General features: G+C 38.3%; 7 protein-coding genes and 1 long non-coding RNA gene across 22 annotated transcripts; 6 read left to right on the top strand and 2 right to left on the bottom strand.

The window, feature by feature from the left end:
* Positions 1-9,178: 9,178 nt before the first annotated feature.
* On the bottom strand, positions 9,179-86,699 carry LOC140846174 (uncharacterized). Its single transcript, XR_012125086.1, has 8 exons — positions 86,562-86,699; positions 75,817-75,888; positions 74,090-74,114; positions 61,900-62,058; positions 12,748-12,913; positions 12,373-12,451; positions 10,986-11,085; positions 9,179-10,243 (listed from the first exon to the last, which is right to left on the bottom strand). It is a non-coding gene; the product is annotated as an uncharacterized lncRNA (long non-coding RNA).
* Positions 14,827-23,636, top strand: LOC108403077 (neuropeptide Y receptor type 6). Its single transcript, XM_017670006.3, has 2 exons — positions 14,827-15,685; positions 20,498-23,636. The coding sequence occupies exon 2, from the start codon at positions 20,682-20,684 to the stop codon at positions 21,795-21,797; it is 1,116 nt and encodes a 371-aa protein (XP_017525495.1). The 5' UTR covers positions 14,827-15,685; positions 20,498-20,681; the 3' UTR covers positions 21,798-23,636.
* Positions 42,622-66,598, top strand: LOC118971946 (palladin-like). 2 transcript variants are annotated; one of them, XM_073221706.1, is made up of 9 exons: positions 42,622-44,507; positions 59,126-59,194; positions 59,591-59,708; positions 60,378-60,440; positions 61,976-62,117; positions 63,416-63,439; positions 64,257-64,376; positions 64,472-64,715; positions 65,768-66,598. In XM_073221706.1, the coding sequence occupies exons 2-9, from the start codon at positions 59,187-59,189 to the stop codon at positions 65,799-65,801; spliced, it is 753 nt and encodes a 250-aa protein (XP_073077807.1). In that variant the 5' UTR covers positions 42,622-44,507; positions 59,126-59,186; the 3' UTR covers positions 65,802-66,598. The 2 variants fall into 2 exon arrangements, with proteins under 2 accessions (XP_073077807.1, XP_073077808.1); XM_073221707.1 differs by having other exon boundaries at positions 64,475-64,715.
* MYOT (myotilin) lies at positions 69,004-85,331 on the top strand. 2 transcript variants are annotated; one of them, XM_017670005.3, is made up of 10 exons: positions 69,004-69,152; positions 71,665-72,231; positions 76,105-76,279; positions 77,133-77,237; positions 79,600-79,646; positions 80,233-80,365; positions 82,223-82,430; positions 83,736-83,901; positions 84,341-84,474; positions 84,705-85,331. In XM_017670005.3, the coding sequence occupies exons 2-10, from the start codon at positions 71,876-71,878 to the stop codon at positions 84,875-84,877; spliced, it is 1,497 nt and encodes a 498-aa protein (XP_017525494.2). In that variant the 5' UTR covers positions 69,004-69,152; positions 71,665-71,875; the 3' UTR covers positions 84,878-85,331. The 2 variants fall into 2 exon arrangements, with proteins under 2 accessions (XP_017525494.2, XP_017525493.2); XM_017670004.3 differs by having other exon boundaries at positions 69,008-69,152; positions 79,597-79,646.
* A 185-nt stretch (positions 86,700-86,884) lies between the features above and the next one.
* On the top strand, positions 86,885-125,636 carry PKD2L2 (polycystin 2 like 2, transient receptor potential cation channel). 5 transcript variants are annotated; one of them, XM_017670003.3, is made up of 15 exons: positions 86,885-86,951; positions 87,643-87,732; positions 89,278-89,411; positions 90,890-91,146; positions 93,507-93,728; positions 98,260-98,488; positions 99,873-100,043; positions 100,317-100,498; positions 106,491-106,611; positions 107,602-107,703; positions 117,250-117,314; positions 117,869-117,923; positions 123,822-123,934; positions 124,365-124,472; positions 124,560-125,636. In XM_017670003.3, the coding sequence occupies exons 1-14, from the start codon at positions 86,924-86,926 to the stop codon at positions 124,459-124,461; spliced, it is 1,866 nt and encodes a 621-aa protein (XP_017525492.2). In that variant the 5' UTR covers positions 86,885-86,923; the 3' UTR covers positions 124,462-124,472; positions 124,560-125,636. The 5 variants fall into 5 exon arrangements, with proteins under 5 accessions (XP_017525492.2, XP_073077803.1, XP_073077805.1 ...); XM_073221701.1 differs by lacking the exon at positions 86,885-86,951 and adding an exon at positions 87,220-87,345; XM_073221702.1 differs by lacking the exon at positions 99,873-100,043.
* A 136-nt stretch (positions 125,637-125,772) lies between these two features.
* FAM13B (family with sequence similarity 13 member B) lies at positions 125,773-224,149 on the bottom strand. Of its 9 annotated transcripts, none has more exons than XM_073221680.1 (25): positions 224,038-224,149; positions 187,686-187,852; positions 186,195-186,385; positions 185,470-185,682; positions 181,027-181,204; positions 180,590-180,731; positions 177,479-177,574; positions 175,113-175,273; positions 165,709-165,750; positions 164,887-165,042; positions 163,023-163,152; positions 151,742-151,806; positions 149,544-149,592; positions 149,022-149,169; positions 146,215-146,280; positions 144,571-144,781; positions 137,707-137,836; positions 137,050-137,131; positions 135,492-135,721; positions 133,431-133,514; positions 133,110-133,205; positions 130,254-130,337; positions 130,001-130,164; positions 129,370-129,471; positions 125,773-128,134 (listed from the first exon to the last, which is right to left on the bottom strand). In XM_073221680.1, the coding sequence occupies exons 3-25, from the start codon at positions 186,349-186,351 to the stop codon at positions 128,011-128,013; spliced, it is 2,910 nt and encodes a 969-aa protein (XP_073077781.1). In that variant the 5' UTR covers positions 186,352-186,385; positions 187,686-187,852; positions 224,038-224,149; the 3' UTR covers positions 125,773-128,010. The 9 variants fall into 9 exon arrangements, with proteins under 9 accessions (XP_073077781.1, XP_073077782.1, XP_073077780.1 ...); XM_073221681.1 differs by lacking the exon at positions 224,038-224,149 and adding an exon at positions 212,076-212,096; XM_073221679.1 differs by lacking the exon at positions 224,038-224,149 and adding an exon at positions 206,727-207,033.
* LOC108403078 (uncharacterized) lies at positions 167,057-173,797 on the top strand. The gene has a single exon (XM_073221708.1). The coding sequence runs from the start codon at positions 171,422-171,424 to the stop codon at positions 172,067-172,069; it is 648 nt and encodes a 215-aa protein (XP_073077809.1). The 5' UTR covers positions 167,057-171,421; the 3' UTR covers positions 172,070-173,797.
* An 18,481-nt stretch (positions 224,150-242,630) lies between the features above and the next one.
* Positions 242,631-247,082, top strand: WNT8A (Wnt family member 8A). The gene is made up of 4 exons (XM_017681317.3): positions 242,631-242,769; positions 243,850-243,975; positions 244,672-244,814; positions 245,915-247,082. Exons 1-4 carry the CDS (start codon positions 242,661-242,663, stop codon positions 246,491-246,493), a joined length of 957 nt encoding a protein of 318 aa, XP_017536806.3. The 5' UTR covers positions 242,631-242,660; the 3' UTR covers positions 246,494-247,082.
* The last annotated feature ends 10,826 nt before the right edge of the window (positions 247,083-257,908 follow it).

Below are 257,908 nucleotides of genomic sequence, written 5' to 3' on the forward strand. Positions count from 1 at the left end.
ACCACACATTCATACAGGTCATAAAGGCAACACTGATTTAATTGAGTCCTGGATGAAATGTTTGACTTTGGTTACTCAGTTACTTGACACTCCATGTAAGGTCGAAACCCCAGATGGGAAAGCAAAGCAAGGCGGGTAAGAGGAGAATGGGTACACAGTCTGGAGCACATCGCAGACAAATTTCTGTGCCCCAAAACTAATGCTGTGATTAGGTGGTTTCAAATTTTGCAATCACAAACACACACAACCATATATTGCTTCTCTTCAATAAGTTACTTATTTCAAAATAGCTTAAATTCCTTATTTTCCTTGCAAATACAATGTTCCATTCACATGCCACCAGGTGGCAGAGAAGAGCAGAGAATAAATTCCTAAATACTCAAAAGAAAAAAAGAAAAACCAAAACCTTTTCTTATACTGAGAAGTCTAGCCCACGGGATAGGGTGCAGACCCAAACTTCTGAAAATAGAAAAGCACCTTATTTTTAAAAGCTTCCAGAGAAACCAATTTCACAATTTTCTCCAACTGAAATTTGGGAAACCTGTTAAGCATATATGTCAAAACAATAAAGCCAAACAAGCTCAGAATAGTTAGGCAAAATCGTAAGTTCAGAAAGAACTAAGAATCACTTTAACTTAAGAAGCTACCGAAAACAAAAACAAATCCATAACCTTGGCCCTGCCTCCTTGAGGAAACTTAATGGCTGTCTCCCAGTCATCCCCTCAAGCACCCCAAATTAAATGTGTCCCTGCTGAACTCACCATCTTCCTTCCACACTTTATTTTCCTCTTGTTCCCTGTTTCAATAAACACGGTCATCCACTGGTTGCCAAATGCAGGATTCCCTCAGTCATCCTTGCGGCTCCAATAACCCTCAACTTTCAAAGAATGAGTATTTTTATCTTCTCTTTTTCTTCACTACTAGTTTGGAAATAATGCACTGTTTTATTCTTTTAGTAGTTATCCCAGAAATTACCACACGCATGTTTATTTTATCAAAACTAAAGTTAATGAGTATCTTTATTCTATCCTTAGGTGGTACGTGGATTATTTAAAATGCATTATCCCCCTTCTGGACATCACAGTGGTTGTTGTATATTTTAATTTTTTAAACCCTACTGGGACATTATTATTACTGTTTTCTACAACCACTGTTCATTTAGATTTACCCATACGTTTGCCACCTTCTTTGCTGTTCTTCCCTTCTTGCATCTCAGATCTTCCCTCTTGGGTCACTTGCCTTCTGACTGAAGTACATCTTTCAGAATTTCCTACAGTGAGCATGAGCTGGAGATGAACCCTCTCCAGCTTGTGTTTGAAAAAAATGTCTTTTGCCCTCATTTTGAAAGATATTTTTGTTTAGTGTAAGTTCTAGATTGGCAAATATTTTATGTCAGCCCTTTAAAGATACCATTCCACTGATTTCCAGTGCCGCTGTTAGGAAGTCAACTATTAATCCAACTCTTGCTCCTCTGAAAGTAATCCGCTCTTTTCCTCTGGTGCTTTTGAGATTTTTTTTCTTTGCCTATTGTTTGTTGTAGTTTCTGTGACATGTCTTGGGTGGATTTCTTTTTATTTATCCAACTTGACATTGTTGATCTTCTTTAATTCATTCTAAAATATTTTCTGTCATTACAACTTCAAATATTACCTCTGCCCTATTCTTTCTCTCCTTTCCTTACGTGATCCCGACTAGACGAATGGGAAGTCGTCTCACTCTATCCACCACACATCTTAATTTCTCTTCCAGATTTTACATCTTTTTGTCTCTCTTCAAAACATTCTGAATAATATCTTCTTCTCTTTCTCAAGTTTACTAATTATCTCTTTTGCTTTGTTCACTTTCTTTCAAACCCTTCAACTAAGTCTTTATTAGGTGATTTACTCAAAATTACAGTTTACTTGGTTCTTTTTCAAGTATTTTCTGCTCTTTTCTATAATTTCTTATCCCTTGCAGATATTTTTAGGCTTATGTTTTATGTCTTTAAACACTGCAGGCACAGTTGTATTAGTCACGGAAGGGCAGGTTATGTGGAAGTGATAAGTGACTCCAAATTCCCAATGACTTACAACCACAAACATTTGTTTTTTGCTTTCGCTCTATGTTCACTGTGGGTCAGCTGCAGTACTGACCCACACCTTCTTTTCTGTGAGACCCAGACTGATAGATAAGCCATTATCTGAAACATTAATGCTTGTCATGGGAGAAGGGAGGAGAGTATGGCCAAGCACAAGCTGACTCTTAAAACTTCTGCCAGGAAGTGATATATGTCACTTCTCACATTTCAAGTACAAGTTCTCTTGTAAGGAAGGGTACCAAACTTCATGAATAATAAAAAGTCTATCAGAGCCTATCCTTCTTATTATTAAATAGTCACTTCCCACCCCGTCATGTACAAATACACTTATCTCCTCCCCAAGGGGAGAAAATCCTAAAGCCTCATACAGTCACTGCTTTGAGCTCAAAGTCCAAGTTCTCCGAATGATACGTATTCATCTCTATGTCAGGCCTACGTGAGGTTCATTTTAACCTGGATACCTATGAACTACTAAGTCCCACCCGAACCCCAGTATATATACAATAGTGGAATAGGATCAGGATAATTACAATAAATACTCCCATTTGGAAAGGAGAAAGGTGGAAGACACAGTTCTAAAACCCCACTGGGTAGACAAATAGAAGGGGTTCCTACTCTGGGGAGGAGGAATATTTTTTGAACAGATCTTGGTTTCACTCCTTAGGAATAACTCCCTCATCCACTGTTCACCATGGCCTTGGGAAGGATTTTCAATTATTCTTGGTCACTGTGAAGAGGGCACAGGAAATACGCCCTCATTGGGGTCTTAGCAGCTTTCTCTGCCTGTTTCCTTCCCATAGAACATGGGGGCCTACAGGTGCAGACTGTTTTAACCCAAGCTAGTGGTACTTTTGATGTACAACTCTTTTTCAAAAACATACTTGATTTTTTATTTATTTTATTTTAACCAGCTCCCTGTACTAATAGCCGTACCCAGAATCCTTTTCAGCACGATTCTCCCTCGGTAGAGTTCATTCAGATACTTGAGTCTATCAACCTTCTGTTGGAATGAACACAACCTTAGTGTCTTTTTCTTTATCGTTTTGTCAAACTAAAAAGGATTTAATATATATCACTTAAATCTATTCATAGGTTTTTAACAATGAGGATCACTAATTTGATTTTTGCTTTAGAGTCTATGATATAGTCTAAGTCGAACTTTATCACTTAAAGGCCTTAGTTTCAATTTTATCAGATGGAGATGAGAATCACTTAGATCTTCAAACCTCAAGTTCTAAATTCCTGTGCTCTCTCTTAATTTCCTTTCAAATTAATGAATTAAATGCTCTTTCTGCTTTCAAATCAGCCATTCTTTTTTTTATTAAGGTATTATTGATATACACGTTTATGAATGTTTTACATGAAAAACAATATGGTCACTACATTCACCCATATTACCAAGTCCCCACACACACCCATTGCAGTCACTGTCCATCAGTGTAGTAAGATGCCACAGAGTCACTGTTGTCTTCTCTGTGTTACACTGTCTTCCTGGTAACCACCCACAACAAGTGTCCTAAACATAATACTCCTCAATCCCCTTCTCCCTCGCTCTGCACCCGCCCTCCCCCACTCCTCCCCTTTGGTAACGCCAGTCCCTTCTTGGAGTCTGTGAGTCTGCTGCTGTTTTGTTTCTTCAGTGTTGCTTCGTTGTTATACTCCACAAATGAGGGAAATCATTCCCTACTTGTCTTTCTCTCCCTGGCTTATTTCACTGAGCATAATGCCCTCTAGCTCCATCCATGTTGCTGCAAATAGTAAGATTTGTTTCTTTCTTACGGCTGAATAGTATTCCATTGTGTATCTGTACCACATCTTCTTTATCCATTCATCTACTGATGGACACTTAGGTTGCTTCCATATCTTGGTTATTTGTAAATAGTGCTGCAATAAACATAGGGGTACATATGTCTTTTTGAATCTGAGAAGTTGTTTTCTTTGGGTAAATTCCTAGGAGTGGAATTCCTGGGTCAAATGTTACTTCTATTTTTAGTTTTTTGAGGAACCTCCATATTGCTTTCCACAATGATTGAACTAGTATACAATCCCACCAGCAGTGTAGGAGGGTTCCCCTTTCTCTGCATCCTTGCCAGCATTTGTTGTTCCTAGTCTTTTCGATATGGGCCATCCTAACTGGTGTGAGGTGATATCTCATTGTGATTTTAATTTGCATTTCCCTGATGATTAGCCATGTGGAGCACCTTTTCATGTGTCTGTTGGCCATTTGAATTTCTCCTATGGAGAACTGTCTGTTTATAGCCCCTACCCATTTTTTAATTGGGTTATTTGCTTTTTGGGTGTTGAGGCGTGTGAGTTCTTCATATATTTTGGATGTTAACCCCTTGTCGGATAAATCATTTACAAATATATTCTTCCATACTGTAGGATGCCTTTTTGTTCTGCTGATGGTGTCCTTTGCTGTACAGAAGCTTTTTAGTTTAATGTAGTCCCATGTGTTTATTTTTGCTGTTGTTACCTTTGCCTGAGGAGATGCGTTCAGGAAGAAGTTGCTCATCTTTATATTCAGGAAATTTTTGCCTATGTTTTCTTCTAAGAGTTTTACAGTTTCATGACTTACATTCAGTTCTTTGATCCATTTTGTGATCCAGTTTACTTTTGTGTATGGAGTTAGACAATCCAGTTTCATTCTATTGCATGGAGCTGTCCAGTTTTGCCAATACCAGTTGTTGAAGAGGCTGTCATTTCCCCATTGTATGTCCATGGCTACTTTATTGTTAATTGATCATATATCCTTGTGTTTATATTGGGGCTCTCTATTCTGTACCATTGGTCTATGGGTCTGTTCTTGTGCCAGTACTAAATAGTCTTGATTACTGTGGCTTTGTAGGAGAGCTTCAAGTTGGGGAGTGTAATTCCCTCAGCTTTATTCTTCCTCTCAGGATTACTTTGGCTATTTGGGGATTTCATGATTCCATATGAATTGTAGAACTATTTGCTCTAGTTTGTTTAAGAATGCTCTTGGTATTTTGATAGGGATTGCACTGAATCTGTAGACTGCTTTAGGCAGCATAGCCATTTTGACAGTATTAATTCTTCCTATCCATGAGCATGGGACATATTTCCATTTATTGGTATCTTCTTTAATTTCTCTCATGAGTACCTTGTAGTTTTCAGGGAATAGGTCTTTCACTTGCTTCGTTAGCTTTATTCCTAGGTATTTTATTCTTTTTGATGCAATTGTGAATGGAATTGTTTTCCTGATTTCTCTTTCTGTTAGTTCATCATTAGTGTATAGGAATGCAACAGATTTCTATGTATTAATTTTGCATCCTGCAACTTTGCTGAACACTGATATTAGATCTAGTAGTTTTGGAGTGGATTCTTTAGGGTTTTTTATGTACAATATCACATCATCTGCAAATAGTGACACTTTAACTTCTTCCTCACCAACCTGGATTCCTTTTATTTCTTTCTGCTGTCTGATTGCCATGGTTAGGACCTCCAGAACTATTTTGAATAAAATTGGGGAGAGTGGGCATCCTTGTCTTGTTCCCAATCTTAAAGGAAAAGCTTTCAGCTTCTCGCTGTTCAGTATGTTGGCTGTGGGTCTGTCATATATGGCCTTTATTATGTTGAGGTACTTGCACTCTATACCCATTTTGTTGAGAGTTTTTATCATGAATGGATGTTGAATTTTGTTGAATGCTTTTTCAGCATCTATGGAGATGATCATGTGGTTTTTGTCCTTCTTGTTGATGTGGTGGATGATGTTGGTGGATTTTCGAATACTGTACCATCCTTGCATCCCTGGGATGAATCCTACTTGATCATGATGGATGATCTTTTAGATATATTTTTGAAGCCAGTTTGCTAATATTTTGTTGAGTATTTTTGCATCTATGTTCATCAGGGATATTGGTCTGTTATTCTCTTTTTTTGTGGTGTCTTTGCCTGGTTTTGGTATTAGAGTGATGCTGGCTTCATAGAATGAGTTTGGAAGTATTTCCTCCTCTTCTACTTTTTGGAAAACTTTAAGGAGGATTGGTATTAGGTCTTCGCTAAATGTTTGATAAAATTCAACAGGGAAGCCATCTGGACCAGGAGTTTTTTTCTTAAGTAGTTTTTTGATAACCATTTCCATTTCATTGCTAGTAATTGGTCTGTTCAGATTTTGTTTATTCCTGGGTCAGCCTTGGAAGACTGTATTTTTCTAGAAAGTTGTCCATTTCTTCTAGGTTATCCAGTTAGTTAGCATATAATTTTTCATAGCATTCTCTCATAACTTTTTGTATTTCTGTGGTGTCTGTAGTGAGTTTTCCTTTCTCATTTCTGATTCTGTTTATGTGTGTAAACTCTCTTTTTTTCTTGAAAAGTCTGGCTAGGGGGTTGTCTGTTTTGTTTATTTCCTCAAAGAACCAGCTCCTGCTTTCATTGATTCTTTCTCTTGTTTTATTCTTCTTGATTTTATTTATTTCTGCTCTAATCTTTATTATGTCCCTCCTTCTACTGACTTTGGTCCTCATTTGTTTTTCTTTTTTGAGTTTCATTAATTGTGGGTTTAGACTATTCATATGAGATTTTTCTTCTTTCCTGAGGTAGGCCCATATTGCAATATATTTCCCTCTTGGCATGGCCTTCGCTGCATCCCACAGATTTTGCTGTGTTGAGTTATTGTTGTCATTAGTCTCCATATATTGCTTGATCTCTGTTTTTATTTGGTCATTGATCCATTGATTATTTAGGAGCATATTATTAAGCCTCCATGTGTTTGTAGGGTTTTTCCTTTTCTTTGCATAATTTATTTCTAGTTTCATACCTTTGTGGTCTGAGAAGCTGGTTGGTACAATTTCAATGCTTCTAAATTTACTGAGGCTCTTTTTATGGCCTAGTATATGATCTATTCTGGAAAATGTGCACTTGAGAAGAATGTGTCCTGATGCTTTTGGATGTAGAGTTCTGTAGATGTCTGTTAGGTCCAACTATTCTAATGTATTGTTAACGGCCTTTGTCTCCTTACTTATTTTCTACCTGGTTGATCTGTCCTTTGGAGTGAGTAGTATATTGAAGTCTCCTAAAATGAATGCATTGCATTCTATTTCCCCCTTTAATTCTGTTGGTGTTTGTTTCACATACTTAGGTGCTCCTATATTGGGTGCATAGATATTTATAATGGTTATATCCTCCTGTTGGTCTGACCCCTTTATCATTATGTAATGTCCTTCTTTGTCTCTTGTTACTTTCTTTGTTTTGAAGTCTATTTTGTCTGATACAAGTATGGCAACTCCTACTTTTTTCTCCTTATTAGTTGCATGAAATATCCTTTTCCATCTCTTCACTTTCAGTCTGTATATGTCTTTGGGTTTGAAGTGAGTATCTTGTAGGCAGCATATACATGGGTCTTGTTTTTTTATCCATTCAGTGATTCTATGTCTTTTGATTAGTACATTCATAACATTTACATTTAGGGTGATTATCGATAGGTATGTAGTTTTTGCTGTTGCAGGCTTTAGATTTGTGGTTACCAAAGGTTCAAGGGTAACTTCCTTACTATCTAAATGTCTAATTTAACTCACTTAGTATGCTATTACAAACACAATCTGAAGGCTCTTTTTTTTCCCTCCTTTTTCTTCCTCCTACATTCTTTATATATTAGATACCATATTCTGTACTCTTTGTCTTTTCCTTGACTGACTTTGAGGGTAATTGATTTAGTTTTGCATCTGCTTAGTAATTAATTATTCTACTGTCTTTACTGTGGTTTTATTTCCCATGCTGACAGCTATTTAGCCTTAGAAATACTTCCATATATCACAGTCCCTCCAAAATACACTGTAGAGATGTTTTGTGGGAGATAAATTCTCTCAGCTTTTGCTTATCTGGAAACTATTTAATCCCTCTTTCAAATTTAAATGATAACCTTGTCAGGTAGAGTATTCTTGGTTCGAGGCCCTTCTGCTTCCTTGCATTAAATATATCATGCCACTCCCTTCTGGCCTGTAAGATTTCTGTTGAGAAGTCTGATGATAGCCTGATGGGTTTTCCTTTGTATGTGATCTTTTTTCTCTCTCTCTGGCTGCTTTTAATATTCTGTCCTTATCCTTGATCTTTGCCATTTTAATTATTATATGCCTTGGTGTTGTCTTCCTTGGGTCCCTCATGTTGGGAGATCTTTGCACCTCCATGGCCTGAGAGACTATCTCCTTTCTCAGATTGGGGAAATTTTCAGCAATTACCTCCTCCAAGACTTTCTATCCCTTTTACTCTCTCTTCTTCATCTGGTACCTCTACAGTGCGAATATTGTTCCCTTTTGATTGGTCACACAGTTCTCTCAATATTCTTTCATTTCTAGAGATCCTTTTTTCTTTATTTGCCTAAGCTTCTTCATATTACTGTTCTCTAATTTATATTTCATTTACTGTCTCCTCTGCCTTATCTAATCTGCTTTTAAATCCTGTATTTAAGATACTGTACACTCTTGAATGTTTGTATCTCATTCCTGAATTTCTCCCTGAGTTCTTGAATATTTTTTTGTAGCTCCATGAGCATGTTTATGATTTTTATTTTGAAATATCTTTCAAAGATTGATGAGTTCAGTTTCACTTGGTCCTCTTTCTGGTGTTTGTGGGATTTTGGTTTGAACCAGATTCCTTTGACGTTTCATATTTGTATGTGGTATCCTCTAGTGCCCAGAAGCTCTACTCCCTGGAGCTGCTCAGCCCCTGGAACAATGTCAGGGTTCACAGGGGAGCGTCACTGGCACCCTGGTCCATGAGGTCTGTTCATTTCCCTGGGTGCATGCAGTCTCGTGCAGCCTTCTTTCCTGCTGCTCTTTCAGGATTAGTTGTATTAAGTATATTTTCATATTACATGTGGTTTGGGGAGGAGTCCTTTGTCTCACCTCTCATGCCGCCATCTTTAATCAAGTTAATAAGACATTTTAGCAAGATGACTGAATACAAAATGAATTTTCAAAATCATATTGTATTTTTATATATCAGAAATAATTAAAATGAAAACATTTTTAAAATATCAACTATGATAGCATAACATATATGCAGTATCTAAGAACAAATCTTAAGAATATTCCAATCTCTATATGGAAACTATAAACTTTATTGAGTGAATTTACAGACCTGAATACATAGAGAGATATGCCATATCTATGCAATTTGGAAGATCTCAACACTGGAAATATTTCAACTCTTCCAAAATAAATTACAAAATCAGTGCAATCCCAATAAAAATCACTAGCAGTTTATTTGTAGGATTTGAGAAGCTGATGCTAAAATTGATAAGGAAACAGAAATGATCAAGGATAGGCATGCTACTCTTGAAGAAGCAAGAATAAGCAAGAATTATTCTGTGACAAGACTAATAAAAAACAATGTTTAATATAGTGTGATATTGACACAACAGTGGTCAAAAGACAAATAGAACAAAATAGACTGAAATAGACCTATACAACACTGCTGATAAATGACAAAGATGGCACTGCAAAGCAGTGGGGGAAAGACTGTCCTTTCAATAAATGGTTCTGGGACATTCAAACATCTGTGAGAACAAATGAAATCGTGCTTCTATTTTACACTGTAAAATATCTATTTCAAGTAGATTATAAAGTTAAATGTGAAACTCAAAACTGAAAATCTTTTAAAAGACTGTACTGGAGAATACCTTTAAGACCTCAGGATATGGAAGAATTTCTTAAATAAGAGGCAAAAGGCATTAAAGATAAAAAAATTTAACTACATTAATCTTTGTTGACCATAGAGGTGAGAGAGAAGATAATGAACTAGATCAGAAAATGACAGCAAAGTGAAAGAGGAATATATTTAAATGGAATGAATTCCACAATGTTGGAAAAGAAGTGGTCTGAAATGGCAATGGTATACTAGAGAGAGAGTGTGTGAGCCAATTCTTGTTATGTATGGTAGTCGTGTTCTATAAAGTTGCCATGAGCACTGAATTAGTGAATGCTGAAACACTGCTTCCAGGGAAAATAGTCACATTTTTATCAACCAAGCAATACATAACCTTGTTTTGAGCATTCTTGTTTAAAGATAATTTATTTAATATATCAATATACTGTAACAGCAGTATAACTCATACCTGAATGAAGCTTATCGAACATATTTTCTCTGTAAGGTGCACACAGCCTTCTTGCACTCAACACTAGACAGCACTGCAGCACTACACCTGAGGGACTATTTTAAACAGTGAAATCACCAACAAAAAAAACAAAAATGTAAAAAAAATAACACTAAATAGAAAACAGAATACAAAAAGGACACTTGTGTACAGCAGAAGAACTAAAACAAGAAGTCAGAATAGCTGCCTTTTTCAACCCCAACTGGGAACATACTCATCATGTGATTGAAATTTTGTACCACTCTGCACATGCCATGAATGACCATGAAAGCACTCTGGGGTTACAAATATATTGCAGTGAGTAGGTGAATTCATAAGTGTGGAATCCTTCACTGAGGATTGGCTGAATATATATATTCTCTGAAAAGCACCATATGAAGCTCTGAATGAAATGGGTAAGAGGGTGCAGAAGAGAGGGGCTTGCATTTCGAGGAATACCCAAGCTTGAGATAAATGAAAGGAGTATTTGGAACCAACTGACCCCAACATTCCAAATCAAACCCTAATTAATAAACACTAAAGCTCTTTTGGAGAATTTTATGCTTTGACATATTTGTTTGTCATAGCATTAGGTCTGGAGTTGGAAATATATTCAACATGTTCAAACATCATTGTGTCCCAAACTGTTACTTCTTTAGGATAATTCTTAGAAATGAAAGTGGGCTAACATTTAGCCACAAATTTTGTTATTTATAATGTGATGTTTTTATAATGAGAATGGGGGGAGACCATTAATAGGAAACTTGTTAAGTTATGCTCTACCCATAAAATTGATTATCATTGGTAAAGGAGTAGTGCCTTGGAAATACCTCCCGATGTATGTCACCAATTTCCAACTCTAGCTCTGCGCTTGCTCTCCAAGCCTGATCTCCAGGGACAGGTAGGGGAAGGTAGGATCCTGTAAGAAGACAGATAGAAAAGCAGGCACTGTCAAAGAATGAAGGATCACTTTAGCTGCCTTTTAACAATCAAGCTCACAGATGTCTACCTGTAGAATGAAGAAGATATCCTTGTCTCCTACTAAAACTTCTTCCTAAAACTGGAGTTGGGAAGGACTTAATGGATTATGAAGAAGGAGTGATACGGAGAAGAGATAAAGTTGGAGAGGTAAACAGGAACTACATCATAAAAGACTTTGTAAGCAATAGTAAGGAATTCATATTTTCTTAGACACGGTTGAAAGGCGTTAGGTAAAGAAGTGTCATGAACTAATCTATATTTTTTTCCAAAAATCAATACAGTGTGGAAAAATGATTGAAAGGAGGTAAAAGAAAATACAGGGAGACAAATAACTATACGACTGTTTTAGTCCTAGTGGAAAAATGATGATGGCTTGGAGTGGGGGGAGTTAGAATAGCAATGGAAAGAAAAAGATGGATTTAAGACCCATTTTGGAGAAGACAATTCTCTAAAATGCTAAAATTGACTATCACAGTGGTGATATTAAGATTATTTCCCCCTTCATGTTATTCTCCAAGTTTTTATTAAAATAAAAAACATTTGCTTTAAACAGGAGGAACAAAATAGCAGTAGACTCATAGACACCAAGAAGGGACTAGTGGTTACCAAAGGGGAGAGGTTGGGGGAGGGAGGGAGAAGGGGATCAAGGGGCACAATGGTTCATAATCACACTACAGGCTGGTCACGGGGGCAGCAGTACAGCACAGAGAATACAGTTAATGATTCTGTAATGTCTTACTACATTGATAAGGGGGTGAGGAGTTAATAATATAGGTTAACTGTTGAACCACTGTGTTGTACATTTGAAACCAATATAAGATTGTATATCAATGATACTTTAATTTTTAAAAATTTGCTTTAAAAATAATTAAAACCTAAAATAAACAAGTAAGATACTTCTAACCAGACTCATGTCTAATATTTGTAGGATCCAGAGCAAGAATATAAATGAAACCCCATACCCATATTCCTAAAAATTTTAGTTATGAAACATTCTACTAAATAAATGTTTAATCCACATACCTTGACAAAATAAAAATACATGTGTAAAGCTATAATTTTAAAAAAACAAAGTTGACCAGACATCAAAGACAATTCAATTTAAGTATTATTGCACATTTCTGGATATAATGTTGATAAGCTGACAAAGTATAGATGAATAACAAAACAAAGACATACATAATTCATAAATAACAATATATTAGATAAAGTTTCTTTTTCTTACCTTAATTTCATCAAAAGCATTAGTTACATTGTTATAAACAAGCTTTTTTCATAATTTGTGTCATATTGCCAGTAAGGATCTAAAGGATTAAAAATAAAATATAATTTACTCAACATGTATAAAATTTGAAGATACTGTCACCAAAATATATATATAAAACATGAAAACTCAATTAAAATGATTCACATATTTTTTCAAATATTACCTTTCTAAACTGACCAAAATTATCTACAGAATTAAAAGGCAATATATAAATCATAATTAACAAATACCAAATTTTAGGTAAAATTATTGTAATAAAGTTGAAACTTATGTAAATATTTTAAAAACTAATTAAATCATATTATGTGGTTTTATAAAAGCAGAACTACTCACAATTCTAGGGTTCAAGGCTCATCCATTGCCAATGTCAACACATATGTCTGGACCTTTGTATGTAAACTTTAAGAGCAATATGAATTGTTTAATATTGCAAAATATTCCTCAGCTGCTATGGACCACTGTTACAATTATCACCCTGATTTGTGAATAGGGCCACAAACTGGAACATAAAGACAAATAAGACAATGGATGGTTAGCAGTACTGGAAAATAATAATTCATTATGCAAGAATCTATTGCATTTATGCTAGGTTAATCAGTTTGTCTTTTCTTGCACGTAAGAACTTTTGCCATACAAATCTTCCTCGTACTCCAAAGCCGTCCATAACCAACACCAACACCCACAGCCTTGATGACGTTCAGACACATCACCTTTTGTTTCAAGAGCATCGGCAAGTAAGGAAGAGAAGTATACCTGGGGCTGGAACGGTGTCAGTCACTAAAGTAAATGTCTGGATTTCAGACTGTGCTCTCCCAGTGCTGAATGCTGGATCCCACATGACACTTTTTGAACGTTTGTGCTATGTGGGTCCCCTAAGTACAAGATCACAGCAGGGCCCGTCTTGCCCAGGTCTTAAGGTGATACTCTAAACTTTAGTGAGTAAATAGGCCATCTAGGATCTACTGAAATCTAAGGAAAAAACAGTGATTCAAGCAGTTCAGTCGTAACAGAATTTCTTTTTAAAATGCATATCATGAGAGAGCTATTAACAGAGTATTCTTAACAGAGGGAAACATAGCTGTAACGCAGTGAGAAAAAAACTGGAAGCCTTTTTTTACCAAGCTTCTGGTATAATCAGTGCATTATAACACAGATGACTGGGACTTTGAGTTTAGATACTACTTACATATTTTTAAATGCTTCTCAATCTTGATTTTCCCTAATATGGTAAAAGTATGAGCTCAGAGAACATTAAAAATTAAAGACAGTAAAATGTTATATAACTAAAAATTAAGCATTTATTATAAGAAAGCAAATATCAAAGTTGTAAGGATTCTAGAGAGAGAGGAGAAATCAGTTTAAGTTTTGTCTTCAGATACTTTTATCAACTACATTGTCTGCCATCCAAGGCAGTCTATAAACTAACTTTTTGCAATTAAAACAGTGAATTTTAACTGAGGCAAACAAAACCTTGATGCTCACTAAATTTTATCATCAGTAAGGACAACACAGGTTTATACCAAATATCCCCTTAAAATTAAAAAAAACTACTCTGGTTTCACCATTTCTCAATCTCTCACACTCGTTCTAGACTTTCTTTAGGAAGAGATAAAGCAATAGAAAAAATTAAATCTGCTCTTAGCCTGGATTATTTACTTCTACTAAGGGAAATTCTTAAAAACAATAATAGCTACCACTTATTGAATATCTACTATGTGCTATTAGTAACCTTCAAAATAATCCTGATAGATAGATGGCAATATTCACCTTACAGAAAAGGAATGAAAAAGCTCAGAGCTCAAGGTGACCCAGTTAGGTAATATGAGAGAATTCAGGTTAAGAGCAAGCACTGTCCTACCAAGTTGCTCCTCAAAATCTTCACCAATATCACAAATGACTAAAATGATTTCTTAGTATCCACCAACCCTTGTGGCCACCACTAGTTTTTCCCAGTATTGTACATACAGCAAAGATACTTGTTTTTCAATAAGCCCTGAACTCTTTCAAAGTTTGCTATTCTCTATACTTCAAGTAAAAACAGTTAAATAAGCAATGGAATACCACTAAAAAGTGGCCAGAGAAAGAAGACATATGGGCCCTGAACTACTATGACCACGTCTGCTGGACGAGATTGGCTACCGCTCCCACGGCTGCACACCCCCATCCCCACTGCCACCTCCTCTATCCAGCCAGTGACTTGGCAGGGTTCTATAAAACAAACACACAATTTCAATGGTGTTGACTACCTCGGAATTTTGAGTTTTTATTGTTTAGTTTGGTATATAGGGCAGGGAAACAGAAGTGATTCACATGGCTTAGTTCTACAATTCCAGGCTCCATCGCTGAATCCTTCGGTTAGGAAATGTTTCAGAATGCCGCTTGTCTGTCCACTGGGTCATGCCGGAAATATCTTCAACCACACTTGATACTCCATAACCTTGTTGTTCAAAGCCTTCAAACACTCTCATTATAAGAAAATATTTCTTATATTTAATATAAATCTCTTTTTTTTCAGTTTTTGCAACGATAAGGAATAACCTTCTTGCAAACTTTTCTAATATTGAAGAGGACTGTTCAGTCCCCCACTTTTATTTAAGCAGCTTAATTGTCAGTTTAAAAGTGGCTGATGAAAATCTTAAATAATAATCCATACTCTCTGAGGAACATGGGTTAATTTTAATTTTAAAAGCATTTTTTTAATCTCATAAATTATAGCAAAATCAGAAATAAAACCTGTCTCTTAACTGTTAGTGAATTCTCTAAGAACAACAATTCATGCTTACTAATAATTTTCCATGATTATTTAAATAAAGTGTCTGATTCTAGCAAAGCTAATTTTTCAGGAAGTGCAAAGTTATTATATATGCCAGAAAATGCCACAGATCTTCAAGAAGCACCCTTATCATCTCTATAAGGTGACTGAAAATGACATTTGAATACATCTTTTAAACAGCTCCATCTAATTTCACTGCTGCTGAGATTTCTGACTCCTCCCTTCTGGCTCTTCAGTGGCCTTCAGATTCTACCAGATTCCAGAGCTCAATCCTCTGTGCGATGATTTCAACTCTGGCAGCAGCTTCTGAAATGAGGCTATGGATTATTTGGTGGGTAAATAAGCCAAGAAGGGAGAAGAGAATGTTGTGACTTGGAGGAGAAGCTAGTATGTCATCTTTTGACAGAGAAATAAACTTAGAAAAATAATCACAGAAATGAAGAAAGAAAACACGTAGAAGATGAAAAGAACAGAAACAGAGCTTGCAATTTCCAACAGGTAAGAAACTGGGAAACAAACCTCTATTATGCTAAAGAAAAATCTTGCAAATGTGTTTTTCAAATATTTATTTCATGTTAAAATAATCCAGCTTTAAAATATGTGAGATCATTAAAAGTTAGAACCATTGTGCTTTCAGGCCTAATTTACCAGATGTCTTCTTGCTTATGTGACCTAAAAAACAACCCCACAAGCTCTAGAATGCACCATTTTAAGAAAGTTATCAAAAGAAATCACCACATGCTAGTATTAGCACAATGGAGCTTTAATTACTTTTTGTTTATGTTTGTAAATAAACATAAATACCTGGTAAACTTATTTCATTGGCAGAGTTGAGCTTTCCTTTCTGAATACATTTCATGTGCTGTTATTTTAAAGAATTAAAAACCTCAATATTCTCTATAATGACAAGCTCAGTCATAAGCTTCACAGAAAATGAAAGCCAATTCAGACAAACTGTGCTAGCTTGATTTTAAAGATAAATATTAGGCTTTGGGAAATAAAATGTGTATATTTTCCACTAATAACTGAACTCAGGCAATTGTCAAATTCAAGGAAACACAGATAAGCATTCACCAGCAAAGAAAATCAAAGTACATATAATAAAAGAATGGATGAGCAAAGTTATCCCCAAATCTTAAAAGAAAACACACACTTCTGCAGTAGATACATGTGAAATTAGATTTTTTGGAATAGGTGAATAGTTGAATAGGATAGGGAGTTTGCATGATGTAGAATAACCAAGCCAATTACACTTTTTAATAAGGCTGTGAAAGAATAGGCATTCATCTCTTGATTCTTCTGTATTTACTTAATACGGTTCTCTGATCTCAGGTAAAATACTAAGAGTGTCTTTATAGAGATTCTTGTTATATTTACTTTCATGGAACACAAATGATTGAATTTTTTAATGAAATAACCAAATAAACTAGAAATACTGCTTTGTGCATGCTTTAGAAAGTAGAAGTCTTATTCATGGCTCTGCTACTAACTCTATTAACTACACAACACGAGCAAGTCATAGGGTCTTACAGTTGTCATGTCTGTAAAATCAGAAGTAAAGTATTATACCTATCTAGAGTGCAGGACTGCTGCAGATATCAAGTAAGACAGCCCACCTTCACAGCACTTTAATTCTTGAATGAATTAATAAATGGGGTGGTACTTAAAATCATTAAGCCCCAAAGAAGTCTGAGGTGTTATCCGTATCAACACAGCCATAAAATCTGTATTCCTGGAGGCTTAAGGAAAAGGAGAGAGAGCTCCATGAGGGAATGCTTGCAGTGTGGTCCTGGCCTATTCTGGGACCCACATACAGATTTGGGGGTGGGTATTATGTAAAACTTCACTTTGCCCAAGGCCACCAACTCCTTGAAGTTACATAGGAAATTGTTTAATATAAAAGACATAGAAAATGTTCCACTTATCTGCTTTTAAGATTAATAACAGCAAATACAAAAAAAATTTCAAAAAATATAAAACAGGAGGTAACAGAAAATAGTGGAAAGAGCATAAAACTGAGTGGGAAGAGCACATGTAGTTAACTGCAAAGCCACAACACCTGTGCAAATGAGCATAGCATGTCAGAAATGTAACAGTCTCTGCCAAGTCAAAATACCACAGCACCAAATGAAATACAACAAATAATCTAAAATATGCTTTAGTTTTTCTGTGTTATAGACAATTAAGGGAAAGGGGGAAACAGAGAAGAGAATGAGACAGGCAGAAAGAGAAGACGACAATGAGACAAGCAGAGAGTCCAAGGGGCAGATACACACAAACTCTACTCCTCAGTCTCCTCAAAAAGAGCTGTATGTTTAGACAGAGGGAGAGACACTAACAAAAGACATATTGACACAGAAATAAATATGCATATAGAGACTTTGGCACAATAATGTCCTTATTGTGTTCATCTTGACTTTTAAACACAAAACTACCAAAAATTATGTAATGTACTGTTGAACTTTTGCATTAAAAGGTATAAATGGAGCCAATTCAAGGCATGTGCCTTATGAGCTAGATACAATCAAGTTAAAAACTGAAGATTACCTACCTCCACCATATGCTACTCACATCTGGGGGTAGAATGTCAGTTTAGTAATTTGAAATCTCACATATCTGGGTCATTTCTAACCAAACAAGCCAAAGATGGAACTTCCCTAAAATAGAAATGTATTCCAAGAATTTTTTTATGAATCAAAGCTTAGCATTATTTTGCTTCCAGATAGGCAGGGTTTAAATATTTTAACTTAATAGTTACCAATTATGTAAAGTGTAAATCCTACACTGTCATGTCAAGTCCATATTGGAGATTTTCCTGTTCATCTTCTCTGTGCTGTGCAGCAGGCACTGGAGGATGCGACTCCAGCATTCCCTTCTGACTCCCTCCCAGATGAGGTCCATCTAACCTTCTGGCCTTTCTGATCTGCAAGCCTCTATGGGCATTTACAGACTGAGGAGCTCATTTGCACTTTGCTGCTGATCAGCAAAGAAGAGAGCAAAGAGGTTTCTACTAAATTTCAGACGTGCTGTTGCAAGGTGATGAGTGATCCCCACTGACTCAGCCCAGACAAGTCAGATCGACAAGAATGGGCAAGGGTTCCTGATGTTTATTACCGTCTCTATTACCAATCTGCTAGGAACCCCACAAAACTGTATGAATTCCACATCTGTAAGGAGAAAACTTATTCAGACCTTTCTTTGCAGGAGACCTATCTTTTCTTTCTTATAGACAATAAAAGTTGGGGAGTAAAAAAGTACAAGACTTTGCTGTTTTGTTTCACTTAAGCTAAGCTCTTGACTTCCGGTACTTTGGTTTCTGTCTATGAAATGGATATATAAGAAGCCCACCTCTTTCCAGCAAACCTGATGTTGGAGAAATAAATAGCACAGCAGATGTGGAAGCATTCACAGCTCTCCAGGGGATGGGGGTTAGGCCAATTCAGTCCAATCGACTGAAACACTCAACACGGGTAATAGTAACAGCGATATAGCGCACATGAGTTTGCCCAGTGTTTAACAGTTTATAGGTTGTTCGAACGATATTATTTCATTGACCCTTATACCAAGGCATGAAATAGGGAGGCTATTTTTTAAATTTCATTTGACAATTGAAGACTCTGAGGCCTAGAAAAGGGAAGTGACTTGCACGAGATCAAACAACTAGTTAGCAGGACATGTCAAGAAACATGCCAGAATGAGCATACCAATCGGTACATGCAATTACGGCCACTTCTTCTCATTCCTGCTCTCTGCCAAGTGAAGCCTGCTTGGTAGGAGGTCTTTGTAAACAATCAAAGCTTCCTACTTTTCATGTATAGTTCTGGTCCACTGACTGTCACAAAGAGCTTGAATCTTTCTTAACCTTCCCCTTCAGCCAGTACCTGTGAACTCTCGGTCTCTTTAACCCCTTAATCATCCAAGCCCTACCCCTTCATTGCGAACACCACTGTTTATAAATTGTGCTACTTCTACTTCTCACCACGTCACATCTGAGCCACAGATCTCTTCCTTGGGCCTTTCTTTATAAAATACTGTCTTTATCAACGGCGTCTATTCATCTGTGGGATTTTTATGGTGCTCTTCATTGTAGTGTTTATTGTTGAAATCCTAACAGATACAACAAGTATTCTTAAGGTGATTTATTTCCAATAAGAATCTGCTAAGCCTCTGAACTCAGAATATGAGAGCGGTCCAGGGTAATTTCAAACATCAAATAAAGGTTTGTTCTCTTTCATTCCTACTGCTCAGCTTCCTTGATCAATGTTGTTTTCTTCAAATTCCTAAAGAAGAAGTCAAGATGAGGGTTTTTTCCCTTTGTCTTCTTTCAATGTGTACTCTTTGCGACAGAAATCTTAGCACTTAGAATGGTGGGAAGTTCATTGTGCCTGTTGTGTATCCTGGTATGAATAATTCCACGGAAATTACAGCTCCCCTAAACCATGCTGGGCCATAGGATCACAGCAACCCCTTCCTCTGCACAGGAAGGGAGAATTGAAGGAACGCTTTCTAAATGAAGTAAATTCTGAGTAATAGCCCACAGGGCACTGACTACCTTGCCTTGATTTCCAGAATCTGAGCAATGTACCCAGAAACTGCCTGTGCACAGTATAGCTTCAGCCCTAGAGAGCGGGAAAATACAGAGATGAGAAGACGTAGGCTACGCCACAGCAGGCCTGATCAGTGTCCTTGCCTCCAGACTCAAGGCTATAGCCTAGCTCTGGGCAATGGAGGTAACAAATTCTATTCAGCACACTTATATTGACCACCTTCCATGTGCTCTATGCTGGGGCCAAGGGACAAACTCAGTTGTATGATCTTGTAGTCCTCCCAACAACTCAAATGGACATTGCTTATTCCCATTTTACAGGTAAGAAAACTGAGCAGAAAAGACAATTGACTTATGCCAAAGTCATACAGGCACCAAATAGTGAGACACCTGTCAGAACTCCAAATAGTACTCTGGCCTCCACAGTGCACACAGACACACACAAAAGACAGAAGGCAAGAGGAGTGAAAACATATATATGGGCTACCTTACACGATTAACAGAACGCTGTCATGTGCCTTTCCTCGTTAGCTCTAAAGGCTGTTCTGATGGGACAAATAAACACCCCGAGATGAGAGAAGGCACGGATAGAGAGACCTCCTGGATATCAATGTCAAGGACACTGTTCCACCACCGTTCCAGGTGGACAGGAAGAGGGAGAGCGAGAGCCGGCTCAGTGAGACCAAGAAGATCAACAAAACTGTTGAATTGTCCAGGTTATTAAGAACTTGCATTAATATTCTGGGTTCTGTTTAATTTTTTAGGGTCTCAAGAGCATATGCCAGTTGTTTATGATTTCCATCAAGCACAGAAAAAGATCGAGGAAGATCAAACCTTCCTAATTACTCACTGGAAGCCTCACAGCAAGTACTTCCCAAGAACTGATGGCCAAAATACCCACCCAAATACAAGTAAGCTTAGAAAAGCTCTTCTTACAACCCTGACATAATGGAACTTTCCCTAAACCATCCAGCATCTAATACAAACAATGCAAGGAGCAATGACTCCGCATTTTTCTACTTTGAGTCCTGTCAACCACCTTCTCTAGTCTTGCTCCTGTTACTCATAGTCTACACTGTGGTCTTCATCGTGGGCCTTTTTGGAAACCTCTCTCTCATCATTATCATCTTTAAGAAGCAGAGAGAAGCACAGAACGTCACCAACATACTGATTGCCAATCTCTCCCTCTCTGACATCTTGGTATGTGTCATGTGCATCCCTTTTACTGTCATCTACACTCTGATGGACCACTGGATATTTGGGGATACCATGTGTAAACTCACTTCTTATGTGCAGAGTGTCTCCATCTCTGTATCCATATTCTCACTTGTGTTAATCGCAGTTGAAAGATATCAGCTGATTGTGAACCCCCGTGGCTGGAAGCCCAGTGTGTCTCATGCCTACTGGGGTATCACACTGATTTGGCTATTTTCCCTTCTGCTGTCTATTCCTTTCCTCCTGTCCTACCACCTCACGGATGAGCCCTTCCACAACCTTTCTGTCCCCACTGACATCTACACCCACCGTGTGGCCTGTGTTGAGAACTGGCCCTCCAAAATGAACCAGCTCCTCTTTACCACCTCCCTGTTTATGCTCCAGTATTGTGTCCCTCTGAGCTTCATCCTCATCTGCTACCTGAAGATTATTATCTGCCTCCACAGGAGAAATGGGAAGGTGGACAGGAAGAGGGACAGCGAGAGCCGGCTCAGTGAGAACAAGAGGATCAGCACGATGTTGATCTCCATTGTGGTGACCTTTGGGGCCTGCTGGTTGCCCTTGAACATATTCAATATCATCTTTGACTGGTATCATGAGGTGCTAATGAGCTGCCACCATGACCTGGTATTTGTAGTTTGCCACTTGGTTGCTATGGTTTCTACTTGCATAAACCCTCTCTTTTATGGCTTTCTCAACAAAAATTTCCAGAAGGACCTGGTGGTGCTTATTCACCACTGCCAGGGCTTTGCACCTCGGAAAAGATATGAAAATATTGCCATCTCCACTATACACACAGATGAATCCAAGGGATCATTAAGATTGGCTCACACACCAACAAGAAGATAAAAACTGTTAAAATTTAATGCTAAAGCCCTTACTGAATGGGAGATGGGTTGGTAATGGTTGGGGATAGGGCAAGATGCATAAAGAAGAAACCAGAACCAAAAAAAAGCAACTTTATACTACCCAGTTTTGCTGTAGGCCTAACACACACACACACACACACACACACACACACTACCCCTCCTTTTATATTAGGAGAATGACTCTAAGAACTCAGACATCCTAGCTGCCATCATTTGTGGCAAAGAATGACACTGAGCAAGCAAGAGAGGTAAGCATCACTGATGACTGGGGAACAAAGTTCCCAGATCTTGCTATTCAATGGAATATCCACAGAAGTTATTACTAGTAAATATGCCTGGTAAAAACAATGTTATTAGTGTTCTAGCAATTTCACTTTTATATATGGAAATTGTAACTTTCCACCATATAACTCTTCAATTAGTTAACAAAGTAAGAAAGCCTCCTTCAGGATTTCTTAATTAGCTAACAAAGTTAAGTTTGGAATAGAAATTGAAGGAATGGTTTTAACTTAGCATTTAAACTCAGTATTGTAAGTATAATTAATTCCCATGCCTGGATCATATTCTCCAGTTTATGATGCCAGCACATTTTCTTCACTAGCAATACTAGTGGTACCACCAGAACTAGCCACAAACTCTTCAGCACTCCAGTTATGCTAGAAATCACATTAACTAACTTATTAATGGCCAATCTAGATAGAGCCTTAATTAAAAAATGGCTTTTTATCCCTAATTCTTTATGTATATTAAATAGGGATCATTATGACTCCACCATTGTGTCTAAGAGACTTCATCAGTAGCACTTTTATAATTAGCTCCAGATTTTTTTAAACCTCTCCTAAATCTTATGATGTAAACATTAACAAAAATCCCTCTCTTCCCACAGTCACTTACATAGGAGAATCGGCTAAATTGTTTTCAAAAAGGATACTAAGCTACTTACTGTTCAAATAGCCATTAGCCCAGTGACTTGTACTAAATTACAACCAGCTCTATCTCTTCTTTGGATAAATCTCACTCATACTATTGAATTTGAACTGCACCTTATTTGTATATTAAAAATGTAACTGTATGACTAAAGAAGATATGGTACATTTTCACAATGGAATATTATTCAGCCATAAGAAGAAAATAAATCCTACCATTTGCAACAACACGGATGGAGCTAGAGGGTATTATGCTCAGTGTAATATGCCAGGTGGAGAAAGACAAGTATCAAATGATTTCACTCATCTGTGGAGTATAAGAACAAAGAAAAAACTGAAGGAACAAAATAGCAGCAGAATCACAGAACCCAAGAATGGACTAACAGTTACCAAAGGGAAAGGGACTGGGGAGGATGGGTGGGAAGGGAGGGACAAGGGGGGAAAAGGGGCATTACGATTAGCACACATAATGTAGGGGCGGGACACGGGGACGGCTGTACAACACAGAGAAGACAAGTAGTGATTCTATAGCATCTTACTACACTGATGGACAGTGACTGTAATGGGGTTTGTTGGGGGGACTTGATGATGGGGCGAGTCTAGTAACCATACTGTTGCTCATGTAATTGTACATTAATGATACTAAATAAATAAATAAATAAATGTAACTATCTTCATTTTAAATACAAGATAATGTTTCTCTGAATCCCTGTGATCTTTCTATTGTAGTTTTTTCCCTTGAATGTTAGGTTCATGTTTTCCCCTCCTGAAAAATCTCTCCTCTCTCCCCTCCCCTCCTTCCTCTCTCTATCTTTTCCTTCTCTTCAGAATTTCTATTCGCTCTGTTATATCATTCTGGGAAAAGCACTGCAGGACACCTGAATGAAATAAAAGGTAACAATCTCACAGCATTAGGTGCAAATAAAAACTCTTATCTAAAAACCAATTTCAAATGGTATCACCTTAGAATCCTGAGGTGCAGGCCTGTGGCCCCTTAGCCCAGGGGGTGGTCAAGGTCCCCTAGATACCTTTTCAATCTCCAGTGACAGATAGTGGTTAGTCCTATAATTAAGATCCAATGTAATATTTTACTTACTTGATAAATATATATATTGATTCTCACTTCCATTACTTAAAATGACTGACTAAGCAGCAGAAGGCAGGAAAGGGCTTTCAGCGAACTCTGATACCACCCCTTCCCCTCACCGACACACATACACCCGAGCTCCTCTAACCCAGACCCTCACTCTGAGCATTCAAAAGAGATCCAATCTGTGATTAAGTATTATGGTGTTCATTCTGGCCCCAGGTGATTTCCTTCTCTTATAAAACTGTTTTTGTCTTTTCTCCTACACTTTCTTCAGCTTTAATGAAGCAAAAGTCACTATTGATATAAACTATCAACAGTAGTCTTTCTGGTGCTTATCTTTACCTCAGAATAGGAGTGAATTAAATGGACTTTTTAATGCATGCCTTTACCCTTAAGAGACTGATATTCTGAGAGGCAATTACATTCTGAGGAGAGCACAGGTATGTACGTAACTACTTACAGCAGGAAGTTACGATGGAAACATAAACAAAGTGCTGTGGGGGCCCAGGAAACGTAAAACTCATTTTTGAGGAAACAAGGAAGGATTTCAGGAAACTCAACCTTATTTCCTATTTCTGAAGTTTTGTGCATGGTTCACACTAAGTTAGTCTACAGTTGAGCCACCTGGTGACTAGACTGTGAACTTTGAGACCCTGACCTACATCTTTATTCCTTCTACACCAATCTTCCACTGCACCCACAGTTTTAAGATAAGGCAAGGCAAAGAAAAGCATTTACTACACACAGATTTTAAAAGGTATTTCTTAAAATACAAGCTAGGCAGTAATTATTTACTTACTGAATGCCCGAATGTTTTCAAGCCTATGTTTTATTAAGTGTTAATTAACAACCTCCTCTGATCCCTTCGCCACAGTGCTCATAACACCTTGTCTATACCTACCACACAGAACCATCAAGGCCTGTTTACATGTGTGCCTGCTCCACAAGACAGGAGCTCCTTGAAAAAAGGGAATGGGTCTTATTCACCTAGCGGCTCCAAGTGCCAAGGTTAGCATCTGGCACAAAGTGGGGATGCAGTCAATATTTGCAAACTACAGATGAAGAATTTATATGGGGATAACAAATCTTTGTTTGGAAGTGGTGTGTGGATCTGAATAGTAAATGAGGACTGTACTCTCTGGACTCAGTGCCTGAAGAAGCAGAATGCCAAACTTGCATCTGAAAAGTAAGAGCCAGTGCTCAGGAATTCTGCGCAGGCAGCAGGACAGATACAAACCCAGCCTGGCTCCCGGGGGCACTCACAGGCAAAGTGTGCTTTCACGGTTCAGGTGTTATTTGCCACTAAGAATTGGCTAACTGGGAAGGTCCTGAGACTGAAAGAAAATGCTTTTTTAACTTCCAATTAACTAATGTGAGAGGTTTTGGAAGCAAACAGCTTTTAGAAATGAAAGGCCGCTCTTCTGGGGCAAGCAGCCTCTGGGAAAGTGGGCCCCATTATGACTCCTTTAGAAGAAAAATCAGACTTTCTATAAAAGCCCAAAAGGCAGGGCAGAACTTTGCTTTTTTCAGTAAGCCAAATTCTTCTCCATTAAGGTAACATAAACCTAAAAGCAAAGATTATCAAGTTTCTATCTTTCTACATTGCTACATAGTAAACGCACTAGATAGGGTGAGGATTTAATAATATGGGTAACTGTGAAACCACTGTGTTGTATATTTGAAATCAACATAAGATTGTATATCAATGATACTTCGATTAAAAAAAGTTATTGAGTTATTGATTTGGAGACAGTCTTCTCAACCTGGGCTCCCAAGAGATGCCCTCTGCTTTTCCAAGCAGCAGGAGCCCCTGACTCCCAGACACTGTCACCAGACAACCATTTCCTGATGATCCAAGCTTTATACCTATTTCCTATGAAGTTTCTCAATTTAAAAACAAAGACAAATATTTTCATGTGTGTGGTGTTCATGTGCATACTAGAAAAATATCTGCAAGGAAATATTACAAAGTGTTAACCATGTTCATCCCAGATGATATGACTTTGAGGTAACCTATCTCAACTTCTTTCTTCCAAGGTCTACCTTGCCGTCTAATCTCCCTTCCTCCCTCTCTTTTAGCCTATTTGCTCCTTTTGCCTATTTTTTCTAAATATTCTACTAGGAACATGTATTATTTATAAATTTTTTTCAAATGGGTGAGAAAAAGATAAAAACTTTAAAACAGCCAAGAATCTAAAGTGTCTGTTGTCTTGCCAATGGCTTCCCTGCTCTTTAGGAATGTGCTGTTTGAGGGGGGAACTGAAGAAATCCAGACAGTTGCAACATGGTTAGGTGGTTAAAAGAGGTAGAGTGGGATCATGTCTTTTTATCAGTCTAATTCCAGAGCTCCTCCAAGAAACCCAGGACTATAGATTCACTGACAAGGACTATACAAATTGGTAAATTTGCAAAGCTGTAGCTGAAGCCTGGCATCCCTGCCACTGACAAACAGCTCTGTGTGCTGTACCAGTAGGCTCTGCCATCTTGTTCAGATAAAAATCTTCCAGGGGAATAGGTACCCAACTGATACCCATTCATCTTACTACGCAGACGCAAGCTTTTAGCCACTCCAAACTGATGAGGAACTTAAGCAGCAGCATCATGAGCTACTAGAGAGGTATAAACTAAATCACACCTGCCATAACCATGGAATACATCGTGAAAATTTTAAGACAAAACTCCTCCTTACCCCCTACGTCTTCTGAAAAACACCCGTTCTCTTTTATTTCAGGGAACTGAGAAAAGTTCAAAACCAGGACTTCAGAGTTGCTCCTGGAAGAGCTTCAGCCAGGAGCTGCCAGAAACAGATGTTAAATCTACTTTCGGAGCCTACTAAGTGTGCTGGGCATTCAGTGTGGTAGATGAGCCTGGGCATGTCTTCTAAGTCAATAATTCAGTGGGAACTAGATGTACAGTATTGTGTAGAGGGACCTCACTTCCTCCACAGAGCAACAGAGGGGAGACAGTTCACAGATCTCAGATGTTTACTCACCCTTCTGAGAGGCCACAGGAGCATCCACATGGTCATACACTCAGACCTACAATGAAATTGTCTCTGGTGTTAGTGGGACACGGACTGTCAAATCATGTCCCTGGACACCAGGAGCCCTGGGACTCATACCCCATCTCTTCCAAAGACTTTTCTGTAGCCCTACACATGTCACTTGACTCCTCTATGCCTCAGTTCTGTCACCTTTGAAAAGGGACGCTGCTGTCTTCCTTTTAGAAGAGATGTAGAGATGACGCTGGAACAGCCTCCGCTATTTACCCGCATGCTCCAATAGTTGCCTGATGAACTGATTCTGGGTCGGGTGAGATGGACAGGACAGTCAGAACACATTATCAGAGAGTGGGAAAAGCACAGATTTTGAGCCATCCAGCCCTAGTTTTGAATTTTGGCTCGACCAGTTATGAGCTATGTGAATGGAGGCAAACCGCTTCAACATCGCTGGCCGCAGGGCCACCCACATAAGAGAGAGCGCAGACTTCTGGCAAAACTACGGTGGAGCAGGAAGGCAAGATGGAAACCTTACTTAGAAAAAAAATCTCTGAAAGCAACATTATAAAAATGTTATTAACAAAATTGGAAAATTGGGAGATTCTTTAACCAAGAAACTTTTAAAACAGTCTTGAATCAAAGAGAAAATATAATATATAATTGCAGAATTTCTAGGAAAAAAATAACAAAAACATTATACAACACCACCTATAAATCAAAAGACTACCTTAAGGAAAAATTAATAGCCTTATCAATAAAAATCAAAGACAAAAAAGAAATTAATTTTAGCATGTGACTCAAAATTAGAAAAGAACAATAAACAAGTAGAAAACAGAAATAAGAAACAAAGATTAAATGAAAATTAATGAATTAAAAACCAAAAATTGTATAAATAAAAAAACTCATTCTATTTATTTGTTTGTTTGTTTGCTTGTTTGTTTTTAAGCCTCAGTCTTTTTAAACATCTACAAAAAGAAACCACTAGCCAAGGAGGGGGGTAAAAGACAGCACAGTAGGAAGGCAAGGCAGAAACCTCCCCACACACACACCAAAGAGGAATTACAGCAAACACAACTAACCTTGAAAATCACCAGAAGACTGCTGAACAGAACATCTACACCTGGTGAAGAAGAAAGAACCACACAGAGAAGGGTGAAGTGGCAGAGCCCCAACAGAGCAGGATCCAAGCCCTTACCCCATCCCAGCCCACAGGTGGGAGAAAGAGAAAAGAAGCAGAGAAGGGACAGGTGCTCAGGAAGGCTGCACACCTGGCCCTGGAGATCTGCTCTGGGAACATAAGTCCACATTGCACTAGGTCCTGGTGATTAGTGGAGATGGACACCAGGGACAGCTGGAGCACTCTGGGAGGCTGAGACTCCAGCCCCTTGTGGAGGACAAGCACGCTGGGCCCATCCCACTGTGATCCAACACAGAGGCAACAGTTTGAAGGAGCTGCCAGCAGCAGGAAGGGTGCCAGCGTGGTGGGGGTCTGACAGAGCTCCATCTGCAGGTGACAGCATAGGTGGACATGGCTGGTCAGGCATGTGCAGGAGCACCCAAGTACTCCATCCCCCTCACTGGCGGCTCATTCCACCATCCCGCTTGGCCTAGCAGTGCTCAGATTTTGCTATCTGGCAGGTAGAGGGAGATACCGCTGCTTGGCAGGCAGATGGAGGCTTTTCCAGCTTTCTCAGCCAGTCCACTCTCACCCAAGTGGGGAGAGCCTGTGGGAGCAAGTTCCAAATGCTCCTTCCTCCTCACTGGTGGTCCAGCCCCAAGCCCCACTGCCCTGCGCACCCACCCCACCCAGCCCATTGGCCCAGCAGCACTGCCATCACTGCAGGGCAGGCAGAGGGCAGCCCCTCCCACAATGATCCCACAGAATCACCACTGCACAGACCACAGGGGGTCTCTGCTGACAGAGACCAACTATTGCCAGTAGGCAGGCAGAAAGGTGGCCCCACCCAGAACCCCCCAACAACTGCAGCTCCACTGCAAATGAGAACCAGGCACAGGTGAGCAAAGAGTCTTGAGTTTCTGGGCACCAGATGATGCCTTCTTCATAAAGCCATTATTCTCTAGACGAGGATGCATAGCAGATCCATCTAATAAAAAAAAGAAACACAGAAACTCTGATAAAATGAGGAAGCAGAGGAATATGTCCCATTCCAAACAAAAGAACAGGATAGGACACTAGAAAGAGGGCTAAATGAAACAGAGATCACCAATCTTCTTGATAAAGATTTCAAAATAATAGTCATAAATATGCTCACTGATCTGTGGAAAAGTATTGATGATCTCAGGGAGGATTTCAACAAAGAAATAGAAGATTTGAAAAAGAGCCACTCAGAGCTGAAGAATACAGGAATGAAATGAAAAATACAGTGAAGGTAATACATAATAGACTGCTGCAAGTAGAGGAGACAAATCAATGAGATGGAAATTAGAGAAAAGGAAAATAATAAAGCTGAGGAACAGAGAAAAAAAAAAGAATCTCTAGAATTTAGAGGATGCTAAGAGAGCTGTGAGACTACTCCAAATGAAACATTTGCATAATAGGGGTACCAGAAGGAGAAGAGAGAGACAAAGGAGTAGAAAATCTCTTAGAAGAAATAAGTCCTTATAAGCTACTGGTGGGATCTAAAATGGTGCAATCAGTTCAAAAAATAGTTTGGTATTTTCTTTAGTTAAACACACACCTACCAGTTGATCCAGACATTATACCCCCTAGGTGTTCACCTGACAGAAATAAAAACAAAATGCCCCAAAATTAAAAAATTATATTAACAATATTAATAAATAATCAAAATGTAAAAAAAAAAGAAAAGAAAAGAAATAAAAGCATATGCCCATACAAAGACTTGTACATGAATATTCATGGAAGCTTTATCTGTTAAAGCCCAAAACCAGAAACTATTCAATGTCCATCAACAAATGAATGAATAAACAATTTATGTTATGGAACACTACTCAGGAATAAAAAGGAATGAATTATTGTTACAGGCTTACAACATGGATGAATCTCAAAATAATTACCCTGAGTGAAAAAAGCCAGACTCTCCTCTACCCCCAGCTAAGAAAGAACACATACTGCAGGCCATTTATATAAAATTCTAGAGGATGCAAATTAACCTATAGTGACAGAGAGCAAATCAGTGGTTGGCTGAAGACAGCAGAAGGATAAAAGGGAGGTATTACATAGAGACATGACAAAACTGGTGGGGGTTAATTATCTTGATTGTGGCAATGGCTTCATGGGGGGGGAAACGTCACAACTAATCAAACTGCACACTTTAAATATGTGCAGTTTAGTCTGTATAAATATACTCAATGAAGATGTAAAAGAAATTTTTTAAGAATAAAAGTTCCCCCGAATTGGGAATATTTTTTTTGGTATCATTAATATACAATTACATGAGCAACATTGTGGTTACTAGATTCCCCTCATTATCAAGTCCCCACCACATACCCCATTACCATCACTGTCCATCAGCGTAGTAAGATGCTATAGAGTCACTACTTGTCTTCTCTGTGCTATCCTGCCTTCCCTGTGCCCAGCCCCTACCTTATGTCTGCTAATCATAATGCCCCTTTTTCCCCCTATCCCTCCCTTTCCACCCATCCTCCCCAGTCCCTTTCCCTTTGGTAACTGTTAGTCCATTCTTAGGTTCGGTGATTCTGCTGCTGTTTTGTTCCTTCAGTTTTTTCTTTGTTCTTATACTCCACAGATGAGTGAAATCATTTGATACTTGTCTTTCTCTGCCTGGCTTATTTCACCGAGCATAATACCCTCTAGCTCCATCCATGTTGTTGCAAATGGTAGGATTTCTTTTCCTCTTATGGCTGAATAATATTCCATTGTGTATATGTACCACATCTTCTTTATACATTCATCTACTGAGGGACACTTAGGCTGTTTCCATTTCTTGGCTATTGTAAATAGTGCTGCAATAAACATAGGGGTGCATATGTCTGTTTGAAACTGGGCTCCTGCATTCTTAGGGTAAATTCCTAGGAGTGGAATTCCTGGGTCAAATGGTATTTCTACTTTGAGTTTTTTGAGGAACCTCCATATTGCTTTCCACAATGGTTGAACTAATTTACATTCCCACCAGCAGTGCAGGAGGGTTCCCCTTTCTCTACATCCGTGCCCGCATTTCTTGTTGTCTGTCTTTTGGATGATGGCCATCATTACTGTTGAGAAATATTTTTGGAGCAAATTACATTATAACAATATTTATTCTCTGCCAATTGACTTTAGTGCTTAATGACTGAGGATTCTCAAATTCGCTCAAAGACTTCAAATGAAATGGAGCTGGATGAGCTGACATTTTTCCCTTCATAGTCAGTCTTCAAAACAATTCTATGAACCACCAGGGTCAGAGCCACCGGAACCTCAATCACTACAACTGACCATGGATTTAACTGTCATGTTTTCCAAATCAATTTTCTTCCTGCTCAGTCACCTTAAAAAGCCTTCTCAGGGGAAGACCTCTGCAGATAGGCCACAGGATGGACATGGGGAAATCTGTGCAGATAGCAGCATGATCCCCCCAAGATAGACCATAACACCCACAGAAATAATGAGCAAACTGTACAGATCTCTTAGCTCATCCTTCTTCCTCCTTATCCTTCCCTCATGTCACACACCTGGAAGCAATCCTAGAGTCACTTCTGCCAGCTAAATGCACCTGTTCACTTCTCCCCTCCCTCCCACGTATACTTGTACAACTCATTCACCCCACTCTCTAAGGATGAATACAGGCTTCTTCTAAGTCCCAAGGAAGTGAAGAATGAGTAGAGAAATTGGCAGGATGAATGTATTTGTCAGAGAGGCTAGTCTGTGCTGTGGTAACAAACACCACCAACTCTCTCAGGCCAAGGCCTGGAATTGTAGGAGAGTCCTGCGATACTTCATCACTCAGGGACTCAAAATGTGAAGGATCCACCATCTGGCAGTTATACCGTGTGGAATACAGTCACTAAGGCACGGATAGGGAGAGCTGAAGGGTCTCCCACCAGCAATTAAACGCTCTGGCTGAAAAGTGACATGACATCACTTCCACCCATAGCTCATTGGCCAGAAGTAATCGTATGTCCCTCCCTAAGTGCAGGGATGGGAAAATAGAGCCCTCCAGAATGCCCAGAGGAAAAGGAGAACCACATATGCGTGAACACCAGAAGTCTCTACCACAACAGAACGGGCTTATTGGTATCTTGATTCAGACGGTTCCGCCTATAGCCTTTACAAAGGATCTTGAAGGGCTTTTCAATTATCTTCTGATTGTCATTCTTTTTCTAAATGAAAATGATTATCATTCTATCATTATTTGACTATCATTCTATTATTTTCCATTTTCTAAAATTCTGGAGAGGACAGGTTTGCTAGTTGGCCTTTAAGCCTTGACTCTCCTCATAAGTGTCTGTTTGCTCCAAGTGACCCCCACTTTGGTACTCACAGGAGTGCTAACTAATTTATGAAAAGCATTGCCTTACAGCTCCTTCCCAGAACAATGAAAAGTCTTCTTTCCATTATAAGTTATTTTTTTTTGTCCTGACTCTTGCCTTCTTGGCACAACACCCATCTCAAACACACATTCCTAAAAATGGCCAAGAAAAAGATACCTGAAAGTAAAATTCACTACCCTTGAGTCTGGCCCAGAAAACAGGACAAGATGACCAGCTGTTGTGTGTGTTTTAATGATCTTGCATTTTTAAAAAGCAAAGCTCACCCCTTAATCTTCCCCAGTTGGCCCTTCCACTCAAGTCAGTCATTTAGTTCATGACCACAACATGTGGTCACTGCAGCCTCCAGGCCTTTGCCTGTGGTGGACTTCCTCTGGTCTGGAAAGCAATCAGTTTTGATCCATAATTTCCTTCAAGGTCTAGTGCAAGACCCACCTCCCCTAAAGAGCCTTTCCTCAGCAGCCCTGGCTCACGTCGTGCCTCCAGTACTTAGACCCCTTCAGCATATGCACAGCAAGTTATATATTCTTGCTGCCCATCCTTCTGTAATTCTACCCATAATACTCTGCTTCCAGATAGCCAGTCCTAACAAAACTGCGAGCACCTCGCTCGCAGATTCAGGCCTTTGTATCTCTTGACTCTCCCTGACTGTCCAGCATGAGGCCAGATCTACTTGCTGAGTAAAAAAAAAGATTACTAGAAACTTTCCACCAGCAAGAGAAGACTCAACTTTTAGGAATTGCCCAAATTGCTCAAATCCTAATATAAAACAGAATTAAGAAACCCTTTGTCCTATTAATCTTGCCAGAGTGAAGAAATTAAAGATTAGTATCCAAGAAGGGAAAAGAAAATATTATTTATCTTCTCATGAGTTCCCATAGAGCATCTGTTTTCTTACACAATTCCAAACAGCATCACTGTTTACAATTACTAAGAGGTATGTAATAATCCATCAAGTAGACATATAATATTTTACTAATCATTTTTGTGGTTAGATGTCTAGATTGCTGTAATGTTTTCCATATTATAAACTACACTGTGATGAAATGACACTGTGATAAAACTTTGACTGTATTTTGGATTATTTCCTTAGGATAGATTCCTAAAAGTAGATCCTAAAAATAGCAGTCAGGTCAAAGGTTATATACAGTTTTATTATGCCTGATATAAATCCATGACAAATTCTTAACTACCTTTTGGCTCCAGGATATTCTACTCCTACTGCTAAGAAATGGAATACCTTTATGGTAAACATTCTTTTTTATTGAAGTATCATTGTATACAATCTGGTAAACATGTTTTAAGGCAGGCAGAAGGGTAAGAAACAGTCAAAAACACAGACTTTGGAATCAGACGGCCTGACTTCAAGTCTCAGTTCCATCACTTGCCAGTTATACGGACATAAACAAGTTACTGAATCCTCCTGAGATAATATACATAAAACACAGAGTCTGGCACATAGTTAGGGCTCAATAAATGTTAATCATTATTACTGCATTTAGAAACCAAAAAGAAGATGAATCTATAATTCAAAAAGCCAAGAATTATTCTCAAATAATAGAATGAATAAGAATAAACATAAAACAAATGACAAAGGACTCCTGTACTAGATCATAACTAAGCAGCTTCATTTACTGTGAATACAACCTACACCACTGTGGTTATTAATGACATATAAATAAAAAATTAAATACCGTTTTATTGAGTGCTTATTCTCTTTTAAAATGTTACATATACTATCTCATTTAATCCTCACAACAACCCCATATAGTGGTAATAATAATAATGACAAGAGCTAATACTTTCCAAGTGCCTCTTACGTGTGTGTCATGCATAGTTCTAGGTAATCACATATTAATCATTTAAAAACCTATAAAGTAGGACTTTTTGTTTTACTATTATCCTCATTTTTCAGATATATAACCAAGGTTCACAGAGGTTAAATAACTTGTCCAAAGCTATAAGCTAATAAGGTAGATATTATTATGCCCATTTTATAGATAAGAAAACTGAGACTTATGAAAAGTGTCTATAAAGCTAAGTAACTGGGGCAAGCTTTGAACCAAAACACATTACTCTCAAATCCACATTTTTTAATTCTATCACTCTGCCACCTCTGTGTAGTATCTCTGTGTACAGAAAATGCCCTGTACAAGATAGCAAATGTTTGAGGTTAGCTTCCTTCATTCTTGCCTTCTTTTGGCATAAGCTACAGTACCCTGAGATGGTCTCACTTTAACACGTGCCTCAGGAAATCTGTAATTGGGAAGGCAAGCCTAATCCAAAAGCCTGGATACTGAAATGCAACCATTAAATGATTCTTTATCTTCTCCTGAGGGAACCTTTCTACCATATATATGTGAGAGTTTCTTTTGGAAACTTGGGGATTCCTAATCAGATACTTCTGGCAACAGCTTCTTCAAAAGGTTTTTTGAATGGATACCACAGAGAGGTCTTCTATTTCCCTCTGTCTCAGAAAGTCCTCAAAATTCTCACCACTGAGAAAAACAAAAGCTGCTTCAAGCCTCCCAAAACACCCTAAAAATATTCACATTTGCAAAGGCACTGAACCCACAGGAAGAAACCTGGATTGATGTTTTAACTCTTGAATGAACTGTTGAGACAAATTATTTCCCTTCCCTGTGCCTCAGTTTCCTCTTCTGTAAGAAGGGGAGTTGGATTAGATGGTTTTCCAGGTCCACTAAAGCTCTGATTCAAGGATAAAAATGAATCTGAGTTTGGGGTCTATAGCAGTGAAATCTCAGGAGGGTAATAAATAGTTTTATGAAAGCCCAAAGCCCAGAACAGGTTTGCAATCATTAACGAAAACCTGCCAGAGCTGGTTTAACTTCACCAGTGGGGAAAGTGCTCTGGAATTCTGATTTAAGAATGTGAGTCCTTTGAGAAATTATTTTATATGGCGATGAAGGATTTGGCAAAGTAAGAAATGTAGAGAGAGGGAGAGGAATAAATCCTCCTCACCTTTGCTGAACAGAGCAAAACAACATCCCAATCCATGTCCTATTTTTTCCCTATACCAAAGAAAAGAGCAAAGCTAGGATCCTGCTGCCACCTTGTGGCACACTAGGTCCCCCAGTCTAAATCCCCCTCAAGAAACCACATCCATCCATCTCCTCCTCCCTTACAATTACATAGCACTTGATAATTCACGGAACACTTACAACCCCATTATCTCATCTCATTCTCCCAGCAACTACATGGAGTGGCTGGCAGGAAGAAGGGAAAGCTCTATTTTACCATGGAAGAAACCAAAGTTCAGACTAAGTGATTTGCCTACGGGCACAGTTCGCAAATGGCAGTCAGAACCTGAACCCCTATCTCCTGACTCTGAATCATTAGATTCATTCACGCTACTAGGTAGGGGTGGGGATGGAACAGTTTCAAGGTGAGGTCCAGGCCCAGGAATCTGAGAGGAGGAGGCACGGGAAGAGGAAGCGCAAGGTCTCCGGCAGACGCAGCTGGCCACAATCAGGTCGCGCGTCTGCAGGAAAAGGCGTCCAGATCCGCCTGGATTCCTCCCTTCCTGCCGAGTTCGCACACTCACTAGGCCTCTCCAGCTGCTCTCCCTCCCGCGGCTCCCATTCCAGCCCACCCACCAGGGCTCAGGACTTATTTATAGCTAAATACTGAACACCAAATGGATCCCCAGGCAAGGGAACCACAACATCCAGAAATCAAGAACTACTGGGAGTGCTGCTCTGTTCCTGGGTTCAAGCTCATAATTTGTGATTCAGCCCAAATTTTTCTTAAAAGTTTTGGTGGGAAGCCCAACTGGATCGTTCCATAACGACAGCATGCTTACTGAAACGTGAGGGGCAATGCTGGAGTCATACTATTGGCATATAGGAATGACCTGGAAGTAATCTGAGAGTTTCTAATTTATCCAAGGCAACCATAACTTCTTTGATATAGAATTGCAAAGCCCAGTACCTAAACTTTCCACCACCATAGATCGCCCTTTAGTTTTGTTCATTCATTGAGTAGAGCCCATTTACTAAATGAGTAGGGCACTGTGATAATCCCTTTAAGACTTTATTGTCTAGTGGCGAACAGAGGGAAGTAGGAAAGCATATAATTATAAGTGCATGTGAGATATAAATATTAAGTGCTTGGGGGTTAAGAGGGAAAAATAAGATTCCTCTGGCTGGGGGGTAAGGACCTGGGGCAAAAAATGGATAAAGAATGATTTGATGGCTATTGAACACATAGAGCCCTTCACAGTGTGGCCTTTACAAACCTTCTTTACCTTTTTTCCTTCTACTATTTTACTCTCACCCTATCATATTCTGAATTTAAGTTTTCTTTGGTAATTTAGGGATTAAGAGGTTAGGTTTTGGAATCAGACAGACCTTGGTCCTAATCCCAGCTCTGACACATTATACAACCTTGGGCAAGTTACAGAACTTCCCCGACCCTCACTTTCCTGATTTGTAAAGCAGAGATTATAGTAATACTCATTTTTAAAGATTTTTTGTGAAAATCAAGTGTATAACATGCACAAAACATCTACCTATGTGCCCAGTACATTAAGATTTAGCAAACAGCGACGGATAGTTACCTCTGTGCCTTTGACCATGTTGTTCCCTTCGCCGGAGACTCCCTTCTCTAACTGTTTTAGCCCTACTTCTCCTTTAGAACCGTCATCAAAGTCTCATTCTGATCCTGTTTCTTTGCATGTGCAGTAATTTTTTTACTGGATACCAGATGTCATGTCATTTCCCTTTCTTTAGAGATCACAGTCCTCTGATGCCTGTTGTCCAATGTCTGAAAACTACTGTTTTATACATCTTGTTAAGTTTTTTTAGCTGTTTAAGATGAGAAAGTAAATTCTCTTCCTGATACTCTATTATGGCTAGAAAAGGAAGGCCTTGCAACCTCAAATAAATCAGCATAGCTAGGCATTAAGAACCAATGATGGCTAACATTGCAAAAAAGATAACTAGATATTATGTGCCACCTGATAACACGCCATCTATGAAGTAGTCTTGCAAAAAAGTATATATCAAACCTGAATCTGATCAAGACTTTGGATCCAACTACCAATTTTAAGAAATACAGAAGACAGAGGAACATCTTAAACTACACTGCGGGGATACAATGAACAAAATCAAAATTGCAGGAAACTATCAGACAAACAACTAGTCTTTTCAACAGTTTAAATTCCAAGAAAATGTAAAAGGTAGAGGGAAAGCTGTAGACTAAAAGAGAGTTAAAGGATATATCAATCTCTACGGTAATGTGTGTAAAAAAATTATGACATTGATGATTCAATTGGACATTGAATAGGGACTAGATAGTTGATAGTATTAGCGAATTATTACTAATTTTAGCTGTGATAATGGTATCAAGATTATGTTCTTTTAAAAATTCACCTTTTAGAAAAATATTCTAGTATATACGTAGATGAAATAATATAATGTTTAGTATTTGCCTCAATTTAATATGCTGGGGAGCACGTGGGTAGGATTATGGATGCACTAGGATTGGTCACAAATAGGTAATTACGGAAGCTGAAATGATATACATGTTTGAATTTTTTTATTATAAAATAATTTTTTTAATTTCTTTAAACTCATAAAATTGAGATACAGGTTCTAAATCAGGCTCTGACATCATTCTGCTCTGAACTTATGGACCAATCACTTCTCTCTAGGCTTCTGCATTCTCTATAAAATAGGAAATATAAAACCCATCCTAATACACTTTCTATTATATTCACTTATGAGCCATGTGACATGGGAAAACTACTTATCTGTTTAAGCTTCCGTTTCCTTATCCATAAAAGGTGATAAAAATAGCAGCTAATTTTTAGGACTACTGTGTGGGTTAATTAGGTACTGTATGTCAAAGCCCTTAGCATAGTGCCTGCCATAAAGCAAGCACTCAATAAATACTCTCTCTAATAAATATCTCTTGCTGTATCTAAGAAATACCAATAGATGAATTCTGTACATTTTTTAAATGAAAGGACTTTATGGTTTATTATTCCCTATCTTTTCCTTCTCCATATCTCCTTTCTTTAGGACAAAGGCAGGAAAATCTGAAACTTCCCCTCTAAAATTCTATGGAACAATATGCCCAATAGCACAAGCCAGGAGAGAATGAGCTTGGCTCCCCTTCCCAGTGAGAGTCACTGCTGCGGGTCTGCAAAAAACAGAGGCGCCACTTTCATCATTTCAGAATATAGTATGCAGCTGTCCTTCTGGTATGCCGCACATCCTGAGGTTGCTCCCAAGGGCTAAAAATAGAGCGCAGGTGATCCACCCAGTGCAGCCAAGATCGTTCTTTTTCAAGGTGGCCCCATTTCAGAAAAAAATGGGGCACTTTGTATGTATCCCTTTTTGAACCAAGAATTGGTCTTCCCCACCAAATGGTGAGCTCCTTGAGGGCAAGGACTGTGTCTAGTTTATCCTTACAGCTTGTGCTCCTAGCAAAGCACCCAGGACAGAGCAGGTACTCAATGAATATTTGTTGAATGAAGGAACTGTTTGATGTTTTGTCGTATATGGAGTGGGGCAGGAATGGGAAAGGAAGATTTCCCACAGGCATACAAAGAACCAGTTGAAGGAATCTCTAATAGCTTTTGTCAGGGAGCACAAACTGTTCACAACTTTTAATTCATTTCTTCTCCTTATTCTCTACTACTCAACTTTTTATAACTTTCCTCCACTCCCATTAACTACTTCTGGTTCCCCAAATACACCTTCAATATATTCTTCCTTCTGAGCCCATGTTCACACTATTCCCTCCGCCTGTTAATCTACTTCTCTCTTTCTCTTAATGCACAAATCCTTCAGCACTTGGCGCCAGTATCTCCTCTTCCATGAAGCTTGTCTCAACCACTATACCTGAAAGGGGTATCTTCTTGATTTCCTGTAACACTTTAGATAGAGCTTGGGGCACTCACAATATTCTATCATATGCTGTGGTTAGTTGTACAAGTTCATAACCTTTACATGGTTGAGGGCAAGGGTCTTCTTTGAATTTCTTAGGCATCCAGCATAGTGCTTTGGACACACCAGGCACCTGATGAATGTTTAGTACATTTACTGCCTAAACTTTTCAGAATAAGAAATATTCTTATTCTGAAACTATTCAGAATAAGAAATGAAGAATTCATCATCATCAATAAGAGAGGAAGAAAAAGACATATGCCATGATTTCACTTATTTGTGGAATCTAAAAACAAAACAAAACAAAATGAACAAAACAGCAGTAGACTCATAGACACTGAGAAGAGACTGGTGGTTACCATGGGGGAGGGATTGGAGTGGGTGGGTGGGAAAGGGGACGGGGATAAAGGGGCACAAAAATTCTCAGTCATAACATACATTGGTCATTGGGATGGAAGTGCAGCATGGAGGATAGTCAGTGGTTCTATAACATCTTCCCATCTTGATGGATAGTAACTGCACTAGTGGGGGTAAGGATTTAATAATGTGGGAAGCTACTGAACCACTGTGTTGCATACTTGAAACGAATATAAGACTGTATTATCAGTGATACTTCAATTTAAAAAATACATAAAATCATTCAATCCAATTTAAAGTATAAAATAAATGAGCCCTAAAAAGGGTGTTTTATCCACAAAATCTTTTCCCTTAAAAAGTGAACACACTATTCTGGAATTTTTGCTACCCTATTATTATCTGCTTTCTTAGACAATATCCTCCACTCCCAGAAACCTATAGAAAAACTGTCAGTGAGCATTTTTTTTAACCAAATGAATTTAAAAGAAAAATTCACATTAGAAAGTAATAATTTCCCATTATCTTCAAATACTGGGATAAGACAGGCTGGGGTATCAAAACACCAAGATCGAAAATCACTAGACAACTATAGAACCTTGGCCAACCCCTTGGTTTTTCCAACTATTGTCTCCAAACTACCTCTCAGCACAGTTGTAGAAGACAAGGGATCAGAAAGCATTGAGAAACTGTAAAATATTAAATAACTTTAGGTTATTATACTCAAATATAATGGCCAGGACAGAAGTAAATCTCATTTCTTGAAATTAAGAGTGAACTGTTACTTGGATAGTTGCTTTATTTTCTCTTCTAGATGATACATACACTCTACCATGGCCATCATGTAGTTACAACTTTGTTGTCCCTTCCTCTTTTCTTCATTCTTTCTAGATTAAAGATTAAGATATAACTTAACATCCCCCACAACCCCTATCCCCAGAAAGCAAGGTCACTGTGGCCTTTATCAATGCCATTTCTTATCAAATTTTATTGCTGAAGCACACTTAGATCATCTAGTCCAACACTTCCATTTGCACATGAGGAGTCCAAAGTCTATAAAGTATATTATTTGCTCAATGTCACCCAGCTAGTTAGTGTCAGACCCTATAATAGAATCTCATTTTCCTAACTCCCACTTCTCAATATTACACACATCAAATGAATGGGCAACCAGATAGCCATTAATAAATATTTTCCTGAACTGAAAAGGACTTAATTGCTTCTTCCCTTTTTGAAAAAATTACATGGCCACCCTGTAGAATGTGGAAAAAAGGTGAAAGTGCTGTTCTGAATACTATGGCTTAAAAGGCCACTTGGTATAGACTCAGGAGCAGAATGCCTGAGTTCTGATTTGGGATCTACCGCTGCCCATCTGTCTGACCTTGGAAAAATTATTTTACATTTCTTAGCCTCAGCTTCCTCATTTAATCACAGAAACTACCTCAAATGGGTTGTTTTTTCATTCAATAACATTTGTTGGACATCTGCTCTGTAGCAGGCACTGTGTTAGATGCTGGGGATACAACAATGGACAAGAAAAACAAGATCCTACCCTTCAGGGCTAACACTCTACTAGGATTCATATATCATCTACAGAACATGCCTAGTAGAGAGTCTGGCACCTAATACGTGTCTAATAAATGTTGTTGTCATTATTATTAAAAAGGTACTGTGTAGCCACACTTAAAAAGCAAATTAGTAAATAAATCTTAAATCTTCAAGCAAGATTTTAGGACATAAAACAGCTCACACAGCAGTGTTTCACAAGGACAGATATTATCACCATGGAAACGTTTTTCTGAGTTCCTTAGAGAGCTTGCTTGGAAGGTTCAGACATGATCTGTGAAAAAACACCTTATAAAGAGTATTAGGTTGGGGGTGGTAAAAATCTTCTCCAGTCTATGTCCAGAAGAGACAACTTTCTCTATAGAATCATTTAATAAAGTTTAGTGTGTAAAATCTTAAATTAAGAAACATAACTTAGGGGATAATTACTTGTATTACAGTGGAAGTCACCAAAAACTTCTTTTCAATAACCAGCTTCCCTGGCACATTCAAAATATGATGCACTGTTCAAAATTCCACATGATTAATGAACACATGAAAAGATACCGAACATCCTCAGTCATTAGGGAAATGCAAATCAAAACCACAATGAGGTACCAATTCACACCCATTAAGTTGGCTATAATTTTTTAAATTGAAAATAACAAGGATTGGTAAGGATGTGGAGAAATTGGAACCCCATACCTTGTTGGTGGGAATGTAAAATAGTTCAGTTCTCTATGGAAAACAATTTGGTGGTTCCTCAAAAGTAAAACACAGAATTATCATAGGATGATGCAATTCTACTCCTAGATATGTACCTAAAAGAACTGAAAACAGGTACTTAAACAAGTAGATATACATGCATGTTTATAGCAACACTATTCACAATAGCCAAAAGGTTAAAAACAGCCCAAATGTTCATTAACAGATGAAGAGATAAACAAATTATAGTGATATAGACATACAATGGACTATTATTAAGCTCTGAAAAGAAATGGATTGCTGATATATGCTACAACATGGATAAATCTCCAAAATATTATGCTAAGTGAAAGAAGCCAGATACAAAAGGTCACATTTTATATGAAATATCCAGACTAGATAAATCCATAGATAGAATACAAGTTGGTGGTTTGTCGAGGGCTATGAAGATGGAGGAATAGGGAGAAACTGCTTAACAGATAGGGGTTTTACTTTGAAGTCATAGAAATGTTTTGGAACTAGGAAGAGGTATGGTTGTATAACATTGTGAATGTACTTAATGCCACTGAATTGTTCACTTTAAAACTTTATAGCAAATATTCTTTTAAAAAGTTACTTTCATGTTATATGAAATTCAACTCAATGTTATCTATTTAAAAAGATGTTACTCCTGTGGCCTGTAACATAAAAAAAATGTAAGAAAAAAAATACAAGCGATTGCTTAGCCATCTCAGAAACCCATGAAAACAGAGTCTATCTCTATTCACAGTAAACTAAGGAACAGAGAGCTCTTATTAAAATCCTGGTTTCTTCCTGTTTTAACAGAATAATTTTTAAAGGTAAAATTTTGACTATCATACAAATATAAAATGAACACACATCTAAGATTTTATTCAACTCATTAATTAAAGACAGAATGAGTAAGATATTAAGAACTGGTTCAAGTGGCAACCAGAAATACTGCAATGTATTTGTTAATAGATGCAAATCTAGCTTCTTGTGTTTGAGGAGGGGAAGTGATCAACTGTACCTCCACGAGAAAAAACTTGTTTGCTTTTTTGTAGATAAGAATAATTAGCATTACCCTCAGTTTTCTACAAATCTACAGGATTTAAAATAGTTCTGAGACGATGAAAGGTCTCAGAACTACTACAGAATCAGACAACCTCTAAAGGATACCCAGTAATATTTTTTTTCAAATTTCCCAATTTTTTTCTAACATTCCTCTGGCACTCAAGGTAATTCGTTACTTTGGCAAATGGCTTCTCTTCCTTGGACTTCAGATCCTGTCTGTTTAAAAAAAAAATGTTAAGGAGGAGTTGGCTTAGATAACACGATCTTTGACAGCCTGGTAATACCCAGCTTCCAAGGGCCAGATGCTGAGTCACAGATTCCTGCAGGTAACAGAGCCCTTTAAGCCATCAGGACTCATGATCACAGCACATAAATTACTTCTCTTCTCATTGGATATGCCATCCCTTGATATCTCTAATGGATCATTCCAGGACAATTTGCCTTTTTGCACTACTGGAAATAGGATTATACTGAATTCTCCCGGCTTCTGTCATGACCAAAAAGCATCATTTCATGTTTAAACAATCCAGAGAGAACAATAGTTTGGAGCTAGGAAACAAAACAAAATAAAATAGATGGCCAACGTTAGATATTTTTCTAAAACCAGCTGAATTGAATGACTGTTAAAATTTTTATACCATGTATGTAGGGTTGTGATCAAATGTACCTAGTTTGCTGTACGGCAGTATCCCGTCTGACTTACTTGGGGATTTCCACTTAGGGAAAACTAGGATTACTAAGGATTGCATTTCAATACACTTCGTTTACTGTAGACGCACTCTGACATTTATGCTTCTTCCTTTTGTTGGCTCTTCCAGTGCACTCTCCAGCTGCCCAGTACTGGGTACACAGTAGGTCAGTCAAATCTTGCTGTTTAATCATATGTTATTCTATGTTTGTCACATGAATTCTCAGGTTATTCGGGATATAACAGGAAATTTCTCTACTCATGGAGCCAAAATTCTTTTTACTTCATTTTAAATGTATTGATCAGTCCGGCACAATCAAAACCACATCCAGCAACAGTGTGTAAAACAGAAATCTTAAGCTTCCAAGAAAAAATGCGCTGTTCCATACCCCTCTTCATAAAGATCTACAACTCCACACAGATCCCCCAACAAAGCCAATGCTGAGATTAATAGATTTCTAATGCTGACCCAAACAACTGTGAGCTGTCTCCTGTCTTCTGGGTTGAGAGGAAAGGCAGCTTGAATTTCCTTCAAATGCCAAGACCAAAATTCTTTACATTCCAGCTAAAAATGCTTTGCTCACTATGAGACTTTGGTTTCTGCCCTGCCTTTTATCTCCTCATTTCCATTCAGATTTTATGTATAATTACTAGTGGTTGACTGAGGGTCACATATTTTTTGTCCTTCTCTTGGGAGGATGCTCACTCGCCAAGTACTTAATTGAAAGCGGGGGCTGCACCAAATAGTGGAATAGGGAGACCCTTCCCCATCCTCCCAGTTGATACCCTAGCCTCTTTGCATGCAGCTGTCATTCCAGTTTATGCTCCTCCTTGCAGATGGCAGGACTGTGTCTCAAACAAACCCAGCCTCGAGGGGTTCTTTCCGAGGGGACAACAGGAGCAGAAAAGCAGACCGACGACGCGGAGGCTGTGAGTACCTTTGAAACCAAGGCTGCTGGTTGGCTGGGCTTTCTCATACCATAGCGATCCTACGGATGAGGAAGATCAAATGTCCCTAATTCCTTGGGCATAGGACAGAGAAGAGAATCCTGATGCTTTTAATTTATAGGAAGTCAGGCCAGTAACTTCGCACCTCTACTCTCAGGATCAAATACATTCACTCACTCACTCATCAATAAACACTAATGTCTATTATCAAACACTAAGCGAAATGCAAGAGGGGACTCAAAGATATACTGGAACTCAGTAATTCCTGGCTCCAAACATCTGGGGCTGCTCACATCCCTGCCCTTCCCAGAGCTCCTCTCTTTGGCCATATGTACCTTCTGAGCACCAAGCTGGGTGTGTGGGAGACTAGAGAAAGAGCAGTCCTTCCATTCTCTTCGGTGTTATCTGAGCCCTTGACTCTGCACTGGGAAGCCAGGCAGAATTGGAAGAAAAATACGCAAAAGTGCTGCTGGTGACCTTAAGACTGGAAATGACAACTAGCAGGGAAAGATGAGGAGAAGTTGTACTGACAGAGCCAGAAGGAAAGGGAAAAGGTTGTATGAAAAAAATAGAAGACTAATGAAAGAACAGTTCAGCTGATCACCAGGGATGGCTATGGGGTTTTGGCTCACCTTTCAGAGGTCAGCTCAGAAGGTCTAGAGCCAATACCTATTTGGAAGTATCCCTGGAGGAGGCAGGATTAAAATGCCTACTATGTCCATTATGCTAAATGCAGGGAAATGGGTAGAAACAGAATAAGCATTACTGAATACATCTGATTTCTCCTTTCCTCCCACAGATTCTGTCAAAAACCTCAGGAAACCCAAGGAATTTGTTTTTGTGTACTGGGTCTGTGGTTGACTCTTTTCTCTCACTTCCCTGCCGTATTTTCCAGGTTTTATATAATGAGAATGTATTTTTTATAGAAACATTTAAATAGGTTATTTTATAAAAATAGAACAAACCTCCAGACTTGGACAGAGGATCTTGGGTCAGACTGGACATTGCTGAGTGGACCAAGAAATCCCAGAGCTCCCAAGGCTCTTAACACTAATCACTCCCAAAGTCTGAATCTGTTGGCTGTTCTGAGTCCAGCAGTTAACAAGGGGCTAATAACATTTGCCTTCCTTACAAACTTTTTCATAAAGTCACAAGATAAATGTGTGAAAGCGCTTTGTAGTATCAAGTACTTTAATCAGTGTAAGACAGTATTATTTCAGTTAAAGGCAATTTTCTATATAAGTAAAAGAGGATAGGCATAGATATAAAGAAAGTAGGGATTTACATGGATTTCTTCTCCATTTTAGTTCAAATGAAATCCAAAGATTCATTCTGATGGGCAAAGGTTCTCTGCTCAGCATGTCTGAAGCAACATCAGGAACAGAAATTCAGCAGTAAGAATCTTTAATCCACGTCGGGTGACTTGGATCACCGGGGCATCTTCAGGTCCTGGAACTGAGTTCCTGAGAGGTGTTCCCACTTTTCCAAGGGGTAGAATCTGACCCCTAGGGGGCAACACTGAAACCCAACTGACGTGGAAGAGACCTAGCAAAGAAGTACTTGGAACCAGAAGAGATTAAGTGATTTCCCCTGAGGAAAACCCGGAGTTTGGCTTCAAGTAGCACCTTGATGTACTTAGCTATCTCCCAGAGGAGTTCAGGGGACTAATTAAATGACCCTGACAAGAAGCAACAATAGGTATATCGGGACAGGGCCACTCGCATCAGCTGACACTAGTCCAGGGCTAAATGTGTTTCTCGTTCCGGCTCCTATTTGCAAGGTGTACTAGGAGAATAGATGATGTCAACACCAGCCAAGAAGACAAGTTATCTCAATAGTCAATGCTGGCAGCAGAATTTGTGCCCTGATTTATTTTTAGTGCTTTTCTCCCTCAGTAATCCAGTCAGCTGAAGAAAAGCCAGCAGCCTGACTTTTCTGAGCTCACCATCCTTATTTATCCCTTAGCAACCAGCAAGATATTGAGTCACCTGGAGGAGAATCTACAAAGAGTCTGGGGTCCCATCATTTGCAAACTTTCAGGACCACACAGGGTGATTATCCCAAACCAAACAGAAGTATGGGCTTCATTAGTTCATTGGTAGCAACCTTTTACTCAAGGGAGAAAGACAAAGAGGGGTTGCAAACAAAAACTATTATAGAAAGCCTATCATTTTTACCAGCAGCATGAAGGATGGGTGAAAAGCAAGAATTCTGCTTTACCTTTCATGAAAGGTCAGACCTTAAATTAGGGCATACATTCTGCTTATCTTAAGCTTTAAACAGGACTTTTGCTAAGAATTCACAATGAATAGTGGTAAGCGCCTTTTCACCAAGATCCAGAAAGTGAAATATCAAAAGATTAATCAGTTATTTCCACATTTTTGCATTTGAATTAACTCCAAATATTTAATTTTATTTCAACCTCATACAGTTTGTGAGGACAGATTTATCCAACACCAGCTGTCCTCATATTTGAAAGCTGCACCACACAGATAAAATTAGAATCAACTGAGGATCATATTCCTCAGCAAGAATTCTGCTCTATGTTCCACTGATGCTCTGAGCCACAACTGACAAACCAAATACCAGCATTATTATTGTTGTTTTGGATATTTACCCTAAGCAGCCACAGTGTGGTAGAAACTACAGATTACCAAAATAAGACATAAAGTCCTAAAATCAGAATTATACCCATGGGTACAAATTTATTTCCAAGGTTATTTCTCACCCAAAAGGGAGGCAAGTATGTACTGTTTGGACAAAGCAGGGTGTGAGTGAAGTCAATTATCACAACCACAACTCTGCCCTTTTTTTTGGAGCTTTCTACTTCAGGAATTTTCCAAACTTGTAGGAGCCTCAAATTAGACTGAAGTCTGGGTTAGACACAACTGTTCATTAAATCAAACAAGAAAGAACAAATGTCATCATCTCGGTATTAGACAATTTGGTGTGACTATATAATGGGGAACAAATAATAATGAAGAAGAATCTCAAGATTCTAAAAGATTATTTCTTAAGTATTCACCTTGAATAGAATTCACCTAATTGTAAAAGTATAGATGTAAAGATACATTGTCAGTGTTCTATGTCCAGTTTGGAAGGTCATATTTCTCAACAGGCACTTTATAAGAGGAGAAAACAAAAGGGACCAATAAACATACAAAAGATGTACAACCTCATTAATGATTAAAGAAATTCAAGTCTACTAAATAATGATACCATTTGAGAAGGCTTATGAGGAAGTTATTCTCAAATAACGACTGAAAATGTACCATTTTAGAAAAGGTCAACTTGGCCAAAACTATTAAAATTTGAAGTGCATTTGCTTTTTCCCTTGTAATTCCACTGCTACTGATATATTTACAAAAGTACACAAAGGTACATTTATAAAGATGCTCACATATTGCTTTTAACAACCCACATATTCCTCAACATTAAACCAATTAAGTAAACTATTAGAAAACCATACAAAAATTCTATGTAGGAATTTAGAAGAATAAATTAGATTTTTAAGTGCTGCTGTGCAATGATGACCTAGATGAAGTGGAAAAGCAAAATATAGTTTATATGTATTATGGTCGCATTTATAAAAAAAATTATATACATAGATGTATCTGTGTATAATTATGTATTTAAAAGGATATTAAGAAACAGTTAATAGTGGAAATTGGAGACTAGAAAGGGTCAACTTTTACTTTTCACTTTACACTTTCTATACTCTGAATTTTTAGAATTTTTGTCCTAAGCATCTACTACTTCTATTTTTAAAAATCCTTTGACACTCATAGGTTTCAATATTCTGGAAAATTAGTTTGCATGAAATATTCCAACTTCCTAAAAGTACCTTATGAATCAAAAGAATTAAGTTTTACTCAGACTACTTTAAGCACTGGCTATATTTTACTGTATTCTAACTCTCTCAAAATTGGTAATTCCTGAGTTTCAGCAGAATTGGCCAGAATTCCATTCATATACTAGGACAGATAACAAAAAGGGAACTCTTCTCATAAATCACTTTTATTCTGAAAATGGACTTGACATTACAGGATACATTTCTTCATACCTTCATGTCATTTCAATGATTAGAAAAGATTAAATGTCATACAATCTGATGTCAGGAGAATATTAAGGATGACAACACTCTGAGGACATTAAATTCCTCCAAGACATTAATAAAAAGATGCTAACGTCAAGTTCAAGAATCCAAGGACATAACCCTGAGTAAATGGCAGGCAAGCATGCTTTGATGTGGGAAAGCCCTCTGTAAATTATTAAATGGAACAGAAATTTAGATAGTACAACATTAGTATATTTGGTTGGGGCTTACTGCCTTACCTGATTTCACCGAGCCTCTGGCTGAACATAACTACTCAAATTATCTGCATTTTGATGTAATGCACAGAAAAGCCCTCCAAAGATGTAGGCTGTGGTGGTATTTTAATTTCCTTCTCTTAATTTTGATAAGATGGATAGAATAGATAGGATGGATTCTCCACATATTATTTTTGAGTATGTAAATGTGTGTATGTAGTTTTTTAAAACATACCTCAAGTGTGTAACACATATAATTCATATTTTTAATTATGAATTAACATGCATACATGGTGCTCTTCTACTTTATTTTATTTACTACTTCATATCCTTACTTCTTTTTAGTAATATATGCATCCAGTGAACCCATTACAACCCAAGAACTGGAGCCACAGCAATAATTTACATTATCCATGTGCTCCCCAATTCTTCCCTGTTTTCCTGCAACTGCAACCACTATCCTATATTCTGTGTTTATCATGTCCTTGCTTTTTAAATAGGCTTATCAAAGGTATATTGTTGTATCTTAAGTCAAAATAGGAGAATTAAGCAGGATGAATTCCTTCATTCACCATTAACATTACAATGAATTTGATGAAGGGCAGGACCTTGCATTAGACACTCTGGGAGACAGATAACTGAGCTACCAAAGCACTGTATCTGGCACTCGATATGTTTTTGCTGAATTGGATCTAGCAAAATAATTTACCAAGTGCACAGTTTATGACTGCATCCTTAAATAAACAAGGGATTGTCAGGGATCTCTTGGAATTTGAGCAGATTAAAGAGAGTTATGGTCCAAGCAACTCCCTACCCCCAACCCAGGGTCAGTCTGTAAAGCAGATAGTGTCTGTCTTGCCAGTCCTGTTCTCTCCCCTTTCTGCAACTTCTTCTCATTTGGTATTAAGGGCCAGGAGTTGTCTCTGCCACTTGATACCTATTGTGAAAATTCTACCCTATCTGCCCTATACATGATGACAGATAAATCTCCCTTAAGTACAGGTCCTATCATGTCACTGTATAACTACTGCAGAAACCTGCAATGATGCCTTAACACATAATACCATCTAAACCCTTACCCTGGTACTCAAGGCTCTTTAAGATCTGAGCCTAACCAACCTTCCCAACCTTCTCTCTCCTGTCAAACTGACTCACTTGCTCTTCCCTACACATGCCTCGTGTTTTAACCAAGGTCAAGACTTTGCTCATGCTATTTATCAAAGTGTCTGTGGACTAGCAGCATCAATTTTATCTGGGAGCTTATGAGAAATGCAGGATCTTAGGCTCCAACCCAGACCTACTGAATCACAATCTCCATTTTAACAAGATTTTCAGGTAACGCATATGCATGTTAAATTTGAGAGCCAGTGTAAAACAATCAAATGCTTTTCCATGGTGCTTAAGTGGCTGTAATTATAATTATTTATTTCTCTACAGAACACATGAGCACCCAGAAAGCAGAGGGCTACCCAAATTATATGCCTAAGATATCTTGCCTAGCCCTCAGAAACAAATACACGGAGTGGATCCTCAGTAAAGATTTATAAATTAACTAATTTGGTTTCAGTTCTGCAGCTAAAAAGGTAATTAAAATCACCAACCTTCACTTTATTGCCTGACAAACAATGCCCAATGTAGATATCACATCCACACAAACATAGAATAACATGCACACACAGGGTCTTTTATGGATAGCATTGTAACAAAAAAGAAAATTGCAAAAAAGTAATGTTAAAGCCTGACATGAGTATCAAAGCTCTTTTTGGATCAACTAAATTAGGATCAACTCAAACTGAGGAGCAAGATGTACTTGATGGACTCCAAGGTAATTTGGGGCTCTAGTAGTCAATGATTCCATGATCCTAGGGGATGTCACTTTGTACTGTCCCAGAGGTGGCCATAGGGACCAGGGACAGCTCTGAAATGAAGTCTGAAGCTGCAAAGCCTGACTTCCTCTCTGAGTTCTCTCTAAACCCCAGCTTCTCTATAACCTCCCTGAAAAGCTAATGGTCTGCACTTGTGTCTGCTATCGTGACCCCACCTCAACTCCTGGCATTTCCACTGCCCTTCGCCTCCACGAGCTTGCCACTGTCACACTTCTTTCACCCACTGTCCTCACCTTCTCAGTCTCTTACACAACTCAACATTGCCAAGGTGACAGTAAGCTAAATGAAACTGTGCTAAAAGTGGCAAGTTAGGGAAAAAACATATCCTGCTAACCAGGCCTAATCACCCTCTCTCCCTCCCCTCGTACAATTCAATAACTTTCCTGAGAGGACTCAACTGGAGCATCATTATGCCATTCTGCAATGAGGGGGCTAGACCTACAGAGAACTTGCCCTTTGGGTCTCTTAGGTATTTTTATTAACACACTTTCAATTCTGCCTCTACCAAGGCCCTGATGTGGCTCTTTGGAGCTTTAAACCAAAGCTACTTACTTCGCATCTCAAAAATGGACTCCATATACACTTCTCCCACATCTTGCAAACAGCTTTCTACACACTCTCCATTTTTATTTATCTCAACACCACATATATTTCCTTATACACCTAGACAATAAAGAGAGACCACTGTCAGAGTTAAGTCTCGGACCAGTGTCCTGTATATGAGATCATGGTGGACATTTCTATTCAAATCCTTATAAGGTCCTTCCTAAACCCAAAGGCTAATTATAGGTAGAACTTCAGGCTTTTCCTTAGAACCTAGGTCCACTTTCGACCTACTTCCAAAGAAGAACACAAGTCAAGGAAGTGTATTTCTTATAGTAAAAGTTAAGAGCTCTTTGCTCTAGAGATGGACTGTGTGGATTTTATTCCTGATTCCACCCCTTACTACTTTGTGACTTCAGGCAATTGTCCAACATTTCTAAGCTTATGTTTCCTTAAGATATAATAATATCTTTGTATCTTGGGGTTTTTGTGAAGAATGAATGAGAAAACGCATATAATGTGGTTAGTACAATGCTTCGGTGATTAGCCTAATTTTACAGTTATTAAAAATCAAGCTCAGAGAGGGCTGTGCATAGTCTTTTTTTTTTCTTTTGCAAAGCCTGCTTAATGCTACAGATTCTCCTCTCTAGGACGATTCTAGTCACACATAGCTGTAGCATACACTGCTGTCCAAGTGGTGGGTAACCTGATTCCCCGCTGATGACAGTATGTGGTCTTAGCTGTCCTTGTGCACAACAGTATTCCTCTTGGCAATAACTCTGCATGTGTGTGTAGGGCAAACAGAAATGCAACAACCTCTTCTAAAAATCGGGTATGACCTTATAACATAAAAACTTAGGTACGTAAGCCAGTGGCATCAAAAAGGACAGACATCCTCTTTCTATTTTAGGTTGAATATCAAAGGAAATAAAGGTTTTAGAATTAAGTATCATTCTCGTCTGAATTTAGGTAGGATGTGAAAGACATCAGGAATCTAATCTCCCCCACCTCCAAGATGACTCGCCAACTGGCTTCTTTGCTTCAGTGTCACCGCTGGAGAGGGTGTCATTTGAGTTAAAGTAATAGCACTTCCTGTTTAAAGACAAATGGAGGAATGGAATATATTCATGGAGAAATCTGGGTCTTTGAACCAGCCTATCAGAGGATTACTAAGAAGTCAGTCTTGGTATGGGCTTGAGGAAGTGATAGCTCTGGAGGGCTAAATCTAAAGGAATAAAACACTTGTAACATGCAAGAGAAAGAGAAGGTTCTGGGGGGGGAGCAGACAAAAGAGGTGGGAAGAATTTGTGAAATACAAACTTTGTTTATTTGGCAGTTCCACCAGAAGTTGGATTGAAAGTCACTGACTGCTTCTAAGACAGTAAGGCTCCTAACTCTAGGCAATTTTACTCCTGACACGTCTCACTAGCACAGTCACTGCTGGTGACAGGGAATGAGCAGGAAGTATTGTAGATGATTCTCTTGGAGTCTAGGCCTCTGCCGCCACGCTCCTTCGCCCCAGGGCTGATTCAATTTCAGTATTTTATCTTCAAATAAGATCAAAAATACTAAACCCAATCTTTAGCTAAATTCAAACGTTATTTAACAAAACAAAGTAAAAAGTAGCTTGCCACATAATTCAAATCAAGTATCTGTGTATCTTAGCATTTGAGCCAAAAGGCCTGAATTTTTTATAAATAGAAGAATTCTACAAATTGGGCCTGTTAAAACTGTTCCTGTACTGCCACAATTCAGGATCCAACAAAACAAACACAAATACCACAACAAAACAAAGCGGGGAAATTTCTCTTTAAAAAAAGGGGGTGATTCTTGGAATACTTGCTCTTAGAGCCCTAAGCCTCCAACTACCATGAGGTCATCGTGCTGTGAAAAGCCCAAGCCGCACAGAGATGCCCTAGAGGATGAGACACTGAGAGAGAGAGACACCGACAGTACGAGGGTGCCAGGCACGTGAGTAAAGAAACCATCTTAGAAAAACGCACTCTCTTGGCCCAGCTGCCCCAGTAGACAGCACATGGACCAGAGATGAACTGCCCAGCTAATGCTTCTCAAATTTCTGACCTAAAAACATCAGGAAATTTTATTTCCTGTGTACTGAAACTTCCTTAAAACTTTTCAAAACCATCATCAAAATAGTCAGTTGATGTCAAGTATCATCTTCTCTTCAAGTAGCCTGAATATGTTCAGGAAAAACACTGTGTGCCCCAAAAGAGCCTCTCAGTGAGCAAGAGCTTCAGGATATGTCCCGGTTGTTTCCAAGCCCACCAGGACCTCAGCCTCAGAGAGAGGGAGTAGTGTCATTCCGCATCACGACCAGGTACCCTATCCTTTGCTGGAGAAGCAGCCTGAGAAAGCCTATGAACAATGTGGACCTTGACATGAGAAAAAGACATGCAGGAAGGGCTGAACCAAATAGATATGCAAACAGAAATCTGTATGCTAATTAGAGTGTAGTATTTATCTTTTAGAATAGCTCCACAGAGCAAGTGTTTTATATCAAAACACCACTGAGCGAATGGAGAACTATGAGAACCAGGACGGTGAGTATTTCACTCTAACATGAAGTGACGTAACTGATCATCTCCTGGGCACAGACCTCTCCTCAGCACTGTGTAAAATGAAGAAATTTGACAAAACGCCAGGCAAAAGGCAAAATATTAGGTATGATCAAGCAAAATATCTGTCAACTAGTAAACAACAGCTCACCCTTGATGTTAGTTTAACGTTTTGAAAATTAAAAGGGGTGATTTCTTTTTTCCAAAAAGTGAGAATGAAAGAACAAAAGACAGAGAGACAGGGCCAAACCTGAAGGCAGTATATATAGTAAAGAATCAAGAGATCTGGAAAAATAAAAACCTACTGTTGCTAAAAAATGGCCCAGATACACTGAGGAAGAAATGGTCAGTGCATTTTTAGAATTACCTGTGTACTAAAAAATATATATATACTTAAAAACTTTTCAAGGACATTATCAAAAATAATCAGTTGCTGTCAAATATCTTCTCTTCAAACAGCTTGAATATGTTCACAAGTCAAATTCATTCATTTTTGCAGAGCCTGATACCACCAGTGGGTCACAGGCAGCAGAAGCCCTGGACTTGTTCAAAAAGTGATGGGAACCATCATACATACACACAACTAACAGCTCACAACTCCTTTTCTGGCTTACCTCACATATCTCTCCCCTTAACTATTTTTCCCCCTCCCCTTGCTCTGTTAAGAATAATATAAAATAAATAACAAATGTCTTCCACAATATCTGTTGCTTTGTGGACACTTCAAGTTAATTTTCCTTCTGTGAATAAAGATTACCTAGTATGGCATTTGTCAATTAGGAGATAAATAAATATTTAAAATAAACACTAAATCATAAAAAAGGCAAACAAAGAAAATAAATTGGAAAAGCACAATAGATTTGTCCATCAAATCACATAACAAGTAGCATTTTACAGTGGACCAAGTTTAGCTTACTGTTTGAATTTTAACTACTTAGTTTATTGTGTGAAGTTTCACTAAGTATTCTCACTAAGGTGACATTTTAAAACATCTGAGACATGGTATATTGCTAGTTTGCCTTAGCTCATTTCTCCTTCCCCAACTTCCACCTAATGTAGCTACTATGAGATTCTTTTATTGTCCACTTTTAAATAGATCTAATGTCCTATTTTTCAGACCACTGAATCTACATTATATCCATGAAACTGGTATAAGTGCAGACATCCTAGCTATTCAGGCAATGTTACAAGGGCATCATCATTGTTCATTTGTGTGATCTCTATGTATCTTGTCATCTTTCCAGGGTAAGACTGCCAAGGTGTTGGACTCTTCATTTGGTGGAGTCTAATTCTGTTCTCTTTACAAAGAGCTAGTATTACACTCAGCAAAGGTTACCATTTACGTGAGACATGAAGCCTGTTGGCATAACTCATCACCAGAGAAAAATCCCTAGCTATTTTTTCCCTCAAGGACATCCCCAGTGCTACCTAAAATCAAGAAGGAACACTTCAGGACAGATCACATGTAGCCCACACACATTCTGAATCCACATTTTCATTTTGATTCTCTTGAGTGCAGTATTATTTCACAGCAATTAAGCAAAAGGGTTTGCTTAACCTTTTAAGCAAAGAAAAAGAAAAGAGGAGTTGTGAGCTGTTAGTTGTGTGTATGTATGATGGTTCCCCTTTATAAGGGCTGGATTTGCTCTTTTTCTATCCCTTATAGGAAAATACATGAGAATCAAATGTAAAGACTAGCTTTAAGCAAGAGAACTCAATATTTAAGGGTGAGCTTTCTTTTAGAAATTATTCCTTTTCTGGAAAGGGGCAGGGAGGGGATCTCATGTTTGGTTTTGTTTTATCACTTACTCAAATGAGTTCTGAAAGATTTGTTTTCATCAATAAATAACACTCTAAACTCTAAGTAATTTCTAAAGCTCAGCTCATCTTTCAAACCTCTGCATTCTGGAGTGGCAGTCTAAGACTCAGCCTTAAGTATTGACTATTTTGCTTGTGACCCCAATGCTCATCTTTCTTTCACTTAACTTTGTGACAGAATTTCACCTACTCTGGTAATTATGAAAATTAAAATAACATTTTCAAAATATTTAAATTTAGAGATTTTAAAAATATTTTAAAAGAGCAAACGGACCTAGAAGAAACCTTAGGGACCTCGTCACTTCTCATTTCTCATTAGATATGAGATAACTGAGGCCCCAAAGGTGTCTGCCCAAGGTCACGTAACCAATTAATGACAGACCTAGAACCAAGATCCAAAATTCCTCCATTCTGAATTAGTGCTCTCTCCCACACAACCTGGCCTTCAATATCTTTATCCATTTCTATACAATCTTCAGACATAGATTGTTTAATGCATGCTCCAAAGAATAATGCATATTCCAAAGAAGTACTCAGGGCATTTCTGGGTTCCATTAGTTATCACGGCCTCCTTTCGTTGGCTGGAAGATCGGGGACAAGAGATGGAAAGTCCCACCTGCCCTCCTCACTCCGTGGATTAAATGATAGCATGAGCTGTCTGGTGCACTGCCCACGAAGTTGACTGTTCATGTTTAGAACAGGAAGCATCTGGAATGTTAGGGGGCCCAGTACGACCTTCCCTTTATAAGGACTGGATTTGCTCTTTTTTGTTCCCATTAGCCTGGGGACACGGGACAATTTCAAGGTGGGCCCAAACCTAAAGCTCACTTTCCACCAACACTACTCTGCTATGTTCTAGCTTTTTTGAGACATGCTTAGAGGAAATTCCAGCCTCTTGAAACAACTGCCCTTATTTTATTTACAAGTATGTTTCTTATAAAAAGTTCTAAAAGTTTCATTACACATTTTCTTACTTAATCCTCCTCTTCCCATGAGGGTAAGCATTTCATTTTTATCTTCCTGCCAGAGCCAGAGTTTCTCTGCTATTTATGAGATTTCTTTCCAGAGTCTAGAAGTCAGAATTTCTAGAAGCCACAATCTCAACTGAAGTCTCAGCCAATTCTGCTAACAAAGCAAATTCATTGACTCAACAAATATTTATTCTGCATCTCCTATATGACTGACACTATTCTAGGCACTAGAGACATAAGAATGAACAAAACAGACTAAGTCCTGCCTTCATGGCGCTTACTACAAGTAAAAGGATTGTTCCATTATCTATGGAATTCAAAACCAAAAATACAATACCAGATAAAAGAAAAAAATCACTACATTCTCAGCTACTCAAACTAATATCCACTTTTAAATTTATCTAGTTTTATAGAGTCCATTTGCTATAGTCCAGTATGGATTACAGAAGAAGCCAGAATATTTGACTGACTCTTCTGCCAACAGATTGCATGACCTTGAGCAAATACTGTAACTTCTTTGACCCTTAGTTTTGGTTTTTGAAGATGTCAGACAAGATTTCCCATGACTTCTCTTGGTCTGCAATTCTATTACTGGTTAACTTCACCTACAATGGCTAGTGTGGTACGAGGACTTACTGCCAAGGTCAGAAGGGGAAGACTCTGTATCAATTGCTTTTATTGATGGGCTAGAGCTAAGAGAAACAGCACAAAGCAACACAGACCTCCTAGGACTATTGACAGCATCACCCAATGCAATAATCTGTGATATCAATCAGCTCCGCACCTGCTCTGTGCTTGACACCAGGCTAGACACTTTGGGGATGGGAGACATACAAAAAGATGCCTGATCTTAAGGAGCTTCTAAATGAGAGTACAGAGAGAGAGTAAATAATTAAAAACAAAAGTGTATTATAGAGGTTGCAAGTTCACAAGAGAAGAAAATCAAAGAGAGCTAGATTAGAAACCTGTGTGGACAGGTGGGACTTCACCCCCATTACATTATCACCACTATCACTAACATAACATAATAATAGCAGCCAACTGAGTGCATGATATGTGGCATACATATGAGTTACGTACTTTTGTGGGCTATCTCATTTAACCCTCAAAACAACCCTAGAAATAAACCTACTCGGCCTATTTTTACAGATCAGGAAACTGAGGCTTAAACAGAAGCCTAATAATATACCCAATAAAGGGTGAATCTGGCAATCTGATCTCAGAGTGTTCCACACCACTAAACGGTTATGGGATGCCTTCCCACATGATGAGATAAAGGGATAAGCACAGTACCTGGTACACCGCTTAGTATCCTATAATGTTACTTACTTACTTTCCCTATCCATCCCCCACCACTATTCATTCCATAACTCCCATCCCCAACTCATACACATACACACCTCAGCTTTGCCAATTTCTACATTCTTCAGAGTTCAGATGACAGTCCTCCCTGGGCAGGAAGCTTTCCTAGACCAGTCAAGCTTCGGTCTCCTTTGAAGTCAAGATACTAACTTCTAACAGCCTATATATGGGATGGTTATGTGCTGCCTTGTGATGTCACTGGCACTCTTTATAATGTCTTACGACATTCATGTTTCCAATGTCTTATGGCATTATTAAGATGGTCCTTATATTTTTATTAGGCATCTTCTGCATTACTGAGCTTCTCATATAGTTTCATCGTGTCACCTAACTCTAACTCCTTCATGTTGTTCCTGGGGTCTTGGCATAGAAAACATTAGGAAGAATTCACCAAATCAAAAGTTTGAGTGTTTATGGAATTTTCATTCATTAAAAACATGATCCAAGTCAAATAAATACAGCCAACATTTCGAGGTTTGAGCCTACCCTGTTTTGAAAGTGTATAGGTACAGACCCTGTGACAATTTCGGACATAAAAGAAATCTGTGCATCTCTGCAATCCCTCTAGCACATGTGCATTCACAAACTGAATCTATCCTCTTCTGAACTACCAAAGAATGATTCTATCTGCTTTTTGAAAATGAAAACAACCAATTAAACCTTTAAAAAAGGCAGTTCCAGTTCACAGATTTATTTTAATCTTCCAAACTTACTATAAAATACTATATATAATAAATATAATGCATATGTATAGTTTAAATAATAAAATATGCAGTCTGTAATCACGACCTACCTCAAGAAATGAAATATAAATAGTATTAGTAAATCTTCTACACCACCAAAATTTAATTCTAAAGCAAAATAAGCCTAAAGTGGGTATAAAACTCCAAGATCAACATTAATATATTTGGGAAATGACTCAGTACTTCTGGCTGCAAGTGTTGTAGCTCTATACAGGTAAACGTCTAGATTACTTAAACTGAGAATATTGATTAGCTAAGAATCCAGATGTTCTGGACTGACCTGCTGTCTGCAACTCACTGGCTGGCCCTAGTATGAATAAAATGTACTTGAACTAAACTTCATGAATTTCAGTGAACTTTAAATAGAAGTTCTTTTTGCTTTTTTTACAGGTAACCAGGAAATATCTTTAAAATTTTGCCTCTGGGATTGTGCTTGGAAAATGCTACAGAAATGTCAGAGTAAGTATAGAATGTGCGTATGAGTGGCATTTTTTGCAGATAAAATGGGGGAAATTCTTCTTTTTAAAAAATAAAAATAAATAAAACCATTAAAATGTCCCAAACTTCGAAGCAATTATTTGTTTTATGTTATTTCTTCTGCACAATTTAAGTGTTTAGTAACAGTCCCCTGACTATTGGACTAAGACAAAGGAAATTTAAAGTGAAACTATTAGGAGCCATAATCCACTAATACTTGATCAAAAAGAAATAAAACTAAAATTATTATGCCAATCAAAAGAAAAATAAGGATTATAGGTAAAACTGTGATACACTCAAATGTGTAGAGTGAGGCACTTCTACCAAAGCTGCCTCTAATGTTCCTTATACTGTTGTTTGGTCTTGTTTCCCCTACAGGATAAAGAAGAAAACCACTAAAGTTTCTCTGACTATCAGTTCCCCAGTTAATGAAACGACCAACATCAGATCAAGTTATTCTACCTTAGTTCAACCATTGTGTATTGACCCCCAGAGGGTAAGTTCAGTTTTAAAAGCCTTCCAAGGGGTCCCAGTAATAGAGACACAAGCCCAGAGAAGAAGGAATCAATCAACCCAACCTTCTTGAAGAGTATCCTTGAGGAAGCCTCCAGTTGAATGGCCTCAGAAAGTACAAAAAAACCCGTGCATCTCAGAAATAACTCCATGAAAGTTCTGCGGGTTGGCCATTTGTCTATGTACCAGACCATAAGGGACAGTTGGTTTTAGGAGCTCAGTCTCATAACAGAGTATTCCAATTATTCAAGGAATGAAAAAAAAAGAGGAGATGCCTTCTCAAAATCTGAAAGATACTAGAGCAATTGTATGAGAAGGGAAAAAAATTCAGTCATAAAGTTTAGAAATTATTTAAACTTTGCATGCGCCATCTCTAGATAACTGCCAATACTCATTTCTCAAATGTAATTGCCCAGTGTTGTATTTCACCATCTCAGCTAATGGAATGTTGCAGGGCAGAGAAAAAATGGTGGCATTGGAGCAGATACCCAGACTGACATTTAAATTAGAAGCATCATCCTTTTCAAAAAGGAGACTTAGGGTGTGGTTAGTAGCAGTTAAAATGGATCCAGTTGGTTCACAGCCACCATGCACCGAGGTTTCAGGGCCTTGACAATATGCATGATACCGTCTCTTCTATTTCTTAACCCAGATGCAGAGTCCCTGCAGCAGCCTGTCAGGAGCCACTTGTGGTGTAGCTCCTGAGTTTACCAAGGTAACCTATCTATACTGCATGATGGAATTTGGGTTTTATAAAGTGTAGGCATTATTGAAGGGATAAGAAGGAAAGGGGAAATGAGAAAGGACCTCAGATTATTATTATTTGATATATGAGAAAACTGAGTCCCAGAAAAGGTGAAATTATTGTTCGATGTTACAGAACAACTCAGGGTTTATCCTACCCTCCTTAGATTTTTGTTGTGTGTTAAGTCCTCCAGCTCTGGAGGGCAGTCCTTAGACTGTGCCCTCCCAGCAGACTGCGCTCCTCTGCCTGCCCCCAAGGCTCCTCAGTCACTGAGCAAAGCAATGTCTACTTCCTGCTTGGGTCACAGCCAGAGGTCAGGATTGAGAAAGCTCCTCTATCACTCAGTGAACACAGCAGGATTCAGTCAACAAAATCAAGCCAAACTAAGGTTGAAATCTTCTCTGGGCTCTGTCCCCCATTTTCCAAATCGGACAGAACTAGAGTCACTGCCCAATACTGGCCCAAGATACGAGAAGCAGGTCAGGGACTTAATCTGTACGAGATGCAAGGTGGGAGATAAGAAACGACATCATTAAGAGTAGGGCGCACTACTGTCAATTCTGGAAGCTGGGTTTCAGCAGATGCCATCAGGCACACAGGTATGCTTTCCACAAGTCTCCTCTCCTGCTTCATTCCTTCCCTGTGATATGTGGTCCTGGGCATCAGGCCTCAAGGGTTACGCTTGTGGTCACCGTGTCTCAACTAGACTTCACTTGACAGAAGAACCTCAGATATTCCCTCCCTGGTCTCAGGGCCACGTTGCAATTTGAAATGTAATTCTAGAGTCTAGAGGACCCTGCTGGGAATAGGAAAGGAAGGAGATCATGATTTAAGGGGAAAATTTACCACAGCTGTCACCCATTCATGTATGCATGTGAGATTAAATTAGCTATTGTTAATAAACACTTTTTATGTATCAGTATAACTCTTCATTCTTTAAAGTAAATTTTCAGATTACTAGTTTGAAATGAGCCTCAAAACCTCAAGGGAGGCTGAGTATTCTGCTAGTCCTGTACACCAATAAGGGACCTGAGTTCCACAGAGGTTGGGAGTCTTCTGAGTTCCTACCAGCAGCTTCAATAAGCCAGTGGCAGAGTTGAGATCTTGGCCCAAGTTGTTTGAGTCATGATTCAGAATCCTTAATGAATTATAATACTGCCCATGTTACTTGATAATTATAAAGATTAAAATCTGTGACTATATATGTACTCAACAAAATGAAGACGTTTCAACTAATCTCTTTTCTATTTTGAAAAATGGCTCTTGGGGAAGTGAACAACAATTTTCTCATTAAACACAAGTCTATGAAGTTAACATAAAAATAACTTAATACCTGACTATAAAACACAAAAGAATGCCCAGCAGCTACTTGTTTTGAAGGAGGCATGGTCAGTTGTCAATGACTGTGATGAAAAGCATGCACACTTACTGTAACTGGCATCTCAGATCACTGTATATGGTAAAACAGTTTCTTCCATTCTGTGAATTCTGTGATTGATCTTCAGCATCTTCAAGACATCTCTACAACCAGAGGTCAGTTTGTCATCTTTGAATGCCGAGTCCAGGCCACAGCTGCAGTTCAAGTTCACTGGTACAGAGAGACAGAACAGATCGCAGACTCAGATGACTTCCGGATTCTGAGGAAAAGTATCCTTAGCAGCTTTTCAATTTGCTTTTTATTCCAATTAACCCTGAAATCTAATGCATGTTTTAAAGTTTAACAGCTGATTTGTTGCCAGCTCACTGTTGTTAAACAATTGTAATTTCAAATCCAAATAATTCCTCAACAAAAGCAATCAAAAAAGAAAAGGTAGCTGTTTTGTTTGATGAAACAATAGTTTTAATAGCTGTGAAAAACACTGGTTTATTTTCATAAATTAATCTTACTATCTCCTAAAGAGTTCCTGGCACACAAACAAGAAAAAATGTGAAAATAAAACATATTTTTTAAAGAGTAAAACAAATTAAAACTGATGTATAACTTCCTAAGTACTTTATTGTATAAGTTTGCTGTCAAATAATTAATTTAGGGAAGGGTAACAAGTATGATGATCCACCTCATGCTAAACAACGGATTTAGACTTTATGAATAATTTCTCATTTAATCCTCACATCAACATTTTGAAGTATGTGTTATTATCTCCATCTGTAAGTAAGAAAACTGAAATCAGAGATGCTAAATGCCTTGCCAAAGTCACGAAGCTAGTAAATGCTGTGGCCAGGGTTCAAGCCCAAAACTGTTCCTGTGCTAAGTGAAGAAAATATATTCATTTAAATAGGAATTCAAAACAACTGAACATTTGCACATCGCATTTAGGAAGAAACACCTCTATTATACAATATGGTATTTCCTTTAAAAATAACAATTATTGCATTTTCTGAAACTAAAGTAATACAGATGATAATAAATCTAGAAAATATATAATAAAAGAAGAAATTTTAAAATTACCCATTATCTCACTACCCAGAGAAAATGATTATTAACCTTTTATGTACCTTTCTACAGCAATACTACAGTATTTTTGTAATGCAATGTTCAACTTACTTTTAATTAGAAAGATTAAAAGAAAAGGATTTGCTCAGGAGAACGAGGCCAGTTCAGGATTAGTGTTTCAGCACTGGTTTCATATATACAGAAAAGAGATGTTATTTGGTCTTATCTTCATGTTAGACATGAAGAACTAAGCCCCAGAGAAGTAAAGCAATTTTCACAAAGCTACAGAGCACTTTAAGGGAGACCACGGCTAAAGCACAGTTCTTCTAGCACCTGCCAAGTATCACTCTGTTATGTACCTTTTCTGAGTTTCTAAAGAATTTATAATCTGTAACTCCAGGTAACATCCAACCTTGTATTTGCTTCAAGTTATTTCTCGTATGCACAAGGCCCCTTCTCCAAACCAAATTAATTGTCATTAAATTCTCTGTTCTCTTGTTTTATCTTTCAGAGGCTTGCTTATCATCCATTCCCGGTAAGCAAAATTTTTCAACATCTTGATAACAAACAATTAAATCAAAATTACCATCTGAAGACCTTTTCCTCTAAATCAATTTTGCCTTCATAAGCAGTTTTGAGGCTACCCTATGCCAACTGTTGAACTGACACAACAGAAGAAGCAATATAACTGGGATTTATCAGTATTTATTCGTCTATTCCTTTACTCAACAAGTATTTACTGGGGATAGAGTAGGGCCAGGTTCCATTCTTGGCACTGAGGAGGTCCCCGCCCTCATGAGCACACATGCTTCCTCCTGACTCCACTTGGCATAGTATCTGTGACTCATGAGCATACACAGAGGCAGGAAGGAGGTGTCCTGAAATCACACATCCAAACGCCGACAGCCCAGGAAGGAGGTGCATGCCCCTCACACGGTGGCCAACACTATACTAACGTTAGGTCTAACCACCACGGCAATGACAATTTTTAGGTCAGTTCAGAAAATCTTCCTATAGGATCTTATGCTAAGCACTAAAGCTACAGCAATCCATAAATCAAAGGATAAAGTATAATCCCTACTTTCAAGGAACTCACAGTCTCGTAGAGAAAAAACAGATGTGTCTGAGGAGCACGTGACAGGGACCGTGCTGGGATTGTTTTAGGCGATATTTTTAAGATTCATCTTCATGGGCCCACTCAAGGACAAAAATTCAGACAGGTTTTTTTCAAATCTCAGTAATATTGTCTTTATTCCTAATGCCTACTCGCCCTGACATCCTAACACACTATTTGTTTGTTAGTTTTGGGCATCCAAATATTCTAGTCAAGTTGAATCTCTTGCCTTTTCCAGAGGAAGTCTGCACCTTGATTATCACGGAAGCATTTCCTGAGGACTCTGGGGAATTCAAGTGCATTGCAGAAAACGAGGCTGGGACTGCAATCTCAGCAGCAAGACTCTTTGTCTCCCCAGGTAATTACTCCTCACTTCTCCCTGCTCCAATTGCACTCTAAGCCAAAAGAAAGAGTCTGTTTCTATCTGAACTGGAGACTAATTCTATTTTTCAGAAGGAAAAGAAGTGGAAAAATCAGAAAATCCTCCAAAGTTACCCATGAGGAAGTGTTCTACAAAAACGGTCGCCTCTCCCTGGAGCAGTGAGAGCTACACAAAGGACAAAAATTCAGACCATATCCCAAGACACCTTAGGCAAACAGGTCCTGAACTGGCCAGTCACACTGAACATGAGATGCAGGTTCCAGAAGAGGACTGCTGCACCTTCAGTGAACATTCCTCTGAGCCACAATCACAACGGTAAGGGCAGACAGACCTAACATTGATTCATTCAACAAATGTGCTTAGTTCTGTAGGCAGAGCTCCTACCCCCAGGGAAGTTTCCTCCTGAGATAAATCACTTTAACTCTATCATTTCCCCCGTGCCCTCTTACCATGCATTTCACCATGGCTGAAATAGTATGCAGTGTGCTTAGATCCACATTTAAAAGTTTATTACAGAGACTGATTTTTTTTTCAAAATCAATAATGCTGAAATGGCACAAACTTTGAAGAAGTGGAATCTCTTCCCAAAATAGAACTCAGGGTCTTATTTTAATATAAATATAAAAAACATCTTGTAACACAGGTTTCTTCACAGTCAGTCTTAGAATACAGACAGAATCATCCTTGCATTTAGAAGACAAATGCATACATAGAAAGTTAATTCAGTAAGTGAATTTGACAACCAGGTTATGTTTAAAACAATCTACCACCATTTCTACCCCCCAAACACAAGTCTCAAACCAAAATATTGATTTAAAATCCCAATTTAAAGATTGATACTTAAAAGAAATTTAAAAGTTTTCATTTTAACAATATCTAACATAGTCCACTAAATATTTTACCAATATAAAGTTAGCTGTAGATTAAACACCTTGAGGAAAACTTAATAAATCAGCATTCTTGACTACATACCTAGTACAACTAAATGTAGCCTCTGTTAATTACAAAATAAAATGATATTGAAATCTCTTTTAAGGAGAGGCTGCTTAAGTAGTATTTGGGTCTATGAAGTGAGAGAATATATCATGTTAGAAATGGAAGGAATCAGAGGTCATCTACGTGAAGTTCCTCCTTCTACAAAATGACTAAAATTGTAGATGATTGGCTCATATTGTTGAGGTCTAGTTCCTTAGACTCCCATGACCTTAAGATAGGTAATTCTCCAGTGTTTCTTGCAATGAAGACACTGAGGGAAAGAATTTGGACTTGGAGACTAACAGACCTGGAACAACGTATATGAAGTACACAGTAGGAATGCAATAAACAGTAAGTGTAACTTCACTGCATTGTTTTGTTTTGTTTACCAGGATCAGTATATCTCCAGTAACAGCTTGCGACTGATTTCTCAGTTGGTCTCCCGGAACTCATTTGGCTTCTGGGGTTTCTAGTTGCCTGGGCAGCAGCTAACCCTACAAATAAAGATTCCTCAAGAGGTCAAGAAAGAGTGGGTGTGTGGGACAATAGATAAGACTGCAATTCATTCAACAAACATTTATTCAGAACATTCTATGTATTTGTCAGTTTCTGTGCTAAACTTGCCATGGGAAAATGGCCAGTACTGATGATACCTATAACTTTTCTCCATGAATACCTGTGTTTAGCAGCGAGCCCTTAAGACTTAAGAAGACCTTGAATTTATAGTAGAGTACCTTTTAAAGAAGATTTCCATCTGTTCATCATAAAATCACCTGTCGGGAAAATTATTGGGTAAAAGTTCTATGAAAGTCAGTAAGTTTTTACTGAGCATCTATTATGGGCTACATTGTCTGAGGCAAGATGAATTATGTAATAAACAGTCCCTCCCTCAGAAAATATGTAACCTAGTTGAAGAGATATTGTACCACATAACAGTACATTGTATGATTTCCTGTTTCATTTGAGTCTCTTAGCCACCCTTTGATTTAGGTTAGTAAAACAGATATTTTTCAGTTAATTATTACAGCTCAGAGAGTTTAAGCAACTTGTCTAAGGTTACACAGCATGTATGTGATTGAGTGGACACTCACACTGTCTCCAAAATAGATAATAAAAGGTTAATGTGTCTAGAAATTGTAGTAAATTAACTAAATTAAATTATCATTTTTTACTGTTTGACTCCAAACCCCATAGAGTATCCATTATTATTTCTTTCTTGAGAAGAATATAAGATTGAATCAAATGCCAGAATGGGTATTTTAGATTACAAGTGCTACAGTGGGATTCCCTTTCACTACATATCTATGTAGAACTTCAACAATCATAGTGAATTATGCATAACCTGAAAATAAATAAATAAAAGATTCTTCATACTTTAGTCCTTTCTGCCATCCTCAATGGCATATATATATATATATATATATATTATATTATATTCAAAAACAAGGGCTATATATGAAGAAGGAATGAATAAGTGACAAACATCTACCCTCCCACTGATGTGGGACAAGAAGGAATTCCCTAACACACAACAGGAAATGTTTCAGGGAGATAGTTAAGAAGTTATCTTAAGATAACTTGAAGTTTTGTGAGGTATTAGAATTCTTTGCCAGAGGCCCTTACTGTTAATTTATAGAAATAAATGGAAAAAAATAGTCTTTGGAGCAGGTTGGAATATGGTACACAACCTGAGATCTTACTGATTCTTTCAGTTTTAGGATGACTTTTCTCAAATAAGCAGCTAAACCATTCAAATAGCCCTATTTTCTCAAATAAGCAGCTAAACCATTCAAATAGCCCTATTTGTGCAGAATCATAAAACACCATTCAAAAAAGCAAAGCAAACATTAAAACACATAAAATTCATAATAGATTATTAAATATAAGACCATTAACTTCTGAGAATGGTGTCATCAAAGACAACCTTAAGTTACTTACCTTTCCTAAATCATCCTTTGAGCCCCCTCGTATAGCGAGAACCTCAGCCTAGATGTACCTCAGAGCTACTATACCGTAACCAGCGTTACCACTTACAAAGGCCTTGGGAAAGAAGAGGCAAAGCTTAAAGGACAAAGACTAAGTGGATCTAGAGTTCTTCCTAAACTATGGTATGTTTAGAGTCTACCGTAGGCAAAACTGGGGGTTAACTTCTTGTCCTGGGCATCTTCCTTACTTGGCTAGTAGGGTGTACCTCGAAATTTTAGGTACTAAGACACCTCAAATCTAGTATGTCTTCTTCATTGCCCTTATCAAACCCTACTCTTGGGAAGAACCAAACATTTAGGCACATGGACCACACTGAAAGTTCTTAGAATAGCGCCTTGCTTATAGTATATATGTACATAGTGTTGGTTTTCTTATTTTTATTGTCACTTGCATTTACATTTTAAGTCTCTCTAATTCGGATTGAAAGGCTCTGTCCCTATTAATGGAATTTGAGCAGATGTGCAGAAATATTTTGGGAGATTCCTGAAAGAAGACTTTGCAGGCACAAACCTACTCAAGTCTAGTATGCTTTTCCTCAGGAATGGCTGTGTGGCCAGGCAGCAATTACCACTTTCTCTGAACACCAAAGGAAGGTACACCTACATGGTCAGCTGTGAAGCTTATATGATATGGCTCAATGTGCTCAAACACCTATTTGCTGTACCCTGATGTTCATGGCAATTAAATCAAGATTGGAGCACCGTGAGGGAGGGGAATAGGTAGATATGATTTAAACAACAGAACCATTCCAAAATTAAAAGCACTAAATGGGGGTAATTCCACCCGATTGGCCTGATCCTCATGCTACCCACCCCTCTCCACCTCTTTTATTGATTTGAAGGTTTCTTCCTCTGTAATCATTTACCTCCCTGTACAAAATGGGAACTTAAATATCAAGACGGTCTCCTTGGTGAAAGAGAAGAAACTGCGTAACTGTTAGGAGTAAGGGAGATGAAGGTAAGAGAGTTGATACAGCACAGAGCCCTAGCTGTATAGACTGCTTATTTGCTTGACAGTTTCTTAAGTGTTTCTAAACTCTTTTAAAATAAAAGGACAAGTCAAGGCAGCGCATGTCATACAGAGTCAGAAAACTTGCTAAAGAAACCAAATCATGTTTTTCGACATCCCTGCCTTCCTGGTGACACAGCATCACTCTGCTTTCCTGCCTTTGTCCAGACCACACCCCCTCTCTTGAAACAAACTTCTTGAACCCTGCTCCACCCCTTCTCCCACTTGGCAAGAGAAAAAAAAAAGCCTTCAGATGAACAGCTATCCAATACAAATCTATTTCAAGCCCATCCATCCCTGGTCTTATTTCTGGGAAGTCTTACTAGACAGAACACATTTCTTAGAATACTAGTTCCCTTTTAGTCATTCTTTATTAAACAGAAGATTCTAGGCCCCCACCATCAGAAAGAAATTGAGTTTTTATTCTACTATTTCCCATTTCCCAATTCATTGTTCTTTCCCCTACATGAGCTTGCTAAAGCTCATAGTCAAAATTCACATCTAAAATAAAGAGGCCTGCAAGAGAAATTCATGTAATCCCACTCCTTAAATATCCCTAAGACATGTGAGATATTGTTTAGATCGTGGACTCTTACTTTGACATGCCAGCATAGGTAGGTGGACGGGCTAGCACATCAGATGTCACTGTTTGGCAGCTGATAAAAGTCAGCGGTGCTATAATACTAAGCACAGAGCCACTAGATTAGCGTGTGAGGGAAGGGAGTGCCTCTTCCCTCCCTTCAATAGTGGGTTAAACCCAGCTGGCACCCTCTGGAACTACGGGTAAGTCCCTTCTTTATTCTGCTACAGTTCGGGGTTTTGTTTTTGTTTTTTGTCCAAATCAGGGGAGTGTGTACAGAGGTGATCTTCAGATAAAAAGTTTGAAAGCCACAACATCATAATGGTATTATACAAAGATTGGAAGAGAAAGTGACCTAGTCATTCCACTGAAACTGTAAGCCATTGTACAAGGGGTAGAGGCAAAGACAGTTGTGTGTCATTCTGTTTAAATCATCATTTTTCCTTGAAAAGGGACAGTTGGTCTGACTGTAACTGTGATGATATCCTACAGCTTCAAAATATCCTTAATTTTTTGTGCCAGACTGTCCTACATTAGAGGTAGGAAAAAAATGTTAAGAATTTTTAAATAGGAGACTGGATAGTATTTTTATAAAATCTTTGAAATTTATTTAATATTATTTGGAATAAAATGGATGAAAATTACTGTCATATAACAGAATCTATTAGAGAATTAAACTGTTGAACAGTAACTACAAACATGAAGAAACCCTTTCAGAGTTACCTGTGTGAACATCTGTACAAACTTTTGTTGAGACGTGAATAAAATGAAATTTTTGAGAAAACATATTTTTAATCAAGCTTTAAAAAAATGACAGTAATTGTTAACTATGTAGACCAGTACCAAAAAAGCAGAAGACAGTCAACATTCTAAAAATGTATGTAAAGAAAAATAGATAACTTCTTGGAAAATAGCTACTGGCTATTTGTTAAACAGTTTATTCCTTGCTATTTGACATGAATCTGAGTAGTCTGCCTGCCCAAAAAAATTTAGAAACCAAACTCTGGATTCAATTCTGCGATGGAATGAATAAACCCATAACTACAAAACTACTTGCCTTGAACTAGAGTCTATTTTTTTAGAAGATCTAATTAAAGCCTTCTTCTGGACAATTTAAAGGCCTAATACAGTTAATTACTAAAATGCACTCCGGCTGAATGTGCTTGTGTTCATAAACTTGAAATTAAGTAATATAACCTTACAAATGTTCTTTTTCAAGAGAATCATTTGGTCTGTTTAGTTGCATTTTTGTACTTTCCTAAAACTACTAGTTTTATTTTCATTCTACACTATATGTACAATCTTAGAATGAAGTTGTTTAGTCTAGAAGTTTTTCATTAAAAATGACACTTTCTTCAAGATAGGAAATTAAATAATTAGAAGACTTTGTTTCAATGATGAAAATTTGGTTGATTTTATCAGTTAAAAGTTTATCAATATGTCAGCACTGGTTTATATTATGTATAAACAAACTAAATGTATCTTGAATGAAGACAGAACCAGTGCTACAATTCACAGGGCTAGTCTGTGTGTGACGTCTCTACACAGTCCTGTTCACACTTGCTATTCTAATGGAAGAAATAAGAGGTAAAAATAATCCTTCAAGGTTGATCTCAGTGGCAAACGATTCATTTAAGGCAAAATGGGTAACTACTATGGGAAGTACGGAGCACCAATACAGAGCTAAGTAAGAGAAACGGCACCCGTCCCTTCTTGGTAAGGTAATAGGCCAGCTTCACGGTTGCCTTACCTTCCGTACATCCTCTTTGCCATTTCAAAGGAAGAAGTAAGAGTGGACATAAAACAATTGCAAAATTAGTCTTAAATATGTATTGAACAGGTAAAAATAATAAAAAGTAAAAGCCTAAATAATTAAGAGAACATTAAGACCAGTTAACTAGATAGTATAATCTAAATGTTACAGGAAAAATGTACCAATGGCTTTGGAATGCACAGTCAGTAAAATATATACACACAGAGAGACACACACACATACCTACTCCTTAATTATCATCTAGTTTGGTACTATAGTCAATTTGGAATCAAGGGGAGAAAAAAAGCAGTGAATTATAAGTTTAAAGAAAAAAAATCCACTCAAAACTGACAATAGTGGATTATAGATGTTCACCCCACTATGTGAAATTGTGAAAGGATGAAGGAATAAACAGACATTAATGTTCTTTATAAGAGAAGCTTATTGTTTCCCTTGATTTACCAAGATGCCATTCATCACAGATCACAAAGATATGAATTAACCAGTGTTATCAGAAGAACTGTTCATTGGTTTTGATGAGCAGTGGGAAGAATTTAGACTGAATGGAAGTGACATGTTGTATATTTAACTGCTAATAATTTTAAACCATTAAATCTCTGTGGTTAATGAAACTGCAGCTTCTTGGCAAAACCTAAAATGAGAACATAAAATTATCACCTTGAGCAACATCAGAGAATTTCTTTTCATAAATAACCACTTGGCAAACTCAAATTTTGTGCTCCTACATCTTGAAGCCCCGGGTATGATTTAAGAATCACCCAGAGGCAAACATGTATGAATCTTCAGGGAAAAAGTCATTTGTGCAAAGACAGATACAGCAAGGGGAGGTCTAGAAGCCACCCTGAGGTGATCTTGAAAGCACATGTGCTCCAAAAGATGTTACACGGTACAGCTTTTTATATATATGTATGTTGTAACTGAGTCATTTTCTCCTTTTGAAGGAACAATATTCTTCAAGAGAAGGCCACTCCATCAAAGCCAGGAGCACAATATTCCCAGGACCTCAACCAGGAGGGGCAGACCGAGGTTGCTTCTGATTCCTTGCGACCCTCTGTAATTCCAGACTTGCAGCCCCAAATTCAAAACCCCCCCACTCAAGAAGCCAATCATTATAGTAGTGAATTGCCTTCATCTTCCATTTACCAGCTAAGCATGTTTAACTACGAACGTCCCAAACACTTCATCCAATCCCAAAACCCATGTGGCTCAAGACTGCAGCCTCCTGGCCCGGAAACCTCCAGCTACTCTAGCCAGACCAAACAGTCTTCCATTACCATCCAGCCCCGCCAGTGCACAGAGCAAAGATTTTCTGCCTCTTCAACAGTGAGCTCTCACATCACCATGTCCTCCTCTGCTTTCCCTGCTTCTCCCCAGCAGCTTGCCGGCTCCAACCCAAGCCAAAGGGTTACAGTCACCTACAGCCAGTCCCCAGCCAGCTTCCTCAGCAGCATATTGCCATCACAGCCTGACTACAATAGCAGGAAAACCCCTTCCTCCGTGGACTCCACGTAAGTGAGTTTTTACGATACATGTACATGGGCAGAGACTGCACATACAGTGAGGAGTGTCATTCACTCCTCCTTGACTGAAAGGGCAATGTGACCTCAAGGTCTCACTCCCTTATTCTCCTAGAACACCCTGAACCAGGGTACTGACAATAAGAGGTCATCTGACCCATTCTCCAGTGTCTAGGCTGAGTTGAACCCAGATGAACCTAATACCCCACACAGTTACTTACCTATTTTTATATCCATTCAAAAAAAGATTTCTAACATACCCAAAAACAGAGACCTATTCCCCCAGTTCTAAATTCATGTTGTAAATTTAATTGCTCTGGTTCTGGGCTCTGTTGAAATAAAGAACACCTGTCTGCTCTTCCTCAGATAGGATTTCCTCTCACATAAGTAGAGGCTATTAAATTTCTTCTCAGTCTTAGTCTTTTCTTCCTATCCATTTTCCCCTCTGATCCTGAATATCCACTTGGCTGAAAAGAAAATCTGGGATTCAGACACCAGAATTTTCCTTACTATGATAAGAAGAAGAAAGGCTTGAATCAATAAACGACATCAGGCAAACTACACCGTTCAAACCGGCTGCATTGAGCTAAATGCAGGGAAGAGCCCCTGCAGCCTTGTGCAAGCACGTGCTGTCTCCACAGCCCTAAAGCTGTCCTGGAGAACCTGATACGAAGGAGGACGCAGGGGCTGTGCTTTTTTTAAAACATGAACTGAATACTTTGTGCTTATGCAAACTGACAGCTATCAGTTTTCCTACTGCTTGGCTGGCTAAAGCATCTAAGAATTAAATCAGAGGCATCTAAAAAAATAGTCTGATGGAAAATGTCTTGTTGCAGGCTTATCAATGGATTTGCTGAAATTCTTGCTAATTTCTCTCAGTCATCTCCAGAGGCTAATTTTTCTTGGGATTCCTTTCATTGGGGATAACTCTGGAAAACTAGGTGAACTGACTTCAGCAATTCAACTTACAAAGAACCTTCCTGATATTTTTAAAACTAGTAACCAGGAAAGCCAAAGACATTTGTTAGAATCCTATAGGTCCTAGGTTGAACTATTTGGAGTGACTGATAGTCAATTACTTTTGACCTACACGAATGGCATTCTCATAGGTCTGACCTAATTTTTTAAAAGATGCCTTCAAGAATTCAGAGCCCTCTCTTTCTCTTCCCTCCCAATTTCCCATTATACCCATCATCACACACTACAGATGTTTCTTGTTTACATTTTACTCATTTTCCATCTGGCTTTCAATTATTTCAGATTTCCTATGTGAGCATTTTTAAATCTAGAATAACCTTTCTGACTGTATTTTTCTTAGTAAAATCTTCAAACCTATTCCAAATTCCTTCCCAGAAAAGAAAGCCATCAATAAATATTACTAAGCTTCAACCACATTCCTAGCTCTGTGCACAGACTAAAAAGAGAAGAAAGGCAAAAATGGAAAGGATACAAAATAAAGCATGGATGGTCCCTGAACCAGAGATCAAAGATCCAGCTTTAGCTGTTCCATTTGCAGCAACCATAGAGAACCCTTAATCTTCCCACCGCCACTTGATACCCATTCAGCGCCCAGCTGCACAGAGTGGAAAGCTCTGGCCCTTTGAACTTCTGTGCACAACTCCCTCATTGTTATGACAGGCTTAAGTTTGGCCTGTCTTCTAAAATAATCCCTTGGATTCCGACCTACAGAAGTCCAAAAGCTTTACTTGGCTTTTTATCAGTAGGAAACCTTCAAGCAAACGTTTTAGTCAGTTGATCAAACCGTAGACTAGAAATTGAGCGGAATTCTTTAATTTTAATCATTCCTTTCAAAAAGTCTGATGCGTGATATTCAGCAAGATTAACTTACCTGCTTGGTGATTCTGTTTTTAGATCTGTAACAAAATTAAGGATTTGGGTGATTAATGATAGAGAAAAAGACCTACCTATAAAGCAGTGTGTAAGTATAATATTGGTTCATCAATATGAGCAGATATCAAGACCTAACACTTAAACCATTTAAGCTGGTAATAATGCAGGTATTCAGTGAATAAAGTGACAGAGTTTACATCAGTAATTCTCAGGTTTGGTTTTGATAACCCTTCAGGATTTCTCAGATACTTCACATTAAATGATGACAGTCTGAACACAGCATTATTTAATGCTAATTTGCTTTAACAAACACATGTGACTTTTATAAACAAGATAGGCCGGTATTAACAAAAAAACAACAGGCTATTATAACTTCACATAGAGACACAGGAGATCTATAAGACCAAAGGAATTTTACCACTTTGACCTGGGAATTCCATCTTGGAAAAAAAAAACAACTCACTATTTATTTAAACATTTTGTTCAGCTATTTACTTCACTGAACAAATCTGACTTTAGTTAAGGATTAATATAGAAAAGCCTAAAGATCTGAAATGTAAGATGGGAAAATGCTGATCACCAACTTTAAATACAGAGCATCTTGAATACAATGAAAAATACTCATTCTTTCAACTGACATTATTGCCTATACCCAGGCTCTATGTTAGTCGATATAAATGATACAATGGTGAGTAAAAAGACATCTTTTTTCTTCCTTACTTTTACAATCTAGAATTTACTAACCAAGTCTCCAAAGCCTTCAAAAATTAAGAGTCAGGCTCCACTCAGAGAAAATATGTTCCATGTAGCACAAGTTCTCTTAATGATCCTTGGGAATATCTGAATAGGAATGTCACCAATACAACAGACCAGGTTGCCCCATCTGGACAACTGTAGAACGTTTATGATGATAACAGTAAAAACTCACTGGGCAGTGGCCAGTTTTCCCAAATTAAATAGAGATAAGCTAGCACCTGCAGGGTCCTGAACAAATGAACCAGGTGAAGTCTGAACAAAGTGCTGTGTGAAGTGTGAGCTACCTAACAGACCTAATCTAGAACTCCCTAAATTCCATTCCTGCCCTTTATCAAAATCAACAAGGAAACCTGGGAATGTCAAGAACTTCTCAGAAGAGAATTTAAGATCAGAGCTTGAAATTAGGCCTTAAGCCCAAACTCTTCAGTCGCTATTCAAATTTGCGTGCTTTCTTCCCAACCCCCCCCTTTTTTCAGTTTACATTTCTTTCTTTCCTCACCTAATCATCCCTTTCTTTCGCTAAAAATCCCTTCAGCAATGTTGAAGAATCTGTCATTACTGTAGAATCTATTTGTTATGTAATACCACACTTGGATTTTCTAGAAGACGAAATTAACAGGATAGGAAATAGGAAAATCAGAGACTATGTTAAACTGTAGACTCCAAACAAAGCAATAGAATATTCACTAAATACCAGTAGCTATACTGGTAAACGTTTAGCAATCAGCTCTAAAGGAAGGACCGTGATCTGTGTATTCACCAGGATCCCTGGGGTAGGCACTTCCACCGCCAATTTCAAACTACAACATGAGATCACGGGGAGCTGGAAAGAGATGCTAGAAATCAGCTCTCCTGGGCCCATCTGAGTCAACTCCAGCTCACCACCTCTTTCGATCCACCCACAAATCAAACTTGCAAAATTCAACTTTCAGATTGGAAGAGCTTCAAGCTGCCAGTGGCTAGACTTACTTTTCACTTCTTCAGGGGAGATCTTCCAAGAAGGACGTCCTCCTCAGGTCTCATTCCTGCCGCTTAATTTTCCTTTGCCAATAGTAAAAAAAAGAAAGCTGGTAACCATTGGTAAAAAAATCCTTCTTGACAGTTATTAGGGAAATTGGTGTTTTTAATAACACTAGTATTACTGAGTAGTAGATTCAATCTATCTAAAGGTGACGGACAAAATGAGGCCAATTTTATTTTAGGCATCACATCTGACTTTAAAGATCTTTTCTTAAAAACCTTTTTTTCCTTTTAAAGCTATCAACACCCCTCAGTTGGCCAACCTGTAAATGCTAAGCCATCGCACAGTGCAAACGCTAAGCCCACACCAAGGACTCCAGACCACGAAATACAAGGATCAAAAAAAGCTCTGATTCAAGATTTGGAGAGAAAACTAAAATGCAAGGACAGCCTTCTTCATAATGGAAATCAAGTGAGCAAGATGTCTATTTGTACAAAAAGCTAATTAAACTATAAAATCTAATCTCAATAGGAAAGTTCTGCCTGTCTCACAGATCTATGTCCATATAATCAACAAGGGATCCGATTTCTAAAAAGAGGAGCTATTTGGGCCCTATTCCATATTTCTCTGCATGAAATCACCTCTTGGTTTTCAGTAGTAAAAGCATGAAACAAATGAAAAAAATCAATCTGATATAATTAATTTAATGAAAATCTAGTAAAATTTGTCTGATGACCAAATAACTAATAGGAAATACTGTAATATACTTCTTCATGTATTTGGCATATATTATTGATGGCAAAATAGCTATAATTTTTATTCTGTAACTCTTACTGTGCAGATTGTATTAGTCACTTATCTTTGAAACAGTATTATATGCCTTTAATCCAAATACACTTCGCATACTAGTTGCACTGCTTTCAACCAGAAGTCAAATATTCAGTGTTCATTTAATGAAAGTTACTTCTGAACGTGAGGACATGTAGTGCTATATTTGAAGACAGAGCATATGGAAATATGCAGAACAAGGTGGAAGGGAAAAAATTTCTCTTCATGTGGGAGAGTTTCATTTAAGGGTGATTATGCCTGCCTTTCCTAGGAGCAAAAAGGAAACAGAAGTATTACAGGTGAGGGAAGTAGCACTAGAATGAAAGGAAAAGGCTTCAAAAGAAAAAAAAAAGACTTTTTAAAAGCACAGTATCTATAATTTGAAAGACAGAACTAAACTTCTTTGATATAATTCTTGGTGATTTTCCGGTGAAGCTGTATAAACGATTCTTATCAAATCTCACTAATATCTGCTTAATGACTTATTTCTTTAAAGCGGCTAACATATGAGGAGAAGATGGCTCGCAGATTGCTAGGACCACAGAACGCGGCTGCTGTGTTTCAAGCTCAAAATGACAGTGATGCACAAGATTCGCCACAGGTAAATTAAAATGATCTTTATCTTAACTCGAGTACTTTCCTTTGACGTGATTTTTAAATGTCTGCTCTTCTAAATGTTTACAAATAGCACTGAAGCAAAAGTCAATCACTTCCAGGCTCTATTAGATATAAAAAGGAGAGGCCACATTGGGCCAAAATGTATATATATAAAACTTAAAATTTTACCCCATTTTCTAATGGTTCTAATCTCTGCATATGAAAGGTCACAAAGTCAAAACACCAGAAGACTAATGGTGCCACTTTTCCTCTGGACATTTAGGGGTCAGTTAGGCCTCGAACTCTTTCTACAAAATCTATATGGGCAGAGATTTATGAGTTGAAATCTTTAATGGCACAGAAGTTAAAACTCTAAGCCAAAGTAATTATAACCTCTTCTCATAAGCTGTTTATTGTTTCAATGTTTTAAAATATATTCACGGTACTAATGAAACACCCATTTCTTTTTGTCATGTTCCTACATTCAACAATGCTTATTAAAGACAAAACAAGCAAGCAAGCAACAACAAAAATCCTGAGTAATGGCTCTAAAATTAACAAAAGCTTCCTTTCCGAGAAGGAATTAACTTCTTGGAGGGCAGAAAGTGAACATCCCACAGGCCTGTTCCTGAACAACTTCATTTTAACAAGTACACTAAATCCTGAAGAGAAATGTACACTTGGACAGATTGAACTGTTAATTGCTCTCTGTGTCTTCCTTCTGTAGCTCTCATTCCTTCCCAAAAATCCACAAGAAACTGGGAGCCAAAGGGATGAAACTTGGCACTCACAAATTCCAAGCTTCTAAGTATAGGAAGCTGAAAATAAGATTTTCATTTCTGTTAAATACAACTAGACGTACTAAAAAGAATGGAGCAGGGACTAATTGAACAACTAACTAGAAACTGAAAACAGAACTAGAATCTCTTTTTGGCTACTGAACGGGTCATTCATTCATTCAACTCATTTATTTGGAACACCTACTGTGTGTTGGGCTTTGGACTTGGTCCAGGTGATTACAGCAAGAGTAAGATGCAAATCTACCTCTATTAGTAGAAATAACTCAAAGCAGCATTATACTGATGATCTAATAATTTCACTGTGTATGACTTCAAGGGTAAAGATGTATTGTTTTTCTCATTCATTCTTTAAACACTTTTAAATGAAGGTGACAGTACTAGGAAAAGGGAAAGAAAGCAGCAAACTGTATCATTATGAAATCAAAAAAGCGAAATCTTCCATTTTTTTGTAACTTCAGAAGTTCTACCTAAACAACACTTAATGTCATCAAATGTCATGAAATATATTACATCTCTGAATATGAATATATATACATATTCAAACCACCACTATAGGAAAAAGTCAAAAACTTAATTTGGACATTTTGACTTTAATTGGATTTTTAAAAATTGAAATACAGTTGATATATAATAATATAACTATTTTTATTTTTGACCAAAAAATGAGTTGATCTGTTTGATAACTAAATTGTGTTTTGACATTTTGTTTAGAGAACATTAAGACTAGCCAAAAATTGTTAAGAATTATAGAATTGTTTTAAAATGACAAAATATTCACTCCAAAAAAATTTTGTGTACTCAGATTTGCTATGTTGCTATACAGATGTTTTTCAGATATTTGACTAGAGTCTATAGTTTCTTTGTAGTCTCTGTACTTTGTATCTACCACTGTGATGGCAGAGTGAAACACAAAATAGGCACTGAATATTTAACCAATTAATTATATTCTAATTTTCATCAATTCATCATTTTATTCTCAAATGGAAAAATTGTCTGGTGCTCAGATATAAATCCTAAAAGATGTTTGCTTAAATTCAATATACCTTTATTAAGCAGGAAGTAATTAATGTTTTTCTAAGCCTTTTCATAGCTCTCTCTACACATACCTTCCATGGTATCCACTGGGATTTTGTGCCAGGAGCTAAGAAGGGAAGTATTTTCCAGTCTAACGTGTTTACTGCTGTTGGTACCACTTTAAAGCAGCAGGCATCATACCCTGTACCTACTGCCAGTACAAGTGACTTCATGTCTATTCCTGTTTACTAAAGCACAATCTGTATCATGTGTTCCCATTTTAAACACACCAGGGGAACACATCATACTTCATTGTAAAACAGCCATCTAAAAAATGAACCACTATCAATTCAACGTCTAGCTTATTTTCACAAATCACACCTGCTGAACAATCCTACTAATCTGGGGACTTCTTGCTAGAGTACTAGAAGGTTAGTGCACAGTATTTTAAATGCTGACAAGCTAAATATGTAGAACTATGAATATACTTATTTTTGCTTCTCTTCAAACAACCACACGTTAACATTCTCATGTTGTTTTAACTTTAAGCAGCACAACTCAGAAAATGCACGACTGCAAGTTCCCACATCCCAAATAAGGTAAAAAAAATTTTAATTTTAAAGAAATATGTATTTTGCTACCTACAATGTTTTCACCTTAAAAATGTAATATCTATAAAGCCCTCAGGCTTTCTACATACCTTTTATAAAAAACAATGTGAGTTTTCTAATCCAGAGATGATATCAAAATTTTTATCTGTTAATTATCACAACTACCTCAGAGGAAGTTTTTAAATGTGTTGGTCAAATAAACCAGGACCATGTTTCCATGTTAAACAACCTTCTTATGACAACTGAAACCTACTAATTATACAGTCTCTGCATGTGGTAAGAATTGTCCATGGGGTATTCTGCATTATAGATCAGTTTCTTCATCAACTCTTAGCATTGTAAAAAAGAACAAACGTGTAATTTGTACCAGATGTTTCTAAATTGCTACCATCTCTAATAGTCATCAAATATTCCACAGCTAAATAAAGCCCAGAGGCCTCTCTCCATCTATATTACACTATTAGATCAAACAGAATAGATTCTGAGGTTTCAAATTTGATAGCTAAACTATATTCATGTGAATAGAAGAGCAATGACAATTTCCTGCATAGCGATTACTAAAATGTTTCTGTAGAAGCAGATCATCTTCAAGGGGAGATGTGAATGATCAGGATGCTATCCAAGAGAAATTTTACCCACCTCGCTTCATTCAAGTACCAGAGCACATGTCAATTGAAGAAGGAAGATTCTGCAGAATGGATTTCAAAGTAAGAGAAGGGGTTCACAAATACTGCAGGAAAACTAACAATGGGGTACTAAGTTTTGAAAAATGACCTCTTCCTATTCATCATAGCTTGTCACACAGCTTGAGAAGTGTATATGATGAGTAAGACACAAAAATTCTAGAGCCAAGCTTAGCTGGGTTTGAATCCTGGCTCTGCCACTTGCAAGCTGTGTAACCTTAGAGAAGTCACTTAACTTCTCTGTGCTTTTGTCTCATCTATACAATGGAATAACAAATGTACCTACCTCATAACGTGGTTAGCAGTAACTGAGGCATAAGGCACTCACAATAGTGCCCAGCACATAATAAGTACTCTATATAAGTGAAGCTATCATAACAATAGGATTTCTGAAGTAGAATGGAGAGGAATGCAGAGTGCACTCTTTAAAAATTCAAGCCAGACATATGCACCCCTGTGTTTATAGCTGCACTATTTACAATAGCCAAGAAATGGAAGCAACCTAAGTGTCCATCAGTAGATGAATGGATAAAGAAGAGGTGGTACATATACACAATGGAATATTATGCAGCCATAAGAAGAAAACAAATCCTACAATTTGCAACAACATGGATGGAGCTAGAGGGTATTATGCTCAGTGAAATAAGCCAGGTAGAAAAAGACAAGTATCAAATGATTTCACTCATCTGTGGAGATTAAGAACAAAGAAAAACACGGAAGGAACAAAACAGCAGCAGACTCACAGAACCCAAGAATGGACTAACAGTTACCAAAAGGAAAGAGACTGGGGAGGATGGGTGGGGAGGGAGGGATAAGGGGGAAAAAAAGGGGGCATTAAGATTAGCAGACATAATGTGGGGTGTGCGGCATGGGGAGGGCTGTACAACACAGAGAAGACAAGTAGTGATTCTATAGCATCTTACTATGCTGATGGACAGTGACTGTAATGGGGCATGTGGGGGGGGACTTGGTGATGGGTGGAGTCTAGTAAAATAATGTTCCTCATGCAATTTAGATTAATCATATCAAAATTTAATAAATACATAAAATAAAAGATACTATAAAAAAAGAAAAAGAAATTCAAGCCAACCTGTCCACCTACAATAGCTCTTCAGAAAGGCCTATACTTTTATTATCCTTATTTGGAGAACTTGTCCTTGAAAAATGTTTTTCTGGATTCCTTATGAATGAAAATCAGTATATGGGCTTAATTGTTAAGGCTTATATAAAGACACTTAACAAACTGCCATTTACACACCAGCACTACACTCCAAACATGTTTTGGAAAGGTAGTCACTAGATCAGCAAGTCTCACATATATGTGCCCCTGGGATTTCATTTGCTGTCACCATTAGCCAAAAAAGCTTTATGGCTTCATATTCCTTGTGGAGGCCAATACAACATAAATTCATGTTCTAACTATAGTTACTGAGAAATCTTAAAGGGCCTGAGATTGCATATAAAAGACATAACAATTACTGACATTTGTATATTATTTTACAGTTTGCAAAATGTTTCTTCACTCATTATCTCAATTGATCCTCACGGTAATTTTGTGTGGTAAGCAGAGCAGTCATTGTTACCTGAATATTATTTTACTAAAGATAAAACTGAGCCTCAGATAAACTAAAAAAAATTTTTCCCAATTTGTGGGATGGGATTTGAGATAGTCTGAAAATACTATACTCATGTTGAGAATTTTAATTTCCACAGTTTTGTTAAAAAATTGTTAAAAGCAAGTAACTTTTTAAGCCCTTGCTTTTCATTTTCAATCACAAACCCACTCGGATGCAGGAATTGTTGAAATTTATAAGCGGACAAATAGGTTCCAATGACGCTATAATTTAACATTCTGTCATCTCCTTGTGTTTCCACATCTAGGTGAGTGGACTGCCAGCTCCTGATGTGTCATGGTTTCTAAATGGAAGACCAGTTCAATCTGATGATTTTCACAAAATGATAGTATCTGAAAAGGGTTTTCATTCACTCATCTTTGAAGTGGTCAGAACTTCAGATGCAGGGGCTTATGTATGTGTTGCCAAGAACAGAGCAGGAGAAGCCACCTTTACTGTGCAGCTGGACGTCCTGGGTAAGCCTTCAAAGCAATCTTCAAGAAAGCCTTAAAATCCAGCAGTTAAAAAAAAGCGTTAAAAAAGAAAAACCCAGAACACTTCATATTTAAAGTTAATACCTACAAACCAAGTGGAACACCTATTATTATCTAGAAGCCATAGCAGGGGGTGGGGGGGAACCAGCATTTTTTTAAGGAAACTCAGTGAAACTGGAATGACACATCTACCACCAAAGCTTTTCTGGAAAGGAAATGAAAAAAATGGTATAACTTTAGACCAAATAAGGTAGTAGAAGCATCTCTAGATGTTTTTAAAGGGTCTTGAAGTGAAAAGTTTTAGTCTAATCATTTATCTACAGTCTAAAATAATCTTATTTTTACAGAATTGTTATAAATACATGTAGTTTAAAACTCCAGAGTAAATGTCAAGGTTACTTAGACTATGTTCTTTACTAGGAAACTAGTTTCTAATTATAACAAAAGCATGCCTACTTTTTAGAAAATGGGTATGGCAAAACTCATGTCTCAAATTTGTCTTTGGTAAGGCAATTCTTACAAAATTCATGTTCTGTTTTAAAATACTACAACTTAAGTGCCTTACACAAAAAATAAAATTCAAATGATTAAGCTTGAGGCAAAATCTCTGTGCTAAAAGCTCTATTCTATAACGTAAGAGCTTAAAGAAACCTTGGCAGACCATCTGTCCAACCTCATTTCTCCTTCAGAAAAACTAGTTTGTATAATATAATATGATAGTGTCATTTCCTCCTTTCCCTCATGTATTTGAGGAAAAGAAGAAACATAAAAACAATAAATCCTGACATTTATATATTATTTTAGCTCACAAAATGCCTCTTCACTCATTATCTCAACTGATCCTCACAATTATTTTGTGTGGTATGCACAGCAGTCACTATGACCTGGATGTTATTTTACAATAGATAAAACTGAGCCTCAGAGAAACTAAAAATAGGTTTCCCAATTTGGCATGGCTGGTGGGGCAAACAGAGAATTTGAACCCACACTATCTAGTCTTTCCACCATTCATGCTCCTCTCTTATAGATGTGATGATAAATTAGATTATGATTAAATTCTTTATATGAAACATGATTATAAATTCAATGCATCATTATACTACTGTTTTAGAACTCTACATGGTATAATAATACAATAGTATTACATATTTTTTAACTAAAACATAATCTTGTTGTCAGTACTTTTTAAAACTTTCATATCAACCTACAAATTTCATAATACTTTCGTTTGACTCAGTATCTTTTTAAAAATATTTCAAATACTTGTATTTTTGTATTAATATGTAGCAAAAGAACATAGAAGGGCACCAATGTTTATCTACAAACCACAAAGCAAAAAAGTGTTTGAGGGAGAGTCAGTGAAGCTAGAATGCCAAATCTCAGCTGTACCTCCACCAAAGCTTTTCTGGAAAAAAAATAATGAAATGGTACAATTCAACACGGATCGAATAAGGTAAGATAAGCATTTTTAGACTTAACTATTATTTATTTGGGTGAATCAAGTTATACTTTGAAATGCATTATAAATGGCATGCATTTGTGATCTCACTTTGTCTGGTTTTTAAAACACATACAGAAATATAATAAACCTCATTAAACCAGATTCCACTCATTGGAAATTTAAGTCATAATGTAGGCTAAGACCCTTTTACTAACAATAAAGAATGATGCTTTTTGTCTGCACATTAAAAAAGATGGCTCAAGGAAATAAATGGCATAAACAAGATTAAGGGGATATGTTTAATTCAAGAAAACCAATAGCTATTTGTAATGACTAAGTACAGCCTCAGAATTTCCAAATGCTTTTTCTTCTTACTACTAGATCAGAGGCATCATAAACTTCCACTGGAAAATTAATTCCTATACTTTCTTTTTTTATTGTTTCTTTTCAGCTTATATCATGATAATTCTGGACGAGTTACTTTACTGATAAAAGATGTAAACAAGAAAGATGCTGGGTGGTATACTGTGTCCGCAGTTAATGAAGCTGGAGTGACCACATGTAACACAAGATTAGATGTTACAGGTATGTCACACTATCAACACAAGTATTATAAAGGACTTCACCAGGTAGATTCAATAAGAAACACAAATCCCAGCATAAAATAAAAATGCATAGTATAAAACTTGAGGGATTTTTCCCCATATGTAATCAGTTTTCATTTTGTTTCTTCTCCTGTCTGGTAACGAATACCTAGTACAACCCATCTACTTAGAACAGGTTTTCTGAACTAACTTTCATTTGACCTTTTTCAGCCCGTCCAAACCAAATTCTTCCAGCTCCTAAGCAGTTACGTGTTCGACCAACTTTCAGCAAGTATTTAGCACTTAATGGCAAAGGTCTGGATGTGAAACAAGCTTTTAACCCTGAAGGAGAGTTTCAGCGTCTGGCAGCTCAATCTGGACTCTATGAAAGTGAAGAGCTTTAATAACTTTCCCAACATTGGAAAACACAACTACATCATTAGTGATATATTCAATTAAAATTTAAAAATAAATCCATAGCTGTATTAACAGATTATGGCTTTAATTAGGTAATATAACTAATACATACTTATAATATCCTTTGACTCTTGCACATTCTATCTACTTCTCTGGTTTGTGAAGCCTACAGAAAATGTGGGAATATGTGTTTGTAATTGTAGAAGACTATCTTAAAATGTGGGATTTTAACATTTAAGCCATACACATTTAACAATTACAGGCTGTGAATTAATATCAACTTTTTAAACACATCTAATGCTTGTAATACGGTTTACTGGTACAGCTTTCTAAATACTGTTTTATCCATTTTCTCTTATAGGAATACTAACATGGCATAGATGATGAGTGTTCCACAATTTAATGTCAAAAGAGAATAAAATTTAAAATGTGTAAAACAAACTGTCTCCTCTTAAAAAGTCTAGATCTTTAAAATAAAACTTCTGGCTTTTACATATTCAGTAACACTCAGCAAAGCCTATGAATAACAATTCCAAAAGAGCAACAGTATTATAGTCTAGAACACAAGTAAGTGTCTTCTTGGTGAAGCTCACGCAACAGCTCAGTCAATTCCTCTTGAAACTGAGCTAGACTTTCCATAGGTTGCACTTCAAGGCAACCATAGTAACTTAAATCATGACAATCTCTCAAATTGTGATTTTGTTTTAGCCAAATAGGTCTCTATTTCTACAAGATCTTTTGGTCTGTAAAGCTCAGTGGAGTAAGAATGGCCTGTAGAGTCATCTGCTTATTTCTTACATTTGATGTACATTCCAGTATCTACATTTGGGGGGATATTTTTCTCCCATATTTCAAGTTTATAAAACGTATTACATTAGAAAGCATAATTTTGGGAGCATCTGAGAGTCCAAGTACAGGAAAAGGCAAATCCTTTAATTAAACTATTCTTAAGCTAGGATAGTAGCCCTTTTTTCCCCTCAGGCCTCTACTCCCCTGGCTGTCGGCCTTTTGCTAGGCGTCTTCTATTCCTTTTATCGCTGTTATTTGATCCTTACTGCTGTGTGGCCTAGTTTTGCTTTTTATCTGCACATAAAACAGCATTTACCAACATCACTCTACATCTCTTTCAGGGAAATAACAAAAGTGGCTTTATTTTTTACTTTCAAAATAGGCTTGATGGTTTTCTTTGCTGGCTGCTCTGGCCTTTCAACTGAATTGTTTTATTTTCCTTTTTACCAACATGAGAATCCCTCCTGTCTCATATCCTGGTGGGCTTCTGGATGCCTTAATTTACAACCAGATTTGTTCGGCCTTTTCTGTAGCTGGTTTACAAACCTCCTCCTCACCTTTGCAAAGCTGCTGGGCCAGATGTGGGTCTGGGCTCCCGAGCAGGCTGTCATGACTTACCCTTTTACGTAAGCACTGCAAAGTTTTATCTTTTTTTTTTTTAATCTACTTTTACGTTCTCTTTAGCCATACTGGGTGGAAAGAGGGGTGGAGGCTGTTTCTGGCAACAGCTAATGATAACCGGTTTCCGCGAGCAGCAGCGGCAGCGTGCGGTCCGGTTAACTCGGGCTCCGGCGCCCCGCGGACCTCGCCCAGCCAGCCGCGCACCGTGCTGGCATCCACCCTCTCAGAACCTCAGACCTAAAACGAGGACAAAACACCTACCTTTCAGGAAGGGGGTATGAAGACTAAACAAGCCAATAAATGTTAAAGGTATTCAAGAAAGAGTAGCCCGTTGCAATTAATGACTACGACTTTTATGATTAACCCGAGGCCCAAACACACATTCGTGCGTGCGGTCGCCCCTCCGCAGGAGACAGACGCCGCGACCTCCAGCCCCGCCTCCGCCGAAGCCCCGCTAGGGGTCCGCGGTGCGCACGCGCGCCTGCAACTTGTAGCGCGGCTGGCGAGCCTCGAGATGCTGGAGGACTCGCGCAGGCGCATGAGCTAGACGGCCCGCGCCGCTAAGTTATTGCGCAGGCGCGGTAGACCTGGGGAGTCGAGGGGCGTCGTGGTCCGTATCCGCCATGCGTGAGTCGTTCTGGTGGCGCCGAGGTAGTGAGGGGTGATTTTTGGGAGTGGGTGAGGCAGGGCCGATCTGGTAGTTCTAAATACCCTGGAAGAAACTTTGCAACCCCTTATCAATTCATGTGAGACATATGACCTCTCTGACCTCTAGTACGTTTAACCCTCGCAAGCCTACCCTGCAGAAGCGGTCTGGCCGGTGGTCCCGTTTCACAGACTGGAAAACTGAAGCCCCGAAGGAAGGGCCACACTCGCGGCTTGCCCAAGGCTGGAGCTGGCGCTGTCAACTTGCTGTACAATGGGAGTCATTAGGCCGGTCTCCGAGGTCCTTCGTTGATTTAGGGAGCCGTGACCTTGACAGACCCCCACGCAGAGGCCTCCCCCTCCAACAGACGTCAGTCATCCCAGGGAGCAGTACTGACGGGTGCGGAAAGGATGAGGGGTTTTTGTTTTGTGCTTTTTTCATTTTAAGACGAGATTGGTGAGGAGACAGACCTCCGTGTCATAAAATTAATTAGTATGCAGCCATAAAATGACTGCCCCATGCCCCCGTGGGAAAATGTTAGTAGTTATTCCTTTAAGAATAAAAAAAAAAACCCAGAAGCCATTGGAGCTTTCTTTCACCCAGTGTAATAGCTAAAAGTGGTTATGTTTTCCCATTGTTATTTATATACATTATAAATTAATAATATAAGGAAAATTTTTGTTTTATATTTCACAGGGACTCCAAAACATAAGCTGCATTACAGAAAGGAAGTAGAAATTCAGGAGTTGTTACTCTACTTCATTTTTTTAATAAACCTATGTATATGTAAGTACACAGATGTAGCTGAAGATGCTGTTTGAACTAAGTTATGTAGAGATGAAAAACAATACAAATGGATTTATAAAACCATAGGTTTTCAGACTACTAAAACCTCTCAAATAATAGTGACATATTTTAAACATTATCTTAAATTCATTTAGATTGACACTGTTTCCTATTCTTACAGGGCAAAACTTTAGGTCACAGATGTAATGAAAAGCTTCAATAGTCAACATTGATTCAATTAATGATTCCCTTCAGTTGGCAGTTCTGTCTTGAATATAATTATTCCCTTGAGTTGGCGCTTCTAACTTGATTTCCTTTAGAATCATATAGATACATTAGCTCAGTTTTATAGGTCAAACTACAAATGAGGCCAAAGAAGTTGGTCTTAGTGTCTGCTTTGTTCTTTCTCTGACCTGTTGTGCAGTTAATAGTAAAATATGCTAGTGCTGAGTGAGTCACAGAAGGTATGGATCATGAAAGTCTTTAAGGAAGACTGGTAGAACATCTCAACCTGTGTTCCGTCTACCTGTGGGTCAAGAGCATTGACTTAATCAGTATTAAAGAGCATTTTGTCTTTAGAGTATCCAACATAGGATAGATGTAAGCTGACTGGCCTAAATTATCTCATGTTGGTATGGCCCACTGACTGGCAGTTACATATCAGTTAACTAATACATTGGTGTGATAAGGGTAAATGTGAGTCAGACCTTGATTAAAAAGACAACTATACCCAATCATAAATTAAGGTATCTTAGACTGGTTTTTAAATGCTTATTACAGAACATTTGAGGAATGGAAAAATAAAAACAATCATTCATAATTCCATTATTTAGGGATTTAAAAACACCTTTTTATAATTAGGAAGAGTTGAAAACAAATCTTTGTCAATGGAGGATTTAACTTTTTGGTATATATACAGTGAAATAATTTTCAACATTAAAAAATGGCATAGGCTTGTGTTCCATGGAATGATGTTGAAGATACGCATTTCTAAAAACTAAGGAGATTCTAGCAAGTAAAAAAGACAGTCTACACCCAACTCTAAAACCTACTCACCCATACCTAGAAACATAGAAATAATACTAGCAATATTTTTTTATATTCTTACCATGTGCCAAAACATACTTTTAAGTGTCCCACATGCACTATCTCACCTAAAACAAAGCAATGAAGAGATACTAGCCTTATGGTGGGACTCAAACTGTTATCTGTTTGAATTCAAAGTCCACAGCCTTAACTATTTATTCTCAATATGGAGAAAAGGCCAATTTTCAGAATAGTATGTATATATGTGATCTCATTTTTATAAAAATAAGTTATTTTCTTTATGAATGTATATGCATATAGAAAAAATTGAAGAATATATGCCTAGCAGTGAGATTACAGGAAACATCTTCCTGTTCTATATATTTATATTTTAGTTTTTATTACTTTTCATAATTAGACAAAAAAATTAAATTGAATTTTCAAAACAAAATTGGGAACAAATTTTAAGTACATTTTAAATCCTGATAAGCTATTTAAAAAAAAAATTCTTCCCTTTAGTGACTTTTGGAATGGTAAATCCACATATGTATTACTTAAACAAAGTTATGTCATCTCTATTTTTGGACACTTCTGTGCCTGGTGATGAAAGAACCAACTTTAAGTCTATTCGCAGCATAACTGATTTTTGGAAGGTAAGCTACCATGGACTGCGGATGAAGTAGCTTTAGATACTGCATAAACAAACCTTGCCACTAATATTAGGCAGTCAATACATATTTGTTGAAGGAATGAGTAAAAATGAATATAACTTCTTTAAACTATTAGAATCAACCAACCAGTGTTTATTGAGAACAAGTGTTCTCAGTGTAATGAGAGTTCTAACAACTTTAAAAGATAACTTTTTTTTTAAACATCATTGCATTTGAAAAATACGGGACTTCTAATGTGGGGGTTAGGGTCTAAACTCAGTCTATAATTGTGTATAGTAAAAATTCCTTAAATTGCCCATAACGTGAAATATGTGATTTTGGTATCCAACCCCGTACTGTGTTACAGTAATGTACAATATATGACAAAGAGTACATATACAAAATATAATTTTATAGTGCCTTTAATTATATAAGAGAATCATTCCTTCAACATTGAAACAGACTTGTGTTTTCTTTTACCCTTAACTTGGCAAGATGTTCACATTATAAGGAGAGCAATTAAGGGAACCGCAGTTTCTGGTATTCCAAGACACAAACATTGGGGCAGACAAGGAAGAGGTAGGGAAGGTGTCGCAGAGATGATAAGTCAGTTGACATTTAAAGGAGCAGTAATGGAAGAATACGAAGAATAAACAATATGTGCTACAATTAATTCTACATATGGAGCTATGTTTGGCATTACAGGCATAAAGAAGACGAGATGGAAAAGGCCAAACTATGAATTGGCCAGAAGTCAAATCATGAAAGCCATGCTAGGAATTTGAAACTTACAAAAGAGACAAGATCAGTTCCCCAGAGTGAAAGGATACAGATGAGATGAGGGCAGATGATTAGAGGTCATTGGTTTAGGCCAGGTGAAATACGAAAGAATGATAGGAAATTTTCCCTGCGACAAGAAGAAGGAGCTCACACTGCTTTTTTATTGTGTTGTCTTGAGGTTTTCATAGCCAATGTCAAAGACGACAAGGCAGGAAAGAAAAAAAATGAACCCTGGGCTCAGGACCTCTTAGGAAAAGCAGATAGGTCGGAGCCAGGAGCAGCAGTCACCACTACCAGAACTGTCGGGAAGAGGGTCATAACTTTGAAGTAAAGTCATGATGTGTGGCTACATCATGTATTGGGGGACAATTTTCAGTATTCTCCTCATGTAAGGAAGAAGAGGTGTTATGGAATTAATGAGTTAATACCATTAAAGTGCTTAGAGCAGTACCTAAGTACTGGTACATAGTACTAGTCATACTAGTAGATAGTATGTTCTCAGTAAATGTTACCCATCTTCATTAACATCACCACCACCATTATCATTGCCACTGATGTTAATGGTGCTTGTTCAATAATTTTCATACTCATCCTGAAAATCACTGATTTTGATACTTTTAAGGATAAATAATGAGAGTAGATTCTATTAAACACTTGACATGAAAATATTTTCCCCATAACATTTATCTTTCTATATGAAGTTTATGGAAGGACCCCTTTTGGAAGGTCTGTACTGGGACTCGTGGTACAATAACAAGAAGTTATATAATTTAAATAACAGCAGTCGTATCTACTATGAGAACATACTTTTAGGAGTCCCCAGAGTCCGTCAACTAAAAGTCCGCAACAACACCTGCAAGGTCTATTCATCCTTCAAGTCCTTGATGAGTGAATGTTATGACAGATACACTCCTGCAAGTGAAGACCTGTCTGAGTTTGGCCTTAAGCAGGATACTGAGTAAGTAGGATGAAATTACACATAACTTTTTCTAGCAGTTTACCATTGTATCTTTAACTAATTGTGAAAATATGTGTATTTTCTAAATAATACCAGCAGGGGTCTGGCAGGTAAGGACACTATTTAAATAATAGTATCACAGGAAGGCTCAGGGACGCAGTTTAGAAAAGGAAGCGTTGAACCTCTTCTTTTTTTGTTTACCAAAGAAGGTAAAGTGTTTTCTTTCTGACTATGGTATATGAAATGCTAAGTCATATCATACACAGGGCAAAGTGCCCATTTTTGCTTTTACAATATGCAGTTACTCAGCTTTTCTGATTCTGGCCAGGGTTACACACATCCCAAATGCTTCTTGGGATCCTCAGGAAGTGTGTGAGGCTGCGCTCTGCTGCTTTCCTTCTTTCTCACGCTGGCTTACTTCAGTGACACCTACTGTTGCCAATACTAAAAAAGGGCAGTTAAGCTCTACAGGCACTGCGCCTGATGATGTTGCCAAAGACATTAGAGTCACTGTTCTGCAAAGTGGCTGAGGCTGATGCTGTTGTCAACTCATATCTACACTTGATACTGAAAACCTGAAAGTTCAAAGCCACTGATGCTCCCACCCCTTAACACGGAGCTGCTGGTATCACTGCTTTTAGGTTCCTATGTAAATCACAGGGAGCAGAGAATAAGTCTTTTTTAAAATTTAGTATTTATCAAAGTGATACAAATAGTTACAAAGGCCCATCCTTTCCTAGTCATAATTCACACTTCAAAAGCAGCTTCTTTTAGTTCTTTTAGTTGTTTCTTCTGGTATATTCCTATTTGTAAATAGGAATTAGTATTTTATCCTATTTCTAAATAGAAATAAGTTTACTTCCTGTTTCTAAATAACGTGCTTATACTGCTGTTACTTGATTTTTACAATTTTATATATCTAATGTCTCTATCATGGAAGATGTCTGATGTGTATTCCTCTTATGCCACACCCTCTACACACACTTTGTTCCTCTTAGCCTGTAGTTATACCATAATTTTTGTTAATCATTAATCAATGTTTATAAATATGAGCAATCACATTCCTTTCTTTAATGATCTCTTCCATACCCTCAGGATTAATCATTGCTTTATGAGTTTTTATGACTTGTTTTTTTCTTTGTATGAGCTTTTGGGTGTTCTTGAGGGTGACAAAGTGCTTGTATAATTCTCATAAATCTAATAGATTCATAAGTATGGTGACACATACTCTTAAATATTATAGCACTATATACTATTTCCCTTTCAGTGAAAATTGTAAGGCAAATCAATTATTTAATTATACCTTTTAAACTGGAATCTCAAGACTAATTTGTTAGATATTCTAATATTTCAAATTATCATAACAATTAAAAATAATTTAAATGCCAAAATTAGACTATGGATTTGGGATTGTAATACCTGTCATTCCCTAACAACCAAAATAAGAATCAGTTTGTGCTTGTCTATCTCAACTGCAACATTAATTCATTAAAAGCAAAAAATTGAAAGTAGGAGAGGGTTGGTATAAAAAGTATTGTTTCGGCTTAACAATCATGTGGAAAACACTCAATAAGAATATGGAATTTTCAATAAATATGAATATTTTTTCTGAGTGGTGTCACTTCTCCCTCCCCCACTGCTAATAATACTGACATAGTATTATTAATAAAAAATGACTTTAAGCATTGTGTTTTGGGATAGTTGTTCAAATCTCTTTTGGGGAAACTAAATAGGAACTAAAATGAGAAAATGGATTTTTAAAAAATATCCCATAATTAAAAGTAGAAAGACAATAAACAAAATTTAGTTATACACATCGTACTTTGATGTATGATATTTCATTAAAATAAGATATCTATATAACAGAGTTCTTTTTGGCGGTGGGGGGCATTTATAAGTGGTACATGACCTTTAGAAGACAGACTATGAAGCACCTTTTTTTCCCATACTGGGATGTTCTGAATCAAAACCCTTGATAATCTCGTCCAAAGAATGAATAATTGTTCAAAGAATAAAGATTTTTTAAGATTATAGAGACAACATTTTAAATTTAAAAAGCAGTCATTATTTTCTAGATTTTAAGGTCCCTGAGGCGATAGATGGGTTTTTTTTCCATTTTCTCATAGACTCTAGTCCAGTGTATCACCTACAGTAAGCAGTAAAAGATAAAACATTAAATCTTAATCCTTTTAATCCTTAGCTCATTGTCTTGCTTCAAAATTACTATAATACTTTTTAACTTAGTACTCTTTTTTTGAACCAAACTATACTACTGCTTTTGAACCAAAAAAGTTAGCTTAATTAAATGCTTAGAATACCTCTCAGCCAGGCTTTTTCATCTCTCTTTTTCTATCTAACAGATGGAAATACTCTACGCCTAGTGCCAACTACCCTTGGCACTGGGGATTTTTTGGTGTTTACCGAAATGGGGGATATATTTTCACTTTATCAAGATCAAAATCTGAAACCAAAAGCAAATTTATTAACCTTCGACTGCACAGCTGGATCACAAGAGGGACTAGAGTTGTTTTTATTGATTTTTCATTATACAATGCTAATGTAAATCTCTTTTGCATCATCAGGTGAGTGGCTCAAAACTTCTTTATTAATATATTGAATTTAAAAAGCATCAGAGCCTTTATTAGGGTTTCCAGTTTGTGCATATTTGCAATGAGATTAAAATCATAGGCTTCAAAATATAATGTAGTTCTGCCAATAATGGAAAAGAGGGTAAAGCAACATCAGATTCACTAATTTTTTCAGAACATTAAAGAACATAGAAAATTACATACAATGTTAGTTTTGTATTACTTAAGGATACATAGTCTTATTTCTTACCATTCTCAGTAGCCCTAATCTAACAGTCTTGCTGATTGCTTCCTCTAAATCAGATCATTCAAGTCTGTTGATTTCCTTTCAGAATGAGCTTCTTTATTATTAGTTTTTGTCTCAAGAATGAACAATTTAAATTTCAATTTAAATTTCAAACAATAGGTAACAGTAGCCAGGATCTTAGAAATGATTAGAGCCTGTGGTGACAGGCAAACTTGGTGCCCTGCCACCCAGGGCAGGGTACACTGCCCCTGTGATGCTGGGCTCAACCACGTGACTTGCTTTGGTCAGTAGCATGTTAGCAGATACGATACATGCAGAAGCTTGAAATGAGTTTATATATTAAAATTTGCTCTCTTACACCTCTTCTGTTGCTCATTCGTTGAGCCCAGGAGGATGAGAGACATCTGTCATGAGGAGAAAGAGAGAGAACCAACCCAAAGATAAAAATTTCTTTCCATTTGTCTGATTACCTTAGGTCACCTGCCTATCCTGGACCATTGCTAATTGGGTTATATGCGTGGGTTCTATAATTAAACACTGACAAAGGAAATAGGATTACCATGATTGGATCTCTCTGGGGACTGCCTGGCATCCTCTGCATGATGTGGAATGGGTGGACGCCTGATACAATCAGGGTTCTGTAAGAAAGGACGGGGATAACGACCACTAGACAGGCAAACAAAGGCTAGTGAGCCACTTTTCCCTCATGAGTATTATATTTTTACTCTGAATGGAATATGGACTTGGTATTTTCTCTGATTGGGGCTTTTACCTTGTACACCAGTGACAGTGAAACACAACCATGGCCTTTAAAATTTGTAAAAATGAATAAAACAAATGAATTATCTTAAGCAGCCAATAGATATTATACCTTTTCTTCTAGTTTCTTTCTTTCACCCTTCCCAGTACTCCTGATCAGGATAAAGTGAAGAATACAAATCATTTCTATATCCTAAACAAGGGTAGAAATATTGGGGTGACTTAATTAAAGTCATATGAAGAACTCCTTGTAATACTAGATTAAGTCCAGATATACTGTCTCTAGCTTTTATGCTTATTCTGTTACCTTTTAAAATGCTATTCTTTACTCCAAAACTACTAGAACTAATATCTGAATTCAGCAAAGTTGCAGGATACAAAATTAATACAAAGAAATTGGTTGCATTTCTATATACTAACGATGAACCAGCAGAAAGAGAAATCAGGAGAACAATTCCATTCACAATTTCATCAAAAAGAATAAAATACCTACAAATAAACCTAACCAAGGAGGTGATAGGCCTATACCCTGAAAACTACAAGACACTCTTGAGAGAAATTAAAGGGGACACTAACAAATGGAAACTCATCCCATGCTCGTGGGTAGGAAGAATAAATATTGCCAAAATGGCCATCCTGCCTAAAGCAATCTATAGATTCAATGCAATCCCTATCAAAATACCAATAGCATTCTTCAATGAACTGGAACAAATAGTTCTAAAATTCATATGGAACCACAAAAGACCCCAAATAGCCAAAACAATCCTTAGAAGGAGGTATAAAGTTGGGGAGACTATGCTCCCCAACTTCAAGCTCTACTACAAAGCCACAGAAATCAAGACAATTTGGTACTGGCACAAGAACAGAGCCATAAATCAATGGAATAGAATAGAGAGCCTAGATGTAAACCTACACATATATGGTCCATTAATACATGATAAAGGAGCCATGGACATACAGTGAGGACATGACAACTCTTCACCAATTGGTGTTGGCAAAACTGGACAGCTACATGTAAGAGAATGAAACTGGATCATTGTCTAACTCCATACACAAAAGTAAACTTGAAGTGGATCAAAGACCTGAATGTAAGTCATGAAACCATAAAACTCTTACAAGAAAACATAGGCAAAAATCTCTTGAATATAAACATGAGCAACTTTTTCATGAACTTACCTCCTCGGGCAAGGGAAACTAAAGCAAAACTGAACAAGTAGGACTACATCAAACTAAAAACCTGTACAGCAAAATACACCATCAGTAGAACAAAAAGGCATCCTACAGTATGAGAGAATATATTCATAAATGACATATCCAATAACAGGTTGACATCCAAAACATATAAGGAGTTCACACACCTCAACACCCAAAAAGCAAATAACCCAATTAAAAAATGGTCAGAGGATCTGAACAGACACTTCTCCAAAGAAGAAATGCAGATGTCCAGCAGGCACATAGATGCTCTACATTGCTAATCATCAAGGAAATGCAAACTAAAACAATGATGAGATACTACCTCACACCAGTTAGGATGGCCAATATCCAAAAGACAAGCAACAACAAATACTGGCGAGGATGTGGAGAAAGGGGAACCCTCCTGCGCTGCTGGTGGGAATGTAAATTAGTTCAACCATTGTGGAAAGCAATATGGAGGCTCCTCAAAAAACTAAAAATAGAAATACCATTTGACCCAAGAATTCCACTCCTAGGAATTTACCCTAAGAAAACAGGAGCACAGATTCAAAAAGACATATGCACCCCTATGTTTATCACAGCACTTTTTACAATAGCCAAGATATGGAAGCAACCTAATTGTCCAACAGTAGAGATGAATGGATAAAGAAGATGTGGTACATATACACAATGGAATATTAATTCGACCGTAAGAAAAAAACAAATCCTACAATTTGCAACAACATGGATGGAGGTAGAGGGTATTATGCTCGGTGAAATAAGCCAGGTGGAGAAAGACAAGTACTAAATGATCTCACTCATCTGTGGAGTATAACAACAAAGCAAAAACTGAAAGAACGAAATAGCAGCAGACTCACAGAACCCAAGAATGAGCGGTTACCAAAGGGAAAGGGGTTGTGGAGGGTGGGTGGGAAGGGAGGGATAAGGGGATTAAAGGGTATTATGATTAGCACACAATATAGCAGGGGCACAGGGAAGGAAGTATACAGCACAGAGAAGACAAGCAGTGACTCTATAGCATCTTGCTACGCTGATGGACAGTGACTGTAATAGGGTATGTGGTGGGGTCTTGATAATAGGAGGAATGAAGTAACCACAGTGTTGCTCATGTGAAACCTGAGCATACGATTGTATATCAATGATACCTTAATAAAAAAAATAAAAAGACATATGCTTTAAACAACAAAGTGTTACTGAAATTAGACAAATAGACATTCTGTGAAAAAAAATGTAAAAATAATAAAAAATAAAATGCTATTCTTTAGAAACGTCAGATTTTGAAAATTTAACCAGTAGCATATATAACCAGTAGTTGTATGGAAGCGTAGTATTTGTTTATGTTAATGTCTTATCCACTTATTTTCCTTTTAGTATACATATCTGGCAAATTAAACTAAATGCTGTTATTTCCCTTTTTTATTAGTCTACACTTCAGATCAAAATGTTGAGTGTCTTTCACTTTGCTCACTTATCAAACATTGTACACACCTACTATGTGCAAGCCGAAACAAACAGTTCTTTTTTGTTTAACTGGTTGTTTTGTTTTTATTTTTATTTTTTTGGCAGCACCTTATTGCAGTACTAGCAACATCTGCTAATATCTTTAGGTAGGAATAATTACATTGTGGCATTATGATAGAGATGCTTGTTGCTTAAATCATTGCCAATTCTTAATTATCTGTAGTTGTGGAGAACACAAGAAATACAGTGGACAACCTCAAAATCTTTTTATACTCGTGTTGGAATTAATTTTTATGCTTCTACTTGCATATATTCTGTATTCAGCAGCCAGTGACTAAAGTAGGAAAACATTTGCTCTAGTAAATTATATGATCTTGGTGCTTAGAAGCAAGAAGCGTCTTAGAAGCTAAAGAGGAAGAATATACTTCCCTCCTTTGACATATTCAAGAGTTATGTATTTTGAGGGGAGTCCTGACTAGTGACAATAACTAATAGGTTAGCATTTTCTTGTACATCATCTCATTTTCCTGTGGAGATAACCTGGTACGCCCAGTTATGAACAAGCAATGTAAGCATAGAACAGAATGAATGTCTGACTAAACCATGTCTTACTTTCTTATTTACATTGGTCTTTGACCACCATGAATATTTACAGTATAAAAAAACTGGAGCCATTAAAAAACAGGTAAATCCACTAGAAAATTTTTAAATTGAACCTATGACCCCAAGAAAACATTTTGTACAAAATAACCATTTAATTACCATTAAAGTACACATCATCACAGATTAGAAATTTTTCATTGAGTTACATACTGAAATATAAATGCTTAAAATGTAGTTTCTTTCCCAAACTTACTTTTTCAGATTGGTGGCAGAATTCCCTGCAACTGGAGGAATACTTACTTCATGGCAGTTTTACTCTGTAAAGCTCCTCAGATATGTTAGCTTCTATGATTACTTTATTGCTTCCTGTGAAATCACATTTTGTATTTTTCTAATTGTCTTCACAACACAAGAAGCCAAAAAAATGAAAGAATTTAAGTCTGCCTATTTCAAAAGTATTTGGAACTGGCTGGAATTACTACTTTTGGTGGTAAGTATATATTCATATATATATGAACTGTATATATATGTATACACACATGTATATATATGAATTACATCTGAATCCACTAATGAGGGAGGTATAAAAAGCAAAATTTTCTATTGATCTGGGACTTATTTTAGAAGCTGCAAGTATTGATCATAAACTCATAATGAAAAAAAATTATGGTATATACTAATGGTGTGCCTCCAAAAGGAAGTCTGTTTTTTTTTCCTGATTTGGTCCTTGGGAGGACCAGCATAAATTTAGAGGAACAGGTAATTCCATAGGTATTATTATTTAATGTGACCAGGTTTCCCTATCCTCACAGAAAAAAGTATTCCTTATAGGGCTTCATGGTGAAAATCAAGGAGCTTTTTGAGCAAGCTGCTTTACAACGTTAGGTCCTTTGGAAGGCAAGGTCTTTTCTTCGCTGTTGCTTCCATCTGCTTCCCTCCTCACTGTATTTCGAAAGAACAGGCACAGGACAAGCCCAGGCAGGATGCTGAAGGGGGAGGAGGACTGGCCAGAAGGAAGCCTGTGAGCACAGAGGACACTAGAGCTGGGGAAACTCACTGAAAGGAATTCCAAAGACCGCCAGCCAGCTCTGGGCTGCAGAACGTAATGTAAACAGAGAGATGCAGGCAGAGCAGACAAATTGTTAAGAACTTGGTTTTAGGAACAACGAATAACATTTCTGGTTTATATAATCTGATTTTTCACCCTAATTGGCCCTTTGTGATAGCCAATCCAGTATATAAGCCTGGTTTCCCAAAACCAGGTTGAAAGTTTCGCACAGAAAGTGCCACCAACCTCTCTCGCATCCCCAGTATTATTTAGTAAAGCATTAAATGTTTAACTATCTGCGTATTTCAGGAAAGGCAAGTCAAAGGAAAATTTTTATGACAGTTCTGAAGCTCTGATACCTAGAGAACCTGGTTCTGAGATCCTCTTCTAGAAGAGTTGTTAAAGGGCTCTGGAAGGGGTGCATTTTTTTGTTTTTGTTTTTGTTTTTTGTAACTGAAGATTTTTCCTTATACTGTTACATGGTGTAAAATATTAAACTTTAGGATATTACATAGTTACATCTAGCAGAAACCCTGACAGCCTAGTCAGAATTATATAGTCATTTTATACATTTGTGTTTTATGACTCAAAAAGGCAGATAGATTAGGATGGCCAGGTGATCAATATTTTTCTATTTTTATCATAATTATGCTACCTTAAACTTGTGTAAGTTGAGGCTTATTTCCATTTATGTAAAAGCATAAGTCTCACCTCTCTCTCCCTTTCTGTTAAACTTCTGATGAACGTTGTCCTGTGTTTCTTCATAGGCTGCAGACCTACAGATAGAAATAGTCTCTAATTTAACCCTTCTTCTTTTCCCCCTCAGTTGTGTGTCATGGCCATTTTCTTCAACTCATACTGTAATATACAAATTTTCCTCTTACTGGGACAGATGTTAAAAAGTACTGAGAAGTATTCAGACTTTCATTTTCTTGCATACTGGCATATTTATTACAACAATATAATTGCTATTACCATCTTCTTTGCATGGATAAAGGTATTTATATTAAATATGACAGATTAGATGTTACATTTTATTGTATTGATAGCAAAATGGGAACTTAAAACTATAAAATTATGGGAAAAGGAGGATTTTCTTACCTAGAAAGTAATGTTAAGAGTAGTGGGCCTTATAATGATTGCCGGCAAATCCTCTAACAGCCCTGTCATTAAGCACCTCCTTTAATTTGAAGATTTCTTCTGAAATTAATTTACTCTGAGTAATTATAATCTTTGCTACTCTATGTCAATTAACTTTGTTCTTTTTCAGATACTCAAATTCATAAACTTTAATAGGACAATGTCTCAGCTGTCATCGACCTTGTCCCGATGTATCAAAGACATAGTAGGATTTACCATCATGTTTTTTATAATATTCTTTGCTTATGCCCAGCTAGGATTTCTTGTTTTTGGATCACAAGTTGACGACTTTTCCACTTTTCAAAATTCTATGTAAGCTTTCTAAATGTAATAATATTCTTTAATATACTGCCAAAAAAATCATGGAAAGGCTTATGATAAGTAGTAACATAACCTTTAATACATTTAAGCTTGGTTTACTATTTCACTGATGGCTAAATACCTGTCACACTCAAAGTAGTTTAGCATTGAAAGATCCAAATGGATGCTTATACACATTTTTTAAGTGCTACTAGGTCAAGTTAGAAAAAAAATTTTTCCACTTTTCACTGAAAGTGAAAATTTTACCTAATAGAAATTGGCCTCTGTCTCTGTAGTGTTTATTCTCTGATCAAAAGAAATCAAGTGTTTCCTTTACAGGGTTCCATATCTAGAATTCTCTTGATATTAACATGATTGTTCTTTGCTGATCTGGCCAAACTATTTTTAAATTATGTATTTTTAAATATGCATAAAGCAGTCAGCAGGCAACAAACTTACAGAATTGATTAGGTAGAAACCCTAAAAAGTATGCAGGCTTTTCTTTAAAGTGAGTAATTTAAATAAGTTTAGTCTTCTTTTGGGGCAGGTAAAGCAAGTTCTGTTTGTATAAAAAAATTATGATAGTCTAAAATATCAATTTTCAAAATATGTTCTGTGGAATCTACACCAAGACTGGAGGGAAATGGCTTTATATTTAAGTTAGGTCTGGAAATTTTGCATCACTCTTTTAATTTGCAGAAATTAAAATACAACTCTGAGAAAAACTGCAAAACCTTTCTTTAGTTAAGAATTCCCCAAACTTATTTGTCCATAACACGTTTGTTGAATTTTGGAGAAACTCTGGTCTAAAGAAATGTTGTAGTTTGCCCTCTTTTCACTATCCACATGTAAATAATTGAAACACCAATAGTATGAAATTTTGTAGCATTTTCTAAAATAACCCTTTACTCAATCAGTAGTGGAAAGAAGAGCAGACTAGGAATGAAGAGGTTTTAATTCTGCTTTACAATTCTGCCACCAGCTGCTTAACTTTTCTCAACCTTAATTTCATTATCTGTAAATTAAGGGATTGGACTAACTCACTCCCAAAGTCCCTTCCAATTTCAAATGACCTATAATTCAACAAGTTTAATTAGCTTACCTTGAATAAATGTTTGCAGTTCCAACAACTTCTTGGTCCTTCCCTAGGATCTTAACTCAAATGTTACCATTAATAAAACTTAATAGTATTGAACACTGACTATAAATGCAGTAAATTACAGAACTTGAAATTTGTCTTTTCCTGGATAGCGGGGAGCAAAGGAAGTGTAAGGCATAGAATAAACAGGCAGAGCATTGGGAATGGATCAATAGGGGGACTTCTGCTTTTGGTAATGAACTGCTGGGTTTCTCAAATCAACCTCTTCTTCAGAACAACTTAAAAAACTGGATGAAATACAGAAAACACTGAACTAACAAAAAAGTAATAACAGAGCCAAAATCAAAAGACACAAACCCAGAAAAGTAAGCCCAGCATCCAAAGCTACTTTTGCCCTTCAGGCTTTTTTTTTTTTAAGCTGATAAGGAATTTTTTTTTTAATTGTGGTAAAATACATATCAAATTTACCATCTTAACCATTTCTAAGTGGACAGTTTCGTCACATTAAGCACACTCACATTGTGCAGCCATCACCACCACTCACCTCCAGAACTCTTGTCATCTTGCAAAACTAAAACTCTGCACCCATTAAACAAGAACTCTCCTGCTCTTCCAAGCCCCTGGAAACCACCATTCTACTTTTTTTCTCTGATTTTAATTATTCTAGGTACCTAGTAGAATTATACAGCATGTGTCTTTTTGTAACTGATTTATTTCAATTACAAAATGTCTTTGTTTCATCCATGTTAAACAATATATCATAATTTCTTTTCTAAGATATCCCATTATATGTATGAACCACATTTTGTTTATCCACCACTCATCTGTCAGTGAACACTTGGGTTACTTCCAGGATTAAGCTATTATGAATAATGCTTTGATGAACATAGGTGTATAAATCTCTCTTCAAGACCCTGCTTTCAGTTCTTTCTGGTATATACCCAGAGGTGGAATTGCTGCATCACATGGTAATCCTACTTGGAATTCCTTGAGGAACCACCATACATACCATTTCTCACAGTACCTGTACCATTTTACATTCTTGCTAATAGTGCACAGGCATGTCAAATTTCTCTACCTCCTTGTCAACACATGTTAATTTCTGGGCTTTTTTTAAATAGTAGCCATCCTAATGGGTGTGGTGATATCTCACTGTGGTTTTGATTTGCATTTCCCTGGTGATTATTGGTATTGAGTGTCTTCTCATGTTCTTAGGATAATGCTAGTCTGCCTGGTGGTGTCTCTCAGGTCCCTCAGGCCCTGTTAGCTCTCCTTCCTTCTTTCTTCCTTCTGTTCCTCAGACAGTAATTTCAATTGTTCTATCTTCAGGTTGAGTAATTTTTTTTCCTTCCACCTGCTCAAATCTACCTTTGAATCCCTCTAGTGAATTTTCATTTCAGTTCGTGGGCCTTTTGGCTCTAGAATTGCATTTTAGGTTTTCTTTTTCTTGATATGTCCCTTTCTTTCATACATAATTTCTTGACTTTCTCTATGTCTTCTTTTAGTTCTTTGAACACCCGTGTTTTAAAGTCTTTATTTTAGTAGGTCTGCCATCTGGGCTTTCTCAGGGAGAGTTTCTCTTGGTTTATTTTTTTCCTTTGAATGGACTATATGTGCCTGTTTCTTTGTATAGCTTACCTTTTTTGCTGAAAACTGGACACTTCAATATAATAAAGTGATAAGCCTGGAAATCAGACTCTTCCCCTTCCCCAGGGCTTGCTGTTTGTTTATTGTTACATGCTGTTTTCGTCCTGAGGATCAGCCTGAGGTACACATTTAAGGTCTTCTCAGGTCTTCTCAGAGCCTGAACCTTTCCTGCGCCATGCATGGTGACTTTCTAATTTCTTCTCTATATGCTATTGCTTTTGAATGTCCTAGTCTTCAATGTCTGGGCCCCAAATGGGGAAAAGGAGAAAAATGAAGGGGAATGGAAGGGCACCAGCCCTTTAATCCCAAGAACACTATTTCAGCCAGAGGGGAAGGGGCCTATAACAAAGATGTGAGCATGTTCACCTCTGCCTATACATCTGATCAGAAGCAGCAATCAGCAATCAGAACGCACACACCCAATATTCGGAGAACGGCTTCCTTATTGCCCACCCTGGTTCACATAAACTGCATGCAAGCTGCTCCAGGAATACATGCACAGCTGCCTGCCATGGGGAGGGGTGGAACTGGGAAATGAAATGGGTAGCTGGTGCTAACACTAAAAGCTGAAATTGACCAAAATCTTCCAAGCCTTCCCCAAGAAGGTGCAAGCCTTCAATAGACTCCAGAGTTCCAAAATACTTAGATCAGATAGATTCTGCTAGTGTGTGGTCTAGGTGAAGAGATATTCTTAGTGCTTCTTAGCCCCCCATCTTCCCCAAATCCTCCACCCTGAATGTGTTTTTGCTTATCCAGAAAAAATAGTTGAGAAACTGTGTTCTGGTCACCTCTCAGGGAAGAGACAGAAAGAAAAGCTCAGGGTCTGCATATTAGAGAGTCGGGGGGTGAGGGTGGAGGTGGAGGTGCTTGTCTTACAACCTCTCCAAACATCCAGCAGAGAACATGAAGTGCTATAGCCTCAAGTAAAAGCTGACTCTGTCATAGTGACTTAAAGCCTGGGTTTAATCACCTAGGTATTGAGGGAATTTCATGTCTTAAGACTTGGATTAAGTTGGTCCCAGGCTAGAATGCCTGCATGCAACTGTAGACACAAACAAAAAACCTCTACTGAGAAGGGTATCTTCACCCTAAGCCTCAGATTACTTCTACAAGTAATTTTTCAAATATAATTTACTGCTTATAGTCAAAGATAACCTGGTATATAAGGAGAAAAAAAATTATAAGCAGAAAAAAAAGATAAGCAAGAGCCAGCAGATACAACAAGAGAAACAGAACCAAAGACTTAAGATATTGGAATAATCATGCAATACTTATTATATTTAGGAAAATAAAAGTCATAAAATATCTTTAAAAAACAGTTTAAAAGTGACATTTGAAAAAATATCAAATAGAATCCAGAACTGAAAATTACACTGAGATTAACAACCTAGTTGACAGGTTTGACAGCAAATAAAACAGATGAAGAGAGGATGAGTAAAGTGAAAAACAGGTCAGAAAAAAATCACTGAAAATGTGGCATAGACAAGATGTTGGGAGACGGTATAAAACATAAAAGATGGAATGAATGAGAAGGCCTAATATATGTTTAACCTAAGTTAAAGAAGAAGGCAGAGTGGAATAGAGGAAATATTCAGAGATGCTTGGGAATAGCTAAATAACCAACTGCCTCCAAGTGAGAGATTAGAAAGTCATATTAACAACAAATAGTACATTTATTATAAAACAATTTGTTAGCTATTTTAATTCAATAAGAGAGAACTCAAAAAGTTATCAGGGGTACCAAGAAGTTAAAAAGCTATTTTCCTTCAGTATAAATCCACATACTGAGGAGTCTTGGTTTTCCTTTTAGCTTGCCAAAACAACAACAAAAAACAACTCCAATTAAGAGGAGAAAAGAACAATAGCATTGTATTTAGAGTCTCTAGTTCCAATGCGATTATAACCCTTAGTAAAATGCTTAGGTTTTTGTTATTCACATTATTACTACACAGCAGAGATAATCTGGGCACCTTCCTGATTTAAAAAAAAAGAAAAAAAGAGGGCTGAATGGAAGCTTTAGATAACAAGCTAATTTCTGGAGAAGAGAAATGGTTCCTTTAACTTATCTTTTCTTACATAAACACAACTCTAGGATAAAAGATCAAATTACAAACACTAAAGCAGAACCTCTTATTCTCTTATACCGGAGAGTAAGATACATTTGATTTGTTCACTGGTCTCCTTCCAATGCAGCATTTCTCTATCTCGTGTACAAGAACACTACAAACCAGTATTATAAGTTCGATAAATACCTCACATATGATTTAATCATGTCTCAGGTCCTGGGATAAAATTCCGCATCACTCTGAGTCCTAGGACTCCACGAAGCCTATGTCTTTGAATGTGTTTCCTTCCTTCATTGTAGATAGCCCTGTGCTCCCTTTATGTGATTGGCAAAAGCTGCAAGGAATAAGCACTCTTCCTTTTAATTGACTGACCAATCATGCAAAGTATTTATATACTATTAAAAATTTCTTCCCCTAAAATAAAAAATTCATTTACATAATTTATAACATATCTCTAGTGTGTCTGGCAATGCATTTCAAGTTAATAATGAGAAAATAAGACTTCAGTTAAGAAATCTTAATTCTCTGCTACTACTATGCCCATTCAAAAACTTTATTTTCTCTCTTTAGCATTAATAAAATGAAGATTTGTTATATTTTAAATGCTATTTCACATCAAAACCAAGATTTTATAGTTACTGAATAGAATAAAATAAAAAACTCAAGGTCATATTTGAGGGTCATTACCAGTACTTGTTTGAGACTTAGCAAGTGACAAATTGTTGGCATCCTCGTTTTAGCAGAAAAGGTACAAAAATTAAACATATCATTGATACTAGAAATTTTAGGGCTCTCAGGTCAGTGTACAAGTTGAAAATCATTTATTGGGCAAGGTTAAAGTGTTCTAAGTTTTAGAAGAGCATAGGAACTAAGGAGGCCACTGCCAAGACCAGTTGGTAAGCAGGTATCTCAAGGTTCAAATCTTACAGGTGAACATCAGAGTTCACTCAGTTAAGTGAACTGAAGACCATCATTTCCTGAACTACTATTCAACTATCGAGGTACACCTTGTCTTGCCTTTAGGGAAAATTGCTACATCTATACATTTATTGACCCCTGAACTAAAAAACTAATAAAGCCAGAGATATACTGCCACATGCAGCTACTTTCCTAGACACATTGGTAAACCCCATCAGTTGTCATATGTATGAAGGGATATAAGATTTTCTAATTTTTTTCCTGCCCATCAAAGATTTGCACAATTTCGAATTGTTCTTGGAGATGTTAATTTTGCTGGTATTCAACAAGCCAATCGTATCTTGGGACCCATTTACTTCATCACTTTCATCTTCTTTGTGTTCTTTGTCCTGCTGGTAAGAATGACATTTCCTTTTTTGCTTACATGTATTAGAATAAAAAATGAAATTACCAATTATAAGACATTACAGCATCACTGCTTAACTGTCAAACATTTTACATTTATTAAGAGCGGTGGGATTCCTAGTAATCCAGGTTCTCTAGTCCAGGGTCTAAATGTTTTCAGGTTGTAAAATGGAGAATGCGATCCCAAGTTAACCAAGTGGGTGTTTATTGTGTGCCTGGAGTGGCTAAATCTTTTACAAGTAGAACTTGAATGTCACAGGTCTCTCCAGCCTGGGACATTCCATACCAGTAGATGTGAATTAGACCATTAATATTCTGCGTGTATTGCAATGGCTTTTGGCTCTTACAGCTGAAGACTCACACTTTTGTGATTCTAGGAGACCACAGGATAGGTCTCTCACCTGTGCTAAGGACCTCTTTATCAAGGAAATTTGCCTTCATAGTCCAGGCACTGTTAGTGTCCCCCATGAAAAAGTATTTTGTCATGCATAGCACTTATCCCCTGATGGTGGCCAGGAGTCCTCAGGGTGACAGACCTGGGCCACAGTGAAATGTAGAGAGGTAGGCTGGCGGTAAAAATACCCTCTCCACAATTCTTTGTGACACCTGCACATTAGTAGTCAGAACAGCCTTGGTAAGAATGTATATTAAAACGGCTTTGCAGAATTAAAAACTTTATGAACATATAATTACATTATTCTAAGAATTCCTCAGACATATAATACTGATACATTAATGTATATAGAGTAGGAATCAGCTCATATACTCATTTTGTTCTGTTTTTCTCATTTACCATAAACATTTACCCATATCCACATACTACACATATCCCATTCTACTGTAGTCTGCATAGCCATTTCTTTACTACTGAACAGGAGTAACTTTTAAAATTTAAACCTAGTCATACAAATCCCAGCACCTGTCATAGTCACTAATATTTCAATTCTTATTAAAATAATTATTTGAACATTTCTCCCCAGAACATGTTCTTGGCAATAATTAACAATACCTATTCTGAAGTGAAAGCTGATTATTCAATAGGCAGAAGGCCAGATTTTGAACTTGGTAAAGTGATTACAAAGGTATGTCAAATTATTTTCCTAATTAAATTCTAACTCAAATCTTGTTCACTTTATTCTCTTGTAGTTTGAATAACACTTAAACCCCCAATGGTAGTGGGCTTTTGAGTTTTGAGGTTTTTTGCTCTGTTTTAGTTTATGCTTTGACCCATTGTTAACTCATATCTGTATTATTTCGGTACCAAGGAAGTGAGATACGCTCGCTGGCATTAAAAATGTGGCCAAAATTATTTCATATTCTAATATGTCAAATAGCATTTGAGCTATTTACTAAATACAAAGCAATGTTGACTATTATTATAAAATTCTCTTCTGTCCCAAAATTTTCAATTTGGATTCTGGTAAGTTTGGTTTTTTTTTTTAATGTCATCTTTAACATATTCTAGTTTTTTTTGTTAAGATATCATTGATATACACTCTTATGAAGGCTTCACATGAAAAACAATGTGGTTACTACATTCACCCATATTATCGAGTCACCCCCTCACTGTCCATCAGTGTAATAAGATGCTACAGAGTCACTACTCGTCTTCTCTGAGCTACACTGTCTTCCCCGTGACTCACACACACACACACACACCATGTGTACCAATCATCACACCCGTCAATCCCCTTCTCCCTGCCTCCCACCCAGCCTCCCCATCCCCTTTCCCTTTGGTAACTGCTAGTCCCTTCTTGGAGTCTGTGAGTCTGCTGCTGTTTTGCTCCTTCAGTTTTGCTTCATTGTTATACTCCACAAATAAGGGAAATCATTTGGTACTTATCTTTATCTGCCTGGCTTATTTCACTGAGCATAATACCCTCTAGCTCCATCCATCTTGTTGCAAATGGTAGGATTTGTTTTCTTCTTATGCCTGAATTATTCCATTGGATATATGTACTACATTTTCTTTATCCATTCATCTACGAATGGACACTTAGGTTGCTTCCATATCTTGGCTACTGTACATAGTGCTACAATAAATGTAGGAGTGCATATGTCTTATTGAATCTGAGAACTTGTTTTATTTGGGTAAATTCCTATAAGTAGAATTCCTGGGTCAAATGGTATTTCTAGTTTTAGTTTTTTGAGGGAATTTACATGCCCACCAGCAGTGAAGGAGGGTTCCCCTTTCTGCACATCCTTGCCAGCATTTGTTGTTCCTAGTCTTTTCAATGTGGGCAGTCCTAACTGGTGTGAGGTGATATCTCATTGTGGTTTTAATTTGCATTTACCTGATCATTAGCAATGTGGAGCATCTTTTCATGTGCCTGTTGGCCATCTGAATTTCTTCTTTGGAGAACTGTCTGTTCATATCCTTTGCCCATTTTTTAATTAGGTTATTTGCTTTTTGGGTGTTAAGGCATGTGAGTTCTTTATATATTTTTTATGTTAACCCCTTGTCAGATACCTTGTTTACAAATATACTCTCCCAGGAGAAAATGATGGCAGCATGAGAAGTATGGCAGAAATCTCCTCCAAAAACCACATATATTTTGAAAATACAGCAAATACATCTATTCCTAAAAGAGTAACCAGAAGTAAGAGTACTCTAGCCAGGCTACATCTGGGAGAAGTCAACATCTCACAGAAAAAGGTTAACAGAAAAAGCCACGACTTGGCGGGACCTGAGCACTCCCCCGACCCCAGCTCACCAGTGGGAGGAAGAGCATCAGAGCGGGGAGGGAGTGGAAGCACAGGGCTGCTGAACACCCAGCCCTAGAAATCTACCCTGGGAGCACACACCACACTGCAGGGTGCTCTGGAGATCAGAGGGGCTGAAAACCAAAGTCAGAGACTAAGACTGCGAATAGGTTCCCACAACCACCTGGCTGCCCTGGGACAAAAGAAAAGCAGGTGCTTTAAAAGACTTCTCAACAGCAGAAGGCTGCTTAAGGGGCAAAGGTTTAGGAAAAGGAGCAGGTGGACAAAATCGTCCTGGCACACACAGCCCAGCAGGTTGGGAACTTTCAAGAGTTTCAGGCACCCTATTCCCCTGGTTGGCAATGAAGCCCTGAGGCCCCTCACTGCGATAAGCAGCCTGCCACTCATTCCTCCCCGCTGGCACTTGCAAGCAAACCATCTGTACCCACCATGGCTGCAGACCAGCTGGAGGGAAGCCCCGCATATAGCAACTACACAGCTTAATGCAGAGGCTTCTTTCTGTGCACAGCTAACCAGCCCAGACAGTGGAGACAGACATAGCAACCAGGAAGCGTGGAAGGGCTTTGCCATCCCTGCAAACACCGTGCCATGTGCCAGCAACCCCCACCATCACCCTCGGCCATCCCAAGGGCCACCCTGTCCATGGCAGCTTAGGGGATTAACCCAAAGGCTACTCCTGCACACGGTTAACCAGCACAGACAGCAGAGACAGACACGGCAACTGGGAAGCACAAAAGGGCTTTGTCCTCCCTGCAAATACCCACGCCACTCACCTGCGACCCCTGCCATTGCCTAGGCCATCCCAAGGGCTGCCCCACCCACAGAAGCTTAGGGGATTAACTCAGAGGCCACTCCCTGTGCATGGCTGACTGGCACAGACAGCAGACACGGGCACTGCGACCGGCAAGCAGGAAGGGACTCTGTCCTCCAAGGTTACACCTGCGCCACTCGCCTGCAACCACTCTTATTGCTCCAGGACTATGAAAAGGCAAAAGAACCTTGTTCAATCCAAAATCCCTCAAACACCAGAAAGAGGGCTCAGTGAGACTGAAATCACCAATCTTCCTGAAAAAGAATTAAAAATGAAAGTCATAAGCATACTAATCATGCTACAGAAAAATATTCAAGAGCTAAGGGGCAAGCTCAGGAGATAAGTGAAACAAACAATGGAGAGATTTAAAAGCACATTCAATGAGGTACAGGAGACAGTTCATGGAATAGAAAGTAGAGAACAGGAATGCAGAGAAGCTGAGGCAGAGAGAGAAAAAAGGATCTCTAGGAATGAGAGAATTTTTTTAATTTTTTAAAATTTTGGTATCATTAATCTACAATTACATGAAGGACATTATGTTTACTAGGCTTCCCCCTTCACCAAGTCCCCCCCACATACCCCTTCACAGTCACTGTCCATCAACATAGCAAGATGCTGTAGAATCACTATTGTCTTCTCAGTGTTGCACAGCCCTCCCCATGCCCCCCCACACTATACATGCCAATCATAATGTCCCCTTTCTTTTTCCCCCGCCCTTATCCCTCCCTTCCCACCCATCATCCCCAGGCCCTTTCCCTTTGGTAACTATTAGTCCATTCTTGGGTTCTGTGAGTCTGCTGCTGTTTTGTTCCTTCAGTTTTCCTTTTTTCTTATACTCCACATATGAGTGAAATCATTTGGTACTTGTCTTTCTCCACCTGGCTTATTTCACTGAGCATAATACCCTCTAGCTCCATCCATGTTGTTGCAAATGGTAAATGGTAGGATCTGTTTTTTTCTTATAGCTGAGTAATATTCCATTGTATATATGTACCACATCTTTATCCATTCATCTACTGATGGACATTTAGGTTGCTTCCATATCTTGGCTATTGTAAATAGTGCAGTGATAAACATAGGGGTGCATCTGTCTTTTTCAAACTGGGATGCTGCATTCTTAGGATAAATTCCTAGAAGTAGAATTCCTGGGTCAAATGGTATTTCTATTTTGAGCATTTTGAGGAACCTCCGTACTGCTTTCCACAATGGTTGAACTAATTTACATTCCCACCAGCAGTGTACAAGGGTAGGAATGAAAGAATATTAAGAGAACTGGGGGACCAATCCAAACGGGACAATATTTGCATTATAGGGGTACCAGAAGAAGAAGAAAGAGAAAAAGGGATAGAAAGTGTCTTTGAAGAAATAATTGCTGAAAACTTCCCCAAGCTGGGGAAGTAAATAGTCTCCCAAGCCATGGAAGTCCACAGATCTCCCAACACAAGGGACCCAAAGAGGACAACACCAAGACATGTAATAATTAAAACAGCAAACATCAAGGATAAGGACAGAGTACTAAAAGCAGCCAGGGAGAGAAAAAAGATCACCTACAAAGGAAAACCCATCAGGCTATCATCAGACTTCTCAAAAGAAACCTTACAGGCCAGAAGGGAATGGCATGATATATTCAATGCAATAAAACAGAAAGGCCTTGAACCACGAATATTCTATGCAACAAAATTACCATTTAAATTTGAAGGAGGGATTAAACCTCCCACAACCCATCTCTACTGTGTAGTTTAAGGGGACTGCACTAGACATAAGTGTCACCAGAGAAAATAAAACCACAGGAAAGGAAGTAGACCAACTAAATACTAACCAAATGCAAAATGAAATCAGCTACCCACAAAGTCAGTCAAGGGATGCACAAATAATACAGAATATGACACCTAACATACAAATAGAGGAGGAGGAAGAAGAGAGAAAAAAGAATCTTAAGACTGTGTTTATAATAGCATAATAAAGGAGTTAAGGTAGACTGCTAGATAGTAAAGAAGCTGCCCTTGAACCTTTGGTAACCATGAATCCAAAGCCTGCAATGGCAATAAGTACATATCTATTGATAATCACCCTAAGTGTAAATGGACTGAATGTACCAATAAAAAGACATAGAGTTACTGAATGGATAAAAAAGCAAGACCCCATCTATATGCTGCTTACAAGAAACTCACCTTAAACCCAAAGCAAGCATAGACTAAGAGTCAAAGGATGGAAAAAGATATTACATGCAAACAATAGGGAGAAAAAAGCAGGTGTTGCAGTAGTTGTATCAGACAAAACAGACTTCAAAACAAAGAAAATCACAAGAGACAAGGACATTACATAATGATAAAGGGGTCAGCCCAACAAGAGGATATAACCATTATGAATATCTATGCACCCAACACAGGATCACCAACATATGTGAAACAAATACTACCAGAATTAAAAGGGGAAATAGAATGCAATGCATTCATTTTAGGAGACTTCAACACACCACTCACTCCAAAGGACAGATCAACCAGACAGAAAATAAGTAAGGAGGCAGAGGCACTGAACAACACAGATGCACCTAAGAGACATCTATACAACACTCCACCCAAAAGCAGCAGGATACACATTCTTCTCTAGAGCATACGGAACATTTTCCAGAATAGACCACACACTAGGCCAAAAAAAGAGCCTTGGCAAATTCAAAGAGATTGAAATTCCACCAACCAACTTCTCAGATCACAAAGGTATGAAACAAGAAATAAATTGTATTAAGAAAACAAAAAGCCTCACAAACACATGGAGGCTTAACAAAATGTTCCTAAATAATCAATGGATCAATAACCAAATTAAAACAGAGATCAAGCAATATATGGAGACAAATGAAAACAACAGCTCAACACCCCAACTTCTGTGGTGTACTTTATTATGTCTCTCCTTCTACTGACTTTTGGCCTCATTTGTTCTTCTTTTTCCAGTTCAATAATTGTGAATTTTTTCTGTTCACATTTGGGATTGTTCTGCTTTCTTTAAATAGGGCTGGATTGCTATATACTTTGTTCTTAAAACTGCCTTCGCAGTTTTAAGCTACTGAAAAAGTGACAAAATTCAACATCCATTCATGATAAAGACTGTCAACAAAATGGGTATAGTGGGCAAGTACCTCAACATAATAAAGGCTATATATGGCAAACCCATAGCCATATGGGTTTGTCTATGTGTTTGTATGTCTATAGTGATTTTTCCTTTCTCATTTCTGATTGTTTATGTGTGTAGACTTTTTTTCTTGATAGGTTCGGCCAGGGATTTATCTATTTTATTTTCTTGAAGAACCAGCTCTTGTTTTCCTTGATTCTGTTGTTTTATTCTTCTTGATTTTATTTATTTCTGCTCTAATCTTTATTAGGTCCCTCCTTCTACTGATTTTGGGCCTCATTTGTTTTTCTAGTTTTGTTAATTGTGAGTTTAGACTGTTCATATAGGATTGTTCTTTCCTGTGGTAGGCCTGTATTGCATTATACATCCCTCTTAGCATGGCCTTTGCTGCATCCCACCAATTTAACAGTGTTGAATTATTGTTTTCATTTGGCTCCATATATTGCTTGATCTGTTTTTATTTGGTCATTGATCCTTTGGTTATTAGGAACATGTTATTAAGTCTGCATGTGTTTGTGGGCTTTTTCATTTTCTTTGTGTAATCTATTTCTATTTTCATACTTTTTGGTCTGAGAAGCTGGTTGATAGAATTTCAATCTTTTTTAATTTACTGAGGCTCTTTTTGTGGCCTAGTATGTGGTCTATTCTGGAGAATGTTCCATGTGCACTTGAGAAGAATGTGTATCCTGTTGCTTTTGGATGTAGAGTTCTGTAGATGTCTATTAGGTCCATCTGTTCCAGTGTGTTGTTCAGCGCTTCTGTGTCCTTACTTATTTTCTATCTGGTAGATCTGTCCTTTGGAGTGAGTGGTGTGTTGAAGTCTCCTAGAATGAATGCATTGCATTCTATTTCCCCCTTTAATTCTGTTAGTATTTGTTTCACATATGTAGGTGGTCCTGTGTTGGGTGCATAGATATTTATAATAGTTATATCCTCTTGTTGGACTGACCCCTTTATCATTATGTAATATCCTTGTCTCTTGTGACTTTGTTTTGAAGTCTATTTTGTCTGATACAAGTACTGCAACTCCTGCTTTTTCTCTATTCGTTGCATGAAATACTTTTTCCATCCATTTACTTTCAGTCTGTGTTTGTCTTTGGGTGATCTGATTTTGCATCTGCTTAGTAATTAATTGTTCTACTTTCTGTACTGTGCTTTTATTTCTGTACTGTTCTACTTTCTGTACTGTAATGATATATGTAATGATGTACATTAAATATATCATGCCACTCCCTTCTGGCCTCTAAGGTTTCTATTGAGAAGTCTGATGATAGCCTGATGTGTTTTCCCTGTAGGTGATCTTTTTTCTCTCTCTAGCTCCTTTTAAAAGTCTGTCCTTATCTTTGATATTTGCCATTTTAATCATTATATATCTTGGTGTTATCTTCCTTGGATCCCTTGTGTTGAGAGATCTTTGCACCTCCATAGCCTGGGCCAGATTGGAGAAGTTTTCAGCAATTACCTCCTCAAAGACACTTTCTATCCCTTTTGATCTCTTCTTCTTCTGGTACCCCTATAATGCAAATACTGTTGTTTGGATTGGTCACATGGTTCTTTCAATATTCTTTCACTCCTATAGATCCTTTTATCTGTGCTTCAGCTTCTTTGTATTCCTGTTCTCTAATTTCTATTTCGTTTACCATCTCCTCTACTTCATCTAATGTTCTTTTAAATCCCTCCATTGTATTTTTCATTTCAGACACTGTTTTCTTTCATGATTGAATCTCATTCCTGAATTCTACCCTTAATTCTTGTATATCTTTGTGTACCTCCATGAGCATGTTTATGGTTTTTATTTCAAAATCTTTCAGGAGATTGCTGAGTTTAATTTCAGTTGGCCCTCTTTATGTTGTTTGTGGGATTTCAGGTTGAACCAGGTTTCTTTGACATTTATTTGTATGTGGTGCCATCTAGTGCCCAGAAGCTCTACTCTCTGGAGCTGCTCAGCCCCTGGAGCAATGGTGGGGGTCGCAGGTGAGCAGCATTGGAGCATCGGGAAGAAAGAGCTCTTTCCTACTTCCCAGCTGCAGTACCTGCCTCTGCTGCCATGGCCAGTGGGCCAAGCCTGCAGGTTGAACACGGGGCCTCCCTCTGGCTGACCTAGTGCAAGGGGAAGGGTAGCTGGTTTGCGAGCCAGTGCTGGCTGGAAGGAAGGTGCAGCAGGCTGCATACCACAGTGGGGGGCCTAGAGCTGTTTAGCCATCCAGGGGGACAGAGTGCCTGAAGCTCCTGGAAGTTCCCAACCTGCTGGTCAGAGCGCACCCACTTTTGTCCACCTGCCCTTTCTCCTGGGCAGCAATCTCTGTGCAATCCTTGCCCCTTTAACAGCCCTCGCTGTTTGGAAGTCTCAGACTGCCCGCCTTTCTTTTTGTCCCAGAGCTGCTGGATGTGGATCCATTTTCCACAAGCAGCTGGAATCTGTCTCTCCAAGTATTCCACCAATTTTCCAAACCCACTAATCTCTAGAGCACCATGTAATGGTGTAGCTTCGCACTCCAAGAGCAGATCTCCAGGGCTGGGTGTTCAGCAGTCCTACGCCTCCACCCTTTCCCCACTCCATTTATCTTCCTCCCACCGGTGAACTGGGGTGGGAGAAGGGCTTGGATTCCTCCAGATCATGGCTTTGGTTAAGTTATCCAGTTCTGTGAGGTCTGTTCTTTTCTGCAGGTGTATGCAGTCTGGCACAGCCTTCTTTCCTGTTGCTCTTTCAGGATTAGTTGTATTAACTATATTTTCATACTATATGTGGTTGGGGGAGGAGGTTTCTGTCTCACCTCTCAAGCTGCCATCTTTAATCCCTCTCCTATGCTGGTAAATTTTTATAAACTAAATTCTGAACTCCATGTGCCTTATCTTCCTCACCTTCCTATTTCTGTCAATGGCAACACTCTTTTCTCAGTCATCCATGGCTCAAAAACTTTGAGCTTTTTGTTCTTTTGTCACTTATATGGTCTGTAGCCAAGGCTTGTGGAAAGTTTATCTCTCTAGGTTTTGCTATTTGTGGAATTCAAGGACACTTTGAATTCTAACTGCTACCACTAGATTAAGGTCCTTAGTCCTTGTTATCCAGTCTTCTGTATAGGAATGTCTTCTGAATTGTTCTATCCTCTTCCCTATGCTAGTCATATTCTGCCCCTATCATTTCTCTGCTCAAAAATTCCTGTTTCCCTGAGCCTCTCAAATTAAGTCCAATTTACCCACATATTCAAAGCCCTTCCCAGCCTCTTTATTCACTATCATGTAACTATAAAATTCTACCTTCTGTGCCTCCAGCTACATACAGTACCATCTCAGCTAATGTTCTGAGCACAGGGTTGTTTACCATGTTTGCTTTCACTCTCAACTCTGTGCCTCTGCTAATGTCATTCCCTATCCCCAGGAATATTCCCTCTGCCCTCTCACTGGCATTCTGTTGTCCCTGACAGAGTGGACTCTTCCCTATCCTCTTGACACCTACCTCACTAGAGCTGTAGCATTCATGCATGTACTGACTTGTCCATCTCAGCATAACCACAGCTCCAATCATAGTACTTTGCACAGAAAAGGTCCTGATAGCTGTGGGGTTAGAGGAGCTTAAAACTCTAGGAACCAATCTGCAAAAGAGAACTAATGTATCCTCAAATGAGCCTGTGTTTTCTTTTCATCTTTTAGCTTATGATTTTAGCTATGTGCATTAAAGTGTTACCATCCTTAATGTAACAAATGATAATAATACTTCTTAAATATTATTTCTTTTTAAGTTCAAGTGGATGCCTACAAGAGAATCCCATTTCCTTTTTCACCAGCAGGCAAAAACCTTAGGTGGTGACAAGGTGAAAGAAGCATAAGCATAGCATTTGCCTCCACATTTCTTTAGGGTAGCAGTCCCTGGAGACTACCATCCCCTATTTCTTTTACCTTGAACAAAAATTAGCAATACTGGACATATTCTTGATGAACTTTTTAACTATTTTATTTGTATCTATAGAGTTTTAATAATGCTCTAGAGAAACTCAAACTAAAGAAACCTCAAGAGGATGAAGACAAGAAAAGGTCAGATTGTTTTTCCTAAATACTTACCTTACTATTGATCGCAAAACCACCAACATCCAATGAGCTGAGTCTAAATATGTTGTCAATACATCCAGTAGTACCTCCTAACTTGATTGTTATGAAATTCTAAGCTAATTTAAAACTTACACAAGGCATGCCATGCTACCCAGAAAAAGCTTTAAGACAAAGCTGGGCAGGAGAGTAAAGTCCCTCTAAAAAGGTAAGAAACAACTTTAGTTTACATTAAATGCATTTACTTACCTATCAAACTAAAAACTTTTTTATACAAAATCTTTAAGGACACACATTTGTTAAATCATTTTGATATCAGATTGCTTCCAAACTCAGACTTTTGGCAATGTAGGATATAATGTAGACTTTTTTATAGTTAGAGATGTACCACTCTGAACAAATTTTAAGGACATTTTCGTAATAAGCATTATCAAAAAGAACAGAAATGCAGTTTAGATCCTTACTGTACATCCGATTATATTTTATGCTGGCATTTCCCTTTTTACTGTCATATGTCTCTGATTTTTATTTTATATTTTCAGTATGAAAAGCAGAGATTTGGTTGAAGAAGCCCAAAGAGAAGGCTTTGATGAAACTGTAAGATTTTAATTTTCTAATTAAAAATCAATAGCTTTATCAGATATATGCTTACAAAAATTTCTGATTAAGAAAAAGTGTTTGTATTTTTCAGAGCAGTAGTTGCCACCTTCCAAATATTTCTCCCAGAATCTAGGTCATTTCTTGTTTAGGACAAATCATTTAGATTCCAGATGCTGCCCCCCCCCTCTTTCTTTTTGGAGCTCTCAGCCAGATACCCTGATCCTACAGTTGTACACTCCCTGTACACAGGGCTTAGCAAGTATACTCTACTGAGATGATTATATAACTTTTCTCTTATAACCATTAATATGATGAATCACTTAAATGATTTTTGTTTCAAAAGTATAACATATATATGCAACAAATGACTAACCATGTATATCTTTAGGAAAAAATTATAATGCAATCCACCACATACCACCACCCAACTGGAAAAATTAGAACACTGCTTCACTGCTACACTTCTGGTTGCCCCTGACTCTGCAATATGCTGAGAATGAGGTCAGCAGCAGAGGGAAATTGGAGTAAGCAAGAAAGTACATCTTTTGAGGTTTCTTATTATCAGATAAGGGAATTATAAAAATGGAAAGGTTGAAGGGTAAAATTAACCTTATGGTGTTGGATCAGAATTGTACATGTATATATGTATATATGTATATGCATTTTCAAGCTCTGTCTACTGAAAAGACTAGAAACAATAACACAACTAGTTCCCAGATCTTGGTTTCCAAATACCATACTCCTCTAAAAGAAATCGGGGCCTCCTTGGAGATAGGGCTTATTCCAGGGCTGGAAAGTACAAGATGAGTCTGGAATATCTTGTTGAACTTCAAAGTATAGTACTATCTTTAACGTAAAAGTGCTCAAAGAATGATCTGTTAAAAGCACATAAGAATCAGCTTGAAGGGGCTCCCACTGGCCAAATATGGAAATATTTAAGAACTATAAGGAATAGTGATTTATATAATCCATTGCCTAAAATAGGATTCCACCATTCCATATTCATCTAAACATATACATGAGTGTAAGTCCAAGGAAGAGTGGGACATTTCCACACCTCTTCACAAAATACATGTTAACAACAAAAAGAAAAGGAGTACTATCAGGGTGGAAAAGTCTGGCAGATATTTACCTTAATCAGTACTGGAACAAGTTAAAATCATACACCACCTGACAGAATGACAAGAAAACACAACATCCCTCTGTAACATTCTTGCCAAAGATGTTGGCATGATGGAACATCACACAAAACTAAACTGAAGGACAGCCTACAAAATAACAGCCCTATATTCTTCAAAAGTGTCAAGGTCATGAAAGTCAAGGTAAAACTGAGGAACAATGCTAGACTGAATGAGATTAAAAGACAAGTAAATATAATTGCACAATTCTGGTCTAGATCCTTTTACCATGAAATAACGAAGTATTCAGGGACAATGGCAACATCATTTCGGCAACTTCAAATACTTTAGGAGATAAAATGTATTTGTATTGGTTTTGTAATTTTTCTATAACTTTGAGATTCTTTAAAAAAAAAAACCCAAAAGAATAATTCAATGAATGATTTCTGAAATAAAAGATGATACAAAAATCAATATACCATGTACCTCAGAAAATTACCTAGAATGAACATAAGATTTATCCTCGTAAAATTTGGATTTACTTACACGGAAAGGAAAATCAAATTAGCATGACAACATTCAATACCATAAACCAACAAAAGAACATCTGCAATATATGTAAGGAAAGTAAAGTAAGCCAATGATTTTTATATCCAGCCAAGCTGTGCTTCAATATAAAGGTTCAAACAGTTGTAAACACATAAGAACTCAGGGAGTATTGTTGTATCTCTGATGATTCTACAAGAGGATCAACTTCAGCCAAGAGATGTTTGGAGAAGTTTTGGTAAAAGGAAGGAAGACAGAAAGTAGAAAGTAGAAAAAGCTAAGTGATTGGTTCAAACGTAATAGCTAAAAGTTAAATAACTATCACTTAGAGTTAATAACCAAGAAAAAAAACTTTAGCACATTTAAGAGTACAATATTACACAATAAGAAACTGTTTTATTGATTTGAAAACACACTTTAACATGTCTCTAATCAGGATGTGCCTTATGGTTGATGCTGTCAGACTTTAAGTGGTACCATTTTATTGCTAAGTGGTACATAAAGTAATGGTGTTATCTTACAATAGACTTCATCTCTCAGATACAACAAAATAGGGTAATATTATTAAATATAGGTGGGCAGTAGAGGACAAAGAGACAAGGAGGAAGAAATTATAAGGTAATCTTCTCAATTAACTAACTTCTTTTGAACTTAAATAACATCATAACATAAATAAGGAGAGAATATTGAAAGCAGCCAGAGAGAGAAAAAAGATTACTTATATGGGAAATCCCATTAGGCTATCAGTAGACTTCTCAGCAGAAACTTTACAGGCCAGAAGGGAGTGGTATGAAATAGTTAATGTACTGAAACAGAAGGACCTTCAACCATGAATACTCTACCCAGCAAGATTATCATTCAAATTTGAAGGAGAGATTAAACATTTCCCAGATGAACAAAGGGCCAGGAAACTTATAACCACTAAACCAGCATTACAAGATATGTTAAAGGGACTTCTATAGATGAAATGTTCCTAAGCCTAAATAGTTTTCATCAGTGAAAATAAAAGTAGTAGACCAATTACGTACCAAGCAAGTATGAAATTAAAACAAAAGTAGTAAAAACCAACTATTCACAAAATCAAAGTCAGTAGAAGGGACATAATAAAGATTCCAGCAGAAATAAATAAAATAGAGAATAAAACAATAGAAAAAAAATAAATGAAACCAAGAGCTGTTTCTTTGAGAAAATAAGTAACACAGACAAACCCCTAGCCAGCCAGACTTATCAAGAAAAAAAGAGAGTACACAAATAAAATCAGAAATGAAAAATGAATAGTCAAAAATGCATACCACAGAAATACAAAGAATTATTAGAGAATTCTATGAAACATAGAAACATGTACCAATAAATTGGACAACCTACAAGAAATGACAAATTCTTAGAAAAGTACAACCTTCTAAGACTGACCCAGGAAGAAACAGAGAGTCTGAACAGACTGTATGGGTAAGAAAAACACTCCCAACAAACAAAATTCCAGTTCCACATGGCTTCACAGCTAAAATCTATCAAACATTTAAAGAGGAGCTAATGCCCATCCTTCTTAAAGTATTCCAAAAAGTAGAAGAGGAGGGAATACTTCCAAACTCATTCAATGAGGCCAGCATCACTCTAGTATCAAAACCAAAGACACTGCAAGAACAGAAAATTATAGACCAGTATCCCTGATGAACATAGATGCAAAATTCCTCAACAAAATATTAGCAAACCAAATTTAAAAATACATCAAAAAGATCATCCATCATGGCCAAGTGGGATTTATTCCAGGGATGCAACAAGGATGGTACACTTGTCAGTCAATCAACATCAGACACCACATTAACAAAAAGAAGGATAAAAACCAGAAGATCATCTCAACAGATGCTGACAGAGAATCTGACAAAAGTCCACATTCATTCATGATAAAAACTTTCAACAAAATGGGCATAAGAAGGTACATACCTCAAGATAATAAAGGTCATATACGACAGACCCACAGCTAACAGCATACTCAATGGTGAAAAGCTAAAAGCTTTTCCTCTAAGATCAACAATACAAGGATGTCTGTCTACTCTCACTACTTTCATTCAACATAGTACTGGAGGTCCTAGCCACAGCAATGACACAACCCAAAGAGACAAAAGGCGTCCAAGCTGGTAAGGAAGAAGTTAAACTGTACAATTTGCAGATGACATGATATTATCCACCAAAAAACTATTAGAATAATTGGATTCAGCAAAGTTGCAGGATACAAAATACACAAAAAACTGTTGTGTTCCCATATACATCCTTCTATGCTGACAAATAGTAAATGCACTAGTGGGGGTGAGGATTGATATAATATGGGTTTACTGTTGAACCACTGTGTTGTATATGTGAAACCAATATAAGATTGTATATCAGCAATACTTCAAGAAAAAAGAAAAAAACAAAATGGGAGAAGCAAAGTCCCAATGGTTATTGTATTCATACCTGGGTAATGTTAAGACCTTTTCTAATTGAATCACAGTTTGTCAAGAATTTAATGTTTAACTTACAATGTTTATTTTTGGACATAGCTGTATAGAGGCAACCCCTGTCCCAGAATTCCCTGGGTTCCAAATACAACCCTCTCTGCACCTCTTTGTAGCAGCAACCAATGTCCCCTTGGTGACTGGGATCAGTCACCTCAGCTGAGTACCCACTTCTCTGCTCGCTGGTTCAGTGGTCTGAGGAATCCCAAATGACCAGCTGGTAGTCTCTAATTCTTAAGTCAATTGTTGTGTCCCCTGGTGTAAGCACGCTACCTGTGAGGGTCTGTTTCTTTGGCCCTCCCCTGCTACCACATACTCATTAGGTAGGGTCCAATCAGACAAACAGAAACACACTAGGTAGTTCAAAAAGAGGGCATTTGCTACAGAGAATTTGTTTCTGAGTTACTAAAGGATTTTAAGAGCCAGTGAACACTAACCCAGGGACAACTGGGAGAGATAGCTAAAACCTACTGGGAAGAGGTGGAGTGACTAGAATCTAGGAGCTTGAAGAAAATGCACCCAAAGAATCGCTTTTCTGCCTATGAGTAAAGGTACTTCTTTCCTATGAATGTCAAGGAAGGCTTCACAACAAAAGTAATTAAAATGGGTCTTCTGAAGATGAGTCAAGCTTACCAGGCATAGTCTCTTCAGTCCATATTACTAATGCATCTCAGTTACAACAGGCATGGTCATTTAGAAATGGCAGAGGGACTACGCATTTTTTACCACATGAAAAGTATCAGAAACTATGACAAACCATCGGTGCTATAATGTGGCCAAAATAAAACTAGAAAGATTGAAAGCCATCCTTTCCTACTTCAGATACGCCTGAAAAGACACTATCTGATACAGTTTCTCTGACCAGAACAGCACAGATTCATTAGGGAAGCCTAGAGTATGAACACAGGCATCACCATCCTGAGGAAGGTACTCTGAAACTCCGAACACTTACACAGGGGTCCACTTTGCTACCTTGAGTTACTGCTGGAGCAGGGCAGTATCATACTGACTTACAGAAAAGTCTTTGAATCGTACCTGGGAGCAGTGTCTCCTCTTTCCCCTTTTCTAGGGCTGTCCTTATTTTGCAGAACAAGGCATTTTTCTGAAGTTGGGGAAAAGGTATGTGGAACTACCTTTGGAAAGTGGGTGGTAGTGATGACAAAGCATGGGAAGCACTCTGAGATCACAGAAGGATGCAGCAGCAAGAACTCTCTCGTATGAGGAGCTTATTTGGGGGTATATGGACAGAATGGAGTGGACAGAGTGATGAGTAATTAAGAGTGGATTGGGGATTATTCAGTAGGACTGCAGGAGCTGGCTGAGTAGCAGATGGGAAGGCAAAGAACACCCACAGGTGTACTTTGAAATACATTTGCTTCACTAAAGAACAGAGGTATAGAAAAGAACATCTCAGCTTTGACCAAGGGAAGAACAGAGAAAATCAGGAATAAACTAAACTGGAGATACAGCGGAGAAGAGGGAGTAAAATGAGAATAATTTGGTAATTTAAAAAATTTTAATCCCCTAATTCTGAGACAGTTCTAGAATCAGGTCCTCTGAACTGACTCTGATGATACACAAACCTAAAAACTAGCCGGGCAAAAACCAGTGGGGCTCAAACCACAGCCCTGGAGAGTAGAGAATTCAAGATTCTCAACTCTGTGATGTTTGTGTGCCTAAGACTTGGAATACAGAAAAATTTAATGGTGGCGGCCTGTGTTTTTCCTCTAACTTGACAGGAAATTCAAAGATCAGAGCAGATGAAAAAATGGAAAGAGAGGCTTGAGAAAAAGTATTATTCTATAGAAATTCAAGATGACTACCAGCCTGTCACTCAACAAGAATTCCAAGAGTAAGCATTTGTTTCAGCCAGGGTACTGTGGGATATCATGACATGGGGATTGAGTTACACACATTGTCTTTCGGAATCTACAACCTTACTCTCTTGAGATGCCACTTTTTTCAACTTCTACCCAACTTTAAAATTAAAAAGAAAGCACAAGATTCCATGTGCTTAAGTGTAATGTGAGAATGACTGCTTTTATCCTTACCTCTCTATATTAGGAACTGCCATTTATACTTGCTATGCATAGCAGATACTGTTCTCCACACAGCTTTAGAATATTAAATCCACAACAGCCATAAGAGATATTTTTTAGTAGTTTAAAGCACAATCTTCCCTCTCAAAGGTTTTTATGATAGGCACTAATAACCTGCTGTCTCTTTATGCATGAAAGTATGTTACTGATTCATTCTCTACTTCCTTCCAAATTACCCTCTAGACTCTTTTTATATGCCGTGGAGCTGGAGAAAGAATTACACTACGTCAGTTTAAAACTAAACCGAGTGATGAAAAAGATTTCAGCTCTACAATACTGAGACAAGTAGAAGTAAGAATCTGTGATGCAATCATTGGGCATTTTTAACAAATACTTATTCCTATATTGAATTACTTACTAAACTTGTCTCCATTTCAGGTGCACTTTAAAAGCCCTGAACCACCTGTCATTGAGGTCAACGATAATCATCAAATGATATCCAGGAATTAAGTGCCCCTGCATGGGACCCACTGTACAGTCCTTGCATATTACAACACGCCTCCAGAGTATACACACACTGCTGCAGACACAGGACTTCATAAGATTTATTATTACACTCTAGGAATGTAAAGGGAAAGTATAAAATAATGCTGCTTACAGTTCATACAGCAGGTCTCCAACAGTTCAATACTTAAGATAGTTTTCTCAATATTACACGAAGTGTAAGAACTCCGGTGCTCTCATCACGTACCAGGTTCTAACTCCCTCTGGCCATACATCAATAAATGTTTTCGACTCTGGAAAACCATTATAGAAGACCCCAAGTTAAAAAAAAAATCTTACCTCCATTCTTCCCAATTTGAAGTCTCCTGGAAAAAGCCAAAGTATAAAAGAACAAACTTCCCAAACACCTAGAGAACTTCCACTAACACTTTCAAATGGGAAATTCTTCTAGACAGTTTCTAAGTAACACATTCAAAGGTTTCCAAAAGTCCTCAACTACTTTAAAAGCAAAATATGCTTTAAAAAATAAAGAGCAAGGTAGGAGGTAACAGGGTTATAAGTCGTTACGTTTGAAAGTGCGAATGAGGGAGCCACGAAAGCCTAGTCTGGACGGTCAGAAAGCGCTGCTTGGCCGGCACTGCGGGAGCTGGAAGGAAGCTCTTCTGGTTTCCGTAGGTCCGATAAGCCATCCCAGAAGGGCCCTATGTTCGCTTAGCCCAAGCGGCGTCATTCGGCCATGGTTCTCAGCTTCCACACGCGTGCTCAACAGTCCCTGGGCTTTCAAACTCGAATAAAGGTATCTTACACATACCCACCTTCCTCAGACCAAGCTTTTCTCTTAGAGTCTGTAAGTCAAGTTTTCTTAATAGGAATCCTGTAACAAGAAATGCTGACTATTCTCTTGGAACGGATTTCCATAAGAGAATCAACCACATGGCCTCTGTCTTACCACTCCCGGAAGCTACAGCCAGCCACGTGGTTTAGTAACGTTGTTCCCTGACATGGTCCCTGGTTGGGGTAATTTAAACAAAGACTAAGAACACTAAGGCAAAGGAAGAACACTTAAGGTCTTAATTTTTTTCTTTTTTAACATCTAGTAAAACCAAAAACAAAAAAAACCTAAGAAACAAATAAAAAACATCTACAATGACTCAGAACATTCAAGTTCTTTTATTACAAAAGGCTATACAATGAAGTGCCAGACACAGCAATGCAATTATACTGGTGATTATATATATCTATATATTACTTGTATATAGATATACAGTTTTTACTTGTACCAAAGTAAAACTATAACGAACTGCCTAATTCTACCACCTACTGCTCAGCTATGATGCACAATACTGTCACAGAGCGTTAAATGCTGCCATGCCATTTTTATCTATTCTACTCACAGCCAAACATTAACAGTGACTAACCAACATCATGAAGCAGCTGTTAATTCTAAAATGAAACCAGTCAGGCCACTGACTTATAAAAATATGGTACTCATATAGATTTAGCATTATAAAGAAGGAATATATTATTTAAAACATTTAAATAGTGCATATGGACATTTTTGCATGTGGTATATAAAATAAAACATTCATATAAAATAATATACAGTGCACATTAAAGTAGATGTTTGGAAATACTCTTGTCTGGAGACTGAAAGAATTTAGCTAAATGTACACTGCATGATGGAGTCAAATCAAAGTGATACATTGTTTGGCATTTTCAATTTCACTCTTCTAGGTATACATTATGAATAACCTCGCTGGATCAAAAGGAAATCACACGAAAGGGCTGGATTTAGTGCTTTATTGCCCAACTACAAGTTCACTACCAACGAATATTCCCTCCCCACAAAACAAGGCATTGCACACACAAGTGAAATGTAAAGTATACTAGAAATGCTACTTATTACCAAGCTACTTCATGTGGTTACTACAAAACAGTGCCAGAAATCTGAGGTCCATGCTTCCCTCACCTTATTAAATGATGTTGCAAAAGTCCGTTTTGTATGAACAAACTGTTAATATTAGCTAGTCAGAAAAACCATGCATGAATTACTGCATGCAAAACATGGGCACAAAGTGAGACACTTCAATCCAAGGAAGCACCAGGAAAAAAATTAACACTTAGGTTAAGCCTGACCAGAATATGCTGTTAATATGACTGTTATACTATTAGCACAAATAAAGTCACCATTCTGTGAAAATGATTAGCAGAACAATACCAGGAAAGAACCTGGAGAAAAGCCATGCAAAGCCGAAGAAAAAAGGTATGCTTAGAATATGAGACAAAGGGCATACCACTACACTTTCTGTAACCAGCTGCTTTAAACAGCGTGACTGCGCAAAAAGGTGGTCCCTTTGGAGGATGGGCTTTTTTTTTTTTTTTTACAGATTCTGCTGATGGAAAGAGAAAACAATAATGTAACCCACTGAAGGTCACATAAAGATGCAGTGGTATAGCCCTTATTAAGAACAGATTTACTTCAGGCATAATGATTCTTTTGCCAATTTAGGCCCAATTGATTGAACACACGAATCTGAGCACCATCAGAGTTCCTACATACTGACATGGCTATTTTCTCACATTACCTGGAGGTGAGTAGGGGGGAAAAATGCAGGATCTGATCCAGACAAATCACATCACCACCAGCTGATAAACAGTAACTGAGGAAACAAACTGTAACTTAAGTCCCATAGGCAGCATGTGATATGATTGGTTCTGTGTGGGATGTGTTTTCAATATACTAATAAGCAAGGTCACTTTTGGGTCTACCCTCTCATCTTCATCCAGGAGCCGTGTGACCACTGAATGCAAAGTTTTGCTAACATACTACCTGTGAAAAAGTGTCACTTTGGGCATTAAACAGAAGTGTGTTCCACAGTAGGCCTTGAAATTTGAGTTGATTTGGTTTCCTAGGAAAACATAGAACATAGCTGCATACGTGCACACTTACAGGCTTTTCTTTCAAATTTTCAGTCATTCTTTAAGAAAAAGGCAACTGAAGAATTCAATGTGAAGGTTTTCCTCTCAATTTTCTTCAGTAATGAAAAAATAATAATAAAGTTGGCAATACAAAATGCTTGTATTTCCAAAGTTCTTGAAGTCGAAAGGAAAAAATACTAGTCTTTTGCTACCAGAATTTATCTGTAGTATAAAACAATGAAGAAAACTGAATGTTTGCTAAGGGTGGAGAGGACAGTCTGTGGTTAATATGGAACAGCGCGCTCCCTAGAGAGGGTCCACTCACCCTCCCAGCACTTCTCTAATGGCACCACAACCAAGTACAAAATGAGACCAAGTGCCTGACAAAATGAACGCAAGTACCAGCCAAGTGTACACGATGATAGCTTCAGGGAATACAACTCATTTTATGATGTTTTCAAGGAATTTATATGGATTTTGAAGAATCTTGTTTGCTGATAAGAACTTCAAGAAGCCTAAGCTTGGCTTTAATTTTCTTGTACTCCCTGTACTCCTCAAGCACTGGAACACGATCCTCTTTCTGGGCATTCCTAGGGGAGAAGATAAACTCTGTAATATTCTAGAGATCGTCTGGAAAATAAAGTCCCAGAATTGTCTTAATGTGAGACAGAATGTTACCAAATATAAGAACAAATTAAAAATTTCTCTGTAAGACAAAAGATTATTGTACTAACTCCCCCTATTTCACCCCCAAGGAACATCCCTAAAATGCCTCTATTTATGATGGATTTCTCTATTGACAGATTAAATGATGCTATACTTATAACAATAACTGTAGAACAGAGGTAACCAAGTATCTTAAAACCCATGCATTGCTAGGCTCCATCAGTATATGGATGTATATTAAGTGCTACAGAGAGAGAGCTACACTGAGTCATGTCATGTACACTTACTTAACTATGGGTTTAGTGAATTGAGATATAAAATATTTTATCCACAGCAAAAAAGGAGTTTCCTCACTTTATATTAATGACCCAATGCAATTCTGTTTAATCACTAGGTAAAGCATCAAATCACCCTAAGATTAATTATAAGCAGTCTTCTTCCAGTAAGACAAAGAACTATAAAAGGTATTTGGAAAAATGCATGCCTTCACTGAAGATTTTTTTTAAACCATTTTTGCCAACCTATATAGAAAACCTTCAAATTAAATATACACACATTTTACAATTTGTAATATAGCTATTGGGTAGGTAATACCACCCAGTTACAGGGAAAAACTTTTCTAAGGTTTCATTTCTGGCCAACACCTGAATTGGAATGTATTATTCTTCCTTTTAAAAGAGCCTCACTGGGTCAACTTTGAGATGAAGGCACTTGCTACACTGTACTACAGGAGCTACATGACTGCCACAGTTACACAGCTCTAGACGGGCCGCCCGGAGGGACCGAGCACCCAGCCCAAGCTGCAGCCATCTCAGTCCAAGAACCCAGCAGCTGAGGACACCACCCATCACAGAAAGGATACCACTCTCCTTTCACAAACACTTCTCAAAGGGTGAGGACGTAGAATTAAAGAACATAAACTAACCAGTCAGTGAAGCCTCCCTGGGACAAAATATTTTATCAGATGTTTACTTCTGCTTCTTTTCTTACCATTAATAGCAGGACTTCAAAGTATAAAGGAATGTTTTCTAAATTTTTATGCTGACATCCTTACATGCACAATTTATTATTTCTATGCCTAAAAATGCCTTTGTTCTAACATATGGGCACTTGTAAGTATAAGGAGAAAGAGGACTCAATTTTGTGATGCTCAACAAACCTTCCATTTTGTTGATAAAATGCTTCTTCAAATTCCCGTAATGTTTTACGCAATTTCTTTTTTTCAGCTCTGGCTTTCCAAAGTTGTTCCAGTAATTCAGGCCTAAAATTTAAGTAGGGGAGAAAACATTATTGAAACACTGTTGATTCATAAAGTTCTTAAAATGGGTTCAAACACTGGCTGCAAACTGAAGTCAGCTGTGGAGCTTTTAGAATTCACCAGTGCCTAAGCTCCACCCCAGCCCAACTAAACCAGAATAGCTGCAGGTAGAGTCTGCATCAAGTACTTGTAAAAAAAATCTTCCAAAGTGATCCTAAAGTGAAGAGAGGACTGAGAACCACAGTCACATACTTTATCCGGTAAAGAAGCTGATAGAGAACTAACAGATTACTCTCAGTTGGTTCCTGCACTTGGTGCAGCAAATGTTAGGATTTTAGTGTTTTTAATTTTAAAACCACTAATTTTAAATTCTGAATGACAATATGTATTTGTAAATCACACTTTATAAAAAAGGTGTATCTCTTGAGCACTGTATTAATTTGCTGCAAGTGCTCAATTATTTAACGCTGAATTTCCTGGCACATGAATTTTATTATACAGATAGGCTAAAATCACAAACCAGCATACATACATAGAAGCTGCTCGAGTACTTGACAATCGGAGATCCAGAGCCAGTTTTTCTTGATTTTCTTCAATATCAGATTCTGAGTTTTCCAGTGAAGACTGTGCCTGTACAGCAGTTTTCAAGATATCAGTCAACTCAGAGGATAGGTTAACACCATCTTCTTCTTCTTCCTAACAAAATAATCCAGAGAATCAAATAAACTTTTGACTCAACTTTTCCTTTAGGAAGATATCAGAGAATGATTTCTCTTAAGGATTACCTTGATTTCTTCAAAAAAATGTGCAGTTTCTCCTTCTATGATTGGCTGTAACATCTGACCCCTTCGTTTTGTGGATGGAGAGCCCTATAACAATCAACACAAAAATGGTTTACACATTTTAAGTACTTGAGTGTTCAATAAAGCTTCACTCCACTATAGATATTAAACTTCATTGTCAAAATCCTAAACACATCCTTTAAATTTTTCTAGGAATTCCTTAGTAAATTTATTTTTGCTTATATTTTCTTATTATGTATGTACAAAGTGACAAATTATAATTTATGTCTAGATAATTCTAAAAAAGCTTATTCAATAAGTGTTTTTAAAATTCTAAATAAGAAGCATTACATGTAATTTAATTTGGAATATCTTTTTAACAATAGCTGTCAATTTTTTTGGTCTGAGGACACCTTTATACTCTATTTAAAAAAATAACAGCTTCATTGAGATATAACTAACATATCATAAAACTCACTCTTTAAAAGTGTACAATTTAGTGGTTTTTAGTACATTCACAAAGTTGTGCAACGACTGCCACTATCTAATTCCAAAACATTTCATCACTCACAGAAGAAACCCTGTATTCATTCATTAGCTGTTACTTATTTGCCCTCTACACCACAGCCCTTGGGAAAAACAAATGAATCTACCTTCTGTCTCTATGGGCTGGCCTGATCTATGTGTTTCATGTAAATAGAATCATATACCATGCGGTCTTTTGTGTTTGGCTTCTTTCACTTAGCCTAAGTGTTTTCAAGGTTCATCCATGTTATATAGTACGCATCAGTACTCCATTCCTTTTTACGAATGAATATATGGAGTATGAATAAATATTATATGGATGTATCACATTTTATCTGCCAGTTGCTGGATATTTGGGTTGTTTCTACACTTTGCCTCTTACGAGAGGCTGCTATGAACATTTGTGTATAAGTTTTTGTGTGAACATATTTTGAATTCTCTCGGCCATATACTTCCTCTTGGAGGAGAACTGCTAGGCCATACAGTAATTTTATGTTTAAACTTTTGAGGAACTGCCTATTTTTCTAAGTGGCTGCCCCACTTTATATTCTCATCAGGGTTCTAATTTCCCCATATCCTTGCCAACACTATTGTCTTTTTGATTACAACAATATTGATGGGTCTAAGTTATATCTAAATGTGATTCTTATTTGTACTTCCTACTAATGATGTTGAACATCTTTTCATGGGATTAATAGCCAATTTATACATCTTCTCTGGCCGTTTGAAATATTTATTCAAATCCTTTGCCCATTTTTAAATTGGGTTTTACATCTTATTATTATTGAATTGTAGAGTTCTTTATATATTCTGGATCCCTTATCAGATCCATGACTTGCCAACATTTTTCTCCCATTCTGTGGGTTCTCTTTTCACTTTGTGTCCTTTGATGGACAAAAGTTTTTAATTTTAATAAAGCCCAATTAATTTTTTCTTTTGTCACTGTTTTTGGTGTCCTATCCAAGAAAATACTGCCTAATACAAGGTCACAAAGACTTGTTCCTCTATTTCTCATAGTTTTAGCTCCCCTATTTAGGACTATGATGCATTGTGAGTTAAATTTTGTGTAAGATAAGGGTCTAAATGTATCTTTTCTTGCATGTGCATATCAGTTATCCTAGCACCATTTGTTTGGAAAAAACTACTCTTCTATCAAATTGTCTTGCCTTAACTTTTAGACTTCAAATTTCTTTATGATAGTTGTATTTAGGAGGAGTCCATGAGAAGAACTAGAAATATTTCCTCAGACTCAGTTTTTTAAAAACAAACTTGTGGAATTCTAAGATGGTTTTCATAAAAATTCAAAAACTATACTATCATGGAATTATGCAAATGTCAGTAACACACAAAAATACCCTGTAATCAAAGGACAAAGCTGAATTAAATTAACTGTCCTAAATGCCAAGAACATAAACTATACAGGATTTTCTTGTTCAAAGAAAACTGATTGTATCTAAATAAAGTAGGATTGAGATGACCAACTAAAAAAACAGCCAACTGAAAAATAATCATTTTATACAGGCTAAATAAAAAGGGCTCAGATGCCAATGTAAACTTTCTAATAATGAGTAGTCAGGTAGTCAGTGCCTGAAGGAAATCCTCAAGCAAGTGACTATCAACATAAAAATCATATTCATGCCTAAGCACACGAAGCTCCAGTGAATTAACTCCTACTAGACGATGCAGAATGGGCTACATACTGTTTCCTATTTGAGTCTGAGAGAAATCGAGAGCCATACTATCTAATGGTTGGTTTGGGGATGGCACTTAATTTGCACCTCAGTATTAGAGTTTCCATTTTTCTCTAAAGAATGTACACTAGTATGAATAAGCATTGTTTAAATACACTTTTTCATTAAGATAAGGTGAACTTGAAAAAAATGAATATTACTATTACATCAACATCATGATGACAGCCATCAGAAAACTGGTTTATTTTCAAAGTTGTGAATTTAAATGGAAAGAAACAGGACAGTGGTCTGAAGCGCAGGTTTTTTAATTATACAAAATAGGTCCCCCTGGGCACATCACTCCTGGGCCTCAGTTTCATCATCTGTGAAATGAGGCTATCGTCTGCTACCTGTTGTGACTTAACTTGTCAGTCTTTAATGACATAATCAATCATACATAAAAAATGCTTATAAAAGTGCCTGGGAGATAGGAATAGGCACTTATTATTAATTTTCTATTCTTTTAAAAGAAGTAACCTCACCTTACATATATAATTCTTGCTACCTTGGCTGTGTATTTCTCCATTAAGTCACCATAATAATTTTTTTTAAAGAGTGGATCTTGGTAAAATGAACTAGATGAGTATTTTCATGTTTTACTTACAAGGACAGGAGTGATGCTAGCTCTTGTCAGCATCTGTTTTACAAGCCTGTATCTATCATACAGAGGTTTAACAATGTACCTTTCCTCCCTGGTCACCTGAAGCAAGAAAAAGCGAAATTACCTAGTCATCAGAAAGCTAAAATGTCCAAAACATTCAGCAATATGACTTTCCCCCCGATTTTTAAAAAATTATTTTAAGTAGGCAATCCCCCAAATGTAGGGAACAATGCTCTATAAAACAACTCCAAAGATGTGGGCCCCAGAAGTGATTCATCTTTCTTAGGATATAAAATCAAATATTTTTAGCAAAAGAGACATTACCGGTCTTCCATGTTGACTTTCATAGTAAAGAAGACTTTTCTGGAGAGAGGTTTTCTCTTCTACCAAATGATCTTTTGTCATTTTCTAGAGTAAACAAAAACAAAACAAAAACCCCCATTGGCACCATCATTATTCTCTTCACTCCCAAAATGTAAATAATTAGGTTGGAAGAGCAGCCCATTACCACTGTAGCCAAGGCTAATAAGAATACATCCTTTGCTTATGGATTTGCAGGCAACATTTTCAGTCTCCTGTAGAATTTGGTCTTCTAATATGTAGGTACCAACCCCCTTTGGTGGCCCGATTTATATATATATATATATATATATATTTTTTTTTTAAATCTAAGAATACTTTCTTAGTCATCTTACTATGCTGATGGACACTGATTGCAATGGGGTGGGGGTGGGGGGGCACTTGATAATACGGATGAATGTTGAAACCACACCATTGCTCATGTGAAACCTTCATAAGACTGTATATCAATTAAAAAAAAAAATACTGGCTTAGTGACCTTGAATAAATTACATAAAACGCCTTTTTGTTCAATATTCTAATACGTAAAATGGAGATATGTCACAGGACCCAAAGAGGACTGAGTATGTTGCAGAGGCGTTTGTAACATGCAGACCTAGCACACAATAAGCACACGTAAATGCCTATTATCTTATTTAATTTTGCAGTCTTTTATTGTCATTATAACTATAATTTTGTGTGTGTAAAAACACCCACAAAACACATACACACACACACAGGTCTTATAATCCAATATTTCTTCTAAACTAGTAAGAGAACCTTGCAGAGGTATACTGGGAAAAGCATAACAATGTTGATTTGTGACCTTAGACTTCTGCTCTATGACTTCAGTCTCCCTTTATCTTGCACTTTATGCTGCTTTAATCTTCTCAGATCTCTTAGTACTCTAAATGGCATAGTAGGCAGGGCATCCCAAATTAAAAGGAGGTTAAAATCACCTTTTAACCTCCCAATGAACCAGTGTTTCACAGAACGCCCTTTAACACTAGACCAAATAAACTCTCTACTTAGTCCCAGGACTAGATACTAGTACTCTTTCTCATCAGTATGAAATTTCAGGTTTAAAAAAAAAACACTAGATAGTATCTTCCTATAACAAGTATCACTCTTTACATTATGTCAGTTCAGTAGAGGATAGGTGTGTGTAGACTCTGTGAAACACGTGATTTCAACCTCAAGATTGAACCTTAAGCCCAAGCTAATTAATTTGAACAGAGCTAATTCTATCAAAATAGTTTACAGAACATGGGGTGGAAGGGAAAAGAGGTTGGTTTCTAACACGAAATCAAAAAACAAGAAAAGCTGGAGAAGGGAGACATTAGATTTTCTAATCCAGCTCTGTTCAAAGGAGAGAAGGACTCCAACATTTAAATCATGAGAAAGGTGTACTCTGGTGTCAAGACAGGACTGTCAGGTCTCATCATTGCCTGGATAAGAGTTCACCTGAGACCATCTGTCTACTCTCCAAGTAAACTCACCTAGTAAATTATTTGTGTGGCCAAGGGCTTTGACAAGGACTTCCGTAGGTATGTGCTTTACTGAGTAATGGTCCTTCAAAAAAATTCATTCATCTAACCCTTATAATTACCATACTGTTTTACTGTTTTACTATTTTAATGAACATGATCATATCTACATAAGTCACAGGTCTGCTGTAAGGACTCAGTGGCAGAATGCACATAATATAACCAGTCAAGGACTTGCAAAAACTAAGAGCTCAATACATATAACTATTAAGGATCCAAATTACGTAGGTTATGCTCTTTTAAACACTCATCTTGACAGTTGCCTCCAATATAAATGAACAGATCAGCATTCCAGTTTTTTAGTCTCATCATTGTGACTCAGTCCCAGAATCATCAGGCACTTCTGGTATGCTGATGAACACATGTTTCTGTATCTGCAAACCTGGGGAGCAGACTCAGATCAGCCAGATTACCTAGGTTGCTCTATGCCACTGTGGTAACTATTTTGTTTCAGGGACTCTAAAGGCTAGTCTGGGCAAACACCATAGCTCAAGATTACTTTGATATCCTCTGGAAGACACCTCTCAACACGTTTTTCTTTCAGTCTTTTCAGAATAAGTTCAAGTGTTGCTTCCTTAGATGGCTTCTTCTCCTTCTGAATGACTCTGGATTCATCCTCATTCTCTTCATCTTCACGGTCTAGAGAAGATCCAAAGCTTTTTGGAAGAGTGTTACTACGTGGACGTGTCTGAGGTACAAATTCTCCATCAGAGCTTTTGTGTTTTGCATCTACAGTTCAGAACCAAGAGTACAGATCAGTCATGTTGATTTCAGCTAATGCAAGTAAGTCAAAAGAGTCAGCAAGATATGCAGCAAGAAAGCATCCATTAATAACTCACCGGCTCAGGTATTTCAAGGTCACATGAAATATTTAAATTATATATAGGTTCAGTGTATGAAAAATAGTAAATTTTATATATAGTAAGAGGACTATACTGTTCATTCTTTCAATCAATATTCATAGAAAACCTACTATAAAATAAGATGCCCTCGTCAACACTGGAGATACAGTACAGCTGACCCTTGTGAACAAAGTTGGGGGCAGGAGGGGAGTGTGCCAATCCCCAAATGTCACGCAGTCAAAAACCTGCTGTAACTTTTTTGACTCTCCAAAAACTTAATTACTAAGAGCCTATTGTTGACCAGAAGCCTTATAGATAACATAAACAATCAATTAACACATTATTTTGTATGTTACAGGTATCACATACTGTATTCTTACAATAAAGTAAGCTAAAGAGAACTTCTTTCAAATTATCACACATCTACAAAAAAATTCCAAATTAATTTATTGAAAAAAATCCATGTATGAGTGGACCTGTGCAGTCAAAACTCATATTGTTCAAGGGTCACCTGTAGTTATAAACAGATATGCTCTGTTTTCATGAAGTACATTTTTAGGGAAGTTAAAACAAAAACCAAGTAGCCACATTCATAAAGTAATTTAAAAGAGTGCTAAGTGTTAAAAAAGGGTAAAATAGAACGGTGTCACAGTGCTAAAAGGAACGTGCTTTGGGGAAGAGCAACTACACTGGATGGGACTGACAAAGGCAGCCTTTGTGAGACGGCGTAAATACACCTTAGCAACGGCTGTACCGGGCTGACACCCGTAACACATGACCTAGTTTTTAATTCAAGAAGATTTACACTTTAGTCTTTGTAGTATTAGTAGTTCATTATGATTAGATAGTCTTAGTCTTAGATGAAATACCCACCAAAAAAATCTTAATGAAATACCTACCAAAAACCAAATTGCTTTATATTTGAAATATATTTCAGATAAATTTTATAATATGATAATCATCATTGAATATATAATCTGGGGCACCTTTCAAAAGAATATTACTAATAAAAACACAGGAAAGACATCTGGAAGAATACAATATAGTACCACAACTATGACCACAACAAAAAGAATATTTAAAAAAATGGAAACTTTTGTTCTTGCCAAACAACATACAAGATTCAAATTATCAAATATTATAACCATGATTCTCAGACATTAGAAAGAGTATTTTTAAAATGCAAATATATTACAAAAAGAGCACATTTCATACCTTTAATTTGCTTCCGCAGTTTAGTAAGCTCTGTCATCCATTTTAAAACCTTTGGGTTGGCTGCAATATCACTGTAGGAAGGCTGAAAAATTAAGGAGCACAATCACTGACCCTTCCGTGGGTAAGCAATATTTATGTTAATTTATGCCCAAATAACATTTTGAGTTCTCACAGCAGAGATTTCACTGAATCCTCATTTCATTTTACCTTATTTTAAGTAGCCAGGGCAGAATATTAAGCAAAGCTCTCTGAGAGCAGACTCAAGCAACTGGCAGAAGCCAGTATGAATATGGGTCTTCTGACTCGTATAGGACTCTTTCCACTTCACATGTTCTAATTATTAAATATCTCTACCTCCCTATCTCCCCACCACCCTTGGTATTGCAGTTTTGGGGGGAGCAGAAATAGCATTAATATAATATGTCAATGGAAATTAATTGCTGTTTTACCAATGGAAATAAAAAGCTACAATGTTCAATTGCAAGAATACTGGCATGGAAATCAAGAGGAAAAGGATCTATATAATTTCAGATCTACATGATCACTATTTTTCTGGGCATCTCAGATTTCTTATCTCTCCCATAAAGAGATGGATCAATGCTGTCCAAAGAACCTCTTCCCAGATCTACCTGATTCTGGGCAATACTACAGACTCACCTTGCTATTTCTTTCCCTTTCAAATTGTTCCTCAAATTGTCTGATTTTTTTTTGAAGTTTCTTGACCAACTGATATGGTGTTCTGTCTTCTCTTTTTTCATCTTTTGAAATAAAAGATGATCTTCGAATCCTGAATTGAAATGAGAGGCAAACACTATGTTAAATTTCCAAGTTATCACAGATGGTAGGTAAATAGATTCACGTGATATAATGAGTTATAAAAAACACAAATTTGGTCACTTATATGACCAAATATATATTTCCCAGGTGTATCTGTTCTTTATCCAAAGTTCCTGAAAACACTTCAAAGCCTTAAAGGTGAAGTGGGTGCCTTGCCATGTTAATGGAAGACTTTTGGACCCCACCCAAAGGCAGGGGCTGGAGGCTGACTCAGCCAATGGCCAATGATGTAGTCAATCGGGATACGCAATGAAGCCCTTGCAAAGACCCAGGAGAAGAGCGTCTTGCCCTCTTGGATCCTGCTTCTCAGTTGGAGAGACTTCTACACTTGGGGAACCAGAACACCTCAAAGTGCCACTGAGCCAGGCCCCCAGCTCCAGGAGGACAGAAGCTCCTTTATTTGGGACCTGGCCCTGTGTATCTATTCATCTGTCAGTTAACTTGTATCTTTTACAGTATCCTTTATTAAGCTGGCAAACATGTTTTCCTGAGTTCTGGGAGCTGATCTAGCAAATTCATCAAACCTAAGGGGGAAGTCATTGGAACCTCCAATCTGTAGCCAGTAGGTCAGAAGCACAAGTAAGAGCCTGGGGCTTGTGACTGGTGTCTGGAGTGCGGGGTGATGGACAGTCTTGTAGGACAGAGCCCTTAACCTAGGAAATCTGGTGCTATCTCTGGGGAGATAACGTCAGAATTGAGCTCTCAAACACCCTGCTGGTGTTTGAGAATTGCTTGGTGCTGTGCATGGTAAGACCCCCTCCCCCAACACATGCACATTGGAATTGGGTCTGGGAACCTAAAAGGAGTTAATACTATTATTATTGCTGTGTATAATACTATTATTATTGTATATTAAAAAACACCTCAACTTATCATGGGGATCATGTCATCCTGTATAAAAATACTGAATCATTGGGCAGAAGGAAAATATGGCAGGGTTCGGAAGGCAAAGCAGAAAACTCCTCCCACATACACACCAAGGACACAACTACAGCAAATACAACTAACCCTGAAAACGACCTGCGAATATAAAACAGAACACCTATATTGGTGAAGAAGAGACGATCACACAGAGAAGGGTAAAGTAGCAGTGCCATGATCAGTCAGGACCCAAGCCCTTCCGCCATCCCAGCCCACAGGTGGTAGGAAGAGAAACGGAGTAGGGAGGGGACATGCAACCAGGAACTCTGCATATCTAGCCCTGGATATCTGCTCTGGGAACATAAGTACACATTGCACTGGGTTCTGGTGATTAACAGAGCTGGACACTAGGGACAGTCGGAGCACTCTGGGAGGCTGACTCCTGCCACTTGTGGAGGAGAGGCGTGCTCCACCAGTCCCGCTGAGACCCAAAACAGAAGCAGCAGTCTGAAAGATTTGCCAGCAGCAGGAGGGGGCCACAGGGTTGAGGGTTGGATGGAGCTCTCTCCGCAGTAGAAAGGGTAGGTGGACAATACTACCCCAAACCCTCATTAGCCCAACAGGTTGGAAGCTCGCAGGAACCCCGAACGCTCCATCCTTCCTGTTGGCAGTTCAGGCTGGAGGCGCTTCCCTGCACACAGCTCTTGCACCAGCCCATTGGGCCCATTGGCATCAGACTTTGCTGCCTGGCAAGCAGAAGGAGGCTTTCCCAGCATTCTAACCCTGCCTCCTACAGGAGCCAGCTCCAAGCACTCCTTCCTCCTCCAAGACAGCTTAGTCCAATGCCATGTGCCCCCTGCCACCACACAACCCTCTGCTGCCACACAACTAAGCAACTTGCGCCTGCCCCAAAGCTGTACGACCACCCACCTACCCCTTTAGCCCAGAAGTGCTGCCATTCTTATAGGATAAGGAAGGGGCAGCCCTGTTCACAATGATCCCAGAAGAAGCACTGCTGCTCTGCTCAAGGACCGACTGAAGCAAACTGCCAACCTCGCCAATCTTAGACCACAGACAACAGACAGACAGAAAGGCAGCCCTGCCCATTTCCCACCAATAGCAACTGGGTCTCCACTGCAAAGGACAACTAGGAACTGGAGAATAAAGAGTCTTGAACTTCTGGACACCACAGGACACCTTCAAATAAAGCCATTACTCGAGACCAGGAAGCATACCAGATCCATTAAATATAGAATCCCTGACAAAATGAGATGAGAAGGCAGAAAAATATGTTCCAAACATAACTACAGGATAAGGCACTAAAAGAGGACTAAATGAAACAAAGATCACCAATCTTCTTCATAAAGATTTCAAAGTAATGGTCATAAATATGCTCACTGATCTGGGGAAAAGTATTGAAGATCTCAGGGAAGACTTCAACAAAGAAACAGAAGAGATGAAAAAGAGCTACTCAGAGCTGAAGAATACAGTAATCGAAATGAAATATACAATGGGGTAATAAAGAATAGATTACTGCAAGTAGAGGAGACAATCAATGAGATGGAAATTACAGAAGAGGAACAATTAACCCTGCAAAATATAAAGCTGAGGGAAGGAGAGGAAAATAAAAACTCTAGGAAAGAAATAATAAGAGAGCTGTTGACAACTCCAAACAAAACAATATTCACATAATATGGGTACCAAAAAGAGGAGACAAAGGAACAGAAAGTCTCTGTGAGGAAGTAATGTTGAAAAGTTACCCAATCTGGGGAAGGAAATAGACACCCAGGTCATGGAAGATCAGAGAGCCCCTAACAGAAGAAACCCCAGAATGACAACACCAATACATATGATAATTAAAATGACAAAGATTAAGGAAACAAGAGGATATTGAAAGCAGCCAGAGGGAGAAAAAAGATAACTTATAAGGGAACCCCATCAAGCTATCAGCAGACTTCTCAGCAGAAACATTACAGTCCAGGAGGGAGTGGCATGAAATATTTAATGTACTGGAACAGAAGAACCTTCCACCAAGAATCCTCTACCCAGCAAGATTAGCATTCAAATTTGAAGGAGAGATTAAGCATTTCCCAGCTAAATGAAGGGTGAAGATTATAACCACTAAAATGGCATTAGAGGACATGTTAAAAGGACTTCTATAGATGTAAATGTCCTTTAGCCTAAATAGTTTTCACCAGTGAAAATAAACCCACAGTAAAAGTAGTAGACAATTACTTACCAAGCAAGTATGAAATTAAAACCAAAACAAAGCAGTAAAAACAACTATTCACAAAATCAGTCAAGAGATACACAAAAAATGCAGATTATAACATCTAATACATAAAATGTAGAGGAGGAAGAAAGAAGTACTTTTAGATTGTGTTTGATCAGAGCCATCATCAACTTTAATATAGACTGTTATATAGTTAGGAGGCTATCCTTGAACCTCATGGTAACCATAAACCAAAAGCCTGTAATAGATACACAAAAAATTTATGAAGAGAAATTCAAGCATTACACTAAAGAAAACCATCAAATAACAAGAGTATAAGAAAGGAAGAAAAGAGAGGAACTACAAAAGCAACCAGAAAACAATTAATAAAATGGCAATAAGTACATACCTATCAATAATTATATTAAATGTAAATGGACTAAATGCACCAATCAAGAGACACAGTGGAAGAATGGATAAAGAAACAAGACCCATCTATATACTGCCTACAACAGACTCATTTTAGACCCAAAGAAATACACATGTAAGTGAAGAGATGGAAAAAGATATTTCATGCACGTAATAGAAAAAAACAGGAGTAGCAGTACAAATAGATTTCAAAACAAAGAAAGTAACAAGAGACAAAAGACATTACATAATGATAAAGGAGTCAGGCCACAGGAGGATATAACCGTTATTCTATGTACCCTCCATAGGAGCACCCAAATATGTAAAATAAATACTACCAGAACTAAAGAAGGAAATAGACTACAACTCATTCATATTAAGGGGCTTTAACATGTCACTTACATCAATGGACAGATCAACCAAACAAAAAATAAATAAGGAAACACAGGCACTGAACAACACATTAGATAAGATGGACTTATTAGATATCTACAGAACATTCCACCCAAAAGCAGGAAGATACACATTTTTCTCAAGTATACATGGAATGCTATCCAGAACAGATCACATAGGAGGCCCCCAAAAGAGCCTCAATAAATTAAAAAAGATTATATTCTATCAAGCAACTTCTCAGACCACAGTGGTATGAAACTAGCAATAAATTACATAAAGAAAACAAAAAAGCCCACAAACACATGGAGGCTGAACAACATACTTCTAAATAATCAATTGATCAATGAACAAATTAAAACAGAAATCAAGCAATACATGGAGACAAATAAAAACAAAAACCCAACAGGTCAAAACTTGTGGAATGCCACAAAAGCAGTTCTAAGAGGGTAGTATGTAGCAACACAGGCCTACCTCAAGAAACAAGAACAAACCCAATTAAACAGTCTAAACTGACTAATTAAAGAAACTAGAAAAAGAAGAACAAACGAAACCCAGTCAGTAGAAGGGACATAATAAAGATTCCAGCAGATGTAAATAGAGAAGAATAAAACAATAGAAAAAAAAATCAATGAAACCAAGAGCTGTTTCTTTGAGGAAATAAGTAACAGACAAACCCTAGCCAAACTTATCAAGAAAAAAAGAGAGTAAACAAATAAAATCAGAAACGAGAAATGAATAGTCAAAAATGCATACCACAGAAATACAAAGAATTATTAGAGAATTCTATGAAAAATTATGTGCCAATAAATTGGACAACCTACAAGAAATGACAAATTCTTAGAAAAGTACAACCTTCCAAGACTGACCCAGGAAGAAACAGAGTCTGAACAGACCAATGACCAGCAATAAAATTGAATGTGTAAGAAAAACACTCCCAACAGACAAAATTCCAGGTCCACATGGCTTCACAGCTGAAATCTACCAAACACTTAAAGAGGAGCTAATGCCCATCCTTCTTAAAGTATTCCAAAAAGTAGAAGAGGAGGGAATACTTCCAAACTCATTCAATGAGGCCAGCATCACTCTAGTATCAAAACCAGACAAAGATACTGCAAGAACAGAAAATTACAGACCAGTATCCCTGATGAACACAGATGTAAAATTCCTCAACAAAATATTAGCAAACCAAATTTAAAAATACATCAAAAAGATCATCCATCATGGCCAAGTGGGATTTATTCCAGGGATGCAAAGATAGTACATCTGTCAATCAATCAATGTCATACACCACATTCACAAAAAGGATAAAGACCAGATCATCTCAACAGATGCTGACAAAGTATCTGACAAAAGTCCACATTCATTCATGATAAAAACTCTCAACAAAATGGACATAGAGGGTACATACATCACATAATAAAAGCCATCAACAAATCCACAGCTAACATACTCAATGGCAAAAAACTGAAAGCTTTTCCTCTAAGATCAGGAACAAGACAAGGATGTCCACTCTCCCCACTTTCATTCAATATACTACTGGAGATCCCAGGCATGGCAATCAGACAACACAAAGAGACTAAAGCCATCCAAGTCGGTAAGTAAGAAGTTGAACTGTACTATTTGCAGATGACATGATATTATACGTAGAAAACCCTAAAGACTCCAACCAAAAAACTATTAGAACTAATAGCAGGATTCAGCAAAGCTGCAGGATACAAAATAAATACAAAAATCTGTTGCATTCCTACAATACTAACAACAAACTAGCAGAAAGAGAAATAAGTAAAACAAGTCCATTTACAATTGCATCAAAAAGAATAAAATACATAGGAAAATAAACCTAACCAAGGAGGTGAAAGACCTCTGAAAATTGTAAGATACTCATAAGAGAAATTAAAGGGGGATAAAAGGGCACAAAAATTTTCGATCATAATATAAGTTGGTCACAGGGATGGTAGTACAGCATGCAGATTACAACCGATGATTCTATAACATCTTCTTATTTTGACAGATAGTAATTGCACTAGTGGGGGTAAGGGTTTAATAATATGGGTCACTGTTCAACCACTGTGTTATATACTTAACACCAATGTAAGATTGTATATCAATGATACTTCAATACAAAATATTAAAATTAAAAGTGAAAAAAATTGAATCATGATGTACACCTGAAACTAATAGTATATTAAAAGTTAATTATACTTCAATAAAAAAGAAGTCACCCAATCAAAAAAAGAATTGAAATTATCCAGCATCATGTATCTTACTGGCCTGATATAACAACATGACACTACTTCTGATAAATATATTTTTAAAGTAAAATGAAGTCCTGTTAGTGAAAAGAAACTTACACTATAGCATTATAGACCACAAAATTGGCTAACACAGTGGTGAAAACAACAATTTGAAAACATTCAAAAGTTGTTTGGCAAAGGCAGAAACAAAGATAACACAGCAGCTCAAGGCTCTTTTGGTGTTCAAACTGCAAAAGAAAGGTTGGACAGCCAGAATCTATTTAAAGTTTTGACAACTAAAAACATTAAGGATTGGTGAACTCCACTTGATGCTTCCCTCCTAGAGTTCTGTATTTCAATCAACCACGAATGAATGAATACACCATGAGGAAATATCTGTTTGAGAGCAAACCCCACACACTGCATCTCAATGAACTCAAAACTTAGGGACCCAAAAAGTAGAAATTCATAAAATAAGGAAGAAAGCTTTGAACTTCAGGTATAAGGATTAAACCTCTCAAAGGACCTGGAGCAAAGCTGGAATCACCTCATGTAAGTACATAAAAAATCACATACCTAGCAAAAGAAAGTGCTTTAGATGAAGAATCCAACGTTTCTGGATCGTGAAGGAAACGCTGGCTTTGCCCAAAATCTAAACTACAATGTGATAATACTGGTGGACAGTCTTCTTCCAGAGGGTCATGATTCATTCTTCCAGCCTGTGGAGAAAGCTGAGCTTCCCCAGACTCAGAGTCCTCCTGCCAAGACTTAAACGCAGGAAATGGCTCTGTAACACAAACACAAAACATAGTACTATGGGTCTCTTGGTTCCACATGGAACCAAGTCACACAATTATCAGCTATATGTTCTTTAAATCATATCATTATGTAGTGGCTCATACAGTATTTACTAAATTTAAAAAAACAAGGGATATAGGATCTTCATAAAAGCTACTGTAGTTTAAATTTGTCTAAGCTTCACTTTTTAGCCCAGGGTTCTATTTTCACATAAGGAGTTAGACCTTAAATTTCTGAACAGTCACAAAGTAAGAAGGACACTGTCAAGCTCTTTAAAATTGTATTAAATGTTATTTTTAAGTAGGGGAAAGTTTTCATTTAAACAGTAAACATTCATCAGTCCTTACCGGGAATTTAAGTTAGCCAGATGCTACCAGGTGAATAAATTGTCTGTCAAGTGGCTGTGTTAAGAAGTGGAAGCCACTCCCTATGGTATACAGAACACTCACCAAATGGAGCTCCCTGGCTCCCAAAGAATTCTAACATTTCCAAACAAGTAGCTAACTCACCTGACAGCACCTGGCCTCTAACATTAAACTACTGTGTTTATTTTCTATTTACAGGATTCCTATGTATAATAACATTCTAATAATTAAACACCCAACAGTATTACCAAGGCAAAACGTAATAGCACTAGTCCTTCTTAAGCACATTTATTTTATTGGAGTTATCCTGTATGTTCTCAAATGAAACCATGTTTGATGTTATATGCTGTCTTTGCACATATAAGGTTTGATTACATACAGACCACATATAGATAAACACAAAATCCACAAATATACTCCAAATACAAAATTAACTTCAAGTATTACTTAACAGGGGGAAGCAGCAGGGGGGTATGATACTTTTCTGTTTGCACATTAACTTAATTCAAAACCACAATTTAAAACTTTGATGCTATGGCTACTAATGCAAAAATGAGTTTTTTAAGTATTTTTGGATGCAAAGATGGCTTGACAGTGTCAAAAATCAAGAATGATGTTTTCTTTTTCTTCACACAATAACTAAGGGTTAATACTTTAGTAATTAGTTGAACTTTATGCATTAGCAATTTAAAGCATTACCTTTCTTCCCCAGGTAATAAAAACATAACTTATTTATTTTTTAAGGCCCAAATTAATCTGATAACTAAAAATTGGATACAAAGCGTGCAATCCCACAATAAACCCAGCAATAAAGTGATTTTTCAAAGCAACCCTTGTACCTGCTTCCCAGCAAATAAGTAACTGGTAATAAACATTTTCCGAAAAATCTCCTGTTTTAAGAAAAGAGTAAAGTAACGAATGATTTTTTCTGGGTATCATTTTTAACCCAGAAAAGTCTCCCTAATACATGGGGACAGCAGGAGAAGGGCTAATAAAAAGGCAAACAAAGTGAATCATAAAAAGGCAAAAAAACTAAACTATGGTGAACCATACTTACCCTCCCCATCTCTCTGCAGATGCATTGTTTTGAAATCAATGAGGGGAAAAGTGATAGGGCATGACGCTAATAAAATGGAAAAAATGGCAAAAAATACTAAAGTGAACACACAGCACAGTCAGAACAAACCATACACATAACTAACACAAAGCCAAAGATACCAAAAACATTTCCCTAAAAGCAGTTAGGCATTCTGCTCAAAGGCTTTATTCAAAGGATTACTTACTACTAACCAAACTTTAAAAACAAACATAAACATAGCTTTCCGTTTCAACAAGCAAGGCAAAAAATCAAAGTAGTGCTGTTTTATTAAAACCCAAACATAAAAATGAAGGAAAGTAAACCAGGTACAGTTTGAAGCTTTTCAGTATAATTGGTTTGACAGGAAAGATCTTCCTTTGTTTGCTCTTTGAAAAAATCCTATCATATTTCTTTCAAGAGTCAGCAGGAGAGAATCTGAAGGAAAGATGTTGTCCACTTCCATTAAAAGCCAAGACCTTTGGAACGGCTGCTACAAATGCATGCTGGTGGCAGACATGCACTACCTGCCTGCTAACTGCATCCTGTTGTCTCTCCTTTGAGCAATATAAAAACAAAGCCCAGATACTTCAGAGAGAGAGGCAGGCCTCTATTTGAAGTCTCCCACTTCTCTGCGTTGTATCAAACAAGGTACGTCTCTGACTCAAAAGTATCAAAGGTATAAAGTAATTTAGTCTCTGAAGGAAAACTTTTACTTAGAATATCCTAACTCCTAGACGTAGAGAATCAGCCATTGTATTGTGGCAAAGTTGGAAGGAACAACATGGCCTGCTAGCAGCCACTCTTCCAAGCATATACAGGGTTCACAGCTGAGAAGCTCTCTGGGATGTCCACTTCACCGGCTCTCTGAAAGTCACTGACCCCTATTCCTGGAGGAGTCAGCGGGAGGCCCACGTGAACTTGTCACGGCAACCGAGCCAGGTGGGTTAACAGGGAGCTCACACGCTGAAAAGCAGGGATCAGCAGTCTATAGTTACCTCCACTCCCTACCACAAGATGTCAGGGGTGGATTCCTCCAGGGAAACGAAAGTGTGCCTGACATGAGCTTCTCTTTGGGGAAGCCTCCAGGAAGCTGAGCTGAACAGAGAATGTCCTGTCTCCTCAGACAATGAAAAACAATTATTCTTTATGCTTAAAAATTAAGATCAAGACCCCAGGCCAAAGATTACTAAGGCTATTTATCTGCATCCTCCAAGAGGAAGAAGCATAAATCCTTTCTCAGAATCCCAACCTCATCTTTAGAGATTCTTTTCCTACTACTGCTCCAGTCATGCTCTGTTGACCACCACTCCTCTTCTGTGGCTCTGCCAGGATACAAGACTAAAAGGGACATTTACTCTTTACTGCCACTGGCATGCTAACATATTTCCTAATTTGGAGGAGCCTTCATTAATTCCAAATGTCCTGAATAACCCAGAACAAAGCAAATGAAAAACAATTTACTGATTTAGTCTAACACACACAATATACCACTGGGCATGTCAAACATCTAAACCCAAAAAAAAAAAAAGAAAGGTGGAGTGGAAAGAAAGCAGTAAAGACTGGCACAAACAATGGCTTGGTTGGGGCTTTGAAAAAATCAGCTGTATCTTAAAAATAAAATAAAAATACTCCAACTGTGATCAGGTAAGCAGACCTGAGATGGCAAAAGGAGCCCATGGTCGTGGCATTGCCATTTCTCATTTCTGGCCACCATGAGTCATCAGCTAACGTGCCAAAGGTGAAACAACCAAGGGATCTTCATCCAAGTGAATAAGTATATAACACTGTCTAAGATTCCTGAATTGTCTCACTGTCTCTTTACCTAGAAAGGTGTATGATACAGAAGAATTCCTGGATCCAAATTGGTTGCTTGCTTCCACTCCCTCACCCCCAATATTTTATTTGGAAGTTGACACAAATACACAGCAAAGTTGAAAGAATTTTACAATGAACATTTATACCAATCACCTAGATTTGACCATTAACATTTTACTATACCTGCTTTATAACATTTCTCTATCCCACTAACCATCTTATTTTTTTCATGGACTTCAAAGTAAACTGCAGGTATTGGAACACTCCCACATAACCACTTCAGTATGCAAATCATTCACTGGAATACACTATCTATTTAGTTTTTGCTTCTTTTGATTAAGAGAAAAACATATAATGAAATTCAAGTCTTAAATATACATTTGCTGAGTTCTGACAAATACATATACCCACATAGCTTACTTTTTAAAATTAAATTTAAATTTCTCTCCTTTGAAAAACTATTAGGACCCCACTCAAACCTTCACAACCTAACAGAGATATGAGGGATATGGGTACACTATTTACCCAGAAATGCCCTACAAGAGCCCTAAAAAAAAAAAAGAAAAAATGTATTCCTAATAATCATAAATAAAAGGCAGTCATAGATAAGCTCTCTGCGTAGTGGTGAGAACCCCCAAGCCCTAACACACTGGACTTTCAAAGAATGTGAAATAGCACCTGATTTAACAATTAACTAAATCTTACCCTGAGCATTTTCTTTTTTTTTAATCAGTTCTAACATTTATCTTCAAAGCAAATGGATCAGGTAAGAACTTCTAGTTTGTACAAGATAGTTGCCCCATAATCTCATTAGTGCATTTGAATAAAAACACTCACTTGCTCCTCTTATATGAGAGAACAGAAAATCAAAATGAGTAAGATTGTCCAGAAAAGTAGTCTCTTCAATGCTTTGGATAATTTCAGTTATAAATAATATTACCAGGAAAATAATGTGTGGGGGTAAAAATTACCTTCCCATTTATCACCATCTGAAACATTCTTCAGATCTAAATGTGGAATTTGGACATATGCTGCCTCCCCTTGAACACCAACACTTTGACCTCCTGGCACTTCTGATTCAGTGTTGGCATTCAAATCGCATATCTTGCTACTAGAATCCTGTATTTTAAAATAAAGAATACATTTTACAACCATGAAGCTTTTCATGCCCAGCTTAAAGCAACCAGTACATACCCTTGTGCTGTCTTTATTAGTTTGTTGTATCTATACAGCCAGCCGTTCCCACTCCCACCATCCAAACTATTTTCAAATGTAAATTAGCAGTGTTATAATACGAATTACTGAGAAAAAACAAAGTTAGGAACCCAAAGTGGGAAATTAAAGTTGCTGCTTAACTATAAAATATTTGGTAAGAGAAGAATCTATATTTAAATCTCCTTTAAGCCTACCCAAGAGGTAAATAGCCAGATATAATAATTGGTAGATTAAATCTAGTCAATTTTTTAGAACCATAAGAGAAAAATAATTCTTACCTGAATTATGTGTGACAATTTATCACTGTCAAATGACAAATGTTCTTTCCTAAAAATACAAGTGAAGTTATTGTTAGTCTTTGAAGAATAAACAGATTACTATCACTGCAGGTTTCTTAGATTCCTCTCTTCCCCAAAGAGTTAGCATATACAGTGTGAGAGAAGAAAATGACAATAGGACATACACCATTCTTTGGAGCCCTATATCTGAAAATCACACACTACTGAAAAGATCCACAGAATCACTTCAGGTTTAGAAAAATAAAGTAACATTCACCACTCTCCCATACAACCACCCCAAAAAAGAAAAAACATTTTAGAAGGAAAAATAAAATCCACAATAAATAGAAACCAAAAGGACTGAATATATAATGGAAAAGATTTGTAAAATAAATATTGGTTTTAACCAAATAGCTTTCTATTCTTCCCCACTGTGGGGCATTATTTTTTTTATTTTAAAGAAGACTTCTTAAAGATATAACTATATTTTAAATCTCACTGTGTTCTATTACAATCAAAACAAGGTTACTACTTCCGAATCTCCTTCCTCAAAATATAACAGTAACATGTAAAAAGGAAACATTTTTTAATTTCAACTCATCGCTTATTCCCCCATAAAAGCTAACCTCTATTTAGAACAAATGTTACAGCAAGCTGTCACAAATGATCTCAACCTATATGACCCGTCAACAGAGCATTACTAGTATTACAGTGGGTTATGCTTACTGTGAGAAAGTTCTCCCACCAAGTCATGTGGCAATACAACAACAAAGGTGCTGCTTCCACCCTGCCGCAACAGAGGTCTTAAGACAGGTCTTAAGCTAACATGGTAAGTCAGCCCCTCATATACATAACTACTTTATTCTTGGCTAAGCATGAAAAATCGCCCTGATGCGCTCAAAGGCTTTCCTTTGCTTAGAGTGGGAGCAAATGGTAGGATAAGTTAAATTCTATCCCTAACAGACTAGAAGGCCTCATCATCTAAATGTGAGAAACATGAGTGTTAAACATGCAAAATCTAATCCACCTAACCAAGAAACTCTTTGGATCTAAAAATAAGTTTGCTAACCTATATACAAGTTGAAGAGGAAAGCTGATATTGAGTCAAAATGATTGAGTCCTCACTAAATGGATCCTTATTGTTCTACCAAATCCAGATGTCATCATTCTGGGATGCCTGTTAATGTTGTTAATCTTATATCTTCAGCCCATAGCTCCAATACTCCCTGGGCTGGAAGAGGACCATTCCTGCCTCCTGAAAGGAAGCACAAGGAACTGCTGTAAGCAGGACATCTGTGGACCTTCAGAGTATGGGGACACTCCAGAGACATGGCTCCAAAGAATTTACTTACCCTCAAAAGGCATGTTTCCTACTCATAATCAAATGAGACAATGGCATTAACACAAGTTCACCCTTGCCAAAAGGCTATCACCAAATTTGTAATGCTGTTTGGGATTTCTCAGAATTTACACTCTAGTCTAGAACTTCATTACCGATGTGTTTTCAGAATATCAATCATTTTTCCTAAAAAAGCGGTAATAATCTTGGCAATGTCTTAAAGAATCATAAAAAGGTAAGACCCTAAACCTGCCCAGTGACTTAAAACATTCTAGAAAACTTCTGTTTAAAGAGACTCATCTATCAGGTATCTCCAGAGACCACATATGGCTTCAACACTCATTGCCTTAGGAGGTATCCCCCTCCCATTACTGCCGGCCAAAACGGTAAACAAGCACCAACTACATGAGCCTGTCCTGGGACACACCAAGGAGAAGTTTGAAAAAAAGAAAAAATATCCTGTACATATGTGTTGAAGTAAATACGTTACAATCTTTCAATTAGTTAACCAGAGTTGAAAAACTATGAATCAACTCACTGAAAGGTGTATTCAGAATATCATTAAATTCCCAACTGTTCTACAAATCAAAAGAAAGTTTTAAGCGAGTGTTCCAAGAAGGCTGTGCCCTTCCCTCTGAATGTTGTCCAAGGTGTAACTAATCTCTGTCTGAACCTGCACTCTCAACCCCGAATATTTATGGACAGTTAATATATTTGACGTTTACCATTAAAACAAGAAGCTTGGCTTTTTAGATAATCTAAATGTATGTTATAATGGATTCATCTAAAAATTTCACCCCAAAAATCTATGAATAGCTCCAGTTCTCAAAATGATTAATTAACAAGAGAAAATGCTTACCTCTCGAGACAGCCATCTTCACAATCACCACGGTCACTGCATGGCTCTAACAGTATACCTACAGACTGACAAAAAGAACACCACTGCTTGATAAAGTTCCCAAACTCCTATGTGAGAGGAAGTTTCCAATCTAAATCAAGATATTAGCTTACAAGTTAGTCAAATGCTCCTTTTTAATTACTACTTATAATAGTCTGCAGTGTTGGCACTTCTTTAAACCGAAACGAATTTACCTTCCTCAAAACCTGAGTTGCATGTGGGTAAAATGAAGATGCTGCATTTCTTGCTACCCTCTTGGGTGGTAGGTGCTGCCACTACTCAGATTCCTTCTCCTTCCTTAGAATTCTCTCCTCCAAAAATGACAGTCTTGCGCTCCCACTTGTCAACTGTTGTTTCTCTTACTGACCTCCAAGCAGGCAACAGAGGCCCGGAGTTCATCAGATCCCTTTATTATTACAAATATTTGAAACAACTGTGAACCTCAAAAACACATGATAAAGAACATTCAACCCATTTTCTAATGTGCTTAGTGACAGCATCCCATCCCTACCCAGTCTGATACAAATGTGTACTGAATTACTATAAACTATGTAAACTTTTTAGTGTTTCTGATTATCACCTTTGAAAATCAAGAAAAAGATCAATTCTTCATACAAAACTACCACTTGTTCAGTTCTGTTTAATAAGAAAGATTGTCCATAATTTTTTGAAAGAAGCTATTAAAATATTTTTCCCTTTTCCAACTACATATCTCTGTGAGGCTGAACTGTCTTCATATACTTCAAACAAAAGGAACTATAGCAACAGACTGAATGTGGAAGCATATATGAGAATCCAGCTGATTTCTTCATATTAAGTCAGACAGGCAATAACAATATTTGTAAATATGTAGAACAATGCCACTCCTCAAAATAAATTTTTTAAAGTCTATTAAAGTTTTAGTGAATCTATTAAAAATTTATGAAGAAAAAAACCTTACTTGTTACCTTGATTGAGTCTATTACTGCTATGTTTAAGTGAATAAACTTTATCAGTTTGAATTTCTAATATGGCAAAAAACTGTTACACTTATGCAGTCAAAAAGCATTTTGGGTTCCTCAATAATTTTTAAGAATATCAAGAGGTCCTGAGACCCAAAATGTCTGAACTAGAAATTAGACTTCAACAACTTCTATGCTCTGGAATACAGCTTTAGATTCTTAAATATTAAGGTTTCTAAACATATAAAATAACCATTACCCAGACCCAATATTTAAAAATAAATCTTAGTGTTTTACTCAAAGAATTCAAGTCTCAGCTCTAACATCCTCATCACAAGTATCAAAATAACCATTTACTTGCCTATCTTTCAGTTATTTTGAGAGAATCTAAGAAGTAGCTTACAAGAAAACCTAGAAAGCTCTATTATAAAAACATGCTATTATATCAACTCTTACTTAATACGCAATTCTTTTTACTATGAAATAACTGAAACAAAGTATAAAGACTGATATAGTCAATAGCCACGTACCCTCTAGCCAGGTGCAGGCAACCTAATTCTAAAATAAACAGTGAAAAGTAGTAAACAAAAAGGCAACTATAGAGGCAATATAAAAGACAGACATGGTGACAGAAGACAAAGACGACAGTCCAGCAGTGAAGAATGTAGATGAAATTTAGAGTCAGGAATGGAACTTGTGCTCTTTATTATGTCCCAGGACAAAGAAAATTAAGAACTATTAAAGTTATAATATGGCCACACTTCAATTATATGGTACCGTCTTTAGAAACTAAAATGTATTTCATCACTTACAGCAATTTTACTTCCTCAGAATTAATTCTAGATAAAACATTTACTCCTTTGTGTAAGGGTAGAGAATACCAGCTAGCAAAATAGTCTATTCATTCTGCCCTCCCTTCTCCACAAACATCAGGGTCCTCAAAAGTAGGTTTAAGGCACTCTGATCTCAATCCAGGTAAGACAAAGAGGTGTGGTGGTGGTGGTGGTGGTGGTGGTGGAGGAAATGGCAGCAGTCATGGGAGCAGCAGACACAGCACAGTCACACTGCCAATGTCTTAGGGACTGTCAGGGCTTACTGCTAGGCGCTAATTAAAGCTTGATGGGCATTTCCAATAATTCCTCTGGTCTCCATCCCTTCCTCAGCCATCCATAATCGGTGCTTCCACACTGCTTAGTTCTGCATCTTCCCAATCCACCCATCTAGTTGTGCTCAAGCATGCTAGTTATAACAGACTAAATATCTCCCACGCCATTCTGCACATCTCATTTGCTTAGCAGATCCTTACTAAATAGAATATAAATATACTTCAATCTAGCCACACTGGCTAATCAACAATCATTGGGGAACTAGGGTCTAACTAGCAGCATCTAGTACTCTTTAGTTTACCTGAAATGTTAAAAAGGTGTCTTTCGGTTGTCTTTCTATTTCAAGTCTATTTCAGAGAAATTATCTTCAGAATGTTTTTTTGTAACTAAACTCTTAACCTCTTTACAATACTCCTGCCTGGGGGTTAGCCAACTCTTAACCAAATCCGGCCCACTGCCAGTTTTTTTAATGGTCAATAAGCTAAGAATGATGGTGACTCTACCTACTCAATTTGATACTCATTCCCCAACCCTTAATAACTGTCTTCTGCGTCAAAATCCACTACCTTGCCAAAGCTCCCCTTGCTTTACCAATAATAATTTCTATCCCTAAATTCAGTGAATTTTCTTTAATTGGAATTAATTTTTTGTTTAAATTATTTGATTAAAAATCAACAGAAACAGAAACCTAAATGTGAAAGAGTATGAAGAAAAGTAAAGTCACTCATAATCCTATCAGCCAGAGATAGCCAGTGTAAATATTTGATTTCATTTTTTCTGAGACTTCTATGTGTTACTACCACACAAATTGGGAATGCATTAGTGCTAGCAATCTACACTTGGGAGTTTTTCATTATAACGCTACATTATGACTACTATTCAGGCCTTTAAAACGTCATTTTGGTGGCTCAACAATTCCCCATTACATGGATATAACTTGACCATCTCCCAAGTTAATGAAAATTTTTAATGCTTTCCATTTTTTCTACTGCAAATAAACCCCCAGTAAGAATTCTAGTAAGACAATCTATGCATGTGTCTCTGAACTGTGTGTATTTTCTTATGACACCGTCCTAGATTTTGACATTTCTAAGCAAAGCTTTTAAAGTCTTTTCTTCTTATTGTCAACATGTTTTCCAAGAATTCTGTAGCAGTTTAAATTCCCAGTGTCTGTGTACAAGACTGCCTATTTCAGTTTACCCTCATGAGCAGGAAACACATTGTTCCTGGATTCTGCTGTTGTTCAACAGGGAGGCAAAGGTTGGGGGTGAGGAGGAGCAGCAAAGGGGGGACTTTAACCTCAACAGCAAGCAGGTACATGAAAATTACACTTACTCTTGCTACTGTTTTATTTCTACACATCTGCCTCCCATCATTTAACTATTTTGACATAATTTCAGACTTAGGGAAAAAAAACACTTTTTGACATTACTAGTTTTTATGGCCATGGCTGCTTTCTCCTCCAAAGTCATAGAATATAAACATTTTCCAAAGTTCCCCTCAATCCACTTTTCCTCTTATTCAAACCTAAATGTAAAAGAGTATATGAAGAAAAAAGTAAAATCACCATAACTTTTTTGGCAATTCCATTCACTCACAGCCAAAACAAGCTCCCACCACCAGACACAGCTCAGAACCCAAATTTCTGCTATTACATGCACCAATAGCCTACTGATGCAAAACTGCATTTTCTACTCTCCTAGCACCTATCTTTCATATGCAACCTTTTGACTAATAAATCATTTTCACCTGTGGAATTTTAACCTCCCTCCCTTTCTTTGTGCCACTAGTTCAGTTTATTAGCTCTCAACAAATCTAGAGCAAAAGCCTACTAACTGCTGTCCTTGCATCTCATCTTCCCTTCAGTTTATTTCATACAGTTCTATTGCAACAGCCTTCTTCCTAAAACACGGATCTGATTATATATTCCCTTTGTTCCAAATTTTTCTATAATTTCCTCTACTGAGAAAATTCACAATACCTAAAATAGTTTTCCAGCCTTTATGCATGACTGAAATCTACTAAAGTTTCCAGAATTACCTTCCACAACATATCCTCCCACAATGCTCTAAACACTGTGACTAGTGCTGCATCGCTAACATCCAATGTTTCCCTGTGACTTTTACTTAGACTGCTCCCTTAGTCTCTTCCACAAATCCCTAAGAAAATCAACCCACTAAAAATGCCAAGTCCAAAATCCTCCTCCCTCCAAGGAGTCCTCCATAATTTCCTGGCCAGAAATTTTTTCCTTTCTTCTGTAAAACTATAGTGCTTCATTTCTACCTCTAACAGCATTAGTGATATGTTGTATTACAAACTGTGTTCATTTGCGATCTAGATTATCAAATCAATGAAAACTTAAATCTGGTGTTTTTCTATTTATACATCCAAGTAACCACGTATTACACATTGCATTAAGTAAACACATGCTGAATGGAAGTGACTTACTCAAATAATAAAGAGAGTATCAGCCTACATCTTAGCCAACTTACTTCTTAAGACCAACAAATCATCCATAAAGGTTCCTACAATCAATTTTAAAAAGGATTCTGGACCACAATGGAATATGGAATTAAACAAGATATCAGTTAACAGAAAGCTAACTGGAAAATCCAAAAATACATGGAGATTAAACAACACATTCAAGTAACACATGGATCAAAGAATAAACTGCATTTAAAAATATTTTGAACCAAATAAAAACACAATTTATCAAAATTTGTGGAATACAATGAAACAGTACTTAGGGGGAGATTTATAGCACTGAATGCATATATTAGAAAAGAAGAAAGATATAAAATCTATAATCTTAATTTCCATTTCAGGAAACTAGAAAAATAAGAAAAATAAACTAAGAAAATAAGAAAAATAAGGAGATGAAGGAAACAATAATTAGAACAGTAATCAATGAAATTGAAAACAGGAAATCAAAAGAGAAAAATCAACAAAACCCAAAGCTGCTTCTTTGAAAAGATCAATAAAATTGGTAAGCCCCAGCCAAACTAGCTACGAAAAAGCATGAAAATAAACAAATTACTAATAACAGAACTGGAAGAGAAGTCATCACTACAGATCCAATGGACATTAAAAAGATAATTAAAAAAACACTACAAACTCTATGCCCACAAATTTGACAACACCAATTCCTTAAGAAATAAAATCTGCAAAAACTCACCTAAAAAGGAACTCAGATGATCTGAACAGGTCAATATTACTAAATAACTGGAATCAATAATTACTTTCAAAAACAGAAAGTACAAGGCCCAGATGGGTTCACCAGTGAATTCTACAAGACATTTAAGAAAGAAATTACACCAATTCTCTACAATCTCTTTCAGCAGATAGAAGCCAAGGGAATGCTTCCTAACTCATTCTATAAGGCTAGCATTACCCTAATAACAACACCAGACAGACATTACAATAAAAGAAAACTCCAAACCAGTATCTCTCATGAACACAGATGCAAAAATCCTCAACAAAACATTAGCTAATCAAATCCAGGAAAGTACAGAAAGAATTACATACACAACCAAGTAGGATTTATCCCAGATACACAAGGTTGGTTCAGTATTTGAAAATCAATTAACAATCATCAACAGACTAAAAAAGAATAATCACATGGTCTTATTAATAAATGTAGAAAAAGCATTTGACAAAAATATAACACCCATTCATAATAAAAACTCTTAGCAAAGTAGGACTAAAGGGGAATTTTTTCACCTTGATAGACTGTCTACCCAAATCTACACTAACATCATACTCAGTGGTGAGAACTTGAAGCTTTGCCACTAAGATCAGATACAAGACTAGGATGTCACCTCTCACCACTCCTTTTCAACACTGTACTAGAAAGCCCTAGCTAATGCAATAAAGCAAGAGAAGGAAATAAAACGTATACAGATTGGGACAGAAGACATAAAACTGTCCTTGTTCACATATGACACAAATGTCTACGTAGAAAATGTGAAAGAAATGACAAAAACATCCTGAACTATTAAGTGATTATAGCAAGGTTGCAGGATACAAGGTTAGTAAACAGAAGTTATAGAAACGTTGCAGGATACAAAATTAGTAAAAAAAAAAGTTGGCTGCTTTCCTAGATACCAACAATGAGTAAGTGGATTTTTGAAATTAAAAGCACAATACCACTTACACTGGCCTCCCAAAAAATGAAATATTTGGATATAAATCTAAAACTATGTACAAGATCTATGTGAGAAAGACTACATATTTCTGATTTATGAACTCAAAGAAAAACTAAATAAATGGGATAGATACTCTTGTTTATAGGTAAGAAGACTCAATATTGACAAAATGTCAGTGCTTCCCAATTTGATGTACAGATTCAATGCAATCCCAATCAAAATCCCAGCAAATTGTTTATGGATGTCAACAAACTAATTCTAAAATTTATATGGAAGGAAAAGACCCAGAATAGCCAACACAATACTGAAAGAAAAGAACAAAGTTAGAGAACATCAAGACTCACTATAAAGTAACAGTAATCAAGATAGTGTGATCCTGATGAAAGAACAGACAAATAGACGAATGGAATAGAATAGAAAACCTAAAAACAGATCTCCATAAATACAGTCATCTGATCTTTGACAAATAAGCAAAGGCAATACAATGAAGCAATGACAGCTTCTTCAATAAATGGTGCCAAACAACTGGACATCCACATGTAAAAAAATGAATCTAGGCCTTAACCTAATGCTTTGCACAAAAAATTTAATTCAAACTAGATCACAGACCTAAATGTAAAATATGAAACTATAAAACTCCTGAAATCTAACACAGGAGAAAACCTAAATGACCTTGGGTATGTGATGCCTTTTTAGATATACCACCAAAGACATGATCCATGAAAGAAATAACTGATAAGCTTATTAAAAACTTCTGTGAAATTCATTATCAAGAGATTGGAGTGAAAGTCACAGACTGGGAAAACAAATATGCCAAAGACACATCTGGTAAAGGGCTGTTGTACAAAATACACAAAACTCTTAAAACTCAACAGTAAGAAGACAAACAGCTCAATTAAAAAATGGGCCAGAGACTTAACAGATACTTCACCAAAGATGATAGACCTCTTTGCATATGAAGATGGCAAGTAAGCATATGAAAAGGTGCTCCAAATCATACGTTATCAGGAAGACGCAACTTAAAACAAAAGGTACCACTACACAGATTCCCACCAAAATCCAGGACACTGAAGACACCAAGTGCTGATGAGATTGTGAAGCAACAGGAATACACATAACACTGCTTGAAGGAATGCAAAATGGTAGAGCCACTTTTTTGAAGACCGTGTTTTACTGTAAAACTCATACCAGATGATCCACCCATCATGCCACTTGGTATTTCCCACAGCACTTAAAAACTTATGTTTACACTAAAACAGATCTTTGTACCAGCATTATTCACAACTGCCAAATCTTGGAAGCAACCAAGATGTCCTTCAGTAGGTGAAGAGATAGAACTGTGGTACATCCAAACAATGGAATGTTATTCACCACTAAAAAGAAATGCACTATCAACCATGAAAAGATGTGGAGGAACCTTAAGTGCATATTACTAAGCTAAGAAAGCCGGTCTGAAAAAACTACATACCATATCATTTCAACTATATGACCTTCTGGAAAGACAAAACTATGGAGGCAATAAAAAAATCAGTTTTTCCTAGTGTCAGGGGATAGAGATATTTTTAGACTGGTTAAAAAAACTCAGTATGATATTGTAACAATGAATATATGTCTTTATACATTTGCCAAAGCCATGAAATGTACAACAAGAATGAACCCTAAGGTAAATCTGACTTTGAATGATCATGATGTAGGTTCATCCTTTGTAAAAAAAAACAATGTACCATTTTGGTAAATGAGTTGGTAGTAGGGAAGGCTATGCATGTGTGGAGACAGGGAGCATATAGGAAATCTCTGTACCTCCCTCTCAATTTTGCTGTAGACCTAAAACTGCTCTCGAAGATAAAGTCTCAAAAATTGAAAAAAAAGAATTCCTACTTTTCTAACAAAGTAGTGGATGCACCAGTTTCATTCAACAAATTTACAGAGTTGCCTACTATGTGCAAATGCTATTCATTTGTTTGGTAATACATTCCACAAATACTTAGTGAGTACCCTAAGTGTTCTAGGTAGTGGGGATGCAATAATGAACAAAGCAGATGAAACTCTCAGCCCTCATGAAGTTTGTAGTCTAATGGTAGGAGACAGGCAAAAATCACTAATTTAAAAGATACATGAGATGCAGAGAAGACATGTAGTGACTCTGATGAGGAAATACTCAGAAAGTTCTCAAATCCCTCCCCCTCTTGGCAAATGTGGTGGGAAGCCAAGAAAGCCAAGGAAACAGAGTTTCTATTGAGGCCTTAGAAATATAGAGGCATCACAAGGTGCTTGGAATTGAAACAATTTAACAATGTATTCTACCGTCCTCCCTCCCCTCACTCCCCCACCAGGACTCAGTGGTATGGAACAGCTTGTTAATCATAACCATGGAAGCCCATTAGTTTATAATGTGGTATCCAGGTAACCTCTACAGAAATAGATTAAAATACAACCAACATTCTGAATACACTTATAGTGACCTAACAGTTCCCACTGCAACAGTTTCTGGGTGCTGACTCCCACCTTAGCTTTGTAGTAAATACATGAAAGGCATGGCCCTGCTGCACTCAGGGCTCAAACCTTTGGAGATCACTCTCCTCTGAGCCCACCGCATAAAATAAACCTCCACCCTCCAAGAACTCCAAGCGCCACTTGGTTCTTCCATCAGTGATCCATAGTAGTTTTCTCTAACAACTCTACAGCATCTTACTACGCTGATGGAATGAATGCAGTGGGGTGTAGGGGTAACTTGAGATAATAATATGGGTGAATGTTGTAAAAACCTTCATAAGATTGTATATCAATGATACCTTAATGAATTAAAAATTAATTTTAAAAAAGATGTGGGACGGTGCTAACACTAGCAAAAAGAGGGGGTACAAAGGAAGAAGGACAGAAAATTCAGGGACTGGATAGGGGAGGGGTGTGTCAGTGGGAAGGCATGCTAATACATATAAACTGATCAGGAGATTTGGCCCTATTGAGAAGGTAAAATTGAGGAAAGATCTGTAGGATTAGATGAGGAAGTAAACCATGGCAATCCAGACAAAACCTGAAGATTGGGCTGTTGTAATCACAACTGTCTATTAGTCAGTGTTTCTGTTACACATTTTGCTATATATTTTTATACCTAAATGGCACTGGAAGGTTCTGAAAAGAGAACTGAGATGACTTAATCTTCATTTTAAAAGGATCATTCTTGCATGCTTCATAAGAACAGACCCCAAGAGAGGCAAAGATGAGATTAGCTAGGAGAATACTAATCTAGGTGAAATGATGTTGGCCTGGACCTACGTGGTGGCAAAAGAAACAGCAAAAAGTGATCAGACTCAATAAACTGAAGGTATAGCCAGCAAGACTTTGTAAAGGACTAGATCCGCAGTGAGAAAGAAATCAAGGATGACCCGAAGTTTCTGGCCTGCGCATATGGAAGGAGAAGCCTTTATTGAGATTTTAAAGACAAAAGGAACAGTAGATAATATGTTGACAAGATTAAAAGTTCAGTTTGGTGCATGTTAAGTTTAGGACGCTTGTAAGATATTCAAGTGGAAATGCTGAGGAGAATGGCTACTATATACAGGAATCTAAAGTTAAGAGAAGGCCTGGAGTGGAGATATAAATCTGGGAACCATTAGCATAGAGCTGGCACTTAAAACCCTTAGACTAAATGAGATTACCAAGGGAGTGAATGAAAATAAGTGATCTGAGAATTGGGCCCTGGACCATTACGAATTTCAAAGGTTCAGAACATGAAAAGCAATCAGCAAAGGGATATAGTAACTAGTCAAGTAGGAAAAAACCCAGAGGACTGATAGAGCCTGAAAGCCAAGTGGAGAAACCATATCAAGGTAGTAGGAGTAATTAGTTGAATCAAACTCTGCTCTTAGCTCAAGCAAAATGTCCAACAGTCATCACTGGTGACTTGCAAGAGTAGTTACAGGGAAATGGTAGGGGCACAAAGTTGCCTGAAGTTCAAAAGAGAATGGGAGGAGAGGAAGTAAACAAACACAAACCATCTGTTTAATTTTATTATAAAAGGAAGCAGAGAAATAAGGGTGTGCTAGAGTGGGATGAAGGGTTGAGAGAGTGTTATTTCCTAAACATGGGAGAATTTACAGTATAAACATTTTACACTGAGGGAATGATCCAGCAGCCAGGCAGACATTAATAATCCAGCAAAGGGCATGGAGACAACTACAGAAGCATTAACCATGAGCAGATGAAAAGGGATTAACCTGATACACCAGTGGAAGTAACAGCATCAATACATGAGAAATATACAAGTCCAGTTGAAAGTAAAGTCTGTGACATATTTCCCAGTTTATAAAATAATCTTATACTTCTATTTCTTTTGATATTTATAATAATCATCTAACACAGGTACAACTCCCACTTATCTATAAAAAAGCAAATAGCAACTCAGAAAAGTCAGGTGACCTGCCCTAAGTCATGCTGCTTGGGAGACCAAGACAGAGCACAAATCTCAGTCGGCTGATTCTAAAACCCTTATGACACCTACTTCAGTTTATGGTTCAGAATGAATGAAAACATGCTAAAGAAAACTTACTTATCCCTTAGGTATCTTATTTAAAAAGTGTTATCAAAACTAAACTTTGAAACATGTCTCAGAAAGATGCTTTGTACATTTATTGAAATAATTTTTTTAATATTATTACTAACAATTATGACAGTGAAATAATTTATTTTTTACAAAGATGTTCTAATTATGAAAAGATCCCATGTTCTTCAGAAAAAATCTGGGAAATACAAAAGAGCTTTTTAAAAGAACAAAAATTTAACCACCAACCACTTCAGCGGACATCTATTTGTTTCTTCCCAAGAAAATATTTTAAAGTAAGGTGTTTTATACCTACTTCTCCACCCAATGACGCTTCCTGACCTCTCCTGAGAGAATGTATGTTCTTGGGGCTTATAATCAAGACAAATATGTGTGTCAGCAAAGATAATGAACTATGGCTTCCAATATCAAAGGAACACATGAAGCAATCAGAATTATACATCTAGCACAACAAACACAGAGATTTTTTATAGTGTTTACATTTCTTACCTGGTTATTTTCTTCATCCTCAAATACAAAATCTTGCTGCATAACTTCATTGTCTAAATTAGTGCTAGCCACAGGTTCTGAACAGTCTCTGTTACTTTCACTGGCATTAATAATATCAGCAATATCAACCCTAGTAATGAAGATTAAAAAATCAGATCAGGCCAAATGCTGAATATGTAATGCCTTTAAAATAAATATTACTAATGATCTGAAACTTTTGTTTAAGAAAATATGTCCTTTTCATAAAAATCTACTTTCTTTCTCTTGCCAAGTTAGATTATTAAACACTTTTTTTTTTGTCTCTCCATTAAGATGCTTTGAGGAGTCTACCTTGCTTGTTAACCCCTTTGAAATTTTTCAAAAGCAAATGAATGGCTTTAAAAAATTTATGTACCAGAAATAGTGATTTTCCTTATAAAACCATGCTCTCAATCATAATAATGATCTGTTTGTTCTGATTAAAATACAAGCGTATATAGCACTAGACACTGATACGTCCAACGCTTTATCAAAATACAACACGAATAGCTTCCTACTGCAGATTTTCCACCTTACATAATTTATAATATGCAAAACACTTTAGATTTTTGTTTATACCATGACAATCCATGATAGAACATGAGTTATTTCCCCAGTAGTAAAAATAAGTATACTGTCTGGGCATGGGCATAGGTTTTCAGGATCTCCAGCTAAGCTAAGGACAAACTCCAAAGAATCAGCTCATATTCTATCCCTTGAAACATTTTCCCATTATTTTCTTCTTTGAGACACTGTTTTTTCCTTGTTAAACTTAAATACTCCTTTATCGATTCAGCTGTATCAGTTCTAATAATGCCTGCAAAGCACAGACACCAAGGCCACCACACAGAGCTGTACAAGCTGGTGACACCATCCACACAGACTACACGGCACACCTAAAGCAGCTGTATAATACAGTATTCCTAAAGCAAACATATTCCAACCAGTGGTTTTCCTAGGCATTATTTTTTTTAGTTTCATTTCATATTTAATAGTGATTTTAGTATACTAGACATATTTGGCCCATTTAAAAATCTAATTCTTTAAAAAAAAAGATCACTTTACCCAATCATTTATTTTTTTACCCTCCTTTAAATCCTCCAAATTTGGGTTGTTTCTCATCTGTCCCCAAAATAAAAACTGATAATGAAAACACTGCTCTGTGGTCTCAGAGGAAGGTACCTATGTTATCTTGAAGATCAGGGCTGAGCTTAATGGTAAAGAAGATGAGGCTTTTGCCCACAAGATAACAAGTCACATGGAGAATGGAGTAATATAACACATCACACAGTACAAAGAGGTACTTTTAACTTACACAAATTCAACTATTAACAGATAAACTAAAGAAAGCGCATAAGGAGAACAGAGGCTGGTGGCAAGGGATAACAATTTAAATAGTAAAGGATGATTCTGCTCACCATTCCACCCATGACCACATGCATGCACTAAGAGTGATATCGATCAGCTGTCCTTATACTTCTCAGATCACTGCATGTCTTTCACGATGTCTGTCTGTTGCACAGAGTATGGTTCTAATGTTTTTAAAGCTATTTTTCATATGATATAGTCCCTAAACACAGTTCATCTGGTGTTCAGGGAGGAAAACCTGGCTGTGTTGGACTTATTGTCTACTACCTTAGTGGAAGATTTGTGAGATTTCAGTGTTAATTAAGTTTAAGTATACACAAATTACAAACAAATATATACAAGATCACTTTTTGCACTGACTTTCAGAAATCTCCAACTAAGATGAGATTCCATTATTCAACTAAAAATACAGTTTTTAAAACAAAACAATTTTGTAACTCTTAATAAACAACAGTAAAATGTTTTAAGAGTTTCTTACTGGTTATTAGATCCTTCCCCATCACAATTAATACTTCCTGCTTCATTATTACACACCAGACTTTGCTGCTGTAAATTCTTAAGATCATGATCTATGCTGCTCTGCAGATCAAACAGGTGCTGTTCCACAGCCGCTCTAATTGTTCTTTCTAAAATGCTACAAAACAACATATTTTAGTGAGAAGCAGTCACTCTAACCAGGTATTTGGCCACATGAATACAAATGTTAAAACACAACCAGTAAACCAATTATTATGGTATTTAAATGGATAAGCTAGAGTATAAAAAGAAATACATTAAAGGAATCCTGGCTTAAAATTTTAAAATGAAATTTGTCCAAATAGATATTGTACAAATCAACCATAATTTTACTATTACTACTGAGATGGAAAGGGTTAGTTGTCCAATAACCGACTGAGATTCCTCACTACTATACAGAAAGCCATTTAAATAGACTTTTCAAAAATATGTTTATAAGGCAAAATAATTTACCAATACTCAGGTAAATAAACTATAAGGGTACTACTGTCCATATTTTTTATGTGAGGTCTTCTCAGAGAAAATTTAATTTTAAAAAACTCTACTGACCCTTTCCAATCATTTCAGAAGATAAGTAAGATCTGAAGAAAGTTCGTCTTTGTTTTTTAACTTACTGCGATGTGTTGCTTCGTCATATGTTCCTTTGGCAGTACATAAAATACTAGTTTCATTGAACTACACAAAATGCTCTAAAGCGGGCACAATAAATACACAATTTCAATTGCTACAGTTTAGTAATATTTTTTAAAATATTTTAATTGTCTCTATTAAGTATACTACTTACTCTGCAGAGGCCGGTAAGATGCTGATAGGAGATATATGGGCACTGTAATCAAAGAAAGAAATCAGCTGTAAAATTTTTCAATACCAATTGACAACAAACTGTGCCAAAAACTGCCACATTTGCACTACCTTGACACAACTAGGAGAGCATGCACTAAGGTTTCTGTTCATCTGTAGCAGAGCATGATTCTAATTTTCTTAAGAAATTATTTTTTACATAAAAAGACCTTTAAATACACAGTGTGTGTATGTGTGTGTGGCAAACTACTTCATCTGATGCTCATCTATTCTAAGGCTGAAGGAAAAAAAAAAATGACTAGTGGCCCAAGAAAAACGCCCTATGTAGGACAGTAGGAAGGTAGGAAGGTCTCAATGCTGGCCCTGTACTCCTTGCCAGATGTAATAGCACATGTTATTACTCAAAGGATGTTCTCAAACTACAAAAAGAAAAGACAAAATGGGACACTAAAATTCAGACCACCTCATTCACTGTGCCGCAAACAGGCTTTCCTTAGCAAATTTTGCACCACAGTTATCTACTGATACCTTTAAGAATATAAATAGCCTCATTTTACCAGTTAACAAATGTGCAACTTAAAACTCACAATGAGATGTGGATACCACTAAAACGTTTAAAATTACAAAGTGTTGGTGAAGATGCGAAGTAACTAGGACTTTAATATAATGCTGGAAGGAATGTTAAATGTTCCAACCACTTTGGAAACTAGTTTGGCAGTTTCTTTTAAAACTTAACCAAATGAGGAGAGAAATAAAATCTAAAAAAATAAAAATAAAAACTTAGCCAAATGACCCAACAACTGTACTCCTAGATACTTACTCAAGAGAAATGAAAGCATAAGTCCACAGGAAGAGTGCACAAGTATGGTAGCTTTACTCATAATAGCCAAAAACAGGATCAACCCAAACAAATGAATGGATGAACAAAGTATGGAATAACCTTACAATGGAATGTACTGAGCACTTTTTGTTGTTGTTGTTTTTGTTTTTTTGTTTTGGTATCATTAATCTACAATTACATAAAGAACATTAAGTTTACTAGGCTCCCCCCTTCACCAAGTCCCCCACACACACCCCATTACAGTCACTGTCCATCAGCGTAGTAAGATGCTATAGAATCACTACTTGTCTTCACTGTGAGCACTTTTTTTATAGATGGCATAACAATTGATGATTGCAACAATATGAATCTCAAAAAACATTACACCTACCAAAAGAAGCCAGACACAAAAGAGTACCTACTATATGAGATTCCATTTATATGAAATTCTAAATCAGGCAAAACTTAATTTATACAGTGTCAGAAAGCAGATCAGCAGCTGCCTGGGGCAGGGGAAGATCTACTGTAAAGAAGCATTTCTTAATTTTGTGGGATGGTGGAAATACTCTCCATCTTGATTGTGGTGGTGGTTGTTACATGTGTGTGTGCATTTATAAAATGAGTTCATTTTACTGTGTGAAAATAATACCTCAAAGTTGATTTTTTGAAGGAAAAAAATCAGTAACAGAAGTTCATCTAAAATGATAAAACCCCAACAGTGGCTACTTCTGGGGAACAAGGAGATGGTAGCATTTGAGGAGGGACAGGAACAGGTAACCCAGGTGGTGATTACACAAGTTGAGTTGACTTAATTAAACCACCTTATGATTCATGAACTCTTCTGTATGCATGTGATTCTTCAATAGTCACTTTTAAAAAGTAAATTTAAATTAGCTTTATGCAACTCCTCCATAAAATGTACCAACAAACTAAACAACTTGAGGAACAGGGCCTATTAGGTTAATATTCTCAGAATTTTCTGTAGGAAACCAAATGAAAATCATTTACCATTCATTCAATAATCTTCAGGTCTCCCTTATAGCAAACACATTAACAGCAAATTACCCAACTGCTTTATATACAACAGTAAACCATCCTGATTTAGCACACATAACCTCTCCTAGCTCCAAAAAAAATTTTTTAATTGCCAATATTATGTCAGTTTTCACAAGTGGATTATTTATAGCCCTAAAGGCTTTCACGCTGATACCTTCAAGGGAAGTACTTAATAACATTTTCATATTTTAAAAGTTTTATAGAACTTCATTTCTGAACTCAAGAAAAGGTGGGAAGAAAAATCACATATACACACACAAAGAAGAGTGTAGTCATCGGTCTATTTCTAGTAGTTTCAAGTGGGCTGAAACTTAAATATTAAGTATCTGCAGATATTTAAGAAACAAAAGCCAAGAATGATAAATGAGGCTTTAGCTAAAGAGTGTTTAAATGTCAACCAGAAGAGAGCTTTTTCTATATTTTGCTGCAATGATCCAGTCTTTATATTCTTTATTTTGGTTATGAGTTGCTATTTAATTATAAAAGTTAAATCTTTACATGGTGTGATCTATTATATTTTCTTCAGTAATATTTGCAATCTAAGTTTACTTATTTACCTATTTAGAAATTTCATCTTATTTTCAATACCTAACTATAATCCAGTGACAGCATAGTATATTGAATGGTGTGAAGAAAATTCATAAATCAAGCACTGTTCCCTTCACCATTTAATCTGTGATTTCTGGTGAGCTTTTGCTTTATCTTATGCCAAATTCTCAAAAAGGTCTAATTCTCAACTTCTTACGTGGACTTGACAGTCCAACCATCTGTTACTAAAGCCTTATATCGTGTTTTACCTTTAAGTTAGGGCTTATAACCTCTCTCTGTTCTTTTTCAAATTTGCCATTGTTAATCATCTATTATTCTCCCAGAGGAATGTTATTCCTTTTTATGTCAATTAAGATGACCATAAAAATGGTAGTAAATAAGCTACTGAAGTACTGGCACCCCAGAATGGACAAACAGGATAGAAAGGGACCCATGCAAACGCACGTGATTGACAACAAAGGTGGCACTAGAGGAAGCCAGCGAAGGCCAGCCATTTCAAAGAGGAGGACAGGAACAATTTAGTACCCATACTGAAAAAGGTATCTTGGCCCCTGTCACACACCAGAGATGAAAGTCAATTCCAGGTAGATTGAAGACCTAAACGTAAAAGGTACAATGATACTGCTTTTACGAAATAATATAAGACTGTATATTTAGGGAAAGATTTTTTAGACACAAAAAGCATTAATCACAAAAGAATGATAAACTGAAATAAAATTAGTAATTATTCATCAGAAGACACAATATGAGAAGGAAAAGACAAGGTACAATGGGGAAAAGGTATTTGCAACAAATATTTTTAAAGGCCTCCTACAATTAATTCAGTAAGAAAAAGACAACTCAATAGAAGAACAGAGAACAGACTTCAACAAGCATTTAGCAAAAGAAACTGGCCAATACACATACCAAAAGGAGATGGATATTAATAAAATGACAATGAAATACTATTACACATCCTCCAGAATAGTTAATACCAAGTGTTGGCAAGAATATGAAGCAATGAGAATACTCATATACTATTTACTGAACAAACAACAAATCACAAGGGTCATACACTATTAGGAAAATCATACATATATTTCTCCAATTGTGAGGGTCTGAACTGGAGTAAGCACTTTGGAAAATAATGTGGCAGTATTCACTGAAGTTGAAAGACAGGTTTACGTCTTCACGTGCATGCACGTGCACCAGAAGACCTGTACAAGAATCTTGTGTACTGTGAAAAGCTATTCACAATATTCAAAAAGTAAAAACAATCCAACTGTCCACCGACAGTAAGTTGGATCACTGTGGTATAATCACATAATGGAATACTTTATAGCAATGAGGTGAACAAACCACAGTTAACATGTAACATGGAAAATCTCACAAATCATGTTTAGTGAAAGAAGTTGGATCAAAAATATAGATGTAATTTTCAAGCAATGCTCAAAAACACATAAGGAAGTGACTGACATGAAGTCAGCCTGTAGACTACCTTTGAGAGTAGGGAGATCAGGATTCTGAGAGCTACTGGTGCACTATCAGTGTTTATTTTTAGATTTGGGTGATGGTTACATGGATATGTGCTTTTCACTAACTTGTTTTGCTATGTATTTGTTTAGGCTCATTTCTGTATCTCTATATCATTTCTCATATATGATTTATTTCCCGATTTTAAAAAAAGCTTTAAGAAAGTAGATTCCTGGGTCTCTTCCCAAGCCTCTGTGGCAGAGCCCCAAAGTCCACATTTTTAATAAGCACCAGTGATGATTCTGGTCCATAGTAAGTTTAAGAACCACTGGCCTAGATCTATATAGCCAACCTGCAAAAAGACTAAACTTTTCAATAAGATATTCCAGTTATCCAACGGAGCCAGAAAGAGTCAAAATTCTGATGGCCTTAAACTAGATGGGGAGACCTTAAACAGGAGCTGATATTTTTGTTTTCTACCCTTAATGTTACTAGAAGTAAATCTCAAATATAGAAAGAGTGGTGAACAGCAAACTAGGTTATTAGTGTAACAGTAAAGATTCTTAAGCCCTGAAATATGTGCTGGGACAATCAAATAAACAGCTCCTTTCAGTAAGGACCCTCTCCCCACCCCAAAAAGCCACAGTAAAAAAGTCAAATAGACTTTCTATATTATGAGTCAGATTGTCACCCACAAGCTACAAAGTTGACTGTACAATTTTATTCTCTGAGCTTCTGGAGGACAAAGGACTGATTTAGTTTTCAGATATCACAGGATTTAATTATTCATTATTTTCAGACTTAAGCCAACTTCTGTGGATAAAAAGCGCTTATGCACAAACCAAAGCAAGTACACACTTATGGCCATAAAAAAGATTTATCAATATACTTATGCATCCACAGCAGCAGCAAAACAGCACCGATGTCATAAGTGTCTGACTGCTACTCACAGACACACAAAAACAACTGCTGACAAATTTAAGGCCAAATTATCTAGGTAACTACAGAAATTCCAAAAAGACCACCTAAAATGCTAATTGTTTTCATTAAACCCCCAGACAAGACCATATTAAAAGAACAAACAACAGATTGTAATGGTCATACATATCTTAGTCTTAAGTGTAACGTTAAAGACTGTAGTCATTCTCTGACCTTTTTCTCCCCTCTGCTGTTTACATTTAAATCTGTCTGCAGTCACATAAGAGCTGATTCTTCAAGAAAATAAACAAAGTATATAAACCCCTAGCCAGACTTATCAAGAGAAAAAGAGTCTACACACATAAACAGAATCAGAAATGAGAAAAGAAAAATCACTACGGAAACCACAGAAATACAAAGAATTATTAGAGAATACTATGAAAAATTATATGCTAACAAATTGGATAACCAGAAGAAATGGACAACTTTCTAGAAAATACAACCTTCCAAGGCTGACCCAGGAATAAACAGAAAATATGAACAGACCTATTACCAGCAACAAAATTGAACTGGTAATCAAAAAACTGCCTAAGAACAAGACTGGAACGGATGGCTTGACTACTGAATTTTACCAGACATTTAGTGAAGACCTAATACCCATCCTCCTTAAAGTTTCCCAAAAAGTAGAAGAGGGAGTACTTCCAAACTCATTCTATGAGACCAGCAGCACCCTAATACCAAAACCAGGCAAAAACACCCCAAAAAAAGAAAATTACAGACCAATATCCCTGATGAACATAGATGCAAAAATACTCAACAAACTATTAGCAAACCAAACTCAAAAATACATCAAAAAGATCATCCATCATGATCAAGTAGGATTTATTTCAGGGATGCAAGGATGGTACAATATTCGAAAATCCATCAACATCATCCACATGAACCAAAAGGACAAAAACAATATGATCATCTCCATAGATGCCGAAAAAGCATTCGACAAAATTCAACATGCATTTATAATATAAACTCTCAACAAAATGGGTATAGAGGGCAAGTACCTCAACATAATAAGGCTATATATGACAAACCCACAGCCAACATCATACTGAACAGCGAGAAGCTGAAAGCCTTTCCTTTAAGATCGGGAACACGACAACATAGTTCAACACTTTTATTCAACATAGTTCTGGAGGTCCTAGCCACAGCAATCAGACAACACAAACAAAAGGCATCTGGCTCAGGGACTGCAGAACATTCATCAAGGATTTTGTATCCAAGGCCCAAAAGTTTGTTGCCTAAGATGATGAATGCTGATGTGGATGCAGTTGATGCTGAAAATCAGGTGGAACTGGAGGAAAAAACACGACTTATTAACCAAGTGTTGGAACTCCAACACACACTTGAAGATCTCTCTGCAAGAATGGATGCAGTTAAGGAAGAAAATCTGAAGCTAAAATCAGAAAACCAAGTTCTTGGACAGTATACAGAAAACCTCATGTCAGCTTCCAGTGTTTTTCAAACAACTGACACAAAAAGCAACAGAAAGTAAGGGATTGATAACCCTTGTTTAATGGAATTACTGCTGCTTTTTTCTTTAAAATTTGGATAGGTTCCAAAAGTTAGAGTACTTTTCGTTGTGGCTTCATTGAGTATTTATGAAGATTATGTCAGATTAGACAAAATTAGAGCATAACAGAAAACTTCCATGAGTTTGTGTATTATGTTAGTCCATGAAAATGTGCAAATGTATTGTAGAATCTTTATAATTAGAAATACATATATTTATGAAACTTGAAAATGAATGTTTTACTGAATTTCCTTTGAATTATAAGTTTAACACTGTCATTTATTATAGGCATAGTAAGAGATACAAGAAAATAATCACCATGTTGTGAAAAAGTGACCAAAATCATGTACTGAATGCACAGCTTTATGTACCCTGTCCACCATTTTGTGCCTCTTCTCCATTTGTTTCTTCCTTCCCATTTCCCTTCTCCTAAGGAAAATAATTATTTCACATTGTAAAAGTAATTTCAGTAGTTAATCATCTACGAGAGTCAACTGAACCATAATTGTTGAAACTTAACCAAAATACTTTCTCAGTTAGGGCTTATTTGTATTTAGTTGTAAGACAGGATTGTTAGTTTCTCTTCAATCAACTGAAAACAGAGGCTATAAAAATCAATTTTTTTTCTTTGAAACTGAATTGTGAAATTGAGAAGATTTGTTAAAAACCTTTTTGCACAAAATAAGCCATTTGGTATCTGAAAAGCTCTGGTTGTATGTGTGTGTGAAACAGAAAATTTTAAGGAAAAATAGAAATAGGATAGAAAAAGTACTTCGTATACAGCAATGACCAACTCCAAATGTTTTTACTCCAGATCCGTGTTATCTTTAGCACAAATTAGATCTTTTAAAGAATATGTGTGAAAGTAGGTGAAGTTTGATTAACTTTATATAAACCATATCTAGATTACAAAGAGTTTGGTCTCAAGGCTTATTTGTAATACCCAGCAGATCAACTTTTGCTAAATCCCTTGAGTGTATTAGTATTGAATCCTGAATAAAATAGGAGAGTTTTACATGTAGTCTAATTGATACTTCCTCAGTATTTTATCTTGCTACTTCTCTCAGAATTTTCTGTAAATCCACCTACTTTGCAGAGTTTTAATCATTCTTTAACAATTTAAAAAATTTTAGTTTGTAGGTTCCATTTGGTAAGAAACTTAGTATCAGAAGCAATGCTAAAAAGATCCACTAATGTAGATTTGGGCTACTTTTAATCATGGAATAATCATGTTTGTATTGGTGTAAGATTCAATGAATGATTTTAGATGTATGAATATATAATAATAATACTGCAAACATTTTGTGTCCCTTTTGTGACCTAATTCACAAACATTTAAGATTGTATTGCAAGTTGGCTTTGCTGTTTAATAAAATACTATTTCAGAAAAAAAAAAAAAGGCATCTGGATTGATAAGGAAAAAGTTAAACTGTCACTGTTTGCAGATGACATGATATTGTACATAAAAAACTCTAAAGAATCCACTCCAAAACTACTAGATCTAATGTCTGAATTCAGCAATGTTTCAGGATACAAAATTAATACACAGAAATCTGTTGCACTCCTCTAAAGAGAAATCAGGAAAACAATTCCATTCACAATTGCATCAAAAAGAATAAAATACCTAAGAATAAACCTAACGAAGGAAGTGAAAGCCCTATACACTGTAAACTACAAGACACTCATGAGAGAAATTAAAGAAGATACCAATAAATGGGAACACATCTGCAGTCATGGATAGGAAGAATTAATATTGTCAAAATGGCCATCCTGCCTAAAGCAATCTACAGATTCAATGCAATCCCTATCAAAATACCAACAGCATTCTTCAATGAAGTAGAGAAAACAATTCTAAAATTCATAGGGAACCACAAAAGCCCCGAATAGTCAAAGCAATCCTGAGGAGAATAAAGCTGGGCAGATTACACTCCCCGACTTCAAGCTCTATTACAAGGCCACAGTAATCAAGACAATTTGGTACTGGCACAAGAACAGACCCACAGACCAATGGAACAGACTAGACAGCCCAGATATAAACCCAAGTATATATGGTCAATTAATATATGATAAAGGAGCAATGGACATACAATGGGGAAATGACAGCCTCTTCCACAGCTGGTTTTGGCAAAACTGGACAGCTACATGCAAGAGAATGAAACCAGATTATTGTCTATCCCCATATACAATAGTAAACTCAAAATGGATCAAAGACCTGAATGTAAGTCATGAAACCATAAAACTCTTAGAAGAAAACATAGGCAAAAAATCTCCTGAATATAAGCATGAGCAACTTCTTCTTGAACGCATCTCCTCAAGCAAGGGAAATAAAAGGAAAAATGAACACATGGGAATACATCAAACTAAAAAGCTTCTGTACAGCAAAGAACACCATCAACACAACAAAAAGGTATCCTACAGTATGGGAAAATATATTTATTTGTAAATGACATATCTGACAAGGGGTTAATATCCAAAATATATAAAGAACTCACATGCCTGAACATCCAAAAAGCAAATGACCCTATTAAAAAATGGGTGGACAATATGAACAGACACTTCTCCAAAGAAGAAATTCATATGGCCAACAGACACATGAAAAGATGCTCCACATTGTTCATTATCAGGGAAATGCAAATTAAAACCACAATGAGATATCACCTCACACCAGTTAGGATGGTCAGCATCGAAAAAAACTAAGAACAAATGCTGGTGAAGATGCATGTATCTTCCTCTAACAATGCTACTGGCAAAGGTTCTGAAATTTTACCCAACTCAACACTAATAATTTTAGAAAACGTAAACTTTAAGAAATGAATGTAAGGCGTGATATTTTTAAAGAAAGGCATAAGTGCTAGTAACTGAAAATTCCTTAGCAAGGCCGTTGTTCTAAAATTTTCTTGTTGCTCTTTTTCAAACATAAACCAATCTTACATATACTGTTATAATTTGTGTGGTATACTGCTTGAATGAATCTGTATATAGAATGAAATGCTCAAAAGCTAAACTTCTTTCACTGAAATACTACCTTGTTGATGCTGTAATACCATTTGGTTCCAGAATATTTTCAGTCATCCTTAATTGTACCACCTCTGGCATGTCACTTGATTTTTCTGCACCCTCTTCCGGAAGTTCTTCTATATGTTCTAGCTTTTCATCTTCCTCTTCTTCTTCAGAAAGTTCATTAACCTATATGAATAAAAAAGAATTATAAATAATAAGTTGAGAATTAAAATTTAATGAAACTGTTAATTATCTAAGATATGCTATTCTAAGAAAATTTTAAATATAAGCAAGTCATTTTTTACCTCACTTCCTAGGACCAATTTTTCTTACAGAGTAATTGCCAACTTTTCCACATTAGAATAAAATGGCGAACCAGACAGACAACATTTTAAAGCATGAAATGATGATTACATTTATATGAATATGAGACTGCAAGCTATGAAAAAAATCTGCACACTGCAGTTAGTTTAAAAAAAAAAAAGCTTCATTTCCTAACCAGCTAACCAGTTTTGTAAATCTAATATTACAAAGACTTTTGATTGACCTAATTCCAGGTGCATCACACAAATTATTTTAATACAAGTGGGAAAAAAGAAGGGCACAAATTTTGCTTTAAGATGTTTAACCATATTTGAGAAAATATCAACTAACTTCTAAATTATTCTGAGTGAATTTTTCATGAAGACAGAACCTTATAACAAGGGGGCAGTCATTGTTTTGACCACTAACCACAACTCAAGGTAAAAGTCTCTTTCTGGCAGAGGTTATAAACATCTTTCATTATCAAATTGGCTACAAACATAATCACTCCAACAAAAAGACACTGAAATAATACAGAGAAAAACCAACAAAAGATTCTCAAATGAGAAGTATTTTTTTAAGCTATTCCAAAGAAGAAACTAGCCATTAGTGGTCTTAACATCCTATATAATTCATGAATTAACATTAGTGATTAAAAATATTGAGCAGTAAAAGTAAACTTTCGTCCATTCTAGCCCAATACACTGGAAATACCTAGAATACATTTAACTCTACATGTAACAGAAGTGTTTTTCCTGATGGACAGGCAAATAGTTGTTAGAATTCTCTCAAAAGGTAAAACTTCAACCAGAAGAAAGGTAGTTACAGTGTGATAGTCTATCATACTCCTAATTAACAAGTACAGATTACCTGCTTCCGAGTATAATATGAAGTACTTTAAAACCAGACTTTGGAGGCAGAAAGATCCCAGAAATACACATCCCTAATGTAACAACTATCTGTGGCAATTTACTTAACTTCTCTAGGCCTAGGTATAAAATGGAAATGTTAAACTACTTACCTCACAGGGTTAGCTGAAAAGACTAAATAATGTATATAAACTCTTCAGCTGTGTCTCTATCTATATAGAATAAGCAATAAATAATAGCTATCATTATTAATTAGAATTGTTATCTTTTTCTATATAGCACAGATCTGATTTCTACATGAAACATTGCTTTTTATAAGAAATCAAGAGAGTATCTGCCATCCAAACTACCTAAAAGCAGGAGCTCTCAACTACTGATACATCAAAGTCACCAGATGGGTCACTAAAAATTCATTATCATTAATACTTAATGACCTCAATTTGTGAACCATTTACTTTACATATAAAACATACATAGCAGATTCTGTTGATTTTGTTGTGCTTATAAATGCCATCCCTCTTCTACCTCCTACCATATATAATAGTGATGAAAAGGGCTAAAAATCACAATCACAGGCCTTAAGGGATAAACTGGGAGGTAAGATTTACACACAAAGGTGAAAATTTCAAATGACAGATCATTTTTTATACTGGATCAAATAGAAAATTATTCTCTTTTTCCATCTATGTATTTAATAAATTGGAGTCAAAAACATATTAATTATACTTAATCTTGCTGGTAACCCAAGGAAGAAAACACTGTTTTCAGAAGTATATCATTGGAATTACAGTGGCTGATTAATAAAAGCTTGGACCTTCCACTCAATTACTGAATATATTGTATTCAATTCAATGAGCTTTATGTAAATTAACTAACATTCTCTAGGATTTTTCACCAATAATCATCAACTAAGATATGACATGAATGATAGTCCATAGTTTTTCTCCTCCTTCCTTCCAGTTCCCAGGTCTCCCAGCATAACTTTCTGCAGTAAGAATTGACTAAATTAGTTTGGGTAAGAATAAACAATAAAACAGAAAAAAAACACCCTCTCTCCCCACACTTATCTTTAAAAGTTCTTCTTGTCAAAAGTCCTCTTTGTCAACTTTGACCTTCTGTTTCTGCTTATCAACACTATTCTGTTTGTACCTATTGTGAACTTGCCCTATATATGTAGCTGCCTCAATGCTACTTATGGAAAACCCTCATCCATACTTACATCTCTTCTTTCTTTGACTGCTGTAATTCCCTTCTCTAGGGCCTCGTGAATTGCCTGCTCTCCAGACTCCAGCTTGTGGAGAACGCTGCTACCTGCCTTCTCAAATGTATAAAGAAACATAATTATCACCTACATCTTCAAACCACTCTACTGGATTCGTATTCATTTAAGGATCCCATACAAAGAACCTGTCCATTGCCTGGGTCATTTCTCAAACACTCCCTATGTATCACCATCTCCAGTCATCTCTCTTGTATTATTAATAAAAATACCTACTACACTGAAATGGTTCCAACAGATGAGTACTTGCATTAACGGGATGAAACTCCAAAATAGAAAAGCGCAGTAAATAAACTTTGCTTCCTTCAAATGTTAAAATCAGGAGAAAAATCAAAGCACTGCCAGAACAGGCCAGGTTTGCTCAGATCTTTAAATATATGGATAAGAAATCAGCATTTAAGTTGACCAACTTAAAACTACAAATTGTGCTGAATTTGAGGAGATTTTACTTTCACTCAATACTTTATGAATTCAGCCTCACAAGTCAAACTGAATTCACCAAATCTGCTTTAAAGAAAACAAGCTTTCAGAAATCTGTTCTTCTATTACTTGCAACCCACTTATAATTCAGAAATAATAAAAATATAAGAAAACGGATTCTGCTAACTATCAATACAGCTCAGCGTAAATTAAATATACAACACTTTCTCTCAGGGCTCACTGCACTATCCCATTTATCGAGCATATTCTGTTCAACATGCCAAAATCCTCTTTTCTATCCACAAATATTCAGAATTCAACATTATTTCCTGGTATTAATTAACCACCATTCCATTTAATGTGAAGCACAACATATTTTAAGTCAATTTTTTCTAGCAGTTAAAAAAAAATACAAATGCAATGTATGTGAGATATGGATATATTTCAGCATACATAAGGAAGCTGCAGAATAATAGAAACATTAGAGACTAACACCACAATATAAAATATAATCAAGGCATACCCTGCAGACTTTAGATTCATCAATGTATAAACACTAGGTCAAACTGGCATCATCAGTTTCTTGTAAGTCAAATCATCTTGGAAATGTAACACAAACAATATTATATAAATATTATATATATATGCACACAATTTTGAGCAGCCATTAATTATATTTTTTAAAATTCCCCAACTAAAACATAATTTAAAGAAAGGTGGGATTTCTTAGAGGCAGCAAAAGACATCAAAGATTTAAGGCATATCTGTGTACTTGTCCTCTTCCTGTCATTTTTCTTTTAAGCAAGAGTAATTTTGAAAAGATGTGTCAACTCTATATTTTAACAATTTTTAAGTATGTGATAGTTGGAAACCTTCCAAAATATGCCAAAAGTTCCATGGATCACTGATTCAGGCTACAAATTCTACCTATTTGATTTGCCTCACAAATATATATATATATATATATGCACACTGATTCATCCTCAGTTTACATACTGCAAGCTGCAATCTGGCAGTTGTTACTATCTCCTTAAAGTAACTGATATTTGAGAAGAGAGGAGAGCGGAAGGAAGGGAAAAAAGAAAGGAAGAGCAGAAAAATTAGATGAAGATAAAAATGTTTACATGAAGAAAACATGAAAAACCAAGGAAGGTATGAACCCCAAATATTACAAAGACATCCATAAAAGTTCACAACAGTATATAAACTCTTTTTTAAAGATAGGCTACCTAGAAAATAAAACTTGTAATTTATATAATCAGAGCCAAAACTCTATAAGAATTCATGAAAATCTGTATGAATAACTACCTTTCAAGAGACACTGCTTAATAATCTAGGAGCAAATGCAGGAAAGCAACCCAAATGTCCATCGATAAATAGTGTGACCATATAATTTATCATCCAAACCTAGAGAATTCTGAGATTGACAAGGGGAGCTACTAATAATTATATCATAAAGCAGATATAAACCAGGACAATCACCTTTTCAAGTGGGAATTGGTACACTAAATCAAATAAGTTATACTTTATATCCACACAGTAGAGAACTATGCAGATATAAAAACAATAGAATATGTTCTCAATATTCCAATGAAAGATCTCCAAGATACATTGTTAAATGATTAAAAAGTCAAGGTGCAGAATAGTGTGTGCGGTATGCCACTTTCCTATTAAAAAAACTGCCAGGAAATACTTACTTGTATTTGCATCAACTCTAGGAAAACATAAAAAACAATGGGGAGAGGGACTGTGTATGGGTAAAGAGTAAAACATTTTTAACAATTTGCCTGATTAAATTATTTATTCATTTAAAAAAAGTAGCAGCCCCAACCCATGGCCAAAATATAACTAACTTTATAGATTTTACCTAATAAGAGTTTGCTTGACAAATCATTTCACTTAAGTGCAAAAGAAAAACCACTACATAGACCTAAATCACAAATTCTAAATCCAAGAAGTCTGAATTAATGTGGCTTTACAATAAATTACAATTGCTTCCCATCAATATTCTCACTTCATAAAGGAGAAAGTAACTAGGATCCCTGAACAATCTCAACCATCAAGGCGTAATAATAACAACAAAATATAATGTAGTCTGAGGAATGGATTCTATATTCAAGAGCCCCAGAGTCTAAACATTATCCACAACCTAAACTGTTACCCTCCTGATGCTTCCCATTAGTGACAATGAGTACACTGCTATACTACTTTAATCAAGAAAAATTTCCTTGTTCTAAAACTTAGTGAACTTATATCGAATCTTACCCTTTACTTGTTTCTCACCCTTTGCCTACACTCCTCTATGCTAGCAGATTCTTCATAAAAACAAAACACACTAAAATAAACAATGCTTAAGTAAACAGAAGAAAAACATTTAAAAACCCACAAAATCTCTACCATATATTCTGATTTCAATGCTATTCCCATAATATCCAAATTGAGAACAAGACGTTCAGAAAAAATATTGTATTTGTATACTACATGGATGTGTCACCTATGACTGATTACATGTAATAACCAAGAGAATTGCTTCCAGTTTAGTACTTAAAAATTCTACTTAAGTTTGTGCCAAGCACTTGTAAGCATATATTTCTTTTAATTTTCTAAGTAAAATATTTAAAATATTCCCACCTGCTCAGTAATTGAACTCAGATCATTAGATGAAAAATCTTCCTCTTCATTCTCAAAAAACTCATAGTAATTTTCCAGCAGTCCAGCCATTATCCTGCTCACTATTTCTTGCTCTTTCAGATCTTCTACATCTGTGTAAATGCTAAGAATGAAAGTCCAAATTTAACTGAGAGTTTTTAAATCAATCACACATAAGGTAAGAAATACAACCAATGAGTCACTTTATACACCTGAGGATTTGTCATCATTCTGTGCCTCAGTTCACCCATCTATAAAGCCTACCTAATTTGTACCCTGTTCACAGTAATGCTGGATTAATCAGATCTACTATAAAAAATAATGGTTTATCAAGCAATTTATCTTTGGAAGATGGTATAATGGTTCTTATTTCACAGATTTTTTTTTTTAATTAAACAAAAATTTATGTAAAAACTTACTGGAAGACATCTGGACCAAAAACAGCAGCCAAAGAGTTTGCAGACCAAATTTCTTCATGATGTGATGCTACGTTGGCTAAAAACCTACACAGGAACTTTAACAAACTGTAATTAACAGGTGGAAGCTGCTGCAAGAGGAATTTCAACTTTCTTCCAAATTCATCTTCATTATTATAATCTATAAAACATAAAGGTTTTTTTTACATGAAGTAAAAGCAAAGCTCAGACATTTTGCCAGGTTCACATTACTCCACAGTCATCACTTTTTTACTACAACAATTCAAAACCTCTTCACTTCCTCCTCCAGAGGCCAAATGCCTTAGGGCTCTGCATTTCGTTTAAGTGGAAGAGAAGAGTCAGAAAGAAGGAACTCAACCCCCTCAATTGCTGGAGGATGTGTTCCCCATCTATTACTCATTGGCCCCACTATTCCAATTTTTTTTTTTCCATCACACTCTTGCATGACCGTACCTGTGTTTCCAAATTAGTGGTACCATAATAAGTTACAGCAAATCAAAACACACTGGCCAGTGCTAGTCAACACCAACCAGAGTAAGCAAAGAAGCAATTTAACCAGCTAATATTATCAGGGATACGTTTCCACTTGGATGACTGGAAAAACAAGTAAGGTCTAGGGTGAGTGACTTTCCTTCTTCCTCTAACATCACAAAAACAATTAACTTCAGCAGTAGCAAGAGAACAAAATAAGAAGGAATTCCACTCGTTTTTCTCCTCTAAACTGATATTGGCTTCTGTTTACCAAGTGAATTTTCAAGTAGCAGAAGGTAGACCTTGTATTTAACATGGCAATGAGATTTCTTTAACAGAAACTAGACCTGTATCAACCTCATTCATTGGTGAGGACCCCACTTGGTAGAGATCTTTTCTCAGAAGCACCTTAAAAATTAAGTAATTTATTGCTTCAAGAGTAGAAGTCAACCCATTATATTTCATTTTGTTTTTCTTCAGGTTCTTAAAATTGATTTACAGAACAATTCTAGGTAACATGGTCATGATGTTGGCCATCTCTGCAAAACAACACAAATCTAGGATGTTTATCAGCAAAGTCTATAGTCACTTAAGTGAGTTTCATTTAAAATTTAAAATGCAAACAATAACAATTATTCTGTATTTTGTAATATTATCAACTGTCCGTTAAATGAACCAGTACTTTGATTTCAGTAGATGAACAGTCACTGGATTAAGTTTTTTAAACCACCAGGCCTATAATTAATTGGTGGCAACTTTTAACAACTAAGCACTTAGCAGAAAAGGACTATTTAAGAAAACCATGTACATCAACTCAAAAGAACATGTGCAAGGAATATTATCAATATGACTGCAGCAACACAGACAAATTACATGTAACATCTCTAATTATAGCACTTAACCATCTAACATATCCTTATATCTACTTTATCATTTATTTCTCTTCTATCTCGCTAAATGCCCTTTAGATTAGCTCTATGGTGGCAGAGGTTTTTTCCAGTTTTGTTCACTGCTGCATTCCCACAATCTAAAACAGTGCCTGGCATATAGCAGATGTTCATTAAATATTAGTTGAATATGCTGAATGAATACATAGTAAATGAAAAAAGATGGATTCCTAAAACATTTGATTTGATGGGGTGGGGTAAAATTGTGGGCAATCCATTTTTACCTGAAATACTGTCCATGTTGCTCTACTATCGTTTGTGCACATTTCCACTCCACAAAAATATTTATAACAGGCTGCTTCTAAAGTCTTCAAAGAAGGCAGAGAAGCCATTTCTCTCTCTCTCTCTCTCTCTCTCTCTCTCTCTCTCTCTCTCTCTCTCTCTCTCTCTCTCTCTCCCTCCACCCACCCACACACACACACACACACACACACACACACACAACACATATCTACTTAAATTTATCAAAGAAGATTCCCCTGACCAGCAATTCTTTCACCGTAACATTTTTTTGGATATGTCACAACAAATTCACAAAACTGGGAATTCTGCTTTCCACCAAAAGTAATGTCTAAGTAGTTGGACAAATCATTACAGTCTAAACCAGTGGTTATCAACATTTGACAATGAGTAGAATGGCTGTCATGACTTGGGGAAAGGGGTGCCAGGAGCTTCTAGTCAGTAGAGTCCAGTAATCTTGCTGAACATCCTACAAGTCACAGGACAGCCCCTGTAAAAAAGAATTACTCATTCCAAAAGTCAACAGTGCCATGGGTGTGAAACCTTGTCCTGGTCAAATAAAAGGTCTAACCTCACCAGAAATACCACATTGCAGTATCCTGCTACCACAGAAAATAAAAAGCACTTTTTAAAAACACAAACTCAAATGCAACTGCAACAATGCTCCCTCCATGACCCTGAAAGCAATAATGTCCTCCTGTATTTGTGAATGTCATATAAAATACTGACAAAATATTTATATACAATAAATGGAAAAAGAAATCTTTGACCAGAGACCTAGACACCTTCCCAAAAATGATTAAAGGATGAACAAAGTAAAGCAGATTATATCACAACAGAAATGCAAATATGCCTCAAGTACTGCTATGCCTGTCTGCATAGGTATTAAAGAAATGGGCACATATGTGTGTGTGCATGCATATCTGCATGTGCGAAGGTAAGGAAGTGGGGAATGCAGGAGAATGGTGGATTTCTCATGGTATAACAATGAAGGGCTTATGGGCCTCTAGCATTTTTGCATAGCTTAAATTCCTTCACAAATGAATGTTAATGTTAAGAATAATTAGTAAGATACATACTGTAATTCCATGAATGATAACACAGTGCATGACACTATACTTTGAAATGAACACCAGTCAAAACGACAATCCTAGTGACAAAATAGTTTCTGATAGCTAGTATTGATGAGAGTCAATGGCTTTATTACCATTAAATCTTATTTCAATTATTCATTCATAAGTTTTTACTCCACACTTAAATTATCTGATTCTAGAAACTTTAAAGACTTGTCTGCAATTTGGCAAATACAGACACATTGAACCCTACCACTATAAAAACAAAAAGAAGGTCTCAAGTCATTAAAAGGGCTCAGAAAACTAACACATTACATTCCAGTTTTGTCACATACTTAATGGCGCAAAATGTTTATTAGGTGACTCAGTATAAACATTTGAAAAAAGTTCCAGAAGAAATGGATTCAGAAATTCAAAAGATGTAATATTTGTTGGGAGGAAAAAAATAGCTACCCTGTGAAAAAAAAAGATGACATTATTGATGACACTTCATTTTGAAACCAAGTTTTTTTTTATCCAGTTAGCACAATAAAAGAACAAAATTGATTCAGGCTAACCATTCCTGAACATAGCAAATTTAAAATGAGCCCTAATATCTAGCTCCACAAAAGAAAACACATAAGAGAGTCATAAAGTATCTATGTATTGACTTTACACATAAATCAGAGGCACCCACCAATTTAGGCTCACAGGTATTTAAAATTTAAGAAAAAGTAAGATGGGTAAATACTTTTAAAAGGAAATCTTCCTTCTCTGACTCTCTGACTACATACTGCTTAAGAATACACACCACATATTCTAAAATGTCCAGCTACAACAGCAATAGGCATTAAGGAAGTAGTTATAATTTCTTAACAGCACTGAGTCCCTCTTGAAGCTTCAATTCAAAAATTTAGAGGGATTCCATAATACAAAGAGAAAAGCCAGAAAAAAACTTTTTTAATTAAAAAATACATAATTAAAATTTTTTTAATTTAAAAGGAAACTTTACAAATTTTCCTATATAATGGAACATGTTGCTCCATTACATACACTGAATACTATTTAGCCTCTAGGAACAGAAAAATAATTCCTCATTTCTTGGGTCTTTTACCTTTATTTTTCCTGTCACTATGCCATTCCAGCTAAGTCACCACCAAAACACTAACCCAACAAGGACAAATCAATTTTGTTTTTCTTTATTTGGCTTGGAGATATTTTGTTTCCTCCAGGCAGGTGTCCAAGAACAAGCTTTAGGTATATTCCAAACCTAGAATCAAAGTTGTCTTCTGGTTTCTGCTAGAAAGTTCTATCAAACCAACAAACACCTTAAGAGTAACATTACCACTAAGCAACATCACTGGCTATGATTGGACATCCTGCCACACTTATTACTTTACATTTTTTTTTCTTCTTTCCCTACGCTCCTATTCCTTGTTGTTTGTCTCCTGCTTTTCCTCCTTCTCCTCACCCTGTGCCATAGGCTTACTAAGACCAATAATAAAAAGTAAACAGCACTACAGGGGCCTAAGAAATTGCCATTCCTTTGACTAGATAGACCATACAGCCCCTAAGAGTATACGTCCCCAAACAGGGATGTAAGAAATTAAACTCAGAACTAGTATAATTAGCGTTTACATGTCAAGATTTCTAAAAGGTTAAGGACTTTGAAATTAATATTAAATGACTGATTGGTAAGAATCAAGTCATGCTACCTTGAGAATGCTGCATCAAGTGAATATGCAAACTGCCGGGGATAACAGGTTCGGGAAGTTCTTGAAGGAAAAACCTAAGAAGACTAATAGCTGAGGGAACATCTGCTTCCTTAACCAAATCCACCTCTTCTCCGCTGTCGTATCTCTGCCGAAGCCACTCCACTGTCTCAGCATTTCCGTTGACTTGAAAAAGTCCTTGTTGCTCCAGACCTCCTACATTAGTTCAAGGCAAAAATTAAATAAGCTTCAACTTGGCCATATATGTTCATTCTCCAAGCAACTTAAAATATTCATACTTTTGGAAAGCCATTCTTGACTCCTGATCAGGCTAAACAGCATCAAATTACACATCTGGAAGCACACTGTCTCTGTCCTGAGGAATATTCTATTTTATCCCATCCCGTAGTACCCATTAAAAATATTCCTATCATCTAGCAACCATAATGTTGTTCAAGAAATTGTACATTAATATCTATCTATCTATCTATATCTATATATATATTCCTATCACCCTTATATATATATTCCTATCACCCTTCCCCCAACTAAGAAAGACTTTGTGAGGCATTTCAAAGTCTATGAGTTTTAAGTAAAAAAATACACGGAAAGAACTATTGTTTTTCCTCATTGTATTTTGGACTTTTCATACAAAAAAAAATCCAAGGCAAAAGGGATAAGTTGTGTTTATTAACAAAGGCTGGCCCTCTTAGTAAGGAAATGTATACCATGTTCCTCAATATAGTCCACAACGTGGCGGACTATGAACGGAACTTCACTGTCTGGATGTCCTCCCTGCTGCAGCTCATCAAGTGGAATTCCAAATATTTTGCTAGCAAGAACGGAGTTGCAGTTACTCAAGGAAGGGGAGGAGCTCTTCCTCATATCTTTTTGCAGCCAGAAATCAAAGCTGTCTTTTCTGCCAAATGAAAGACAAAAAAAAAATTAAAGAAAAAGACTACAATGACCAACAGGTGTCAGTATGACTAAATACATTAAAGAAAAATGCTTTAGACCTAAAAGTGTTCTCATCCATTTATCAAGCCCACAGTGTGTTCTACAAATAAAGCTCAATACAAGCATCTAAGCATTTTCTATACTATGTATAGTTAGTTACTTCTTAATGTTCCCTTCAGTATTTGCATATTTATCACACAATGTCAAAATTGACCATTAAAGTTGGCAAAGGACATTAATGTCCCAAAGGCAAGTTAAGGGACAAACATGCCTCTCACAGGACTCATACTGACCAAACTATTAATGACGTAGGTAAAAGGCCAAATTCAATCATCTTTGTACTCTGCTATATGAAGCCCATCTCACCCTTTAATTCATAAGCACCCAAAACAGGAGAGTATCACTTTTTATAAACAAATGGACCAATAATCACTTTTTGTAAATAATGGGCTAATAAGGCAAGACTAATCAGTTTTTTAATTTTTTTGAAAAGTCTTTATTTCCGTTTCACAAATAAAGCTGGCTGAGTTGATTGCTGACTAATCAGTTATTATTTCCATGTAACAGAGCAGTCATGTTTTTATAAATGAAGGAAATTTTTCAGTTCTAGACATCAACTTTCAATAAGACTGTTCTTTTATCAATACTAAAAGAAAAAAATTCCAGTCACTTTAGTTTAAAAAAATAAATTATATGTCTTAACTTTGTAGGAATTGTGATCAGTAAAGCAGTGGGAGAAAATGATGCTTCAAGTATCTAAAGCATCAAAGAACAAGCAATCCCAAGAAAGACTCATTTTCTAAAATAAAACAGTCACTTTATGTGGGAAAGGACTATTTTTAAAAGAAAGAAAAACTTTCTTCAAAGTTGATAACAAAATGACACCCAGTGGGCCTTTTTCATCATCTTAGAGAAACAATTCCTTTCTCACTTAAGAGCAAGATAACAGAGCAAAAAAATAAACCTAAACAGGATTGTAAAGTTTACAAAAATAAGCACCACGTATATAGTAGTTGTACCCACTGGATCAAGAGACTGGGAAACAACATGACTGGGAAGCAATCTGTCCAACTAAACAGAAATTAACTTCAGCAAAATGGCACAAATTTAGTTTTAAACAAGCAAGACTCATTCTTCAATACATCTGGCACTAGCTAGTAAGTACAAAGCCTCAAATTAATAATCAAATAGCAGCAACAGGAATAAACTCCAAAACCCATGGATTTATACAATATGGAATAGTTGCCATTTTGAAAACTTACCTTTAAGTACTTAAACGCCTAAGTTTAAAAAATGGCTTCTGCACCAGCTACCCTCACTGAGCAAGCATTCTTTTGTCATTTATGGTTGTTTGAGATTATGGCAGAAGATCAGCCTGTAGTTCCTCATTGAAGAAACACAGAACTCGATCAGTACTTCAGCAGTTAATCTACAAAAGAAAAAAATAGTTCTTTCAATTTCCCAAAACATCTTTATCTGTGAGAAAAGACTAGAAAATAAGCAGTTAGTCCATGCAGGAGGGCACCTATGCTGAAAAGCATTCTTTTGCCTGAAAAATCTGTGACCTAGTTTGAAGCAAAATCTTTGCACAAAATTTGCAGATTTTCAAGTTATGATTTTCAAATTATGGGGAGGATTAAAGATAGCAGCATGAGAGGTGAGACAGATAAGAATCTTTCTGCTAAAAATAAATAAATTGCACAGGAGAATCTTGGACAGTACACATCTTCAGGGATTATACTATTCAACCCATTTTCTTCAATGGACCCTCCATGTGAACATACATGCACCCCACTCAGCTCCATTCTGTCCTCATACACTCAGAACTAAACATGGAGGCATTTTCAGATTAAAGAATCAAAGACATGATTTTAAGCTTAGAACTGCCCTTATGTACTTTACTGTTTTCTTTGTATGTAACAAATGCTTTCTTAGCAGAACATACTTTGAGTTTTCTGATTTGGAGAGGCAATAGCACATGACGCAAAATAGCAGTTGACAGAACCAGAAAGGCTGACATTTGAATGTCAATTCCACCATTCTGTGAACAAGTTCCCTATCTCCAAGCCTGGGTTTCCTTATATGAAATAAGAGTAAGTCCAAACAGCTGTTAAACTTAACTCAGATAATATTAGCATGCAATGAAGAATCAGTTTCCTTTCTCTTCTTTGCATTAATGTTAAAGGACTAACAAATCGGTTGGGAAGAGAGGGAAAACCTGTTTGGCAATGTGTTTAACATTTGGTTTCATCATCCTCTCTGAATTCTAGTAATCTATTTTAAAATCTCTTAGTAAGTTCAGTGAACTACACAACTACACTCTGCTCAAGAGGATTCAGGTACGCATAAAAGTACTATCATTCAGGTGGTTTTCAAAAGTCTTATTAGTAAAATATACCTCAAGGAAGAACATTAAAAACTGAGAAGGGGCAGATTAAGGATACCAGCATGAGAGGTGAGACAGAAACCTCCTCCCAAAAGCACATACAATATGAAAATACAGGAAATACATCAAATCCTGAAAGAGTAACAGGAAAGAAGGCTGTGGCAGACTGTCTACAACCAGGGGAACCCAGCAGACCTCAAGGAAAAGGGTGAAGTACCAAAGCCATGATCCGGAGGAACCCAAGCCATTCCCCCACCCCAGCTCACTGGAGGGAGGAATAGAAATGGAGCGGGGAGGGAGTGGAGGCCTAGGACTGCTGAACACCAAGTCCTGGAGATCTGCTCTAGAAGCACAAACCTACATTACATGGTACTCTGGAGATCAGTGGGGTTGGAAAGGTAAGACAGGTGGAATACTTGGAGAGACTGCAATTCGAATTGCTTGTAGAAAACAGGGATCCACATCTAGCAGCTCTGGGACAACAGAAAGGTGGGCAGTCTTCCTAACAGTGAGAGGGCTGCTAAAGCGGCAAGGATTGCATAGAGTTGCTGCTCAGGAGAAAGAACAGGTGGACAAAAGTGGGTGCGCTCTGCCCAGCAGGTTGGGAACTTCCAGGAGCTTCAGGCACTCTGTCCCCCTGGATGGTTACAAAGCTCTTGGGCCCCCCACTGTGATACACAGCCTGCTGCACCCTCCTCTCAGCCAGCATCAGCTCACGAACTGGCTACCTGCGCCCTTGCATTAGGCCAGCCAGAGGGAGGCCCCGCCTAAAGCAGCAATAAACGCAAAGCGTAGGGGCTTCTACCTGCATGCTCGGTCACTAGCCTTGGCAGTGGAGGCAGGTACTACAGCCAGGAAGCAGGAAAGAGCGCTTTCCTCCCAACGCACCAGAGCTGCTTACCTACAACCTCCAACATCACTCCAGGGGCTGAGCAGCTCGAGAGTAGAGAGTCTGGGCACTAGAGGGCGCCACTTACAAATATGAAATGTCAAAGGAACCTGTTTCAAACCAAAATCCCACAAACACCAGAAAGAGGACCAAGCGAAACTGACCTCATCAATCTTCCAGAAAGTGATTTCAAAATAAAAATCATACACATGCCCATGGAGGTACACAAAAATATTCAAGAACTCAGGAAGGAATTCAGGAATGAGATACAAATGTTCAAGAACATAAAACAGGTATTTAAAAGCAGATTAGAGGAAGTAGAGGAGACAGTAAGTGAAATAGAAATTAGAGAACAACAATACAAAGAAGATGAGGCAGAGAAAAAAGGATCTCTAGGAATGAAAGAATACTGAGAGAACTATGTGACCAATCCAAACAGAACAATATTTGTACTAAAGGGGTACCAGAAGAAGAGACAGAAAAGGGGATAGAAAGTGTCTTTGAGGAGTTAATTGCTGAAAACTTTCCCAATATGGGGAAGGAGATAGTCTCTCAGGCCATGGAGGTACACAGACCTCCCAACACAAGGGACCCAAGGAAGACAACACAAAGACATATAATAATTAAAATGGCAAAGATCAAGGATAAGGACAGAATATTAAATGCAGCCAGAGAGAGAAAAAAAGATCACACACAAAGGAAAACTCATCAGGCTATCATCAGACTTCTCAATAGAAACCTTACAAGCCAGACAGGAGTGGCATGATATAATTAATGCAATGAAGAAGAAGGGCTTCAAACCAAGAATACTCCACCCACAAGACTATCATTTAAATATGAACGAGGGATCAATTTCCAAATAAGCAAAAGCTGAGAGAATTTACCTCCCAAAAACCATCTCTACAGTGTATTTTGAAAGGACTGCTATAGATGGAAGTGTTTCTAAGGTGAAATAGCTGCCACCAGGGGAAATAAAACCACAGCAAAGAAAGCAGACCAATTAATTACAAAGCAGATGCAAAAGCAAATAAACTATGTCCAAAGTCAGTCAAGGAATAGACAAAGAGTACAGAATATGGTATCTAATATATAAAGAATGGAGGAGGAAGAAAAAGGAGAAAAATAGAAAAAGAACCTTTAGATTGTGTTTGTAATAACATACTAAGTGAGTTAAATTCAGACACTTAGATAGTAAGGAAGTTACCCTTCAATCTTTGGTAACCACGAATCTAAAGTCTGCAATGGCAATAAGTACATACCTATCGATAATCACCCTAAATGTACATGGACTGAGTGCACTGATCAAAAGACATAGAGCCACTGAATGGATAAAAAAGCAAGACCCATCTTTATGCTGCCTACAAAAGACTCACTTCAAACTCAAAGACATAGACAAACTAAAAATAAAGGAATGGAAAAAGATACTTCATGCAACTAACAGGGAGAAAAAAGCAAGAATTGCAGTACTTCTATCAGACAAAATAGACTTCAAAACAAAGAAAGTAAGAAGAGACAAAGGAGTACATTACATAATGATAAAGGGGTCAATCCAACAAGAGGATATAACCAATATAAATATCAATGCTCACAATATAGAAGCACGTACAAATGTGAAACAAATACTAACAGAAGTAAAGGGGGAAATAGAATGTAATACATCACTTGAGGAGACTTACTCCAAAGGACAGATCAACCAGAAAGAAAATAAGTAAGGAGATAGAAGCACTGAACAACACATTAGAACAGATGGACCTAACAGACATCTACAGAACACTCCACCCAAAAACAGGATACACATTCTTCTCAGAGCACATGGAAGATTTTCAAGAAAAGATCATATACTAGGCTACAAAAAGAGCCTCAATAAATTCAAAAGGATTGAAATTGTACCAACCAGCTTCTCAGACCACAAAGGTATGAAACTAGAAATAAATTATGCAAAGAAAACAAAAAAGCCCACAAACACATGGAGGCTTAACAACATGCTCCTAAATAATCAATGGACCAATGGCCAAATAAAAGCAGAGATCAAGCAATATATAGAGACAAATGAAAACAAAACCTCAATACCCCACAATCTGTGGGATGCAGAGAAGGTTGTTCTAAGAGCAAAGCATATTGCAATAGAGGCTTACCTCAAGAAAGAAGAACAATCCAAAATGAAAAGCCTAACTCACAATTAATGAAACTAGAAAAAGAAGAACAAATGAGGTCCAAAATAGGTAGAAGGAGGGACATAATAAAGATCAGAGCATAAATAAATAAAATTGAGAAGAATAAAAGGCCAAAGAATCTATGAAACCAGGAGCTGGTTCTTTGAAAAAATAAACAAAAGAGATAAACCCCTATCCAGACTTATCAAGAAAAATAGAGTCTACACATATAAGCAGAATCAGAAATGAGAAAGGAAAAATCACTAGTCACCACTGAAATACAAAGAATTATTAGAAAATACTATGAAAAATTATATGCTAACAAATTGGATAACCTAGAAGAAATGGACAACTTTCTAGAAAAATACAACCTTCCAAGGCTGACCAAGGAATAAACAGAAAATCTGAACAGACCAATTACCATCAATAAAATTGAATTGGTAATCAAAAAACTATCTAAGAACAAAATCCCTGGACCAGACAGCTTCACAGCAAAACTTTATTAAACATTTAGTGAAGACCTAATACCCATCCTCCTGAAAGTTTTCCAGAAAGTAGAAGAGGACGGAATACTTTCAAACTCATTCTATGAAGCCAACATCACTCTAATACCAAAACCAGACAGACACCACAAAAAAAAGAAAATAACAGACTAATATCCCTGATGAACATAGATGCAAAAAAATACTCAACAAAATATTAGCAAACCAAATTCAGAAGTACATCAAAAAGATCATTCATCATAATCAAGTAGGATTTATTCCAGAGATGCAAGAATGGTATAACATTCAAAAATCCATCAACATCATCCACAACATCAACAAAAAGAAAGACAAAAGCCACAGGATCGTATCCATAGATGCTAAAAGAGCATTCAACAAAATTCAACATCCATTCATGATAAAAACTCACAACAAAATGGGTATATAGAGCAAGTACCTAAGATCACATATGACAAACCCACAGCAAACATCATACTTAGCAGCAAGAAGCTGAAAGCCTTTACTTTAAGATCAAAACAAGACAAGCATGCCCACTCTCCCCACTTTTATTCAACGTAGTTCTGGAGGTCCTAGACATGGCAGTCAGACAACACAAAGAAATAAAAGGCATCCAGACTGGTAAGGAAGAAGTTGAACTTCATAGTTTGCAGAGGACATCATATTGTACATAAAAAACCCTAAAGAATCCACCCCAAAACTACTAGAACTAATAACTGAATTCAGCAAAGTTGCAGGATACAAAATGAATACACATCTGTCTAGTGATGAACTAGCAGAAAGAGAAATCAAGAAAACAATTCCATTCACAACTGCATCCAAAAGAGTAAAATATCTTGGAATAAACCTAACCAAGGAAGTGAAAGACCTATACCCTGAAAACTACAAGACACTCATGAGAGAAATTAAAGAGGACACTAATAAATGGAAATACATCCTATGCTCACAGATAGGAAGAATTAATATTGTCAAAATAGCCATCCTGCCTAAAGCAATCTACAGATTCAGTGCAATCCCTATCAAAATACCAACAGCATTCTTAGAGCAAAGAGTTCTAAAATTAATATGGAACCACAAAAGACCCCGAATAGCCAAAACAATACTGAGAAGGAAGAATAAAGCTGGGCGGATTACACTCTCCAACTTCAAGCTCTAATACAAAGCGACAGTAATCAAGACAATTTGGTACTGGCACAGGAATAGACCAATAATCAATGAAACAGAATAGAGAGCCCAGATATAAACCCAAGCATATATGGTCAATTAATATACAATAAAGGAGCCATGGACATACAATGGGGAAATAACAGCTTCTTCAACAACTGGTTTTGGCAAAACTAGACATTTACATGTGAGAGACTGAAACTGGATTATTGTCTAACTCCATAAACAAAAGTAAACTCAAAATGGATCAAAGACCTGAATGTAAGTCATTAAACCTAAAACTCTTAGAAAAAACATAGGCAAAAATCTCTTGAATATAAACATGAGCAACTTCTTCCTGAACGCTTCTCTGCAGGCAAGGGAAACAAAAGCAAAATGAGCAAATGGGACTACATCAAACTAAAAACCTTCTGTACAGCAAAGGACATCATAAGTAGAAAAGGCATCCTACAGTATGGGAGATTATATTTGTGAATGACATATCTGACAAGGGGTTAACATCCAAAATATATAAAGAACTCACATGCCACAACACCCAAAAAGCAAATTTAAAAATCCTATTATGACCAGACACTTCTCCAAAGAAGAAATTCAGATCAGATGACTAACAGGCACATGAAAAGATGCTCCACATCACTAATTATCAGAGAAATGCAAATCAAAACTACAATGAGATATCACCTCACACCAGTTAGGATGGCCAACATCCAAAAGATTAGGAACAACAAATGCTGGCGAGGATGAGGAGAAAGGGGAATCCTCTTAAACTGCTGGTGGGAATGTAAATTATACTTCAACCATTGTGGAAAGCAATATGGAAGTTCCTTAAAAAACTTACAATAGAAATACCACTTGACCCAGGAATTCCTCTCCTAGGAATTTACCCAAAGAAAACAAGTTCTCAGATTCAAAAAGACATGCACCCCTATGTTTATTGCAGCACTATTTACAATAGCCAAAATACGGAAGCAACCTAAGTGTCCATTAGTAGATGAATGGATAAAGAAGTGGTACATATACACAATGGAATACTATTCAGCCATGAGAAGAAAACAAATCCTACCATTTGCAACAACACTGATGCAGCTGGAGGATATTATGCTCAGTGAAATAGCCAGGCAGAGAAAGACAAGTACCAAATGATTTCCCTCATTTGTGGAGTGTAACAACGAAGCAAAACTGAAGGAACAAAACAGCAGCAGACTCACAGACTCCAAGAGGGACTAACGGTTACCAAAGGGGAGGGATGGGGGAGGGGTGGTGGGGAGGGAGGGAGAAGGGGATTGAGGGGTATTATGATTAGTACACATTATGTGGGGGTGGGGGGCCCACAGGGAATACAGTGTAGCACAGAGAAGACACATAGTGACTCTATATCATCTTACTATGCTGATGAACAGTGACTTCAATGGGCTATGGGGGGGACTTGATAATATGGGTGAATGTAGTAACCACACTGTTTTTCATGTGAAACCTTCCTAAGAGTGTATATACCTTAATTTAAAAAAATACTGAGGGGAAGGAAAACCATATTCCTACAATAAATGTTTAGAAGATGATTACTTCATAAGAGTGTATATCAATGATACCTTAATTAAAAAAAAAAACTGAGGGGAAGGAAAACCATATTCCCACTACAAATGTTTAGAAGATGGTTACTTCTAAAACATCCTGCAATGCCTGCTAAAACATGTACTCTACTCATCTGAAAAACTTCAAAGTAAAGTTATATAAGACCTGTTAGACAAGTTAACTTCAGGGATAAGATGTTTAATGAATTTACATTAAGTCTGGTTGACAACTTTACAATGTTAAAGAAAGCTTTGCTTTATGTATAATAAAATGAAGACTCATTAGAATATCTCAGAAGCAAGTTCCAAATATCACTAAAACGGCTACTCATGTTTAGTGTGTCTTATTAATGAAACCAGGAACCAGTTGTCTCATCCAGTGTCCTCTTCTGCTCTCAACCTCTGACGAGATAATCTGATAGCATTCCCCTTCTCTAAGACAATACTGGGTAGGAAGCTACACATTCATCAGTATAAATGCACTCCTCCTAGTGGGAAAACAAAGGCATAACTCTTTCAAGTGATGAGTCTCTCTCTCCTGAAGAAGAGCATCAATGATGATGACAATGATGATGAAGCAAACATCAACAGCAACATTAAATGAGCAATTATTGTCGTGTGCCAGGCAGTTACATGTGCTTTATAATAAAGTATTATTATAACCCTTAATGAGACACTGCCCAGGTTCAACAATTTATCCACAGTCCACCCAGCTAATAAGGGTCAGAGGCAGAATATAAACCCAGAGAGTGTGACTCACAAAGTCCTTGCTCTTAATCACTATCCTACAGTATCACTCGATGTAAATTCTCACGATTTAAAGTACCACAGAAACTCACATTTTGTCATTCAACTACCCAAAGAATCTTATATACATTATAAGAGGTCAGTTATTACTAGCTTGCTAAAAGGTACTTAACGCCCCAAGCCCTATCTAGAACACACCGCTGAGAGCATCTGCTGGAGAGTGGCCCAATATAACACTTCTGCAAACTGCAAAGGAATTTCTGACATTATTTAGTCCTGTTTCCCCACCCCTTTTCAGAGCTTCAATCATGTTAACTATTCCCTTGATACATGTAGTGGGCTGAGTAATATCCCCTAAAACTCATTTCCACTCAAAATCTAAGAATGTGGACTCACTGGGAAATAGGGTCTTTGTAATTAGTTAAGGATCTCAAGATGAAATCATCCTAGATTTAGGGTGGGTCCTAAATCCAATGACTTAGTATCTTCATAAGAGGAGGAGTGGAGGACAGGACACACAAAAGAGAGACATGGAGGGCAAGACGACCATGTGAAGATGGAGGCAGAAATTCAAGTTACGCTGTCTTTGACAGCATACAGACAACAAACACCAGGGCCACTAGAAGCTGGAAAAGGCAGGAGCTGATTCTTCCCTAGAAACTTAAGGGGGGGGGGATGGCCCTGCCCACACCCTAATTTTAGACTTCTGGCCCCCTGATCTGTGACAGAAAACTTTCCATTGTTTTAGAGTCCCATTTGTGATAATCTGTCACGGAAGCCCTAGAAAACTAACACAACATCTAAGCTACAATGTCCAATTCTGAAAGGAAAAAAAAAAAGAAAAAGCAAACAGCATCAGGTACCACAGAAAATTGTCCCAAAGACATCTAATAAAATGGCTTAGCAGTTGCATCAATAAAATGCAAAGAAAGCAGTCAATAAATAAAAGCATGACACAAGAGACTACAATGTGCAGACTTTCAAAAGAACCAAGTGTCTCCAAAAGCATAATTTTATTACAAATCAAAACAACAAAATCATTTTAAATGATTTTGACTAGCATAGTGGTACTGACAGCGAATAAGAAATCATTTTGAATTTTACACTCACAAACTTCACCATGAGACAAGAGCGATAAAAACAATGCAATTAAATTCCAATACAGCTAGCTGGGTGAGAAGTACATTCAGGTGAGTATACCTTCATGTACCAGTTATGAACCAAAGCTCTGCTAAGGCCCCAGGTACTTTTGCACTCCATTCAGCTCCTTACATATACATATATATGATAGCAACAAAAAACACCTTTCTTAAACATAAAGTCTTTAATACCTACTAAAATTAGTAGTAAAGGATAATGTTCTTCATGTAATTGTAGATTAATGACACCAAAATAAAAAAATTAATTGAAAAAAAAAATTAGTAGTAAAGGGCTTCTAAGAATGGATAGAACACCAACATCTATACTATGGATAACCACAGCAGAAAACATTAGCTGAGCTCTTACAACATGCCAGGAACTACTTTAAGGGCTTTAAATGTATCAACTCATTTAATCCTCACAATAAATCCTTTAAAGTACTTTTATTATATCCATTTCACTGATAAGAAAACTAGAAAGCATACAAACTTTTTGTGGAGGAAAGAAAGTGTCTATGTCATGATGGCGGTAGTGGTTGTTACATGTTTGACACACTTGTCAAAACTTATTGAACTGACATTTTAAATTGGTGAATGCTATTGTATAGAAATTATACTTCAATAAAACTGAAAAAAGGGAAAGAAATCACATGAATAAAGGCATAGCTTCACTTTAATAGATTAACTAATACTATTTTCATTTTAGAAGATGACATTTTTAAAATATATTTTTCCACCCACAAAAGGATAATAAAACATTTCCTTTAACCATTTCAAGACTTGTCCTGTTCGTTCTTACTATGTTATCCGACATACCCAGAAATTACTAAATTTTCTAACAAAGAAACAATTCAAGTTGCAGTACGGACATTATAAATTTTAAACGCCAGTACAAAGCTTTTCGAAGCAAACAATTTAACAGAACACTATAGTAGTAAGATTAGATCTGCATATACTAATAAAGTTCTATCATTATACTAATAAGTAACCTGTGCTAAGCAGCAACTACCAACATAAATTGCCATTTTCATGTGAAAAAGGTCTACCTTCAAATAGAATATAAAGAAACAAGAAAACTCACTTTTGCTCTAAAGTGAGATTCTGACAAAATAGTATACAATTCACACAGAAAGAAAATTTAAAAGGACTACCTCAATAATTGCTAAAGACAGAAAGAAAAAATTTTTTTCTATTACTAGCATACAAAGAGCAAAAAGCCAACAGGGAGATGGGTCTCAATAAAGATGAGAAACTTTGGGAAAAGAGATTTAAGTCTGCAAACAGTTGCAGTGTCTGACTCTAAGTTAGTGAACCAAGGCTTAAGGAAAATAAACTTACCCCTGCTCCATACATTCTTTTCATTAGCAAGCTCTAAATAATTCACCACAGCAAAGAAAAAGCCATCTTTTATTCCAACTAAACAAGAATGGTACTACAAAAGTTGCCTAATATGCTTAATCAGTGGTTCTTTCCTGGCCTGAGAAAATGACAAGGCATTAATTTGTCAGGGATCCTTAAGAGAATCAAGCAATTAGGAAGGCTGAACAAATGTTTCAAAAGCATATAAACTAACCCATCAAATGGTCATAGATGTTACTTCAATCAGGAAACCATCAAGTTATTAAAATATGTTATTAAATTCATACTGACTTATCATTAAATAATTTATCACCGTATAACTAAACAATTCAGGACTAGAAAATTTTTTAATAGAAGGGAGCTCTAATACTCAAAAGTTTAGGAACTTCTTTGTCTTAAAAAAATAAAACCAGATGCTCCACATTGCTAATTATCAGGGAAATGCAAATTAAAACCACAATGAGATATCACCTCACACCAGTTAGGATGGCCAGTATCAAAAAGACTAAGAACAAACGCTGGCAAGAACGCAGAGAAAGAGGAACCCTCCTACACTGCTGGTGGGAATGTAAATTAGTTCAACCATTGTGGAAAGCAATATGAAGGTTCCTCAAAAAACTAAAAATAGAAATACCATTTGACCCAGGAATTCCACTCCTACGAATTTACCCAAAGAAAATAACTTCTCAGATTCAAAAAGACATATGCATCCCTATGTTTATTGCAGCACTATTTACAATAGCCAAGATACAGAAGCAACCTAAGTGTCCATCAGTAAATGAATGGATAAAGAAGATGTGGTACATATACACAATGGAGTATTATTCAGCCATAAGAAGAAAACAAATCCTACCATTTGCAACAACATGGATGGAGGTGGAGGGTATTATGCTCAGTGAAATAAGTCAGGTGGAGAAAGACAAGTACCAAATGATTTCCCTATTTGTGGAGTGTAACAACGAAGCAAAACTGAAACAAATAGCAGCAGACTCACAGACTCCAAGAAGGGACTAGTGGTTACCAAAGGGTAGGGGTGGGGGACGGTGGGTGAGGAAGGAGGGAGAAGGGGATTGTGGGGTATCACGATTGGTGCACATCATGTGTGTGGGGTCACGGGGAAGACAGTGTAGCTCAGAGAAGATAAGCAGTGACTCTGTGGCACCTTACTACACTGATGGACAGTGACTGCAATGGGGTATGAAGGGGGACTTGATAATAAGGCTGAATGTAATAACCACATTATTTTTCTTGTGAAACCTTCATAAGAGTGTATATCAATGATACCTTAATAATTTTAAAAAAAGAATATAAAGTATTTCTTGCAAAAACTACTATCCCTACGCCTGAGAATTTTTTCATCAGTGCACTTTAACATACTACTTGAGGGAACAATCTTCCTCCATGGTGATTCCACTAAACTACAATGAACAATGCAATCAAGCATATTTTGTAGGACTACAAATCGTGGTACTAAACGTAGCACATATATTTCACAGACTGCAACCCACTAAATATAAACATTTTACTTTGAGACAGCTCATTATTCCTCTCTTACTTAAGGATTCAGGCAAAAACTGGTTGCCCCTAGAGATAATCTATTGGTAAATAGCCTGACTCATTTTAAGAAACTCTCAAAAGGGTCTGCAGCCACAGTCAACTATTTTATAACCTCCAACCGTGATTTCAAGCTTTTCAAATCAAAGGCAATGAAGCCAGAGGGAGGTAAATAAAAAGTCCCCTCCTCTATTCTCAATGTTCTCAATACTAAAATCTAATCTAAATTCCCCTGTACAAAATTCCTCAGTTGTTTTTCAATACTTAAAACCCTGGAATCCAAAATCTTGGGTCATGAAAAATTTTTGAGCACCACCCTCATACATGTACACATATTTCTAAAGCAGATAGTGAGAAATATACAAGCATATTATGTACATAATATACATAACACAAATTAACAATTTAGGATTAAAAACAGAAAAACAAGTATTTTAATACACACACACTTTAATATATCATCCTGCCCATCCAAAGTGCCAGCACCCCACTTTTGAGACCCACGATCTAGAACCTGGATCTCTAACTTCGTATGGGGGTGGGAAGTGGTTTGCTCCGTATACAAACTGTGACGCCATAACCCCAGTCCAGCTAGGCCTCTGTATGTTTAACAAGCTCTTCAGATGATCACAATGCATGCAAAGTTTTAAGAACCTCTGGTATACAGGAAATACTTCACTTCCCAGAAAAATCTCCCTTCCTGCCACTCCCTCACTCTTGTGTTCAACGATACTTAACTACTTGAAGTTCACAGTCCATCCCTCCTAGGCTTTTGCACATACTGTTTTCTGAGCTTGGACCCCTAACTCAACACCATAACTAACCACCCCCTTGACCAGCCCCTTCTTGTTCACCCCAACTTCTACTGATCCTCAAGTCTAACTCCTACTTTCTCTGTCAAACCTCTCCTAATTTCCTGAGGCCAACAGCTCTCCTTCTTTGCTCCTAATGCATCTCTTACCTTTTTAGCAATTATCCCATAGAATTTACAAGAATGTGTCTCTCAATAAAGAGAATCCTTGAAGGCAAGAACCCTGTCACTTTGTATCACCAAAGTCCTCACACAATGTTTGACATGTAATCTAGTTTTTAAAATATGTCGAATAAAGACATAAATGAGAAAACAAATATTGGCCAAAGTGAAGAAGATAAAGGGGCACATCCTTAAGTGTTTAAAAACTAAAAAAAATATCAAAAATGGATGCCATATCTACTGCCAGCAATACCAAAGATTACTGAATCAAGAAGGGAAAGCAACCATCATTTATGGAATATTTATAAGCACTTTACAAGTCATTTCTCACTCTTCCCCCTTTTGTATATATAAAAACAGTGTTGTAAGCCTCAGGACACTCAGCAAAACAAAGTTCATACATAGTGATGCTAGAATGTGCTGTTAGATCTAACTGCAAATCCCCCTAATGAAAGCAATTTCAATCACAAGAAACCAGAACATTTAAACAAGCACTATTACAAGGGCAAAAGACCTGGCTCTCTCACATTCACTTGGAAACCAGCCACATTTCTGATTCAAAAAGCCAGAGACCATGGAGTTCTTGGAGTCAGATAAAGGAACTTCCCTAGAGGATGACCTCTTGAGGTATGTGTCAGGAGTCAGATCCAGTTTTATATGGTTCACACATCAGTGCATGAAAAACAAGAAAGAGTGATAAAGCGATGTTTAATCCTACTTACGAAAGTATGAGGAATGGTAACACTTTAAATGCCTGGCTCCTGATTAAAGGGTAAGCCTGTAATATGCTAGAGCAAGATGGCTCCCAGCAGGTCCCTTTCCCCCACGGGCATTCCAATGTCACTGGTCTACTGATGTACAGGGTACCATGGACAACTCCACAACTGGTTCTAGCCAAATCGCCCCCTGTAAACCAGGACATTTTTCTTTTTGCACAAACTTGTGTAAAAACTGCTCTTGGGGGAAAAAAGGATGTTGGCACATGAACAAAAAAAGTACCAATTATACTCATTTCTGTATCTGTCTTTCCTACTCGGTTGTGAACTTTGAGAGCAAAAAACATGACTTCATCTTTGTTTCCCCAGTTGTGCACAGTGAACAATAGCAGAAGCCCAGTATCTCACTGATGCTATCAATTCTGGTGCATGTTCCACACTTGACTATCCAACTGAATCCTCACACGATTACCCTGCAAGATAAACAGGATGCGAGATTACCATTCCCTTCCTCAGAAGATGAACAGCAACAAAAAAATTTCACAAGTGAAGAAACTGGTCCAAAGTCACTGAACTACTGAGTAGAACTCAAAATCTGCTGTCTTTAAGGTGGATGCTCTTTCAGGCAATAAATGACTACACTAATAACTGAAAATTGTTTAAAACTGCATTGAAATGTATGAAGCCACACAAGGTAACTCATAAAACAAATATTTTGTACTTGCTAGTCAAAAATCATTTGAAAACTAAAATATTCCTTAAAAGGAAAAAAATGTATCTTTTCAAAAGTGATTCTACAACCAACCTGCTCTTCCTCATCTTATCTGATCCTAAATTTGAGACTCTGTCTTTCCAAACTTTTAATCCACTGTGACTGTGTGTGTTCAAAATTAGGACCACAAAGCACCACCCTCTGCCCTCTCTCCAAAAATACCAATCATCTACTATGTCAGTCAACAATGGTTTTCAGTTTTATTTCTACTTTTCCTTTTCAATTGTAAGAAAAACCAGTTTAATACACAAAAGCAAAAATATCTTAAGAATAAGAAAACAACTTTTCTCCTTCTATTCCTGAAAAGTACAACAGAAACCCATCAGACATCTCTGAAAATTGTTTAAAACGAAAGGGATAATTATTATTCACAAGGAAAAGAAAACATACACCAGAGCTAGGTAATAACCTGACAGGAATAATTTGGGTAATTTCCCTCTAGTAGAAATCCAGTAAATTTCATTTAATTATCTTGTCAACTCACTGCATTTTCCTGAACCTAACACTTTTACATATTCTGGTTCACCTACCTACATCCCCCACCACCTTCTCCTCATCTTCAGTTCCCACTCAAGTCCCATTCTTGTAGAGGCTTTGTCCAACTCACTCAATCCCACTATCTCACCTGTTAATTTCTCTTACCACCTATCATTCCTTGGTTCCTAAACATTCACCATATATTCTTTTCTGTGTTTGTTTAATGTCTCTTTCTACCAAGAGTGTAAACACTTTGAGGTCCACTGGTGGTTTTGATTTTTTTTGTTTTTTCAAAGAACAGTTTTATTCAGGTATTCACAACAAAATTCACTTGTTTCAAATATACAATTCAATGATGTCTAGTAAATTTACAAAGTTATACAATCATCACCAAGTGATTGCTTGAGTTTTGCTCCTCAATTTATCTCTGGCATTTAGAGAGAGATAAATATAACTTTAAAAAAAATAAGAGATTGTCTCTAGAATGAATAAATCAATCTGATAAGGAGTTTTTCTTGTAATCCCATTACTAATATTTAATGTACCGTATGATTGCATTGGTGTGTTAAAACTGCCTTTATTACAGTCCATTACAAATATCCTTCACATCTTCATTTCCAATCAAAGCAGGCTCTTTTGTAAGGCCCCAGAATGAACCCACTCACATACAAGCCTACTGCCTCACTTCAGGAACCCTGACTCAGGTCAAGTTTGTGTGTACATACTACATTTTTTCTCCTTCAGGTAACCCCCTCCTCTGCTTCGAGCTATTTGGAGCCATGTTAATAAAACACCTTATAAACAAAAGAAAGTTCAGGAGCAGTAAACTTACTCATTGGTGAGGATAAGGTCTTCAAATAATGGATGAACCTTTGTAATAGTGAAGTGATGGAAATAAGCTCTTTGCACTGACATACCTCTAGTTGAGATCTACATATAGTGTAACCTACTAAATAACTGAAACCTTTTTTAGATATAAAATCAGTCCCTCTGCTGGTTATCCATCTGTGAAGCAGAAATTTTCTATTTTTAAAATTTCAGTATTTCATTTATTTTCAAAATTAAGGTTTTCGGATAAAAGATTAAACATTTATAAAATATAACTTTATAAATTATTTTTAAATAGTTTTCTAAAAATGTAACTCAACAACAAACAAAACCAATTCAAAAATGAGCAAAGAGTTTGAGTACTTATTTCTCCAAATAAAATATGCAAATGAAAAGATGCTCAACATCACTGTCTTAGGGCAGTGAAAATCAAAACCTCAATGAGATGCCAGTTAATCCAGTTAAACCAGGACAGCTATTACCAAACAACTAAACCAACAACAGTAAGGGAGAGTAACAACTGCTGGAGAGGATGTGGGGAAACCAGAATCCCTGGGCATTGCTAATGGGCATGCAGCAGCCCTGAAAAACAGGATGTTCCCCCAAAAGTTAACATATAATTACCATAAGACCAGTAATTCCACTCCTAGGTACATACACAAAGAAATCAAAAACAGGAATTCAAACAGATACTTGACCACCAATGTTTACAGCAGCATTCACAAAAGCCAAAAGGTGTGTTAAAAAAGAGACAACAGATCCAAAATGGAGTCACTCATGCTAAGCCCACATCACCAAACCAAGACTTTATTATCCAACCTAACTACAGTTTCAGCGTCCCCCAGGAACGGTACCTTAACCAGTCAGTCTGGAATAGTGGTCAACACTAGTGAGGTAATCTGAAGGAGAAACATCCTCCACCCCCGCCAGGCTCACCACCCTCTGACGAAAGACCGCCCCCCTCTACTGGCTGGCCCCAAAGAAAGGTGACCTTGACTAAAACAGCCTACTTTTTAATGGTAACTTCCTTGTCCTGTCTCATCCTGCTTATAAACGTCTTCCATTTGTACAGCTCCTCAGAGCTCTTTTCTGTTTGTTAGATGGGATGCTGCCTGATTCACGCATGGTTGAACAAAGCCAGGAAGATATTTAAAATTTACTCAGTTGAGTTTTGTAACAGTTGTAAACAATCCAACTGTCCATCAACAGGTGTGTACATACGTGCATGATGTATATACACACAATGGAGTATATTATTCAGTCTTAAAAAGTTTTGATGCATGCTACAACATAGATGAAAACATGCGACATAAGCCAGACACTGAAGGACAAATGTTATATGATTCCACCTACTTAAGGTACCTAGAGTAGGCAAATTCATACAGACAGAAGGTGGAACTGAGGTTAAGGGGCTGGGAAGGAACAGGGAATGGGGTATGTCTACAGAGCTTTTGTTTGAGATGATGAAAAAGTTCTGGAAATGGATGACGGTAATGCTTGCACAATATTGTCAATGTACTTAATGTCACTGAATTGTACACTTAAGAGATTAAAATGGTAAATTTTGTAATATTTAAAACTTTTTTTTAATGTATATCAACAGCAATTTATACTATCATATTCCCCAGTGTTAGTGTACAATGAAGAGGGAGCCATGCACAGACTGAGGTTATTCATAAATGACAATAAATGTAGTTGTCATTTTACTGGTGGGGAAAAACTGACAAGTCACAATGTATTCATTTCAACTATTTTCTCTGTCCTAAAACAATGGCAGTCTAATAAAAACCACACTATAACATTTTCTTCATCCAAGGAAGAATTTTATGGCATTGTGATAGGCCTTTCTACAATGATACGCCTGTTTACAATTTCCCCAGGACTTAAGCTGTGTCACAGATCCTTAATTGGTAAAACAATTAAGTTGGAGAAAATACTGCCCCAATTTTAAAAGCAGCAGAGATCAATAAAGTACGGGACTCCCCATGGATATAATAATGACCAGTTCATTCAGTGCCAATCAACAATTACTAAATGCGCAGTACCTGTGAAAAACCCATTGCAAGGTTACAACAAGTATTGCAAGGTTACAAAAAGAAAAGTTGAAGATACAATCTCATTTTAAACCAGAAAGTCAGCAATTCAGAACTATCCTTTAATGTCTGCCTTTAGAAGTGCACCCGTTATTTAATGCCTACAGTCTGCATCACGGTGGTTCCAGTTGCCATTTTTATATGATCAGCCTTGTTGAACCTACGGTAAATTTGAGTTTTTTTCACTGATTAGATGGTATAATGCGGAACCGAATTAAATACTGCAAATGCCTCTCTGCAAGTTAGTTTTTTTAATTGCTTACAAAAGGGTAACCAATTTCCCAGTGACCAAGTGCGCCGACCAATTTAATTCCCTATAACCTTCCTCGGAAACTAGTCGCCTCATCTGAAACTTAATGCTATATACTCCCTCTAGCCTAGCCTATATGCAGAGCGCATTCTAGACAAGTCCCCAGTGTACCAACGGCCCGATTTTGGCTATATTCTCTGGGCAATTTAAGGAAGTCGGTAACCACCCATCTCACGTGATCTTAAAAAGGGGCGCAGTTGAACCCGGAAAAACACTTTTTTTTTTTTTTTGCATCAACTTCATTGCCCAGCATGAAGGAAGTGGGCAGGGAGGTGGCGCAGGTCGGGAGTGCAGGGGAGGCTAGCAAACTAGCGTGGGTTGCTGGGCCTTCTAGTTTGGGGGAGCTAGGAGGTGAGAAGGCACACTCGCTCACGCGCACTGCAGCGGCTGAAAAATCCAAGACTGCCACACCTCCCGGGATCCCCCCAACCCCCACCCCACCCACCCTCGGCAGTCCGGAGCACGGCTTCATCTTCTCTAGCTGGAGCAGGAAGGGGGCCCGATCTACGGAAGCCACACCTGCAGGGCACTGCCCCCGATCCCCCACGCCCCAAAGCACAAGGCCCTTGAGTACCGCGCGGGTGGGAACACTGGGGGGCGTCAAAGGGGGGGAGGGCTGCGGCGATGGGCGACCCGCGCATGCGCAGGTACGGGTACCGCCCGTTCGCCTACCGTTGGAACCACGACGCCCAGTTCCCTGGCCGCGGCCGCTTCTCCAGGACCCGCGGCAACGACAAGAGGGCGAGAACTGAGGCCTCGTGTGACTCCGCGACCGGCGAGCCTTTTCTTTCGGCAGCCACTGGAGGAAGGCTGAGGCGACGGCCGTGGCGCGGGGCCAGCCCGGTTAGCGACCCCCGGGTGCCCCCGGCGGTGGCGGCGACGGAGACACGGAGGGGGCGGGAGCGGCTACTGAGGCAGCGGCTGAGGCACAGACCCTCCCTAAAGGCGAGCGAGAGGAGAGTGGAAGGCGGAGGGCGGGCGGGGGCCGGGCCGGACGTGACGTGCGTGGGAGGGGGCGGGGTGGGTCCGCGTGTGGGGGCGGGGCGAGCGGGCCGCCCGGGCCGCCCGGGCGAGGGCCCCGCAACCTCTGGCTACTGCCTTGGAGTCTGTGGGCTTGGAAACGCGGCTCTTCTCCCACCCCAAATTTGGGCCCCTGAGTTAGGATGCGACAAGCCGGGAGCGGGCCTGAGTCTGCAGGATTGGAAAGAGAGGAAACTGGGGAGGGGACGTAGGGGGAATAAAGGGCAAATGCGGAAGACCAAGGTTGCTCCTCGTCTCTGCGGAGGGAGGGGGCCATGCCCCGCTGCAGAAGGCCAGAAAAACCTGGGTGCCCTTATCCAGGTGAGGGGCATGGAGACCTTAACAGAAAACCCCCGGTTACAGCGAAGCAGTGATTCACATCCACCATCCAATGGGGATCTGATCGGAGACCCTGCCTGGCTCCCCAATTCCTCTTCACCTAAGGACGTGACCTAAGACTCCAGAGGAAACATAGATGGCCTCTGGTGCCCAAAGCGTCAGGGAATATAAAAATAGATAGGCTGCATGTTCACTGGGAGCGTCCTACACTAAACCAGACTTTCAGAGGCAGGCCGACTGAGGAGCCTGACACTGTACTTGCACAGCCACGCAGACCGACCCTGCAGCTCCCACGAGCTCGCAGAGGTAGGAATACTCAGCCCATCTCTTCTCTGCTTTAGCTTCTTAAGGGCTTTGAGATCCTGCATTGAGTAAACCGCAGCGCTCTGCGTTTGGACTCCTTGACGACGGGTAGAGCCAGACCTACACAAAGAACTCTTTTGAGTATCTGTAAAAATACAAACCACCACAATTCAGTTGTCCCCTACCTGCCTGAGCTGGAAGTCAGTAACCCGGAAAATGTAAAACTTTCATAGAACTTGTGTCAAGATTTTTCAAAAAAAGAAAACAAAAAGTCACCCAAAGAGATGTGTTACAGAGGCCAGGGTGGCTCCCAAATTTCATCAGAGAGATGAAAATAAATTGTCTATAATTTAAGTGTCATATGCCCAGTTGATGCTGTCATAAAAGAAGGGTGGGGTCCATAAAGATTCTAGAAGCAGCCTAATCTGACTAAGAATGTACTATGGGCTCCCACTCTGTCCAGAAGAGAGGCTACTGATTCTGATGGCCAGGACCAATATCCATTATTGGGAGTTTAAAACTTTAATTCAGATTAACTCTCTGAACAAATACTTACTGAACGCTTAATACATTTTTGTCTCAGGATACATCAGCAAATAAGATTCCTGGCTTTATTGAGTTTATATCCTGGCAAACTAAAATTTTGGATATCCTTAAGAATATACACAGGCCCATGCTCTGATTTGATTCTCATCCAGTAGTCTTCCCATCACTCCAGGGGTCTCAAATAAATAAGCACACCCACTAAGTAGCAGTTGTCCAAAGCACATGACCAGTACTAGCTGTACTACCTATACAGTCTTCCTCAATAAATTCAGCTTCTGTGCATTGTGTTGAACTATAAAGTTGTTTTATCCAAATTAATTTCTCAGAACCTCATTAAGCCTGAGTGAAGTGAAATATGTTTCTGAATTTGCCAAACGGAGGACCAGCATGACCCCTGGTTTCATAGCAGCCCAGTCAAGATGCAGCCTATGCATTAGCCTTGCCTCTCTCCTTAAACATCCTAAATGGAAGTTTTACCTATGATTCCATGCTTGAAGAACAGGAACAACACGACTGCCTCTAAAGCTTAATCACAAGCAAGTAAAACACTTGAGAGTAATCGTTAAAAGTAAAAACACTCCTAAACCTGCCCCACCTATGCAACACAGGCTGTTTACATAAGTGAGTGTAATAGGTACATTATTCTGAGTATGAAACCCATGCCTGAAAGCACCCAAAGGACAGGGACTCTTGCACTTACATGCCCTACTCCCAAAGAATGGGCTCTCAAAAAACAAATGAATTGATTTCATGACCATTTTCCTCTCTCAAACCCAAGACCTCCTTGAAAGATATCTTTTCCAGATCCTACTTTATAATATGTAATCGATATGTTCAACACGTAGGATGCAGGGGTATAATTCTGAAAAACATCCCTTTAAACCTGTGCAGTGGGAGATCTGTCGCACATCTGATTCAGGCAAGTCCTGTGAGTTCGATGGTCCCCTTAGCAATAGGAAGTCCTATAATCATTGAGTCACAAAGAGTGAAACTTCTCCATCTTCAGCGAGGGACAGCTGGCTCAGAGCTTGCCCTGGAGAGGCATCATGCCTAGTCTTTCTTGTTGTCTCTCAGCTTACCAACCAGAGGCAGAGGATGGCAGAGAGAAGAAAAGAAAGAGCAGGAAAGTGCTTAACTTTCGCTTCCATGTGATGGTTTAACCCTCTGGACCTGATAGATGTTTAAAGCTGCCTTTTTTTCTGCTGTATACTTTCTTACTACGTCAGCCCACCACCATCCCCATTCTCACACAGAGCTCCCTTCATCTGAGCAAAAGCACTCTATTTTGGCAGTCCTTTACTCCCTCTTTTAGCCCCTAGAAATCTGAAGATCTGCTTCCAACTTATTGTATTTTGAAAGCTGTTTTCGTCGGTAAGGTCTTTAGGATCTGTCAGGTAGGATCTAAGACAGCCTTTACACTGGCCCACTTACAAGCAAGCGGCCCTGGGGCCACCCAACATTGTTGTGCAAGGTTACACGCTCCATATCCTCGGGAGTGTCCGTTACGTCATCCTCTGTGTAGATTTGTATATTGGTTTTGACAGTTTTCCAGCAGGTGGCAGTAAAGTGTTTTATCCAAATTAAATTAGTGTGACTATTTTCCAGTCTATGGAGCTGAAGTATCTGGAAGGAGAGCTTTTTTCTGATGGTGCTGTTTAGGCTAGTGACAGCTCTGTGTGGTCCACACAAAGCTCTCACGCACTTCTCACCCTAATAGCCAGACAGACCAATCTCATGAGCTCTAGCAGCCCTCTGTTGTGCTGCCCGCCCTTCTCTTGTCCTCTGTATTTTCCAGGCCGGAGGCAGACACAAGTCCCCTGTGCCTCTCTAACGACAAGAGACACATCTCAAGTACTCCTGAGAAGTTCCACTGAAGGTCTCTCTCACTCAGCTTGAGGTAAAATGCAGGCAGGCATCTGTGTAAGAATCACAGTAGAGCAGCCAATGGTCTCCACAGCAATCCTCAGTAATTCTCACCTGACCTTTTATGACATCGTATGTACAGTTATGTACCTGATTTTGTCTAAATCCTCTCACTCACAGGGGGAGTCCATGTCAGAGCTCACTTTACTGAATTTTTTTCGAGGGGTCAGTGGTTGGGTTTTTTTTTTTTTATAACATCTTGGTGCTTTGGTTAAAACAGTAGTTCTCAGCCAGGAATAATTTTTATGGTCTTGTCTGGAGACACTTTTTGTCGTCAAAACTGAGAAGGTGCTATTGGCATCAAACGGGTAGAGGTCAAGGAAGCTGCTAAACATCGTAGAATGCACAGGATGCCCCCTCCATAGCAAAGGATTATCTGGTTGAAAATGTAACTAACATCTTGGAACAAAGAGAACTCTTACATTTGGCAGTCACTGTAGAGAATACCTCAAAATTATAACACTGTTTTTTCCTTTTTCCTACAAATGGTCTACCTTTCAATGTAGATGTCATTTTTTAATGTAACTAATATCGAAAACAGCATCTCAGAGAGCTATTTGACCAGGATCAGAAGTGACTGGTGTGTCTCTAAACTTCCGCTGGAGGTGAGGCCTGACAGGAAAATTATCACTTGAGGTGATTTTTTTTTCTTTGTTATTTCTTTGCAAGATAACTTTATAGCCCAGAGACACAAACATTTTACCCAGCTTATCTGAGCAAAGACTTTATGCCTCTCAGAAGTAAAGTCATGCATCAGTTCACTATAGAAGGAATATATATTTGCTGCAACCGCAGACCATGCCCTAGATTCTAGAGAGGACTTAAGCATGCCCGGCCCCCCGCCAAGGGCCACCAATGTCACTGGACTTCTCCCCTCACCCCACCCCTACCGCAAACTAGTTTGAACTCAGCTTTTCCGGATGCAGCAGGATGCTGAGCCCTTCTCTTCTGCCATCAGTAAGGAAAACCTCACTATTCAGCTCTCCTCACTCCTACTGATCTCATCTCTGACCAAGGCTATTTTGAGTACTAGCTTATAGATTCACTTTTTTTCAGTCAAAGCTGCTATTTTTTTAATACAATATTCATAAGAAACAGGAGCCACCAAGAACCAAAAAGACATATCCCATCCCTACCAATTTTATCACTTAAAAAGTAAAGTAGATGCAGCAAACATTTAATAATTATGAATGATGTACTTGGAATAAACACACTGAACTTGTAATAAGAAAGCCTGCATTCAAGTTCTAGCCATGTGACTCTGGTCAAGGTACTTAACCTAAATGTACCTTAGAATCCCCATTGGCAAAATAGGAAAAATAATACTGAAATGTATTGGTAAGCATAAAAGTGTTTTATAAGCCATATACTACAGTTTTTTCACTCTTTTCTCCTATACTGCTTTCAGAGGCCTAAAGAAGTCTCTGGAAATGTTTTGCCACCGTATGTGGGTTTTTATGGCTCTGAATGAGGCCCCATGCGGAAACCTTACTTGGCAGAAGTTGCTAAATGTTTATACATTTGTTTTGAAATGAAAATCAATAGCCCTAAACTCTTGGTACAGTTTTAAGATCTTCTAAACCTTGTGAGTTACAATAAATATGGGGACACCTCCTCCCTAGTTAAAAGCAAATTTATACTGCACACTTACAGAATAAGGCATAAGTGTAGATAATGATGGGAAAATATATACAGTTTTGTGTACAGTAAAAACTACTGCACAAGGAGATGAAGTTGTAACTACCCTGTCTCCCACACAGCAGTAAAATGCTATCAAATTCAACCAAACTCAGCTAAATAATTTTCTCTTTCTTGAAGTGCTCATCTCTATAGGGAGAAAGAAAGAACTAAAAACCCAACAAAGTTAAAATATTTTGATAAGCAACTCACCATTGTTGCTGGTTCTTCTGAGGAATGCAGTGGAAATCTCTGCCACTTTCCCCAGGATCATTGTGCCATTTGTGTAAAAATGCGTGTTCTTCATAAACAAAAAATATTACTAGCTGCAAAGAGAAGAAACTGTTCCAGAGTGTACAAATCCCACGCCAGCATCCAAAATAATGGCAAATACTGTTCTGATCTTAACAACCCAAAGTAACTTTTGTGCCATTTTTTTATTCAACACATATTTCTTGAGCAGTTATGGACCAGGCACTGTTAGGAGATATAATTATGACCTCCGCCCTGAAAAAGCTTCATTTTACATATCTCAAGAATAGAATATTTTTGGAGTAAAACCAAAGTTAACATAATGTTGAGAAATCAACTGAAATGCTTCTATATTCACTCACAGCCACTGGTGCCATCCAGTTTCAGGAGCTGGAACAATTAACAGTAACTCTCATCTATGCCAAGTCCACATTTTTAGCCTGCTTACTTGGAATTCAGTGTTATTCAGACAATAACATAAGCCAAAGAGATCATCCGCTTTAAGACTAAGTTGTTTTGACTTCTTGATTAAATTCCTTATAATCAACTAGATATTTTTTGCACAATCAGAACTTCTATTGTTAAAAAAAACAAAAAGAATAGATATCACATTCTCCTTTTCCCTTTTTCTATATCCATATAAGGGAAAGAAAAATATGCTCAGAGATTCAATGAAGTTATGATCAGAAAACCATGGGCCTCCTGCCCCTTTAGCCAGAAATCCAGGCAGGGCCTTCCGGTCTGTATATCCTGACTCTTCTTTACAAGCCCTAAGCTTTTGGCCTTCCCACCATTTTACCAGCGAGGCTCCTTCTAGATTCCTTTCATTAGAACCGCACCTCCTATGGCAAACTGACAGCCCAAATATTTGCAGATCACAATCTAACTACAATCTTATTTTTGACAAACTTTTGACAAACATTTACAACCGACTGCTCTTTTCCACTAAAGACAAGGGTATAATGATCTGCAGAAGCATTTAGTGTTTTCCCAATCATCATGCTTATTGGCAGAGAAGCTCTGAAGCATGAAGGCTCACACCCTTATTTTAGGCTTTCATAGTAAGAGAGAAATCAAACTTGGTACACAGGAAAAGTGGGATAGTTGTTATATATGTGTCTTATTGTCCCTATTACAGGATGGCACTCTCTGTATCCTAAATAAGTGTCTTACCAAAAACAAGTACTGTAAAAACACGTTGAAAAGACAAATGGCCCTTTGTTTAACCAAATTTGTTATTTTTTAATAAGGGTTTTCTATTTATTTATTCGTGTTTTCTTTGTATATATTGTTTTCCTCCACCTGGAATACTCTGGTACCTATTACTCATTCATACACTTAAAAATACTTATTGTGCACCTAGTATGTGCCAGGTACTGTGCTAAGTGCTAACGACACAGCAATGAACACATTAGACATAATTTCTGCCTTGTGGTGAACACAATGTAATTATGCCCATTACACAGCAGACTCACTTATTGTTCAATAAGCCTAAGTTCAGTTTTAGTGTCCTAAGTGTCCCTTTATCTGGGCAGCCTCCGTGACCTCATCTGGGTTGAACACAGCATCCCTGCTCTCTGGGCCCCTGTCATCTTGCCCGTAAACCACACTGGTGACCTCCCCAAACTAAGGTCCTTGAAGGGCTACATCCCCAGTGCAAGAACAAGTAAAAAGTCTTGAGGGAAAGGATAAGGATACCTGACTGTCTCCACCTTACCTGGGGATGGAGTACAAAAGTATAAAACTCTCCTCTGAGAATTCCTAAACAAGTTTATAATTATACTGTGGAGGGGCCAGAATTTCACACTACCTGTGTCACCCAGAAAATCCTGAACTGAAAACTATAAATTTGATCACTTTCAGACAATCCTTCAGTTAACCAATTTTCCCTTCAACTGTCAAATCTTATATTGAGCTCAGGACCATTCTGGACCTCACGTATGTACCTCTTCATCTGGCTGTTCATTTGTATTCGTTATAATGTCTTTTCTAATAAACCAGTAACAGAAAAGTGTTTTCCTGGGATCTATGAACCTAAGGAGAGGGTCATGAGAACCCCTGATTTAGTCTGTAGTCAAAGTCAGACAAAAGTGTGGATAACTCAGGGACCCACTACTTGCAGTTGGTATCTGAAGTGGGGGACAGTCTGATGAGACTGAGCCTTTACCCTGCAGGATCTGCACTAACTCCAAGAAATTACTGTCAGAATTGAATTAAACTGTAGGACACTTATCTCTAGTTCCTCTCCATTTGCAGGAGGTCAGGGGTGGGGCTAAAACTTCTGACCCTCTAATCATTTAATCTTTCTGGAACCAACTATCTAGGGGTCCCACCCTAAGTCACCTCATTAGTTATGTCTGCAGAGAATTAGGAGACTTGTTTGATGTGAAAAACCTACACTTCTGGTGTCAGAAGTGCAGTGAGTAGAGAAAACAGTTTTTCCTTTAGTATGTTTAACATTTTTTAAGGATTATACAGGGATTATAGGAAATAAAAATAATGAGGTAATAAGACTATCAAAATTGACCAGAGGGAGAATATATTCACAGATCCGATAAAGGGTTGACATCCAAAATATATAAAGAGCTCACACACCTCAACACACAAAAAGCAAATAATCCAATTAAAAAATGGGCAGAGGAGCTGAACAGACAGTTCTCCAACAAAGAAATTCAGATGGCCAACAAACACATGAAAAGATGCTCCACATCGCTAGTCATCAGAGAAATGCAAATTAAAACCACAATGAGATACCACCTCACACCAGTTAGGATGGCCACCATCCAAAAGACAAACAACAACAAATGTTGGTGAGGTTGTGGAGAAAGGGGAACCCTCCTACACTGCTGGTAGGAATGTAAATTAGTTCAACCATTGTGGAAAGCAGTATGGAGGCTCCTCAAAAAGCTCAAAATAGAAATACCAGTTGACACAGGAATTCCACTTCTAGGAATTTACCCTAAAAATGCATCAGCCCAGTTTGAAAAAGACAGGTGCACCCCTATGTTTATCGCAGCACTATTTACAATAGCCAAGAAATTGAAGCAACTTAAGTGTCCATCAGTAGAGGAATGAATAAAGAAGATGTGGTACATATACACAATGGAATATTATTCAGCCATAAGAAGAAAACAAATCCTACCATTTGCAACAACATGGATGGAGCTAGAGGGTATTATGCTCAGTGAAATAAGCCAGGCAGAGAAAGACAAGTACCAAATGATCTCACTCATATGTGGAGTATAAGAACAAAAGAAAACTGAAGGAACAAAACAGCAGCAGAAGCACAGAAACCAAGAATGGACTAATAGTTACCAAAGGGAAAGGGACTGGGGAGGACGGGTGGGAAGGGAGGGATAAGGGCGGGAAGAAAAGAAAGGGGGCATTACGATTAGCATGTATAGTGTTGGGGGGGCACAGGGAGGGCTGTGCAACACAGAGAAGACAAGTAGTGATTTTACATCATCTTACTATGTTGAAGGACAGTGACTATGAACTTGGTGACAAGTAGTGATTTTACAGCATCTTACTATTTTGATGGACAGTGACTGTGAACGGGGATGTGGGGGGGACTTGGTGAAGGGGGGAGCCTAGCAAACATAATGTCCTTCATGTAATTGTAGATTAATAATACCAAAATAAAAATAAAAATAAACAGCAGCAGAATCACAGAACCCAAGAATGGAATGAACTAACAGTTACCAAAGGGAAAAGGACTGGGGAGGATGGGTGGGAAGGGAGGGATAAGGGCAGGGAAAAAGAAAGGGGGCATTATGATTAGCATGTATAATGTGGGGTGGGGGCATGGGGAGGGCTGTACAACACAGAGAAGACAAGTAGTGATTCTACAGCATCTTACTATGCTGATGGACAGTGACTGTAATGGGGTTTCTTAGGGGGACTTGGTGAAGGGGGGAGCCTAGTAAACATAATGTTCTTCATGTAATTGTAGATTAATGATAACAAAATTTTTTTTAATTGACCACACATATTTGGAAAAGAGCCAAATGAACTTGCAGAAATAAAGATTATAATATTTGAAATTAGAAACCCAAAGGATAAGCTAACCATCAGATGAAGGGAGAATTAGTTAATTGAAAGATCATTTGAAGAACTGTACAATATAACACAGAGAGACAAAGAAATGGAAAATATGAAAGAGAAGTTGAGATGCATGCTGGATAGGGTAAAAGGATTCAACAAATGTCTAATTAGAATTGAAAGAGATTATAGAATGGAGGAAAGGTAATATTCAACAAAATAATGGCTGAACATTTTCCAGAATTGAAGATAAATATACTACATTCTGAAATACCAAAAACTGCCATGCTGAAAAAATGAAATCCACACTTAGTCACTTCATAGTGAACATTCAGGACATCAGAGAAAGAGGGAATCCTTCAATTAGGCAGCAAAAGAAGACAATAAACTTAAAAGAAATGACATTCGGCTTACAACTGACCTTTCTACACCAACAGTGGAAGTCAGAAAACACTGGATGTATCTTCAAAACATTAGAAAATTGCCATCAACCCACTCCATATTCTATATCCAGTGAAACTATATTTTAAGGACAAGAGCAAAATAAAAACATTTTCAGACAAACTATATAACGCTTGAAAAATGAGAAAAAAGTTCAGATTTTTAAAAAAAGAATTTACTACCAATAGATGTTCATCAAAAGAAATGCTAAAGGATGTACATATGGAAAAAGGGTAGTAGTACCATGAGATCCAAAATACAAGAAGTAATGGTGACCAAAGCTAATTGTAAACACACTGTAAATCTAAACTGTCCAAAATTAATAGCAATAATGTCTAAATTTGACTATTATTGAATAATTTTACATATATTGGGAGTATAAATGAAGTTAAAGTATTATAAAACTGTGCTGTTTAAGAGGATACTAAATATATTGTTTACAGTTTAGTTAAATATTCATGTCAAACTTTGTGTAATCACTAAAATAAATAAAAGTTTATTTCCAGTTTATTACAGAGAATAAAACAAACCGGGAGGAACTTAATTTAAGAAATGGATAAGAGATTTTAAAGGCAGGACAAATAGTAAGAATTAGTAGAATAAATCCAAGTATATGAGTAATCACAATCAATGTAAGTATATGAATTCTTCAATGAAAAGGCAAAAAAATGTCAAATCAAATTTTTTGAATGCAGCCAAATGTTTACTGCATACATAAGAATACGGAAAGGTTAAAGGTTTTTTTAAAAGATTGAAAGTATATATTCAGACTAGTTTAATATACACGTACCCTAAACTTTATCAGTGTTACTCATACCCAGTAAAATGTGTGCACAAATGCATTAAAGACCTGTACAAAAATGTACGTATCTGCGTTTTTCATAATGGCAAAAAAATGGAGACGCAAATAGCTATCAATAATAGAATAAGGAGTGGTAAATTCTAGTATACTTATATGCAACAATGAAAATGAACAAACTATAGCTATAAGCATCAATGTGATGAATCACACAAAAATAATATAAATGAAAGAAGCCAGGTACAAACACATACTTTCTGATTTCATTTAAATAATTTTCAAAATCAGGGAAAACTGAACTATGGCTTTAGACATCAGGATTGTAGTTAAGGAGGGAAGCCTTTTTTGAGAAGGAAGGAGTCAGTGATTGGGAAAAGAGTCATGAGGGGATATTCTTTGTCTTCACCTGGGAGGTGGTTGCATGGGTATATTCACTTAGGGTTGATTATCCAGCTATCTTCTTATGATTTATATACTTCTCCATATGTACTTTATACTCCAAAAAATTTTTAAGTAAAACTAACTTCCTATATTAAAAAAATTTTTTAACTAAATATAACAATGTTTTTCAAAAAAAACCCAGCAAAACTAAACCATCATGTTTTAGGGGTACATATTTAGGTGGAAAATTTTTTTCTTTAAAAAGGCCAAGAGTCCTCATGGGAGGAAATAAGCTTACTTTCTCAAAACATCTCAGCCAAAGTTTCCTTATATTTCAGTAGTATGTCCGTGACCCAATCCTGTGCCTAGGGAAATAGGAAGTGCTCATTGCCTTACCCAGTTGGGACCCATTCCTGAAGCCTGTCAAACAATGTGGACTGCAGCGGATGTTGTGGAGGCAATAGAATACCCTACGAATTTTATAAAATTGGTATATATTAATATGTATGTCTAGACCAAAAAACAAAACCTAGAAGAAAACAACCCAGTAAGAGAAAATGGTCATCTCTTGTTAGATGAAATTTATGTGATTTTTTTCTCCTTTATAATTTTATTCTGTATTTTCTATAATAAATATTAATTACCTAAAAAAAAAAGAAAAGGCCAAGAGTGATTAACATAGGTCATGGTACTGATTCCTTTGGGGAGGAGGGGCAAGACTGGGTTGTCTGACCACTAAACAATGTTCCATTACTTGACTTGAGTGGTAGTTGCATGAGTGTTTGTATTAAATTATTATTGAGCTGTATATCTCTCTGGGGCATTTTTCTATATGAATATTTCACAAAAAATATTTTAAAACATGCTTAAAAAAGATAATATACAAGAATGCCTTCATTATTCTTAAAACACACTCTAACCCTAGGGAAATGATTGATAAATTCAGCTAAATTATATTTGACACCATAAAAAGAGTGAAAACTCAAGCCAAAGAACTGTAGAACTTACTTACAAAGCATTCAACTCCCCAATAAACTGTTACCCATATTATATGCAGAACTCCTAGAAATCAATAAAATTTTTTAAAATACAATCCAATGTGAAATTTCACCCCAAAAAAACTTTTTTATAGCTTCTGCACATAGGAGGAAATCCAAATGGCCAATAAATGTATGAATAATACTCAACTATATTAGCAACCAGAGAAAAGCAAACTAAAATGAAATACAACTGTACATCACCACAATATGCCCACCAGAATGGCTGAAATTCATGCCTGACAATACCGAGTGTTAGCAAGGATGCGGAAAACGAATCTAATTCACTGCTATTGGTGAATAAGAAATAGCATTACCCACTAAAATTGAAGACAAAAATTCTAACTAATTCCCCTCTGGAGTATAACCCTGGATAACTGTGTACTTAGGTACCAGAATACATGACAGAAAAGTTAGCTGCATTGATTAAATAGTAGCCCCAATTAATAATAGCCCCAAAATGGAAACAACACAAAATTCCAGCCACAGAAGAATGGCCCATACAATGAAATACATACAGCAATGAATAATAAGTAAACTAAAGCTAAACCTACAGGTAACAACATGGTTGAATTTTATAATATAGAAGGTAAATAAAATACAAAAGAAACATACAGTGTGGCTCTTTTATGTAATTCAAAATCAGAAACTCAACTATATTGTTTGGAAATACATGCATTGGAGGTAAAACTACAGAGACAAAGCAGGAACTGATTACCACAAAAGTTAGGATAGTGACTTATTTCTAAGAGGAGAGAGGAGGTAAGTGATGACAAGGTCCATAAAGGACACTCTGGGGAAGGGGTGTGATCAATGCACTATTTCTTGAATTGGGTGATGGCTACACAGATATTTGCTTTAGAATTCCTTTTTGTACCACGCATTTATGGTTTCTGTCCTTTTTTTACAAGTCTTCATTTTGCAATTTAAAAGGCTGGAAACAATGGGAAGCTTAAGTGGTAGTATCTGAATCACCTTATTTTCTCCTGAAGCTGAACTTGAAGCTATTGATAAATACCCAGAGTTTGATATCCAGAGAAAGATTTAATAGTCACTTTGTGTCCAAACACTGTCACTATGTCAAAATAAAGGCATTTATCCTTTCCACTTGCTCAGAGAACAACTCAGACTTGATAAACGGAGTGAGCTATTTGTAACAAGGAAATAATAGTTATTTAGATGGTAAGTAGAGCAATCGCGTGATAAAGGGATACACAAAGATGGCTGTGGTAGGCAGAATGATGAGGTCACAGGGATGTCCACATTCTACTCCCTGGAACTTGTGAATGTGTTAGGTTTCATGACAAAGGGGAATTGAGGTTGCTAATCAATTGACACAGAGATGGAGAGATTACCCTGGACAATATGGATGGGCCTGGTATAACCACAGAGTCTTTATAAATGGGAGAGGAGGCAGGAAATATTAGAGTGATTAGATGTGAAACTGAGCCCACCATTGCTGGCTCTGAAGAGGGCTGGCGGCCAGGAGCCAAGGAGTGTGGACAACTTGTAGAAGCTAAGGAAAGCAAGGAAATAGCTTCTTCCCTAGAAGCCCCTAGATTTTCCCCAGGAGCCCTAATTTTGGCCCAGTGACAGCCAGGTCAGACTTTCAACCTACAGAACTGTAAGATAGTTTGTGTTGTTATTTCAAACAACTTTTTATTTTGTAATAATTTTAGATTCATAGAAAAGTGAAGATCAGAGTGTTCACAGCTTCCCTTAATGCTAGTATTTAATGCCTTTTTAAAAAAAATAGACATTAGAGCAGTTTTATGTTCACAGCAAAATTGAGCAGAAGGTACAGAGACTTCCCATATCCTCCTTTCCCCGACATATGAATTTGTATTGTTTTAAGCCATTAAGTTTGTGGTAATTTTGTAGAGCAATACTAAAAAAATTAATGCAATGGCAAATGACATTTTTAGGAGAAAAAAGAGAGGTAGATGATCTATGAGGATACGTACATATATGGTAAAATGTTAAAAGAATTCAGCTGAGTGAATGTGAAGATCCGATTGGCTTTATTCAACAATTTATGGCAGCATCCCATCTAACAAGTAGAAAGGAGCTCCAAGGAGAGTTGTACAAAATGGAAAGTTTTTATAGGCAGAAGATGGGTGGGACAAAGTGAAAAAAGTGGAATATTTCAGGCAAAATTACCTTCCTTTAGCGGAAGGCAAGAGATTTCATTAGTCAAATACCTCACTAGTGCAGCAGACTGACTGGTTTAAAATTTCACTCCTGGACTGCAGTTAGGTATTAAGTCTCGGTGGGGATTAGCACAGTGACTCCATTTGGGGCTTGCTTTTTCTTTTTAGCAATGCTAAAATAAGAGAATAACTCGAAATTCAGTATACTTGTTACTTCTAATGGAGGGTATGGAGCATATAGGTGGGAAACTCCCGCCACCACAACCTCCCCAGGAACAGGGCTGCGTGAGCCTACAAGTGGCCTCTATGGAAATGAAAACGGAACATTCTCTGGGCAGATGAATTAAAAAAACAGCAGCCCAGTGTGTCCACTGCCTAGCAGCAGGTTGTGACTTTGTGCCCAAGAAAAACCCCGCCCTCCAGAGGGAACTCTCCCTCCCCTTGGCGAGGGTCTCCACGCAGCGCCCAGTTTGCTCCACAGTGATGGCAGCTCCACTAAGGACCTTCAGAGGTTGTATAATATTCTACTTCTCAAGCTGGGTGGAAGGTATGTGGGGTTTTTCATAATTATTTTTAAACTATATATATAACTTTAAAATTATTCACAACTTTAAAATTTTTTTTAAGTTTAGCAATGTATATATGATAAAGAAGCCTTGGATATACAATGGGGAAATGACAGCCTCTTCAACAGCTGGTGTTGGCAAAACTGGACAGCTCCATGTAAGAGAATAAAACTGGATCATTGTCTAACCCTGTACACAAAAGCAAACTTGAAATGGATCAAAGACCTGAATGTAAGGTCATGAAACCGTAAAACTCTTAGAAGAAAACATAGGCAAAAATCTCTTGAATATAAACATGGACAACTTTCTCCTAAACACATCTCTTTGGGCAAGGGAAACAAAAGCAAAAATGAACAAATGGGACTATATCAAACTAAAAACCTTCTCTACAATTCGTGCCTCATATCAAAATTACCAAGTATCATAATTCTTACAAGTGGTAAAGATACCTCAAGACAAATGCTGGGCATAGAAGCCACAGGGCATAAATCTGCAAAGAAGTAAAAAGCTAACCTTTTCAAACAATATTGCTTCTCTCTCACTTACCAACTTTACATTTCCCTGTATGGCCCCAGAAGATCACTGGTTAGCTAGAGACGGGTAAGATTCCTCAAGGGAGGAACAACCTAAGACAGGCACAGTCGCAGGGGGGCCATCAGGTGAGAAATTGGGGATCGACAGAGGTGAGGCTTAGAACCTCACCCCCCTGTTTTGAGAGAAATCTTCTGCATCTGTGGATGTTTTATTGCCCTTGTCTAGCTTGGATTAATACTTAGTCTAGAGACACACACCTGATCATCTATACATTTCCCCTCTTACAGCACTAAACTATGTTTTCTACCTTTATCTTGCATCTACCTACCACTTCAGCATTTTATTAAAAATAATAATAATAATAATAATAAGGGAGAAATGTGGGATTCACATATAAATCAAGTATAAAAATCAAACGAATATTCACATTTGACCTGATTGTTTATAGTTAATAATGCGTGATCAAAACCGAAAGTTTCTGTGATGACTGCCCTTGGACTGTTCACCATGTAAGAACTTATTCACTAAGTAAGAATTTGTTCACCATGTAAGAACTTGTTCGTTATGCTTCAGAAGATTGGAGACTGTTGAGAATTAGGCTTGGGGTTGATTAATGATTGTGCATTAAGTCCCCTATACAGAATTTTATTGTTGTTAACAACCATTTGATCAATAAATATGAGAGATGCCCTCTCAAAAAAAAGAAAAACCTTCTCTACAGCAAAGGACACCAGTAGAACAAAAAGGCATCCTACAGTATGGGAGACTACATTCATAAACAACATATCCAATAAGGGATTAACATCCAAAATACATAAAGAACTCACATGCCTCAACACCCAAAAGCAAATAACCCTATTAAAAAATGGGTGGGGGATATGAACAGACACTTCTCCAAAGAAGAAATTCAGATGGCCAACAGGCACATGAAAAGATGCTCCACATCACTAATTATGAGGGAAATGCAAATTAAAACCACAATGAGATATCACCTCACACCAGTTAGGATGGCCAACATCCAAAAGACAAGGAACAACAAATGCTGGCAAGGATGCATAGAAAAGGGAACCCTCCTACACTACTGGTGGGAATGTAAATTAGTTCAACCATTGTGGAAAGCAATATGGAGGTTCCTCAAAAAGCTAACAATAGAAATACCACTTGATCCAGGAATTCCTCTCCTAGGAATTTACCCAAAGAAAACAAGATCCCTGATGCAAAAAGACATATGCATCCCTATGTTTATCACAGCACTGTTTACAATAGCCAAGATATGGAAGCAACCTAAGTGTCCATCAGTAGAGGAATGGATAAAGAAGATGTGGTACATATACACAATGGAATACTATTCAGCCATGAGAAGAAAACAAATCCTATCATTTGCAACAACATGGATGGAGCTAGAGGGTATTATGCTCAGTGAAATAAGCCAGGTGGAGAAAGACAAGTACCAAATGATTTCACTCATATGTGGAGTATAAGAACAAAGAAAAACTGAAGGAACAAAACAGCAGCAGACTCACAGAACCCAAGAATGGACTAACAGTTACCAAAGGGAAAGGGACTGGGGACAATGGGTGGGAAGGGAGGGATAAGGGCAGGGAAAAAAAAGAGGGCATTACAATTAGCATGTATGTATAGTGTTGCGGGGGGGTGGTACAGGGAGGGCTGTGCAACACAGAGAAGACAGGTGGTGATTATACAGCATCTTGTTACACTGATGGAGAGTGACTGTAGTAAGGGGTGTGGGGAGGACTTGGTGAGGGGGGGAGCCTGGTAAACATAGTGTTCTTCATGTAATTGCAGATTAATGATAGCAAAAAAAACTCCATTTGCAGATGAGAAATAAGGGAAACATGTAGAGATGGAATTCAAGCCCTGGTCTCTTTTACTGTAAAGGCTGTACTTTCTCCACTATGTCACTACACCAAAAATGTAACCCAAATGTAGAAACCTGAAAGGGAAGTGACTCACCCAGACACTCACAGCTTCATGGCTAGATGTCCATCGCAATCCAGACCACCGGAGGGCTTTTCAACACCCTGGTCTTCCCAGAAAACAAGGTTGGAAATTGCCAAAGGCTGTTGAGGCAAATATATCATACTTGCCTACCTGATATCTGTGTCCCTGGAGATAGAGAACCTACCTGCAGGACAAAGGTCAAAGATAAACTAGAAACACCAAGAAACATGGAAACTTTGGCCCGATTCCATCCACATCACGGTCAAAGCAAAGGGCCGATGGCCCTACAAGTCAGCCCTAGGGACTAGTATTGTTTTTAGCCGCCTCCCAGCACTCACCTGTCATGCTAAAATGTTTTAACTCTGAGGTTGGACAATCACAGGCATGAATAGCAAATAGTTTGAGGTCCTGCTCTTTACTGGGGTTCATTATATGGTTCTTTTATGAAATAACCCAGAATAAAAAGTGTCCCTAAGAATTTCACCTGTTTTTCTCATATGGGATTAAATGAGAAGTATAGGAAATGTGTTTTCTGATGTTATTGTTCATATTGATCATTATCTTCTAAAGAAAAGAAGGATGGAGTAAATTATATCTAAGAAACTGCCAAACTCCCTCCTTGAAAAGCATTAATGAAATGCCTATGTGATAAGTTGCTAACAGTTTGAAGCTGGATACATGGAGGTGCAGTAAGCTATTCTTCCTACCTTTATATAATAAAAACTTTTAATAATTGAAAGTTTAATTTTAAAAAAAGACCCACTACACTGATGGACAGTGACTGCATTGGGGTATGGGTGGGGACTTGATAATATAGGTAAATGTAGTAAGCATATTGTTTATTCATGTGAAGCCTTCATAAAAGTGTATATCAATACCTTAATAAAAAATTAAATAAAAAAAAGACCCATGTGCCAGACACTGGACTAGGTCCTAGAGGTCCAGCACTGAATAGAGCATAGTTCCTGATCTTTTCAGGAGCAATAATCCCTTTCATTATCATGTTAACATGTTACATGTCACAAAGCACTTTCAAATGTATTATCCGATTCATCCTGCAAATACATATTATGACTGCAAATTCAACATGGAAGTCACTTACTTTTTATTCTTCCTTTTCTTCCTGGTCTTTCTTTGCTTTTACTGATAAATCTAATCTGGGAAGGCCATATCTCTAACAGGTAGAATCTGGTTGGGAGTGGGAGGAGTGAGTGAGCCCAAGACCAGAGAAGACCTTTATCCTATGGGTGGGGCCTTGGGTGGAGTTAGTTTCAGGATATGTTAGACAAAATTTAGAACCTTAAATGCCATCTCCAGGCTTTTAAACACTCAAAATGAGCATTTCAGTTACAGAATCTCCCTTTGAATTCAGGGTAATTCTCCTATTTCAAGATAGTTCAACTAGGTCGTAGAAAAAGAGCCACTCTCCCAGGATTAGATAGCGAAACAGTAAAATTCCATTTTCTTCAGCTCCCAGAATCTCATTCTGTGAAGCCCAACCATGAAAGGCAGAGGACTGATGCTTACAACTAAATTCTGTCTCAAATCTGATCGATCACTTACCCCACAAAGCTACCCAGTTAACCCGTTTACCCTTTGGACCGCTGTCACCTTCAGAATCCGAGTCCACCAAATATGTCCTACTTCAGTTCTCTTGGAAGTTTCTTCCTACTGATTTTTCCCCATGTGGTTATAGGGTTGGTCCTGGTCATGTGCACACATGTCCACTTCTTAACCAGTTTGCCCTGAAAAACTTCTTTCGAGTCCAGCCATACTGGATATACCTTCTTGCTTCTTTGTTGTCTGATTCTTTAGTGGGTGAAAAGGAGCCCAAGTTCATTGCACAAAGACTAGCCTGCCAGAGACAAGCACTTGCCTGTTACCACCTCCCCACTCAATTACTTCAACCTCCCTGCCTCAATGTCCCTGTTTGTACATAGCCTAGAATCAGATGCTTCCTCCCACCTTCCCAGGAGATTTAGACAGATTTCATATAAAACTAGGGCCAATGGCTCTCCAGGTTCTTTTAGACATTGGCAGAGGAGAGATGGCTGTGAAGGAGCCCCAGTTTCCCTAATCATCAACCCTCCAGGTTTGTGGAGCTACAGAGGCAATCAGTCTGCCTCAGCACCACTGCTCCTGGGCCAAAGAGGGTTAAGAAGTGACACACTGCTAGCCATGGTTGCTGGATGACAAACATTATGGGATATATATGATCTTATCCCATGTCTCTGTCCTATCTCACTTGCATTAGCTGGAGCAAGTCTTAAGGTCAGACCAGATTCAGAGCATGTGTAATGAACTCACATTGCAAAGGGTGTTAACTCTGTGAGTCCTTTCTGGCTCTCTGGCTTTATCTGATTAACGCCCTGAGTTCTTGGTGGGCCCCACCCTCTTTCATCCCTTTCATATCTGTCTTTCTGCCTAACATTCCCCCCTCAAGCAGTTGGGACCAGTTGGGGTGAGGGGTGATGACCACTCTCATTACTTCTTGCTTGTGAGGGACAGTGTAGTCTTTTTGGGCCCCTCTGCTTGCTGACAGCAGCGATGGTGGAGATTAGGACAGTAAGGGTGTGATAGAATCTGGACCTGAGTACCACCTTTCACCCTCCACCATCTCAGAGAAACGTAGGTGCCATCTTACTTAGGCTACAAGCATCCTCCAGAGGACACATCAGCAAGCCACAAGCCCACCTTTCCCCTGACCACCCCCCCACCCACTGCCAAAAACCCTGACAATAAAAATCCTCTTGACCTGTTAGAGACTCTCTTTCCTTTGTTCTTCTGGCCAGGACAGAGGGGTCCCTCTCAGGTTCAGCAATAAACCTGCTTGAACTGTTGAGTTCCCACTCTTCTTTCAGGGTGCCCATCTGGGGTCTCAGGAAATTGGCTAATTCATCAGTAGGTAAGGGCTTGAATTTTCATAACAGAACTTTAATCTTGAGGGACTGTAGTCTCTAAGAAATAAATTTAGTTAAGAGATTTAGTAAGCATGGTTCAAAGAGTGTGGTTAGGAAAAGCATAGTAGGGGCCCAACAAAAAGTAGTAGAATGCTCTGTCCCTAAAGTGGGACTAAACTCCCCATGATTCTGAGAGCCAGTGATAAATCTGAGAAACCTGATCAGCTAGTTTCTTTGCTGCTTGTCAAAGAGAGGTTGAAATCTTTGTCTGAGGCACATCTGGAGTTGGATTTCCTGTTCTGAAGCAACAAGCTTGACAAGGAGATTAAGAATTCATGGCCAACACAAAACAAGCCTCAGTAAATTCAAAAAAATCGAAATTGTGCCAACCAGCTTCTCAGACCACAAAGGTATGAGACTACAAGTAAATTATGCAAAGAAAACTAAAAATCCCACAAACACATGGAGGCTTAACAACATGCTCCTAAATAATCAATGTACCAATGACCAAATAAAAACAGAGATCAAGCAATATATGGCGACAAATGAAAACAACAACTCAACACCCCAAAACCTGTGGGACACAGCAAAGGCTGTTCTAAGAGGAAAGCATACTGCAGCACAGGCTTACCTCAAGAAATAAGAACAATCCTAAATGAACAGTCCAAACTCACAATTAATGAAACTAGAAAAAGAAGAACAAATGAGCTCCAAAGTAGGTAGAAGGAGGGACATAATAAAGATCAGAGAAGAAATAAATAAAAATTGAGAAGAATAACAAGGAGTGGACTTATAATAAGCAGACAGGGGGAAGGGCTTATAGGAGGGGGACAGTGAAGGAGGTACTTAACATTAAGGTGGGAAAGATGGGTAAATTCCCAGAAAAGAAAGCGGGAAGTTGAGCTTGCTATCAGAGAGACAAGGAGGGTGGAAGTCAGGCCCCAGAGTGAGGGGCAGAGGTTTTGGCCCTAGGCTATGTTGCTCCCTCAGGCTGCCTGCCAGGCAGGAGAGGTGGTTTGGGATGGAAAGTCAGTTAGGTCAGACTTACAGATCCCATCACAGTAAAAGTCTGTTCCCCTCTAAATGGAAACTAGAGCCAACAGAGCAGACTTGATGATAGAACTCCGCACAAAAGGGACAAAGGGTCATATAATCAAGGTGAGTGAAAGGCTCTTAGCTGCCGTGGGGAGCCACTGGTGAAGAAGAGGGTAACAGGAGAGATCTCCTGGCTGCTCTGGGCAACATTCTCAAGGACCCAATGGTGACCTGCCTTCTAGGGAGGGGGTCCCCACAAGGCGAGCACAAGCAGGTACTGCCTTAAGCCAGACTGGGTGGACATCTCACTGCTGAGGGGATCATGATACAGGGGTCTCCAGGGGGCTACCCCAGTTAGCTGACATGCAGATAATACAAAAACAAAAAACTTGGAGGAAGGGAAGAAAAAAATGCAGTGAGTAGGAGAAATTTGAGAACACAGAAAAGGAAGTCTCTGCATGGACATATTCTGTGAGAGACAAAAAGGAAGGGAAGGATTCCCAGAGAATAGGCAGATGGTGAGTGCCTCCAGTCAGGGGGCAAGGCACATGCGGCTTACCTGGAGCAGGAATCCGAGTCACAGCACCAAATACCTTGGGGGGGTGAATTTGTTCTCCTCTGTTCTTGAGTTCTTGGTGGGCCCCACCATCTTTTCATCCTGCTGAGATCTTTCTGCCTAACAAAGGGAGTCCTATTCCCATACTACAGACAGAGGCAATTTGGGAACATAATTATAGCTTTTATTCTAAATTGATTTAAACTTAAAATTGAGAGAATATAGAGGGCAGGATTGTTGTGGTTTGTTTTCCTAAGGGTTTAGAAACAGCTATTTTTTAATGTTTTCCTAAGGGTTTAAAAATAGCTATTTTTTAATGCATTAGGCTAAACCAATGGCTGATTCACTTTTGCTGCAGTGTAACTAACTCACACTCAAGACCTCTTACCCTTTGTGGCCTGAGCCAGGCCCAGACTGCACCCAGCAGGTTCCAAACACATCAGAATCCATGACAAAGTCTTCAAAGTGGATTCTACAACAGAGGGATATAATCACATTAAAACAGGACTAAAGACCAAAATCCTCTGAAGAGAATGGATTCTAACTTGAGGATATCCTTGGGAAATGAATTGTGCAGGTTATAGGCTGTGAAGAAGAGACAAAGATATCCTGAAAAAATGACTCACTTTGGTGGTCATGTCCCAGGTGCTGATAAAACCTTTTATTTGTGATACTTTCACTCATTCAGCTAACATTTTATTCAGCACTTCTATGTGCCCAGAGCTGTTATTATAAAAATGCATTAAACTCCTCTTGATTCAAGTTTGGCTACTACCACTACCAGAAATAAGCCATAAGAGATTGCTCACATAGACAGTGACTGCAATAGAGGGGTGAGGACTTGACAATATGGGTCAATGATGAAACCACTGTGTTGTTTATGTGAAACCATTGTAAGATTGTATATCAATGTACATGATCAAAACTGAAAGTTTCTGTGATGACTGCCCTTGCACTGTTCACCATGTAAGAACTTATTCACTATGTAAGAACTTGTTCACCATGTAAGAACTTGTTTGTTATGCTTCAGAAGATTGGAGACTGTTGAGAATTAGGCTAGGGGTTGATTAATGATTGTGCATTGAGTCCCCTATAAAGAATTTTATTGTTGTTAACAACCATTTGATCAATAAACATGAGAGATGCTCTCTCAAAAAAAATTAAATTTAATTAAATTTAAAAAAATCAAATGTCTTTTGGAGAGGAGACTTTGGGAACAAGGTCCACTCCATTTACTTCCATTTAAAATTATTTTTAAGTAATTTTGAACAATTTAACATGATTTTGAATAAATTAGTTTGAATTTAAAAAAAGATTGTATATCAATGATACTTTAATAAATAACTTTTTTAAAAAAAGACATCTCTCACTTACCCTTGTGTAAAGCTCTTTAATAATTTTTACCATTTGTTGAGTACCTACTGTGTGCTGAGCACTGTCCATATAGTAGAGGTTCCCAAACGTCCTCTGTTCATAGGGCCTACAGCGTCTTATTACATTTTCCACCATTCCCTTAGGCCAAAAAAAAAAAAATACCTAACTGTTCCATTTATTAAATAGTTATATCCAAACAACTTAAGAGCATGTTTATACTAACAACTTAGTAGTTGTTTGAACGAAAGGATACATATAAATGGAATAAAAAATATTTTTATTTTATTCTTAAAAAAACAATTATTTATCAATGGGGTATGTGCACATATTACACACTGCTCAACTTCTTAATCTGATTGGACACCACCACCCTTATCTTATGTCCCATGTTGATTTTCACATGGTACTTGCTTTTTACCACACTGAAAACCCAGCTTTGTGAATATGTGACATGAGGTGTCAAGGAACTTAGCACAATCTGATGCTGAAGCTATGAACTACCTCTAGTACTCAACATATGTCCCTGTATTGCCCTAAAAAAATTGAAAATCCCATGGTGGTACCCATGTGAGATCAGTGCAGAGCCTTAGGGATCCTGAACACACAGTTTGGGAACTATGAACGTACACTGTTTCACTCCAGCTTCACGACAGACCTGCGCCATAGGTACCACTCCAATTTTATAGATCTGGAAATTGAGGCCATTTTGTATTTCTACAAATGGGACACACTCTTCATATTGTTCTGCACCTCACATATGTCACTTAGCAGTATGTCCTGCAGATCTCTCCACGACAGTACACAGAGAGGAGATATTCCTGAGTACTTTTCTAGGACTGCGCATTATACCGTTGGGTGGATAGGTTATTTTACCCATTCCCTGTTGCTGGGTTCTTTCTAGCAACTGCTATTATAAATAGTGCTCTAATGAATAATCTCATACATATGTCATTTTGTACTTGTATAAATTGTATCTGCAGATATATTCCCAAAAGTAGAATTCTGGATCAAAGGGCATATGCATTTATAATTTTCATAAGTATCTTCCAATTATTCCCTTTTGTGGCATTTTGCATTCCCTTCAGCAATGGGAATGAGTCTATTTCTCCAGTCATGCTAACATAACATGTTATGAAACTCCTGGATTTTTTGTTAGTCTAATAGGTAAGAAATGGTACCTCAGTGTGTAGTTTCTGCTCGCATTCCTCTTATGGCTGAGCTTGAGCACCTTTTCACATGTTGAAGAGCCATTTTTATTTCTTGGCCAATGAACATAGGTCCAGCTATGTTCTTTGTCCCATTTTCCATTGAGTTGTGATCTTTTCTCAGTTTCTAGGCTCACACAGTCCTCGGTAGATTAGCCTTTATCTGTAATATGAATTGCAAATCTTTTCCCTCAGTTTTTCAATCATCTTTTAATTTTACTTATGTAAGGTCAATTGTTTTTGAGGTATATATAAATTGCCAAAATTGAGGAAAAAGGTAGAAAACCTGTGTAGATCACTTACCATAGGAGAAATTAGAAGGGTTTTCAAACACCTATTTTAAAGAGGACAGCAGGTACAGAGTTTTACTGGTGAGTTCTATCAAGCTTTCATAAAACAATTCTTATAATTTTTTTCAATTGTGGTTAAAAGAAAAAGCATAATAACAAGAGAATGAGAAGACAAGCCACAGAGTGGGAGAAAATATTTACAAAAGCACATCTGATAAGGGACTGTTACCCAAAATATACAAAGAACTCTTAAAACTCAGCAGTGAGAGAGCAAATGACTCAATTTTAAAAATAGTTCAAAGACCTTAACAGACACCTCACCAAAAAAGATACACAGATGACAAATGAGCGCATGAAATGATGCTCCATGTTATATGTCATCAGGGAAATGCAAATTAAAACAACAAAGAGATACCACTACACACCTATTAAAATGGCCAAAATCCAGAACACTAACATCACCAAATGCTGGCAAGGATGTGGAACAACAGAAATGTTCGTTCATTGCTGATGACAATGCAAAATGGTAAAACTATTTTGGAAAACAGTTAAGAAGTTCCTTACAGAACCAAACATCGTCTTACCCTATAATCCAGTAATTGCTCCTCATGGTATTTACCCAAAGGAGTTGAAAACCTGCAGAAAGATGTTCACAGAAGCTTTGTTCATAATTGCCGAAACTTGAAAGCAACTAAAACGTCCTTCAGTGGGTAAACGGATAAATAAAATGTGGTATGTCCTGATGATGGAATATTATTCAGGGCTAAAAAGAAATGAGCCATCAAGGCATGAAAAGACATGAAAGAAACTAAGAGACAGAAGCCAAATCTGGAAAGGCTACATACTATATGATTTCAACTATATGACATTCTGGAGAAGTTAAAACTGTGGGGACAGTAAAAAGATGAGTGGTTGCTTGAGGATCGGAAGGGGTGGGAGGTGAGAGGACAAGGCAGGGATGAAGAGGTGGAGCACAGAGGGTTTTTAGGGCAGTGAGAATACTCTGTACGACAGTATAATGATGGTTACATGTCCCAAATGCATAGAATGCACACACAGCACCAAGAGTGAGTGAACCCCAAACTAAACTATGGACTTTGAGTGATTATAATGTGTCAATACTGGTAAAAATGTACCATTCTGGTGAGTGATATTGGGAGAGGTAATGCAGTGTGGGTAATGGGTAATGGGGGCAGGGAGCATGTATGGGAAATCTTTATACCTCCCTCTCAATTTTGTTATAACCCTAAAACTGCTCTAAAAAATAAAGATTAAATCCGGGACATTGAAAGGAAAATATGGTTTAAAGATGAAGCTTAGAACTGCAAAAGCTTTTGTTAAAACCGTAGAAAAATTAAAGGAGGGGCCTCAGAATACTAATCAGTTACCCATAAGGCCCTTTTATAAGATTCAAGGTGTGTTCACAGTTGTGTTTAGAGGAAAGTGTATTTTAAATGTTGGAGGGATCTGAATCCTTAGGAAGCCAGAGAGCAGACTGTAGTTAGCAGCCTCCAAGACGATCCCCAAAGACCCCTAACTCCTGGTATTCACACTCTGTGTAAGTCATCCCGTTGAGTGTGAGCCGGGCTTACAGACTTACGCCTAACAAATAAAATACAGAAAAAATGGGATGTTGCTCCTGGGCTTAAATTACACAGAGACAGTGGCTTTGTCTTCAGCACACATTTCTCTTGCTCCCACCCCATCACTCACCCTGGGGAAGGCCCCTGCCATGTTGTAAAGCAGTCCTAACAGACCTCGGACCAGAAGCACCCAGCTAGGCTACATCCAGATTCTCGATACTATGAGATTCTTGAGCTACACATACTATGAGACGATGGTACTTGTGTTTGTTGTTTTAATCCACTTGTCTTGGGGATAATTTGTTACATCAAAATAGATAACTAATACAGACTGACAGTGAGCCAGGACCTAAAATCTTCAATAGATTGGAGGTAGAGCTGTACAGAGGATAATAACTACAAAAAATAGGAGGAATGAGTAATAAAGTTGAATGACACATGATACAAAGCTGGGTGTTTTATGGAGGAGAGAGGAAGAATAGTCTGGAAGTGTCGGTGTAGCAAGGAGGACTTAAGTGGCATGAGAAGTGGAGGAAAACATTCGCTCCAGGAGAGGGTGCAGGGAATAAATGCCCTCTGTACTGAGCTAGAGTTCAGTTAAAGCAAGAAAGAGAAGGGACATTAAAAAAAGGTTGAGGATAAAGGGAAATATGCTGATGATCGACTGCAAAATCTAGAGGATTCAGTGAAGTGGTTTCAGTAGACAGGAGCAGAAAGGAGATGGAGCCAGAAAAGAAGATATAATGAGCACAATGGGGGTCACAGTCTGAGGATTGAGACTCTTAGGCTTCTTGTACTGATTGACAAGGATAAACAGCATAATGAAATTATTCATGATGGTACCAAGGCAGATCTTGGCACCACAGTATGCATTAGTGGGAGAGAGGGGTCTGGGTTCCTGCCAGAAACACTTAGCTTCCTGGACCTACCACTTGATACCCGCGGGTGGAAGCAGAAGGTCCCATGAAAGAACAGTCTTCCCCAAGCATAGGTGCTCTGCTTGACCTCTGTGGGGGAGGCTTTGAGGCAAGCATAGGAGCAGTCTCATTCTGAAAACGTGGCCATCCTCTGCCAACGGTAGCCTGCAAAGGCACAGACTGATTCCAAACATGCCAACTCCCTTTTGATTTCTGTTGAAGGGGGCTCCTAGCATGAAAATTCCATTTCTAAGGGTTTATTCTTTAGTGATAGCTTTAGAAGTTTGTAAAAATTTAGATACAAGCATTGTCCACTATAATGTCAATCTAAAACACTACACCTACTCCTCTATTTTAAAATAATTCCAAGTATTTAAGAATGAGCCCTTCATTATCTGTCCTAATATTTCTTGGTTCTGTTCCCTGGGTTGGGCAGAGAGAGATGAAGGCACCTGCGGGAAGATGGCCTCTGCTAGACTGTGGCAGAAATTGGTCTCACTCAGACCATCCCAGGTGCATTTTCCTTCCCCATTTTAAATTCTATTTTTAAGAAATCTGACATAAAACAAAAAAGTACATGTATTCTAGTTGAACATTGCAGATTGAATACATGCATCTATAACCCCTCCATCACAAAACAGTAAAGGTTTTTATTTTGTTTTTTTAAAGCATGAAACTCTGCAGTCAAAGAGAACAAAAGAGAAGCCGATAGCAGATGAAAAACAAAACCCAGAAAGGTGGACAGGAACTGGATTTTAAATTCGTGAGAAACCAAAACCCAAATGTCTGCTCAAGGGAAGCCTTGAGAGCTCTTCCAGAGAGGCTCAGAAATTGGACAAGTCTAGTTCCTCTGAAGGCAGTTAGTAGGTAGGTTGACTGTCAGATTAGAAAACAGATTAAAATCCCATATTCCCTCCCCAATCCGGCAGAAGACTGGAGATGTTCTTCTCTAATAGCTGAATCAGAGAGATTCTAGGTTCAGGGACGCCAGGCACAACAGAGAGCAAGCCATTAAATAAGTCTGAATGGTGAGAGTTCATAGTCCCTTTCTCTATGCAGTTCCTGGAATTCTGACGAGACTGGAAGAAGAACTTCCCTCCGGAAAAACTGACCAGCCATAGAGAAAAGATTTAAAGATATGAACGGATAGCCTAACATTACCAGACTTTGAGACGTTTTATTGGGAAGGAAAGGAAACTGAAAGAAGAAACAATGCAGGGAACAAAACTTTTTAAAAATTGTATCCTTGGAAGTTAGAAGATACTGCAGTCATGAAATGAAAACAATACTATTTTTTTAAAAGAATTTTCAGAGAGTAAGAGAAAACTTCAGTATTAAAAATTTGATGCATGAAATTTAAAAATTAGTATAAAGTTCTGAAGATAAAGTTGGGGAATTCTCTTAGGTAATAGGACAACAAAATAAACTTTTTTAATGAGATGGAAAATAGGAAAGAAGAGATCAGATGAGAGTATCAGTTCAGGAGTTCACACACAAATGTAGAAAAAGGGAACAGAAAATGAAGGGAAAGAAATTTTCAAAGAAGTGATACAAGAAAGTTTACTAGAACAAAAAGAGCTGTGTTTACAGATCAAAAGAGTCCATGAGTACTAAGCACAAGAAAGGAAGAAGTTCTAAACGAAAGCTACATCATTGTGAAATTTCAGCATGCTGGGACTAAAGATAAGTTTCTAAAAGCTTCCTATGGAGGGGGAGAGATACAGGTAACCTATAAAAGACCAGCATCCAAAATGGCATAAGATTTGTCAACAGCAACGTGGGAAACTAGAAGATATGAAACAATGACCTCAACGTTCTGTAGGAAAATTATTTCCAACCTACAATTTTAGACCCTATCAAAATATTAATTTAAAAACTTTAAAAAATATAAATCAAGTAAGAGTAGAATAAAGAATTTTAGACATGTAAGGTCCCATAAAATTTGCTTCCTGTGTACCCTTTCTCGGGAAGCTACTGAAATATGTCACCCACCAAAATTAAGGAGGAGACAGAGAGAGATAGACATAAAATTTAAGGAACAGGATATGTAAAAAAGCAGAGAAGCAAAATGAACCCCATCCTGATGGTGAAAGAAGGTACAAGATTACAAATGTGCAGTATATAGAGAATAACTAGGCCAGATTGGAGCTGGTCTGAGAGCTAAATGTCTTAAGAGGTGTTTTAGATAAGTGGCAACGTTTGGGGTTGTAGTGTTTGGGGTGATAACTACACAGAAAACTAAGCAAACAACAAACGAAAATATAACTACTCATTCCAGGAAAAACAGAAAGACTTGTAGGGAAAAAAGAACCCTGGTTTCCTACATGACTCTCCTCTGAATAGTATTTACATGATCATAATGTAAACGCTGAATACTGACCTAAATAAAATTACAATTTAACTATATTGGAAGATGGAAGGATGAGAAAGATGCATTTGTGTTTGTTGGGTGGGAGAAAAGAGAGGCAAATCCTCATCCTCTGTTGTAGGAACTCAACAGAAATACCTAAAAATGAAAAAAATCAATGAATAGAATTCAAATAGGTTTTTTAGAAATACGGGTTTAATACTAATAGCATCAGATAAAAGAAGAGAAAGCTGTTGCTTGAGAGGAAAATGGGGGTATAGTTGAAGGGGGCTGCTGTTTTTCTTAACAAACCTTAAAGAACTATGAACTCTTATGAGCATACTAAACTTTGATTTGATATAAAATTAAGAAGAAAAGACAAGGTATATTAGATACGTAGTGTCACAGAAAGGGGTCCATGATATAAAGTTTAAAAACCAAATTGAGGAATAACAGCATGATTCTATTTAAATATATATATATACACATTTGTATATTCGAAGAAAAGAATCCACACTAAACTGTTCATAATGGTTACTTACAGGGAGGGAGTGGGATGGGGAAGTCCCTCATTTTTTACATTATGCATTTCTGTTTTATTTAATTTGTTTTAGTGACAAACATGAATCACGTACCTTCCTTTTTTAAAGCTCATTTGTTCCTGTGTGCACATCAAATATTTGTTGTTTGGTTTCTCAATTGGGCCTTCTGTCCACAAGCACACTGCAAGTTTTGCAAGGACAAAGACCATCTTAGAAGCTTTACTGTGTGCACACCACAGTGCCAACCACTGGGCTGGCTACCCCACTAGGCAGGAGCTCAAAAAAGGCTGAAATCGCAGGGCTGAATCCTACGTTAGTGCAACAATGAGCCTGTTGTACCAGTCTCTGCCACCAGATGGCAGATCTCTACCAGAAGCCCTCTTTTAGGACATTTCCTCATCCCCACTCCCTTTCCGACCTTTCCAAAGTTCTTTGTCTCACTGTATTGTTATAAACCGTTTAAGCTTCTCTTTCTCAGGCCACACTGAGAGCTCCTCCAGGATTAAAACATCAATTAAGGATAATTCATCTTTGACCCGTAAGTTGAGTACTGTCCTGAACTTGGTAGGTAAACATTTTTAGAATGAACAAATGGCTAGATGGATGCATATTTCTCCAAAAACTAATAAAATCCCACAATCATCTCCATACTTTCTTCCCCAACAATCAGTCAAGAAACATTAATTGGGAACTTCTTTGTCCTATGCAGTGTCCAGAGATGGGAGTTTAAACAGTGAAACAATAAAAAATAGAATGAAGGGGTTTTAGCCAACTGAAGTGTCTCCTAGGATGAGTTCCTCCAGCTCCAAACCTTCCTGGGCAAAAGGTGAAGATGCACCTTCTGCTATCTGGGCACCTCAGTCTGACTGGAGAAATATGCTGCTATCTTTGGAGAGAGCTCTTTTTGGTTAGAACTGACAAGGCCTAGGGACTTCTGGATTGATGAAGGAAATACATCTTCAAACATGAAACAGATCTAGTCATGGCTGGCAGATTTATCCCCTCTAATGTACCCCAGACCTCACAGGCCCATGTGCTCAACAGACCACCAACTGCTCCCATTTTCCACACAGAAAAGGGCTTCCTATTTTCTTCCCCATACCTGGAACCCTGGATCTCAAAGGGGAAACTGAAGTATTCTCCTCTCCTTTCCCTGGGCATATTGTTGAGGAACTTTGCAAGTCACTGAGGCTAAATTGGGGGGGTCAAAGGGAGGGTCAGGAGCTCAAGCAGCTGTGGCATTTGGACTGGGAGCTAAGTATCCCCAGGGGGTGGGAAGAGACAAACTTCCAGGGAGGAGGGGTGGAGACCAGAGACGGGAAGCCACCACCGAGCTCTGCTCAGGGTCACAGCTCAGAAGCATATGCGCAGACTCATTCTCCCCCTTCCTCGCCCCCCTTATCTAATTAGCAGAGGAGTGTAAAAAGTCAGAAATCCTATCTCTTTCTCTTCTGGCATTCTCCAGCACCTCTACCCTTTCTTCACCCTTCCACTTCCCCCCTTTCCCAACTTGCTCCACAGTCTAAGCAGCCCCTGAAGCTCAGAGCCCTGGAAGGAGCCTAGAAAAGAAATATGAGGAAACCAGAGATTTGGGGAGTTGAGTGAAGCTAAAGAAGCATTTGGAAAGAAGCGCTGGCCTGGAACACACACCATCACCATTGCAGAGTGACCAACCATCCCATTTGCCCAAGACTGTCCTGGGTCAAGCAGTAAACCTGCCACAGCATTGGGAAATCGCTTAGTTATGGGCAGACCAGGGTGGCAGGATCCAGGCTCTCTAGGTCCAAACTCACTGTGCAACCCTGAGTAAGTCCTCCCCCTCCGGGCCTCGTCACCTCCTTATAAAATGGGACCCTCTAGCTTAGACACACTGTTCCATGAATGGCCTCCAAGTTTCCCCAAGTTGGACGCAGCGAGGGTGACTCTGACTTCTTGTGGACTACAGCCCCCAGGGCTCCCCTAGGACTCCTGGAATCTCAACATCCTGGAGATTGCGGTGGAAGGGACATCAGGATTATGTGGCCCTTCGTCCTTTCTAGTTCTATGAGTGTCCTTCCAGAGGTACATGCATGTATACTGTATTCCACTTTCTGCCTTACTTTACACTTACACACCTCGTTTCCTTTTTACTAGATACCAAGTTCCTTGAGGGCAGGTAGCAAGACCTTTGACTCAGCAAGGTTTAAAGCCTTGTACGTAACCGGAACAAACATTTGATGTTAAATTCCACAGAGAAACCTCTTGCACTTTATCTCCCAGCGCACTGGAGGGAGAAACAGGGCCTCCCTGCCTCCCTCGGCGGTCTGCTGGGAGGTGGCTTATCTTGGCTCCGAGAGCCAATGATTAAGCTTTCAGATATTTTGCAAACTGGTTGTTAAACACAGCCATCATTAAAAATTAAATTATATGCAATGGGGTTTGTTGGGGGAACTTGGTGAAGGGGGGAGCCTAGTAAACATAATGTTCTTCATGTAATTGTAGATTAATGATACCAAAATAAAATTTTTTTTAATTAAACCATGTTATCTTACAATTAAATTACATTAAAAACAAAGATAACAAATACTGAAAATTCATCATTTCCTAATATTTACAAGCTTTCACCATTATCTACATTCTCAAGGTTATTTACATCTATTCTACCTGTATGATAGGAGTACTGTATAATAATGTGCTACTGTTTATCTTCTCTCAGGTCCACACTGGTAGGTTGATATTGGCCTTAGTGGGAGTATTTGCACCACAAAAATCAGCAAATATGGCCGACTGTGGCTCCATCACACCAAAGCTGGTTGTTGAACATCTTCCGGCACACCACTGAGTAGATTCACTAACTCTGTCTTGTCAAAGACCTGGCTCTACCTCCACTGTCACTTTTGCTCTAGTCCCCAGTTTCAAACTTTCATTCCTGGGGCAGACACCAAGAATTGAATCATCACTCAAAAACTAATGAGACAATAGAGCTGGGGTTAAGGAAATGGATGCACGGTTTGGCTGCGAAGGCTTTGTGGACTCCAGTGTGGAATGCCTGTCTCTGACTCTTCTCTCCTTCCTGGAGACCCTCTGTCCATGTGAGGGACTTTGATCGGTCCAGCAGTGGGGTTTTATGCAGACAGAGCCCCACAGGACTCTGAAGAAGGTGGTGGTTGGCCCCCCAGGTATCCATCTTCCAGGCCTACCCTGATAGCCAACTGAAGGATTCAAAGATAAACAAAATGATTCCATGCTGACAACTAGAGAGGACAAGACTTTCCCACTTCTGGCCTGCAATAGCCTCTGGGATTGATAAATTGTGAAAGTCTTAACAGTAGGAATACAGCATGCAAAAGAGCTGGGAATGTCTTTAGAGGCCATTCAGTGTTCAACCCCACTCCTGCATTTCACAGGTGAGGAGACGGAGTCCGGGGGTAGTAAATAGCTTGCCCAAGGTAACACAACAAATGAGTGGCCAGAGCCCAGGGGTCCTAATACCGGGAGCAGAGGCCTTAACATTCTAAAAACCTTGTAGAGAAATGACACAAACTTTAGAGAATCTGAGCAGGAGCAGGCACAAAGCCTGCCCACAAAGAGCTCACTACTTACCCCCAGCTTCCTAGAAAATAAAAGAATATTTTTATGGAGCACCAACTAAATGCCAGATGCTATCGGAGACGCAGAAGAAGACCCCATCACTCATACACAGGAAGTGAATGTGGAGTCACTCCTAAAACTCTTTCAAGGAGTTTGGGGGTATCCCTTGGGCTACTGTTGACCATGTTCTGACCCCACAGTGAGTGGCATGGAAATCAACCCTGCTGTCTCAGGAAGTGAAAACTAAACATTAGATTCTGGATTGAGAAAAGTAGAGAACAGAGAAAAGGCCACTGAGGCAAACTCAGCGGTATTTCCCCAAGTGGCTCAAGTCTGGGCCCTCTTTTGACCAAGGAGAGGTGCCCACAGCAAGCAGAGGAAGAGAGCTTGCTGAGCGGTCGGGTTCAGTCTGACATACTGCATTTGTGACGTTCACACCCACCCTCCTAGAAAAAACAAAACAGAAAAAGACATACGAAATAGGAAACCAAATGTCTTATTATTAGATTCAGCGTATCTAAAATGACTCTGACAAATTGCTATACGAATTTCAAAACGCTTTCATTTCTGGACTTAGTCCCAGAAATGTACCTTGCAGACCAATACCAGTGCTGGCCCAGTCCTTGGGTGCACTGCCCTCTAAAGGCCTGGGGACTCCTTGGCCCCTGGAACTCCATTGGTAGGGGGATGTCTGAGCTCCCTTTGTCATCCAAACCAGGTCCAGGGTGCTGGGAATTGATCTGGATATTGATGGTCACAGATTAGTAAATCAGGACCGTGACTTGCAGTTTGTGCTTTCAGTCTCTCCAGCCTGCCTTCCGTAACCCTCTCCGCCAGCCAGAGATGGCCACCCCTTCACTGTAGTCCCCAACGCCACCCATTGCCCCAAGTTCTTTTATTCATTCCTTCTTTCATTCATTTGTATACTCATCCAGGCATCTTCTTAAGCACTAAGAATACAAAGTGAATCTAAAAGAGATTCCTGCCTGAGGAGCAACAAACAAAAAATTCCCAGCAACAAAGTGGTGTCAGAAAGGCATCAGTCTTTTAAATATAGCCCTGGGTGGCCCAGAGTGTGATTCTTGCCGATACAAGCAGTCAACAAACTGGACATCAAACCCTCAAATACAAAATGATAGACTACTAGGAATGGAGGGCATTTACCATAACTTGCCTGGTAGAATGTGTAGGAGGGGCTGCTGCAGAGACGGCCTTCGAAGAGGTCCGCTTCGTGGCCCCACGATTCCACGACTTTGCAGTCCCCACGGAAGAGGCAGGGATGGTGCCCTCTCTTCCCCTGGTAAACGAGCAGGAGAGGTCCCCTCGCGGAATCCCTCTGTGACTGGGAACACCTTGGGGAGGAAGGCGAGGCAGGGCGCGGGGTCTCACTGACACATGACACGGTGGCTCCTGAGGGACGGGTGGCCTGGTAACCCTCAGGAACCCCAGGAACCCCCAATCCAGGGGACAGGTAACCCCCAGGGTTAGGAATCTTACCAGCTCTGGGCTACAAGATTCGAGAAATAAGCCCCCGAGCCAGAAAAGACAGAAGTCTGACATAGAGGAGAGAAACCTCGAGTTGTAGGTTAAGGCCTCAGCCGCCCTGACAGCCCAGGAGGGAAGAAGGGCTGGGGGGGGGAGGGGGGGCGGGGCAGGGCTTTCCCCGGAGGCCTGGGGCCGGTCCCTCCTCCCTGGCCCCCCATTGGGTCGGTGGCTCCTGCAGCCCTGCCAGAGAGGGACAAATGAGAAGTGCTGTTGGTTTTTCCCCCCTGGCCATTCATAAATACTGAGCCAGCCCCTGCCCTCTCCTCACTTCTCTGGAGCTGGCCCTGGGCTGGACCTTGTCCCCTGGGCTGGACAGAGCCATGGGGGGCCTGTTTATGCTCAGGGTGGCTGTGGGCATTTGCTCTGCCACCCTCAGCACCTCTGCCTGGTAAGTCCTTCCCCCAGCCCGCACTCCCTGCCACAGAAGCTGCCACTATCTCACCCCGGTCACCACTGCATCACTTTTTCTCTTTTGGTAGGTCAGTGAACAATTTCCTGGTAACAGGGCCCAAGGTAGGATGGTTTCCGGCTCCTGTTTTTAACCCTTCGGGGTTCCTAAGGGAACTATTTTGGGGAAGGAAAAGAGGGGAGGGGGAAAAAGTGCCAGGAGTCCCCCACCCAGAAGAACCCCTGATTGCTCCCTCCTGGAGAGCTAACCCACTTGAGTCCGGCCTGCGCCCCCTCCCCAGATGGCCTGAGCTGAGCCAGGGCTGAAGCCTGCGACCCTTTTCCCTTTGCCAGGCCTACTTGACCTACACTGCCAGCGTGGCCATGGGTGCCCAGAGTGGCATTGAAGAGTGTAAGTTCCAGTTTGCGTGGGAACGCTGGAACTGCCCCGAAAATGCGCTCCAGCTCTCTACTCACAACAGGATGAGAAGCGGTAAGTGTGTGCACCTGCACAAGGGGGTACGTGTAAATGGAGACGGGCTTACAGCATGTGTGTGCATGTAACATATATGTGCACCGTGGAATGAGAAAGTTAGCAGTGACCTGCTGACATGCCACTTCGTTGCCTGTGACCTTGAGCGGACTACCTCCTTCCTCTCAGCCCAGCGTCGTCAGGTGGGTCCGTAAGCCCAGCTCTGTTTAGCTCAGAAGGGTCACATGAGGTGAATACAGAGGCATCTCTATACAAATGTAATAACTGACTCTATTTTTTTAATGCATGCCTATATTTGTGTCTGTACATACTTATCTTGCACTGATTTGCATGAATTAAAAATGGGGAAGAGGTCTGTGTTTGAGGCCCCTGAGGGAGTTTCCCATCTGCCCAGCTGTCCGAAAATCCCAACAGAGAAGCCGAGATCACGTTGAGCCCCTCCTGTCGTGGTGGGGGTGGGGGTGGGCGCGTGTGTACGAGCACACCTGTGCGGTTGTTTATAACCGTGTGTGGTAGTCTGCATAAAAGTCTTTTATGTAGATACAATAAAAAGTTGCCTGAGAAGGGTTGCGGGGAAGGGCACAAAAATGGGGACAAAAAGAAGTATCTTCTCATGGGGAAGTGCGGAATGGGGAATGTGTGGAAATGAAAGGGGCAGTGTTTTTAAAGAGTTTAAGATAAGAGTAAGTAAGTGGCAGCCATGATCATTACGATCATTACCTGGCTCCAGCTTCATGCCAGGATGAAGAAAAGGTCCTCCACTCTTTCCTAAGCCAGCCAGCCTCACGGCCTGCGTCCTCACTGCCCGAGGCCCAGAAGCAGAGGCCTAGGCTGGACGTCAGGAATGACGGTCCTTGTTCCAGCACCACCCCGCAGCTGGTGAGGGGCGTGGCCTTGGCCTCCCCATCTGTAGCAGAGGGATGCTCATTCCTTCCTGGACAAAGTAATGATACTGGACAGACAAGAAGAAGAGCATCCCTTCAACCCAAGGGGGTGGGGGCCAGGGAGAGAAACGGCATTGCCTTTCCAAAGCCTGTGCTTCGGGTCACCAAGGTCCCAGCGCCCTCTTTCTCCCCAAAGCCACCAGGGAGACGTCCTTCATTCACGCCATCAGCTCTGCTGGAGTCATGCACACCATCACCAAGAACTGCAGCATGGGCGACTTTGAAAACTGCGGCTGTGATGAGTCAAAAAAGGGAAAAACAGGTAAGTTGTGCTCTCTGATAGGGATGGGAAGAGGTGAGGGACCAGAGTTGAATGCAGGCTAAGGGCTCCCAGGGAAAGGCGAGGGACGCAGCTCCTTCACACCCCTGGACTCCGGCAGGAACTTCACTGGCGGGAGCTCCTCGACCTACACCCCCCGAGAGCAGAGCCTGAGTCCAGGATTCCAGGACAGGCAGGTAGCTCTGAGCTCCACGAACAGCAAGGCACCTAGCAGAAAGAAAGCTGCACAGAGCTTAAAGTGCCCCTCCTATTGCAGGCTTAGAGTGGCTGGTCCATAATCCAGAGCTACTCAGTTACTTGCAGACCACCTAAGAGACTTACTCAGATTTGTCACTGTGAGAGAGAGGGTAGCTCCAACAAGACTATTGTAAGATAACAGCACAGAATTCCGGAATGTCTGAGCGGCAATGGGCCTTTGAGATCGTCTCGGCCAGCCCCAGCGTGCCTGCTGTTACTGGGAGAAGAGAGCTGGGTATACACTGTTGCCTAGAGCTGGGAGGTGCCTGAGGCCTGGCTCTGGGAACAGGACTCCCACCCGCCCACCCACCCAAGCACCTTCTTTCCGTCTTGTCTCCAGCTATAGCTTTCTGTGCTGCTAAGGCCCTTGGGGATGGCTGGATCTTCCCGGGAGCTTAGCAAGGAGCCATATGCAGAACTTAACTCTTTTCTCCTGTGCAGGGGGCCATGGCTGGATCTGGGGAGGATGCAGTGACAATGTGGAATTTGGGGAGAGGATCTCCAAACTTTTTGTGGACAGCCTGGAGGAGGGAAAGGACGCCAGAGCCCTGGTGAATCTTCACAACAACAGAGCAGGCCGGCTGGTAGGTGGAGCTGTGACAGGAGCCACCAGGCTCAGGGCTGGCGACAGCCTCCCGCCCACACAGCACCTCTCAACTCAGCGAGACTGTCTCACCCGCGTGTTTCATCCCCACACCGCCCACAGGACTGCAATGACTACCCCATTCCCTGGATGACAAAGCTGGTTGAGGATGAGCCACGTGGTTTGGCTAAGGCAGTCTAACCAATAAACATCAGAACCAGGCAGTGAACTCAGATATTCTGGTCTCGTCTTATCACTAAACCTTATGTGCTGGCCTCTTCCAGGGCAGATTTCTGAGAACACAGAACAATACAGAACAAAGGCCTTGCTTCCATCACCTAAATTTTAACCATGTCAACTGCATGTTCTAGTAAATTAACAGGGTTCTATCATCCAACCTGTGTCCTAAGTTCTGTCTGGGCTTCAAGGGATTGGGATGGATCTAGGTTTCTCTGGAGGGTCTGCTCTCCCCCAAGACTTCTGCTGGGGTAGCAATCCCTGCAGTGTTCTGAATCAAATCTGGAAGAAAGTTAGGTTTAGAGCTAAGAGCATGGAAATTTCCCTTTAAACCGATACCTACATGTCCTGGTTGCCCAGGGCAAGGGGAAGAGGTCTTCAAGGCAATTACAGCCTTAGGGTCAGAGAGTCAGACCCCCAGAGCTTCCTTCCCTCTGGGAGAGGGCCCAGAGGACACGTCCGAACCCCAAAACACTCTAGCCCCTAGCTTCAAGATGATAACACTGCCAAACACATTTTCCTTTTCAATTTATGAAGGACTTTCTGATCATTTTATTCCAATGGGCAGGCTCAGTGAGTGATGACGTTGGGCCTTGAGCCTAGGTAACCTTCTCAACATATGCCTGGCTTTCCAGGAATCACCCAGGGGAGCTTTATAATCACCAACACCAGGTCTTAAGATCCCTGAACATTCTAATTGAGAAGATCTGAACTAAGCCCAGGAAGAAATACTTTTTGCCGGCCTCCCCAGTAATTCCGATGTTCCTCCCAAGTTAAGAAGAACTCTAAAACATTCCATTTAACTGCTAGCCTTTGATCTCCCTGCCCAGAGCTGTTCCCACTTGTTTCTCTTTTCTCCTGAAGGCAGTGAGAGCCACCATGAAGAGGACCTGCAAATGTCATGGTATCTCGGGGAGCTGCAGCATCCAGACGTGCTGGCTGCAGCTGGCCGACTTCCGGGAGATGGGGGACTACCTGAAGGCCAAGTACGGCCGGGCACTGAAAATGGAGATGGACAAGCGGCAGCTAAGAGCCGGGAACAGTGCCGAGGGCCACTGGACACCCGCTGAGGCCTTCCTTCCTAGTGCAGAGGCCGAGCTCATCTTCTTAGAGGAATCGCCAGATTACTGTACCCGCAACTCCAGCCTGGGCGTCTACGGCACAGAGGGTCGGGAGTGTCGGCAGAATAGCCACAACGCATCCAGACGGGAGCAACGCAGCTGCGGGCGCCTGTGCACGGAGTGCGGCCTGCAGGTGGAAGAGAGGAGAACTGAGGCCATCAGCAGCTGCAACTGCAGATTCCAGTGGTGCTGTACAGTCAGGTGTGAGCAGTGTAGGCATGTGGTGAACAAATACTACTGCACACGCTCCCCAGGCAGGGCCTGGTCCCGGGGCCCAGGCAGCGCCCGACAGCACCCCAAACTCACGCGCTTAGTTGCATGACAGTGGAGGGGACAGAGCTCTCAGAGAGAGTAGACTGAAAGACAATCTGAAAATCACAGGGCTGCTCTGCAGTCCTCTCGGTATGTGTTATACATGGGGACATGGAGGCCCAAGACTATAGGGCATATTCTTGATGGAGCTGAAATTGGAACCTGGGCCTCCTAACTTGGACAGACCCTATTTCATCGGTCCTGCAAATTACTTCCTAGTCTTTGTGCCTGTAATTTTGCAGCTCGCTAAAGGGGGGTTTGGTTTGGGGCTCATATCCAGAAGGACCCTCAGAGTGCTTATCCCTGTAAGTTTCCGACAACACCTCACCTGGCTGAGCTGTTGAGGACATGGAAGCCAGCAATGAAAGAGTCCGGCAGGGACTCCTGAGGCAGCGGCCTGGCCCTGTTCTGGCCACCTACAAGTGCATGGAGTTTCGTGGGGCAGAGACCACAGACCTGCCTAGGGGGAGGTTTTTAGAGTGTTAGGTTTGGCTGAATATGCACTTTTGAAAAGTTCTCACCCAACCATGGGGAAACAAGGACCCGGCATACCCCGAGGACTTTAGCAGTTCACAGCCTACCTCTGGAGCTACAGGGAAGGGGTGGTCGGAATATGTGGACCACCGACTATGACTGATCCAGATGAGGCCCCCAGGATGGATTTTCCCCTAAAAAGCTGTAAAATAACAATGTTTTGTTACTTTTCCAGAGTGGGAACTCAACTTCATTTTGCAATAAATTGTTCTAGATCTATACACAGCCGAGACCTCTTCTTTTTCTATTTGAGAGAAAACTTAGGATCAGAAAAGCAACAGGAAACCATGCTTCTATATCCCAATTATGTACAAAGCTAAGGAAGAAGCTGTAAACATCCACCCCCTTGATCACAACCCCTCACAGATAATAAAATTGAGACACAGGAATTGGCCGATAGGAAAAGAATCCAGACTCCCAGACTTGGGTGCTGTTATTTTAAGACCACCTAAGCAACTTTTTGAGGAAGAAGGAAGCCCCTTGAACTTGAACCATATTCAAAGTGTATTTGCTGCCTTAACCTAGACTTCCTGGGGTGTCCCTACACTGACAACCTGACCCCCAGGGCCAGAGACTAGGAAAGTTGTGGATTCTGCTTTCCTCATTTGCACTTCTACGTCTTCACTGGTAATCTTTGGGGGAGGAGTGGATTCCCATAAATAGAGCCCTGGGGGCCCAGTCCCTGGGCTCCTAAATCTAAGCAGCTCAGCCTTGGGAATCTCCCCTCTGTGCGAAGGCCAGGCGCCCTGCAGGCAGACGGCGTTTCAGATATGGTGAATGGACAAGTGAAATGACTAGGCACCAAGAGTGGGGACACCCCCAGCTTGATATTTTAAATTAAAAAACAATTTAAATGATCAACGTAGGACACACTAGTTAAATCATGGCCCCACAATGGAATATCAGGCATAAAATAATATTCTGGAGAAATATTTAGTAACATGAAAACCATTCATGATATAATTAAGTTCATTATAAAACAGCATGATCAAGATGAACCCAATTTTTTAAAAAAATATATGAAAATGCTTGCTCTCATGTAATGCTGAAATAGAGTGGTTTGTTTTCCTTCTTTGTTTTTTTCTGTGTTTTTACATATCTACAGTAAACAAATATTTTTCTCATCAAAAGAATAAATTGTTTTTTTAAATGCCACAGGGAATAACTAATCCTTTGATGTTTGGGTTTTGTTGTTGTCGTTGTTTTTTGAGTGAAAAGGAAGGTGAAATGTTTATAAAGTTAGCATCTCAAGAGAAAATGTAGCAGGTGCCTTCAGAGTCCCTCTGGTCTGTTACTTCTGGTGCATTTACAACTACCACAGGTCCCAGAGACCAGAGACAAGAAGAATCCACAAAGGTGCAGCCTACGTCAAAGAAATAGAAGATTTCCTCTACCTCCCGCCTTCTAAGGAAGGTAAAAAAACACTACAGTTAGTGACAGGGAGAGGAAGTGTGTGTGGTAGTGGAAGGGAAAATGGAAGAGACACTATCTAAGCACAAAAATTGTGGTGAAGACATAGGCAACCAAACGATTATTTCCCTGAGTCTCAGAGGAAAAAAATGATAAAATTATCTGGCCTGGGCTTTAGCCCTTAATCAACACAGGTGCCGGAGTTCCCGCCGTGGAACCTGAGTCGAGATGTTGTGCTCGGGAAATGAACAAATCAGATTTCCTCCCTTCGCTCCTAACTGCATCTCTGTCCAAGGAGCCCAGGTACCTGACGTTCTGATATTTTTCCCAAGACCCTGCTAATCTTCCCAGACCATCTTGGGCCCGGCGCTGAGGTGGGGTGGGGGGTGGGGGGGCGGTGGTTTCAGAAACAAAACCATCCCTGTGCTGTGTTCAAGTAATTGGGAATTTCATGAAAAGTGTGCCTACTTCCCCAAAAAGCTCATTGTCTCACTCCTTCCAAGTCTCTTCGTCCTCATTCATCTCACCTTCATGGCAATCAATCACATCAACCAATCTTCCCACACGGACCCTGGGCCAGAAACTAAAGGAATTTGGATTTCTCTACATCCATCACCTTCCCGTCAGGGATTCATTCCCAGCCATGACAGTGTCATGCAGATTCATTAGCCACCACCCTGAGCCCCTTCCCTTTCGGCACATCCTTAACAGACTAGCTTTCACTACGGTGACAGAACAGTGAAACCTCCACGTTCAGTAGGTTCAGGCACCCAAGACAGGCAGATTGGCCACAATCTGATGGTGGATCTTGAAAATCTGCTGAAAAGAAATCAACTCAGAGGGAAACCTGTCCATGAGCCTATTCCCATATTTCAGTAAATTCAGGCGCTGCTTCACATTGCCTGGAGAATAGAAGCTTGCATTCTCTCAGCCTAAATTAAAAAGGAAAATCTGCTTGTTCCTAGAGCATATACGCCTGTTCCTAGAGTTCCCTTAGGGCTTGCTGGTGGGTTCGTAATAGTAAGGGTGGAAAGGAAGTAATTGAGTACCTATTAATAATAATGTCAGGTGCTTAATATATATTATCTCCTTCAGTCCTCACAACAACCCAATTAAAGAGTTAGAATTAGTCACTTCTTACTGCTGACAAAACTGTGGTTCCTGGTTCCGGACCTAAAATTAAACACAAGGAGGTGGATTTAAATTCAGGCTGCTGCCACATAAATCCGTACACTTTCTTAATACCACTCCCACTGCGGGAGCCCAGGGATCTCTGGCGACATTCCTAACCCGTCACGACAGCATTGTAGAAGGCCTGCCATTCATATGCAGTGAGAGGTGTCCTCTTCCTCCCTCTTGGGCAAGTAGGAGAGTCACATTTCTCAGCCCTTCTCCAAAATGAAGAAACCTAACTTTTGACTTGCAAAGAAAGGCCTTCCTTAGAATGATAAAGCAGCCAGCCTGCCTCCTGCTGACTTGGGAGGGCAGAATCCTGGTTCTCGGGGGGGCACTCAAAGAATAGTTATGGTCTATATTAAAGGTCAAAGTTTCAAAGGAATGTCAAAGGAGGGGTGTTTATTTTAGAGGACAGAGGAAGGAAAAACAGGATCCAGAGAAAGACGAATTTTTAGCCTCAAATCACAAATTACTCAGAATCATTGATCACAAAGGGCAGTGACCCAGGTGTGGGTGGGTCACGGGGAAGACAGTGTAGCACAGAGAAGACAAATAGAGATGCTGTGAAGTCTTTCTACACTGATGGACAGTGACTGCAGTGTGTGTAGGGGGAGACTTGATAATAAGGGTGAATGTAGTAAGCACAATGTTTTTCATGTGGAACCTTCGTAAGTGTGTATCAATGACACCTTAATAAATAAATAAAAAGACAGTGACCCAGGGCCAGATACAGGTGTTTGGTTGGAGGAAAACGAAACAAATGCAGGGACCAGAGCAAAGGCTTCTCGGAGAAGGTGAAGACGCAGGGGCAGGCCTAGAGCTGCAGACCACCTCTGGGCCGCATTCCCTTCCACTGGAGGCAAGCTGGTTTAGAGGAGGGGAGGGTCCTGCCCAGCACCAGCAGGTGGGACAGCTGAAGAGTGGACTTGACCCCAGGGCCCTAAACATTCTCCACGGCTGGTGCTGTGCACAGCCTGCCAGGCCACCCTTCTCATCGGGAAATGGGTGCGTGATGGCCAATGGAAGCATTGAGGACACTGGGCCAAGGCTTTGGACTGTGCCTGTCCAGTGACAGAGCAGGAGGCCCTGAGCGTGAGCAGAGCCCGGTGCTGCCCGCCACATGCACACCCATCCCCACCTTGCTCTCGGAGCCCCAGGTACCTGTTCAGATTTCTCAGGGGACTTGGTGATCTTGAGAAGGTTCTTGTCATTTCTTCACCGGGAGCTTCTTGCAGTCTATGAGAGACCACCTGATTCAGCACCTGCCACTTAACAGGAGCGCCCCTACCCCCGCGGCCTGCGGGAGAGGGGCGCTCTGTTTCCAAGGACGGTCAGGGAGGGGGAAGCCAGTCCTTCCCTGCCTGGGACAGAGTGCTATCAGGATGCTTGTGGCACGTGTAGCCTGAGTCAGTGCTGCTATAGTTTAAGCCTAGCAAACCTAGGACCGATAATTATGGATTCAGGCCTTCGAACACTTGTTTTCTCCAAGCTAAAAAACCCTAATTATGCCAGCTTTTCACTAGTTTTCTCTCATATTCTTTTGCCTAGACTGTCTTCAAATGCACCAACTTTGGGTTTCTGTGAGGAGTCAGGTGGGATGTGAGCCAGGAACCCACCCTGATCAAGCCTCAGCTGCCGTCACTTCTTTGCCCTCAAGTACCTAAAGAATCCACCTATTCTCAGCTGTCACAGGGCTCTGATTGCCTCGTCAGGCCCAGCCTGTGTCTCCCCCTGGTCCAGGCGCATTTCTAAATTCCTCCATTTTGGTCACACAGCCTTGATTCCCAGCCCCACCAGCTGGGACCTCAGTCATCAAGGCCCTGCACCAGGGACTTGTGGCGGTGCTGCGGCGGTGCGAACACGCAGCTGACAGTCAGGACACACTCCCTTCTCTGCTCTCACCTGTGGAGGATGTAACTGCACTAAAATCCCAGTTTGGCTTCCCAGCTGATGACCCCTGGCTCCCATCTTGGCCCGAGCTCTGGGCAGCACAGCTCTGGTGTTTCACTGGCCATTCCAACGTGGGTGACAGAACTGGATTTCTCTTATGACTTCTCCGTTTCAACGGTGGTTTAAGAAACTGTGTGACTGGGGCTTACTCCTCACTCATCCGTCACTCTTCCCTCTGCTCAACTCTTCATATTTAGTGTCTCCCTTTGGTTTGCTCACTGTTACCTTTGCCTCCTCTCTGGACTAAGACTGTTGTAATCTCATACCTGAATTTTGCCCTAACTGCTATCAGTCTGGTACTTTGCCTCTTGTGGATAAGAAGGTTCCTGTGGCCAGGATTCTCACCTGGCCCTGGCTGGCTAGCTCACTACACACGTGTGGGCAACACGTTGCTATTGACTCTGTATAAAGAGCTCTCTGGGCAACACGGTGGCACGGCTGCAGGAGAGCAGAGCAGAGGCTGGAGTGGTGGCAGCGCCGAGGACAGAGGCCCAGAGGATGGCTGTGCGAGCAGAGATCAGCTTGCTGCCTGCAGACTCTCTCTGAGTGAACGAGATTTTAGTGGCTGACATGCCACAATGGGAATAAAGTTATTCTACTGTCTAGAATGTTTTACTGTCATTTCTTTGGTCACATTGAATCCATAGTGAACTTTCCTGGGGCTGAAACCCATTGGCGAGACACCTCTCAACTCTCCACCTAATATATTGTTATTATATTCATCTTACTTATACACATTCAATTCATCATCACCTGATTTAAACAAAAACAAAAACTGGCAGTGTCCTAGAAAATAAGATCCCAGTTCTTTGACCTGACATCTTAGGCCTCCTAACTATGACACTATCCTACTGTAAACATGAAACTTTTTTCTATGAATACATTCTCATAAAAATTCCAACATTTGTAAGTAAATAGAACAAAAATTGAATAGTCACCTTCACGCTGCCCCTCGCAGAAGTAACTGCCCCTACCTTGCTTTTCCAATGTCCCCCCTGCTTCTGCAGCGCCAGCCACGCCAGGGCATAACAGTTCCTTCACATGTGATTCCCACTCACCCTTGATATCCCAGCTGAGTGCATTTCCCTTGGCCCTAACTACTGCCTCTCCAACTCCAAGCACTCCCTCCTTCAAGTCTATTTGCTCCTCAAATTGTCTGCCTTTTACTTGGTAAAATCTACATGTCACTGCCTACGATGTCTAGGCATTACGTGTTTGTCCGTCTCAGCAGCAGGGCTGACAAGTCTCCCCCTGGAGGCAGGATCCTGTTACCCTTCCACGCCTCTCTAAGCCTCTCCCTTCACTCTACATCTGGTGTGTGACCGGTGTCCTCCTGACATCAAACCAGTTTTGCCTGAAGGTGGTATAAGTATATAGATCATGGAATCTCAGAGATGAAGGAGACCTTAGAAGTCACCTCCTACAATCCTTTCACCTTGCAGAAGAGGAGTGCAGTTTGCTCAAGGTCATCTGGCTAGTTAAAGGTCAAGCTGAGGACAGCTCTCAGATCTCCTAATTCCAAGTTCAAGCAGCCCCTCGGGCCTCTGCTGTCTGGGGTCTCCATACTACTACCCTCAGGACCAAGCATGGGGGCAGGAGTGTAGACAGGTAACTGATGGGGGAGGACCTGGATATGCTATGTGATATTTAAAAACAAAAAAGAAGGAACGAGAAGAATATATGAGGTTCCCAAACACACCATTGCCACTTCAGCCCAAGGCAAAGGAAAAGGTCAGCCCATTCTCCCTGCCGCTCTACCCTTCACTGCATGCGCCTCTTCTCCCCTTCCTTAGTTCTCACCTTAACTTGGCTTCACTTGAATAAAAATGTTGCAGGGCACAAAGTCAGGGCCACCTTGGATTTCTGGTCTCTCTGGAAACCCAGTGTTCTTTCTGTTACTGCGTGGCTTATGCCTATTATCCCAAGTATAATTGTAATTGTCTCTCTTTTCAGTCCAAAAAGTATCCCGGTTTGATGATAATTATATGCCCCCCTCACTTCATCCATTTATTCACTTAATAAATATTTATTGAGTATCTATTCTGTTATGGGCATAGCACAAATGTGAGGGATGCAGAAGTTCATGACGTCAAAAAAGGCTGTGCCCTCGTGGAACTGGCGTTCTAATGGACACATAAAATGAACAAGTAAAAAAATAAATTCTATTACAAATTGAGTTAAGTGTCATGACTTATCTAAGAAATTAGTAGAATTCTTGTAATGAGGAGGCAACATTTTTAGAAAAAGTGGCTGGAGAAGGCTCTCTGTGAAGTTGACATTTAGGCTGCCACCAGAGGATGAACAGGAACCAATTATATGGGCTTCAGGAAAGCGTATTCCAGAGAAACGCATTAACAAGCAACAAGGCCTGAAGCAGAAAAGAGGTTGAAAAATTCCAGGAAGCGATCCAGGTCCCATGTGACTGGAGCTTTGTAAGTGGCGGCGCATTCTAAACTTGGAGATGCAGGTAGGGGCCAGAGCATGAAAGATCCAGGGGGTCATAGGAAAGTCTGAATTTTGTTCCAGAGAAATGGAAAGCCATTAAAATATTTTAAATGGTGTGGGGATAGGATTTCTTACTTACTTTGAAGAGAAATTAAAATGCCGCTGTACAGAAAATGGACTGGAGAGAGGCACATGCGGAAGCCTGAAGACAAGGAGGCAATTGTATGTATAAAAGGGGGAGAACTAATAAAATCAGCTGATGGACCGTAGTGAGAGAAGGGCAGGGATCTAGGGTGCCTTCCAGTTCTCTAGTATGAGTGACTGAATGGCAGGTGGTGCCACTTACAGACATGGGCAAAACAAGAGAAGATCAGGTAGGGCTAATGGGAAAATGGGCATCAAGATTTCTATTTTAAGCATGTTAACTTTGAAAATTTTCTGAGACATTCAGGTGGAGATATCAAGCAGACAATTGGCTATTCAGTGTGGGAGATCTGGCTAAATTAGAGAAGAAATTTTAGGTGGAGAAGCCAATGTAGGAGTCACCGATACGAAGGGCTTCTGAAGCATGGGAGTAAGTGAGATTTCCTAAAGAGAGTAGGAAGTGAAAGGAAGAGGGCACACGTTCAAGCCCAAAGAACCACCACCCCTCTCCCAGTTGTGTCCACAAACACCCAGTGAGGAAGCTGAGCCACCCAACCTCTTCTTGAGTCTGGGAACAGATAGGACAGACTTGCTGGCAGGTAGGGAAATAGATGAACTAACCTTTGCGGGGGCCTCCATCAATCTACTCTTTCAGCGAAAGCCTTCCATGGTTTAGGGTCTATGCGAGGTGCCTGTCTGGGACATAAAAATGAAGGGACACGGTCTCCCCATCAAGAAGGAAAGCACACTTCTGTCCAAAATAATCTGGTGTGATAAACATTCTAACAGAGATAGTGGGAACACACGGATGCAAACAATGTCTACCTGGTCCAGAAAGGAAGCAAAACTCATCCAAGTAGTGAGAGGAGCTGAACATTACAAGGGTGCTCTCGAGCCAGAATGTTCTCCTCCACCACCCCCCACCGCGTTTGCTTGTGTTTGTTTTAAAATAAATCTTGTGCTTCCTACAATAAGTAAAATCATGACTGGTTGGAGGGGATAAAAAGGAGATTTTGGTTCTCTGACTATCGACAACAGAGAAGAGCCCTTTCCAGTGAGCCTTAATCAGGTGCGGGTCAAAGCAGTGGTTAGAGGAAAAAGTGGAAGAAGGGAGTGGTTTATTGCTGTTCACAAAAAAAGCAATAAAATGTCTTTCCCTGAGCTGTGTAAGGGTCATCATTGGTATGATAAGCTATCATTTAACGGGAGGAGGAAATTGAAGTCTCGTTTCCCTGCTTTTGTGGCACCCCTTGAACTGGGTGGAGGACACCATTCAGTTAGTCAGCGTGAGGCCTGCCTTACCAATTTTATTTTGCAAAACAAAGGCAGTCACGGTCAAACTCAGTCGGTCAACTCCATAGTTAACATGAGAGGCCCCCGGAAAGCAGGACTGCGGGGACAGCGCTGGCTGGGACGCGGTGGGTTAATCCCAGGACAGCGTGGCAGGGAGCATCAACAGATCTCCCAGGCCCCGGCACCCCCCCAACTCCTCACCCTCCATGAGCTTCCCACACGCACCAGTGTCCTGGGATTGACTGAATAATCTGCAGTTTAAAGGACAGGGCTGAGATGAGGGTTGGAACCATTCTCCCACTGTGTCACATAACCCTCCTCCTCCGTCTGACTGCTTCAGGCCCAGGCTGAGTAGTCTGGGGTGACAGGAACAATCTGGCAGGAATCTATATGAGCACAAACTGGGAAGAATCAAGTTCTCTTTAAAAATTGGGAATAATACAAAATTTCTCTCAAGTCCTGGGCTCTACTAGGTGTACTGACACAACCCACAACCTGAATAAAACAATGAGGCGGCTTGTTAAAGCTCTGCTGAACATGTTAAAGCTCTGCAGAAGGAACAGCCAGGCATTCCTGCTGCCTCTGTGGTTTTAGAAAATCGCTGAGGCTCTTAGATGATCCAAGCCCATTCTGGTTCCTCTTCATGTCCAGAAGCGACTGGAAAAACTGAGGCCACTTTAGAATAGATCACCATCTAAAGCTTTGAAAGTTCCTGTTCAGCTGAGATAATTCCGTTTTCTCTCTTTCTGAATTATGATTTTCTAGTGGAAAAAAAAACAATTCCACAGTAACACACAAGGACCATCCAAAAGCCAAGAAAATCTGCACATGCAATGAAGTTGCCCGAATAATTAATAGGGTTCATGTTCCAAAAGGAAATAAAGGAATTGTTTAATTTTAGTTCCCTGAAGATTGTCGTACATTCTTCCAAAAGGATTTATCCCCACTGTCTTTGTGACTATCAACATGTTAATTTTCAGGTAATCAAGGGAGGCGTCCAGTATTGCAGGAAAAATGCTGCTGATTTTGCCACAGATTTTATAATGCTCTGCAATCACTTTCTGAGCTTTAAAATGTTTATTACAGAAAGAAGGGTATTGGATTAGATTACATTAGATATTCACAAAGTTTTTTCATATTCTAAAATTATATTCTGAGCCTCTGTTTCTCTGTCCTGACGGTTCTGGCCTTCATATGATGTCCTAGGCCAACTGCCATACAGGATAAATTAGAACTACTTCTGGTTTCTAGAAACTTACAGCTTGAAAAATAGCAAGAGCCAGATGTTATTCATGTACATTATCTTATTAGACTTCATTAATTTGAATTTTGTGTTGCAAGAAGCTTACTTGTATATCACATTCAAAAAGGGTTTACTATTAAATTAACACTACAAATAAGACTGCAGGGGGAGGTTTTTAACTGTTTTGATGACAGTCTTTTCAAGTGCTTCTTCTCTAAGTCTCCTGGCATCATCAGTACCACTCGGGGTGTGAGCCAGGAACCTGGACCATCTGCCATTAGCTTGATGTGTGACCTTGGGCATGTCTCTTAGCTGCCCTGAGCCTCTTTGCTTCAACTATAAATGAAGAGATTGTATTAGGTAATTTAACATTAATTGGCAAAGTAGATGAGCATAGCAAGTAGTAGGTAAATGTACAGAAAGGCATTCATGCCTTTAGTAACACAGAGAATGAAAAGGGATTTGGAGGCACGGAAGAGAACCCGGGACGGCCAGCCACGAAAGGCGACCGCATAAACCAAGTAAAGCTCTAAATTCAACTCCATCCATTTATATATGATAAATCCATTAAATAAATGAACTTGGTTTGTACACAACACTTAGCTGACCCCATGAGAAAAACAAGAAGTTTCCCACATTTGTAAAAAAGCACCATGAAATAATGGGGAGGCTTTACAACTTCAAATACATAATTAAGTTAAAAACTCTGGTTTTAATCATTTCTAGATATGGCCTCTAGAACAAATCACTTTAGCCTCAAGATTGTTGTGATAATAAAATTGGATAATGTAAGTGGAAGTGCTGAGCACAGGGCTTGGCACATAAAAGGTAACAATACATAGGAATCCTTGCACCAATAATGAGAACGTAATCCATGTATAAGTAAGCTAAAAATACATGAGGTAAGTAAGAATAGTTAGCACTGACTGAGGGCTTGCTCCGTGCCACCAGCACTCTTAGGGACTTTTACGTACGTTATTACATTCAATCTTCACAACAGCCCTGGGAGGTGGGTACTATCATTCTACCCAGACGAGGAAACAGGCTCAGAGAGATTAAGCAACTTTTCCCGTGGTCACAGAGCTAGGAAGTCACGGAGTTATGATACAAAACTGCTTTGCTATTTCCAAAGGCCAAATAAATGCCAAATCATTTTCCCATGTTATCTGCTACAGTACGTCAGAGGAGCGTAAAGTGCCGGGGAAGTCAAGAATAAAGCGTGGGCAGCTC

The sequence above is a fragment of the Manis javanica genome, chromosome 14 (assembly GCF_040802235.1).
Source record: "Manis javanica isolate MJ-LG chromosome 14, MJ_LKY, whole genome shotgun sequence".
In the NCBI taxonomy this organism is placed as follows: Eukaryota; Metazoa; Chordata; class Mammalia; order Pholidota; family Manidae; genus Manis; species Manis javanica.

Coding starts and splice junctions, on each gene's coding strand:
- LOC108403077 (XM_017670006.3), top strand. CDS start 20,682: ATGGAACTTTCCCTAAACCATCCAGCATCTAATACAAACAATGCAAGG.
- LOC118971946 (XM_073221706.1), top strand. Junction 60,441..61,975: donor TAGCTCCTGAGTTTACCAAG/GTAACCTATCTA, acceptor ATTGATCTTCAG/CATCTTCAAGACATCTCTAC. Junction 63,440..64,256: donor TTGCTTATCATCCATTCCCG/GTAAGCAAAATT, acceptor TGCCTTTTCCAG/AGGAAGTCTGCACCTTGATT.
- MYOT (XM_017670004.3), top strand. CDS start 71,876: ATGTTTAACTACGAACGTCCCAAACACTTCATCCAATCCCAAAACCCA. Junction 79,647..80,232: donor GTTCCCACATCCCAAATAAG/GTAAAAAAAATT, acceptor ATGTTTCTGTAG/AAGCAGATCATCTTCAAGGG. Junction 83,902..84,340: donor TTCAACACGGATCGAATAAG/GTAAGATAAGCA, acceptor GTTTCTTTTCAG/CTTATATCATGATAATTCTG.
- PKD2L2 (XM_017670003.3), top strand. CDS start 86,924: ATGCGTGAGTCGTTCTGGTGGCGCCGAG. Junction 106,612..107,601: donor TTGTGTTCTTTGTCCTGCTG/GTAAGAATGACA, acceptor ATTTCTCCCCAG/AACATGTTCTTGGCAATAAT. Junction 107,704..117,249: donor TTGGTAAAGTGATTACAAAG/GTATGTCAAATT, acceptor TTGTATCTATAG/AGTTTTAATAATGCTCTAGA.
- LOC108403078 (XM_073221708.1), top strand. CDS start 171,422: ATGGTACAATATTCGAAAATCCATCAACATCATCCACATGAACCAAAA.
- FAM13B (XM_073221680.1), bottom strand. CDS start 186,351: ATGAGGAAGAGCTCCTCCCCTTCCTTGAGTAACTGCAACTCCGTTCTT. Junction 149,593..151,741: donor GAAGATGGCTGTCTCGAGAG/GTAAGCATTTTC, acceptor TTGTATTTTTAG/GAAAGAACATTTGTCATTTG. Junction 135,722..137,049: donor ACTGCGGAAGCAAATTAAAG/GTATGAAATGTG, acceptor TCTGAACTGTAG/ATGCAAAACACAAAAGCTCT.
- WNT8A (XM_017681317.3), top strand. CDS start 242,661: ATGGGTGCCCAGAGTGGCATTGAAGAGTGTAAGTTCCAGTTTGCGTGG. Junction 242,770..243,849: donor TCACAACAGGATGAGAAGCG/GTAAGTGTGTGC, acceptor TTCTCCCCAAAG/CCACCAGGGAGACGTCCTTC. Junction 244,815..245,914: donor ACAACAGAGCAGGCCGGCTG/GTAGGTGGAGCT, acceptor TTTCTCCTGAAG/GCAGTGAGAGCCACCATGAA.